We start from the raw sequence: 283,727 nt of genomic DNA on the forward strand, positions 1-283,727 counted from the left end.
TCTATTGTTTCATGTCTCATTCTTATAATACCATATCTTAATTTGTTGGGTGTATAACTATTTCATGCTATACCTCTGGGGCTCAGGAATCTTGCAAGTGCTTGTGGGATTTAGTTCCTTGATGAGGGCTAGAACCTGGGTCCCTTGCATTGGCAGCACGGAGTCTTAATCACTGGACCACCAGTGATTAGGGAAGTCCCTAGCTCATTTTTAAATAAAAGATTGTAAGATTTGATAAGTTCTGTGGATATGTTTTCTTGGCATGCTTTCCTTGTCTGTAGGAATGCTATTCTGGTATTTTTCCTTTTTTATAAAAAGAAGTTTTTATAATATTTGACTTTAATACCTTTCTTTTGCTCATTTTTACATAAAATTGGTATTCTTGAACTTTCAGAAGAAAATGTGGCTCAGGGTGGGTTTTCTAACTTCACCATTTCCCTCTTCTGCTCTTTTCACATAGTGTTAAAACATAAACGTGGTGGCTTCCTTTGTCAGATTTCCCATTCTGTTCCCCTACCTCACCCTCACCTGTTCTTCCCTGTTTTGTTTTGTTTTTTGCCCCTCTTGTCCCTATCCTGCTTGATTTTTATTCCACTCTCACCGGTTTCTCCTCCCTGGAAGGGAGCTCTGATAGTTTTATATCAACAAGGGGTTGACTGTCCTGGCCAACCAGCCCCTTCAGACTCCCACAGGCCCCTGGCACCCATCCACTAATGGAGTGAGGAAAACCTCACTCCATTAATGATGCCTTCCAGGGAATACCTGTTGGATATTTAGGGGATTTTCTGCTCTCAGGTTTGCAAGGTTTCCTATCAGTTGCTTCTGCTCTCTCCCTTCTAGACAATAACACACTCTCATGTGAGAGGTGACTTGCCCTCATCCCCTTGCATCCTGGAGTTTGTGAAGATATTGTAACCTAATTTTCTTATAAGTATTGCTCGTGACTTGGGGATTTTGCTATTTAGTTACTCTGTATTTAAGTGGGAATTCAGAAAAATTCTAAATCTATGCTACAACTACCCCATTTTCTCAGAATCTCCCAAAAAGGAACTAGTGTTTTTTTAAGCCTTAATGCTATGCTAGAGTTTAGAATTGATCCTGCAGGTAATTGACTGACAAAGATTTTTAAAGTGAAAGCTGGCATAACATATGCCTTTTCAAAACTCATTCTGACAGAACCATGGGGGACAGAAAGATTGGAGGCCAAGATACCAGTTAGGAGGTTATTGTACATAGTTATAGCAGCCTGGATTTAGAAGGTGACTATAATGATAGATGGAATTTAGAGAATTGATGCATCAGTTCCCCTAAAATATATGACATGAATATTGTTTGGACATGTTCTTTCTTAGGGAATATATACCCTTTTATTTTCAGGCAACTCTAAAAACAACAACAAAATTTTTTTAATTGAAGAAAAACATACTCTTTACAGATTGTGTAAAGTGTTAGCTGCTCGGTCACGTCCGACTCTTTGCAACCCTATGGACTGTAGCCCGCCAGGCTCCTCTGTCCACGGAATTCTCCAGGAAAAAAAGCTGAAGTGGGCTGCCATTCCCTTCTCCAGGGTATCTTCCCAACCCAGGGATCGAATCTGGATCTCCCACATTTGCAGGCAGATTCTTAACCATCTGAGCCACAATACGTAAATACTAACAAATGAAAGTCCCCTAGCCACAATTAAGTTGCCCATCCAGACTCATCTCATCACATCCTTTCTATAGACTGAGGTGATAGCTCCTCATGACCACGACCACCAATTCCCTCTAACCCCCACTCTCAACTCCCAAAGCAGGGATCACCTGCCACCTCCTCCTTAAGTCAGCTGTATCCTCTGCCTGGTCCATGAAGCTCCTCACTACTCCCGTGGGTCTTTCCTTCTTGCACCAGGAGCCCATATTCAGCACATCAGAGACCACCTCTGAAGTAACCTCCACTTCATCTCCTCTCCACACTGCTCACCTGCAAGCTCCCTGGAAGCCCAGGACACTTCACTGGGGCATCCTCCACGGAGTTCAAAGAACAGCCTGGCTTCTTCCCCCAGAGGACCAGACTGCAGAGCTCTCGGGTCCTAGCCCCCCCCCCCCCCTCTTGCACATCAGGCCTCACCCGGCGCTGAGTGAGAACCACCTGGAGGGGAGGACACGACGCCCCACGATCCCAGATCCTCCAGGACCTCAGTGCCTCGGTTATTCTCCTGTCAGAGACAGTGGGAGGAAGCCACCTTCCTCTGGTACGTAGTCCTGGTCTCAGGCTCACTGGCCTGTCCATCGGTCTCCCTCTCAAAGATATTCTAGACCTAGGCAATTCCTGGGACTTCGTCAAATAAAAAACAGAGCCTGGGCACAGCCATAACAGTGACTCAAGACTGCTGTTCTCAAAGAGAAGTGCTGCCATATATACACTGTGCTTAGTCACTCAGTCATGTCTGACTCTTGGCAACCCCAAGGACTATAGCCCGCCAGGCTCCTCTGTCCATGGGGATTCTCCAGGCAAGAATACTGGAGTGGGTTGCCATGCCCTCCTCCAGGGGATCTCCCCACCCCAGGGATTGAACCCAGGTCTCCCGCATTGCAGGCAGATTCTTTACTGTTGCAGTCATCAGGGAAGCCCAAGAATACTGGAGTGGGTAGCCTATGCCTTCTCCAGGGGATCTTCCCAACCCTGGAATCGAACCGGGGTCTCCTGCATTGCAGGCTGATTCTTTACCAGCTGAGAGACCATGAGTAAAACTGATAACTAGTGGGAAGCTGTCGTATAACCCAGGAAGCTCAGCTAGGTGCTCTGTGCTGATCTAGAGGGGTGGGATGGGGGTGGGGACTCAGAGGGAAGGGATGTATGGATACATAGAGCTGATTCACTTTGTTTTACAGCAGAAAATAACACAACATTGTAAAGCAATTATACTCCAATTAAAAAAAAAAAGACTGCTGCTCTGGACTCAGTGCTGCCTGCTTCCTTGCCTTTAGGCACTTGGAAGCAAGCAGCCTTGGTGGGAGTCTTTGGTGTTCCAGCAAGTTTAGAGAGGGACAGGAAACCTGCTGGGGCAGGAGCACTTCTCCTTCGTCCATGGAAGAACTGAGAAGAGATTTGTTTCTTTCCAAAGTTCATTCGTTTGACAAACACACACCGAGCACCTTCCATGTACAGGGAATTATAAAATTACAGAAATGAAACAGCCAAGGGGCTGGACTGGGCTGGATGAGGATCAGTCTGGTTGAAAGGCGGGGTGGCCTGAGATGACCTCTGAAGGGAAAGGCGGGTTCCCAGGGGAGCACCATGCTGCTTCCACAGTGCCCTCTGCTGTCCGGGGTTTGCTGCAACTGTCCAGACAGCTGACCACGCTAGGACTTGCCTCCTCCAAGCACTCCTGTCCTCGTTCGTTCACGGGAGGGCAGTCTCCAATGGAAAACACACAAAGCTGCTAGGAAGTAGTTCTTAATCCAGGGTTTCTCGCAGGCAGAAGTGTCCTGGGCCTGGGGGAAACAGGGGAAGGAGGGGTTGCAAACACTGTCAGTCCAAAGCAGGGACTTAGCATCCTCCCTGGAAAGGAAACTTTCCACTCAGGCCTGGTTCCAGTCCCGATGTCAGGCAGTCTTGCATCAGCCAGATAGCACTGGGAGAGCTGGCAAGGGGCAGCCCACATGCTGGGACGCCAGAACTGGCAAGGACCGGAGAAGGTTCTAATGAAACCCATTTGCTTTACACAGGAGGAGGGCAGAGGCCAAGGGAGGGGCAGTGACTTTCCAGAGAGACCCAGTGAGGCTGCGGCAAAGCTGCGAGAAGAATCCAAGTTCTCCCGGCTCTTCGGCAGAGATGTTCCCTGGGAATGACATTCACAGACCAAAGGTGAACCAGACACACGGCAGGAGGCTTCCTGTAGAAGTGATGCTGTATAACCAGGGGCCAGAATTGCACAGCTTTCAAGCATCCACAGTGGCGAAAGTGAAAAACAGTCTAAGACAGAGGGAAGGGATGTAGGACCAGGTGACTGCTCAATGAATATGGAAACCCAGGCTGCGTCCCTAGCGAAGCCCCCCAGCCCGTGCATGCCTGCGTGCTAAGTCGCTTCAGTCGTGTCTGACTCTTTGTGACCCTATGAACTGTAGCCCACCAGGCTCCTCTGTCCTTGGAATTCTCCAGGCAAGAATACTACAGTGAGTTGCCGTTTCCTTCTCCAGGGGATCTTTCCAACCCAGGAATCGAACCCACGTCTCTTTTGTCTCCTGCATTGGCAGACGGGTTCTTTACCACTAGCGCCACTTGGGGAGCCCTAGAGAAGCCCCCATCCACACCCAAAGCACGTCCCCGGTTCTCCCAGAAACCATCTTACCATGTGGGTCTGTTTTCACCACTATTTCTCACCTTGATACTCTACTTGATTGGGGCTAGTTTGCTTGGCATCCCCCATACCCCCAAATCTCCTTGAAAACTCAATCCTTAAAGGAGCCCTGGATATAAAAACTGTCTTCTTTTCCTAACTGTAAACTCAGAAATGCTAAATAAGAGTTTTGTGCTGGAAGAAAGAGGGGAGAGAGACAGGCCAGGTAGCCAGGATGCCCCTGTGAGATGTTCTGGAGAATGTCCCTGCCGCACCATCATATTCTAGCCCCTGACATCCCCCAGGCTCGTGTGTGGAAAAACACCCTTTGTGGAATTGGTTTAGCACAGCAGAACTAGTATAGAATGTTCAGCATGATTTTACTTAAGGAAAATAAACAGAGAATTTAAAAATGAAAAACCAGGATTCAAACAACCCAACTAACGGAATCCTGACTCTCCCAGGGAGCGCTCACTGCCAGGGTTCACAGCAGCCCGCCTCTATCCCCTGCCTCACAAGACGGCTGCTGGGGCTTCAGAAACAACTGGTGGGAATTTGCAGGCGCCCTATCTGGCCTGTGTTCATTCTAGAAAACTTTCTTCCATGCCACCACCCAGGAATATATCAGTGATAGAGCCAAGTGCTGCCTCCGATAAACTCGTGTAGCAAGAAAGCCAAAAATCCGGGTGGGTGGTGGGAGGGGGTGAGATAGAAGAGAGGCAGAGAGTGTGTGCCAGGCAAGGGCCTGAGGGTCGACCATTGCCCCAGGAATTACCTCAGCCTTCAGGTGTGCCCTCCTCCTTCTCCCCAGAGCCTCCTTATACAAACCAAATTACATCATTCTCATTATAGAATAATTTATATCAAAAATGACTGGCTACAGGGAACTCCTCTAGTAGTCCAGTAGCTAAGACTCTGTGCTCTGTGGAGGGGGCCTGAGTTCCATACCTGGTCAGGGAACTAGAGCCCACGTGCCACAACTAAGAGTTGGGCATGACGCCAGCACAGCCAAACAAATAAAAGTGAAAGCGAAAGTCGCTCAGTTGTGCCTGACTCTTTGTGACCCCATGGACTAGTTCTTAGAATTCTCCAGGCCAGAATACTGGAGTGGGTAGCCTTTCCCTCCTCCAGGGGATCTTCCCAACCCAGGGATCAAACCCAGGTCTCCCACATTGCAGGTGGATTCTTTACCAGCCTTGCCACAAGGGAAAATATTTTAAAAAATAAAAAATAACTGACTACTGACCTCCTGCCTTCCAAAATAATGGCCTTATTTATCCAGATGTACATCTTTTTGTGGATTAGAGAATATTGCAGTGAGCTTTGGGTAATGTTAAAAGAAAGGAACTTTGACTATTATCAAAAGAAAACTAGAACAGTCAGAGGCAAATCTGACCATTTAAAATAAAATATTTTTATTTTGCCTGGTTTACAAGGAATTCCTCTAGAAGAGCTGGGTTCTCTGAGTAAGACACACAGTCAGTAAAGAAAAATGCAAAATAACTGTTGGCCTGTTCCCTATTTCATTGGTAGGAAAACAGCAGTTCCCCACATGATTATCATAGTTACAAGGATACTTGTATATACTAATATGGTCTGCAGTCATTGGTATTATAAAGCTAGAGATAAATTTCTTCTCACTAGTAAGTCAGCGATTCGTAGAATACAGGATCAGGAGAGAGGGACAGTGCTTGACAGTGCTGTGGTTTGTCATGGTTTATCACAGGATACAAAGATTGTTCTCTGACTGAGGTATGTGATGTGCACGTTTGGTCAAAGATAGCTCCCTTGACTGGAGCTAGTTTTGCGTTCTCAGTGGAGAAAGGTGGGGTTCCCTTGGGTGCAAGAGACAGAGAGAACGAAACCACTTATACTAGTCAGTGAGCAGAATAGTGCACGTGGTAGTGATTCAGTAAACATTTATCAAGGGCACAGATGAAGAAGAAAGTTCAGCAGATAGACAGAGGGTGCCAGGGAAAAAGCATGGTTGGGGAAAGTGAAGGTCCAAGGAAGGATCCAGAGATGGCGTAAAGCTTTCTCGGCACAGGGGTGATTAATAGTCACTGTTAGTGTTTTTGTGCTAGAATTTAACCCCAAATTTTCAGCCAAGACAAAAACCTTATGCTGTTGGTGCTCAGAGAAATTTAGAGAAAGGGGTTGTGTTCCATATTTGGGGGGGATTCAGGTCTCAAAGAGGGCTTCCCTAGTGACTAGACTGTCAAGAATCTGCCTGCAATGCAGGAGACCCCCTGGATTGGGAAGATTCCCCTAGAGGAAGACATGGCAACCCACTCCAGTATTCTTGCCTAAAGAACCCCATGGACAGAGGAGCTTGGCGGGCTACAGTCTATAACATAGCACAGAGTCGGATATGACTAAAGTGACTTAGCACACACACAGGTCTCAAAGACGAGCTTAAGGGATTAAGACAAATGACACTGACAGTGCAGCAGGAAGAGGAAATTGTAGGGATCAAAAGAGCAGAAGCTCCTGGGAATCCACACAGATATTGACAAGACCGTTGAATTTCTCCCAATGGGAAGGTGGGTCAAGTCTATTTATTGTGTATTAAAAATAAATACTAGAGAAATGTAGAGCTGGAGTCTTCGTCCCCTGTCCCCACATTGAAAAAGCTGGACTATAAATGCATGAAACAGAGAACATAGCGAACAGCAGAAATCATACGTCTGAAGTATACGTCAAAGCCTGACCCCATGAAGGCTCCTTTGTCCATGGGTTATCCAGGCAAGAATACTGGATCACCATTCCCCTCTCTCTGCTGGTCTGATGAATATGGATGGAATGAATTCTCCCTAAGACTCTTCTCAGCTAAGTGTCTGAGGAGGTTAAATGTTTCTCCTTACCCAATGGGCCTCTTCCTTGTCATTAACTCAGAACAGGAATAGGAAAAAGGTTAGAATTCTACCCAGGAGAGCACCAGGGGACCAGAGGGAGCCAGGACTTGTGGCCAACTGAGGACTTTTCAGGACAGCAGCCACCCCAGAGTTCCTAGAATCTCCACAGAGAGCAAGACAAGCTGCCTCCTGTAAACCTCAGGCAACCCTTTACCTCAGCCTCCATCCCACAACACCCCAGCATTCACATGAGCTATAAAAACATAAAAATCCTATTCATCCAAGTCATCTCCATGAGGAAATTGGCTCTCCATGCAGCCGGGCACCTCTGGGGATTAGGGAGGTTAGTCAGAAGTACTGGAGCCTGGAGAAGACCCAGACCCTACTCAGCTGGCACTGGGTACTTTAAAACTGGCTGCAGTTGTCCAAAGGCAGAGAACGACATCCAACCCAGATGGACCTCCTTTCCTCCTGTTTAAAACTCCACTCTGATGATTAACCTTGGATTTCTACCAACTGCCCACCTCAGTTCATATGTCCCAGGTCTGGATCCAAGCCTTACACTAATAAGTGTAACTCAGCACTGAAGGCCCACACTTCCATCTCCCCTCTTTGGCCTCCTTGTCCAGGAAATCTCCCCAGATTAATTGCCTCCCTGCAAGTTCTGATGACTCCTCAGCTCTCCATCCTGTCAGAATAAAGGAATTTAGAATGTACTAAGTGTTCCAAAGACCTGGTTAAGCCAAGTCCCAATTTGATGGAAATAAATAGAGGAGAACTTGTCTCAAGTAAATCAGAATTTCATCATCTTCAGACTTGTCAACTTGGGAAGCCATACTCATCCCAAGCAAACTTCTGTTTTTCTAGAATTGTCTCCCCTTTTGAATTGACTTTCAGAGTGAGTTCAGGAGCCAGACAAAAAGGGAGCTTTGTGATGAATTAACCAGACTGAGCTTCAACCCAAAGCTCCCTCCACCTTGTTCCTCACCATTGGCTCATGATGATTAGTTGATCATTTCCAAATATTAACTCTCCTTTCAGAGGCACATGATGTGTCACTCTGAAATTGTTCACAGCTTGGAACATTGACCCTGAGGACATTTTTCTGGCAAGCTTGCATAAATTTCAACAAGTTTACCTTCTGGTCCTCCTTGGTGCACTTGACAGAGGTGACTGGTCAACTTCTACCAGCTCAGGGAAACTACTTGGTGCCAGGGTGCCTACAGGCGCTTGAGAGAAAGACCAGTGAAGTCAAAGTGGTCAGGGTGAGATGACCAGGGAAAGGTACCTTCAATCTATGTCTTAGATGCAGGAAGCTCCCATCCTGTTTTTATTTATTTATTTGACTGCACTGGGTCTTTGTCATGGCACACGGGATCTTCGATCTTTGCTGTGGCATGTAAGATCTGGGTCCCTGACCAGGTATTGAACACAGGCCTCCTGTATTGGGAGCAAGGAGTCTTAGCCATTGGACCACCAGGGAAGTCCCTCCCATCCTCTTAGAAGAAGGGACATCTGCTCCCTCTGGATTCCACATTCCCACCCTCCTTATATTGAGGATAGTGGAAGAGATGACCCAGGACAGGAGGTGAGTCAGGTCAGCACTCCGACAATCACAAGGATGTTCAGCCAAGCATCCAGCAGTCACCCCCTGAAATAAGGAGAGAGCAATGGCTGTCTTCAGCATGCCACCCCAGCCCCGCTCCGCCCCATGCCTCCATTCCTGCTCCATTTTGAGTAGCAGCCTAGGCTTAATGGGTCCTCAAGGACCTGTTTTAAATGAATGAAAAGCATCTTGTTTTAAGTTAATGAAAAAGTCTTTACCATACAGACCTCTGACCCCTCACTACCACTCCCAGGAGTCCCTGACCCTCTGATTCCTAAGGCCCAGAAAGTGGAGGGAGTCAGAGGGGCAGGATGGTGCAGAGGCTGTCGGCAGTGTTGGCCCCAGAACCCCGGGGGCTGGCTTCCTCCTGGAAAAGACTTGCGCCAACAGCAAGAATTCTTCCTGTTGGTTGTGTAATGATCTGCCCGAGATGACTTTTGGATTAAGAAGAGAGTATCTTTCCCACATGCCTCCCACTCAGACACACACACCCTCACATACCACACACATATCTCCACATACACCACATTCCACATACCCTCACCACATACACCACAGACACACACCACATACATACACATAGGTAAACACAGCACACGCACATTGCATACAACACATATTACCTATATTACATATACACACAGACATACCACACACACCACACACCATACACATACACCATATACATACCCACAGATACATACACTACACACACATTATACACAGACATACAACACACACATGACATATACACACAAACACACCACACACACCACATACGTACCATGTACCACATACACATACCATACACGTATTATACATGCACACATCACACCACGTACACACACCACATACATACACACAGGTAAACACAGCGCACATACATTGCATACATGCAAGGACATACCACACCCACAAACACACCGTACACACACACCACACACGTACACCATACACATACATACACGCACACCACCCCACATATACCACATACATATCCACAGATAAACACATTGTAAAGACACACAACACACATGACATACATACACAGACACACTACACATCCTACATACATACTGCACACAATATGCACACACCATACACATACACACACACACCACGCCTCATACACAGACACCACATACACACCCACAGATACACACATTATACACACTCATTACCTACACACACAGACACACACCACACGCACACCACATATGCACACCATACACACACAGAGATAAGCACAGCACACACACACACATTATGCACAGACACACCATACACACAACACTCACACACACACAGGCCCCCGTGCTGTCCTGCAGCTGGAACCTTCGGCCCACCCCAGGCCCTCCGCATTGACCCCCTCCACACTGGGCTGCAGGCCTCAGGAGCAAGCACTTCCTCTCCTCGCTCTCGTGACCAAACTGCCTCTGAGCATGTCATCTACTGTTTCAGCTCTTCTCCGCACAGCATCCCTGAACCGCTGCAGATCTTCGCTTTTCCCTCTTCTTGGAACTCCCCACTACAGGCAAGACTACTAAAAATAGCAAATTCTTCAGGGAAGTTTATTGCCAAGCCTGGACTGTAGCCTCAGTGAGGGAAGATACCCTGTCACACTGACCCTTGTGCTTCCAGCGCCTGGTACCTGCAGAAGGACCAGAGCCCCAGGCATCTTCCTCTGAATCCTCCCTGCTCCCCGTCAGAGGCCTCCTTCCCACCTCCAATGCGAGAACTGACTCACCTCTTGACTCCCAACTTTATTCCCACCCCCAATACTGGAACTCCCCGACCCTTCCTACTGGAGATCCTGCTGGAGCCCCAGTTAGACACAGCACCCCATTCTCTCCCAAGCCAAGCACCCCCACATCTTCCCCTGTCCCGGAGAGTCCCACCACAGACTCCTGAGGAATTTGAAGCCCAGAGCCAGCTCTCTTCATCACGGAACCCCACAGAGACTCCCCACACCTTTGAGAACATGCAGGCTCTCTTTCCAGACGTAAGAAAGCTTCCATGGCCTGATTCACCAGGTTTCTGCCAGAGTACCTCACAAGACCGAGAAAGGGGCTATCAGGCTAGGTTCCCTATAGAAACCGCGCAGATAATCCAGCAAAGCATACGTCAAAACAAGCAGCTGAGTGTATTAGAGAAATTCCCAGTTTCCAAGAGATTAATGTTGCTAAGTAATCTAAGCTGAGTCCACCAGCTCCATATCTCTTCAGCCCATATTCTGAAGATATATAGTTCCACTTGTTTATTCTCATGCCATCAAAATATGCAGCTTTCTTACTTTGGTCAAGCATCTTGGTTTGGACTGGGGCTGCATGGACAGACTAAACACAGTCGTCTGCTACAGGGTTTGAAGTCTCATGTGGGAGACCCAGCTCTGCCCAGAAAGCCTTAGGTCAGCCTGATTGATGCAAAGATAGAAGGACAAGGAGCCCACGAGACACCCCACCCAGGACTCTGACCTAACTCAGTGGGGAGGAGAAGGAAGACTGGAAAGCCAAGTAAATATCCAAGATCTAAATCTTGGAGGATGGATAAAATGAAGCCACGCCATCCAAGGACATTAAAGGAGGACATTAAAGACAGTACATGGAGGAAAATACATGAAGAGGCAGAGGCAAGAATAACAAAACTTTTGGGAGAAATTGAAAGAAACTTGATGTTTCAGGGAGGGTTTGGTTGAGGGAGTAGGAAGCAGTTAAAACTGAAGCAACAGACCAGAGCCTATTGGTGAAAGGACAGGTGTGTCCTGCCAGAGTTTGTGAATGGGAAATCACCTTAACAGCAGGGAGATGGGGGTGAGCTGAGACTACCAGAGGGAAGATTGGTTATGAGGCTGCTTCTTTCGTGTTTATAGGAAATGCTGAGGCCCCACAAATGACAAAAAGGAAGCACATAAAAGGAAGACTTGATAGCCCTCCAGGTCCTTGTAACATAGGTGTTTAGGAGGGAAGGGAAAATGCGAAATTACTCTCAGATCTTGATTTAGATTTCTGGTGAAGGCTAATGCTGTCAGAACAGAAAACAGTGGCGGAGGAGGCACAGACGATGGGGAAAAGGAGGGGGAGGCCCACTGAGACCAGTTCTCAACTGGTAGGGTTTGGTAGACTTCAGTCCATGCTGGGATGGGCCATCGGTTGCTGGATGTTCATGAGCAGGAAAGGGATCAGGGCTGAAATGAACATGTGGGAGTCCCAAGCGTGACTCCAAGGATGAGTCACAGGAGAGAGTATGTAAGAGGGAAGAGAAAGGGGCTAAGAATAGAGCAGTGGAGAACATTGAAGGGGCAGGGATAGGTGAGTCAAAGGGGGTGAAGAGTGGCCAAAAATGGGAGGGGAAGCGGGGAAAGAAAAAGAGAGAGGGCGAGGACCTCCCAGCGTTTCCCAAGATGAGAGTGTAGCAGGGTCACAAGCCCACAGGCTGGAAAGCAGAGTGTACTTGAGTGTACTTGTACACTCAAGAAAGAGAGGAAGAGAAGAGAGTGAATGTACTTAAAAGAGAAAGAGCACTTGTACCCAGCAAGGACTGTTTCTATTCCAGGGATGGTGGTGGGAACATTGCAGTGCGGTAACAATATAAAGCTAAATGAGGATGTCAAGGCAAAAAAAAAAAAAAGAAAATACAGCTTTTTCCAAAAGCTTGATTGTTCAAGAGTTGGAAAGAAGCTAAAAAGGATTCATGTAAAGGAAACATTTTGCTTATTTTTAAGATGTCTTTGTGTTGAAGGGAGAAAGTCCAGACATGCTCACAACTAACCAAGCAGGATAGAGGAGCGAAAGCTGGACAGAACAGGCGGCCAAGAGAGCACATCCAGAGCTCCGAGAGGAGCTTCCCCCAGTTTACACCCCTGAGCTTTTCCCATCGGAGCTTCATGAGTGCCCTGGAGACAGAGCCAGAGAGTGTGTATGACCCATGATATAACCCCAAATCACCCAGCTACTAAATGGCTGGGCAGGACTTTTCCCCTAAACCTGTGAACGGGGAGGGGCATGCTTTTTCTTCCTGGCCAGGTGGTCTCCTGCTAATAGTACTGTCTCTTAGTAGCATCAAAACATATACACTACCACATGTGAAATAGATTGCCAGTGGGAATTTGTTGTATGACACAGGGAGCTCGCCCCAGTGCTCTGTGACAACCTAGAGGGGTGGGAGGGGGAGAGAGGTGGGAGGGAGATTTAAGAGGGAGCGGGCATATGTATACCTATGGCTGATTCATGTTGATTTATGGCAGAAACCATCGCAATATTGTAGTGATTATCCTCCAATTAAAAATACAATAAAAAATTTAAAAATAGTACTATCTCATCATCTGTCAGGGGCCCTTGCCACCGCACATCCCTCAAGACAACACCACAACCTACTACCCATCTTTGTCTGTCTGAACCCATCATAGTGCCCAGCACAGAGAAAGCAGCTCAAGAGATGCATCTCAGTCCATTTTCACCACGGCCCCAGGGAATGAGTAAGAGCAGCAGCCACTCCAAGCAGAGAAGGCACCTTAGGGAAGTCAATGGCTTTGTCAGGACCAGAAACCAAAGTTTTCAGTTATCCTCTGCTCCCCAGCTTGGGCCTAGTACAGATGGAGGAAGGAGATGGCCAATCCTGACATACATATTCCTCAATAAACCCATCAGGTAAGGACTATAATTTCCAATGATTAAATGAAAAACAATTGAAGCGAGGCAAGTGAGTTGCCTCTCCCAAGACCACGCAGCCAGTCAATTACAAAGCTGAGTCACAAACTCATCGCTCCAGGGCTGATTCTATCATCCCAGTGTAGATCCAAATCCCCAAGCAGCAATGATGAGGGAGACCGAGCACCTTTGGATTTTCCACCCTGGATTGTCCCATCACTGGCCACCTCCTCATCGGAAGGGCAAGCTGAGAACTGACTACATCCTCTGGCTGATTTTCTGGGAGAATTTTCTGGAGCTCAGAATCACTATCTGGGCCTGAAGACCTCTTAGTCAGAGTCTACAGAGGCTGGGAAACTCTGGTTACTGTGTGGAGATCCCCATAGATGATCCTGGCATCTCCAGGCCTTACTGAGGAGGAGTCTCCACATACCCTGAGGGCAGCCTCCTGAGGTAGGCTTGGCCCACTCCTGACTCACTCACTATATACCTAGTAGCATAACTGATGCCATCTTAGGCCCCTGCAGTTACTCCTGTCCTTTCCTTGTCCTGATCTGGGACTGTGCTGTGTAGTGAATTGCTTCTGTCATCAAGGGCTTTGTAGTTAATAGATAGTTTAATAGTCATTAGGACCAGGTGACCTCTATGCTCTGTTGATGCCCAAACAGTTATGAAAACTTCCCTGAGATAGGATTTCTCTGGTGGTTCAGCTGGTAAAGAATCCACCTGTAATGCGGGAGACCTGGGTTCGATTCCTGGACTGGGAAGATCTCCTGGTGAAGGGACGTTACCCACTCCACTATTCTGGCCTGGAGAATTCCATGGACTATACAGTCCATGCGGTCACAAAGAATCGGACATGACTGAGCAACTTTCACTTTCCCTTTCCCTGACATATTCCCAGCACCCATGAGACTGTCCACCCATTCATTAAAGTTGACTTGGGAATGCATGTCCTGTTTCAAGCTCCTACCCCCATATGCTAGGTTAACTATGAAATTGTTCCAATGGCCCCTCAGTGGTGCGGACAGCAGTCAAGAATGCTCCTGGATCAGTGTCTACGCCATCCCGCCTGGTGAGTCATGACATAATAAACAGATCCATTGATTGTGTGGAACCGTCTGCCTCGGTGTTTTTTTGTCTCAGGATGCCTTCTCAGTTCAATGGCCACCTTTCCTTCCCTCCATCTGCCAACACACGCCCACTTCCACATGGAGGGAGAGATTTCTGGGCACAGCCTTCCTGCCACAGCCCTCCCCAGAAACCTCTCACAGTCTCCCAAAGGACCCAGATGTCTCTGGAGATGGCAGCCCAAGTGTAGGTGGGACAGCGCAGGGAGGGGCAGGCAGAAGATACCTGGATGCCATTCAGAACAATGCCAGCTCAAGCTGCTGCCCTGGACCAGCCTACAGGGAAGGTGGGCACCAGACAGCCCAGCCAGCCCAGCCAGCCCTCATTGACTTAACAGGTGACTCCGAGGTGGGAGAAGAGGAGGAGAGACCCATCACCGGAGGACTGGCTCCCATGGGTCCCCATCATTAAAAGAGGCCCAGAGAGACAGCACAGACACACGAAAGACCAGAATCTCCCAGAATTTTGTGCTAAACTTACTCTTGCACATGGATGCATGAGACTGATGGCTCCCCTCCTCCTGGCTGCTCTGGCTGCGGCACTAGAATGTGCCCGTGAGCGTGGCCCTTCCCCTGCATCCATCCTTAGGCCTCTAGAAGACAGTCTCCTGCCTGTACACCCCTCTTCCCTCCTTGGTAGAGGCGCTTCCCTCGAGTTCCTCTCTGCAGCCCACTCCTGCCTCCCAGCTGGTTCTCCACACAAGGACCTGAGCCCACCGATCAGTGGAAGTCAGGCACGCTGTGTCTCTGGTCTGCCGCCTCTCTCTACTACTCGGGCATTTTCAGCTCCATGGATCCACACTATCTCCCATCTACCCAGACTCTTACACTTCTACTTGTCCTTTTTGCAGCCCACTCTTTGACCCCCACGCCCCCATCAACCCCTCCTGTCCAATCTCCCAATACTGGCCTGTTCATCTCTCCACATCACTGGATTTCCTCAGAGCAGCCTTACTGAAGCCCCAGAATGGTTTAGGTTCCTATTTTCCATTTTATTGCCTCCTCACTTTTCCTTTCTAGCACCATCACGAATGTAATTAAATCATTTTTTGTGTAACTATGTTAATTCCTCCAAATCCTCTATGGATTACCAGCTTCCCCCAAAACAAAGACTGTCTATCTTCCTTGAAGCCATAGCCTCAGCTCCTAACACAGTCTCTGGGTCATAATATGTGCTTCATTCACGCGGTTGAAAGAAGGAAAGAATGGAGGCCAGGGGCCTCATATCACATAATAATCAGAACTAGTTCTGACCCATCACTACAACCAGGTCCTGTCTCTTCCATTTTGATTGTGAAACTCTAACATTTAGCAAGATTTGGAAGAGAATCCAAGAACAATTCCATATTCATAGCGTTGGTATGAGTAGCCTAGGATGGAGAGAATGACAGAGCAAGGTTTGATTTCGATATCAGAACATGTTTCTGGTGGCTCCTGGAATGACAGAGATTTCTCTCCCATCTGTCCATACCCATGCTCCTAAGGTTAGAGGTCTGGGGACTCCAGGCGGTGCCCGTTGGATCTGGTGCACGGACTTGGCCCTACTTGTCACAGCCACTGTTCCCTCCTCTGCAAGCAACTCCGAGGCTGCCTGTGCCCCAGGACTGGTGAGTTATAAGTTCTTCCTCTCCCTCCTGCCCCAACCCTGGGAAGGTTAGTGACTGGGGGTGTGAGAGAAGGAAATACGAGAAGTAGAAAAGGATGGAAGGGAAGGAAGTCTCCTGGAATTCCTACCTTTAGGAGCCGGGGAGAGGAAAGACTTTATGAAAGAGTCATGCACTGGAGCAGAATAGAGAAAAAAGGTGTTCTTGCCTAGAAGCAGAGCAAGGCAGAGGGAAAGGGAGGATGTTGGTCCTTTATTGGACCGGAACCTGGTGGTCCGGAGTCGACGATGAGAGAGTGAAAGAAGGAAAAAGGCTAATATTCCCTGGGTTACGCAGACGGCTTTCCCGCTCCAGGGAATCAGCCAGAAATAGAGAGGAAGAGAGAGAGAGAGAAAGAAAGAAAGACACGGGGACCCAAACTCTGACAGAGCAAAGGTGTTTTAATCAACATGGTGCGGGCATATATACTGTCTTACAAGGTAGTTATTCTCAGCAAAGATGAAGATTAAAATTCCAGACTTACAAAACATAAGGCGATCCATATTAAAGAGAGAGAGTTGTAAACAATCCCTTTTACCGTATAGTTCATAAGAAGGAAGAGGGTACTTATCACCGTATTGAAAAACTAACGAAGGAAATGTCTAGATTTCTCAGGCCCAGGAGAGGCTTTCCCTTCCTCTTAATTCCTGAATATTCAGGAATTAATAAGGAACAGAGGATTCATGAAAGATCCAAAACAGCACACCGGAAGCCTCCTGTTAAATGCTTCCTGACAGGAGGAAGCTTTGTATTAAATCGCAGGAGATAGATGACGGTAGGTAGGTTTAGAAATGTTCATCATGTCCCACTCTCACTAACACTTTTGATTTAAAATCCTTTCATGGGATTCCCCATTTTCCACCACAAGACTCCCACTTCCTAGCCTGACGTCCAAGGTACCCATGGTCTGGATCCAGGCTGCTTTTCACATCTAATTTCCCCAGACTCCACTTCCTGCCCCTTCCACGTCAGGCAAAATGAACTACTTCCCATGCCACAACTTCTCTTTTCCTGATCACCTTTCCAACCCCTCACCTGTCCAGGCCTGACATGCTTGAGTCTGAGCTGCTTTCTGCAGCCCTCCCTGAATCCCCCGCATCCCCACTCTGGGAAAGTGGTGCCTGCCCTGCCCCCTTCCCTCAGCTTCCCTCCTTCCAGCTCCCAGCATGAGCCAGTTCTGTCTACTTTCCTGGACTGTATGTTCCGAGGCAAGATCTAATTCTCATTCATTCCTAGCGCCTCAGCAATGTACATTCAGTGGTGCTTAATCAGTTGTTGGAAAGAGGAAATGTATTTCCACCCACCTTCACCCACTATGAGCCCCAACCATATCACGCTCCTGCCAGCCTCCTCATACACAGCCTGGAACCACCCCAGCCTCACCCCAGGAAACACCAGATACCCTTCAGCTCCTCCCAAACACCTCTGGCACGTTTCACACCCGTGGGAGGACAGATGTTTTGATTTTCTGAATAAACAAATGGATGTGTTTATAGCTGCAGGATCCCCTTCAGGGCCTGAAAACAAGTTTTAAGGCACCAAATCCATCAAGGAAGCACAGATCCAGCATTCTGGATAAGTGTCTTTGTCAAGGCTTCAGTTCCAATGCAAGAAACAGACGAATTTCCAGGGGGAACATCTGCCTGAGGCTTCACTCCCAGGCATAAACACAGGAACAGATACATCTGGACTCCTAAGTGTAGGTATGGGTGCAAGGGGGTGGTGTCCACACAGTAAAATTTGCCTTGTGAGCCAGCTCTCCAACCTTCTTATAAGAAAGGAGTTGGATTCCCCAGCAAAGGCAGTCCACCCTAAGGGTCTCCATGATATGGGGGCCAAGGGAAAGAGGGTTGTGTTACAAATAAAGCCACTTTTCTGCCCTGAATCAAAATCTGTCCTTGAAAATGGTCAAGGTGGAGCAAGCAAAGAGCCAACTCATTGGAAAAGACCCTGATGTTGGGAAAGATTGAGGGCAGGAGGAGAAGCGGGAGGCAGAGGATGAAATGGTTGGATGGCATCACCAACTCAATGGACTTGAGTTTGAGTGAACTCCAGAAGATAGTGAAGGACAGGGAAGTCTGGCGTGCTACAGTTCCTGGGGTTGAAAAGAGTCAGACACAACTAAGCGACTGAACAACAATAACTTTGCCATGTAGAAATTTAGGGATTCATGTTGGCAACTGCTCTGCCACCCTCAATACCTGGCATCAAGGTCATTCTGTCATCTTCATCACTGTTCCAACCATAGAAGTGGGGAAGCTACATGGCTTGGAGGTTTCCTGGGGCTCATTCTCTTGTACCACCAAGTGATATGTGTTGATGGAAGAACTCAGTCTCGTGGCCACACCTACCTGCAAGGACTGGGGAATGTCTGACAGGACACACTCCAATTTATTCCAGCTCTCCCACTTCCTCCTGACTCCCAAGCCCTGAGCCGAGGGGACATTTATCATTGTACTTCTGCAGTTGCCCTTACACCTGGCCTGCCTGGTTTATTTATGTTACCTGCTTGAAATTTGCAACCCTTATCACTGGTCTTTGATTCTGAGTCCTGTCTGAACATGCTCAGTGAAGTGGCTGGGCCACGTGGGAGCCGTGAGAATTCCTTCTGCTGAGATCAGGGGCAGAAGGGCCAGGTTTTTTTGTTTTCTTTGTGGACTTGTTCTGTGGCTCCCTGGAAACCAGGGACAGAAAAATAGAGTCTTTTACTTTAAGTCTGGAGAAAGCTTTCTGAAATTGCACATAATGTATCTTTTTCCCTCTGGGCCCTACCTAATGTCCACTAACTCCTCCAAAATCAAAATGTTGAAAGATACTGTAATGGTTCATTTTATGTGTCAACTTGGTTGGATCATGGTGCCCAGATATGGGCTCAAATATTAGGGAATTTTTGATGAGATTAACATTTAAATCAGTGGACTTTGAGTATAGCAGATTGTCCTCCATTATGGGTGGGCCTCATCCAATCACCTGAAGGCTGGAATAGAACAAAACACCAACTTCCCCTGAGCAAGATGGAACTCTGCCAGCAGATGGCCTTCAGACTTGAACTACAACATTAGCTGTTTCCTGGGTCTTCAACTTTTAGATTTAAACTATAGATTTTGGACTTACCAGCCTCTATAATCTTGTGAGACAATCCCTTAAAATAAAGGAATAAACACACATACACAATTGGTTCTGTTTTCCCTAGAGAATCCTGAATAATAAGGCACTGATTAGTTAAGACTACAGAAACTTAAGCTGCCCTGGGGGTTCAGTGATTAAGAATCTGCATGCCAAGGCATGGGCCATGGGTTCAATCCCTGGTCCAGGAAGATCCCACATGCTGCAGAACAACTAAGCCCGAGAACCACAGCTACTGAGCCAGTGTGCTATAACTGCACTATTGAAGCCCGGGTGCCGACAGCCCACTCTCTGCATCAAGAAAGGCCACTGCGATGAGAAGCCTGCACACTGCAACTAGAGAGTAGCCCCCACACGCTGCAACTAGACAAAGCCCACAAACAGCAATGAAGACTCAGTGTAGCTATAAATAAATTAATTAATTTTAAAAAAAGGCTACAGTAACTTAATGTCACAGAGGTCTAGCATTTCTTATAAAATGGACTTTACTATTGAAGCCGAGCGTTGTGGTTGATGGCAGACTCTGGAGCCAGAGAGCCCATATTTGAAACAGGTTCTGCTACCTACTAATTGTGTGATTACAGGCCAGTTTCTTTTTTTTTTTTTTTTTTAAATTTTTATTAGTTGGAGGCTAATTACTTTACATCATTACAGTAGTTTTTGTTATACATTGATATGAATTAGCCCTGGATTTACATGTATTCCCCATCCCAGTCCCCCCTCCCACCTCCCTCTCCACCCGATCCCTCTGGGTCTTCCCAGTGCACCAGGCCCGAGCACTTGTCTCATGTACCCAACCTGAGCTGGTTTCACCCTGGTTATCCGTTTCACCCTAGATAATATACATGTTTCAATGCTGTTCTCCTGAAACATCCCACCCTCTCCTTCTCCCAGAGTCCACAAGTCTATTCCATACATCTGAGTCTCTTTTTCTGTTTTGCATATAGGGTTATCGTTACCATCTTTCTAAAGTCCATATATATGTGTTAGTATATTGTAATGGTCTTTATCTTTCTGGCTTACTTCGCTCTGTATAATGGGCTCCAGTTTCATCCATCTCATTAGAACTGATTCAAATGAATTCTTTTTAATGGCTGAGTAGTATTCCATGGTGTATATGTACCACAGCTTCCTCATCCATTCGTCTGCTGATGGGCATCTGGGTTGCTTCCATGTCCTGGCTATTATAAACAGTGCTGCGATGAACATTGGGGTGCACGTGTCTCTTTCAGATCTGGTTTCCTTGGTGTGTATGCCCAGAAGTGGGATTGCTGGGTCATATGGCAGTTCTATTTCCAGCTTTTTAAGAAATCTCCACACTGTTTTCCATAGTGGCTGTACTAATTTGCATTCCCACCAACAGTGTAAGAGGGTTCCCTTTTCTCCACACCCTCTCCAGCATTTATTGCTTGTAGACTTTTGGATAGCAGCCATCCTGACTGGCGTGTAATGGTACCTCATTGTGGTTTTGATTTGCATTTCTCTGATAATGAGTGATGTTGAGCATCTTTTCATGTGTTTGTTAGCCATCTGTATGTCTTCCTTGGAGAAATGTCTGTTGAGTTCTTTGGCCCATTTTTTGATTGGGTCATTTATTTTTCTGGAGTTGAGCTGGAGGAGTTGCTTGTATATTTTTGAGATTAATCCTTTGTCTGTTGCTTCATTTGCTATTATTTTCTCCCAATCTGAGGGCTGTCTTTTCACCTTGCTTATAGTTTCCTTTGTTGTGCAAAAGCTTTTAAGTTTCATTAGGTCCCATTTGTTTATTTTTGCTTTTATTTCTGAAATTCTGGGATGTGGGTCATAGAGGATCCTGCTGTGATTTATGTCGGAGAGTGTTTTGCCTATGTTCTCCTCTAGGAGTCTTATAGTTTCTGGTCTTACATTTAGATCTTTAATCCATTTTGAGTTTATTTTTGTGTATGGTGTTAGAAAGTGTTCTAGTTTCATTCTTTTACAGGTGGTTGACCAGTTTTCCCAGCACCACTTGTTAAAGAGGTTATCTTTTTTCCATTGTATATCCTTGTACAGGCCAGTTTCTTAACCTGCGTTTGTCTTAGCTGCTCATCTGTGAAGTGAGAGTATTAATAGTACCTATCTCTTTGGTTGTTATGAGGATTAAATAACATTAAAATTTATAAAGCTCTGAGAACAGTGCTTGACACATATTAATGCCATGCATTTGTTAAAAGTAGAATTGGAGTTTTTAAAATTCCACTCCATTGCTTTGCCTTTCACCTCCCTGCATTGGCCTAGATGAATGACCAAGGGCATCAGGGGAATATGGTAGAGCTTGGGCAAGCCCACCAGACCTGGGCAGAGAAGACCAGACAGGTGAACCACAGCAGTCAGAGTAAGATGGCCTTGTAGATATAACTTAATGTCTGTGACCTGGATGTGTCAGCGCTATGCCAAAGAACCTGGGTCACTTCGTCCCTTTGAAGCATCTGCTACCTCTCCACCAGGCCACAGGTGGAGGGGAAGAGGAAAAAGACATTCAGCACAGGTCAGACAGAGAGGGGTGTTTCAGTCCGTGTCCTGGTAAAAAGCAGATGGCACATGCAGAAGAGATTTTTTAAGAAACTCTTCAATGAAAAATTAATAATACTCTACAGAGGAGCAAGTAAGGACATGCAGTAGCAGGAAGCCATTGCCATCCCTCAAACAGAGGCAACAGGGCAAGGAAGTGGTCTTTCCTGAGATCAGTCAGGAGATGAAACCGGGGCCACCAGGCAGAAGCTAGAGTCTCAGAGGAACACAGCCATTGCCACACCAGACTGTGTTCAAAAACTGTGGCCACATGACAAACTATTCCAAAACCTAGTGACTTCAACTAACATCGTTTCTCATCTCGTGGTTGCTGTGGGCCGGGAGTCTGGGACAGCTGAGTTGGTCTTCCTCTCAGCATCTCTGACAAGGCTAACAGTGAAGACATTGTCGAGGCTGCAGTCACCTCAAGACTCAGCTGCAGGAGGATCCACTCCAAAGCTCAGTCATGTGGTTGTTGGCAAGATGCAGTTGCTCATATATAGCTTGACTGAGGCCTCTACTCCTCCTTGACTGAGGCTAAAGCTGCCACCTGGACACCCCCACTAAGCAGCTCACATCACAGCCACTCATTTCATCAGGGCAAGAAAGCTGAGAAGATCCAGAGAGAGAGTGTATGTGTGTATGTGGGTGTATAAACAGGACAAGAGTCACAGCCTGTTATAACCTAATCTCAGAAGTGATAGCCCATTCACTTTTGTCACTTTCTGGTTGTTAGGAGTGAATCACTAGGCCCAGTTCATGCTCAGGCAGAGAGAATTACACAAGGGCATGTGTACTGGGAGCTGGGACCCCTTGGGAGCATCTTAGACGTATAAGCAGGGAGGGAGCAGGAGAACAAACGCCTTGACCTCTCTCTTCCCATCAGTGTCTCTCATTGGCCAAACAGAGCTAGAAGCTAGACGGTAAGGGAGCCCAGGCAATACATGCCACTAAGCTCATCTTTCCAGACAAAGCAGAGATGGACAGAGAATAGATCTGAGGCATGGAGAGGAGGGAAGGATGATGGACAGGGAAGAACCAGGACATGAGAAAAGACACAGATTGGCAAAGTGACAGTCACATGAAAGTCAGATACCCTAGAAGACAAGACATCACAGAGAACAGACCCTCACCCAGACACGTGAGGTGTGTCTCTTTTCTCTAACATTCATATCCAAATCTTTCCCAAGTGCTAGAAAGTGGGGTAACATTGAACCTGGGCTCTTATATAAAATAATGAAAAGTTTTCTGTAGAATAAATATGCCATCTCACTTCCATTCACTCCCTTATGTCAGTACCTGCCTCTTTAATTCCTGAGGCTAGAAGGAGAATTGGGAGAGGAAAAAGGCTGAGCAGTGACATTTGCAGAGACCCTGCTCTGTGACAGCTCTAGTGTTGTTGCCAAAATTCTGATTTCCTCTTCGAAAAAACATGTGCAAATATTATAGTTTGCTTCTGTTGGCTTTTTTAATGTGCTCGTTGAGCTTGTTTGGGATCTAGAGGCAAAGCTTCCCCTGTTGTGTACACATGGACACACATACACCCCAGGGCACTGATGCAATCAACTCTTTCCTCTCCATCAGCCCTCCATCCCAGTTAAGACCACCACCACCGTCAAGGCTCTCAGACCTGGACCCTCAGGCAGGCATGCCGTTATCAAGTCCTGTCTCTGCATAAATTCAGTGCATCCTTCTTCACCTACTGGCCACCATTAGGTGCCAGATAAATGTTAAATATCAAATCACACAAGGAGTTAGTGGGGGAGCCCTTACTTGAACCCCCATTCCCACACTCTACACCGGAAGATCAGCTGCCTGTGTGTGACAGTCCTCTTAGCTGGAGACAAAGGATGGATGAAATGGCCTGAAAAGCCTCCCTCCTCACACCTATCACGTCCCACTCCATTCATTTTCTCTTCCTTTATCCCCTGAAAAGATTAATGCGCTGAGCCCAAGCAGCCAAATCACCCTCACATCAAAAGCTCCCTGACACTCCCTTTTCCACCTGATCCTCAGAACGGCTGTAAGGAGAAGAAATCTGCAAGGCTCCTGGGGCTGCTGAGAGGCAAGACCAGCCTGATGCAGAAGCACAGACTGACACCCAGGACCCTATTCTTCAGGCTTTCTTGGTGGCTCAGACAGCAAAGAATCTACCTGTGATGCAGGAGACCTGGATTCGAACCCTGTATTGGGAAGATCCCGTGGAGAAGGAAATGGCAACCAACTCCGGTATTTTTGCTTGGAGAATCCCATGAGCAGAGGAACCTGATGGGCAATAGTCCATAGCGTCACAATGAGTTGGATATGACTGAGCAGCTAATCACACACGCACCATTTTCTCCATCCATCAGCCCCTCGACAGACTGCAGTTCTCCTTGGCCTTGACTGATAAAGCTCTTAGCACCAGTCTGAACCAAACCTACCTAGAAAGATGAGCTCTCTGCCAGGTTTGAGAATTCCACACATCTCCATAGAAATGTATTGTCTACAAATGCTTAGCCATATGTTGCTCCACTCAGTCTCTATTACCATCCTGCATATGAGTGGCAAAAGTGAAATTGTTAGTCGCTCACTCATGTCCAAGTCTTTGCGACCCCATGGACTATAGCCTGCTAGGTTCCTCTGTCCATGGAATTCTCCAGGCAAGAATACTGGAATGGGTTGCCATTTCCTTCTCCAGGGGATCTCCCTGACCCAGAGATCAAACCCCTGTCTCTTGTGTTTCCTGCATTGCAGGCAAATTCTTTACCATCTGAGCCCTAGATGTGACAAAGCCAGAACTCAAAATTTAGGTCTTTTAAATCTCAGCTCAGGGAAGGAAGAAATCTCAGCTCCAAAAGAGAAGCTTCTTCAGAATTATCTGGATACCTGGATTGTTCACACCATGGATCAGCTCTCCATTTGAGGGGAGAACCTAGTCCCAATTTCAGTAAATGTGGGGAACCTCTCAGAAACAGGGCATCCCACTGATTAGGCCTGAAGATGGAGGTTGACAGGGGCCCAGATGGAGCAGAGAGAGGGCCTCCTGAGGGAAGAGAACTTCAAGAACAGGGGACTCCTTCAGAGAAGGCGCACAAGCCTGCAAATCTATTTCCTCAAGAGCGAAAAGGAGCCATGAACTCAGCCCCCAAGTGTCCTGGGGGTGGCCTCCCACAGAAAAAGCTCGCTCGGTCTGGGGAAGTCTTCAAGCCCTGCTCTGAGTCCTCTGGGAATGCAGACAGGAGGCAGATGGGATTTCCTGAGCCCCAGAATTCCCCCTGGAGAGATGCCAGGACTCCTGTTCCACTAGTACCCTCATCAAACACATTCCAGATTTGCCCCAAACCAAACTGGCTCTGCCTCCCATCCCCACCATTCCAGAGGTGTAACCCCAGAGAGCAAGTGGGATGGAGGAGGAGGGAGGGAGGAAAGAGATGGCTGGAAGTCAAGAGGGAGAGGACCTCCTTGTAAGGATGCCAGGCAAGAGCTTTGTTGACTTAGCAGGTGACAGTCTGGGGAAGTGGGGGAGGAGGGTGCGGATGTCACACCCCTCTGAGCTTGATTCCCATTGGCTCTTGAAATCCTTAAAAGGGTCTTGCAGTCTCAGCAGTGGCATTCTCGGACCCTCAGAGGATTCTGTGGTTACACTCTCTCCTCAGCCCAAGGCATGAGACACACGACTCTCCTCCTTCTCCTGGGAGCTCTGCTCGGGACCCTGGTCTTTGCCCGTGAGTATGACCCTTCCCTTGCACCCCACCAGAGCCTTTGCGGTGCAGGGCCACCCTCACTCCTGTCTTCCTGCCGCTTTTTCTCTCCCCACACTGTCCCATCTGCCGGCCTCTACAAGTGACTCCCGCCCCCTGTTCTTCACACGCAGCCTCTTCACCCTACTGATTAGGGAGCCAGGAAGCGCCCGGACCCGCCTGCGCTCCTGGCCCATCACCTCACACACCATCCTCCACCCACTCTGCTCTACCACACTGGCCTTCTTGCAAGGCCTCCGAGCCGCTGCATACGCCTGGGCAGGTTGTCCCCCACACAGGAGTGCCAGGCTGGGGGTGGTGGGGACTGAAATCTGGCCCACATGCCACTCGTCCAGCAGTGCACCCTACTCTTGGTCATGCCTCCTGGGATGCCTTTTCCAACCCCACAAGCATTGCTCAGGCCAGGACGACCCTGCCATTCCTTGGACACTGGGCCCTGCCTTCCTGCTCTTCCCTCTGCCTGGAATGCTTTTCCTCCTCTTGTCCCTTCCCCTAGCTGACTCTGAGTATCGCCTGGCCAATGCTTTTGTTATCTATCAAATCTCAGTTGGGGTATCAGTTCCTCAGAGGTGTCTTCCATGAACATGGAGAATAAATTAGACCCCATTTGCCCTTATCACCTCGTGCTTTACCTGCCCTTGTAGCATCATCACCCTGGGTTTTAAGTAATTACATAATAGACTGCACTCTGTCAGGTAGGGTCTGCTTTCTTCAGCACTGAACCCCCTTAAATTAGCAGAGAGCTTTGCATAAATATGTTGAAAGACTAAAGGAATGGGGGGAGTCCAACCTCAGAAATCACCAAGTCATGCCCTGTCCCTCTGTACTACAGAGGAGCCTGAGTCCCTCTGACCTTGGCCAGCTCCCCAGTAGGGATCTCAGGGAAACTCATAGGCCAGAAGTAAGTCAGAGGGCAATTTCTTGTTGTTGCTGTTGTTAAATTTTGGTAAAACTTAACAGAAAAAATTCATCAGAATTTTTAAAAATAAAATAATATTTTAAAATAAAACAATAATGTAAAATAATACTAATAATTATAAAAATAATTTAATAGTACATATTTTGTTTATCTTAGAGAAATTGTATTGCTTACAATTATTTAGCAGCCTATTATATTCAGTTAAATGATGGAATGCTTGAACCACAGGACTAATTTTAAGTCTAGACTTTTTTCCCTTAGTTTTCCAGTTCTACTAATTAGCAAATTCGATTTCAAAATAACAGATTATCAGGAATAACTACTTGATCCTGCTGGATCATTCTTGAAAATTATGTAAAAAATAGTCTAAGAAATGATGGACAGGTTGAGGAGTACAGAGCCTGCTTCAAGAAACTGCAGAAGCTAAACATCAGAAAGAACACCTGGTTAGATCTACTGATGGGGCAGAGGCTGAGTTCAGGCTCCCCCTCATGTCCACAGGCATCCTGGGAGCTAAGGATTGGGAATGGGATGGAGGGTGACTCTAGGGGCAGGTTTAGTCCTGACTGTCTCTCTTTCCTCCATTACAGAAAATGATTACTCTACTTCTACCCAGGAACCCTTGACTAGTGAGTCCTTCTCTCCCTCAGATCCCTGCCCTGGGTAGGGGCGGGGGTGGGGGTGTTGGGGACGGTTAGGTGTTGGGAATGTCAGTGGAAGCTAGGAGAGAAATCCAAGGGGAGGGGAGAAGGGTCTTGCTCTTGGAGTTGATGGGAGGAGTGTGAATTGAGGTGGGACAGGGGTAAGGACAAAACTAAGGCTAAGGATAACTAGGCAAGGAAAAGATTTTTTGTGAATAAAAGTGGAAAAAAAGATGAGGTTAAATAACAAGGGAAATATCCCCATGGTATTAAGATCTTCACCCACAAACACCTCCCCCCACTGCCAGCTGCATAGCGAGGTGCCTCCTCATCAACCTCACTCATTTCCAGCCCCACATTCCATTCCGCTCCTTCCCATGCCACCCACATCAGCTCAGCTGAACTTGTTTACATTCTCCACACCTGTCCCACTCATGCCCCCCACCCCTCCACCCCCACCAGCTCTTGCTGACTCATTTCCTACCCCCCAAGGAAGAATTGATGCTTTTGAACTGTGGTGTTGCAGAAGACTCTTGAATTTTTTGTAAATATTTCTTTATTTTATTTTTTGGCTGCATTGGTCTTAGTTGCAGCGTGTGGGATCTTTTCATTGCATCACGTGGGCTTAGTTGACCCTCAGCTTGTGAGACTTAGTTCCCCAACCAGGGATTGAACCCACAGTCCCTGCATTGCAAGATGAAATCTTAACCACTGGACCACCAGGGAAGTTCCCTCAACATATAGATTTGAGAGGGGTACAAACATTCAGTCCATAACAGGTACATAGTGTGTAGAAATTTTATCTCCCTTAACAGGACAGGATTCATGCCATACCATTTCTGTATTCTGGCAGCCAGCACACATCAGGTATCCTGACTGCCCATTCCAAAGGGAAAAAACACTTTTGATTTTTTTTTTTTTTGCATTTTATTTTTTTTATTTTTATTTTTTCTTGTTTAAAGTTTTATTTTTTTTTATTTTTTTTTTTCATTTATTTTTATTAGTTGGAGGCTAATTACTTTACATCATTGCAGTGGTTTTTGTCATACATTGAAATGAATTAGCCATGGATTTACATGTATTCCCCATGTAAACACTTTTGATTTTGTTAAAATGAACAAATTGGTATGTCTGTACTTAAGTTGATGAGGGGACCACAGCTCCAACAGAATCTGCTTCACCCCCAAAATACAGCCCCAACAACCCAGGAGATTTCGAGAGCACCTCAAGAGAAGTCCAGCTCAGAATTCAACCCACTGCGTAAGTATCCTCAGAGGACTCTCCAGTAGCATGCTTGCATGACACCTCCATGCAGAGACAAGTCCAGGGAGAAGCAGCCATATGCATTCACCTGAACACAAAGGCAGAAATGGGGTTCACCCTGCACCCACCCACACACAGAGTTTCTACAGTAGGCGATGGTGCTGCCTGCACCGCACGTGGTTTCTTTCCTGACCCACCCACGCTCCCTTGAAAGAGAAGCTCGGTCTCTCAGCAAAACCTCTCCACTTTAGGAATTTGTCCAAGGATAATGTCTGGTGGGGGACAGGACTAGGGGAAAGGTGGGAGTCCTCTTTAAATCATGTGACCTTTCTGCTGACGTGATTCTTCTGCTCCAAAATTAGAATTCAGGTTAAGTAGAAGTCTCCCGATAGCCCAAGAGATAAGAAGAAAAATACAAGAAAGAATTGAAGAAGGAAAGAAATTCTTGGAAGGTGAGTGCATACCAACTCAAAGTCTCGCGAAACTGAGAAGACTCACCCCTTTCGAGGGGTGGGAGGTGGACCGGAGCATATTGTCACCTGCCCCCCACACCTGAGTCCTGGCACTGTCACCGCCCCTCCACACTGAAGCTGCCCCCATGATGGGCCTTCACATGCCTCCAGCCTCTCACCCACATTCAAACCACCTGATATCAGATTCCCTCTGGGGTCTGACGTCAGACTTCCCACTGCACCGCCTGCTTCTCTTCCTCCTGCTCCTTCCCAGGTTGCGGGGGGTGGGGGGCAGTTCGGGGAGCAGGGATGGGCAGGTCCTTCAGCGTCTGCTGTCTCTAACCTCCATCCCTGATCCCTAGGTAAAGCCCTCCAGGGGATCAGTGAGGCTGAGAAGCAGGAGATGGCATGAAGGAGGGTGGAGAGGGTGGAGCTGGTGCCTGGGACCCCTCAAACCTCATTCTCATCTCCACTTTCTTCTAGAGGGAGCTGAAGTGGCACAGGGCATAAGGAAAAGACTCAGTCCAGTGACATTGTTACCTGGCATTTTCAGAAGCTGAAAAAATGGAGTCCCTGAACTTCACGCCTTAAACATACTTGTAGCCCATAGCAATTAAAGTGAATGCATCCAACTTGCCCCATGCCCGTGTTCTGTGGGGTGGGCCCAGGGCGAGAGGGGGAGGAAAGCCCGACATGACCCAAGCTCCCAGTCTGTCACAGCCTGCCTTGAGGACACAGCCTGTGACAAGCCCTTTCATCCACCCTGAGCCACAGTCACACGGACTGGGCCTCATTCAAGTCCAAATGCCACTCCAGTTCTGGTGTGCCTCCTTGGTCTTCACTCATGGCTCCCAGTGACCTTTGAGCATTTCCAAAAACTAAACCAACCTCCAGAGAAACAGGATTTATCATCCTGAAAAATAATCGAAGCCCAAACCATTGCTATTACAGCCGTGTTCTGGCACTGTTATTAAAAATGCATCTCCCCTGCCGTACATTCATATACTTTGTACACTGGGCCAAAGTGAATGACAACAGCCAGTTAGATCAGACCAGTTAAATAATGAGCTGCTGCAGCAAAGGCTTGACCAAAAAGGCCAACTGAATCCATCACAATTACCCACGTGCTCATCCTGTTATCTCCTCCTTCCCTGCATCCCAGTCCAAGGCTGCCCTTCACAGATGGACAGGAAAAGACATGCATGACCACAGAAGAAGAGAGAACCATCAGCTTTCCTCCCGCCTGCCCTCTCCCGAAGCCCAGTCCATAGCACGCCTGGGATCTAACACCCCCAGAGCCACTGATTCTAGACTAGCCTTCTCCCACTCCATCAGGTTCCCTCCCCTTCTAACCTGGGCATGAGGGGATTCAACCTAGACCTTGTTGCTTTTGATTTTGTTTTGTTTTGGTTTTTTTGCCACATTGAGTCTTCACTGCTGTATGTTGGCTTTCTCAAGTTGCAGTGAGAAGGGGCTACTCTCTAGTTGCAGTGCTCAGGCTTAGTTGCTCTGAAGCATGTGGGATCTTCCCGGACCAGGGATCAAACTCATGTACCCTGCATTGGCAGACAGATTTTTATCCAATGCACCACCAGGGAAGTTCTAGACACTGTTTTCAATGAATCAAGCAATGCATTCTCCTTCTCAGCCCTCCTACCTCCACCGCAGATCCTCCGTTTCCAAGACACTGCCAAGGAAACAGAGGGAGACCCTCAGTAACAGGCACCCTTGGAGCACCCATTATGATCAAAACCGTGCACAAGGCACGTCACACTCGAGTAGCCTGCCATCCTGTATGTGGGTTGAATTGTTCCCCCCCAAAAGGCCTGTTGAAGTTCCTAATCCCTGGTCGCTCAGAAAGTGACCTTATTTGGAAATTGTATCCTTGCAGATGTAGTTAATTAAGATCCTACTGGAGTAAGGTGAATCCCCAAACCAAAATGACTATTGTCCTTATAAGAAGGGAGGAATTTGGACACGGAGACACACAGAAGGAAAGACAATGTGTAGACACACGGGATAGACAGTCAAGTGAAAACAGAGGCAGGGACTGAGTGATGCCTCCAGAAGACAAGGGAGGCCAGGAATCACCAGCAGACACCAGAAGCTCTAAGAGGTCATAAGAAAGGAGTCTCCTGGGACTTCCCTGGTGGTCTGTGCTCCCAGTGCAGGAGACACAGGTTTAGCCCCTGGTCTGGGAATTAAGATTCCCTATGCCACGTGCCCAAAGAAGAAAAAAGAAAAAAGGAGTCTCCTGTACAGATTTTGGAGGGAACATGGCCCTGATAACACTTTGATATCAGACTTCTAGCTTCCAGAACTGTGAGACAATAAATCTATGTTGTTTCAAGTAATCCAATTTATGGTAATTTATTATGGCCACCGTAAGAAACTAACACACAACACCATCTCAGATTCATCCACACATCAGGCTACTCATCTTCTACCCAGACATTCAGATCCTGTGACCTCCATCACCTATTTCTCCCACCTCCCAGCCCCTGACAACCACAGTCTTCTTTGTTTTGTGCAGTTTCGTTTTAGATTCCCCATATGAGATCACACTGCATTTGTCTTTCTCTATCAGATTTATTTTGTAGCATAATGCCCTCAAGATCTATCCATGCTGATGCAAATGGCAGTATTTCCTTTTTTCCTCATGGCTGAATAATATTTATATAATATTGTAATATAATATCCATATAATAAATAATGGGGTTTCCCAGGTGCTCAGTGGTAAAGAATCCGCCTGCCAAGCAGGAGATGTGGGTTCAATTCCTGGGTCGGGAAAGACCCCTAAAGAAGAAAATGGCAACCCACTCCAGTATTCTTGTCTGGGAAATTCCATGGACAGAAGAGCCTGGCAGGCTACAGTCCATGGAGTCACAAAGAGTTGGACATGATTTGGAGGTTAAACAGCAGAACTGCATAATAAATAATATTTATATAATACATATTTATATATATGTCCTGAATTTTCACCACACAGATTTTTCACCTCCTTGGTTAAATTTATCCTTAAATATTTTATTCTGTTTGATTCTATTGTATATGGGATTGTTTTAATTTCTCTTTCTTACAGTGTGTTCTAAAGGAATTTTTTAAATGAAGTTTTAAAACCCCTTCACATATGTTAAAGCTGGCCTCTACAATTTTTTATTCAGAGTTTAAATAATTGCAAAAGATATGTATTAACATCAACATGTAATCTAATGATTCACCCCCTTACTGCCATCAAATCTTTGTTCAAATGCCACTTTTTCAGAGAGGTCTTTCCTGGCTAGTGTGTCTAAAATTGCAACTTGCCCCCACATAATCCCTACTTTATTTTTATCTTTACCATTTCCTTTTTTTTTTTTTTCAAGTTTTTGAGGTGTAGTTAAGATTTTAAAAATTGCACATATTTCATATATACATTTTGGTGAGTTTGGACATAGGCACAGACCCATGTTACCACTAGTGTAATCAATATAATTAGCATATCCAACACCTCCAAAAGATTTTTCGTGTCTCTTTGCTATGTGTGTGTATTAAGGACACTTAGCATCTTAGCATGAGATCTACCCTCTTAACAAGTTTTTAAGTGCACAACATCTTATTGTTAACTGTTGGCAGTAGTTCATACAGCAGATCTCAAATTCATCCTCTAGCATTCCTCACTATCTCACATACTGTATAATTTACTTATTTGTCTGTTTCCTTCACTGGAACTGAAGCATCCTGAGGGCAGGAATTTCTGCTATTTTCACTGTTGTAGCCACAGGGCCTAAAACAATGCCTGGAATGTACAGGCACTCAATAAATGTTAGTGGAATGTTGAATGAATTCACCACTCCTGCCCACCTCTCCATTCTGATCCTGTGAAGTTAACGTCTCCATCCTGTTGTTTTATGCTGGTCTGAGTCTATCAAAGACGAATGCTGTGGCTGGAGAGCCCTTTCAGTCCTTCAGCTGTAAGTGTCAGGAAACCTTCCGGCGGGGGAGCGGGGGACTGTATTACCTTCAGAACTGAAACCTGCATGCCCCAGCTGGGACCACACAGCATGCTCATGGCAGCAGGGTGGAAAACTCAGGCCTAGGGTTTCAAGGGCTCACTCTTTATTGGTGAATTTAAAATGTAAGGGCAGGAATTTAAAGTATGGGAAGAAAGGGCTTTCCTGCTGGCTCAGTGGTGAAGAGTCTGCCACCGGGTGCAGGAAACATGCATTTGATCCCTGATCCTGGAAGATCCCACATGCCGTGGATCAACTGCACCACAGCTACTAAAGCCTGAGTGCCCTAGAGCCCTCGAACCACAACAGGAGAAGCCGTTGCAATGAGAAGCCCGTGTACCATCTCTAGCCCAGCTAGAGAGCAGGCCCTGCCCCCGCCAAAACTAAAGAAAAGCCTGCACAGCCACAAAGACCCAGCGCAGTCAAAACAAATAAAGTTTTTTTAAATAAAAAAATAAAGTATGTGTAAAGAAAAAGCAAGTGACCCCAAAGGCCATCTATCAAAACCAGCCAAGATCTCTAAAATAAAGGAGCCACTAGTGGGAGGTGGAGAGGTGGCTCTTCACCTAGTCCTGTGGCTGGTAATTGTGTTTATTCAAAATAGTCATCTTTTCTTTTTTTCAAGATAGCCATCTTTGAAGTGGATGCCTCTCTCAAGAGGATATCCTGAAATCAAAGAGTAAGTTAGGCACTTGTGTTACCGAACTAGGAATCAGATTCTTTTGCCCAACGTGCAGCAAGCCAAATGCTGAGACACCAAGAGATTTGCAGTTTAGAAAGGATTCATTCACAAGGCAGCCTAGTGAGGAGAACAGATCTCAAATCTGCCTCCCTGAAGGCAGGGAGCATGGAATATTTAGAGAAGCAGGGTGGTCTGAGGTGTAGGCAAAGGTATTTGGAGGTAGGAAAAAGATGAGGTAATCCGTGTTCTGTGCAGGCGTATCTGAATTACATGCTTCTTCATGGAATGCATGTTCAGAAAATAGCCATGTTAGCATGATCTGAGGATGGAGTTTCGGGCCCTCTGACGTCAAAAGGTCATTCACTGGACACTTACATGGACCTAGTTTGAGGGTCAGGGTCCCCATGACCTGGGTTCCCCTTACCCAGCTCAAACTGGACAAGTGCTGATTTCCAGTTCCTGAAAAACAGCTTAAGCAACATTACTATAGCAACCCATCTGTCATCTGTCTGATTAAACAAATTTAAGGGATCTTATCTGATGACTGCCCTCAGTTTCACTTGCATTACAAAAAAAGAGAAAACTGTCAGGACGAATGTTACACCTCTCTATTCTCAGAACATGCTTTTTGCCTGTGTACTACCTCTTCACCAGACAGGTGAAGATACAGGTTTATGTGAAAGTCACTTCAGTATCCCTAATATGCAACAGGTAGTAGATGCTTCTTTCCATATATTAAAAGAAGGGGATTCCTGTGGTTCAGGCTCATACCTGCACGCAACTCCATTCCCCCACTGACAGTACCCGCCCAGGCTCCTGTGATGCCTGCCATCCAGCACCCCAACACAACCCAAGTCCTCCCCCTCAAAAGAGGGCAGACCAACCATCTCTCATCCAAACATCGGTGCCCTTATAGGCACAGTAATCACAGCAAAGCATAATGAAGGGGAGCAGCTTCCCCAGGCAGTTTCAGAGGAAACTCCAGCTGGGATAAAATCTTTTTCAACCCTGAAGACAATGGTAGTAGCAGTCCAAAAGACCTAGACAGACTTTAGTCTGCCTTCCCTCTCTACAGGTCCCACATCTGTGGATTCAATTTGAGGCAGGAGGTAGATGGGGCCCTTCCCCAGGTAATGATTGGAGATTCATTCCATCCAGTGGATCGAAACTGCAAGACGAGAACAGCAGGACAATTAAGGGAGGAGGCTGGACTGTTTATAATAGCCAGGACATGGAAGCAACTTAGATGCCCATCAGCAGACGAATGGATAAGGAAGCTGTGATACATATACACCATGGAATATTACTCAGCCATTAACATGAATTCATCTGAATCAGTTCTAATGAGATGGATGAAACTGGAGCCCATTATACAGAGCGAAGTAAGCCAGAAAGATAAAGAACATTACAGCATACTAACACATATATATGGAATTTAGAAAGATGGTAACGATAACCCTATGTGCAAAACAGAAAAAGAGGCACAGATGTACAGAACAGACTTTTGGACTCTGTGGGAGAAGGCGAGGGTGGGATGTTTTGAAAGAACAGCATGGATATTATCTATAGTGAAACAGATCACCAGCCCAGGTTGGGATGCATGAGACAAGTGCTCGGGCCTGGTGTACTGGGAAGACCCAGAGGAATTGGGTGGAGAGGGAGGTGGGAGGGGGGAACGGGATGGGGAATACATGTAACTCCATGGCTGATTCATGTCAATGTATGACAAAACCCATTGCAATGTTGTGAAGTAATTAACCTCCAACTAATAAAAATAAATGAAAAAAAAAAGGGGGGGAGGAGGCTGGGCTCTGCCCAGACCACATGTTTCTGATTCTCAAAGTCAGGAAACCTCCCTGACCACACATGTGCAGAAAGACTCCTTGGAGGTCAAAGGGGAAGTGATGCCAAGGGATGTTCTAACCACAGGCCTCTTCAGTAGAATCCATCTAGGCTAAAATTTGCATGCGCACACATGGAAGTGTCCTGAGATATACCAAACATGGACTGAGGACCGGGCAAATCAAAATGATTCATCAAAGGAAAACCAGAAGAAACGCCCCATATAAGTGATTCAAACTGCCACGAGGGCACAGCTCAGGGACTCTCCCTGAGTCTGCCCATGTGTCTATCCACACATACTATACTCTTTTTCTCACTTAATAAATACTTTACTTGCTTCACTACTTTCCATCTTTGTGGAAATTCTTTTTTGCAAAGTCAAAGGGCCAGGGCCCTTGTCACTGACACTGGTCTTATGGCTAGGATCTGGTGTTTTCACCACCGTGACCCAGCCTCAATCTCTGGCTGGTAACCCAAGCCCCACTCCAAGCTGCTGCAGGCCGAGGTTGCCCGAGATCATATCGACCACAAATTGAAAATATTCAGAAAAAAATTCCAGGAAGTTCCAAAAAGCAAAACTTGAATTTGCTCTGCCCTGGCAACTGTTTATATAGCTTTTAATGTTACATATATAATCACCTACATAGCATTTACATTGTATATACAGTTATTTATGTAACATTTACATTGTATGAGGTGTTACAAGTAATCTAGAGATGATTTAAAGTATAGGAGAAGATTGCATAGGTTATATGCAGACACTAGGCAATTTCATACAAGAGACTTGAGAATTCAAGTTGGTGGGGGTGAGGGGGGAGGCTGTCCTGGAACCAATCCCCTGAGGATACCTAGGGAGGGTTATATAAGAAAAAAAGAAGCAGACCACTCCTCCTTGTGGTATGGATCTGTACACTTGAACATTACTTTGGTGGGGGCAGGGTGCGATGCATATTAAAAAGCAGAGACACTACTTTGCCAACAAACGACCATCTAGTCAAAGCTATGGTTTTTCCAGTAGTTATATATGGATGTGAGAGTTGGATCATAAAGAAAGCTGAGCACTGAAGAACTGATACTTTTGAACTGCGGTATTGGAGAAGACTCCTGAGAGCCCCTTGAACTGCAAGGGGAGCCAACCAGTCAGTCCTAAAGGAAATCAGTCCTGAATATTCATTGAAAGGATTCATGCTGAAGCTGAAGCTCCAATACTTTGGCCACCTGATGTGAAGAGCCAACTCATTTGAAAAGACCCTGACGCTGGGAAAGATTGAGGGCAGGAGGAAAAGGGGGCGACAGAGGATGAGATGGTTGTGTTAGGGGAAGCACACTGACTGAAACCGCCCACCCTGTCCAGGCACCATACCATTTGCATGAGTTGTTTTATGACAAAAGGTCCTGATAAGGAATACAGAACTAATAAGCCACCACCAGCCGGAAAAGTTCAGGAAAGGTCGAGAGGAGACACTGCCTGTCTGTCCACTTTCCAGAATCCCTCTCGCTAGCATCCATCTTGGTTAAGTGATGTGTGCACCACCAGGAAAGACTCTGAATTAGAATGATTGGCCAAAGGCCACCCGGAAACTAATCCCATCACCATAAAATCCGAGACTGCGAGCCAAGTGGCAGAGCAGTTCTCCTGGGTTCCCTTACCCTCCTGCTCTCCACGTGGGTGCCCTTCCCAATAAAATCTCTTGCTTTGTCAGCACATGTGTCTCCTCGGACAATTCATTTCCGAGTCTTAGACAAGAGCCCAGTTTCGGGCCATGGAAGGGGTCTCCCTTCCTGCAACAGTTGGAAGGCATCACCAACTCGATGGACATGAGTTTGAGTAAGCTCCGGAAGTAGATGATGGACAGGGAGGCCTGGCATGCTGCAGTCCATGGGGTTGCAAAGAGTCAGACATGACTGAGCGACTGAACTTAACTGAACTGAAGGTGCAGTGCATACATAGCGAGTCTGTGGGACAAACCACTCAAAGTACATACAAACACATCTGTGTCCAAAAGGAAGGCTAAGCACGACTTTCTACCTCCCTTCCCACCCTAAATTTCATGAAATGACCAAAAAATAATTATTTAATTAAAAATAGGCTTCTTTCAGGACTTCCCTGCTGGACTAGTGGCTAGAACTCCACACTCTCAAAGCAGGAGGCCCAAGTTCAGTCCTTGGTCAGGCAGCTAGATTCATATACCACAACTAAGAGTTCACATGCCACAACTTAAAGAAAAGATCCCACATGTGTTGCAGTGAAAAAGGAAAAAAGAAGAATGAGTTTTTCTCTTTCCTTTTCCTGAGAACAAAGAGAATAAAGACATCAGTGAGCAGACCTGAACATTCCTACTTTTTTTATTTTCACTGAAAGTCACTCAGTCATGTCCGACTCTTTGCAACCTGAGGGACCAGCCAGTCCATGAAATTCTCCAGGCCCATCCAGCCCATGGAATTCTCCAGACCAGAATACTGGAGTGGGTAGCCTTTTCCCTCTTCAGGGGAATTTCCCAACCTAGGGACTGAACCAAGGTCTCCTGCATGGCAGGCAGATTCTTTACCAGTTGAGCTATCAGGGAAGCCCTTTTACTTTAGCTGCTCCTAACTCTTTATGTCTAAAACTAAGTGTGCTTTTCTGCCCCCTAACTCTGCAGGAGCTCCACTTCACACCTATTTTCCTTTGACTCTATGCTAAATACATCCTGTGTCCGGTGATGTAACAACACCCTTCCCCTTGTAGTTACATATCAGAGCCACCAAACTGCCAGACTCAATTACTGGGTTACTGGCACCAGTGCATGACTGTCTTTGAGACAATTCAAGAGGACGAAATCAAGATCCTAAACACCTCATCATCGACTCCTGACTGGGAGCCTCATCTTATAGAAGCCCTTAGGTACCTCATGGGAAAGGGGGCACAGTTCGTTAGGCACGAGCCTGCTGTGTGCCCCTGTCCACTGGCTGAAAATTGAAATCACCCTCCTATTTCCTCCAAACTCTGTCTCCATATTTTTTATTCAGCTTCAGTGAGTAGAGGATGTCAGGATTTTGGCCAAGAACAATTTCCACTCTAAATTTCATGAAAATGACCAAAAAAAAAAAATTAATTAAAATAGGCTTATTTCAGGACTTCCTTGTTGGTCCAATGGCTAAAACTCCTCACTCTCAACACAAGAGGCCTGAGTTCGGTCCCTGGTCAGGGAACTAAATCCACATACCACAATTAAGTTTGCATGCCGCAACTAAAAAAAGGAAAAGATCCCACATGCGGCATCTAAGATCTGACACAGTCTCATAAATTAATAAAAATAAGTGTTTTAACATAGACTTATTTCTGGGTTTGCCACTGTTTACCCAGTATTATAGAAGTTTGATGTTCAGATATGAACATAGCAGCGATGGGGTGGGGACCCACTCGGTAACATAAATCCAAATGTAAGGAGCAAGAGTAAAGATACATCTACCAACCTCTTATCTCTGAAGTCAGTTGAATTGATTACAACAAGAAAAATAAAAGCAGATATGTAAATCCCATTTTGGATGAAAATAGAAAGTACTAGCCCCAAATAACACTTTCCATGACAAACTTCTGCCAAGCCCAGTGAAACTGGAACCAAATTGAGGGAAGATGCTGACAATGTCCCTTCATGACAGATCACAAGCAGACCTGGCAGAGGACAACTTCTCTGAAGTACATGATATATTCAGAGGAGCATAATCAAGGGCACTTTATTTATAACTAGATCCATCATGTGTATAATGACTGCTCCTGAAAAAGAAGAACTGAACTCCTAGAAAAGAAAAACATAATTGAAGACAGTATTTCTTAAAAAATAAAGAAAACCTGAATCTTGCTGTAAGGAGGGGGAAGCGGGGAGTTACAGTTTTGCAAGATAAGAAAGTTCTGGAGATGGGCTATACAAATGAATATACTTTGCACCATTGGACTATACACTTAAGAATGATTTAGATTGTGTCCACTGAAAAAAATGTGCAACCTAAAACTGGAGAATTAGGTTTGTACTTGCTGAGTACTTAAGCCTGTAAGTCAGCCTCTCAGATAGCTCTAAGGGGCTGTTCTAGAGAGGTAAGGAATGCGCCAGGATATATAGGAGTGTTTGCCAAAAAAAAATAGAATAACAAAAAATTATTGTTAATTAGAGAAAACCAGACATCTCAAGTTAATGAATTTAGTACTTTTTTATGAATAGGAAGATGGAAGAGTCTGGACTCACTGAAATCATTTCTTTGATATGCACCTTAACTGTCTAGGACCAGTATCCTCTTCTTGCCCATCCAGAATCCACTCTGCGCGCTCTGTTGGGGATAACTGCAATGACTGAACGCTTGGTGGCAGGCATCTATTTGTCTGCATCCAGAGTTCCCTTGAGGCTCACCGTTGAGCCGAGGCTGCTATAATGGCTAATGGTTTGATGGCTGCAGCATCCTTTGCTGATTTGGCAGGCGGCATTCTTTGTCCCCATAGTAAATTCTGTGTTACAGGTATTTTACCATAATTTAAAATTTAAATTAAAAACTTAGACTTCACTGGTGGTCCAGTGGTTAAGAATCCACTTGCCGATGCAGGGTACACGGGTTGGATCCCTGGCTGGAGAAGATCCCACGTGCCTCAGAGCAACTAAACCTGGGTTCCCACAACTATCGGGCCTGAGACCTACAGCCGGTGCTTTGCAACAAGAGAAGCCACCTCAACGAGAAGCCCGCGTACCTCGACTAGGGAGTAGCCCCTGCTTACTGCGACTGAAGAAAGACCACACACAGTAATGAAGACCCAGCACAGCCAAAAATAAAATAATAAACAAATGAAATTTAAAACTTGAAGTTATAGATTGAAAGGAAAAACTGATTCAAAATGATCAGTGCTGAGACTGGCCTAGTAAAGTTCCTTATCTCCAAAAATAAAGAGTCATTGGGCATTCAACATACCCACTGAGGTAAGAAAACAGAAATGCACACACACAAATATGGGCTTGCCTGGGGGCTCAGACGGTCAAGAATCTGCCTGCAATGTGGGAGACCTGGGTTTGATTCCTGGGTTGGGAAGATCCCCTGGAGAAGGAAATGGCAACCCACTCCAGTATTCTTGCCTGGAAAAATGAGAAGCCTGGCAGGCTACAGTCCATGGGGTCTCAAAGAGTCGGACACGACTGAGCAACTATCACTTTCACTTTTCTCACACACACACACACACACACACACACAGAGTCTCGTTCCAGACTTCAGTAACAAAAGACAGTGGAGAAATCCCTACGAAGTCCTCCAGGAGAAGAAATGTGAGATTCAAGCATTTTGTACTTCATCAACCCATTTTACCAGACTAAAGGCAACAGACAAATATTCTAGCATGCAAGAATTCAGAGAATTTCAATCCTATGAACGCTTTCCAAAAAAGCATCAGGCAATAAATTCTAGCCAACTGAGAGATTAAATGGAGAAAACTAGATAAAAGGATTAGTTGTGAGTGTTAAATCCACTTTAATGCAAGACAAAAGCTAAAACTGCTGCAGGAACCCACTCTAGTATTCTTGCCTAGAGAATCTCACAGACAGAGGAGCCTGGTGGGCTACAGTCCATGGGGCCTCAAAGAGTTGGACATGACTTAGCGACTAAACAACAAATGTTAAAAACCATGAGAATGTAATGAAAGATCAGAATAGGAATGATAGAGATAGAAGAGAGAGCAGAGTAAATATAAGTAGGCAGATATACAACTTCTATAGTTGGAGTATCAAAAATTATTTTTAAATCAAGGAATAAATATAATAAAGGAAATTAGTTAGAAAATTAATAATAGTTGAAAATCAGTTGGTGAGGAAAACGAGAGAAAGGAGAAAATACACTTTTTTAAACAGTTATTCTGTTGCTAAGCTGTGCCTGACTCTGCTGCCCCATGAACTGCAGCACGTCACACTCCCCTGTCCTTCACTATCTCCCCGAGTTTGCTCAGATTCACATTCATTGAGTCAGTGATGTTACAGCTTCTAACCTGGGGGGCTCATCTCCTGGTGTCGTATCTTTTTGCCTTTTCATACAGTTCATGGAGTTCTCACGGCAAGAATACTTCAGTGGTTTGCCATTCCCTCCTCCAGTGGACCACGTTTCGTCAGAACCCTTCACTATGACCCGTCCATCTTGAGTGGCACTGCACGGCATGGCTCGCAGCTTTACTGAGTTACACAAGCCTCGCACAGTAAGGCTGTGACCCACGAAGGGGTTTTTTAAATTGATGTTTAGTTAATTTACAATATTGTGTTCGTTTCAGGAGTACAACAAAGTGATTCAATTATACGTATATATTCAGATTATTCTCCATTATAGGTTATCACAAGATATTGAGTATAATTCCCTGTGCCATACAATAAATTCTTAGTGCTTATCTATTTTATGTATAGTAGTGTATATCTGTTAATTCCATACTCCTCATTTATCCCTTCCCTCCTGCCATTTTTCCCTTGGAACCATAAGTTTGTTTTCTATGTCTGTGAGTCTGTTTCTGTTTTGTATATGGATTCATTTGTCTTATTTTTTTGGATTCCACATAAAAGTGATATCATATACAATAAGTCCCCTACATGCAAACAAGTTCTGTTCCAATTTGTTCATAAGTCCAATAAAGTTAGCCTAGGCACTCAACTAACACAATTGGCTATACACTACTGTACTGTAATAGGTTTATAATACTTTTCACACAAATAATAAAAAACAAACACAAAAACATTTTTAATCTTACAGTACAGTACCTTGAAAAGTACAGTAGTACAGTACAATAGCTGGCATATAGAGACTGGCATCAACTGAACAGGTAAGAAGAGTTATTGATTGAAGGAGGGAGAGACGGTGGGAGATGGTAGAGTTGAATGATCATCAGTGACAGGAGACAGAGGGCAATTTAACTCACGCCTTATGTGATTGGACATGTGATGCACATTCTAATCTTTGAAAGTCTGCAATTTGAAGGTTCATATGTACTTACTGTACTACTTTTTCTCTGACTTACTTGGTATGATATTCTCTAGGTCCATCTATGTTGCTGCTATTTTATTCTTTTTATGACTAAGTAATATTCCATTCTATATGCATATAAACCAGAAAGTACACTATTTGAATGATTGCTAGTAGAGGGAGTCGACTCTAAATAATAAAGCACTGAGTATATTATTTGAAATTATGGTCATAAAGATAATCAAAAGGACAATAAACAAACTATAAATCTTTTCTATCACCAGAAGAGATACACATAAAAGAGGAAAAAGAAGCACAAATAATATAGCAACACATGGATAATAAAAAATTGTTAAAACAAGAGGACAGTATTAAGAAGATGAAACTAGTACCTAACACACCTTTCATATGAATAAATAAAATAACACAAATTTATGGACTGAAAGCAAAAGATTCTCAGATTGGATCACAATGCAAAACCAAGCTATAAATGATGGATCAATAGATACATCAATAACAAAGTAATTGCTTCATATTGTCTTTCTTCCAACTTGCTTGCACTCCTGCTTCCTTCCCAGTAATTCAGCACAAAAGCCCATAGGTAGAGCCCAGCAAGACAGACATCTGCATGGGCAGGAGATGGGGGATTGCTGGAAAGCTGAACAAGATTTTGGAAGTGGAGTGAGATGAGTGTGTCTGCCCAAGGGACAAGTGTGAAGGAGGAAGTAGTGGCCCAGTCTGGGGTGTTAGAGCCCAAGGAGGGTAAGGAGGGGTCTCCCTGCTGCAGGGTGACCAAGCCTGTATTCTGTGGAGCCAAACTGGAATTGGAGGTAACATTGACAAACTATATATATATATGGGTTTCCCTGGTGGCTTAGTGGTAAAGAATCTGCCTGCCAATGCAGGAGACACGGATTTGATCCCAGGGAAGATCCCCTGGAGAAGAGCATAGCAACCTACTCTAGTATTCTTGCCTGGGAAATCCCATGGACAAAGGAGCCTGATGGGCTACAGTCCATGGGGTCACAAATAGTCAGATACACCACCAACAACAACAACAGCAGCAAAATACGTATACATATATATGTGTGTGTGTGTGTGCATGTGTGTATACACACATATACGTCTAGCTGTAAAATATGTATCACGTGTTATCTATCTGCATGAACATACATCCATATCTACATAGATGCATACATACAAACATTCACACATCCTCTATCTTTAACCAATAGGAAGGCCTGGAAGCAGCAACATCCCAAGAACAATGAGCATAACTACAGCCTGTATCTTTGTTTCTAAGTATCATTAAGAGGACAAAAGTCCTTGAAGAAATGGCTGATACCAGGACTGGGGTAGAGAGAGTACACAATGAGCCAAAATGCCTTGCTGTGCCAGAAACTAAAAAAGTGCTCAAAGGATGATGGAGATGTGTCAGACGAATACACAGGCTAACCAAAAGGGCGGCTTAAACCCCTTACTGTCAAACTGTCTCAGACTAACCAAGTTTAATGCAAAAGAAAAGCACTATAAAGGATTATAATTATAATAATCATCATAATAATAACAAATAATTATAGCAACAGGATTATCATTCATTGACTAAATAGAAAATCACGAGTCCATAGTGATATAAATAAATGAATAAATAAATGAGGAAGTAAGAAACTCTGCTATTTTCCTTCCAGCAGAATAGCAGCTAATGAACAGAGAAAGAATGATTGAACTAGAAAATCACTATTTGGCAACCGTTACAGGAGTAAAGAACTCAGCCAAGAAACATCAATGAATGTGAAAACTAATTGGTAAAAGTTTGATGAGGAATATGATATTTACACAGCCTCGAAGTAACTTGTCACAAAATATTTATTCATTACAAAGAGGAAAAAGAGTAAATCCCCAGCCAAGAAACCTGGCGGACACCACATTAATCAGTGATCAAAGTTAACATCACAAAAGTGGGCCAAGTTGAATTATGTCCTACTTGATAGAATGTGAATACGAAGAGTACAGTGTCACTTCTTGATATTCCTGACAAAAAAAAAAAAAAGAAAGAAACTGAATCTAATTACGAGGAACATTCTGCACAACTGATCTGTAATCTTCAAAACTGAAAATGCCATGAAAATCAAGGAAAGACTGAGGAACTGTGACAGCTAAATGATCTGCAGAATCTTGGATTGGATCTTTGTCATAGAGGACATTACTGGGACAACCAGCGACATTTAAATATGTCCTATAGTACTCATAGATACAGAGAACAAACTAATAGTTACCAGTGGTGGGGGGGAGCAATAGCGGGGCTGGGTAGTGGGAGGTATAAACTATTGTGTGTAAGATAGCTGATATTTCATAATAACTGCAAATGGAAAGTAACCTTCAAAATTGTATGAAAGTGTTTAAAAATTAAAACAAATTAATGAAACAAAATTAATGAGACCTGTGGTTTAGATGGTAATAAGATATTAATAATATATCAAATGTTAATTTTCTAGGGAACCCTCCAAGATGTTGGTGGGAATGAAAATTGGTATAACCACTATGCAGAACAGTATGGAGGTTCCTTAAAAAACTGAAAATAGAGCTACCATATGATCCAACAATCCCACTCCTAGGCTTATATCCAGAGAAAACCATACTTTGAAAAGATACATGCGTCCCGGTGTTCATTGCAGCACGATTTACAATAGCCAAGACAGGAAAGCAGCCTAAATGTCCATTGACAGATGAATGGATAAAGATGTGGTGTGTATATACAGTGGAACACTACTCAGCCATAAAAAAGAATGAAATAATGCCAACTGCAGCAACATGGATGGACCTAGAGATTATCACACTAAGTGAAGTATCAGACAAAACCAAATATCATATGATATCACTTGTGTATGTAATCTTAAAAATTATCCAAATAAATTTATTTACACAACAGAAATAGACTCACCGACTCAGAAAATAAACTTATGGTTACCAAAGAGGAAAGGTAGGAGAAGGCATAAACTAGGAAGTTGAAATTAACATATGCACACTACTTTATATAAAATGGGTAATCAATAAGAACCTAGTGTATAGCACAGGATGCTCTACTAAATACTTTGTAACAAGCTATATGGAAAAAGAATCTGAAAAAGAACAGATATATGTATCTGTATCTCTAGATAAATTTGCTGTACAACTGAAAATGATATGACATTGTAAATCAAATATACTGCAATATAAAATTTTAAAAATTTAATGTTAATTTTCTGATTTTAATGGTTGTATTGAGGTTATGATGAGGATGTCCTAGTTTGTCAAATTACACAAAACTCAATAGAAAAGAAAAGAAGTAACTCAGAAATTTGTTGTTGTTCAGTCACTCAGTCGTGTCCAATTCTTTGCAACCCCGGATTGCAGCACGCCAGGCTTCTCTGTCCTTCACTATCTCCCAGAGTTTGCTCAAGTTCACATCCACTGAATTGGTGATGCCATCCAACCATCTCATCCTCTGTCGCCCCTTCTCCTTCTGCCCTCAATCTTCCCTAGCATCGGGGTCTTTTCCAATGAATCGGCTCTTTACATCAGGTGGCCAAAGTATTGGAGACTCAGCTTCAGCATCAGTCCTTCCAATAAATATTCAGTGTTGATTTCCTTTAGGATTGACTGGTTTGATCTCCTTGCTGTCCAAGGGACTCTCAAGAGTCTTCTCCAGAGCCACAGTTTAAAACAACAACTCTTCGGTGCTCAGCCTTCTCAATAGTGCAACTGTCACATCTGTACATGACTACTAGAAAAACCATAGCCTTGACTATACGGACATCTGTTGACAAAGTGATGTCTCTGCTTTTTAATATGCTGTCCAGGTTTGTCATAGCTTTTCTTCCAAAGAGCAAGCATATTTTAATTTTGGGGCTGTAGTCACTGTCTGCAGTGATTTTGGACCCAAGAAAATAAAGTCTCTCACTGTTTCCATTGTTTCCCTATTTGCTCTGAAGTGATGGGACTGGATGCCATGATCTTAGTTTTTTGAATGTTGCATTTTAAGCCAACTTTTTCACTCTCCTCTTTCACTTTCATCATGAGGCTCTTTAGTTTCTCCTCACTTTCTGCCATTAGGGTGGTGTCACCTGCATATCTAAGGTTATTAATATTTCTCCTGGCAATCTTAATTCCAGCTTGTGATTCATTCAACCCAGCATTTCACAAGATGTACTCTGTATATAGGTTAAATAAACAGGGTGACAATATACAGTCTTGATGTACTCCTTTCCCAATTTCGAGCCAGTCCATTGTTCCATGTCCCGTTCTAACTGTTGCTTCTTGACCTGCATACAGGTTTCTCAGGAGGCAGCTATGGTATTCTGGTATTGCCATCTCTTTAAGAATTTTCCAGTTTGTTGTGATCCACACAGTCAAAGGCTTTAGTGTAGTCAACGAAACAGAAGTAGATGTTTTCCTAGAATTCCCTTGCTTTTTCTATGATCCAACAGATGCTGTCCATTTGATCTCTTGTTCCTCTGCCTTTTCTTAGTCAAGCTTGAACATTTGGAAATTCTTGGCTCATGTATTGTTGAAGCCTAGCTTGAAGGATTTTGAGCAATTCTGAAATATTGAGAAGTCAAAGGATGGGCAAAAGCACATAAGAAAATTTTTCAAAGCAGAATATTGATCTTAATATCAGATAACATTTATATCAATACAAAGACATTAAATGAGAAGAATATTTATATGAATAAAGTTTATAATTCACACAAAAAAATCTCATAGACACAAATGTTTCTGCACCTTCTAAAAGAGCACCAAAATTTGAGGACAAGCAAAATTAGTGATTGGAGAGGCTCTAATTACCTGTCTCTATCCTCAAAGGTCTAGTAGAGCAGGGAAATATGACTATGGAAAATCTAAGTATCTTAAATAGTAAGATAGAGCTAATTTATTAGTCTTGCAAAGAACATATTTCATTTCAAAACCTCAAAAAGATGCATCAAAAAGTATATCATGATAAATAACCACAAAAATAATTATGACTAACATTTCTATAAACCTAAAAAATTTGTCCGTCCATGTTCTAAGCACTTTACAGATTTCAATTTCTTTAGTCCTCATAACAATTCTATGACAAAACTCGAAGCAGAGAAGTTAAATAAGGTCATGTAGCTAGTACATGGTGAACTGGGGTTTGAACTGAGTCAGTCTGGCTCCAAGTCCACTTTCTTAGCCAACACCTTAATAACCTCTAAAATGTGGAAGCAATGCAAAGAGACATTCCCTCATCATAAAACTGTAAAACTAGAAATTAAGAATAGAACTAGATAATCCCCCTTAAAAAATTTTTACCCAAATGGGAATTTATAACCTTCTTAAACAGCTATAGATTTAAAAGGGAAAATAAAAGCAGAACTACTTAATATCTAGAATGCAACAGTAATAAAATACTACATATCTGAGATATTTCTAAAACAATATTCTTAGGAAATTTCAAAACCTTAAATATTAACATTCATTAAAGAAAAGATAAAAATACATTACTTGAGCAACCAACTCAAAAAAATTAAAGAACAAACTAAATTTAATGAAAGTATATAGAAGAAATTAGTAAAATCAGAAATTAATTAAATGGAACTTCTCTGGTGGTCCAGTGGCTAAGACTCTGCACTCCTAATGCAAGGGGCCCAGGTTCAACCTCTGGTCATGGAAATAGACCCACATCCTAATCCTGCATGCTGCAACTAAAGATCCTGCATGCTGCGACTAAGACCAACCAAATAACCAAATAAATAAATGAACAAAAATAAATATTTATAAAGAAACAAAATCTTTTTTAAAAATAAATTAATTAAATGGGAAAAAGTTATAAAACCTAAACCTAAAAAAAAAATCCAAGAGCTGATTATTTAGGGGAAAATAGATATACCATTATCAAACTTAACCAAAAAAAGAGGTGGAGGGAATGGGGAGAGAAAAATCAGAATAAGAAATGAGAATGAAGACATACCAAAGATAAAAGGAAACAAATAGTTAAAAGATTATTTTGTTTCAATATGTACAAATAAAATTTTAAACCTGAATAAAATGGATTGTTTTCTAGAAAAATATCCAAGAAAACTGACCCTAGAAGAGCTAAACTACATACACAAACAAATTAATATAGAAGAAACAGAAAATATCAAGAGCTATCACACACACAAAAAAGCACCAGGCCCAGAGGACTTCACAAATGAGTTCCATCATCCCTTTAAAGAACCTGTTTCCATTTAAACTGCCCCAGAGCACAGCGTGAGTAGGAAACCTCACAAATACTAAAATGAAGCCAGTAGAACATTGATTTAAAAACCCAAAGGAGTGCCCATGAAGGGAGTGGAGAGAAAAAGAAAATACAGACCAAATTCTCTTAATTTCAAACACTGAAAATCCTAAGTGAGATATTACCAATAGAATCTAGCTGAAAGTAGAGTCCATTCTCCTTGTTTAGTCACTCAGTCATATCCAACTCTTTGTGACCCCATGGACTATAGCCCACCAGGCTCCTCTGTCCATGGGATTTTCCAGGCAAGAATACTGGTTGCCATTGCCTTCTCTAAGGGATCTTCCCTACCCAGGGATGGAACTCGAATTCTTGTGTCTCCTGCATTGGCAGGCAGATTCTTTACCACTGAGCCACCAGGGAAACCCAAGTTGAATTCATACCGGGGGTGGGGAGGTGGTGGGGGAGAGTGGTTTAGGGACTTCCCTGGTGGTTCAGTGGCTAAGACTGCACTCTCAAAGCCAGGGGCCCAGGTTCGATCCCTGGTCAGGGAACTAGATCCCACATGCTGCAACTGAGACCTGGCACAGTCAAATAAAAAAAATTAATGAATATTAAAAATAATGGTTTAATAATAGGAAAAGTATGAATGTAATCATATAAACCAGTGATCAATAAAGGAAAGCATATGGCTATATCCCAAGAATTCTACATAGGAATTTGACAAAAATTCTACATTCATGCTTTTTAATGATAAGATTATCATTTAAATGATACTCGTAATAAAATCACACTCAAAAATTTTGCCACAAAAATTTCTGCTTAGAAAGCAATCATTGAATTATTCAAATAATTCAATCTAAGATGAGTTAAGAGATATGGCAAATGAAAACCATTAAATAGTTGTTAAAGGATTAAGGAAAATCCAAAAAGAGTCTCATAGAACTAAATTTATAATATCATAGAACTAAAATTCAAGACAATATCAACATGGTGAGATGTGGGGAGAGAGCAAATGGAGAGAGCAGCATGAAATATTTGTCTGATTAGACAGAAAAGATAGATCTTCAGCAGGCTTCCCTGGTGGCTCATCGGTAAAGAATCCACCTGCAATGCAGGACCCCCAAGAGATGCAGGTTCAACCCCTGGGTCAGGAAGATCCCCGAGAGAAGGGCATGTCAACTCATTCCAGTATTCTTGCCTGGAGAATCCCATGGACAAAGGACCCTGGCGGGCTACAGTCCATGGGGTTGCAGAGAGAGTCAGACAGGACTTAGCACGCATGCACGCGTAGATCTTGAGCACCTCATTCTACTCGTCAATGTTTCAGCAACTTCCCCACTTTCTTTCTCCGCTGGTGTTGAAGGGAGAGCTCGAAGTCGGGATAGAAAAGTGGAGAAAGTGAGTGCTGAATTGGACGTAGTATTGAACCCCTAATGCCCCAGGCCAGAAAAGTGAAGTCGCTCAGTTGTGTCGGACTCTTTTCAACCCCATGGACTGTAGCCTGCCAGGCTCTTCCATCGATGGGATTTTCCAGGCGAGGATACTGGAGTGGGTTGCCATTTCCTTCTCCAGGGGCTCTTCCTGGCCCAGGGATCAAACCCAGTCTCCCACACTGCAAGCAGACTCTTTACCATCTGAGGTCCAGAAACCACCACAATAATAAGAGATACATACACACATACACACACACATGCACACGCACACACACACACACACGTACTCAAAAGAATAGCCTCTCTGCCTCCCAAAATTCTTAGCAAAACAAAAGCTTGAGATTTGCTTACAAGCTGTTGTCCTGTCTGTCAAAGAGCATCCTCAAGGTCTCCAAGTCAGAATGGCCCTAGACACTGGCTTTATTTTATTTTATTTTATTTTATTTTAACTGTTGAAGGTGGGTGCTGGGAGTTTATTATTGTATACATTAAAAGTTTTCCATGATAAAGTCTACTATATCAAGTAGGGATTTTCCCCCTAAATTTTTCTTAGTAGATCTAATCTTTTTTTTTAACCTTTTCTTCACTCTGGTTACTCCAAATTATTTTTATCCTTCTTCTAATGCACATTTCAAACCTATAACCTTAAGGTTCCAATCAATCCAGAGGATTGGCTGAAACGTATTCTATAGATCCCAATGATGATCCTTACATCATATTAAGTACATGTGCTTTTGAACCTTTCATAAATATGACTGTTAAAGATGATAAATGTGCTTCTGTTGGAAAAAGTTAGTCATCTTTGGTACTCAGCAAGGTTATTCTAAAAATACTTTCGAAACATACACAACATTTTTCATTGCCATGAAATTTTATCAGAAGGAACTTGGAATTACTTTGAAGACTCCAGTGGCATAAAAGTCAGAGTCACACTTAAAAGGCTCATTAGAAAAGTCACATAAATATTCCCATTGTCCACTGTCACTGTGTGAATCCTTAGCTTTATTCCTTTGGAGCATCACATGGGTTTTGCTGATGGGTCTTTAGGATTTATAGACTGATACAGTCCTTCTCCTGTTTCCAAAGTAATTTTGTACTTATGCCAGGGGCAAACTATACATGCTCGTCCATCAAATTCCTCGATTTCTCCCAAATGTAAAGGTCCTCCTGACTGGTAACAGCGAATATCCATAGCATGAAATTCTCCTTTGTGGTAGAAAATGACCACTTCCCTGTCATGGACAACAGCTGTTATTCTTTCAGATCTTTTAATGTCTTCTTCTCTGCCCACATAGACAGAAGCATATTGCTCCTTTGTTTCAGGGTCTTGTTCAGAATCATCAGGATCCATGCTTCCCCGACCCCCTGCCCCACCTCCGCGAGACCCGGCCGCAGCGCCCCCGTGTGAGGATACTGAGCCGGCCAGGGAAGCCCGGGCCCTCTGCATGACGGGGCACTGGCTTTAAAAATGTGAATTCCTGGGTTGCATCCCAGACTTATTAAATGCAGAGGGAGAGGAGGTTTCCCAGCGGACCCTGTGTGCCCTGAAGTTCAAGCTAACCAACCTAATGCTGCTATCCTTCTAGAAATGGCAATCTCCAATAAGCCACTACTCCTGACCCAAGAGGGTGCCAGATCCTGAAAAACAGGGACCCTAGAGATCCTTGGAGATCCCCCAGGGCCTTCCTCTCCTTGCTGGAGAGGAGATCGAGGCCCAGAGAGGGGGAGTGGCTGGCCAAGGGCCATACAATGAAGTCACAGCAGATTGACCCTTGGACTTGGGTGTCCTGACTAAAAGCTAAAATTTAAAAACAAAATAGGCTTCTCCAAGTTTATAAGGTTCACTCCAGTCACATCAGCTGACACAGGCAGGAAGGGTGATCAGGAGAGCATCTCAGCAGGCCCTGTAGAGTGTGCAGGGAGCAACCGGTGGGGGGGGGGGGGGGGGGGGTGGGCTGTGAGCCCCTGCAGCTGCTCTGGCGACACTCGTCCTGCCGTGACATCAGCCCCAGGCCGCATATGTCAACCTCCCTCTGTCTCGTGGGCATCGCTCTGCCTCCCCCTTCCTCCTCGGCAACTACCACTTTTACATCTCATTGAGTTCTCATTCTGTCTACCTCACATTCAGAATTCACTGAGAAGGGTCTTGTTGACTTGGTTAGAGACCATCCTGTAAGGAGCACCAGAAGCGGACACATCTCTCACCCAGGTATCCTCATAAGCCACTGGTCTTCCTTATGTCCAGACAGGTGATAGCTCTCTCTGGATAGGACCCAGGCTTCCTCACCACATATGAGTGGCCAGAGGAACAGGGCCATCTGATGCAGTCAGGAACTTGTGCGTTAAGAGCCACTGTGACCTCTTTTCTCGGAAGGAAGCTACAGGCCTGGCACCTGGACTCCACTTCGGTCCATTGTTCTCCTGCCTATGAGCCCTTAGGCACATAGGACAAAGCTCCAGCTAGAAGGGACAGGTGGCATAGAGTGGAGGCTTGGGGTAGGATTGCCAAACTTGGCCAATAAAATACACAACACCCGGTTAAATGTGAATTTAAGAAAAATGATAAGCAACTTTTCAGTATGAGCTGGTCCCATGCAGTATTTGAGTATATACTTACACTAAAAAAATTATTCACTGCTTATCTGAAATTTAATTGAGCAACTTGCATTTTACCTGGCAATCCTATCTAGGAGCGCAGGAATCCAATCTGTTTTGCTCACTGTTGAAGCTCAAGTACCTATCACATACAATTCTTGTTGGAATATTCAATTATTGAAGAAGACCTCTCAGAGGTCCCTCCCTCCCCACTAACAGTAAACATATCCCCCAGGGGCCAACTTTGAACAGACAAATTGACTCATTCAATTTACCAAACTGGAGCACTTAGCAAGTGTCAGGATCTGTGCTAAATAAATTGAGATACAGGAATAAACTATGGCTCCTGTCCTCAAAAATGGTAATTGACCAGAGGGAGCAATCGATCAAAGCAGAGAATTACAATCAAGTGTGATAAATGCTAGACAGCAAAGGCCATTGAGCCAAGGCCAGGCGATTTTACTCACCACCATATCGCCAAAACTTATACCATAGCAGGCACTCAAGAAATAGTACCAGGATGAAATCACAAAAAGACGAAGATATGAGCTTTATCATGGGGCCCACAGAGGCATGGCGATTAACCGAGGGAACTGTCGTGGCGAGAAGGTGGGGCTCACTTGAGGGAGGAGGTATCATTGATGTGGATTATGATATGGGAGCACAGCTGGCAGACAGAGAAGGAAGAGCGTTCCTGGCAGAGGGACAGCTTGAACAGGAAGAACACTCCAGTGAGCGAGGAGTGATTCCAAGGGCCAAGAGATAAAGTCAGACAGGCGGAGCACCTCAGACACATGCCCAGCGAGTCTGGACTTTACCCTGTGGATGGTGGGTGGCCATTAGACACTTCTGAGTAGGGAAGATGGCTTAATTAATCCTCCAGCATTAGCACTAGAGTGGAGACAGACTGGAGGCCAGAAGGGCAGTGAGAAACAGTGAGAAATAGCCTAAGCTGGAGGTGATGGAGGCCCGAACCTGCAAGTTATGAAGCGTGTTAGGAAACAAGCCTGCAGGGCTACAGACATGTACTGGAGAGCACTGTGAACGCCCGCCTCTGTCCCTTCCCCACTGCTAAGTGCCCTCTAAGAGGGGAGGTGGCCCATCAGTGGGGGCAACTGGGGAGGAAGGGGAAGTGGGAGGCAGCCCAAGACAAACTTCCTTCACTTCACAGCCTCACTTAAGTAGAGAGCAGTGCCCAAGCCGTTGGAGGGGGACTGCCAGCCCCCTGGGCTCTTCCCTCCTGCAGCCAGAGAGAGGAGAAGGGTCTGGTTGACACAGCTCACGGCTCTCTGTGGTCCACAGGTGGGGCCTTACCCTCTGTGGGACCCCCACATGCCCAGCAAGCCATGCTTCCTGCTGAGGACAGGAAGTTCAGTCACAGGGACAGCAGCCCTCACCTTCCTGGAGATGGTTCAAAAGAGAGGCTCCAGAGGGATCATCAGCTCCAGCCAGAGGAGAGCACAGGAGGTCAACCAGTTCAGTCTCAGGCCCAGGAACAGGCCTCAGGCCCTAGGTACATCCCCCACCACCTCTCCAGATGCCTCTCTGGGTGTCCTGCTGGTCTATCTTGTCTGCTTCTAGAACTACTAGCCTCTGTATGTATAAGACATAGGGTCTAGAGTTAGACTAACATGGGTTCAAATTCACGCAGATGTGTGACATTGTGTAAATTGCTCAGCTCCATGAACATGTTTTTTTTGTTAGCATATATTTTTAAAACCACCATGATTTAAATAAAAGATCCCACTTGCACAAACTCAAAGCAATGTCTGGCATATAGCTGGAATCCCTATAAAAGCCTGGCCCTGGGACTCCCCTGAAGGTCCAGTGGTTAAGAATTTGCCTTCCAATGCAAGGGATGTAGGTTCAATGCCTGGTGGGGGAACTAAGATCCCACATGCCATGGGGCAATTAGGCCCATGCGCCGCAACCGGAGAGAGTCCGCAACTGGAGAATCCACACATCTCAACGGAAGAGCCCACAGGCAACAAAGATCCTGCAACTAAGACCCAGTGCAGCAAATAAATAAATAAAAATAAATATTTTTTCCAAAAAAAATCCTGGCCCTTTCTTTCCTGAATGCCTGGGGAGTGCTCATCTGTAGCCCCAGAGGATAGCCTAGCCCTTTCTTTATTCAGTCACTCTGCTTGTCTAATCTGTCCCTACTCTCCTGGGGGAGATAGATATTAATTTAATGATCACTTAAACAAAAGTAAAATTCTACCAATAATAAGTACCATGAAGGAGGGAAACTCATACACTGGTAGTTACTGTGAACATGTTTTTTTGTTTGATAAATAGCATATATTTTAACAACCATCATGATTTAAATAAAAGATCCCATATGCACAAACTCAAGACAATATCTGGCATATAGGGAGCCTGGGGCTGGCTCCCTTGGCACATTCCAGGCCAGGGGGAATGCTGGCACCTTGCTTTCCTGTTAACTGGTTTCCCAGAAGTTCCAGTTCCCCAAAACAAATGTATACAGAATAGGGAAATGGGGAGGGGAAACCTGGTTTGTCCCCAGGTCCAATCCTGAACCAGATTCCAAAAGCCGATCCCTACCCTCAAATACATAAGGCCCCTGCCAGGCAGCAGCCTCCTCAGCAGCACCCAGCAGCCTCCCCGGGGAAAACAGATGCTGCTATAGCCCCACCATGAAAGTCCTCTGCTTCCTGCTTCTGGCCAGCTTGGCCGCCACCTCTCTCGCCATCCTTAACGGTGAGTCTGGCTTCCATCAACCTCCCCCTGTCCCCTGGGGTCATTGAGCTGTGGCTGGAGAGACCTCAGTGCTCCAAAGGCCTTTCCTTAATCCTTGTGATGTGTTGTGTGAAGAGGTCAGGAGATGCAGTCAGAACCAAGCATTCACACCCGGATAAACTTAGGGACAGAGGCAGGGGGCTAGGACACATGACTCCAGGAATCCTGCACCCTAGAAAGTCTGTGGCTGGGATGAGAGGGGCCAAACTGAACCCAAATCAAGGCAGACTATGGGTCAACAGAGATTCAGATTAGATTCCAGGTTCAGATGATGCTGGAAACCTCCAGTAGAGTCACTACACCTACGTGGAGCTTTCTGCCTTCCTCTGTACAGTGAGGCCAAGACATAGACACACATACATCCAACAGCTATTTATTGAGCACCTAATGTATGCCAGACACATAGTTCTAGATGTTTGGAATACACTCTCAAAATACAGAGATCTCAGTCATCATTGAGATTACAGCCTAGGGGAATAAACCAACAGTGAAGTGAAGTCATTCAGTCATGTCCTACTCTTTGCGACACCATGGACTGTAGCTGACAAGGCTCCCCTGTCCATGGAATTTTCCAGGCAAGAGTACTGGAGTGGGTTGCCATTTCCTTCCCCAGGGGATCTTCCCGACCCAGGGATCGAACCCAAGTCTCCCACATTGCAGGCAGACACTTTACGGTCTGAGCCACCAGGGAATAAACCAACAGTAAGCACGTTAGATAAATGCCAACGTGTTAGAAGTGCGAAGGAAAAACATAAAACATGGTAAGTGAGAGGAGAATGCTGGGGCAGAAGGGGCTGCATAAGAGCATCTCACATGTTAAATGTCTTCAGACCTTCGGGAAATTTAACCCTCTTATTTTTCAGAGCCAGAAGATGAAACCCACCTGGAGGCACAGCCCACAGATACCTGTAAGTCTCACACTGGCATCTTTTAAAGTAAGTCAGTGGTGGTAAAAGATTGTTCAGTGAGTGACGAACAATGACGAATTCTCCATCTGAGAAAGAGGTGGAGCAAAGACAATCCCTTCTGATGTTGGATCTTAATCTTTCCTACAGCACTAACTGGCCAAGCTCTAGGGGCCAGAAGCTCTTTGAACAGCACTTCATGCTGGTTAGTCATGGGAGATGGGTGTGGGGACTACATATCACTCCTGAATGCTAGCAGGTGAGGAGTTTCAGCTCACCCTGAGGTGAGGATGCTACTGGGGGCTCCTCAGTCCCAAGCTCCCTACCCCACAAAAACCTTGAACATTGCAGGATTCTGCTTTGTGAATTACCCATAAATATGGTTTAATCTCAGGCTAACTTCCTATACACACACACACACACACACACACACACACACACAATTCACCTGGCAAAAGCCAGAGAAGGCAGACTCAAGTGATACCCAAAATTCAGGGAAAAAAAAAAGATCCAATATTTACTGAACTCCCTCCTATGTGCCAGACAATGGGACAGATATTTGCATAGTTATTCTCTTTGTGTTAAGAAGGTAAATTTGCTAAAAGTGTAATTCCTAGTCAAAGGCATCCAAAACCAGGTGCTTGTGGCTTTGGATGCCAGCATGGGACATCAACTCTGCTGTATGATAACTGGGCAATGACTCAACTCTGGTGGCCACCAGTGTTATGGGAGATAACACAGCCCTGACTGGCTGCTCCTCACCATGAGCTCTTTCTCTGCCCTCATCTCCTCCATCATCTTGCTCCCAGCTGCTCAGCTCATCATGAGAAACCTCCAGATCTCCAATGAGGACCTTTCTAAGGAGCCTTCCATCTCCAGAGAAGAGTTGATTTCCAAAGAGCAAATTGTGATCAAATCTTCCAGGAGACCACAGAATCAGAATCCCAAGCTGTCTCTGTCCATACTCAAGGAGAAACATCTCAGAAATGCTGCCCCTCAATCAGAAGAGACTACAGAACACACTCCCAGTGCTGGTAGGAGCTAGCGGAAGGGGTTAGGGGCTGGGCAAACAGTAAGCAGCAAAAAGGGGTGGAAGTGGTTGGGTCAGAAAGAGAAAGCAAGCTGCAGCAAAAAGGAGTGAGAGAGGAATTCAGAGAATAGCATTGAAATATTACACTACCGTACATATGTATACCTATGGCTGATTCATGTTGATATATAAAGAAGCCAATACAACCTTGTATAGCAATTATCCCCCAATTAAAAATAAATGAAAAAAATTTTTTTAAGAAATGAGAGTTAAAAGCAAGTCAAAGAACCCATTAGTTGCCTTTGCCAGTGCTGTGGAAAGCTGTAGGGAAGCGGTGAGGGTGCAGGGGAATAGCTCTACCCTGACTTTTCTCTCCCGATATCCCCCAGCATCCACCACAGAAGGAACACTGATGGAGCTCGGCCATAAAATCAGGAGGAATCTGGAAAACACAGTGGAAGAAATCATAAAATATCTGAAAAGCCTGTTCCCTCATGCCTCTGAAGTCGTGAAGCCGTAGTAATGGGGATGCCCACAGCCCAGGCGGGCCGCTGCAAGTACCTGTAGCACCCACACCGCTTGGACCATCACCACCATCTCTCAGCTCCTCAAGTCCTTTACTAAGGCATCGCATCCCCAGCCTGGCTCTGTGCTGGCTTTGTAGCACCAGAAAGGAAGGCCCAAGGCCCCCACTCTACTGGGATTCTTCCTTTAGTCACCCCATTCCTTTGATTTTAAACTCCTCCCCCTCCTCCTCCATCAGTCTCTGGGTGGGGAAGATCCCCTAGAGGAGGGCATGGCAACCCACTTCAGTATTCTTGCCTGGAGAATCCTCATGGACAGAGGAACCTGGCAGACTATAGTCCATGGGGTTGAAAAGAGTCAGACACGACTGAGCAACTAACGCACACTTACTTGCGTACTTCCTCCCCAGTTTACAAATGTGTTCAACTCTCCACATCCCAAAATATTCTTTGTGAAGTCTTGGCTCTTCTCTCCAGCTGCCCCTCCACCTCATGCACCACTGCCCCTGGGCTCCCTCACCCACCATGCCCACCTCACTGGCCTGCAGTCTGCCTTGCCCACCCACCAGCCTGCAGCAACTGCTCTCCCAAAGCCCCCTGAGCCCAGTGAACCCTGTGACTGTTTCACAGTGCTGACACTTTTTAATCTGTCTGTAGAACTGGATAGAACATTCTAGAATGTTCTTCTCAGGGAGATGCTGCACTGGCCTGGTTCTCCAAGCTCCAGGTTCAGGTCCCTGCACATTCTCTGACTGCATTCTGTGCTCCCAGGCCCCATCCAGTGCCTTCTCATTCCTTCTTCACTTTTCTTCCTCATCTATACCCTCATCTGCCAAGACTTCTGCTTCAACTCAGGGTGGGCGACTCCATCCATACACACAACAAACATTCACCAAGTGCTTCCTACGTGCCAGATTCATCTACAAATGTGTGCCAATCTCCCTCAACTGCAGCCAGTTTTCACTGTCAAGGCATATGGAACTCATTGTGGGGGAAAGAGTATGGTAAAATAAAGTAATAAATCTCTTTTTTCTTGCAACTGGAGAGAAGACTCTTCACTCCAGGACAGATAGGATGACAGGAAGGAAGACATGAGATAATAGAAAATGTGTATATTGGTCTCTGCCCCTGGTTCTTGGCACAGAGCTCCTAAAACCCTCATAACTTCCTAGGTGATGAGCACATTTATTTAGGAGCATCTCTTTTTCTAACATTTGGTCTTTGGCTCCATCTGTGACACAAGGTCCCTAAAACCCTTGTAAATTCCTAAACGATAAGGGCACTAGGAACATCTTTCGTTGTATTGAGGCAACTCTGGGTGAGCTTCTGGATGGCAAACCATGGTTAGAAGCTGGGAATTTTCAGCCCCGCCCCCTACTTGTCCAAAGTGAGGGCAGGGCCTGGAAATGGAGTTAATAATTGATCATGCCTGTGTGAGGAAGCCTCCATAAAATCCCGATAGTGATGGATTCAGAGAATTTCCAGGTTGGGAACACATCCACGGACCAGGAGGGTGTGCAGCCCAACTCCATGGGGATGGAAGCTCCTGCCATCAGGACCCTCCCAGACCTCACCCTGTGTATCTCTCCACCTGGCTGTTCATCAGTATCTTGTATCACCTCTTTTAATAAGCTGATAAATGTGTTTTCCTAAGTTCAGACATCAGGGCCATTGTGTGTCCAGAATCTAGTGCATGGCTATTTGTAATGGTTTTTTCCAGGACTAGGGTGGAGGCCAAGAAACTCTTAGTGAGAGTTCAAGGTACAAGAGAAAGATATTGTAGAAATGCCTCCTGAGTGCATTCTCCACAGAGGCTCTCTAATGCTGCTGCACCTGCTGCACGGGGAAGAGCCTGTCTGGTCGGTGCTCCTCTTGAACGTGATCTTCAGTCGGCCGCTCATGGCAGAACAGGAGCAGAGAGCTAGCTTACTCAGTCAGGGCAGAATACAGTTGGAACACAAGAGGTGATGGCCAGGCATCTCCACGACCGTTTCCTCCTGACCGGTGGGGGCCCTGAGCTCAGCCAATCAAGTTGCCAGTGCTTGCGCTGCACCACACGAGAAACTCAGTGGTACCTGGGACACTAGCACCTCACCAGAATGCTCTCAGTCCATGCCATCTCTTTCCCAACACGTGAATTTAAACTCCAACTGCGAGAAACCTCCAACTGTTACCGAGCCCAAGCTCTTTCTGCTAGCCACATGACAGGCCAATGAATCAGAGACAAGGTGTGAAGTCAGCTCACCAAGAAGATGGCAGACTGATGTCTCAAAATAACCACCTTATCGGGGTCTGGATGCCAGGTTCTTTTGCAGATCAGAGATGGGGGGAGGTGAGGAAACAAACCATAAAGGTCATTAATCTTGTATATATCTCTTAGAATGGCAAGGGGAGGATGTGGGGAGGGGAGAGGGATGGGTTAGCTTCTTCCTTCCTGCCATCTACAGGTAGACAGGGTTCTGAAGAAAGGCACTTTAGTGTAACAGCCAGGCAGACTGGCTGGATTCTGAGGCAGACCATTATATGTGATTATAATAACAAAAGCAATGGAAAGCATGTTAAAGAAACAGTTCCAACCTGGAGTCAGAACTGGCTTTTCTCTGTAACACAATGAAGGATTGATGTTGGTGTTAATTTTGCCATAGCGGGATGAGGGCATGCCTACTATGTCTTCTCTCAAAGAGGGGCACTTCAGACATTTCTGTCATCCTGCGATACGTAGAAATTTAAAATAATTCTGCTGGAAGTCCCAATTTAACTCAGATGTGACTACATCTATTTCTTGCCTGCATGAATTCCCCTTTGAGTATGTTTCACCTTCTCAGTGACTATGTGTCCTGACTCCACAAATTCCTGGGTGTGGGCTTGGGCAATACACACACCACTCAAATAACCGTGTTCGTTTAAAGTTATCTACCTAATGACACTCACACTGCTCCCACCAAACCACCTGGTCCTTCCTCCCTCTTGCTGGGCAACTGTCTACACTAGTTTCCTGGGTCCATGCTCCCTCTAGCGGTCTGACTCCACTTTGCATTGTCAAATCTGCCCTTTCGGCCTCCTTGATCTAGAAATGAATACTGTGCTCTTTTCTAGTTGCGCCCTTAAAATCATTGATGTGTGAAAATATCCCCTTTTTCTCTTCATACATCTCAATCACGCTCTCTAAAACCTCAACATTTTTCTCAAGAAAATCTCTTTTCCCCTCGTTTGAGCAATAGAACTTCCTTCTTTATCTCCTTCCCCTTACTTGCTGACTTTTCTCACTACGAGACCAAGACTTGTATCTCACATGGACCCCATGCCTGCTTGATTTCCTGAATAAGTCTGATTTCTAGAGACAGAATGTTCCAGGTACAAGATTTGTTCATTTCTCTCTTATCTTTCAGTTTGTGATAATTCCAAATTGAGTTTTTTTCCACTTTCACACATATTGGCATTTCCTCCATGTGAAGGGTCCTGGTCTTCTTATCAGTATGAGGTCCACCGCACCTCTGTGGTTAACCCCACAGCAAGTTGCACAACATCTGAATACACAGGCCTAACTTAATATACAACTCCAAGCCAAGTTGAAACAATGTACCAGGAAATAATTCTAGGAACCTGGGGACAGGTTCCTAAGCAAAACCCCTCCATGGTTCCTTCTGTGACCCTAAGTGAAATTCATAACAGCATAGATAATCACAATCTGGGACACCCAACAGAGCATCACTTACTAAAGACTAGCACAAATAATCTGAAGTAAAATTTTAAGTCTTGGGCTCTGTACCCACATGGAACTGTGATCATTTCTTTCCAGCTTCAACTGTACCTATAAAGCTTCAGGCCAGAGGTAACTCCAGAGCCTTTTGCCTTTTTGAATCCACTGTACTGGGTCCTCATGGGCTTCCCCATGGCTCAGTTGTAAAGAATCCGCTCGCAATGAAGGAGACTGAAAAGATGGGAGTTTGATCCCTGAGTCGGGAAGATCCCCTGGAGGAGGCCATAGCAACCCACTTCAGTCTTCTTGCCTGGAGAATCCCATGGACAGAGGAGCCTGGCGGGCTACAGTCCATAGGGTCGCCAAGAGTCGGACACGACTGACGTGACTGAACACACGCGCGCAGGTACTGGGTCCCCGAAGGCCAGTCCTTGATTTTACCATCAGGGCCACCGGAAGGCCCATCGTGTTGTCACCCCTCCCCACTCTGAGTCTGGTCAGTGGAGAAAACACCCGGAGAACAGAGGGCAGAAGGGAGACAAAGTATCAGGGTTTTTAAAGACTGTACCAGTGCCAGACAACTCACAGCACTCTGACCTCCCTGGCCAGCTGAGACAGAAGAGGGGCAGGGGCCTCCTCTCCTTCCTGCCTGCCTGAGCCTCTGCACAGAGAGGAAAACAGCAGGCCCTCGCAGGGAGAGGCGGGGTGGGGAAGCCTATCCGAGGGTGTATGCTTGCATTAGGAGAGGGCAGCCGAGAAAGAGACAGTGCTATTCCGGAACATTCCTGTTTCCACATTAACTCCACTCCTGGGTGAAGCGTGGACCGAGAAATGTTCTGCCTTACCAGCTGCCATAGAGTCTCATCCCACAGCCACCAAGAGAAAAATTTTTTCATCTTGTATTAGTTTTCTCTTTTTTGTTGAAGCATAGTTGATTAACAATGTTGTGTTAGTGTCTGGTGTGCAGCAAAGTGATTCAGGTTGATATCTATAGATATGTATGTACGTATATACACACATACACAGCGGCTGCACTTTGCTGGAGCAGCCGTGAAGAGATAACCCCCGTCCGAGGTAAGAGAAACCCAAGTAAGACGGTAGGCTCTGAGTGAGGGCATCAGAGGGCAGACAGACTGAAACCACAATCACAGAAAGTTAGCCAGTCTGATCACATGGACCACAGTCTTGTCTAACTCAATAAAACTAGGCCAAGCCATGTGGGGCCACCCAAGACAAACGGGTCATAGTGGAGACGTCTGACAGAATGTGGTCCACTGGAGAAGGGAATGGCAAACCACTTAGTATCCTTGCCTTAAGAACCTCATAAACAGTATGAAAAGGCAAAAAGATTGGACATTGAAAGATGAACTTCCCAGGTCAGTAGGTGCCCAATATGCTACTGGAGATCAGTGGAGAAATAACTTCAGAAAGAATGAAGGGATGGAGCCAAAGCAAAAACAAAACCCAGTTGTGAATGTGACTGGTGATAGAAGCAAGGTCCGATGCTGTAAAGAGCAATATTGCATAGGAACCTGGAATGTTAGGTCCATGAATCAAGGCAAACTGGAAGTGGTCAAACAGATGGCAAGAGTGAATGTCGACATTCTAGGAATCAGCGAACTAAAATGGACTGGAATGGGTGAATTTAACTCAGATGAACATTATATCTACTCTTCTGGGCAGGAATCCCTTAGAAGAAATGGAGTAGCCATCATAGTCAACAAAAGAGTCTGAAATGCAGTACTTGGATGCAATCTCAAAAATGACAGAATGATCTCTGTTCGTTTCCAAGGCAAACCATTCAATATCACAGTAATCCAAATCTATATATCCTGACCACTAACGCTGAAGAAGCTGAAGTTGAACAGTTCTATGAAGACCTACAAGACCTTTTAGAACTAACACCCAAAAAAGATGTCCTTTTCATTATAGGGGACTGGAATGCAAAAGTAAGAAGTCAAGAAACACCTGGAGTAACAGGCAAATTTGGTCTTGGAGTACAGAACGAAACAGGGCAAAGGCGAATAGAGTTTTGCCAAGAAAATGCACTGGTCATAGCAAACACCCTCTTCAAACAACACAAGAGAAGACTCTACACATGGACATCACCAGATGGCCAACACCAAAATCAGATTGATTCTATTCTTTGCAGCCAAAGATGGAGAAACTCTATACAGTCAGCAAAAATAAGACCAGGAGCAGACTGTGGCTCAGATCATGAACTCCTTATTGCCAAATTCAGACTTAAATTGAAGAAAGTGGGGAGAACCACTAAACCATTCAGGTATGACCTAAATCAAATCCCTTATGATTATACAGTAGAAGTGAGAAATAGATTTAAGGGACTAGATCTGATAGTATGCCTGGTGAACTATGGACAGAGGTTCCTGACATTGTACAGGAGACAGGGATCAAGACCATCCTCAAGAAAAAGAAATGCAAAAAACAAAATGGATGTCTGAGGAGGCCTTAAAAATGGCTGTGAAAAGAACAGAAGCGAAAAGCAAAGGAGAAAAGGAAAGATATACCCATTTGAATGCAGAGTTCCAAAGAATAGCAAGGAGAGATAAGAAAGCCTTCCTCAGTGATCAATGCAAAGAAAAAGAGGAAAACAATAGAATGGGAAAGACTAGAGATCTCTTCAAGAAAATTAGAGATACCAAGGGAACATTTCATGCAAAGATGGGCTCAATAAAGGATAGAAATGGTATGGACCTGACAGAAGCGGAAGATATTGAGAACAGGTGGCAAGAATACACAGAAGAATTGTACAAAAAAGATCTTCATGACCCAGATAATCATAATGCTGTGATCACTCACCTAGAGCCAGACATCCTGGAATATGAAGTAAAGTGGACCTTAGGAAGCATCACTACGAGTAAAGCTAGTGGAGGTGAGGGAATTCCAGCTGATCTACTTCAAATCCTAAAAGATGATGCTGTGAAAGTGTTGCACTCAATATGCCAGCAAATTTGGAAAACTCAGTAGTGGCCACAGGACTGGAAAATGTCAGTTTTCATTCCAATCCCAAAGAAAGGAAATGCCAAAGAATGTTCAAACTACTGCACAATTGCACTCATCTCACATGCTAGCAAAGTAATGCTCAAAATTCTCCAAGGCTGGTTTCAGCAATATGTGAACCATGAACATCCAGATGTTCAAGCTGGTTTTAGAAAAGGCAGAGAAACCAGAGATCAAATTGCCAGCATCCTTTGGACCATCAAAAAAGCAAGAGAGTTCCAGAAAAAAACATCTATTTCTGCTTTATTGACTATGCCAAAGCGTTTGACTGTGTGAATCATAATAAACTGTGGAAAATTCTGAAAGAGATAGAAATACCAGACCACCTGACCTGCCTCTTTAGAAACCTGTATGCAGGTCAGGAAGCAACAGTTAGAACTGGACATGGAACAACAGACTGGTTCCAAATAGGAAAAGGAGTACATCAAGGCTGTATACTGTCACGCTGCTTATTTAACTTATATGCAGAGTACATCATGAGAAACACTGGGCTGGAAGAAGCACAAGCTGGAATCAAGATTGTTGGGAGAAATATCAATAACCTCAGATATGCAGATGACACTACCCTTATGGCAGAAAGTGAAGAAGAACTAAAGAGCCTCTTGATGAAAGTGAAAGAGCAGAGTGAAAAAAATTGGCTTAAAGCTCAACATTCAGAAAACTAAGATCATGGCACCCAGTCCCATCACTTCATGGGAAATAGATGGCGTAACAGTGGAAACAGTGTTAGACTTTATTTTGGGGGGCTCCAAAATCACTGCAGATTGTGATTGCAGCCATGAAGTTAAAAAATGCTTACTCCTTGGAAGGAGTATGCCAACCTAGATGGCATATTAAAAAGCCGAGACATTACTTTGCCAACAAAGGTCCATCTAATCAAGGCTATGGTTTTTCCAGTAGTCATGTGTGGATAATGGGAGTTGGACTATAAAGAAAGCTGAGCACCGAAGAATTGATGCATTTGAGCTGTAGTGTTGGAGAAGACTCTTGAGAGTCCCATGGACTGCAAGGAGATCCAACCAGTCCATCCTAAAGGGGATCAGTCCTGGGTGTTCATTGGAAGGACTGATATTGAAGCTGAAACTCCAATACTTTGGCCACCTGATATGAAGAGCTGACTCATTTGAAAAGACCCTGATGCTGGGAAAGATTGAGGGCAGGAGGAGAAGGGGACGACAGAGGATGAGATGGTTGTATGGCATCACTGACTCAATGGACATGAGTTTGGGTAGGCTCCGGGAGTTGGTGATGGACAGGGAGGCCTGGCGTGCTGCGGTTCATGGGGTCGCAAAGCGTCAGACACGACTGAGTGACTGGACTGAACTGACTGATATACATACGTGTATACCTGTTCTTTTTCATATTCCTTCCCATAACAGTTTATCAAAGGATGTTGAATATAGTCCCCTGTGCTTATACAGTAGGACTTTATTGTGTATCTAATATAGTATGTATCTGCTAATCCCAAGCTCCTAATTTATCCCTCCCCTACCCACTTTCCTCTTAGTAATCGTAAGTTTGTTTTTTACGTCTGTGAGTCTGTTTCTGTTTTGTAAATAAGTTCATTCATATCCTAATTTAGATTCTACATATAAGTGATACCATATCGTATTTGTCTTCCTCTTTCTGACTTATTTCACTAGGTCCGTCCATGCTGCTGAAATGGCATTATTTCATTCTTTTTTATGGCTCTGCCGCTCTAGGTCCCGGAGCTGGGATTCATATCGCTTAATCTCAGCTGTGATGTAGTCCAGCCTTTTCCCCACTGTGGCCCGAGCTTCCCCCAGCTCCTGTTTGACCAGCACCGGGCCCAGAAGTTTAAACACCACGTTGGACCCATCCAGCAGGGCCAGTTCCTCCTTCACGGTATTATTCTCTGTTAGTTGTGCCTCTAGTTTCTGCCTCCCTGACATGGATTTACTCAAGTCCTTCTGCAGCTGTTGATATTTCTCCACCTCTCCCTGGAGCTTCTTCTGGATTAGCTCAGCCATGGCGGGGACGAAAGACGCCGGCCTCAGGGAGTGGCAGGCAAGACGGAACCCCGAACCCTTCAGCCAAACCGCTTCCCAACTCACGCTGTCTTCATTGTAGTTTTAATTTGCGTTTCTTGAATAATTAGTGATGATGAGCATCTTCTCATGTGCCTATTGGCCATCTGTATGTCTTCTTTGGAGAAATCTCTATTTAGACCTTCTGCTCATTTTTTGGTTGGGTTGTTGAGCTTTTTTGTTACTGAGTTGCAGGAATTGTTTTATATTTTGGAAGTTAAGCCTTTGTCGGTCAATCACTTGCAGATATTTTCTCCATTCTGTACATTATGTTTTCATTTTGTTTGATTTCCTTTGCTGTGCAAAAATGTATAAGTTTGATTAGGTGCCATTTGGTCTTGGGATGTTTGTTTTTGGTTTTATTTTGGTTTTGATTTTTCTTCTATGGCTTTGGGAGACTGATCTGAGAAAACACTGGTACAATTTATGTCAGAGAAAGTTTTGCTGAGTTCTCTTCTAGGTGTTTTATGGGGTCATCTTTTATATTTAGATCTTTAAGTCACTTTGAGTTCACTTTTGTGTATGGTGTGAGGGAGCTGTATTAGTTTTCTAATTACAAGTTACCACAAATGTTCTGGCTTAAAACAACACAAATTTATCATCTTGTAGTGCTGGAGTTCAGAGGTGCAAGATGGGTCTCACTCAGGCTAAAACCAAGATGTCAGCAGAGCCACATTCCTTTTTGAAGGCTCCAAGGGAGAATCCATTTTTATGTCCTTTCCAGCTTCTGGAGATCACCCACATTGCTTGGGTCATGGCCCCATTCTCTCACTTTCAAACCCAGCAACATTCAGTCAAGTTCTCACTTTTCTATCAATCTGTTTCTCTATTCTGAATCCCTCTTCCGCACTTAAGGTGCCTTATGATTTCACTGGATCCACACAGATAATCTAGGATAATTTCACTGTTTTAAAGCCAGTTGATCAGCAACCTTAATTCCATCTAAATCCTTATTTCCCCTTTGCCACATAATCTCATATATTCACAGGCTCTGAGAAATCTCCAGTTCAAGAATCCCACCCTCCATCTACAAACTGCTGACCGTCCATCTCCTGTAGTCTAGAAGTCCGAGTGCGTTCACCTTGTCCAGACCTCCAATCTACTGATTCTGCCATTATTTCCACGTAGCTAATGACTACATTTCCCAGACTTCCTTGCAGCTAGACGTGACCCTGTGACTAGACTGTGGCCAGTAGGATATGAGCAAATATGATAAAAGCAATTATGGGTGAGGTCCTTGACAAAAGAGGAGTGTGTCGTCCCCTTCTCTCATCTCCCCTTCCCAATGACTGGAATAAGATGAAGGGTGGGAGTTGGAGAAGCCATCATAAACACTAAATAGAAGCCACATTAAAAAAAAAAAAAAAACAGTAGCAGAGACTTCTCTGGTGGTCCAGCAGTTAAGACTCAGAGCTCCCAATGCAGGGGACTCAGGTTTGATCACCGGTCAGGGAACTAGATTCCACGTGCCACAACTAAAGATCCTGCGTGCAGCAACTAAGGCCTGGCACAGACAAATTGAAAAAAAAAAAAAAGTTGCAAGACAGAAAGAGCCTGAGTCTTGACGATGGCAGAGCCACCATACTACCCCAGTTTAACTTTTGTTAAAGCTGCAGTATTATGACCTTATTACTGCGTCTGAACTAGTATCTTAATACACTTGTCCACTTCATCTTGCTAGCTCACTAAATATAACCTCCATATAATCAATTATTCAAGCCAAAAACCTGAGTCAGTTTTGATTCGTGCTTTTTCTTCAATCCTCACATCAATAAGGCTTTGAATTCTATCTCCAGGATATATCTTGACTTCCTCCCTCTCTCCCCTTCTCCTTAGCTGCACCACTGTGATTCATCACTTAGATGTCAGCAACAGCCTCCTGACTAAACCTCTCTACCTCCACCCTTACCCCTTCCAAGACACCCTCCCTTCAGCATTTAGACAAGTGATATTTTCAAGGTATATATCTAATCAGGTCAGCCAGTCTGCTGCTTAAACCCTTAAGTGTTCTCCAGTTGCACTTTGATGCAGAATCCAAACCCTTTCCCAGGACCTACATGCACCCCCCAACCCCACCTCATCCCGTTCCACTTTCCTCCTCAATACCGCACAGCCATGCTGGCCTCCTTTATGGGACACACAGTTTTTGCCCAGCTCAGAGCTTTCATCCTCATGGCTGCTCCCTCTGCTTAGAACCCCATTCTTCTTGCTCTTTGCTCAGCTGACTCCTGCTCATCCTACAAATCTCAGCTCACACGTCTCTTCTCAGGGAAAGCCTTCTTATCTACCCGACTCAGCGCCCAGCCCCATCTCCCTTTCCACCAGTTACTTCTGTCACCCCACCCTATTTATTCCCTCATTGCACTTACTGTGCTCTGACATTATTTATACACTTGTTTACTTGTGTATATCGCTCCCACCTCAGAAAAATGTAAGCTCCATGAAGCCTGAGAACTTGTCAACCATTAGCATTCACCATTTTCTCCCTGGGGACTTGAACAATAATAACTGGGCAAACAGTTGGAATCCAATGAATGAAGCTCAGATGACTTCATGAGTGAACTGGATGAATGAATGACTGGATGAATGAGTGGTGAAATTAGCCACTCCTTTCCTAGGAAGGAGCAAGTAACAAACCAAGAGAAGCTAGAAGGGTTCACTCAGACCCTGTCTCCTGAGGAAGAAGGGAGCAAAGTCCTCTAATGGAAAGAGGCGCAGGGGGAGGGTTGCAGATAAGGGCGTCCCTCCCTGAGAGTGGTTGGGAAGAAAAGATCCCGGCAAGGGCTGAGAAACTTTTGCTCAAAGGTCCAGTGCTCACTTCCCCAGCCTTTATAGGATTAAGGCAGAGATGAGACCACCTTCCCAGGGAACAAGGCACAGCATCAAATGTGCAGGCACTGCAGTGCGGGAGCCTGAGGTTGTGTCTTAAGAAGGGCTTCTCAACACATGTAGTTGTTGTTGTTTAGTGTCTAAGTCAGGTCCAACTCTTTTGGACCACTTGAAGTGTAGCCCATCGGGCTCCTCTGTCCATGGGATTTCCCAGGGAAGAATACTGGAGTGGGTTGCCATTTCCCACTCCAGGGGAGCTTCCCTACCCAGGGATCAAACCCACATCTCCTGCATTGGCAGGGGAATTCTTTACCACTGAGCCTCCAAGGAAGCCTCTGTACAGGTAAGGGAACCCCAGAATCAGGACTTTCTATTACTGGGGGTGAGGGAAGTGTCTTTAAAAAGAGTATCCCCCACTAGACTTCCTACATAGAATATGCAATTCCATCACGGGGAGACAGGAGTGGGGACAGAACAACCTCCACAGAGCCTCCTGCCTGTACTCCCTCACCCAGTGAGACAGGAAAGCTAAGGCGTCTTTCTGGTGGTCTGGCCCAGAACCAGGACAGACACTGGTTCTCTCCACTGTCGGCTCCATCTCCCCTGTCCCAGGGGCCCTTCTCCTCCAAGGGGAATCACGGAAGCTTCCATTCATAGACTCCAATGCACAGTTTCAGAACAACCTAGGATCCCAAAGAGTCCTTAAAGGTCCAGCTCTGGGCCTAATGTAAGGATCCTCCAGACAGCCTCTGGGTACTTAGAGGCTAAGATCTCCTTACACACATGCAGCTTCTTCCAGGTTTGGGCAGCTCTGCTTATAAGAGGTTCTTCCTCTGAGCCAGCTGAAATCTCTTTCTTTCACACCAGCATCACTAGCTCAGGCTGGTTGTTCCCACGTGACAACCTTTGAAACATCTGAAGGCAAGTATCATTCTAATAATAAATGCTGCCATTTAATGATGCTTACCAGGCACTGTGCTAAACATTTTATGTATATTATCTCATTCAATCCTTGCTGCATCCCTATCTTGGAGGAATTATTGGTCCCATTCTGGAGATTAGGGAAAAAGCTTGAGAAGTAATCAGCCCAGGGTCACCCGGGTATTGGAAGAATCGGGATTTGTTCCAAGACTGATCTGACTCCATCCAAAGCCCATGCCCCCACTTCTCCTGTTATGCAAGGTCATCCATCCTTAACAGAATCGTCTTTAGTCCTGTCTGGATGACACCAAATCCTTCAAGCAGTTCTTCTCTGAGAAGCTCAGGGCACCCATCTCCCCATTTGTTCAGATAACTTTCAGGTTCAATAAAATCCTTGCATCATCTAGCCTCAGACCCTCTTTTGGAGACTGGAGAGTGAAAAGGGAACTCTGCTTCTGTGACAGCAGAAAATGGAAGTCTTCCCAAAGGTCCCCCACTGGGCCCCAGTGCCCCCTCAGTCCTCAAACAGCCCTGATGACCCCCCAGATCCCACTACTCCCACCTCCCTTGTCACCTATCAACTCCCCTGTCTCCCAGGATTTGTCAGTCTGGCTCCTCCTTACCTCATGCCTCTTCTACCCCAAAGGTCCACTCATTTTTAAACAAACCCAACTCCAATTTCCTGTCCTCCGTGAAGCCTTCTCCAGCTCCTTCCCCTCCCTCATTTCTCCTGTGCCCAGCTTCCCTGAGATATAACTGACATACACCACTGCATACACTTAAGGTGTACAATGTAATGACTTGATATATATATATACTATGAAATAAGTACCACAATAAGTTTAGTTAGCACGTCCATCACCTCACATTGTTACAATTGTGTGTATGTGTGTGTGATAAGAACATCTAAGGTCAATTCTCTTAGCAACTTGCAAATGCACAATACAGTATTGTGAACTGTAGTCACCAAGCCGTATATTATATCCCAGAACTCTTTTATTTCACAGCTAGAAGAGGGCACCTTTGGATCCCCTTCATCCATTTTCGCCTCCCCCATGCCTGGCAACCGTTAGCCAACTCTCCGTTTCTATGGATTTGACACAAAGCGCTTGGTTCTGCCTGTACAGCAGCAGTTGCTCTTTTGCATTTCATCACGTCTCCTGCAGCTCTGGCTAGGCTCCTCTGGGGCAGAAAGTGTGGCTTTAATGACTAGGCCTGTTACAGAGTAGGTGTTTGGTAACTGGATGCTACTGTCAAGTGCAGACTGACATCTTCGATCCTTCAACTGGAAGAATGGTGGTTAGACTGCAGAAAGTCAGAAAGCAGGGCCAACAGTAAAGAGCCAGTTGAGATACCAGAAGAGTGAGACCCTCCACATGGCCCAGCACCTGGGCATCACCTGATCTCCAGGAACTGAATGAAAGAATCCAGCCTCCATGAGTCTAAGTAAGGAAATAAGGTTTGAAGCCGGATCTGCTTCTCCCTGATGACCATTCCACCTCAGGGCTATGTGCTTGGTATTCTCGCCTTCCTGACACAGAGAAGATGCTGGTATGAATTTAAAACTTAGTGCCCCTTTCTCCAGGCACAATCTTAACTGTCCCAAATGATTTTGTAACAGAATATTAAAATCAGAATTTCAACTGTGCCCCAAGATACAATAGATGACATTTCGAATCATCATATGAAGAATTTCAAAGGAAATGTTCAAGAACTAGTTTCTGACCCCCAGATCAAGGATACAGAAAGAATCAAGGATACTAAAAGGCATCATTTTAGGGAGAGGAGGTATTAGCGAGACAGTAACAAGGAAGCGTGCGTGTGCCTAATCTCTCAGTCATGTCTGACTCTTTGCAACCCCATGGATTGTAGCCCACCAGGCTCCTTCGTCCGTGGGGATTCTCCAGACAAGAACACTGGAGTGGGTTGCCATGCGCTCCTCCAGGGGATCTTCCCGACCCAGGGATTGAACCCAGGTCTCCTGGATTGCAGGTGGATTCTTTACTCTCTGAGCCACCAGGGAAGTCCAAGTCACTAAGTCATGTCTGACTCTTTGGGACACCATGGAATAGTCCATGGAATTCTCCAGGCCAGAATACTGGAGTGGGTAGCCATTCCCTTCTCCAGGGGATCTTCCCAACCCAGGGATCAAACCCAGGTCTCCTGCATTGCAGGAGTATTCTTTACCAGTTGGGCTACCAGGAAGGGATGGGGCTAAACCAGAGTATGTCATATCTTACAGAAGTAGAATACCAGGCAATAAGAGAAATTGTAACATGCACTGGACAAAGTTAAGAACCAGAGCACACATTTTAGAATCCTTCTGTGTTCTCTTTATTGATGCTTGGGAGAAAGTTGAACTATGACCTCCTAGGTCTTCAGGTGGAAAGAATAAGTCTCAGTTATTCATGATTTTAAAAAGAAAAAGAATGCAGAAACAAACAACTATTTTCAGGAAAAGAAGTAACCATAGGAAATATAATAACTCAGTCTAAAAACGTCCAGTTCAGAGACTTCCCTGGTGGTCCAGTGGTTAAGACTCTACATTCCAATGTAAAAGACATAGGTTCGATCCCCAGCTGGGGAACTAAGATCTCACATGCTGCTGGGCAATTCCTGAGCCCAGCACCACAACTAGAAAGAAGCCACGGAAGAAAATCCTGCATGCCGCAATGAAGAGCCCTCCAGGTGCAGCTAAGACCTGACACAGCCAAATAAATAAATACATTTTTGAATAACAGTAATAAAGGCACTCAGTTCTATTTCAAAGGTAAAGATGGACCTGAAGCACATTCTTGAGCTGTTCTGCAGGATCCAAAGCCCCTCAACCACTCAACCAGCTGATTCACTGGAGCCCAGGGAATGAGGGTGCTAACCTTGGCTGACCCTCGTGACTTCACTCAATAAGCTGCCTGGATTTTGTCAACCTAGAGTGCCCTGTGCCTCATTTTAATGCTAAAATCTCCACTCCGGGATTGCCACCATTTTTTAACATGCAACCTATGTTTGAACATGTCACACTGCACATGCATGTCTGGAATCCCACATCTACATGGACAATCACTTTCACCCTTTCGTGAATATGCACACATTTTAGCTTAAAACTTCCCTGATCCTGCTGTTATGGGAGACAACACTTTGAGAGCTATCTCTGTGTCTCCTGACCTGTCACAAGTAATAAATTCTTATGCTTTAATCAAAAGTACTTGATGTGTTCATTGGCTAAGCACCCCAAGCAATGGACCCATCACATCCAGTAACAAAGGGAGGATTTTGCAAAAAGGAAATGCAGGGAGGAAGCTGTGCTGTGAACCCCATCCCCTCTCTCCCAGGGAAAGGGAGGGGACCTACCCCCTTTCAGCAAACCTAGTAGATGCTGGCATAGTTACCCCAACAACAGAATATGTGGCCCCTAGAGTGGGGGATTGGAAGTATCCTAGGGCATGGATGCCTTCCAGAAGTTTAGAAGGAGAGACAAGGACAAGGGACCAGCCTGTGAGCAGGCTAGCTAAGCTGGTGCCTTGTGACAGCCTGGGCTCCCAGAGTTTGCCTGGCCAAGGAAGAACTAACTACGGGTCCTGGGAGAGAAACAGGTGTGTCCCCATCCATCCATCTTGGGTGCTGTCCAACATGGCTTCCTCAAGGGACAAAGAGACCCCAGCAGCTGAGGAAGGAGGCTCAAGTTCCCAGGATAAGGAAATACAGGTGGACAGGGCTGATCGCAAAGCTCTGAGGAGCCAGGAAAGCACCCATGAGAGAATGGTCAGCAGAGAACATGAGAGAGCAAGGGCAGGGACACTGCCAGCTGATGCAGAAGGAGGCTGAGTGCCAAAGGATGTAGAAACTAACCTGCCTCTTCCTGTCTGCTCTGCATCACCCCACCAAACAGGGGTGGGGGTGGGGGTGCAGGGGAGGAGGGAGAAGAGAAGCCAGCCACTGGCCTCCTCTCAGCCTCCAGCTGAAGCAAGGCCCAGCAGTCCACGGAAGAGCGGTGGTAAATAGAATATTATGCTTAGTGAAACGAGTCAGAGAACGACAGATACTAGATGACATCACTCATGTGGAATCTAAAAAATAATAACATGAATCTATATGCAAAACAGAAATAGACTCATAGACATTGAGAACAAATTCATGGTTACCAAAGGGGAGAGGAAAGGGGAGAGAGACAAATTACAAGTATGGGATTAACAGATACATACTACTATACATAGAACAGATAAGCGACAAAGACGTACTGTATAGTACAGAGAATTATACCTAATATCTTGTAACAATGTATAACAGAATGTAATATGCAAAAAACAAAAACAAAACTGAATCACTATGTTGTACACCTGAAACTAATGCAATATTGTAAATCAATTGGACTTCAATTTAAAAAAAGACTAAAAGAATAGCAAGCCAAAAAAAAAATTAAAGTTTCAGGTTTTGGTTCATATATTGATTGGTGTGGTCATTGTAATTTCTGAATTGAGCCTGTCTCTTATCTGAGAGCAAGCAGAACAGTTAAAAGGTTTTCCTGGGTTTTCTCCAAGGAGCAAGCAAATAAATTCTCCCTGCCCACTGGCCCGATAAAGTATAAAGGATTGCATCATGAAATCAAACTCGTCAGATATTCAAAATGCAACTTTATTCTTTTATTACACGACAAGTTGTGGGTTCCATATAATATATAGTTTATAGCATGCACAGTAATACTTGTAATACAGAATATGTACAATGTATAATGTAATAGGGGTTACACTCTCCCCTCCAATGGGACTAAATTACAGGGACCCAGGATTTCCTTCTCTCCTGCAGTCTAGAACACCCCTACTACCATCCCTTTGTCTCTGTACCATCAGTAGCCTTTCTTTCTAGGCTTCTTGAGAGCCAGTCCAGGCCCACCCACGGGTCCTGAGCACCTCCTCTCCTCCTTGGGGAGGGGGAGAGACCTCCCGTACCAGCTCCAGCACAGCCTCCTGGAGCACTCACCACCTCCCTGCCCCGCCAGGCACTCTCACCATCTGTAGTGGGTCGAAGAGTCTCAAAAAAGTTTGTATCTACCTAGCACCTCAGAATGTGAACATATTTGGAAATAGGGTCTTTGCAGATGTAGTTAATTAAGGATCTTGAGGGGAAATTATCCCGGATTTAGGGTGGGTCCTAAATCCAATGACTGATGTCTTTACAGGAAGAGGAGAGGATGCAGAAAGACATACAAGAGGGAAGAAGGCCATGTAAAGAGAGAGGGAGAGATTGGAGTTACTTGTTGCCACAAGCTCAGGAATGCCTGGGGCCATCAGAAGCTGAGCAAGGCAAGGATTGTCTCTGAGAGACTTCAGAGAGAGCAGGGCCCAGCTGACACCTCGATTCCAGGCTCCTAGGCTCCAGAACCATAAGAGATTAAATCCCTACTGTTTTAAACCATCCAGTTAGTGGTACGTTGTGACAGCAGCCCAAACTAACACACCATTTCCCCCTGTTCTTCCGGCTGGAGCCGCATTCAAGGGCCAACCCCTGGCAAGAGGAATGCCAAGGCTTGGGCTGGGGCCCAGTGACCTCTGCCAAGCCTGGGAGGAGTGGGGGAGGAGGATGGGCTGTGACTTTCAAATGACCTCCGATTCCTGCTCCTGCTGAGCAGCCCCAGGAGAAACCAAGCATCTGTTCCTCAGCCACACACCCTCAACAATGCACCCAGAGGCCAGTGCATCCCTCCTACTGCTAGTAACCTACCTCAGTCCAGTCCTGTGGCTGGGGAATTTTCCATCCCACTCCCAAGTCAAAGTCATTAGATTTAATCATTAACAGGGCGGGTGTTAATTAGCAGGACAGGGTGATCATCCATCCTGATGAGGACACAGCTGGCCATCAAGAACAGCTGACCAGACAAGGGTGCGGAGAGCAGGCTCTGGCTAAAAAGGGGCAAAGGGTGTTTTGCAGACCCCTTCCCAAAGCCCCCGTTTCTTTTTTTTTTTTCTTTTTTTAAAGTTTATTTTAATTGGAGGATAATTACTTTACACTATTGTGATGGTTTTTGCTATACACCAGTATGAATTGGCCATAGATATACAGGTGTGCCCTGCACCCTGAATCCCCCTCCCACCTCACTCCCCACCCTGTCCCTCCAGGTGGTCATGGAGCACTGACTTTGGGTGCCCTGTGAAGCTCCCATTTCTTCATCCCTGCCTTTTCCCGAGTCAAAGGAGAAAACATTAGCTAAGATGAGCTCCTTGCTACTCATGTTCATTTCTCAAGAGCTTAATGGGTTCCAGGCACTGAGCTAGGCCACTGATCCACTCCTGTGGATCCCATCATCACTACAATAATAGAGGCATTAATACCTGTTATTTACAGATAAAGAAACTGAGGCTCAGAGAGGGTAAGCATCTTGCCCAATGTGGCAGAGCTGGGATCTGAACCCAGGAGACTGTTATCCGAGGAATCAGAGGTCATACTGACCTTCCTCCTTCCCTGGATGCACCTCATCCTTGTACTTGCACTTTGCGATATTATCATTTCTAATTACTTAGTTACCCTACTCCACCCAGAGCCCTGCTAGGGCGTAAGGTACCAGTGGACAGAGATTGTACATGTTTTGTGCTCCACTGTATCCCCAGCACTGAACACAATGCCTGGGACTGAACACATGAATACCGATAACAATTTGTTAGAAATATAAATTCAACCTGTTAGAGAGTTGAGGTAGAAGGCGAGAGGTTGGGTCTCCCAGATTGGTGATGATCACAGGGCTAAATCGCATCTCAGGAGGTCCTCGGGTTCATGCCTCTGCTTCAGGTCCAGCTGTGGCCCTGCCATAGCCTTCAAATCTGGGGAAAGTATGGCCTTGGGTTTGAGTCCCTGAGAGAGCTGCTGCTTCTCTCTTGGCTTCAGTTTCCCCTCTTGAGCTCAAGGGGGTGGATTTGGCTGATCTTTAAGTCTCTTCCATCTCTACCAGTCTTGTGGTTCAAGAGGCAAAGCACTTGGGAAATGAGCATCCCTCGGTTTGAATCACCAGCTCTGGCCCCATTCCCAAGAATGCCAGCTGCAAGGGGGTGTGCACCCAAGCCTGGCAGAATTGCAACGATGGGCTTTTTCACAGGCAAACTAGGACCCATGCAGTTGGAGGAGGCTGGGCCTTCTGAGTCATCCCCTGAGAGGCCACACATCTACCCCTGTGGTGCCACTGGGGCTCACAAGATGCTCTGGAAACTCCTCTTGTGGAGATGCCTTCTAGATGGGGCTTGGAGCCCAGGGGACAGACGGTCTCACTGCAGGGCACCCACACCTCGGCTCTAGGTCCAGTTCTGCTCCTCACCTGGTCCCCCTCCTTCTTCAAAAGGCACAACCCCTAAAGACTCTCCCTCGTTTCCAGAAGAGCAGAGCCACCCCAAAGGAGAAAGATTGGCTCCCCAGGAAGGATTTACAGAGCAGATGCCACACATTCTGAGCTTATTCCAAAAGAATTTCCAGAGATGTTTGAGAAACTGCAGCAAATTGGTGGGAACATATGGCTTCCCAAGGGGACCACTTGGCTAGGGTTCTTACTCCTACGGGTGTGTAAATTCTCAGCTGAGTGTGTGCAAGTGTGCACGCATCATGTTTTCAACAGGCAGGAATTCCGCCCTGCCACACTGGCCAGCAGGGAGACACAAAGATAGAGGTAAGGGCTCCACCTCCTGGGTTCTAACCCTAATTCTGAGACTTCCTGCCTGTGTGACAGTGTGTGTGTTCAGTCGCTTCAGTCATGTTCGGCTCTTTACAACCCTATTGGACTGTTGCCCACCAGGCTCCTCTGTCCATGGAATTCTCCAGGCAAGAATACTGGAGTGGGTTGCCATGTCCTTCTTCAGGGGATATTCCCAACCCAGGGATCAAACCCAGGTCTCTCGCACTGAAGGTGGATTCTTTACCGTTGGAGCTACCTGGGAAGACCACCCATGTGATGGTAGCATCCCTAACTCAGAATGACAAAAATTAAAACAGGAAGAAACCTGCACAATCACCTGGTCTTCCTTATTTTACAGATGAGTGTGTGTGTGTGTGTGTGTGTGTGTGTGTGTGTGTGTGTTGGGGAGAAGGGGGAGTGATTGCTCCAGGGTGGACCAGAGAGTTGGAAGCAGGAGGAAGAATTGAACTCTGACCTCCCAAATCCCAACCCAGATGGACCTTCCCAGCATCACCTCTCTACACGCCCTTGCTTTTGAAAAGTAAAATAAAGATCATAATTCTGCCCTCCTTCCTGATTGGGTGTGGGGATTAGTGAATTAACATGGGAGAAGGTTAGTGAGGAATGAAGAAGACAGACAAATAAAAGCAGAAAGTGCTGAGAGCCACAAAGAGCAGCCCCCATTAAGCCTGAGTCCAGCTCCGGAGAGAGTCAAGAGTCGGAAGGGTGGGAGATGCAAAGTAATTGCATGGCCGCCACATCCCTGTAACCTTAAATATTTCATGGACCCAGAAGTATACCACGTGGAACAGCCACTGCTCCTCCAGTGGGCCAGGACTGCAGCAGGGACGTGAATGCTTGCACACACACAAGCACACCTTGCACAGACACATGCAAGAGAGGAAGGGCTGGGACAGGGCAGGCTCTGACTCTTGCTCATTCTAGGAAGGGCTCCAAGAGCAGGCATGGCAACTCCCTGCCCCGTGTGCGAGCGACACATGTTGTCTTCTTCCACCCACGAGCAACAGACACCCACAGTTACCCACCCAGCTCTGGGCATTAGAAAGGTCAAGATGACATCACCCAACACCTTCACAGACAGACACCTTCCAGCTCGTGCGGCAACCCCAGCACCCAAGGCTGCAGCCAGCCACACTCCCCTCCCCGCTCCCCATAAGCGCTTGCCCCCGCCATCCCCAGCCTCCTCCTGGAGCCAGAAGCGAGAGCTGCCTCTCCTCCCTCCCGCTCTTGCCTCCTCTGCCTCCACCCCAGCACCGGCTGCTCCCAGGACCCCTCATCCCACGCAACCCCCATCAGCCATCTCTTCAAAGCCTGAGCGCTCCGGGCACTCTCCTGACCTGAAGCTTCCAGGGAAGGCAGTCTGAGAATCTGAAGCTTGAGAAGGGAACATGAAGGGTGGATATGAGGTTTTGAGAGGAATTTCCACGGCCAAACCCAAGTTTGAAGGGCATGGAACAAATTGGGTGACAGGGGTGGGTATGCAGGGTCTTCTTATGAGAGCCTGGAGAGGTGACTCCCCTAATTCTGCTGTCTGCCAGGAGATAACACGACAGTAATGGGGTGTGTGTGTGTGTGGTGTGTGTATGTGTGTGAAGTCACTTCAGTGGTGTCTGACTCTGTGAGCAGTTATCAGTTAACTGAGGGCCTCCTGCATGCTAGGTACCTTACCTCCTATGATAGTCAATCCCATAGCAGAGAAAATTCTGCCCATTTTAAATGTGGAAATCAAGACTCAGTGAGGGGCATCTGAGGGCCTAGATGTGTTGTTCAGTCGCTCAGCCACATCCAACTCTTTGTGATCCCATGGAGGGCAGCACATTGGGCTTCTCTGTCGGGCTGTGGGAATCCTGACTTCAAGTTCTAGGTTCCAGGGTCCTCGCGGAATAGGCGAGGGGGAGGGAGGAACAAGTCACCTATTCAAAGGACACTTTGGCCCGGGGTTCTATGCATGTGTGGTTAGGAGAGAGGTGAGTGGAAGGAAAGCCAGAGAACCTGTCCTGTTGAGCCCCTGTGTCTCCCACCCTATCCTATCCTCTTCGCTTCAGTGCCTGCACATGTACTCCCACCACGGCCACTTGTGCGGAGGACAGAAGCAACTGGGGGAGGGGGGTATCTGGGGTTCACAACCAGCTGTTTTCTGGGCTGGCCCTGCTACATCAAAGAGAGCACAAAGGGACCATGCAATCATAGGGGTATAGGGGGTCATTCCTGGAGCAACAGCGAAACAGAAGTTAGTTCACAGCAGACAGAGGTCTGGCTGGCCTACTGGGTCCCTTATAACCCCAGCCTTGCCCTGAGAAAACAGCCAGGCCTGTGGTGTGTAAAAGGATCCGGTTAGGGGGAAGGCCAGAGGTTATTTTGGTAGGTAAGAGGGAAAGGGGCAATGCGAAATCCAGGCCAGGGAAGGGCTGCCCGGGAGAGGAGGCAACCGAGGATTTAGACTGACCTCTTAGAGGGGAGGATGATCCCAGGGTCCCTAGAGGACCAGGCGTCAATCTGTATAGAAGGGGCCAGTTGTTCGGTTTGAGGTTAAAGAAACAGATCTCTGGCCCGGGCCCCTGCTCAGCCCCTCCCCCAGAACTCCCTGTCCCTGCTCCCTGGGCCCAGTTCTCCTCCTCCCCCAAAGAGGCATCAACCAGCCGTGCCCCGCCCGCAGTGCCCAGCACCTCTCTTCCCTCCACTCAGAGGCCCCCAGCCCCTGGCAGAGTGCCCACCAGGTCTGGTGAATATTCTGTCTCCCTCACTCACTAGTATTGGCATCTTGGTCCTACACCAAACTAGTAAGTTCTTCGCACGGTCTCACCTCCATCTCCTCAATTACGGCAGATCCTTTTCATTACTCTGCCAACAGTGGAACTAGAAACCAACCCTCATCTGTAAACAAGCCACCCCACCAAAGGCGTGTCCCTCTCCACCAGCAAGGAACACTCTCCACTGGCAGGCCTTCCACCTGCTTTACATCCCCAGAATTTAGCAATCAGAAAGAGAAACCTATTTCACAAGCATTACTGGCTCCCCACCCGTTTCTCCTCCTCCTAAGTCCCAGACGGTCCTCGCTCCCGGAGTCCTCCACCCACTGCCATCAAGACAGAGGCTCCGGAGACCCTCTAAGATCTTCGTTTCCCCCTCCCGCCGCAGAGTGAAACCAGACCTGTGCCCAGACCCCAGGCCTCCCCTCCAAGCTTTCACCTCCGCGCTAGCGTTTTCCTTTCAATGGAAAGTCCCTCTCCTAGTCTAACTTTAATCCCTCCTGCTGCAAGCCTAGATCCCCTTTCTTTTCTCTTTGAAGCGACCCCTTTAAGATCAGAAAGGAAATCTTCTCGCGTTTGCAGCCTCCTCTCTCGCAGCGCCCCTCCACCTTCCCAGCCCCTCGATTTTGCCCCAGGTTGGAGAAGTTCTTCTTGACCGCTCCGCACCTCCACCCCCCACCTCCCTCCACCCTACTAGAACTCAGGATTCCCCGCCCAAGCCGCGTCTACTGCGACCCGGGCCGGGCCACACCCGCCTCGCCCTTTCGCGAGGCGGTGACCCCCGGCAGCCGGCGGCGCGGCCACGACGGGGTTAAGGTTCCGGGCGGGGGGAAGCGGAGGGGGCCGGGAGGGGCGGGGGCCGAGCCAATCGGCGGCCGCGGAGTCCCCTGGGCCGCGAGCCGGGACCGCTGAGCCGGGAGCCGGGAGCCGAGCGCGCCGGGCTGGGGCTGGGCCGGAGCGGAGCGGAGAGGCAGCGCGCCCGCCCCAGCCCCGAGTCCGCCGCCTGGCCGCCCGCAGCCGCCGCCCCCGCCATGGAGCAAGACCACAGCCCCCGGAAGATCCAGTTCACCGTCCCGCTTCTGGAGCCGCACCTTGACCCCGAGGCGGCCGAGCAGGTGCGGAGCGGGGCGGGGCGGCAGGGGTCTCGCCCGGCGGAGGACGAGGGACCCCAGACTGTGCGATCCCAGACCCCCGCTCAGTCCTCCGTTAGCGGTGCGCCCCTGCGAGGGCCAGCGCGGTATTGAGGGGGGGGGGGGGTCTTCTCTCCCCTCCCCCACCGTGGGAGCCCCATCTCCCCGTCTGTGCTTCTCCGAGATGGACAGAAGGACAAACGCCTGCCCTCGAAGCCGGTCCCCACGAGAGTCGCTCCCTTCCTCCCCCAGCCCTGGGGGAGGGGGCTTGTCTGAGGACACGACCCCTCCCCCCCTTCACCAGTCTTGCATCCCCCACCCAGTCAAACCCCGACAGAGTTTCTGAGCTCGGTGGGGACGCCCAAGGCTGTCGGAGGGGTTAAGGGAGAGGGCAGGTAACCGAGGGAGTTGAAAGAGGGGAAAGAGCCCACCCCAGCCCTGTCCTAACTGGGGGCGACCCTGCCGGGCTCCAGAGAGTGAGGACGAGAAGGGCTTGAGGAGAACTGCGAGGGCTGGGGCTTTGGAGAGAGGAGTGGTCGTGCGTGCAGGCTGGCTCCCCTCTCTGCAAGTCTGGACACGTGGGTCCTTGTTCCCAACTCCTGCCCTTTGGATCGGTAGTGGGGGGGTGGGGGAGGGCATGGAGAGAATGGCCTTGGGGAGGCCGAAGCGGGGGCTTTCTAGGGGCGAGGGTCCAAGCTGAGCGTAGACAGGGAGAAGCCCTGTGCTGGCCTGGGCTCAAGGGTGGGAGTCCAGGGCCCTGGCCCAGCCTCCCGTCCTGGCCTATTTTTAGCTCAGAGCAGCCTGGCAGAGGCGGCAGCGTATGAGAGTGTGTGAGCAACTGTGTGTGTCGGGGAGAGTGAGCATGTGTGCGGAGACGGTGACCACCCGTGGTGGCTACTACCACCCATTTGCCAAATATTTGCTCTTTGCTCCATCGCTTTTGGTGTTCTCTGTCCATTTGCCTAGACATCCCTGCTCCTAAAGAATATTCATTTCCCACAAGGTCTCTGCCCCGTTTCCCCACCTGACTGCAGGGGCTCTGGCTGGGCCTCCCCTCCCTCCCCGAAAAAGCTCTGAGCTCTTGGGATGGGCTGGAGAGCATGTTCTTCCTGCTGCTCCAGCTGTTTGGGGAAATAAGGTCTGGATGTGAAGGTTCAGTACACTCCCTGTAACTTTAGCTTCCCAGTGTGTGGGGAGGGGTTAGGGACCTGCATCTTTATCCCCTCCCTAACCTGGTGGAAGCTGCATCTCCAGACCTCAAAGGTGTGACTTCAGGGAGGGAGGGTGGGGAGACTGCAGACCTCCTGAGGATGTGTGGAGAGCCAGGAGCATGGGGAGCATTCCCTTGGGGTCAGGGAAAAGGCTGTTTTGCCTGGAGGCAGGAGACTGGCTAAAATAACCTCAGATCCAAGGAGAGGGCCCCAAGAGTGTGAGTGAGCCAGGGGCTTAGGGGTGAGGTTCCAAACAGAAATGCCTGCCGCTGATGCAGCCAGTACCCGTGCCTGACACCTGCCTCTGTTTGGTGTTAGAGGAGACAGGTGGAGGTGTGTGTTGAGAGGAGGAAGGGGTAGGCCAGCTGGCCTAGAGGTTTAGGGGGGCAAGGGAGGAGGAGGAGGCAGTGCTATAGAGCCAGAGAAAAAAAGAGCCTGGGACTTCAGCCTGCTTTTCTCTCCTCTTCAGAAATCTGTATCTGCTCGGCCTGAAATTCTACCTGCGGTCCAACTTCAGCCCCTCTTGCTATCTTACCCATATGTGTAGGCAAAAAACTCCAGGCTTGGCAGGAGCACCTAAGCCAGATCGACCTGAGAGGGTGGCAGGGGTTGGAAACTCTGAGTTATGGAGACAGAGTGGCAGGGGATGGAGGGGTGCCCACAGCTACCAGGTCCTTGGCGTAACTGGTTTGGAAATAAATCAGAGGCAATGGCACCAAGCGTCCTTGAGAGCTAGAATTTGTGATAGGGGCAAGGAAAATGAAAGAGACCGACACTCGTTTCCTAGTAGTTCAGGGACCTGGGAGTACTTCCAGAAGTCTAACTTTCCTCCTCCTGTAGGACATCAAAATTCTCAAGGACTCTGAGAGCTTAGAAATCTTGTCCAAGGCAAGGGATTTGGTTATGGAAGGGACCTGTCCAAGGTCAGAGTCCTCCTGCCCTCTCAAGGCCCTTTCCTATCACACTCGCAGTGTCCTTCTCGGGCTCCCAGCTCCCTCTCATCCCCACCCACCACATCTTCTCCCTGCCTCAGCACCCCTCCCCCAGGGCAGGATGAGTTCTCTCCTATAAGAATGGCCTCACTCCACATGCAGGAAACACACTTGCCCACCTGAGGGCCCCCAGCACGTTTGCACCAGGAATAGCCAGAGGTGGACTCACAATTATTGTCTGTGCAGCACATGCGTGTATGTGTGCACGATCACACACACACACACACACACACACACACACACACACAACTGGTATTGCAGGGACCTTAAAATGTCACCCCAAAAAGACGCTGCTGGCTTCTCCTGAGAAAACAATGCCTACCCCTATTCTACATACCCATTTCTTCTTTGGGGAGCCCCTCAATAGACTAACCCTGCCCCCTGCTATGGCTGATACCCACTTTCTGGGCAAAGAAAAGGGCAGGCGTCTTTCTACTCCCACCCCCACCCCTTTACCCCACTGCGGTAATGATCCTAAATAATGGACACAGAGAGATAGGGATGTGATCATTCACTGTCCTCAGCCTACTTCTCTCAGCCCTGGATAATTTTAGCCTCTTTCCTAGTCCCATTAGTCTTCCCTCCCCTCCTCTGCCCTGGAGGGAGTTGCAGGGACTCCAACCCCAAGGTTCCCTTCACTTCCAAACCTCCAGAGAAAGGGGAAAAACTACACGTCCCAAGAGTCCTTGGACTGGCTTTGACAACAATCAACTTTATTGGCAGCAAGACAAAAGAACAGAGGTGGGGGAAGGGGCTCAGAGGCCCGGCAGTCAATCAGCTCTTATCTGTTAATTTCTTAGACTGGGACCCGGGAGCCCAGGATAAGATTTCTCAGCTTAGCTTTAGTCCCTGGCCATGGTCCTGCCTCAGGCTCCTCCTCATATGATATTTACCATGACAAGGATTTCTCCAGACCGTTATTTCCTGACACATCAGAAAGGCACTGTGTCCAAAGATAGGGAGGAGATGAGGGAGGGAGGGGCACAGGCCAGAAGGAGGCACATTCAGATCAGACCTGCCTTCTCTGTGCTGTCCTCCCAGGCTGGGTGGGGGTGGAGGTGTGCTGTCCGCTGGTGCTGGCCCATAACAGGTTCGTGTCCTTTTGGGGAGTGGGCTGGGACCCTGAGGGGAACGCTTTGTTCCCTCTCGGGTTATTTCTGACCATTGATCCAAGATGGATGGAAGGACAATGGGCTGGAGATCAATGCATTAGCACAGACACAGATGCTGAGATGGAGAGCTAGGCCAGGACCTGGGGAGATGCAGAGACAGAAAGAGTGGGGGGAGCAGCAAAGAGTGGGGGAGGTCTTCTGGGTCCCCAGGGCAGAGGGAGGGCCCAAGAATGTCCCCCAGGGACCAAGGGTTCAGTGTAACGTGGAGTGCCAAGTGGGTGGTGTGGATTATGTTGCTGAGTGTGTGTGGGGCCTTGACGCTTCCACATGTACTTGACCTCTTCCCTCAGATCCGGAGGCGCCGCCCCACCCCTGCCACCCTCGTGCTGACCAGTGACCAGTCATCCCCAGGTAAACCCCAGGATGGGTCACTGAAGGGAGTGGGGGCTGCTGAAGACAGCTTGGTCCCAGTGAGAGAAGGTGGGTGCTAGATAGATAGCAGGGCAGGTCTGAGGAGCCAGAAGTCTCCTCGGTCCCGGAGGCATGAAAGTAGCGGCTGGATTAGCAGGAGGGTTTCCTTTGCTTTGGAAAGACCGAGCAGGCGACCACTTGGTTCCTAAGCCCCCCAGGAGTTGGGGTGGTCAGTGGAGTGCTGGTTGCTGCGGCAACAGCCTTCCAGATTTCTCCAGCAACTGAGAGGCCGCTGCCCCCATCCCCAGAGGCGGTGACAGCTGTGAGGGGGTGGGACCGCCTCCATCAGCTATTTTCACAGCCCCCAGAGGGGAAGGGGAAGGTTAGAAACAGCTTAGGGAGCAGCTGGCATTCTGGTCGCCAGTGTCCCCATCAAGGTCTGGAGAGACAGCAAGGTCTCAGAGAATGTCAGGGGCGCTGGCGGGAGAGTGGAAGAGAGATGGTGACGCTAAGAAGCCCGACTGGCAATCTGGATGTCTGAGCCTCCAACTTCCCTCCAACTACTTAAAAGGATTGCCCTGTACAGGACAAGTTTGCCGTTCTCTCCTCTGCTCAGTCCAATTCTAGATCCAGGGTAGAGAGAATGGTTGGAAGGAGGCAGAGATGGATATTTCAGAAGGAGGAAAAAAGCAGAAGGACCACAAAGCCTGCCTTCAGGAACCTCCAGGTTTGAGGCAAGGATGTAGATGCAGGCTAACCACAGAGACAAGGACCAGACTAGAAGCAGGAGATAAAGCCAACCAGCAAAGCAGGATGGGGCTGGAGGGAGGAGGCCAGCACAGCCCATCAGGACCAGCTTCCTAGGGGCAGATGTGAGGGACCAATCACAAGGGAGCTGATTGCAGGGGCTCCTCCCCTTGAGAAGTCAGACTGCCCAGGGCCCCCCTGAATCTCCCATCCCCATCACTTTCTCCTCTCCCTCCTTCCCTCAGAGGTAGATGAAGACCGGATCCCCAACCCACTTCTCAAGGTGAGCTGGCCCCTCCCGCTCAGCCCAGTGAAGAGAACCCCCAGACTTATTAGAGGATTATGCCTCCAGCCACTGCGCCCCACCTGTAGGACCTTTTGTCTCCCTCCTGCTTGTGCCCTTCACATGTTCTTGAGTGGAGGTGCATGCACAGTCCCCAACATTCCCCCAACACAGTCTTCTTGCTCACCATCATGGGCAGGGTAGGGGCTGGGGAAGCAAGAGTATTCTTCCCCCCACTTTCTGAAGCCTACACCTCCCCCCAGTCTCCAGTCTAAAAGCCTGGCAAGGCAGAGGGGAGGGCGAGAAGGGTGGGCGCCCACCTGTGCTATATGCCCTTCACAGTCCACTTTGTCCATGTCTCCACGGCAACGGAAGAAGGTGACGAGGACCACACCCACAATGAAAGGTTCGGAAAACCCTTCCCTGCCACACCTGATGCTGAGCAGTAGCCAGGACGACACCCCTTTGGAAGGAATCCTTGGGAAGCTGTTAAACCTGCCTTTGCCAAAGGAGAGTTGCTGGACTCCGAGGGGGCGGTGGGGGGGCGGGTGCTGCATTCCAGCTCTGCCACCGACTAGCTGGGTAGCCTGGAGAACCCACTTAACCTCCAGGGCCCCTGAATACTACCTCACTTTGACCGTTAAATAAAGTATGTGAAGTCAGCCAGCGCAGTGCACAGCACAGAGAAGGTACTCAAATATTTCTTGAATCTAAATGGAGTCTTTTCTCCTGCCCACAAGGGAGACCAGGTATCCCAGCAAGTCAGAGGGATCTCTCGTTCTTAAAGGCTTTCCCCTTCCCCTCTCTCAGCTTTGAAGAAAGTACATTTTATTGTCTAGCTTTAGTCCCTCCTCATTGGCCAGTGAATGTCCTTCCTTGGACAGGAAAGTCAAATCACACAGGCAGTGTGCGCTGGCCCTCTAGTGGAGCTGTCGAAGCTGAGGGTCCGCAGAGGAGACAGGGCAGTCACGTCCAATGCTCTCCCCTTTTCCCTTCACCCCCAGAGCTCCAGATGATGGTTGAACATCACCTGGGGCAACAGGAGCAGGGAGAGGAGCCTGAAGGAGCCGCTGAGAGCACAGGGACCCAGGAGTCCTGCCCACCCGGGATCACAGACACAGCAGCGGAGTCACAGCCGGGCACCTCTGGGAAAACACACAGTACGTTGAGGCTGGGGAGGGACCAGCCCAGGGGAGGCCAGCCTTATTGGCTGTGGGGAGGGGCCTAGCAGTAGCCAGAAACCATCTTGAGAATATGGATCCTTTGCATAACCAGCATGTGTTTGCATCTCTTCACCTTTCCTTGTTGAATGACACCATCCCCTCCCACTTGGACTTCCCAGGTCCCTGATATATGGTGAGGGGAGCCTGTCAGAATGGAAGCAGCTTTCTGGGCTGGAATCCTGGCTCTGCCACTACACCAGCCCCGAGGCCTTGAGCTACTTACTTAACCTCAGTCAGCTAAGTGATAATGATGGTGCCTATTGCATTGGGTTGTTTGTGAAAATTAAATGAGACTGATCCTTAGCTCAGCAGCAAATACACACAAAGCATGCAATAAATGGAAGCTGCATGTCCACGGGTCCTTATCCCAGATGTGGGCGAGAAGTCAGAATTTTTCCAGTGACAACAGTATATATACTGTGTGTTCCGTCATACTCCCAGCAGTGTAGTCAAACACGTGAATATTTCTGCAGGGAAATGAATGGGCACACTAAGTGGGATGTATACGCTATCAAAAGCCTCCTCTCCATTCAGGTGAGGTTTAGCCACACACTGAGATCATACGCAAATGTTTAAGCTTTTTTAGAGGTTTGTCATTTTTTTTTTCCTGATTGCAGACTTCAAAAAAATAGTGAACCTAAGTAGTCATTGTGACCAGAGAAAACCCTGTAGGTCTTGCCCCCTTGCCCTCAGCTGGTCTTGGGCTCCTCTCAAGGGTTGTTGGAGTATGGGATGGGGTAAGCAGAAGCAGCTCCCTCTCTCCAAGCCCTGGTGAGCACTACCTCTCCCTCCTGCCACCTGTTCTCCCTCCTCAGAGCCTGCAGAATCCATCCCTAACACTCAGGAGAGGGGCAGTGAGAAACCCAGCACAAAGGGACCCTCAAGCCAGTGACCACCACTGGATTGCCAGGGAGCCAACGTGGTAAGACCCCCAGGCTGCGTGCCCAGTCTGCAGGAGAGCAGGCTGTGTGAGGAGGGTGAGGGCTGAGGTCTAGAGTCAGGGAAAGGTAACAAAGGACCAACTTCAGCCTCTGAAAAGCTGTCCTCTATGGCCAGAGGATTTGCATCTCCCCTGATGGACAAATGTGCTTCCCAGGCGGCTCAGTGGTTAAAAACTCTGCCTGCCAATGCTTAGGAGAGGCAAGAGACACAGGTTAGATCAATGGGTCCAGAAGATCCCCTGGAGGAGGAAATGGCAACCCACGCCAGTATTCTTGCCTGGGAAATCTCATAGACAGAAGAGCCTGGCAGGCTACAGTCCATGGGGTAGCAAAGAGTCAGACACAACTGAGCATGTGCAATGATGGATAAAGAGAAATGGGATTCAGCTGCAGCAGGAGGTACTGAGGTTAGACTCTGAGGACTTCTGGCTCCTGGAATGGATGATGGAAGTAGACCATGGATTTTCTGATAGAGGGCATTTAGGACCCAAAGGGAGAGCCTCATCTGCCCAGGCTGGATGACGGCTCCAGGTGGTCTTGCCTGGATCGGAGACAGGGATGAAATGACCTCGTGAGCTCTAATTTGACAGTCTGCCCTCCCCTGTGGAGACTGGACGAGGGGCCAGGGCCTGGAATGGGACGTCACACTTAAGATGCCTGACTAATGGGGTGGCTGGGCACACCAGCAGGGGAGGGGGCAGTAGGACCGCAGGCCTCTCACTCACTCTCTCTTTCTACCCACTTCCCTTGCAACAGGTCTGAGAGTGAGGAGGCGTCTTAGAATCAAGCCCGCAGTTGAGAATGCATGGACACTGGATTTGTTTCTTATTTCCTCACTTTGGGGGAAAAACCTCTTGTTTTTAAAAAGTGATAAATTTGGTGTTAAGTCCTTGACATTTTCCTTCTTTCCCAACTTGAAGAATCTCTTCTCCCTCCCCTCTTGTCCTGCCTTCTCTGCAGCCCCCTCCCTTCTGCCCAACTGCCTCCAGGAAGGAGGGAAAAGGGAAGCTGGGCAGGAGCCTTGAGAAGGGAGGTGTTTTTCCAGCTCTACCCTTACTCGCTGGGAGAAGAGAGCTAGGGGTCAGACAGGTGGGAGAACTGCCTTCCAAGGTGCCAAGAAGGCAGGATGGCCCCAGGTTCTCTTCGTAATGAGGAAAAAGACAACCACCTTCATCTGGCGGTCTTGGAACCCTAAGGCCTGGCCAGCTATGATGGTGCTGTGGGCGCCCTCTGCTGGAAAAAGTGGGGAGCTGCACCCTGGCACTTGGCCCTTGGGAAAGAGAGGGTATGTTGCTTCGATGCCTCCGTGCCTGCCCTCCGACACTTGGTGATTCCCAAACTTCAGGATGTGTTCCCTCTGCAGCTGAGAGGAGACCACCACCCAGATTCCAACCTGTTAGCCAAGCTAGATTGAGGCCACGGGGGGCATTCACGAAGAGGCCCTTGCCGGGAACTGGAAAGGTCACCTCTCCCCTTGTCCTTGACACTGAGGGGCCAGGGTGAAGGACAGAAGCTGAGCAGAGGTGAATAACCTTTCTCAGACTCCACAACCAGGCCTCTTCCTGCCCACCGCTTCTGATTTTTCCAGGCAGCGGAGGGAAGGCAAGATTCACCCCTCTTCAGAAGGAGTAGTATGCTGGAGAGAATAAAAAGCACTTCAGAAGTGGAAGTTCCCTTCTGCCAGCCCTGCTGCACACCCTCAGGCAGAACCTCACCTCTCTGGCCTCCATATATAACAGGGCACACACAGCACCAGGGTTTTATCAGCTTGAAGAGACAGTGCACGCGAAGACGCCCGATGCACTTTCACCCGGCAAACAACACACACAGCCAGGCCTGGTCTCCCTTCTTTATTGATCTCTGGCTATAGCAGGGTTCTGAGAGACCGTGGACAAGGGTCAGTCACATGCGTCTCTACCCCGCTCTGGGTGGGGTAGGAGGGACGAGTGGCAGGTGGCAGGTCTGAAAGACCGTGGATACGACTTCACACGCACAGGGCCCACTGTACAAATGCATGTCTGGTATTTACAAGGGAGGAGGAGGGCAGTCACTGGACGTGGGCCTTTCCTGGGACAGAGCGGGGCCAGAGGAGCCTGAGGAGAGGAAGGGCCGGGGCCTGGCTGGGCTGGCCGCAGAGGAGGCGACAGCAGCACTCCGGAGCCTCTGCCCAGCTGCCTTCCACCTGCTACTCCTCACTTGTCCCAGGAAAGGGCCTCCTGGGCCGGGGCTGGGAGGGGACGGACCCTCTCTGTCAGCAACGCAGGATTACTGAGGACACCTCACCCTCCCCGTGCGCCCTTGACCCCAACCCAGCTCTCCTGCCTGAGCTCTAGGATGCATCCTGAAGGTGCTTTTCTGGGGAGACCTCAAAGCACTTTACAGACATTGGTCGGATGGGAGCCTCCTGGCCCCAGGGGAGGGGAAGGAGGCGACAGGGTCAGGACTCGGCCAGGGCAGGTGACAAGCCCCAGAGCCGAAACCCAAGTCCTTGAGGACCCCAGGAGAGGCCCCCCTCTCAGCCCCTGGTGGCTATGGCACCTCCTCCTCCAGTCACCATTCCAGAATGGGAGAGAGGGAAGACTGAAGAGTCTGGGCGGGGTGGGGGTGAAGCAGTGCAGGTCTGGGGTACAGAGGATGCCCCATTGCCAGGCCCTAGAAAGGTGCCATGCCCTGAAGGAGCCCACGCCCCTGTGCACAGAGCTCAGAAAACCCCCAGCTTCCTATCCTGTTCCAGCCCCTCCCAGGGGAGGAAAAGGGGGACCCAGACCTGCCAGCTAAGATCTGGGATGGGGGCTGAGGAAACCCCCAAAATGTATTGCTTAGAAACTTGGAGGCAAAAAGGATGGGGGAGGGCCCAGGGGGCTGGCATCTCCAACCCTCCCCCCAAGCCCTGGGAAACCTCCAGGAAGCTCCCAGCCAACCAGTCATCTGGCCACGGGGAGAGTCCAGAGGCAGGGGGATGGACACAGTGACCATTGGGAGCCCGAAGTTCCCCAGTCTTGCCACCGGGAGAGTAAAGTGCACCCCAATGGGTGTCGGGTGGGGAGGGGCCCCTCCCCCAACCCCACAATCTCTGGCATTCGTCCTTTGGGTGGGTTTTCTGTTCCTCGATGTCCATGCTCCCTCGGAGCAGATGGGGCAGCCAGTCCCAATGGATGGTGCTGATGACATCAAACACTCTGGATTCAGTGAGGACCTAAGAGAACAGAGGACACCTCAGTGCTCTGATCTCTGCCTTCATCTCCAGCCTGCCTTACCTTCTTCAGGTCCGACCCCACTTAGTGCCCGGTGCAGCTGCAAAAAAATGCCCTGCAGAAGAAGGGCATTGGGGGGGAGGGGAGGGTTGGTGTGGGAATGAAGTCATGCCGCGCTGAGCTCCGGAGCGTGGGGCCTGGCTGTGCCTCTCCTGACCCTGACTCAGAGCTGCTCAGCCCCACCCTGAACTGGGGAGGTGCCCCCTCTCTTCCTGGAGGGTCTGGACCAAGAAGCAGGAGGACACCCCCTGCTTCCCACTTGGGCCCCGGCTCCGGTCTCTGTGTTCACTTCCTCCAGGTTCCCGCCTGGAAGGAGCGAGGGAGAACCTCGCCTCTGTGGAAGCCCAGAGATGCCCCTTCTGAGAGGCCTGTCGGACACCCACCTCGCCCTCCTCCCCGCCCACTGCCACAGGCTCACCGGGGCCAGGCCCCGCTAGTCCAGATTCCCGTTCTGGTTGTGCTCATCCTCAGCAGGGGAGGCGGGGGCCTCTTCCTCACAGGGGGACAGCTCGTCAATGGACATCTGGTTGGTGATGCCTGTAGGAGAGCGGGGAGGAAGCTGGGACCAGGCAGAGCAGTAGGTTTTCTCCGAACCCAAGGGATACGTGGAGAAAAGGAAGTGATTCTCACGCACCCTCTTCCTTCAAGCTGAGCTGAGCTATGTTCAACCTGTGCCCTCCTGGGGAGAGGCTCCCCAGCCTTGCTAAAATGCACAGCCCTCAGCCCCCACGATAAGGAAGAGACACCTCAGCCAGAGCCACCAGTTACCCCAGCCACACCACTGACAGACCGCCGGTGTGCACGGGGCCCCTAGGGCAGTGGAATACTGCTGTCCCTATCGTCTCTCCAGCCCCCATTCTAGAACATTCCAGGTGGGTCAGCCTGTGCCTGATCCCTTTTCCCAACTCGGGGAAGGCAAAGGGCTGCTCAAGGGGCTTCGGGAAAATGGACCCACTGCTGCTCAGGCTTCCCTGGTGGGTGGCTCAGGTGGTAAAGAATCCGCCTGCAATGCGTGAGACCTGGGTTCGAGCCCTGGGTTGGGAAGATCCCCTGGAGGAGGGCATGGCAACCCACTCCAGTATTCCTGCCTGGAGAATCTCCATGGACAGAGGAGCCTGGCGGGCTACAGTCCACAGGGTCGAAAAGACTGGGCGACTAAGCACAGCACAGTTGCTCCATCAGCCGCCCTCCCGACAAGGCCTTATCCTGCCAGTGGACCCACCGCTTGCCGCCCGTTCCTTCCATTTCTGCTTGTTCTCCTGAATGTATTTGGTCCAGGTGGAGCGGAAGCTGACCACGTCAGGGTTGGGGTCTCCCACTTCTACATCCAGAGAAGGCTGGCGCCACTGGAAGCTATAAGCAGGACCCGCCCACATTGTGGAGGTGAGACCCCGCCCACCCCAGGACGGTCCTCCATGCCCTCAAGAGTAGAGAGAATGGAAGCCTCATCCTTTTCTCTTTGCTGGGTAGCCACCGCCCCCCCTCAGTCCCCACCTCTCTCCATACCTTCCCTTCTACTAGAAGGAAAATGAAAACAGCATTAGCCAGAAAGGCAATAAGGACAGAGCTAATGGGAGAGATTAAAATATGGTGGAGGGGACTCGGGTGCAGGCCGCACCCTCTGCCCCTATCCTTTCGCCCCGACATCTGACCCACAGCAGAGGAGTCACTGTTTCCCTACCGCCCCCATCAGTCGGTTCTCTCTGTGGGCCCTCTGGCCACCCCACCACCCTCACTCACCTGGGCTGGTTTTTAGACTTGGAGTCGTCGTCCCCGGTGGGCTGGACACTCTTCTCAGCCACATCGGTGAGCACAGAGAACGTGGGCTCCACAATGAAGTCGATGAAGCCTGCAGTGCATGTAACAGGGATAAAGCTGACCTGGGGAGCTGCGCAGAGGACACGGCCGGCACGCCGGTGCCCCCAGCCGCATGGAACACAGTCACCTGGGGCTCAAAAGTTCCCAGTGGGGGCAACCTTTGTGATGATGTCTTTGTGACCCCAGAGAACTCCACCCCAGCCCTCCATGCTCCAGCACAGCAGCTTGCCTTGACGGGAAAAACAGCTTTAGGAATGGGGACTGGGAGCAGTCCCGACCCGGCCCAGCCCAGCCAGCATCCTTGACCTTTCCCAACCCTCTCCTCCCTGCAGGAAGTGACACTCACCAATCTGGGACTGCGCCACCAGGGTGGAAGTGCGGTCACAGAGCGGAGAAAAGGGCAGGCCCAGCTCTGCCTCCTTGTCACCCTGGGGGAGCAGACAGAGTGGGGACTTATTTCAGTCTACCTGGTTGGGGTGCAGCTGCGGGTAGAGGGGCTGCAGGGGGAGAAGAGGGAGCTCTGTGCCTTTGACCTGGAAATGAGCGCATGCAAATGCCACTGCCAGCAATGACTGTTAAGCTTTTTGGAGATGACATTCTATCCCATGGGTCTGGGATCAGGTTGGTAGCTGCAGGCAGCTGAACAAGGAGCTGGAGGAGGAACAGGGAACTTGGAAAACATGGGGGAGAGAAGGCCCTGTGGGCAGGGGCAGGCAAAGATGCCCCCTACCTGGCGGAAGAATTCCTCCATGAGGGCCTTGGTCCAGCGGCTGTGAACTGACCACTGCTTGGTGGGGTGGCTGATGTCAGCAGCATGAAGCAGCAGAGACAGGGCCTTGGACTTGTCAATCCTGTCGGGGCAGGTGGCAAGGGAAGGGAGACTGATCCTTTAGGAAAAGGAAGCCTGGACCATTCCTAACTTCCCATCACACACTCTCTCTCAGATCTAACATCAAATACCCTCTGAGACAAGATACACACACACACTCTTACATGTGTATAGAAAACAGCCCAAGCTCTCAGAATCAAACGGCCTGGAATCGAATCCTCACTATACGTTTCACATACTAGCTGTGTGATGTACAGCAAGTCACTTAAAATTTCCATATTTCATTTTCCCCAGTCCTAAGTAGAAATCAAAACAGGATCTGCCACAAAGAGTTGTTCTGAGAATTAAATGACATACAACATATAGGTATTTAGAATAGTGTCTGGCACCTAATAAGTGCTCGGTAGACGTTACCTATAATTATTATTATTATAATTATTATTATGATTCGCCAACAATGACACGCTCTGACCCTGCCCACTCTCCCACACACAGACACTGTGCATTAACACACACCTTCAGGACACACACAAACACCGTCTGTTCTCTCTTACATTTATATACTCCCACCCACTTTTAAGCAACATTAGATGTAATTACGACATTTGTTCTGTGCTTTTTTTTTTTTAACCTCACACAACTCTCCTAGTAGCCCTGTTAGAGTGGGGGCTGGCAGTGAGCTGTTGTGGAGGGGGGCATATCATTTTCACTTCTCACACATAGGGAAACGAGTCCAGAGGGCTGAATGATTTTCCATTACATTCCAGAGTATGCCTGTCCTGAAGCTTCCCTGAGGACACCAATCTCAGACCCCCAACTCAAACGCTCTCCAGTAGTCTGGCTGCCTGGGCTGTCCACAAACCCAAGGCCAGGTGCACACATCCGTCACATACACCAGATACCCTCAGATACTTGGAGCCAGGAGAGTTTCTATATCCTGGTAAAGACTTGGCACACCCATTACCCTGAGGATGGCTTCCAATTCACACACCCCTCACTCTGGCCTCACCCCAGCCACACCCCACCAGATGTCACCTCTCCAGCTGCTGCAAGGCTGTCTTCATGGACTTCACTTGCTGGAAATGGCAGGACATGTCTGTAGCCAACACCATCTCGATGACCAGAGCCCGCAGCTCTCTGAAGGGACAGAACCCGAGGAGTGATCAGCACTGCTAGACAGGAAGCCTAGGAAGCAGGAAGAGGGGGCTGGGGTGAGGGGGTCTCCAGGGGTGCCCACGCCTGGCTTCTGCTCACACAAACTCATCCTTGGTGAGGTTGATGAAGATGTTCATCTCGTCGTCCTGCATCATTCGGAAAACCGAGCTGATGTGGTGATTCTCCAGCACTGAGCGGTCGTTGTACAGGATGGCACATTCCGACCTGCAAAGCACACGGTCACCAGGCCCAGCCCCCCGGACCACCACTGCTGCCCACCCACCCCGCCCCTGCCACACCCCCGCCCCTCACTTGGTCTGGATATGGAAGCTGTTGGTGGTGCCAGTGTGCTCGTAGTCGTGGATGGCTGCAGCAAAGATGATGGCCAGGACCTCAATCTCCGACAGGCAGTGCTGGGAGAAGGAGACAGACAATGAGAGGGGGCTGACCCCCTGCTGGCTGCCCAAAGACCTCCACATGCAGGTTGGACTGCTCATCCCAGCCCCACCATGCTTCCTGTCCAGCTCTTGGGCTAAATGCAGTCAGGTTTCTCAGCTCCAAGAACTGCCAGAGACCCTCTTCCATCCCTACTGACAATATTCCCTCTGCATCTGGCCATACAGCCCCAGTGCTACCCAGGAAGTTACGGTGCACCCAGGAATTCTCTAGAGTGAATAAGTCCAATCCGACTCTGGAAAGACTTTGGGATGCCAAAGGAGAGGACCCGAAGAGAGAAAAAAGGAAATGAGAGTATCGACTGTAGGCTGGACTCCCCGGTTCTGCAGCCGTAAGACCCTGAATCCCAGAAGAGTGACCTCCAGGGCACCTACCGCCATCCCTGTGCGGAGCAAGAAGCAGTGGACCGTCTGGGTGACGTCAGCTGCATGGATCTGGTTGTGGTAAGGGTTCTTGTACTTCCCATAGCCTGTCTCCAAGGCATCCAGGAAAGTCATCAAAAACACAGTGGGAATCTGCAGTGGGAGAGGGGCAACTGAGATTTGTGGAGGATGTGCAAACGGCAGGCCACCGAGGACAGAGGTCAGTGAGGCCCTTTCATGAAAATACAACAGCGCTAGGAGAGCACTGGCCCTGCAGTGAACTGGGCTTGCGTCCCACTGGCTGTCTGACCTTGGGCAAGTCACGTGCCTCCCTGTCTCTGATGCTTAATTGAAGAATGAAGATACTACCACCTACCTTGAATTTAATGGGATAAGTACAGTACAAGGTACTTAGCAAGTGCTCTCCCAAGAGTAGCTATAATTATTATTATTTCCCTGGAGATTTTTAAGAAGAGGAAAGAAAACTTCCCTCCTACCTTCCAATCACCCCACCCCATCCCCAAACCAATACCATGGAGAGGGGCTCAGAAGCAGGGGAAAGAATAAGAAGACCCAGAGAGGACCCTGAGACCCTGACCCTAGCTCTGAGAAGCCTTCCCCACCCTCTGTCCATCACACACACACACACACACACACACACACACACACGCACGCACGCACGCACAGCGCACCAGGAGCCAGAGCTCTGTCAGGCTCGATCCTGTCTAGGTCTCTGCATATGCCCTGGGGCATGTTCACCTCCTTCAAAGTCCCAAGGCCCCCAGAGGGCAAGGCAGGTGTCTGCACCTGTCGCTGGATCTCTGAGGCTGCGAGGAGAGCGGGGTTCAGGGCTTGGGGAACCCTCTGTAGAGATGAGCAGCGGTGGCGAGACACAGAGAAGGTGCCACTAGTCAGTCAGACCCTAACATCCCCCGCCCCCACCCCTGGAGGGCTGTGCCCCAAATTCAGGGAATTTTAAAGGACTGTTTCCATGACAACTGCCCTTGCTTTTGCGTTGCCATGGCGTCCCTGGAGGAAGGGAAGGGAAGGGAGGGGCAGGACAGGGGCCGGGTGCCCAGAAAGGGAATGTGGAGCTTAAAAGAGCCGCTCCAGCTGGGGTCTCTACTGGGCAAGGACCCTAGAGCATGGAGACCTCTCTCTCTAACTGCCTTGGAGCAAGGCGGTTTGGGGCTGGGCCAAGCCCAACCTGATGTAGTGACTCTTGGGGTAGCCCAGAACCATCCTTCCTTGGTGTCTGGAGGAAGTCTGAGAGCCAGTTTGGAGAAATGTGAGCTGAGAAAAGTCTTAGGAAAAAGAAGACCCTGCTATTCTCTGTCCTGGAGAGGGCAGGATTGGAAAGAAGAGAATGAAACTGCAGAAACACAGGGCTTAGGGAGGCCTGAAGAGAATCTCAGAGCATCTTACAAAAGTTCTGGGAACTCCCTTGAGAGTTATTGTAAAAGGAGGCGTCAAGGGTCAAGGAACGGCTCTCACACACCAATACTCTATTATAGGGAGGTGGAAGCAAGGGTGTTGGGGGACCTTCCAGAGCCCTCTGGGAGGGCCTTTCTACTGGCCCTCACCTTTGACCTCACCTTTGACCACACCTCAAGCCCCTCCATGGGACATGGCAACCCACTCCAGTATCCTTGCCTGAAAATTTCCATGGACAGAGGAGCATGGTGGGCTACAGTCCATGGGGTCTCAAAGAGTCAGACGAAACTGAGCGACTGAGCACACAGGCACGCGTGCCCCTCAGAACACACACTTTCTCTCCGACCTAACATCCACTGTCACTCCATCCAAGTGCAGACCTAATATCCCCCTCATCCTCCAACTGTGGTTTCTCCACAAGGAAGTGATTTTTTTTCCAGCCCCTGTTCCCCAAAGACGCTCTCTCCTGGCACAGGATCTGAAGAAGATTTTAATCCCATATTCTTCCCGGCCAGCCACGCTGAAGAGCAAGTGGAGTTTACACCCTCCCCTCCTCCAGCCCTACCTAGCCTTGCCAAGAGCTGATCCTCTCCATAAAATTCCTTGGACAGAGACTGGAGCCCGAGGGGGAGGGGAGGAGAGCCCCCCCCCCCCAAAAAAAAAAAAAACAGATGGAGAGACATTAATCCTGCAAGGCACCAGCTGACAGTCTCTGGACCCTAGGCCTCCAGTGTCCACGGGCAGGAGGGCTGAAATGGGGTTGAACTGCAGCCAGGCTGGAGAGGACAAGTTAGGGGACAAAGGAGGACAGGCCAGAACCCTGGGCTGGACAGCCACAGGCTAGAACCTTCCCCTGGAAAGCAATACAGGAAGCCAGAGGCTGGGACCACAGCAAGTGGAGCAAAGGCCAGACTGGGGTGGGCACAGGGTGACTGCCCCGACAGTGAGACCGAGCCAGAGAGCCCACAGAATCCACCTGTAGGAGCAGGTTGGTGGGAGTGAGGAACCCTGCCCAGAGGCAGAGGTAGGAGGCTGCCCAACCTTAAAGCGGCTGATGAGGTTGTGCCGAGTCAGCAGCTCAAAAACGATGGTCCTCAGGGCGTGGTCGTCTGCTGCCCGGTTCAAGGAAAAGACATCAAAGCACCAAAGGTCCACGTTCTGTGGAGAAACAAGGAACTAGGCAGGGAGACTCCCAAGAGGGGCATCCCAGCAGCAGCAAGGGCTGCAGTTAGACCTCAAGGAGGACTTCCCAATGGTTACAGACGCATGGGATGCAGGAAAATAAGGAAATGGAAAACAGGCTTCTTTCTTCCCAGATATCATTCAGTATGGGAATGATAAGAAGTCAGGAGTTTGCCTCTCAAGTGGGTCAAAGTTGTTTTGAGAAACAGGGAAATGACAATTAAAAGAGGAAGTAAAAATCACCCCATAGAAGTCTGAAAGTCCTGAGGACTATTCCGTACCCCCACCCCAACCTTCTCCCCGGAATCACCTTGAGACAGTTGAGGACCGCAGTGGAGTAGGTGGGGCCCACAGAGGTGTATGTTCTCCGGAACATCCTGAGGGAGAAGAAGGAAAGGAGCCCCGGAGTGAGGTCTGATCATGGGATCTGATCAGCTGGGGCTGGGTGGATGGGCCACAGGCACATGGGGCTGGTGATACAGTGGAGTCCTGGAAGACCCCACGGGAAAAGAGGGCCACAGCCAGGGGCCGAGGGAGGCAGGGCGCGGCGAGCCTCACCGCTCCACGAAGATGCCCGCCTGCACCGCGTGCACGATGCTCCGGAACTTGGGCTTCTCTTCCGCTCGGCGGCCTTTGGCCCGGGTCTGCTGGGTGAAGGTGGAGGCCAGCCAGTCCCGCACCTCCGAAGGCACCGCGTCAGACCGTAGCTCCTGCAGCTCATCCTCTGTGTCCAGGATTTGCCTGAGGCCCCAGAGGGGGAGTCACAGAGGAAAGACCGCAGGTGCTTCCACAGCCTGGAGACCCTGGGCCCAGCCACACCCCACACCCTGGAAACTCTCACACCAGCATCTCCCTTCACTGACTCTCCCTTGTCTGTCTTTTGCTAAGTTTTTTACTTCTGTTTCTCTATAACAGGTCACTATGTGAGAGTGAGCACCCCAAATCTGGGAGCATTCAAGCAGCCAGTGGCATGGATATCACCTGTCAAGGATGCTTCAGACCAGCAATGCTGTCCGGCAGAAATAAAATGCAAGCCATATATAAGTGATTCTAGGTTTTCTAGTGCTTGTGTGTGTGCTAAGTTGCTTTAGTCACATCTGACTCTGTGACCCCATGGACTGTAGCCCGCCAGGCTCCTCTGTCCATGGGATTCTCCAGGCAAGAATACTGGAGTGGGTTGCCATGCCCTCCTCCAAGAGATCTTCCCAACCCAGGGGTTGAACCCGTGTCTGTTATGTCTTCTGCATTGACAGGTGAGTTCTTTACCACTAGCACCACCTGGAAAGCTCAAGTTTTCTAGCAGCCATATTCAAAAGGTAAAAAGAAACAGGTGAAACCTCCTTAAATGATAACTTTCCTTTAACCTAATATGCTCAAAGTACTAGCATTTCAACATGAAATCAATATAAAATATATTGAGACATTTTACATTCTTTTTTCCAAGTCTTTGAAATCCAGCATGTTTTTTGTATATACATACACATCTCTGTTCACACTTGCTACATTTGAAGCCCCACTAGCCATATGTGACTGGTGGCTCCCCTCCTGGGCAGAACAGGTCTGGAAGGCCTCTGCCCTGAGCTTTAAGGTCCCTCCCAGCTCTGGAAAGGTCTTCTCCTGATAACCTGTGTTTGTCTCTCTCTGCAAGTCTCTGTTCCTCTGCCTCCTTATCTCTGCTGATAATTCTACCAATAGATCTATCTGTCCTCACTGGCCGCCTCCCTCCTCTGGCCCTGTCATGCGTGTCTATCCCCAGCTTTCTGTCTGACTCCCCATCCCTGGATCACGGTGTCTGGCTGGCATCTTTCTCCTCTGGGTGTGGGTTTTCTCCCCGCCGCTCCGCGTCACCACTCTCACCGAGTCTCATCTATGTAGACGGCCTCCAGCAGAGACGCTGTGTACTCCAGGTTTTTCTTCAGTTCCTCAATGTTTACCTCCCCATTCTCCAACTGCTTCACCATGTAGCGAAGCCTGGGGGGGTGGGGTACAGAGAACCTGCTTAGGCGCCACTACCTTGTCAAGAGGATGCCTCTAATAGGATGGATGCATGTTCCAGAAACAGCCGCAGCCTTCTATAACGCATTAATCTTTCTAACAGAATAACAGCAGCTAATGTTTTTCATCACAGGCCATTGCCACCACCTGTACTAAGTTTATCTCCCCCCCCAAAGTTAAACCCCAGGCTCTTCCACAGTCCCTACCCACCTCTGACCTCTCAACACCTTCCCTTTAGTCAGTATTTCCTGTAAACTCTTGTTTAGATTGCCTGGGGCCCAGCAGAATTAGGCAGGTACAAGCCCCCGGGGTGATGTTTTGAGGATGATCTGTTTCATGGTCTGAATAACCAAGAGATGAAACTGCCTCTTTCCCTCTGATAGAGGACTTTGGGAACAACAGCCATCGAAAGGGCCCCCAGCATTCTTTCATTAAGTCTCTTGGTTTGGGTAGGGAGGGGGTACATGTTCACAGCCCCTCTGTCTCTGGCAGGGATGGCGAAGACACAGAACAAAGACCAATCTGAATGCTTTTGCCTGGCCTCACTCCATCCAGGCAGAGCTAATGGATTATGATTCCAGAATCCATCAACCGGGACAAAGCAAGATTAACCCCTGCCTCCCTGGTGTCGCTCCAGAGAGAGACTCTGGCAAAGGGTGACTGTACCCCTCCCCTACCTCTGCCATGAAGCAGCTTCCCCCAGAGCCAAAGTGGTGACGGTGGGGTCAGGGGTCTCACTTACTGGATGCTTTGCCTGAAGGGACCATCCCTCATATTTTGCACTCACGAATTCTGGGGGATTAACTGGGTGGTTTCTTAAAAGTCTGCTTTATGACTGCTGGAGACCAGCCCAGGCAGTCAGAGGTACTCAAAGCTCTCTGACTTTAGGTGGTGATTTTAAAGAAAGCAATGAAACATTCCCCTCTGGCTCCTTCTCCCAGCTCTGCCCCACCCCACCTAAAAGCAAGGTGAGGTGAAACAGTGGCCAGCACAATTCCCCTCTGAGAGGGGCTTCAGAAACCCAAGGTCACCCTATGAGTCAGGGAGAAGAGTATGAGTCAGGAACCAGAGGCTGAAATTAGCATCGATTCCCAGGGATGCTGGGGGAGGGAGAACAATGGCATTCCTGAACAGAAACAGCTCTAGAATCCTGGGGTCTCAGCAGCTTTGGAATAGGGGCGCCCAAAATAGCCAGCCCAGGAAGCATCACCGGCCAACTCTCACCCCAGGGACCAGCAGTCCTGGCCAAAGACAGGTCTGAATGCAGATGAGGCAGAAGGGAAAGAGGGGAAATGGTGGGGAAAGAAGCTGGAGGATGAGGATGCAGCCTCCTCAGTGGGTTATCTTCAAACTGCACTCCCACCCTCCCTGCTGCACCTTCTCCAGGTGAAAAGAGCAGGTTATTCCACGAGGGAGGGTCCTGGTTCCATACAGCCCAGCCCCAACTCAGGCTTCATGAGGGAGGCCGGCAACATAAAGGCCTTCCAGCCAATGAGCTGGAAAGTGGTGACTGACAGCCGACCAGGGATCACACAGCAAAGAGGTACCGCTGTCTCTAGGGCCCAGGCGCAAGCTGGGGCTGCCCTCTCCCAGTCAGTCCCCATGGCCAGGGACCCTTGAGTTTGGGGACACAACCCAGGAAGAAGGAAAAGCCCCTGCTCTGATCTTTTCCCATCCCAGCCCTAAATCTTCCACTTCAATCAGCCCTTTTTACAATGGAAAACTCTGCCCACAAGGGGTCAATGCCCACCACCAAAGTTCTGCCTTCTTTCTTGAGCCACCCTGGGAAACACCCATCCTAGCTCAGGCTTCCAAAGTGAACAGCCAAGCCCACGGGTGCTCATTTGCATGTATTCGCATAATCTCTTAACAATGCTGCCAGCTCTACATTTTAAAAAGTGCTTTCTCCTACATTATTTCCTTTTATCCTCACAATGGGCCTAGAGGGAAGGAGGGGAGGAAGGCTGTGCAACCCTATTTCCAGTGTAGAAATGCAGGATCCCAGCACAGCTCAGGGAGGTAGAAAGCCCACATTCAAACTTTTCACTTCCTGGATATGAGCCCTGGGCAAGTCTCTACTTCTTCATCAGTGTCTACCAAAGTGTGGCCTATGGACCACTGACATAAGAATCACCTGGGATACTGGTGAAAAATTTTATTCTGGGTCTCCCCACACACCTACTTAACCAGATTTTCTAAGGTTTGGGTCCAAGGACCTGTGTTTTTAACAAACATCCCAGATAATTCTAACTCACCCTAAAAGTGTGAGAATCTTTATTTTCAACCTTCAATTCCTTCGTCTGTAAAATAGTGAGGATTATAATAAACTACCTGTGGTGCACACGTGGGCAGCACTAAACCACCTGTGAAGAGCTGCTGTTTAGTCGCTCAGTCATGTCTGATTCTTTTGCAACCCCATGGGCCGCAGCCTGCCAGGATCCTCTGTCCATGGGATTTTTCAGGCAAGAATACTGGAGTGGGTTGCTATTTCCTTCTCCAGGGGAACTTCCCAATCCAAGGATCGAACTCGCACCTCCTGCATTGGCAGGCAGATTCTTTACCGAAGAGTCATCAGGGAAACCACCTGGGAAGAGCTGTTAATAAGAGGATTAAATGAAATAATGCGTGCAAAAAGCCTGGCATATACAATGAGGCTCTATAAACATGATTTGTATTAAAATTAACTGACCAGCATCATGCCTGCCCCCACCCAGCTCACACCTCACTCCCTTCGAATCCAGCAAGCACCTGCTGTCTTGATCCCAAGTTCAGGTGAAGAACGGTGAGCCTAATTTGGATGGAGGCTGGTAATTAGGAAGCCCCCTAGCAGAGGAAATGAGAGGATGATAATGACCATGATCTCTCCTTTATAATTACATACCACAATCACCTTATGGGGGTGGTTATATGACTTGTCTAGGGTCACACAGCTTGTCAATCTCAATCAGGCCAGCCAGCCTAAAACTCACTCTACTGGAGCCTAACTGTGCTCCAAACACCAAAAGTGAGGCTGGACCCCACTGAATCATAGCTCTTCAGTGTCAGTCATCTGTGCTTCATGGGGTGATGTTGTCTGTGGACACCATCAGACTCACAGGAAACTGGGGGTGTCTTGATAGCACTCACAATGACTTGTCTGTCCTGGCAGCTGTGCCCAGGGCACATAGTATGTGCTCAGTAGATGTTCATTGAACAAAATAAAAGGGAAAGGGGGCAGATTAATCAGGTGGGGGGGCTATCTGCCAGTGCTCACAATTGAGATCTCAGCCTAGGGAGAAGAGGGTGGTTGTAGGCTGGCTTTCAACACACCCCTCCCCCCAATTCCTCCCACCTCCACCTCCACCTCTCGATCTTGTACAGAAGTTCTTTTACAGCTCCTGTTGAAATCTGAACCCAACATGATCCAGATACCAGAAGGAGAGGGGAGGGACGGAAAGAAAGATTAAAGAATAAATTTGACAAGCTGGGTGTCCAAGGAGGGGGCCTGGACTCAGGCAGCTGGAAGGATCCAGGTGCTAAACTTCCCCCTCTTGGAGTTACATAACTTTCTTCATGACACTTCCGGGCCTGGTAGGATCTCCCCAGACCCACCCAAAGTCCTCACCTCGCCATTCGTCTGCTTGGATGGGTAGGATGCTCACCCCTGTCCAGTCCTCATCCAGATCTAAGGAAAACTGGAAGCTTCCCAAGAGTCCTCCCACTCCACTCCTAGTGCTGGTTCACCATCTCCACTTCTTTCTCCTTTACCTTCCCCACACCATGGGAAAGTCTCAGGTCCTGACCCCTGGAGGCCCCAAGTCTCTCCCAGCTTTAGGTAGCCAGCTGGAAAAGGTAGCTTCTCGGCAGTAATAATCCCAATGCCCCAGACAAGTGCAGCTCTCCAGCCCCCATCAGATGATCTGGTGATTTCCGGCACCCACACTCCCTGAAAGATCACTGTAAGTAGAGAGCTTAGGACAGAGTAGCCTCAAGCTAAGGGACTGGGAGTTGAAAGAAGAATCCTAACTCCCTTTTGGGTTTTTGAGACCAGATGAGATACTGGAGGAATGTGAGGTCTTAAGAACGCTGGGGTTCAGGAGGGAGAGAAAGAGGGAAAATACTGCTAAGTCACCTGCCATGCTTAGTCACACACACACACACACACCCCCATATGGGACTGTCAAGTCTTGATCCTGCTCTTCCACCAAACTACAAGTAGTAGACCCGCAGCAGCCTGTCATCCGATCCTCCTCCTCCCCTCTCCCTTCCTCATCCCTGGAGCCTACCTGAGGATGGGCCCCTGGAGGTGACTCCTCCGCACAGGAACGGGGCTGGCCATGGGAATCAACGCTCTCTACTTCAGAGGATCAGAACGCTGCCCCCCAGGCCCCTGGGCTCCTGAGGGGAGTGGTTCCCTTTTAGGCCCCTGACTTCCTTCTCTAGGTCTCAGCAAAAGTGACTGACTGACTGAACAGAGAGAATTTAGGGGAGGGGAACAGGAGGAGCCTGGCTGGAGGAAGGAGTGATGAGGCAGAGACTCAGCCCACAACTGGGTGAGAGGCCGCGGGAAAAGTTTCACATCTGAATCAGACTAAAAACAAGAATCTGTTCTCAGAAGAATCCCAGAAAGGACAGAAATAGCATAAGCCAGCCCCTTGCTCTGAGGAGGTGGGGCTCCCCTTTCAGGGGAAGGAAAGGGTTAGCAGGAGGTTTAAGGGGACAGGGACAGGGGCAGGGAGCCATCCTGATTTTGTCCTGAAGAGGAAATCTGCCGTGGAGTGGAAGGAGCCCTCCAGGAGCGCCCCAGCTAGGCTAAAGCAGATTTGGCTCCCTCCCAGGGTCTTTTTTTCCGGGGCCACTCTTCAAAATGAGCTTTAACCCACCTGCAAGGACGGAAACAAGACAGGAAGAGAACTAGAAACTGCAGAAAGGGGGCTTGCTGAAGCTAGAGATCCGGGTCTCCTTACCCAGGGACCCACTCAACGAGGAAAGCCCCCACCCAAGCAGTGACTGAAAGTCAGGACTTGCTCATCGAAACCGAGAAGCTAGGCGACTTGAATTCTCCCAGCCCCAGTTTTCTCATCTGTCAAACGGGGACTGGAAAATAACCATGAACTGACTGGAGAGAGGTCTTTCCAGCCCAGAGGGAGAAGTGATGGGACAGCCCACGAAGAGCCTGCGGGACCAAGGCCCCATCTCTCGCTTCCAGGCTTTGCTCCCGCTCAGGTTAGAAAGGGAAGAACCCGGCCTCTGCGGTGCGAAGTGGATGTGCGCAAACAGCCCCAGCCCGCCTCCCGATTGGCTATGGGGTGACGTCACCAACACAAGCGCATGGGAGCTGCGATTGGTCAGCGGAGGGGCTGGGCGGGGCTAAGGGGGTGAAGCCTATCGCCGCGGGAGAAGAGGGTTCCGCGCAACTACAATCTCCTTCATCGACGGGTTGATGACGGACTGTGAAGGGAAGGGTTGATGTAGGGGTGAGGAAAAGCGACTAGAGGGGATGAGTATGACAGAAGAAAGAGAAAAGAAACGGGACCCAGGATTTTATGATGGGAAGTCTTGCTTCATCGCCCACCGCACCCCTACCCACCAAAAGCAGGGAGAAACTAAAATACCTTGTCACTGTGCTATAGCCTTGAAGGATTATAACCAAATGAAGTTTGGGAAATTACTGGGACGAGTGGAAGTTGGCTTCAGCAGCAAAGCGGAACGGAGGTTAAATGTCTACAAGGTTGTGTAAACTCTTGGTAGCCATGAAGCAGGTGTTATTAGAGAAAGGACTAGTCCTGTAGTCAGAGACCTGGAACTGCCTCTCGGGGATGAGGGGCAAGTCATTCGGCCTGCTCTGTAGAAAAGCTCCATTGAAGAGATAGTGACGGGGTGGGAGTGGGGGCAGATGGTACACCAGCAAACACCAACTCAGGCCACTGCCCCCTCCTCACCTGACTCCAGGCCCAGCCCCCAAGCCAACTGGCACCAACCCCAACCCTCCTACTGGAAGGTAAGAGATTTCTTAGACTAGAAAAGCTCCAGAGAGGATATCTTGTCCATCCCTCTGCTCCCTTGCCCAGTAGAACCAAAACTAGTTGGACAAATAACGGCTTACCACATCACCCCAGGTACATACATGCTGCATCATCCCAGTGTGCATCCCACCACACTCATACCAGCCTGTTATTAACTCTTCCTAATTAGAAAGGACATTGATCAACTACCATCCCTTCCCAGGGAAAAAAATTTCACACATACCCACTCACCCACACATGTACACACATGCCACACTCTACTTCTGAGTTAAAGAGACTGAGCGAGAGCAAGAGCATAAATGTGATGACCCCAGCGTGAACTTTCCTCTAGCCATTAAATGTAGTTTTAAAGTAGCAAGCAGCCCAACTATCATGCCTCCCTCCCTGGTCCATCCCCACCCTTCCTCACCTGCCCTGAAGAATAGGAGTTGGGATAAGAGATGAGCAAAGCATAGGTGACTCTGCCCCTGGTCAGAAAAGAGGGGTGTAAGGGGTTGTGGCTAGAGGGATGGATGGATGTTGAGGAATGGATTAATTGGCTGATTTAAAGGCTTAAAAATCTCAGACTGAAAAAAATCACGGAAATCATCTAAATCCAATAGAAAGAGGATATTAATTAAGATCAGGAGATTTTGCCTAACTTTTAGCACTATATATGACCTTGAACAAGACACCCTGGGCTCCATTTTCCTTGTCTGTAAAATGAGTAAGTTCAAGCTTCATGGACTTCTCACAAGAGATCATACAAGAGCATTTTGGGAACTATAAAGTGATGTGTAAATGCACAATATTACTATTTTATTTTTGTTTTTGTTAATTCAGCAAAGGTTCATTACAAGTGCTCCATGAACAAAGCCCCCTGTGCCCACCCTTGTACCCAGGGCCCCTGAAATAGAAAAGCCCTGTCTCCCCACCCCCACCATTCCAGATGTCAGGGGCTCCTCCTCGGCTCCTTATTCCACAGAGACCAGGGAAGCAGAAACTGGGGACATGCAGAGCACGGAGCTCCAGAAACCGGGAACAGCCAGACCCCCACCTTTCCCAAGCACTGCCACCCCCTTCACTCCCCTGGCTTCACACTGCTATACAGGCAGCCCTGGTTCGGGCGGCTGGCTTGGCACAGTGGCAGGGGTGGCTCCAGAGATAAAAATAGCCCCCGTAGTGACAGAGCTGGAGTGCCATCCTTGGAGGCAGCAATCCTCAGGTGGGCACGGCAGCAGTGGTACGAGCTCTCTAGGCACGGGACAGAAGGAGGGTGGAGGGTGGATGGGCAGCACCTGGGAAGGCTGGTGGGGAAGGAGAGAAACCGGGCAAGTGGAGTGAGATGAGGGCGAGGGGCAGGAGAAAGGGGCAGGAAAGGAGATTTGAAAAGTGCTGCAGAAGAATGTCTGGGAAACACTGAGGAAGAGGGAACGGAGTCAACTCACACACACACACACACACACACACAGACACGTGTGTGTGTGTGTGTGTGTGTGTGTGCAGGCAACTCCCCCTCTGCCTCCTGCCTAGAACCGTTCAAACAGGTGTTCCTATCAAGAGCCCAGCGCAGCTCAGATCAGTGAGGAAGTGGGCAATCTAAGTAGCTAGAGCCTTAGCCCAGAATAACAAGAACCCAGACATCCCAGCTCCCTGCCCAGCACACAGATGAGTCACCTCTCCCTCAGGCTTCAGCCCTTGAAAGAGGGAGGGAATAAGACGGTGGGCAGGAAGGTGAGGGGAAGACTAAGAACCCTGAACTCTGAACCCAGCTCAGAATTTTGGCTCTGGTTCACTTGTCCACACCTATTCTCCCTCCCTGCATGATTTAATTCTGCTCATTAACCACCTCCACACGGACCACCCCACCAGTCCTCTGAACCACATCCCAACAGATGTTCCCAGCAGATGCCCTGCTTCTGGGGAACCTAACAGATGTTGAAGGTGGCCTGAGATGGGAGAGTGAGTTGGAAGCTTGGCAAGGCACTGACTGCCAGTGCTATGGGAGTAGCTCTAGATTGTGGAGCAGCAGGATTTGGGTCTGGTCCCAGCCCTGCTCCCACTTTACCAACTATTTCTGGGCATCAGTTTCCCTCTCTGTAACATGTTATGGTTCTCAGATTCAGTGCCTGGGTTAGAGACACTAGGGAAATAGGGTGCCTGAGTAGGAGTTTATCTTTTTTGACTGGCTCAGGGCTTCACCCAACTTAGCCCGAAGCTGATGCTTTAAAGGAAGAGTGTGGCTTTCTTCTTTATCATAGGGAGATTATATTCTAGCCTCCATGAACTTTCCAGGAAGTTCTCCTGCATGTCTATCTTCAGTCCATCTTGCTTCAATGAAAAGAACAGCAAATTTTCTAGGCATTTCAAAGAATAGAAAGGAAGAGAACAGTCAGGACAAAGAAGGGTTTGGGATGAGTCTGGTGCAATTTGACTTATTATAGTTCTCTCAGACTGGAGTTGCTAAAACTACTGCTTGTAGATAGGAGGTTGGGGTTTAGGGAGCCTGGCAACACTGTCAGCATGTGTGCTCACTCAACCCGAGAAGTTTCCAAACAAGGTGGGCACAGAGGAGAGAACTAGGAGGATGGTGCCAAGTTAGATGTGCAAGAGCCGATAAACAGGGAAGCAGAGAAGCCAAGGAATAGGAAGGAAAGAAGCTTCTCTGGCCCCCAGGTCCTGCCTGCCAGAGAATCATTAAGCCCCCCTGGAAGGCAAGCTCCCTTCTCAGCCTAAACGGTGCCAACACCAGCTGGCCGCCTAATCATCCCACTGCAGCCATTGTAATTATTTGCAAGTCTGACTTCTCCTTGCAGCTGTGGAATCAACTGACCTGGGGGTTTGGCTGAATCCAACATGGTACCACCTGAGCACCCACTTCCCAGCTTTCCTCCCAGCCCTGAGCCCCCAGGCCTCTCCCTGGATATGCCCTTTTCCCCACCACACCTGCTTAAGCCACCAAAACCCCATCCCAGCTCCCTCAGTGGACTTCCGCCAGGTCTGGGATGCTGAAGTCATAACCTAGCCTGCTCTTTTCTTCCCAGACAGGGAGAAGATGTAGCAGAAGATGCTGTAGGACTGGGGACATGGGGGACAGAGGGGCGAGGGCATGGGCACTAGGGACCTCCCTGCAGTGGGTGGGTCACAACTCACTTTTCTACTTTTCCCTTCTGAGTAGCCCTTCTTCCCCCTGAAGTCTCCTCTTGGCCTCACTCACTGTTCCCAGGATTCTCTCCCAGTTCTCTTGGACCATTAAGTCTTCCTCCCTTAGGGGACAATCTCATTATCTAACAACCTCCAGTCTCCCAGTGGTCTCGCCTGCAGCCCACCTCTGCCCTGGTTCTGTCCCCCTGTCTCTGCTGCTGTCCTGGGGACAGTTGGAAAATAGCTACTCAACTTCCGTACCTGTGAAAATCAGTCCCCTGAGACCCAAAGGCAATTACCTGGCTTTCTCCCTAGAGGAGCTGGGAGGATGAGATCACTGAGAAGGCAAAAGAAAGGCCTTGTAGAATACAGGAGTTGAGGCTGGACTCCTAAGGTGGCCTCAAAGTGTGCCTGCAGCAAACTTGCCCTGAACCATCACAAGGATACCTGGGCCTGGAGAAGCCCCACCCCCGGGGTGGGCAGGGATGTTTCCAGACTCCTGGCCAGGGTGAGTGGGGACTAGGAACACTGAAGGCCAGAATGAGGGGTTAAAAGCCAAAGGGAATAGGGAGAGAGAAGAAGAGGGATGAGAGAGGAGAGCACCATAGTGCCCTGCAGAGAAAGAGAAGCCAGAGAGAGATGGAAACAACGGAAGGAAAGGGCAGAGGAAAAGATGCAGGAAAAATCAAAGAGGAAAACAGAGGGAACAGAAAAGCTGAAAGCAAATCCTTGATGATCCCTTTAAAGACACAAACAAGAGGAAAGATCTCTCTCAAATTTCCCAGTTCCTCCATCCCAGTCTGATGGGGGTGTTTGAAGAAAAAGGGGTAAGATGTGAGACAACCCCTGGCTTGCATGGACTTCAGAAGCTCCCTGCACCAGGGGCAAGTGGAAGGGGTCTAGAGACATCCATGCTTCCCTCCCCCTGGGTCTCTCACCTGGCCTTCCAATCCCAGCTTCATCCCCAACCTACTGCACCCTCCTCCTGGCAAAAGTGCTAAGTGCTACCTCAAATGTGGGATCTCCACGGTCTTTTTAACCAGCCTCCAGGGCAAGCAGAGTGGTATTTGGGTTCTAAGGGACTATACAGATTCTTTAAAATAGAATGTGTCATAGCTGATCATATCACCCCAGGCCTAGAGACTTAGGATAAATGCCAGAGGGGAATTTCCCCAGTGCTTTTGGAACTCACCAACGGCAGTCCCTGGGCGCCCTGTACCCACTACATCTTACAAGGGCAATTGCTCCATTCTCTTCTAGTTTGCCCAGTTGAAAAGATGACAGAGATTAAGTCTGTCATCTTTTCTTTTGACCTCAGAGGCCCACACCTTTTGTGGGACAGCCCTCCTCCAAGCCCACCCTGCCTCCTATTCTCTAAGCTCAGTCACCTGCCTCACCTCCTCCAGACAACCACTCATCACCAAGACTCTTGCAAATTAGACCCCAGACACCAGGACTCAAACCTACAATAGCATTCATATTCCTACCTCTTGAATCTTGATTTTTCTCATCATCTAAGCCAATGACTGCCCATTTATTACTATTCTGCTGCCTCTTCACCCAGCAAGCTCTCCCAGGCTGAAAGAGCATCAGAGTTTATCATTTAAAAACCACTTTTATATGGATGATACCAAATAAAGAATAGGGACGCAGAGAGACTACGTGACTCCAAGATCATGCAGCTAGCCTTAGGCAGAGTGGGAAAAGGAACTCAAGTCTCCCAATATTCCCTCTGCTCCTTCACTGCCACCATCCTGTCTCCCTGGTCTCTCCCCTGAAGCCACCTATTCTGACCAGAGGTTTGTGAAGTTCATCCACTGGTCTGAATTTGAATTCTCCCTCTCTCTGCACATCACATCCCCCTCAGCTTACTGCAGGAATTTTCCACACTCAAACATCAAGAGATGCCTCATTCAAGACAAAGTTGATGGGGGAAATAGAAACCTCTGATGGGAGAGGGGATGTAAAACCCAGGGAGGAGAGATTCCCTTTGCCAGGGTTGGAAATAAAGGAGGAAGGGTCGATCCAGGGAGGAAGGAACTAAAAACCATTCCCACCGACGCCTCAGAGAAATGATGCTCCTTTTTCTCCAGAGGTCCAAGAAGCCGCAGTTTACCCCGCAGTCTTCATGGCAGCTCCACAGCCATGTGCAGAGAAAGGAGGACAGCAGCACAGTTTTCAAAACTGGTAAAGAGCCACAGAAGATCATTCCATGGGGCATATACAAAATGAGGACAAAAGGTAGAATAAATCAATGAGGCAACCGGTCCGGTCCTTTGGCTTCTTTCTCCTGTGCATTTGATCTCCCCAGGACTGTCCAAAAATCTGAGTGTGTCACAAACACATATGCAGATCATACATATATACCATTCCATTACCTAAATACACACACTCACATACACAAATACATCATCTCATTCACACGTAGGACAGTTTCAGGTATTCAGGTAAGTACATATTTATTATCATACATACTGTTTATAAACATAAAAAGAGACATCAGTATGGAGCTCTGACTTCACCAACTGTCCTTGTCACACACATCAGCCTTTATCTAGATACCCCAGATACATACGTATACATGTCAGGCATTCACAGTTTCATTCTGATACATCTTGTTCACATATCCAGATTGTTTCTGTAACTCCTTCAGTTCCAGGCTCTGTTCGGAGGTTCTCAAATCCCATCACTTTTGAGCATCACCCTCTAAAAACAATAACAAAAACGACCTCTCCTTTTCTCCAATTCCCATGCCTACTCCCCTCCCCCACTGCACACAACAACAGAATCAGAGACAGAACTGGGCTCTGTGACATATGCAGGTATATCCATTCATTCGTTTGTTCATTCCTTTAAGAGCAGTTATTGAGTGCCTATTATGTTCCAGTACCACACTAGATTCCGTTGCAACAAAGATGGGCACAAATAATCCCCAACTGCGTCCTTGCTCCAGCTCCCCAGAAATGACCTTGAACTGCAGCTTAGGACATTGAGTCTAAATCACGGAAGCCTGAGCATGCACCATGTGGAGAAAGGAAAAGAGAAAAGGATTGTTTTATACTATCCCAAGGAAGAGGGAAGTTTTGTCTGTAAAATTTCAGAAGAAACTGGAGCAAAGAGAAGAGAATGAGGCTTGTCCTATCCTGGGAGAGAGAAAGAATTCATATATATGCTTGTACTGTGTATAACCCCCCTCCAAAGTAAGCAATGAAGCAGAAACCAGAATGGTTGAATTTTACCACTTGGGTGGGTATCATAAAACAAGGCGCAGGGGGCCTCTCCTACTCTCCACTCTCTTTGATGGAGTTGAACCATATGACAAGCTCCATAGAATCAGGGACTGGGTCCATTTTGCCCACCACCATATCCCCAGCATCCGGCACATCACCTGCCCCACAGGAGGCACTCAATTAAGAGTTGTTGAATGAATGAATGAGCTAAGGATGGCAAACCAATCTCCACTTGTAGTTTTTCTTGTTTTGCAAAAGACACCGAAAAACCTTTCCATTTCTGCTGGCCCTCCCCCACATTCCTCAAGGCTCTCTGGTCTCAGAGAAGAGTGGGCAGACTAGCCCAGTCTTTCATCTTAATGTTAGAGATGCTGAAATTTGTCCTGGTTCACCCATTATCCCTGAAGTGCCTGGCTCAGTGTCTCTCATGCCTCAGCTTACGAGTCTGCTTAGTTAGGAAAATTTCCCCTAGGTAGAGGTGAAATCCAACAGCTAATATGCTCCAGATTCTGAATTTATCTTTGGCAGAATGCTAGTATGGAAAACAGAATTCCTGGATGCCCTTCCCAAGAAGAAATTGCCCTGCACTATTATATTCATATGGGCTTTTTTAACCAGAAGAAAAAACACCAGGCCCAGTTTCCCTGAAGAGACCCTCAATGTCCCAGATTAGAAATTAAAAGGGTAGTTGGGATGGAGGAGATAGGACATGTTGAGCAGCAGAATATATATATCCCATCTGTCTTCATTTGACTCTGTGCGACCCCATGGACTGCAGTCCACCAGGCTCCTCTATCCATGGGATTCTCCAGGCAAGAATACTGGAGTGAGTTGTCATTCCCTTCTCCAGGGGATCTTCCCAAGCCAGGGATCTAACCTGGACTCTCCTGCACTGCAGGCAAATTCTTTACTGTCTGAGACACCAGGGAAGCCCATTCAATATCTAGTCCTGAGATAATCATGCCCATCTCCCTGTTTCCAGACTAAATAGCCCCTTCCAACCTGGGCCTTTTGGGTACAGGTGGTGAATGGGGTGGGAGTGGGAGTTCTATTTCTATTTAAGGTGGAAATGCCCTCTTTGCTCACTTCTTCAGAAACCACTCAACCCTGAGAGCTGTCTCCCTCTCCTACCCAGCAAAAATCCTCAATCCTTTGCTTTCCCTTCATCTGACTGGCAAAGCCTCCCCAGGATTCAAACAGGGCCAAATCCAGTAAGCTATCAACTTCAGATCTACCTTGGTATCAAGATCTTCCTCTGCTTTGAGACTGGGAATCTATCCTTGGTAATTCATATTGAGGAGATGGTACTTCTCTGGATAAGTTACGACATGTAGCTGGCGCTCTTAAGGACCAGATTGCTGAAGTGAGTGAAAACCAGAACAATCTCATCAATAAGATTAGTGATCCTTGTCCACCGTGCTCTCCTGCAAGGATGTCTCAGCTAACAGGCTCTGTAGGGGCAGCTGCCTCCACTCCCTTCCTCCCCTGGGTTTCAGTGCCTCCTTCCGAGGGTCCTGTTTTCTTGCCATAGACCACTTCTCACCCTAAAGGAAGAAATTGCAATCTACTTCCAGAAAAGCTTTGTGGTTAGAAAGGTATGGGAGAGAGTGAAATGGGTAGACCCACCTCTTTTGCAGGGCCCCTTACCTGGAACGGAGGCAAGGGGAAAATATGATGAGCCACTCGTTCTGTGGGAAAGCATCCTAGGATGCTTGGATTCTCCTGTTTCTAGACCCTGAGGTCCCTTCTTTGCCTCTCAACCACTTCCTACCTACCCTTCTTGCCAGCTTAGTTACCATCAACAAAGCAAGGTTTTCTATCAAGAATCACCCGAGTGCTCCTCCCAACAAAAATTGATTCAACATGATTTTCCATTTCTTCATCCCAGAACCTCATTCCAAGGATTCATGGAGCCCGCAAATTGCACTGGCCAGAGACAGCAAAGGAGGGGACCAAGAAGTACATTTGGATTCCAAGCCTTGTTGCCCAATGTGCCTCCATTCTCCCTAAGGCCTTTCTAAGCAGCTGGTATGTAAATCAGACCCACCAGCCCAACATAAAGACATCATCTTATCGCCACAGGTGAAGTATTTTTAAAACAACACACTCATAAGCATCTATCCATATTCTATGCCCGTCTCTTCCTCTGCCGGAACCTAGAAATGAAAAGCTTCAGTGCTCACAATGAGAATACTGGGGAGCAACTGCGTGTTGAGGCTGTGTTCCCTGTATTTCCTCACCAAACATCTGCAGCCTCTCTCCTAGGGCCATGGGGAGTCATAGCAGGGAGAGCAGCACTTTCTCTTGTTTTCTGGTTAAGGATCAACAGACTGCAGAGATTATCGGGTGGCAGCCGACAGAGAGATAAACATGGTACATGGCTTGTCTTTGAACCAATCCTCTTCTTTTCTGATAAGCAGGAAGAAAACTTCCTCTCCTTCCCTAGAACTGGAGTATGGGACACCTGAATCTTTCCCTTTCCCATTTATTCCTCTCCACATGCCCTCTTCCTGCAAAAATAAGAAAAGATGCCTAGATGTGCTTGGAGATCCTTGGGAGACCCTACAGTGACAAAAAGGCTTTGACAGTTACCTTGCCCCAGTCAACCAATCTCCCCTCACCACCACCCCAGCTCCCAGGTTGGGGCTCCATGCCCTCTACCCCAGGACAGGGTTCCCCCCTTCTCTAGATTCTAGGTGGGTCCCCCATCATTAATATGCAGAGTGTGTTTCCAGGCCCCAAGAGAGATGAGCAGCTTAGGAATGGGGCAACCCCCCCCCCCCCAACTCCCACCCTCTGTAGGATGCAGGAGGCAAAAACCACCAATCCCAGCCGAGATACGTATGACCCACAGGTTGGCACAAGTATCCCCATGCACTGGACCTGCATCTGTGTGCAGTCACTCTACAGACCTCTCTGTGACCCTGGGACACTCATGCACACACATGTGATGTGTCTCACATCTACCTAACCCTGCACATGGATACGTGTGAGTCAGCCTGGCACCTCCTGAAAGCTGCCTGTCCGCAGGCAGCCCTGCCAACACCGCAAAGATTGTGCCGCCTCTCTGTGCCGCATGTGTCACCGGGGGGGGGGGGGGGGGGGGGGGGGTCCGCAGGCACCTCGTTAGCTCTGCAACTCCTAAACCCGCTCCAAGCGGCCGGCTTGCTTTGCACATGCCTTGCACATGTGGCCTGGCCACGCGTATCCGGGCAGCTTATGTCCTCGCACCTGCCAACATGTGTGCCCCAGAGAATCCACCGGCCCGGCTCCAGCTACACCCCCCCCCACTCCCACTTTCAGGCTCCCTGAGATCCCTTCCCCCAATCCCTCCCCCCCCACCGGCCCGGAGACTCACAGAGACCGGAGCTTAATCCACATCTTCTTGCTGGGGGCTGACTTCAGCTCCAGGGGTGAAGGGCAGTCCGACTCTAGCATCTCGGGAGGGCTGCGGGGGGACAGCTCCATGCTCAGCCTCCGTCTCTGGAACCGAGGGAGGAGACAGCACCGCGGCTCAGCCTCAGCCCCCAGCTGGCAGACCCGCGCCCCCAGCCCAGCCCCTTCCCACCTGCGGCTGGCAGGGACCAGCCAGGCCAGGGTCTCCAAGGCTCGGCCCAAGCTGGCAGAGCTGCAGTTCCTGCGGCTCCTCCTCTCCCGCTGCCCAGCCGAGCTCTGGGCTCCCAGTCCGAGCTCTCCGCGCCGCCGCCGCGCTCTGCCGGAGCCGCCTCCTCGCTTCTCTCCTCCTCCCCGGGCCGGCTTCCCCTCCCTCTCTCCCCCTCCCTTCTCCTCGGCCTGCCGGCTCGTCTCTCACTCCTCGCAGCCTCTCCTCCCCCTCCCGGAGGAACGCCTGGCAGCCGGGGGCACACGGAGACGGCAGCGCCCAAGGGCGAGCGCACGCACCCAGGCGCCGGGTGCGGGAGGCTGCGTGTGCCCCGCGCGGGTGGAGATGAGTGCGTGTTGACAGCGCAGCGCAGGCGGCGGGCGGCAGGACTTCGCTGTGGGCGGTGGTGTGGGATCCCTGGGAGTGTGTGTGGAGTTTCTGTGTATGTGCCGGTCCTTTCATGTATCCCCCGCGTGCCTAGTCGCCGGTGCGTCCCAGGCGTGAGGGAGAGGTCGGGGAGGAGTCCCGACACTCGCTGAGGGAAGCCGTCTAGCCCCAGCATCCAGCCCCAGACGGGACCCTCACACGTGTGCTCCTGCCTTTGAGCGGAGAAGTACAGTGTCTGCTGTCAGTGGCCGTGGTCATCCACTCCTCTCTCCAGTTCCCTCAGCTGGGCTTCCCGACGCTCCTCCAGCCTGTGGCCTTCCCTCTGGGGCCTCAGGCAGGTGGGAGTTGCTCCGAAGCCAAAAGCTTTCCAGAGAGAATCGGGCCAGAGCAGGAAGCACCCTGTCTTGACTTGATTATAGGTAACTCCATAAGGGCCAGGAAATCATTCCTGTCTCATCTCAACCCCTGCATCTCAACCCCTTTCCTCTTATTCTATCTTCCCTGAAAGAAATCCAATGGCTAAAGGCCCAACACAAAACAGTTTAGCTGCTTAAAACATCTGTAGAATGAATGCTCTGGAGTCTGAACTCAAGACCTGTAGCAGGGCGAAGCCTCTTCCGTCAAAGTGAGTTCTACCTAGGACTCTGGCAGGAAGTTAGGATTCCTTTAAAGTCTCCTCCTTAGTGGCCACCTACTTTGGCATTGGTGGAAATCTTTTGTGAACCGAAAGTGGATGTGTATTCACTAACTAATCCATGACCCACTAATTAAAGAATGTGAGTTTTAATTTCAAGAACTCTGGAGGCTGGAAGGATGAGTGATGAGAAGGTGTGGACTCCATATCAAGTGGCAACTCCCTCCTTCCCAAGCAATTGAAGAGAAAGGAACAGAAATAAAGTGACAGGGTGAAGATTCTCAACATAGAAGGATTGCCTTTTAGGCAGTGAAGGTAGGTCAGGCCTTCAGATCTGACAGGACAGAGAAGTATCAGCAGAATCAGCTTCAAGGAAGTACAGAGGCTGAAGGTGACAGCAAGCCAGAGATGGAGACAAAATCAGAGAGAACGCTGGACTTCAGCCGCTCTGTCCATATAACTTTAGCACACACCATTTCCTGTGCTGGCCAGTGGAACTGTCCTAGCCAAGACATGCGTGCCTCTGAGATGTGAACCAGATTCCTTCACAATTTGGTCCTAAATTTGAGGGCAATCACCTTCTTATCAACTGAGAAAGAATGGGTTGAAAAAGAATTGTGAAATAAAATTAAAGAGCTATAATTAGGAAATTAGGGTTAGAGCTAAGGAGTTTCCCAAATTGGGCAGATGTTTCAACCAGAAGAGGTGGGAGAGAGGCTTCCATTAAGAGAGGGATCTCTCAACGTTTCTTCTTTTTTCCCCTCAATGTTTCTTGTCAACACAGTGACATATTTCACCCCTGCCTTCCCAGGCCCCCAACTTCTAGCCCATTTTAAGAAAAGGAAAATTCAAACACACACACACACACACACACACACACACACACACACACACAATTCATGAAATATACTTTAGAGTCCATCTAGTCTAATCCCATTTATTTAACAAATGGGAAAGAACTTCCTTGGTGGTCAAGTGGTTAAGAATCCACCTGACGATGAAGGGGACATAGGTCTGATCCCTGATCCAGAAAGATTCCACATGCCTCCTGACAACTAAGGCCACATGCCACAACTGCTGAAGCCCATTCATCTAGAGCCTGTGCTCCACAAGAGAAGCCACTGTGATGAGAAACTCGTGCACCACAACTAGCAAGTAGCCCTAGCTTGCGGCAACTAGAGAAGGGTCCACACATAGCGACGAAGACCCAGCGCAGGAATGAAATAAATAATTTTCTTTAAGTGGGAAACCTAAGTCTAGAAAAGTTATGTGGTCCCACAGAGATTAAGAGACTGATCACCTACACACAGAGAATAAGTAACAAAGCCAGGGCCAAGTCTCCTAACTCTTTTCCATTTTCCATTGTTGCTTTTTTTAACCACCAGTCCTGGCTTTTCATCTCAAGCTCATCCGTCTTGTTTTAATACAGTCTCATTTCTGCCTCACTCTACCCCTGGAGAGGTAAGAACAGGATATGTCTGTTCCCATTTATTGTCTCAAAAGACCACCATTCTTCTCTCCCTGTCTTTCCCCTTGTTCCCAACCCCCAGCTTTCCCAGGCTTCTCCCAACCTCAGCCCTCTCTCTTCAGCTTCCAAATTGCCCCTGCCTCTTGGAGACCCTTCCTCCTCACTCCTCTAACCCCACAACCCCTTCCTACAATCTCTGAGTTTGATAGAGACAAAAAAAAAAAAAAAAAAACCCAGATGCTTTGGCAGCGGGTGAAGGCTGGATGTGATCTGCCTCCTACAGGAATGCTATTTAAAGGGGCGGCCTCACAATCCTCTCCCTCCAAAGTGACAAGAGAAAAGCCTGCTCCTCAATCTCTCCAGAGCTGCAAACTCAGCTCAAGTTAACTTCTGACTTCCTCAACCTGCACCCTGGCCTGCTGCTCCTTTTTCCTATTCAGGTGGGAGGGAGAGGACTTGACAACTGAGGTGTGGGGGCCGAGGGGGGACTCATCTTCGTCTCCTTTGATGACAGGTACTTAGGAGGAGCAGGAGGCCCTGTGGGGCGGAGGACTGGAAGAACACTCTTCCCCCAACCATGTGAGTGACTTCAACCACGTGCCAGCTTCTTCTCAAAGTCAAACTTTGTTGGAAGAGAACTGATCTAGGCAAGAGAATCTAAGGTTCCGGAACTCTTGTCCCTAGAGGTGGCCTCCTTCCCCACCGAGTGTCCATGCTTAAACCACATGTGTTCTTTTCCTCCCTGGCCAGTGCCAAAGGGTGAGTTTCCCCTTGGCCAAGCCCAGGGATGTCCCTCCACCCCCACCCCCACCCCCTGCACATGAAGGCTACCCTCACCCACTCACCTGACTGAACAGCGTGGTGAGGGACAGGGGCTCCCCTGCAAGCATCTCACCCCCAGGTCTGGTGGGAGGGCTAATTCTATCTCATTGCCGCAAACAAGTTAATGGAGTTTTTAATGAAAACACTGCACTAATGAAAATGCTGAGGCTAGAACCTACTCTCTGACTGCAAGACAAAACAATCGGGGTCAGAATTTCTTTTTGATATTCATTCCGCAGTTCCTTTTAGGCCTGAAGTGAGCTGGGGATCTGAGTATAGAAAGTGGCTCATCATGGACTGCATCCCAGACTGTAAGAGGTCAGAGACCCTCCTGGCTGAGGAAGGAAACTGCCTAAAATGCCGATGGGTCCTGTTAACTCAGCTGTCCTTCACCACAGTCACCTTTTGTTAAGGTGGTCAAGGCCGCATGTCCTCACCCTCTTCTATTTTTCTCACTCTAGGGTCTCTGGATTCTAACAACTAAGTCTTCCCAGATGAAGAGGCAGTCGGGGCAGGTAGAAAACGTCTAGGGCTGAATGTCATCTTTGAGTCCTAGTTCCGAATGTACTGATAAGCATGTGACCTTCATTAAGTCATTTAACATCTCTGAATCTGCATTCTGGCCTGAAATAGGAAAGCCTTCCCTGGTTACCCTGCACAATTGTCTTAAGGTTGTGAGAGCACTTTGAAAAAGCATATGTGATAGAGAAGTGTGTGTGTGTAATGATATGTTTATAAAAAGACATTATGTCACATGACAAAATTTTATAAAAGGAGAACAGATTTGTGTTGCCAAGGGCTAGGGAAGGGAAAGGGGATTGTGGGTGGGACATAATGGAACGATATGAGGAAGGCCCTGTAGTGATAAAACCGTCCTATATCCTGACCATGGTGGCAGATGCCTGAACCTACACATGATAAAGCTGTACAGAAACTAAATACACACAGTGAAATGAGTATAAGTAAAACTGGAGAAATCTAAATAAGAGCAATGAATTATACCAATGTCAATATCCTGGCAATAGGGACAGGGGATAAATTTGGAGATTGGGGTTGATAAAGTGCTGTTAGCAACTGTGATTTTAAAAAATATATAAACATGAAAAAAAAGTCCTGGTTACAGTGGCATAGGACAGTTTTGCAAGATGCTTTCCTTGAGGAAAACTGGTAAAGGTACACAGGATCACCCAGTATTATTTCTCAATAAAAACTGTAATTTAAAAAAAGGTATTATATGTCTACTCTCTATTCCCCTGCAGCAACTTGTCTTGCTGTCCTCTGGGACGTTCCTCTTAAGCATTCCTCATGCATATGGAAAAGGGATCTCTTGGCTCCTCAAACAGAGGATCCCAGTAGAGATACAAGTGAGTGCAAGGGGAGCTGCTCAGATACTTCTGAGCTTTCTCTTCATCAACACTTCCCTCAGTCTCAGGAGGCCTGACCCCCGATCACTCCTTAGAACCTAACATTCTTTCCAGAGCGCGGAAGGACAATTAGCTGATGCATGGCGCAGGACCCTCCGATGCTTCTATCCTAAAGAGTAGACAATTGTTGCTAAGAAAAACTTGTGTATTAATTATGGGTACCAAGTTTAATAAGGATTGACTAAGCCTGGGTCTCAAGAAATAAAGATCAAACACACACATATCTAAAAACAGCTAACAAATAGCTTTAATGAACTCCGGATGGATTTGCTGAAAACGAAAAATTGCTTCCCTTTTATCCTGGAAGTATAGACATGACCCTAATTAATCAATTAGTTACTTTTATTTGCCCATTCCAACCACTCCAGACCTGTGACATATATGATCTGTCGCTCCAGTCCTGCCTGACACAGAAGTGATGGATGCAGGGGGCCACTGTTTCCTGCCAGGGAGTTAACTAAACCTAGTTTAGTGCTATCTTTAAACGCCTGGGGCTTTGTGACACTTGAAATTCTAATTAGTGCAGGAAAGGGCTAGGTTGAAACAGCTTGTACTCCCTCAAGTATACCCACTCTCAGGGCCCTGTAACCTAATGAGGTCTGTGAAATTTAAGATCCAGAAGAGAAATCCCTGCCTGGAGCAACAGCTGTACCCAGGATGACAACGGGATTTGGGTTAAGTTAGTCCCTCCAGTTAGGAGGGAGAATACCCCCAAATGGTATGTGATGGAAACTCATGTGACACTGGACCAATTAGTTGTCCTAGAATTACTCTGGACTGACCCTCTGCTCTGGTTTGTGGCGATGTCAAGGAAAAGAAGGTGGGGTTCGAGTTAGAGATGTGAGAACTTACTCGTTACCTACAAGGTGTGGTAGGGCAGGTGAGGAGGTGGGGGGAGAGTTGGGGCAGTGAAAATCAGGATCCCAAGAGCACTTCCTCATTGCCCCTGCAGGCTGGACAGCTGGAGGCAGACAAACAGACCCACGACTCCTAAAAGAGCCCACACAAAGGAAAAAAGGGGTTCCTCTGCTACGACTTGGCAGTGCAGTAGGAGCGGGCTGAATGCTTGCTGAACACATTTGGAAAAGGAAGAGAGGAGATAATCGTCCTAATGAATGTGCAGGAGACAATAGCAGCTCCAGTGGGAGGGTTATAAGCTCATTATGGTTTAATATGATGATTGATCATCTCTGCCCGCCAGCATTATCCTAGAATAGTGATGAAGGTCGGAGAGACCCATGCCAGTCAGAGCTCAAACTCTAGCCCCCAGAAGATAGAAAACATACTTGAGGGTCACATTTTTTTTCATTGTAAAAATTCATACACCTGGCCCCAACACCATAACTCCTTTCCATGAAAAAAGTCCTCCACCCCCTGCCCCAGTTGGCCCCAATTCTCTATGGTTTTTCATCCCTGGGCTGTTTCTCCACCTCCCTCTTCACCAGTTCTGGCTGATCTTCTCCCTAGTGACCCCACCTCATTCCCACCCTCTGAGAAAATAGCCACAGCTTCCAGTGCAGCACGGGTTTAGGTAGGTCCAAAGGCCTTTCAGTGGGTACTGGCCGACACTCGGTTCAGGTGGAAGGCCCGGGAGACCTCCCGATAGGCATTTCGAAGCAGCACATAAGGAAAACAGGACTCCAGCATGTCCAGGGTCAGGAAAGAGGACTCCTCCACCACCTGGAAAAGAAAGGGCCAAGGGAGATGAGGACCCCAGGTGGAGCATCCACTGTGACACCCTGTTCCTCTTCATTTGGTTCCCTGGGCCCTCTGAGGCCCTTAGAGTTACAAGTAGATGGGGTACCAAGGCACTTCTCACTTCGTTTCACTCTCAGAAAGCAATGTTCTCTTCAGCTCCATTATAATGACCCCTGTGCCCCTCCTCAGGGTTATATGCAGGGCTCAGAAGCAGAAGGCAGGAAAGAACCACTTCTCTAGGGCAGAAAAACTCCATTCTCATTCTGGATGCTAAGTGAGATGTGAGTGGGCAGCACAGATGCAGGTAAGAATGCATAAACGTGCTAATGACAAAGCTCTGCGGAGAAAAAAATAATTACCACTGCAGGCCAAGCAAGAGGAGCCCTGGAACCCACACGGTTTAGTCTCCTCCCTCCCTCAGTACAGTGCTTGGGGAACAGTATGGATGCTGTATAAAGGAGCAGGCATGATTAATTAGTTTAATTAGAAGGCCTGTGTGCTGTGGAAATCCCTGCAGCCCCCACAGCCAAGCAGAAAGATAGATCAAGATGCCTGGGTAAGACGGAGGGTAGGGGGCAGGGAGATATTGTCGTAGAGCCGTACAGCCTGTCTTGGACAGGAGGGTTTCCTTCCCTGAAGAAGGAATGGGGTGTCTTTCCTTCCATACTCTCCTCAGCCAAGAGGCTGCGGGACTAAAAAACACTCTGGAGAGAAGTGTCCCGTATCCTCTGGCAGTTCACACAGATGGGCCTTCCCAAATATGTCTGGGGTTTCAAGTCCTGAAAATTCACTCAGGAAAGAGATCTACCATCTCTATTGTAACACTTTTCTCTCTCTGAAGTCCTTTCAATTTTTAAAATTTGTAAGGTGCTGCAATACTCAAACCATGCACACACAATCCACACAACAGCCTCAGAAGAGAGGACACCACAGGCTGGAGGAGAGAAAATCCACCCGTAAAAACTGTAGCTCTGATCTCAGGTTGGATGGCAGAAAGAATTTCTTGCTAAGCAAGATTTTCAAAACCTTAAGCCAGTAAAGAGATAAGATCTCTTTCCCAGGATATGACCCTCGGGTACGGGGAAATGAGTGATGGCTTCAAGAAGGATCCACTGGTCCAAGACTTCTATTCTCTGCTCTGTTAAGCACAGAAAATCACAGGGCTCCCAACTGGAGGAAATTCACAGCAGTGGAAACAGCTCGGGAGTGAAAGCCAAGAAACAGGTCCTAGTCCCAAATCTGCCCATGTATTTTGGGGGAGACCTTGGATGTTATCTCTCCCTCCCTCTCCTCGGTTTCCTCACCTAGGAACCGTGAGGACTGGACTAACTGTCAGCATCTGATCTGTTTCTGACACCTAGGATTCCATGAGTCTATGAGAGAGTCATTCCTTCCCCCGTGAAACCCACACCAGGAAGTCTGACAATAGTGGGGGTGGGCACTGCCCAGGCTTGACAGCCAAGACAGACCCTAGGGAGAGAAGTGCCTGAACAGGATTTGGGGCTACATGAATAGCCTCTTTACGCAGAACACAGCTCCTTCCCTTCAGTCATTTCCAATTTCTCTGTGGAAACATTTGCATTTAAATTGCTTTGCAGCAGCTAGTCCCTCTGTCTCTTCCCTCCTACAAAAAGTGCCCGGTCCTAGGGCTGTTTCAGCCACTCTGCAGGCCTGTGATGCCACAAGGGGCAGACACCTTGCCACACTTAGGGGGGAGGGGGAAATGCAAAGCAGAGGTAGGAGGCAGGGCTAAGCAGCTGTACAGAATCACCTCCAACCTCACAGAGGTGGAAACTATCCAAGGAAATGGAACAGGCATGCCTAAATCATCAAGAAACTAAACTGAGCAGCAGAGAGGGGCAACATTTGTTTAGCATCTATTATGTACTAGGCACTTTTATATAAACTGTCTCATGAATCCTCACCCCTCTAGCATAAGGATGTGAAAGTGAAAGTCACTCAGTCATGTCCGACTCTTTGTGACCCCATGGACTATACAGTCCACAGAATTCTCCAGGTCAGAATACTGGAGTGTATAGTCTTTCCCTTCTCCAGGGGGTCTTCCCAACCCAGGGATCGAACCCAGGTCTCCCACATTGCAGGCAGACTTTTTTTACCAGATGAGCCACAAGGGAAGCCCAAGAATACTGAAGTGGGTAGCCTATCCCTTCTCCAGCATATCTTCCAGACCCAGGAATCGAACCAGGGTCTCCTGCGTTGCAGGTGTATTCTTTACCAAGAATCCCTGAGCTATCAGGGAATCCCATCATAAGGATAACTGCCCACTTTTAAGGGTAAAGAATCAGAGTCTCAGAAAGGTTAATTAACTTGCCCCAGGTCATGTTGGGCTTCCAGGTGGCTCAGCAGTAAAGAATCCGCCTGCAACGCAGGAGCCACAGGAAACTTGGGTTCTATCCCTGGATGGGGAAGATCCCCTGGAGGAAGGCATGGCAACCCACTCCAGTATTCTTGCCTGGAGAATTCCATGGACAGAGGAGCCTGGCAGGCTCTCTATGGGATCGCAGAGAGTCAGACAGGACTGAAGCGATTTAGCATGCACACACACAGAGGTCATACTGCTCTGAAGACTGTGCTCTGTCACCTTCCTTCGGCCCTCCTTGGCCTCCTCTGCCCTCTCACCTCCTCACCACACCCCCACAGCCTCATGTCCATTCTCTTTTCTTCCTCATCATGACCCTTAATCAGCCCAACCTAGGCCTTTTCGAGCTAGAGAAGCTGAGACACAGATAGCACTCAGTGCCTGTGTACTTAAAGGAGACCTAGAGGGAGTCCCAGGCATGCCCGCCCCTAATACTTGTGGGCCTGGCCAAGAGTGCAAATGGAAGCCCATATACCACATGATAAAATATTATATTCTTTCTTGCAATATTTGCAACATGTATTCATCCCTCAATATCCAAGAGCACTGGCAGGGGATTAGTTCCCAGACCGCCTGTGGAACCAATTCAGGGGAGAGACCAGAAACTGTAGATGCCCAAGTTAGTTTTATAAAAAGGCATAGTGAGTGTGAGTGTGAAGTTACTCAGTCGTGTCCTACTCTTTGTGACCCCATGGACTGTAGCCCACCAGGTTCCTCTGTCCATGGAATTTTTTAGGCAAGAGTACTGGAGTGGGTTGCCATTTCCTTCTCCAGGGGATCTTCTCAACCCAGGGACTGAACCTGGGTCTCCCGCATTGCAGGCAGATGCTTTACCATCTGAGCCACCATGCAAGCCCAAAAGGCATAGTACCTGCATATAACCTATGATATCCTCCCATAGTCTTTAAATCATCTCGAGATTACTTATAATACCTAATACAACATAAATGTTATGTAAACAGTTATAAATACCATATAAAGGCTATGTAAATAGTTGCTGGTGTGGGCAATTTGAAGTTCTGCTCTATGGAACTTTCTGGAATGTTTTTTAAAAGTTTCAATCCATGGTTGGTTGAATCCATAGCTGAGAACCTGTGGATATGGAGGGCTGAGCATACCTTTACGATTTCATGGAAGACAGGTTTGAATTAAAAATTCTTAGACCCCTCAGAGTTCTGTACCAGAACAGGGAGAAGGGAGGGAATCAGCCTCCAGCCTGGCACCCTTCTCCTCCCACCCCAGTTTCGGGGGTTTATAGACACACATAATCTTCCTGTCTGCACATCTAAACTCCAGCCATACATTCCATGGGCTCCAGAGCACAGTCTGCCTCAGTAGGATGGACTCGAGGAAGTACAGTACAAGCTCTACATGTGGGCTGGAGCTGCTCGGGAAAGAATTCTGAGGCCCGAGAAGTCTTTGGGGGGAGCTCTGAGGTGGGGCACAGGCTCCAGGTGGGCCTGTCCTCTCCCCACAGGCCAGAGGAAGGGTCGCTCAAACCCAGGGCCCAGAGCAGGAGCCCCTCCTGCCCACCTGTAAGTGCAGAGCTAACCTGGGGGATCAAACTTCAGAACAAGAGTGAGTAACCACGTTGAAGAGGGAAACGGGATCAAGAGTAACAGATTTTTTAAAAGTTAACTGAGTCAGAGTTCCCAGAACTTTCTACCAAAGAAGGGGAAAGGCCAGAGCTTAGGAAGCAGAAGAGATAGCAGGAGCTGCCTGATTCGAGTCCCACCCAGTTCCCTGCCTTACAGCTTTTCAGCTAAAAATCCCTTCCCTCTTCTGGGCTCCCCTCCTCCTCCCACAGTTATACTCCCCCAGTTGAACCTTCTTCATGGTTCTCTTAAGGACAAGAAATACAGCGGTAGGAAGTGGCCAAGTAAAATCAAAGATGCACTGGACAGGTAGTTATGGATGAGGGACATCCCCATCCATGAGCTCATCCCTATGGTGGGGGTGAGCTGTCCCACCATATCAGACTCAAGAACACCGCAGGGAAAGTGGCCCAGTCAGCTAGGGGGCGGGAAGACACGTCCTGCAGAGAAATCCTCAAAGACGCTACCTTGGGATGACAGGACAAGTCTAGAATGTTAACCAGAATGTGAGGGTTAGACCCCTTCAGGCAGAGTTAAGCTCTTAGTTAATGCTTTCGGGTGATAACCACGGTAGGAAGCCAAAGACCCTATAGAGGATCCTCCCTCTGGCCCTTCCTCTAGACCAGCTTAGAACAGATACATACCAAGCGCATGAGCAGAGAAATGGATTCCCGGTTCCTGGTTTTAAGCTTGTCAGTCTCTTGGCCCAGCTGCAGGAGGCTGACAGAAGCCACCTGTAAGGGAAAAATTTGTAAGGAAGCAGATTTTTATGAAGGTCAGAGTAGGACAGCCTCAGGCTACAGGAAGTCAAGAGCAGATCAAGGAGGTGAGTTAAGAAGTGCTAGGAGGCTCGGAGTGGGAAAGCGGTGAATCCCCCAGGCTTCAGAGACACACGCTGCCTCCAAACTAGCCAGTGCAGACAACAGGCGGTTGCCAAGGATGCTGGAGGAGAGGTAGTAAGAGGCGAAGAAAGAAACGGCAACAGAGGCAGGTGATACTGTATGCCAAGAGATTAATCTCTTTTCCGAGGCGGCCTCCAGACACCACTGTCATCAGACTGTTTACAGCTGACTCCCCACCCGACTAGAGACAGAGCTGGGCCGCTGACTCAGACACAGTGCTTTTGGTATTCTCCTTCTGTCAACTCCCAAATGGCTGTCCTCTCCGTTCACCTTCAGGTCCCCAATAGATCAAAGAGAAAGAAAAAAATGTGACTAGTTGCATCCCAGACCCAGGTTACCTGTGTTTAGCAAACAGAGAGGGTAAAAGAGGCAGTAGGGGGCTGACTCTCTTCTCACCCCATCTTAGAGGTCTGGTGTGAATTCTCTGTATATCTCAGATGCTCGAAGCCCATTCTGTCTGGTCTGCTATCCCAGTTGAAAGAGAGACCCTCTCACTAAGCTTCCAAGTTCCTGACATGTACTTCTTGGGACCAGGGTGAGATTCCCTAGAGAATATGATCTACTGTTTCCTCCTAAAAGGAGACGGATGAGGCTCTAGTCTTTTAAATCAGAGCTATGCTTTGCAAAAGAATAAGGCCCCTTCAAACTGGTATTCTGTTAACATCTAGAGGGATGGGAGGGAGTGGGAGGTGAGAGGGAGGTTCAAGAGGGAGGGGACATACGTACATCTATGGCTAATTCATGTTGATGTATGTCAGAAACCAACACAATATTGTAAAGTAATTATCCTCCAATTAAAAACAAATTAATTTTTTTTAAAAAAAGAATAAGCTCCCTATTGCTGAGAATGCTCAAGCAGTCAGTGGGCATTGGACCACGTATCAAAGAGTATGGATGAGATTCCTCCATGGAGGATTTAGAATGGAAAGCTCTGGGACCTCTTTGAACAATGGAAAGAGATTACTTATTCTGTGTTTTTCCAGAGGCAAAGCTTAGATCAATAGTGAGAGTTGCAGGGAGTCAAACTTCGGCTAAAAAAATTTTTTAACAACTTCTTTCAAACAAATGGAACATAACCTACAGTAAAATCAGCTTCCTGACTGTGAGTTCCAGTCCCTAGAAATCTAGACCAGGGGACTCTCAAAGTAAGATCCCAGGACCAACATTACCCAGGAACTTGCTAGAAATGCAAGATTTTCCAGCCCCACCATTAACCTACTGAATCAGAAATTCTCCACGTGATTCTGATTCACAATGAAGTCTGATCATTTGAAAAAAGTTTGACTTTTTATCAGTTGTTAGAGTTGAAAGGAGCCTCATAGATGATAAAACTCAGTGTCTCAAGAGTCTATATTTTAACAAACTCCTCAGGATATTGTAATGCATACCAAAGAAGTACATCATGGATTTGGTTTAATATCTCTATTTAATAAGTGGGAAAACTGTGGCCTCAAAAGTTTGGCTTTTCAGAGACCATGCAACTTCTCAGTGGCAGATCCAAAACTAAACTCAGATTTGCCAACTCTTAGTCCAATACTCCTTCCAAGTATTGGGCAGAGGCTGAAATACCAGCTGTTAGGGAATTTAGAAAAAAACCGCCTTTCACAAAGCCGTCTCTCACTACTTAATAAATAAGATGGGAGGTTAGACTCTGAGGCCTGCTCAATAATAACTGTCTATGGATTTAAGTCAAACCACTTGCCACCAGACTTCACAATCGTCCATTCCTTATAACCTAGACACACTCACCACGAGAAATTCCTTGAGGTGAGTTTCAATGTTCTTGTTGTAGACTGTGAAGAGGGCAGCAGATACCTGGATGATGGCTTTGGTCAAGCAGTGAATATTGTTGCTGTAACCTAGATTATTATTGACAGAGGGGGAGAGAAAGGGAAGGAAATTGAACCACGCCAGGTGACCCCAACTGGTAAATTCCCATTTTTTCAGTCTGGGCCAGCCCTATGTGACACCAAAGGACTAGGAGCCATTCGAGGATTAGGAGAAAGATAGAGGGTCTGATAAAATTTCACCTGAATTTAATTTTACAGATTGTTCATTCTCAAGAGCTTTCTGAAACAGAACTTTGCATCTGAGTCAGAAGTGTGTATTTTCCAGATAGATGGCTCGGTCTCAAAACCTCCTGACCCCAGGACACTAGCCTAAACCTCCTCCTTACTTACCATCCTTCTCAATGCTGTAGAAGGAGGCAGCATCCATGGCAAGGAGGGGGAGGGAAACGGCCAGAAAGATCAAGAGCAGGCAGGCCACCTTATATTCTTCCTCAGGGGATGACAAATCTGGGAAAAGGAAAAGAGAGCAAGGTCAGTAAACAGGAGCTCTCTTCCACAGGGTCCTACTTCAGAGAATTCCTAAGAGGGTCACATGAGAAAATATCTGTGAAAAGACTTTGTAGAGCGTTATAGGCAAGTCATTACTGCTGCTAGTGAGAGGCCTGAGTCCCGGAGGCTTCCAGTGGTGACTGAGCAGAGCTTTTGGCAAAGGGCTCAGCTGACACGCAGGCTGAGGGCACTCTGTCAGCTGCCTGACAGAGTGGAGAGGCAGGAAGGAGAGGAAAGATTCTCATCAAAACTGAGAGAGAAGAGGGAGAGCCAGTCTGGCAGTTCAAAAAGGCTTCATACCAACCCCCTGGTTTCATCCTATTCGGAGTGTGTGCAAGTATGAATGTGCTAATCAGAGGAAAAGTGTAATGGAAATATAAGAGACAAGTGTGAGACCAGGGGAAGAAGTGAATGGTGTCAAGGTGATTAGAGGGGAGGGGAGAAAGTAAGATCATTCTGGGGAACTGGGACACTATATACCACATAACTAAGCATGAAATCATGTCTGGTTCTCTCGCTGTTTCATCTGCATTAATCTTATTTCGCCAACCAGATTGTAAGTTCCTTTGAGCACTTGCTGAGTACCAGACTCGCTTAATACTTTTCAGCTGATTGACAGATCAACTGGTTGGAACCTGACTAGAAATCAAAATTGCCTGTGGAAATATTTTCTGGAGATTAGGGACTGTGCTTTAAGTCTTTCCTTAGCTCCCAGTTTCTACCCTCTGAATTCACAGTCCCAAATAAAGACTTCTTTGACACTGACATTTTCCCACCCCAAAATAGGGCCCAGGCCTTCCATCGCCCCTGTTCTCCAGTCGTACCAGTTTTCAGATTGGCAATGGCAGCCACCAGGGCTGGATCAATGTCACAGTCCACCCCCGCAGCGGATGCCAGCTCAAAGATGCTCAGGGTCACCTGGTGGAGAAGAAAACAACATTCTGGAGAGTATTCCCTGGAGAGAAGTACTTGGCAGAAGCTACAGGTGGTTAAGATCCCTGGATCACAGATTTTAAACTTTTGGTGTACTATCATCTTTTCTAGGTATTCCTTTCATAGATCTCCCTAACCTGCAGGGAAAAGAAAAAAAAAAAAAAAGCCCAAGGCTTTAGCCAGGCCTTCAGATTCTCCACAGCACAAATTTACTTTTCCAACTTTATTTCCTCAAACACTTTCTACAGGTAATGCAGCCAGAGTAATGTGTTCACCGTCTCTAAGCTACAACTTACTTTCTTCTTTTCATACTCTGGTTCCTGTGTGTCCCTCTTCTGGAGTGTCCTTTCTTCTTGAGAGACCATAGGGAATATATCGGTCTCTGCCCCTGGTTCCTGACACAGGGCTCCTAAAACCCTTGTAATTCCCTAAGTGATAAAAACAGTAGGAGCATTTTTTGTTCCTATGCAGCAACTCTGGTTGGGCTCCTGGCCAGCTCCTAGATAGAGGCTGGTCACCAGAGAGACCAAGCCTTGATTAGAAGCTGGGAATTTTCAGCTCCACGCCAGCCACCCCATACCCACCCACTTCTGCAGAGAGAGGAGAGGGCCTGGAAATGGAGTTAATCATGCCTATGTGAGGAGTCCTCCATAAAAATCCCAACAGTGTGGGGTTCAGAGAGCCTCCAGGTTGGGAACACATCCACGGACCAGGAAGATGTTCAGCCCAAATCCAGAGTCAGAAGCTTATGTCATCAGGACCCTCACAGGTCTCGCCCTGTGTATCTTTCCATATGGCTGGTCTGAAGGTAGAAGTGAGTGTTAGGCGCTCAGTCATGTCCGACTCTTTGGGACACTATAGACTGTAGCCCACCATATCCCCTCAATCCATGGAATTCTCCAGGCAAGAATACTGGAGTGGGTGGTCATTCCCTTCTCCAGGGGATCTCTCCAACCCAGGGATCAAACCCGGGTCTCCTGTATCGCAGGCAGATTCTTTACCTCTGAGCCACTCGTAAGTCCATATGGCTGTTCTTCTATATCCTTTATCACATCCTTTAATAAACTGGTCAATGTGTTTCCCTGAGTTCTGCGAACCACTCTAGCAAATTAATGGAACCTAAGGAGGTAGATATTGGAACCTCTCACCTATAGCCAGTTGGTCAGAAGCACAGGTTTGCAACTGGCTTCTGAATAGGGGGTGGTGGTAGGTGCAGACTTGTGGAAGAGAGCCCTAAACATGTGTGATCTGACACCAACTCCAGGTTGAGAATGTCAGAACTGAGTTAAGCTGCAGGACATCCAGCTGGTGTCACAGGAATTGGTGTGGGGACATCCTCCAAACACTTGGTGACCAGAAGTGTCAGAAGTGAAATGTTCTATGTGAGAGTAAAGGAGACCCTCAGGAGAGAATCACACAGTAGGGGAGAACTGGGTTTTCCCGTAATAGGAAGGGAAAAAGACAAGTTTTTCCTATTTACTTCTCTTCTGCTTGTATCCAACTGACGCCCACCCTTGAGGCCTACCTTGAATCTCACATTCACTGTAAAGCCCTCCCTGTTGACTGCAGCTCATGCTCATCTTTCCCTCCTTAACTTGGCACCACTTACTCGGCACTGATCACAGGCAGCACCTAGTATCATTGGTTATCTTTTCAGATTGGAGGAAAGATGTATGGCTTATCTCACCAACAAGATTACAATATGTTTTTAACCTCATAAAGAGGGGAGAGAAAGGCCTGGAGTGAGAGGATCTGGGTTCAAATCCTAGCACCACCACTTACTAATTGCGTGACCTTGGCTAAAAGTTACTTAACCTCTCGGAGCCTCCATTTTCTCATCTGTAAAACTGGAATAAAAATACTCACCTTACAGAGTTGCTGTGAAGATTAAATTAGATCACATATGTAAAAAGGCTTCCCTGGTAGCTCAGCTGGTAAAGAATCTGCCTGCAATGCAGGAGAGACCTGGGTTCAATTCCTGGGTCGGGAAGATTCCCTGGAGAAGGGATAGGCTACCCACTCCAGTATTCTTGCCTGGAGAATTCCATGGACAGAGGAGCCTGACAGGTTACAGTCCATTAGATCACAAAGAGTCGGACACGACTGACTTTCACTTTCACTTTTTACATATAACACATCTACCCCTAATTGGGCTTCCCTGATGGTTCGCCTGGTAAAGAATCTGCCTGCAATGTGGGGGACTTGGATTTGATTCCTGAGTTGGGAAGATCCCCTGTAGAAGGAAAAGCCTACCCACTCCAGTATTCTGGCCTGGAGAATTCCATGAATTGTATAGTCCATGGGGTCACAAAGGTTCAGACACGACTGAGCGACTTTCACTTTATTACCCTAATGACTCACAGAATCACTGAGAGACTAATAAACCTTGTCCCTTTCGCTCTGCTTCCTTTCCCTCAAAGCCAGGAGCTCTGCATTTCTTTCATCCTCTCTAGGTCTGAACACAATGCTAAGCACATAGAAGGCATTTAGTTAATGTTTATCGATTGACTCCTGTATCCTTCATTGTACTTAGAATCAGGTTCCCAAGATGTAGCTACAAACACCCACATCCAAAAAAAGTACTCGGACTTTTGAGGTTAAGAAAAAAGACTTCAAAATGTTCTGAGAGAACAAGGATAACTGTTTTAATAGTAGATAACTAAGTAGAGTATCTTATGCAAAGAACCCCACAGATACAACAGTAAACACAAACCGCCTATCATGCTAGACACAGAAGGTAAACCTCAGCAGTCTGCTCCACCCTGTTTAAATTCCCTACTAACTAAATAACCCTGCTAGTGGCAACCGTGACCTAGGAGATCGGGGATTTGGTCCATAATCTGTGGTTTTCTGGAGGAAGAAGGTGATGGTTGAAGGAAACTTCTTCACCTTTTAACCTTCTTCTCTTCTCATCTTCTCGCCCCTCGGAGGTAGTAACAGAATCTCTGATGGACAGGCCAGCCCCATCTCCACACACCTGCTTATCCTCTCAGGCAGGCAGAGCCTAAAGCTCAAAGCTGCCAGGAAGATACCAGCTAGACACACTCCTGACAGACCATAGCATTCCGCCCCAACATCAACAGCTGCCAGACACCCGGGGCCCACAGTGAAATCCAAGCCAGGGCCTGAAGGAGCAGCCATCCAGTGGAAAATCACCCCTTATGGCCCACGACCACTTGGCCCTCATCTGATTTCAGGCAGAGAGAGGGGAAATTTTCATGATTCTTCTGACCTCAAGGTAAGGGAAGCTGTTTTTTCTCTTAGCATCTAACTACTTCCCATGGGGTCGCAAAGAGTCAACACACGGCTGAGCGACTGAACAACATCTTCCTGTTAACCAATATCCTCTTCTCAGAGACTTCCCTCCATTAATGGAGTCAGTTATAAGAGAAGTACCCTGCCCCGTGCACTGTGCAGCTGTATTTCCTGCAAAACATACTTGTTTGCTTCAGGTGATTCAAAAGGCAAGCTGACGTGAGGAGGGGGGAGGGGAAACGGATGTTTAAATTGGGTGCTAACCGAGGTCCCTCCCCCCTTCCCCATGCCTATAGGAAATGAGGCCTGAGGCAGGTGACACACAGACAAACCAGAAAGTTTCAGAGCTAGGAGGAAGACCAGGCCAGAAAAGGAGAGGAAAATCTGAGGGCCGGCAGGGTGGGTGGGAATGGAAGAACCAAATTTTACAGAAAGTTCCCAGGCTCCTGACTAAAGAGGGGACTTGTCTGCACATAATTCAGAATCTAATTTGCACATCTTAGGAGAAAACCTATAGATACTATTATCCTTGCCCTTATTGCTCTCCCTCCAGTAACGTTCCCCAGCCCCCACAGGATCTCCCCAGGGCTTCCCTACTCTGAACTCTCTTCTCTGACCAAAACCCCTCCCTCCATAACACCTCCCCAGATATTTTTCTGTTGAAGACCTGGATCTTCTTCCTACGGTATTCTTCAGAGCCCACTCCTCCCTTCCAAGATCCTAGCTCTATCCTTTGTCAACAACAGAAATCTGGTTGGATTCCACTTTGCATTCCCCGATACCTTGATATCTGTGTCTGGAGTGACAAACTCCTTCAGGCATTCAATGGGACCCATGAGAAATGGGCAGTGGGAGGAGAAAACCTGGAGGAAAGAAGACAAATGAGTCCAAGGACAGCGGCCAGCACATTCAAACATAGGTGGAAACAAACAAAGCAAAACAGGTCCTCAGCTTAGATGAGAACTTAGCCAACTTTCTGTGTTACTTCCCTCCTCACACGTCCAGATTTCTTCAGCTCATCTATCCTCAGAGATCTTCCAGGACTTCTACTGGATTAAGCTCCTTTCTCCACAATGCTTACCAACCCTTTCCACAACTTCTCACACAAGCCCCACCCATGGCAGCCCCCGCCCCCACTCACCTCACGAAGTCCCTCTTGGGCCATGGCCCTAAAACTGAGGATAACTCCAATGATGGTCATGCGCTTCAGCACATTATCAGCCCCTGAGGAGAAAGAAGAGCATGAGAGAAGAGAATGTGGGGAAATGGCAAAGGTTTTGCTTCTTCAGACCCAGCCGAGGCCTCATAGCTCCAAAAACCCTTGTGGTCCACAGTGCGTTTCCCACAGTCCCTTCTCCCTTTAGGGGATGTGCTCACCTGTCAGCTGGGGCAGCAGAGAAGCCATCAAGTCCGCCTTGTTGAAGTTGGATCTGATCTGAACAAGTATATCCATATTTTCTACCACCAGCTTCTGCAGTCAGGACAGAGACATTAAGCAAGAAAAGATGAGACCCATGGTACATCTTTCCCCAATCTCCTACTCCTACCCCACTTCCCCGGAGGCTGGACCTTCTTCCCAGGGCCTTGCATCCACAGTACCTTCAGCTCCACAATTTGCGAAGTCACATGCCACATCAGGTTTTCACTCAGGAACTTCATGCCGTACGGGCCCAAGAGTTCAGCCAAGGCCCGCATCTCTGGAATGGAGTTACAGAGGCCCCAGGTAGGACCCCGAGGGCACTGGTGCATTTGCACAATAGCTATAGGATAGTCTGAACATTTCTAACGTTTTTCAGTAAGGAAAGAAAATGGCAAGGAAGGGAAGTAGGGAGAAAATGTGGCCTGGAATCCTGCATTCAGGTGACAGGTCTGGCCTGCCTGTGGGACAGTTAACCTTCTACCCACTGGTACTCACACCAAGATGTACCACAAATGATAGCTATTTACTTTTCATTCTTACAAGAATCTGGACTTTGCCGAGTCCCTTTGCCTGGCTCTGGGCTTTCTTCTTGCCGTACTAGCTGCACTAGCTTTATGAGATGTAAGACCATCTCTGAGCCTCAGTTCCCTTCTCTGTAAAATGAAGAAATTGAAATCCACCCTGTGTACCTCACAGAGTTGCTAGGAGAGCATAATCAACACACATCCCCATTATCCCAATTGTGTTTTCCTCTAAACCCTTCTTTCTTCCAGTCGGCTCCGTTACCTTATCCCTCCCTAACCAGCCTGCTTCTGGCCCTTTGTGAATTAAGTAAAGCCTGGCTGGGGAAATCCCATGTTAGAAACCTGAGGGACAAATTCAGACAGGAAAGTGCTCCAGCTTTGATCTCTGGCTATGGGCCATCCCAGCAGAGAAAACCATAAAGACCAGAAGTAACAAGAGATGAAGAAAGGAAAGGTGAGTTTAACCTAGTTAATAAGAGTTCAGAGGGAAAGGGAAGTTGAGGCCCCATACTCAAGGGTTTAAAGGCAGGGCCAGTTGATTTCCACTTTTGCTGCTGCTGCTGCTGCTGCTGCTAAATTGCTTGTCATGTCCGACTCTGTGTGACCCCATAGACAGCAGCCCACCAGGCTCCCCGGTCCCTGGGATTCTCCAGGCAAGAACACTGGAGTAGGTTGCCATTTCCTTCTCCAATGCATGAAAGTGAAAAATGAAAGTGAAGTCGCTCAGTTGTGTCCAACTCTTAGCAACCCCATGGACTGCAGTCTACCAGGTTCCTCCGTCCGTGGGATTTTCCAGGCAAGAGTACTGGAGTGGGTTGCCATTGCCTTCTCCGATCTCCACCTCTACCACTGACAAAAACAGTGGAGCTGGTCACAGCAGCTGACAAGGAGTCTCATGTGGAATAAAATACTAGACATGTTTAGAGTCACCTATTTACAATAGGAACAACTGAGCTGAGAACTAGGAAAAGATTTCCTAACTGGTCACCTTAGATAATGCTAAAATGGCTGACAGGCAGAGAGGCTGAACTACCCTTTTTGGAGAAAAGACACACTGATCCACCAGTTTGGATCCACCTTACTCTAGTCCTCTCTAGGCTAGTAACCCTAGGGCATCCTTCTCTATCCATCTATCTATTTTTGCAGCAGCACTGCCCCATCACCATGGTAACCCTGGGAAATTGGGGTGGGGGTGGTAGAAGGGGAAATCAACATTACCTCCTGCTGCTCGTCAGTTGTCAGTAAGACCTAAAGCTGATTTTAGATGCTGCCTACAGCTTGTGGGAGGAGTTGATGAGAAGGGGACATCTGAAGCCTCCAGCAGGTAGAGAGTAGGGTCAGCTCACTGGTGGAGTCAGTGTGAGGGCAAGAAGAAGGCAGAGCTGGAGAATAGAGCTGCGTGCTCTGACCTCCATAACACCCCCTCCAAGGAAGGGGAAGAATGGAGGGGGCAGCATCACTGAAACATCTCCTACCTGTCTCAGATCCCATGCGAGGTCCATGAGAGGAAGGAGGAAGCAGTTGGATAGTTCATGAATCAGTCAGTAAAACAAATCTATTAAAAAGGATCTGCACGGCTTCAAGCCCTCTTTAAAAAGAGAATAACTTCCAAATTCATTCATGACACACTCCTCATCTGCCTGCCTTGAGACACTAAAGCACTTCTATACACTGGGAAGCAGCACGACAAAGTGATTAAGCACCTGGGTTCTGGAATTTGACTGCCTTGAGATGAAATTCCAGTTCTACCGTTTATGAATGTGCAAACTTAAGCTCTGTCACCTCTTGTGTCTCAGTGTCCTCATTTGTAAAATGGGGGTAATAACAACCTCAAGGCTGTTGTGAGGAGTGAAGGAGTTAACAAATGTGAACATTCAGAACCTAGCCCACACTAAACGTCATCGGTTATGTCATCATCATTATTAAATATCAGTTATCTAAAATGTATCCCTCAGGAAGAAGATGCCATGACATCGGATCACTGTTTAATAATTCCAAAATCAGAATGTCCTTACATTTATCCTTTACCCTTCATCATATGTCCTACTCTCTACTCTTTGTAGAAATGGAAAATAACCATTTACTACCCTTTGGAGAATAAGTCCTTTCAATGACTTGAGTGCCCCTGCCTAGCTCTTAACTCCCTTCATCCTCTGTCTCCACCATCAACCCCCAAGCTACTTCCCAGTTCTGGGTCTCACTTGAAATCTCTCCTATTGTCCCTACGGTAGAGTCTAGCAGAGATCTAGAAGAGTATAGAATGAGGCTCGGGGAAGGTAGGAGAACATAGATGGGGTCCATCAGTTGGGATATTGTACCGAGGCGAAAGCTCGGCTCCTTGACAGGAGACCAGGCTCTGAGCTCACCAGAGACGTCAGAGAACTCCTCTGCGCTGAAGTTCTGCTCCCCCTCTCTGGGGAGGCTGATGAAGGCCTGCATGGCTGGTGAGAGGATGATGGTCCCGCTGCTTGCCTGTCTAAGCAGACTTTCTAGGTACCTACAGGGTTGGCCAAGAGAGCACAGAAGATGAGTGTTCAATCCCTTCCTCCTACCACCACCACTGGGCTCAGGAAGAGGAACTCCATGGAAGGCTGGGGTGGGAAGGAGAGACGGGGGTGGGGAGGAGAAGACAGAAAGCACTCTAATAAACATCCCAGGCTGCTGGCTCAATAACAACTGGCAGTACCGTGGTTCCGCTTTGCCTCTACTCTGCTGGACATTGGCTGTGCTGTCAAATGTAATGGTGGACAAGCCTCACCGCCTTTTCCAGCTATTGCACACCCCGCACTCTTGGCCTTTCTCTGTCAGGTAAGACAAGCCTAAGCTGACAGGACAAAAATTCCTACTAATTGGGCTCCTCCAAAATATACTTAGCCCCAACCTCCTCAATGAGAGTGTTAGACTAAGTGCCTAGGAGCCTGGAAGTGAGTCTCAAGTCAGACCTCCTGGGCAGAGAGAAGGCCAGTGAACACTTGTCATCCAGTCTCCAAATATACCCTCCTGACCTCTGGGCAAACTAAGAAGGCTTCCAGCCAGTGAGAGCAGAGGGCCTGGTGACCCCTGTCACTCACCCAGGCACTAGCTCTAGGCCTAGGGCTCACAGAAGTCACAAGCTAACATAGGCAGGTCAAAACCAGCACTCAGCGTGAGGTTTTTTCCCTTTTAATTTGAATTCGCTATCAAATTTTTAAAACGGAGATTTTATATTAAAAATAATAATTTAGTGAGGCAGCAATCAGATGGTACTAAGTGGTGGCTGCCCCTTTAGAAGGGCATGCCCTTACTACTCAAAGTTCCCACCCAGCCCACAAGACCCATTTCCCTTACCTGCCAGGCCCAGCTTGATATATGTATTGCAAACCCTGTCTCAGGCTTACCCTCCTTCTCAGGGGGTTCTTTGCAGCCTGACTCATACTAAGCTGATATTGGATTAAGAGCGCCACCCAGTGGCTTAGGGAGGTAGGAATCCAGCTCCTTTCCATCCTTAAAACCTCAAAGGAAGTATTGCTGATTCCTGCCCCCTCCAGTTTGGGGGAGGAGGCCCCTTTCCCTATGAAACTCCAATATTCTTGCCTGGAAAATTTCAGGGACGGAGGAGCCTGGCCATGGGGTGGCAAAGAGTTGGACATGACTGAGCATATGCATGCATGCATAAGGACTACTAATAGTAGTCCACACATTAGGCTAGCCAGGGCACAGGAGTTACTAACTATAGTACTATTTGCTCAAGACCTAGGGGAAAACCTTAGAGTCACATAATAATGTTATGAAGAGATGAAAGTGAAGTAACATATTTTGTGCCTCTGTTAGCATGACATATCATAAGTACACAATCACACTTGTATTTTTTAACAATTAAAAGGATTTCATTAATGAGAAAATAGAAGCTCTCTGTTGGAAGATGAGGAGACAGTGCTCTGGAGAGAAGGTATGAGACAGAATGGTCTTCAGAGGGAGAAGCTGGATGAAAAGAGAAATAAGAGAACTTCAGAAAGAGGAAGAAAGATCATTTGAAATGAAAACAGTAAGAATCCAGAAAAGAAAGGTCAGGAACTGCAGATGAAGAGGAAAGGGGCGGTTCAGTGGGTGTCACATGGAAGCTTGGAAAGAACCCTCATGGTGGAGAGAGGACATCTGAGTTTGCTCCAGCTTATAGTCCTAATCCTTGGGCAGAAGCAAGCCTCCGTTTGGGGGTCTATGACCCTAGGAGCTAAAATGACTGGTCCCGAGGTCCTACCCTGTGAAGGAAAAAGTGCTAATGAAAAGAGTAAGGCAGTGAGAGAGGATAAACAACACTGACCAGTTTGTGTAGAGAGTGGTGATAGTCTGCTCCCCACACGAGTCCAGTGGCTGCGTCTGCTGCAGAAGGGCGTTGCGGATGACTCTGGACACATCTGCACCCAAAAACTGGGCCAGTGACTGTATGAAACTGATGTATGCTTTGACTCCTGCCAACAGCTCAGAAGGCCTGGCGATCTCCTGGGTTGTAGCATTGTAGCCAGCCAGCCACACAATGGCTCTGGGTAACAAAAACCATAATCACAGTCATAATGTCAAACATAGTAACAGTTATCACACTTATACTGTGTTCTAGGTGCTGCACTATGATTTAACTACACACATCATCTCATGTAAACCTCACAGCAACCCAAAAAGGTAGGTACACTTATTCATCCCCATTTCATGGTGAAGAAACTGAGACACAGAGAAGTTCAAGTGACAGAGCCAGGACTTGACGCCAATAACATTTGATTCTCAATCACCATGTTCTTCTGCCTCCTCTAGGGAAATTAGATCAGTTGGTAAAAGATCTAGGCTCCCAAATGTCATCTAACTGTATGAGCTGTCTCATAACCTCCTGTATTCTCAGGGCCAGCATTTGTCTTTTCTCCTTGAAAAGAATTAGTTCCAGTCACTGTCAGAAATGGAAAACCACACCCAGAAATCCTTAGATGTGCAGTGCAATCCTGAGTGGCCATGGGATGCCAGGTGGAGAGAGAGTAGACCTGGCTGGCACGCAGCTATAGCCAACCTTGGAGAAGGAAGAAGAACTGTTAACACTGTATTATTTCAGGGGCACAACTGCAACACCCCCTCTCCCTTGGACTCCCAGACCCTCCCAAAATACCTTCCCCAGGAACCTGAGAATTCAGTTAGAGTCAGTCCTCTTCCTTTAGACTTTCTTTCTTGTTAAAATGTAAACAAGGGGCTTCCCTGGTGATCCCGTGTTTAAGATCCCACCTTGCAACGCAAGGAACACCAGTTCAATCCCTGGTCCGGGAAGATCCTACATGCCGCAGAGCGACAGAGCCTGTGTGCCACAAGGAATGAGCTTTTACTCTTTAGCCGTAACTACTGAAGACTGCATGCCTGGAGCCCGGGCTCCACGACTAGAGAAGCCACTGCAGTAAGCCTTCACACCAGAACAAAGAGTAGCCCCCACTTGCTCCAACTAGAGAAAGCCCACACGTGTCAAGGGAGACCAGAAATTAAATAAATAACTATAAAAACAACAATGATAAAAAATGTAAACAGTAGGAGAAAAACGAACATCAGACCTTGTCAACACAAGCTTTTGTCAGTCATCAGCACATCAATATGAATGAGTCCATCAGGTTCTCCCTAAAGCCACAGGTGTTTGGGAGTTTTGTTTGTTTTGCATTTTTGGAAAAATGTTTATGGGAGGGGAGGGGAGGAACAGGAGCACCTGCTTCCTGGATGAAAAGGAGAAGGAAAACCACTTGAGGGAAAATACTACAGAAAGGACAGACTGGATGCAAGCCTAATCTATTTTAGAGTTCTCATTGAGGCCAAATCTTTAGGCCAACTTCGGGGCTTTAGGAGCAAGGATGTCAATGAAGAAAGTATTAGAGATGTTCAGGGAAAACTAAAATATCACACCCATGCTGCTCCAGGGCCTAGAAACCACTGCTAGTTTCTGAAGGTTCACACATGGATGATTATCAAATTGTCATCTTGACATTTTGTATGTGCCTGAGGCACTTTCTTCCATATAGCTAAAGTGTAAGGTATGAAAACAAACTAATTTTACTGTCACCAAGGCAAAAACCTAATTGAAGAAACAAGCCTGCCTCTCCTACAATCAAGGTCCAGGCGCCTAACTATTTTCCCCACTCTGTCCTTGCCCCACTAGGGCAGGGTGAACCTACTGAAATATTGAGTGAGATCACGTTCCTGCTCTGCTCAAACCCTGCCAAGCCTCCCTGTCTCACTCAGAATCAAAGCCAAAGTCCTGCGGTGGCACACAGGCATGAACATTCTGTCTGTCATTCCTCCAGCCTCTCTGACCTCACATCCTACCAGCTTCCCCCTGCTCGTACTGGTCTCCTCCATGTTCGCTGAACATACCAGGCATGCTCCCACCTCAGATCCTTCACACTGCTGTTTCCTCTGCCTAGAATGTTCTTTGCGCAGACAGTCACCCACTTAGCTTTCTCAATTCCTTCAGGGAGTTCATTCAAATGTCACTTTCTCAAGGAGGGCTTTCTTGGCCACCCTGTGTAAAATTCTACCACCACTGCCACCACTATACCCTTCCTATCTCCTTCTCCTGCCTTTCTAGCACTTACCATTTTCTAATCTAATACTACATATCCTATGTTCTTATTTTGTTTGTCTCTCCCATTAGAAGGAAACTCTATGCAGCCAGGAATCTTCATTTCTTTTGTATACTGCTGTATCAACAGCTTAGGGAACACTGCCAACACACAGTAGATGTTCAATAAATACTTGTTCAATGAATGTGTAAATATACTAGTATATATATTGTAAAAAGAAACACAGAAGACTAGCAGATTATTTATAAAAACATTTCCTAATTTGCTGACTATAGCACCCAATTTCAATTCCCTAATTTGCTGACTATAGCGCCCTAATTTGCTGACTATAGCACCCAATTTCAATACAAGGAATATTTCTGCAAATTTAGGGGGCAACAGAATGAGAGGCAAAGTGGGGGGAAGGGAACTTTTTTCGTTGAGGCCTATATATGTCACTCAAGATTTTTTTTAACGCTCTGCCGATTCTCAATTACAGGTAATTCTCACAACAAGGTAAATATCATTATCTTTACTTTATAGGGTAGGAAATTGAGGCTCAAACAAGATAGATAACCTGCTCTGGTGTCTTAGCAAAGAGCATCAACAGATCTGCTGACTGCAGAGGCCCCATTCGCTCTACTAAACCAGTTCTGGTTGGTTATCAAAACAGCCTAAAAAGGTTTGGGGTTCTCTTCATTTATTTGTTTTAAATAGAGATGCCTAGGACCTCTGCCAGATTAGCTGCTTCAGAATGACCACCAAGATGGAGCTAATGGAACCCAACTTTGAGAACTACCATACTAAGCAAAGAGAAGACAAGCAAAGAGTGATACCTGTTGAATCTGGCCTCCAGATGGCTGCTGAGATACTCAGAAGGGAAGATGGTGTGTTCAAACACAGAGAAGCTCTGTACATGATTCATTGTCAGTGCCAACTCCGTCAAGTTTAGGTGTAGCTTGTCCATGCTGGGGAAAATTAAGAAAGTAAAATGAGCCTCATTACAGGTCTTGCCCTGCCTGCTAGTAGCTGGGGAGGATCTGTCAGGCCCATCATTCCTGGATCCCTTTCATCTTCTCAAAAAACTCATCCTAGAACAGTACACATTATATGCTGACTTCAAACGCAAAGAAGAAAATTCACATTGAATTGCTTTTCCATGTCTGTCATTCCCCACCACCACTTCCGCCCCCTTTTGCTAGCATCACTTTCTCTCTTCCCTGCCCTCCCTTCCTTGAGATAGCGCTGGCTGGCCTTTCAGGGCCCAGGGCCTCACTTGGTGACAATGCTGCGGTTTTTCCGGTGGCTCTCCGCTCCTGGCTTGTCCCTCTCAGGCTCTCCTTTTCTGGGAGCCTGCCTCTGCTTCATGGTTTTCTTGTTCTTGGCCTTGCTGATGGTAGTGGCACAGTGCTTCGGTAGAAGCTTTAGAAAAAAACACACATGAATGGAAAAATGAGATTCCTTCCTCAAACTGCGTAGTAATCCATCTGACAGTTATTAAGTAGGTCCTTCCACTATGGCCTGTTCTTTGCTTGCTCTGCCTTTCTTTCTCTTTCCTTCCATGCATCTCTTTCTCTAGTGGGGGCTTACCTAGCATATGCTCACCTCTGTTAGTTTTCATTAAATATCCACCCATGTTTAGCTTCAGAGTTTCAAGATGGCAGTGTCCTTCTGGGACCAGATCATCAATTCCCCCATCCACTTCCTGAGAGAAAGTCTTTCCTAGTGGAAAAATTCTAGTAGAAACAATCTAAGAGCTCCACTCAATTGTGCTTTCAGGGGTCTTCCAACCTAGGAAGATGGTTTGTTTTTTGCTAGTGTGGAATTACCATCTCACTTGCTATATTCCTTCATAGCCTGTCCCATGGATATGGAACATGGACAGACACCCACACTACCACAACACTCCAGAGGATCAGAGTTCACAACGTGGCCAGCACTCTTCCCACTTCTTTTTTTATACAATTTTATTTATTTAATTTTGGCTGTGCTGGGTCTTCGTTGCTGCACAGGCTCTTCTCTAGTTGTGGGGAGTGAGGGCTACTCTCTAGTTGTGGTGCTCGGGCTTCTCACTGTGAAGGCTTCTCTTGTTGCCGAGCACAGGCTCTGGAGCACTCAGGCTTCAGTAGTTGTAGAAGGGCATGGGCTCAGTAATCGTGGCTCCTGGGCTCTAGTGCACAGGCTCAATAGATGTGGTGCACGGGCTTAGCTGCCCTGAGGCATGTGGGATCTTGCCAGACCAGGGATTGAACCCATGTCTCCTGCATTGGCAGGTGGATTCTTTGCCACTGAGCCACCAGGGAAGCCCCCACTTCTTTTTTTAAAAAATAAGATACTGCTTTTCTGGTAGGCGGCCTGAGCTGACCCCTAAAAATGGTGCGCTATTCACTCGACCCAGAAAACCCCACAAAATCATGCAAATCAAGAGGTTCAAATCTTCGTGTTCACTTTAAAAACACTCGTGAAACTGCCCAGGCCATAAAGGGTATGCATATCCTGAAAGCCACCAAGTATCTGAAGGATGTCACTTTAAAGAAGCAGTGTGTGCCATTCCGTTGTTACAACGGTGGAGTTGGTAGGTGTGCACGGGCCAAACAGTGGGACTGGATGCAGGGTCGGTGGCCCAAAAAGAGTGCTGAATTTTTACTACACATGCTCAAAAATGCAGAGAGTAATGCTGAAGTTAAGGGCTTAGATGCAGATTCTCTGGTCATTGAGCACATCCAAGTGAACAAAGCCCCCAAGATGTGGCGCAGGACTTACAGAGCTCACGGTCGGATCAACCCCTACATGAGCTCTCCCTGCCACATTGAGATGATCCTTACTGAAAAAGAACAGATTGTTCCTAAACCAGAAGAGGAGGTTGCACAGAAGAAAAAGATATCCCAGAAGAAACTGAAGAAGCCAAAACTTATGGTCCGGGAATAAATGCCGCAGAAAATAAATGCAAATAAAAGTAAAAGTGTTGGTCTTAAAAAAAAAAAATAAGATACTATATTTCTTGTTACTTAAACATCAATCCTGCATTGCTTCTCTTTAACAAGATACCCCCATTAGCCATACAGAAAATATAAGATAGAATTATATATTCAGATCTCTCCTTCAAGGTAATCACTCTCGAATTCTCTCCATTTAGTCCAGTGACACTGACTATGTGCAGAGAAAGACTGGAAACTCCTCATTTGGAATTACTCTTACAATAGGATAATAGCCAGAAGTAAGCTGGTCTTCTTACTTTATAGTCACAATTTGGTTTTTTTAAAGTTCAAGTTCCTACTATTTCCAAAAAAATCAGGTCTACCTTGATGGGCAAAGATGTGTCAACCTTGAAATTATGCAAAAGGGTCTGTGGGTAGATTCTGAAAGTAATTCCAAAAAATGTAACTCCAATAGTAATGCAACATCATTAATTATTTATTCAAAATGACATCTTTGGAGGGGCCAATATTCATTTGCAAAAGTTTTGTTGTGTGTGAAAATAATACTCACATTATGTTTTAGTCAACCCTGACCCAGCACTGAGCAAATATCTTTAACTGTGTGCTTTTGCATATATAGTAGGTATTCAAGTTGAGTGATGAATATACCCATAATTGTACTTGTTTACCTATCTTCTTTGCATTAATTATTTAAATGTCTTTCAAACATGTATTTGTACTCTTTTTTCCCTTAAACTGGAACATTCCCCAAGGGCCAGAATTGTGTACCTTTCCATCCCAAAACCCCAGCACAGGCCTTAGTGCCCAATAAATACCAAATAATAGAGCAGCTAACATCTATTGAGAATTACATGCCAAATATTTAACATACTCTATTTCATTTCATCTTAATGCTACTTCTACTAAGAAACTATGTTTATCCACATTTCATATATGAGAAAATGAGAAGGTTAAGTAATAATATAACTGGGCATATGTACACACACACACACACACACACACACACACACACACACCCTGACTCCCCTCCTACCAAAGTTGCTACAAAGCCTGACTCAAACCCAGAAAGCCTGGGTAGTCTAGGAAACCTGAAGGACTCCAGGGCAACAGCAGAACGAGTCCCTCATTTTCAAATGTTCTATAAATTTAGGTTGAGCTAATCATGACCAGGTGCTATGAGTCAGTCAAGGGAGGGGAGGAGAGAACAACAGACAAAGACATAAAAGCAACCCGGAGGATAAACACAGAGGAGGTGCCTGAAAATGTTCAGATAGCTACAGATTAGGGTGCAGATGGACAGAAGAGTGAGACAAGACAGGTGATCTGGGGGCTGCTGTTCTAAGTATGTGTACACAGGGCAGAGAGAGGAGGAGAAGTAAATGAGAAAGTTAACTCATCTCTTGAAACTCTTTAGATGAAAGACCAGATTTTGCTGAAGTGCAACTGTTCAAATAAGGGTATTTTTAGACACTTCTATCAAGTCCCAAGGGAGTAAAGACTAAAGGGATGACACTAAGAAAAGAAGCCTGCCATAAACTCATGCATACAAAAGCCCTAGCCCTACCTGAAAGGCTTAGAGAATTTGGTGTTTGAGAAGAAGACAGAGGCAGATAGAGGGGAAGGCATGGCGGAGCAGCAGAGGGGAGACTGAAACAGAGGGGGCTGAACCTACCTGCTCACTCAGGTTCCGCTGCTCAGCACAGATCTCCAGGACGCAGTTGCTAGTCTGCTTGGCCAGCTCTTCCAGGAAGGAGTTGCAGTGATGAAGGCCGTGGTTCTTCAAGTGAGGGTACTGTGGGAAAGAGGACCCAAGGAAGACAGTGTCATCACCAAGACAGCCATGTCTTCCACATAATACTGTTCTGACCCCAGCCTGAGCCACCCACTTCTACAGAAGAAGAAAATGAGACCCAGAGAGAGGACACACTGCACATAAAGCGGAGACATTTAGGGACTTACACCAGATATCTATGGGGCCAAAAGATACCCAGGTATCGATGGGTACCCTTCCTGGGGCCAAAATCAACCCCTGAAATTGTGTTTTGAGGGAATAATAATGAGACGTGGTTAGAGAGATGACAGGGTTTGGAGCTCAGGACACTCACCTCCTCTGGGCACATCTCATGCGTGCAGTGGACAAAGTGAGCACAGATCAGGGGGAAAGCAATGGCATAACGGAACATGGCAGGTTCCTCCAGGGTCACAGCAAACATCTTCTCGAAGGTACGGAGATGAAAGCTATGGAACAGACAAGGAGACTCAGAACCAGGGTTTAGGAGCTGGTTCCTCTGAGGTAGAGAGAATATTGATTCTTTCGACAGAAGTTTTTTGGTTTTTTTTTTTCATTTATTTTTATTAGTTGGAGGCTAATTACTTTACAATATTACAGTGGTTTTTGTCATACATTGACATGAATTAGTCATGGATTTACATGTATTCCCCATTCCGATCCCCCCTAAACTTTTTGCTTTGTATTGGTGTATAGCCAATTAACAATGTTGTGATGGTTTCAGGTGGGCAGCAAAGAGACTCAGCCATACATATACATGTATCCATTCACCCCCAAACTCCCCTCCCTAAACAAATATTTATTGATATTCATCCCTCCCTCTTTAAATTCCCTACTCTTAAAGTAGAGAGAAAACCAAGAAACTCAACCCTTTCAGTCTTTTTTTTTTTTTAACTGGATCCCAGGGCAGGTTAGTAATGTCTCCTTCCCTTTTTTTGTACAAAATTGCTATTTCTTCCTCAGAACCTCTGCATGATTTCAGCCCTGATTTAGAAGTCTCTCAATACTACTAATTCACATCCCTCCCAAAATTTGACACTCAGGCTCCAGAAAACTTTCTCATTAATTCCATGAGACTGATATTTCCTCAATCCTGTATCCTTTCAACGGCATGCACATTTGCCATTATTATGTCCTTTTCACATGTGGGTATTATATGTTCCCAACCATGCAGAATGCAGACAGCAGAGCCAACATACTATATTGTATTTTTGATTCCTCAAAGGGTAGAGTTGTGCACAACAGTGGTCACTGAGTAAAGGCCGAATGATACCTAAGTAAGACAAACTTATGTGCATTCTCTAAAGGCCCTGTTCCCCCGGCCCTCCCAATTATTTTCAGTCATCTCCACTAAATTTCCACCTTTTCCATGTCTCTTTTAAATCACAAGGTCAAAAAAAAAAAAAAAGATGCTAAAGAAGTTTCCAAAGATAACAGTGAAGAACAGACAATTGATGAATTATCCCAGAGAAAGCAAGACTGTGTGAAGTGCAACTGGCTTTCCTAAAGAAAGCCAGCACAAAAGGGAATCAGCTTCAAACTTCTACCACTTGATAAGATCTGGAATGAAGAAACTGTGGAGTTACAGCATCTGCCTCTAAGGAGATCTCAAAGAAAACAAGTCTTCCCAGTGTCTGGGGGAATTAGAGTGCTCCACAGAGGCCAGGCAAGAGATTAGGTCAACTGATAAAGAGCTCAGGACATACCAGAAAGTAGATAAATCAGAAGTTTCCACCAGCATATTCTCTACTGAGTCCAGCATTCGGGAGTGAAAGACAATGAGGTTCATCACCTTGGCTAAGTCTGGGTTCTCATATAAGTGCAGGGGAGCCTTAGCCACACTGGTATATGCCTATGGTTGGAGGTGGGAAAAGGGGGGAGAAAACAAGATAAATGAAAAAGACTCCCCAGTCTTGGAACTACAGTTTGACTGGGATTTGTCCCATCCAATCAGCAGTTTTTATTCCATACAGCAGAACTTTGGAGTTAAAAAGAGGAGGAAGGGGAGCTTCCTGGTGGTTCAGTGACTCAGTGGTAACTAAGTCATCTGCCAATACAGGAGACACAGGTTTGATGCCTGGTCTGGGAAGCCCATGCGCCACAATTATTGAGCCTGTGCTCTAGAGCCTGGGAACCACAACTACTGAAGCCCACGTGCCCAAGAACCCGTGCTCTGCAACAAGCGAAGTCACTGCAATGAGAAGCCCACGCACCACAACTAGAGAAAAACCCATCCAGCAATGAACATCCAACACAGCCAAAAAATAAAATAAATAAAGTTCTAAAAAAGAGAGGGAGGGGATTGTGAGGGAGGAAAAAGCTTGAGAATGGGGAACCATTAGCAGAAACAGACCTACCTGTAGACGGAACCAGTCCAGTCTCAATCCAGAAAATTCAAATTTCTCTCCATTATCAACTGCAAGAAATACAGAAGTTTAAAAGGAAACAATAAAACAGCACCTCTATCCAATGGCATGGAATGGTAGGTTCTCTTCAAAGTCATCTTGGCTACTCCCTGGCTCAAGAGACCCATATTTCTAGAGAAACAAATGTTCGCCTTCACTCTTTCTCCCCCACTTCCCGCCAGTTACCTTGTTTGAGATTCAGAGAGGAGAGAGTACTGACGAATGAGGACATTATGATGGACTCCTCCTCAGGACACACAGACAGGTTCTAAAAGAGAAGGTGGAGCCAAGGGAGCATAAGTTCCACCAGGAGAGAAACGAGGCCCACAGGGCTTGGCCAGTGTATGAAGGAAGAAGGAACTGCCAAGTGTCGTAAACAAGCAAACCAAAAAGAGGCAAGCAAAGCATGGCGGAAACACCCTGAGTTCAATGCTAACATCCAACTGCCTTTATTTTCTCTCCTGTTAGCACCACTTGGGAGGAAAATTACTAAGATTATTAGTCCTTTTGGTAAAATTTTAACAAATGTAAAGGAGGAAATTGGGCTTTTGACACACCATCTACAGAGCATGAGATTCAGTCAAGGTGACCCCCAGAGAAAAATGACCAGGGCTCACCCCCAAATTTTCAAAGTATCATCAATTAAACATACTTGAATGATGTCACTGAGCACAAGGGCATCAAATCTGGCCAGGTACTGAAGGTGGTACTGCTGAATCACCTTGATGTGTCTTCGGACCAGAGCCCTAACCTCCTCCAACAGGAAAAGCAGTTCTGCAATGCTCCTACAAAGTCGAGCATGAGAACAGAGAGCAGTGTGAGACTGAAAACATGACCTGAGACAAAGACAGTGACAACGGGGCAGAAACTGAGACCCCCCCGAGGTCATCCGATGCACCGCTCCCCGTCCCTTTTCCCAGTCCATCTAAAGTCGAGATTCTTAACCATGCCAAGAACTAACGAGTCAACGTAGTCCTCAGGCGTCTTCGTCTTGGTGACATTTTCTGTGTGGCGAACCAGCCAAGTGACTTCATCACGAATGAAGGACAGGGCCATGAAAGCAAAAAGGGCCTATGGAGGGGACAGAGACTATGAGAATTTTCAGCTTTAGAAATGAATTTGAAAGCACAGAGAAAACTATCATGAAAATGTGCTTATAGATACAACCGTGTAGCCATACCGACAATAGTGTCCAACATTAAACACAGAGACCCACAAAAAAAGCATCCTACGAGAATCAGACCTCCACGTAAGTTGACATTAGCTCACAATACCACCTTATCAAATTGAATTTTAGAAATATTTACTAGGTCAATACCACCTTATCAAATTAAATTTTAGAAATATTTACTAGGTCAATACCAACTTATCAAATTTTAGAAATATTTACTAGGTATTTATGTGGTTTAAAAAAAAAAGCAAGCTGTCTTTAATTAGCTCACACTCAAATAGAGGGTAAGACAAGTACACAAATAACTATAACATATGATACTATATGATAGTGCCCAAAAGAGAGATACAACAAGTTTTAGGGTACTCCAAGAAGATTCAAGGGAACCACCATATACACACACAAACAGAACAAAAAACTTAGAAATGCAAAAACTCAGGAATGCCAAATCACGCTTCCCTTCCTCTCTTTCTCTTGCCTTGGGACCCAGTAGTCCTGGTTCATCAGTTAACACAGTCTCCATCTCCTTCACAGCTATTCGCAGAAACTGGCGCCGCTGAGAGTGAAACTGGCCACTGAGGAAAGAAAGCAGAAGCTAGAGAATATTGCCCCTCCTACCCTCAAAAATTCTCCAAATGCAAAGCAGAAGAGATCTACCTTTAGGAAGGGGTGTCAGCTAGGAGGAAGGTTCAAGGCCACAGTTAGACTCAGTAAGGAAAAACAACACCCTGTGGGGCAACAGCGAGTTCTTGGGTTGAGACAATAAATCTGTACAGAAATAGCAGTGGCTTGGGTAACAGCAAAGGTCAGGAGAGATACCTATTCCATCCCCTCTGGAAGAGCTCGTTCTTTGCCTTTACCTGTTTGCAATTGCATGTTCCTTGCTTTCCTTTATGTCGGCCACTCGCTTGCCATACCTGAGAATTGACACAAGCACAAAAGTGTTGGCCACACCTCCAGTTACAGTCCTCGTCCCACCTTCCCAGTCCTCAGAGATTCCAAACTACAGTCTGCAGGAAGCATGGACAGCGCTCACATTCAGGATCTTTCTAAACACTACTTTCAACCCCAGCCTACTAATAAGAGACTCATGTCACTTCAGTTCAGTCAGTTCAGTCACTCAGTTGTGTTCGACTCTTTGCGACCCCATGAACCACAGCACACCAGGCCTCCCTGTCCATCACCAACTCCCACAGTTCACCCAAACCCATGTCCATTGAGTCAGGGATGCCATCCAACCATCTCATCCTCTGTCGTCCCCTTCTCCTCCTGCCCTCAATCTTTCCCAGCATCAGGGTCTTTGCAAATGAGTCAGCTCTTCACATCAGGTGGCCAAAGTATTGGAGTTTCAGCTTCAACATCAGTCCTTCCAATGAACACCCAGGATTGATCTCCTTTAGGATGGACTGGTTGGATCTCCTTGCAGTCCAAGGGACTCCCAAGAGTCTTCTCCAACACCACAGTTCAAAAGCATCAATTCTTCTCACTCAGCTTTCTTTATAGTCCAATTCTCACATCCATACATGACTACTGGAAAAACCATAGCCTTGACTAGACAGACCTTTGTTGGCAAAGTAATGTCTCTGCTTTTTAATATGCTGTCTAGGTTGGTCATAACTTTTCTTCCAAGGAGTAAGCATCTTTTAATTTCATGGCTGCAATCACCATCTGTAGTGATTTTGGAGCCCAAAAAAATAAAGTTAGCCACTGTTTCCCCATCTATTTGCCATGAAGTGATGGGACCAGATGCCATGATCTTAGTTTTCTGAATGTTGAACTTTAAGCCAACTTTTTCACTCTCCTCTTTCACTTTCATCAAGAGGCTCTTTAGTTCTTCCTCACTTTCTGCCATAAGGGTGATGTCATCTGCATATCTGAGATTATTTATATTTCTTCTGGCAATCTTGATTCCAGCTTGTGCTTCATCCAGCCCAGCATTTCTCATGATGTACTCTGCATATAAGTTAAATAAGCAGGGTGACAATATACAGGTTTGACATACTCCTTTTCCTATTTGGAACCAGTCTGTTGTTCCAAGTCCAGTTCTAACTGTTGCTTCCTGACCTGCATACAGGTTTCTTAAGAGGCAGGTCAGGTCTGGTATTCCCATCTCCTTCAGAATTTTCCACAGTTTGTTGTGATCCACACAGTCAAAGGCTTTGGCATAGTCATGTCACTTAAGAGATTATCTAGTTCTCATCAGTATTTTGCTGATGAAGAAAATATACCTAGGAAAGAAAAATGGCTTGCCCAAAGTCACACAGGGTTTTAATGAGGAAGTTGAGAATAGATTTCTTGTCCTGTGCTCCTGCCTTGACACCTTCAGGCCAAAGAACCCTTCCAGGTTTGAAGGCAATACAAAGAAGCAGTGCATCAACATGACATAGGCCCTGCTTTCAAGTAAAAGTAGTTATTCCAGCTGGGTCCCTTTCCCACCTCCTCTTAGAATTTAACTTCATCAATTATCCTTTTGTCACTGTAATCCCCCACTCTCCCCACTGGTTTATTCTCTTCTCCCAACATGCCTAAGAATTAGGATCCTCAACTGACCCTGACCATCTACTGAACTCTGCCCATTCCCCTTATACCACCAATCTCCTCCAGAGACACCTTTATTCTTTTTCACCTCACCTTTCACTGACCCTTGAAGCCCATATGACCTCAGACAATAAACAAATTGCTCTCTCTAAGGTCATCATCAACTTCTGAATCACCAAATTCAATGGCCTTTTCATTGTTCTTTGTTTATCTGCAATATCTGACTCTCTTGACCATATCTCTTTTTCTCTACTAGTGCCCCATGCTCCAATGTCCCACATCACTTTAGGCTCTGTGCCCTCTATGTCCCTTAGATCTGTCTTCTCTTGTCCTGCATCTATTGCCACCATGTTAGTCGAATTCATAATCTTTCATTTCTCTTCTCCAGACCACCTCATTATTGAGCTTAGCACAGAATCAAAGAAATGTAGAGTAGGAAATTATATTAATCAAATCAGGATTCAACTCACAGCATTCCTGGTGGGCAGTTATTTCATCCTCTACCTGGTATGATGGAAAGCAAGAGGATTAAGACTCAAAAAAATCTGGAATGATTTCCTAATTTCATCTCCTATTAACCGAGTGACATTGAGACTGAGCCTCCATTTTCTCATTTATAAAAGAAGATATTGGGACTTCCCTGGCAGTCTAGTGGTCAAGACTTCGTCCTTCTACTGCAGAGTCTAGGTGCAGTTTCAATCCCTGGTCAGGGAACTAAGATCCCATATACTGTGTGGCATGGCCAGAAAAAAAGAATGAAAATATTAATATATATGCCTGAGTATAAGTAACATGAAGATCAAATTCGATCATTTATGTCAAAGAATTTCCTAAACAATAAATCTTACTTGTTACTGTTGTTCTTAACGATGGGAAACTAAATACCCTTCAAACATCCCTTCCATTCCCTAGAAGCAGGAATCATTAGAAAGTTTTTCTGTATATCAGTATCAATTTACCTCCTGTAACTTCTAATTATTAATCTTAGATTTACTCTCTCAAATCTTGCAATGAATTTTTAATGATAATACTCAGTTGTTGAAAGTATGAGGAATAATTATTCTCATAGACTGTTGATAATATATCTATTTGGAGGACAATTTGGTAAGAGCTATTAAAATTTGAAATATGCACATCCTTTAACCCAGCAAATCCACTTCTAAGAATTTATCCTATAGAAATGTCCACAAAGGTACATGTCTAAAGATACTCTTTACAACAGTATTTGTAAAGGCTTTTTTAAAAGTGGGGGAGGGGTACAGTTCAAATGTCCATCAATAGTGGATTGAATTAATAAATTTGTTACAACCACATAAGGAAATACTATTTGACTCTTGAATAAGTGTCTAGAGACTGATATGCAAAGATATACAAAATACCATAAGTTTTTTTAAAAAAAAGATTCAAATATAATATAGAATGTGGATCCATTGCTTTTTATCAATTGCTTATATAAGGGTAAAAATAAACACACCCCTCTACATGTTCATACATATACACAAGCATCTAGAGGACATGCACCAAAATACTTGGGGATGTGAGATTGTAGTCAACTTCCTCTTGGTATTTTTTACATTTCTGGTGTTGGTTTTGCAACTGCAAAGATAATAAAGGTATTTGACCCCTTCCTTAATCCCTTACCTCCTTCTCATTATAACCCTGTATCTATTCTTCCCTTCAAGGTCAAACTTCTTAAAAGAGTTACTTACTAAATTTCTTATCTCCTATTTGGTCCTAAACTCACTGCAATCCAGGTTTTGAACTCAATACTCAACTGAAGTTATCCGTATGCAGGTCAGGAAGCAACAGAGAACTGGACATGAAACAACAGATTGGTTCCAAATCAGGAAAGGAGTACGTCAAGCCTGTATACTGTCACCCTGCTTATTTAACTTATATGCAGAGTACATCATGAGAAATGCTGGGCTGGATGAAGCACAAGCTGGAATCAAGATTGCCAGAAGAAATATCAATAACCTCAGATATGCAGATGACACCACCCTTATGGCAGAAAGTGAAGAAGAACTAGAGCCTCTTGAAAGTAAAAGAGGAGAGTGAAAAAGTTGGCTTAAAACTCAACATTCAAAAAACTAAGATCACGGCATCTGGTCTCATCACTTCATGGCAAATAGATGGGGAAACAATGGAAACAGTGGCTAACTTTATTTTGGGGGGCTCCAAAATCACTACAGATGGTGATTGCAGCCATAAAATCAAAAGACGGTTGCTCCTTGGAAGAAAAGTTATGACCAACCTAGACAGCATATTAAAAAGCAGAGACATTACTTTGTCAACAAAGGTCCATCTTGTCAAAACTATGGTTTTTCCAGTAGCCATGTATGGATGTGAGAGTTGTACTATAAAGAAAGCTGAATGAGAAGAATTGATGTTTTTGAACTGTGGTGTTGGAGGATACTCTTGAGATTCCCTTGGACTGCAGGAGATTCAACCAGTCCACCTTAAAGGAAATCAGTCCTGAATATTCATTGGAAGGGCTAATGCTGAAGCTGAATCTCCAATATTTTGGCCACCTGATGGGAAGAGCCAACTCATCTGAAAAGACCCTGATGCTGGGAAAGATTGAAGGTGGGAGGGAGTAGAAGGGGATGACAGAGGATGAGATGGTTGGATGGCATCACCGACACGATGGACATGAGTTTGAGTAGGTTTCAGGAGTTTGTGATAGACAGTGAGGCCTGGCAAGCTGCAGTCCATGACGTTGCAAAGAGTCGGACACAACTGAGTGACTGAACTGAACTGAACAAAAAGGGGACTAAGACCATCTTTATGAACAAATTAAATAAACATTTTCCAGTCCTCACTTTATGTGACCTCTCAGTACTGTCAAACATAGATAACCAGTCCTTTCTTCTTGACATGTCTTCTCTTGCCTCTGTTATTCCTCTCACTGATTTCTCTGCCTCTGCTGGCCCTTACATTTCCATGTCTCAGAGGTTCAATCCCAGTCTTTTCTCACTTCACACATTCTCTGTGAGTAATCTCACCTACTCCCATGGCTTTGATCACCATTTTGCCAAACTTAATCTGAATCCAAATCTCCCTCCTAAATTCCACAACCAAAAGATAAAAGGCCTAACATACATCTATCTTCAATGTTCTACAAATACTTCAAATTCAAACTGCTCAAAACTAAATTCATGATCTTTTCCCACAAACTAGCTTTTTGTTTTGTTTGTTTGTTTTTTAATACTTTTTATTTTCCATCTTACCTAAAGTGAAAGATTCTGGGAATAGTATGGCAAAAACCACTACAATATTGTAAAGTAATTAGCCTCCAACTAATAAAAATAAATGGAAAAAAATATATAGATGGAGCCCAGCCAAGTACAGGGTCCTATGGAATATTCACAAACTAGCTTTTATCATGTTCTGTATCTTAAGGAATACCAAGTATCCATTCCAGAAACCTTAACTTCATCCTCAGTTTCTCCCAATTCACTTCATCAATCTCTGCCTCTAGTTTTTTCCATCTGACCTCTTTTCTTCCCTGCAGCCAGAGTGACTTTTTCTAAAATGTAAATATGATTGTGTCACTGCCCTGTTTAAAAATCATTCAACGACTCCCTATTCCTTTTAGAATAGGCTCAAATAGAATAGAAGGCAGGGCATCCAAGGCCCCAACTTACCTCTCCAAGTTTGTCTTGACAACTTCTTCATTTCTGTAACCAGAGCTACATGAATTTCTTAGAAAATGCTATGCTCCCTCTTGCCTCAAAACCTTGACAGTTTCTCTGCCTAAAGTATCTTTCCCTGCCTTAAGCAACTTCCCTGCCTCTCCATCCACGCCCCCAGGACTCCTACACACACACACACACACACACACACACACACACTTCACTTGTTTAATTCTTCAGGTCTGTCTCCAGGTTTTGCTGCTCCTCCAAGGCCAGTTTAAAGCAGTTTGTGTTTATACATTATAATCCCTTATTATATCACAACAGTTTATCTATTTTTCACTAATTTGCAAGCTCTTTGAGAGCAGAGATTCTGTCTTTGTTTAAAAAGCACACAGATTGCATTACAACATGCCAAGCACTTTTCTACATGCTTTATAAATAGTTACTCTTTCATTCCTCCTAACAACCCATAGGAGGTAGGTCATAGGGAAGTATTATCATTATTTATAGAAAAATTGAGGCCTGGCATAGAGAAGTTAAGTAACTTGCCCAAGATCACATAGTCAGTCAGTGGCAGAGCTGGAATTCAAAGTCAGGTAATCTGGTTTCAGGGTCCATGATCTTAACCTCTATACTATCTTATTAGTTACTCTATCGAGAGAAGTACTAAGTAAATAGTATGTATTCAATAAATATTTCTTTGATAATTAGAACTACTCCTGAATACCTATATTCGGGACACTCATGGAGACTAGAAGAGGATGTTGCTGCTGCTGCTACTGCTGTTAAGTCGCTTCAGTCGTGTCCGACTCTGTGCGACCCCACAGACGGCAGCCCACCAGGCTCCCCCGTCCCTGGGATTCTCCAGGCAAGAAGACTGGAGTGGGTTGCCATTTCCTTCTGCAATGGATGAAAGTGAAAAGTGAAAGAGAAGTCGCTCAGTCGTGTCTGACTCTTCACAATCCCATGGACTGCAGCCCACCAGACTCCTCTGCCCATGGGATTTTCCAGGCAAGAGTACTGGAGTGGGGTGCCATTGCCTTCTCCGAGAAAAAGATGTTAGGAGGGACTAAAAATCCCCAAAGAAGATTAGCTTGGCTCTCAGGTCTCACCCTTTCAAACTGCTAAACAGGTCCTCGGTGACTTTGTGCACCTGGAGCACATCCTCCCGGATGAGGGTGATGTACAGGGAGCCCTGCAGACACAGCTTCCACAGTTTCTGGCAGTCGGCATTGGAGTTGAGGCACCCATGACAAAGAAGAAACCCAACTGCAGGTGGGTGAAACAGTGCAAAGGAAGACTTTTAGGACTTGATCTCCATGTAACATGCTGCTAGGTCTAGTCCCACCTCAACCCACAAAAAACTTACTGACAATCCAACGCTCCATCACTTCCACAGACAGGTACTCACAGGCCATCTACGAGAAGGGAGGCAGAGATGGTTTAACAGCTATTTAACTTGGTCTAAAGACTAAGGCGGTCAAGACAAGGGCAATCAAGCTAGAATTTGAGGATCAAACACAACTCTTATTTTACCAGACTGGATCAGGATACTTTGATAAGTCAATACCTGGGAAAACATGCCTAGAAGGTGAAGCACTTAGAGGTGAGGCACTAGAAGTGGATTGAGGGGGAAATATAGTTGATGGGGGGAAAGGAACTTAGGCTAGAAGTCAGGACAAATAAATGGTTTGACATAACTTCTCTTCAATAGTTCAGGAGAGTAATACTCAAAATCTTATGGTTTCCCCCTTCCTTGGATTCTTTCACCATGTAAGATATAAATCACTTGTCTGGTGCTTCTCATACATCTGATACCATCAGTTCTATTTTTATGACCCAATGGCGTATCTTCCTACTAGACGAGAAATTCTTTGCATCAAGGACCTTGGGCCAATAGTAATTGAATAAAAACATTTGTTAATTAGTTGACATCTATGCTCAAGTTCCTGCTGGGCTAAATAAGTGCCTAACGACTCAGTTTCATTCATTCATTCATTCTGTGAATATTTATTAACTTCCTTCTATGGGCAGCACTTCCTAATCCTGATCCAAAGAAAAGCTTCAACCTAACCATGATTTTTTTAGCCACATAAGGTGATCAACACAGAGGCATATCCTAGCAGAGGGCTAAAGCACTCTGAGGGCTGATATTTCTCGAAAATAAGATGCCTCTACAGAAATGGCCTTGGAAAGAGCATGCTTCCACTGGCGAGGAAAAGAGAACTCACTGTGTCTGAATTAGCAGGGTTAATCATGGCTGAGGCCGTGCCAATAAGACTCAGAAGCTGGACACTGCGCCACTGCTCAGCCCCTTGGTTCCTTCGGACAAAGAGGCAGTACAAAGAGAGGAGGGCTTCACTCACAGCCTGTGAGGGAAAACAAATGAACCCTTAAAGTCAGTGATGGGACAACCTACTTCTGCCTGAGAAATTCTCCGATCTCTCAAGAAACTTGCCTTTGTGTGAGGCCCAAACTCCTCTGTCAGCTTCTTCAGAGGGTGGTCATACTCCAAGACCATCTGACCCAGACGGGCAAAACTGGAGTCACTTGAAGAAAGCATAGGGAAAATGCTTACAGCCCTCCACTAAGCATGATGTAAACTCTCATGTTTGCATACAGGTTAAAGGTGTGTACATAAGCTGGAATTCTCTACCACTGCAAAGATACTAAACTGTAAGCTACATATAAAGATAACCCACCCTAGGCCCAGGAACACTAAGACAGAATCACATGATTTGGGGCTGGTCCATGAAAGTTTATTCCTTACAAGCAACTGAAATAGGGTTGAACACACAATAGGTACTCTACAAATTTGTGTTGATTAGTTATTGCTGGACTCAAATCTGTATACAGACCAAAAGGATTACACACACACACATTCAAAGCAAATGTAAGTCATGTGCCTAGGTACTCATATAGGCATGTAGGACTTTACATCATACATAGAACAATGTTCAACAGCCCACTCTGATCTCTCTGGTCTTAACTTTTTTCAGCCTTTAAATGCTTTTATTTGCACTAACAGAAAGGCAAAGAATTGTACATAATCCAAAATCCATTTATATTTGGCTTCAAATGTATTATCATACATTACTTACCTCTAAAGGCTTTAACTTTACTAATATTATTCCTACTAATATTAAAAAATGTTTCCTTTGCTTTCTGCAATACCCTCAGCCCAGGATTAAAAACTCATTAGAGATAATGTAGACTGAATAGCCCACTAGCAGATATTCAAGAGTTAACCATATGTAGATGTGCACGTCTTAGTGTATGCCCTTATAAGTATTCTAAATTGTTTTATTTTGCCTGTGTCATCATGTAGATTATAGATTCTCACATGAGAAAGCACGCCATCTACTTCCTTTGTATCCACTTTTACCTCATAGCACCACGTAAGAGAGTCATCATCTTGTATACATCTCCTTAACTCACCTGTGTCCATGCAGCATCTCATGGGCACAGTTGAACATGCCAATGAGTACCCGTCGATCCTCAATGCGTGATAGAAGCAAAATAACTGAAGTGTAAGTCACTATCAAGTCCAGGTAACTCCGAGTGAAGTCAAAGTTGAGATTCTACAAGGAAAATACATAGAAACCCAAGAATGGCAAGGCCTATTAAACTCGATTTCCCCAATCATTCCGTACAGTGCTAACCAGACTCTGGAAAGGTCTATTTATTTATTTATTTATTTTGGAAAGGTCTATTTAGAAGAAGAAATTGGGGACTTCCCTTGCGGCCCAGTGGCTAAGACTGAGCTCCCAGTGCAGGGGGTCCGAGTTCGATCCCTAGTCAGGGAACTAGATCCCTCATGCTGCAACTAAGACCTGGTACAGTCAAATAAATAAATATATATATTAGAAAAAAAGAAGAAGAAATTGACAAGACTGCAAATTCAGAAGAAAATTGAAACAAGTTCAGCGGCTAAAAGCGAACTCAAGATACAAGGAGGCCAGGAAATTAGAGCTGGCCTAATTAGGTGTTGGATGAGATAGAATAACAACAATTTTATGTGAATTTTGTATTAAAAAAATCACAGTGAGGATCTGCTTAACATGTAAATACACTTTAACGTCCACATTTTTACAGAAGTATAGTTCTGAATTAATAGCCATTCATTCATTATATAGTATATACTATATTATAGTCCTGGGGGAACAGCCATTCCTCTAGTCCCATCCCACCCCACACTGTCCCAACAGAGACCATTTCCATGGCTCTGGGATAGAAGAGAATTGCAAAGAATCTTACGATATCAAAATGGCACTGGCAGGCATCAATGGTGTTGAGAAGTTCATACACATGATCCTGGGGGTAGAATTGGAGATGAGAATCAGTGAAGAAGAAAGAGAAGATGACAGGTACTACCGGAATTTGAGGGAAAGGCGCTCTTCCTTGGAGGTCCTGAGGAGCCACTGAATAACGGCACAGGAGGCTTGCTGAGTTCGGAAAGCTCCTCCTCCATAAGCTGTCGGCGGGCCCCCATCAGGCTACCCTACCGGATGCCCATGTCTCCACAGGCACAGGTCCCTACTACACCGCGCACGCGTTCCAGCATCTTACTGTCCCGGTGCCCTCTTCCTCCACACACACACACACAAAAAGGTTACAAAATGCAGATTATCTGATTGTTTGTTTCTAAAATACCAAAAATCAGGACACCCCCCCCCTTTTTTTTAATTGATGAATCCCAAAATCAGTCTGTTCTTTGATTCTATATCCTGTTCTCTTTAACAAATGGGAATACTTCCAAACTTTCTACATGTTTCTACTTACTGATCACCTACCACAATATATGCTAAGTACTTACTAGGTTATTTGCATATACTTCATTTAACCCTCATTCCAGTGTGAGAGGGATTCTTTTCTTTTCATACCTAATTTTGCCTAAATAATAAGCAGTTTTACTCTGGATACTTCTCTCCTCCCTCACATCAGCACCCGCTCTACATCCTTTCCAACCTTCAGGTAGACAAGTTTAACAACCTAGTATGTCCTTTGTTCATTTTCACCCTATTTATATAATCCTATTCAGGCAGGGAGAAAAAGAGAGAGGGTTTTTTTGAAAATCATTTGTGTTAAAAACTTGAGATAATATCACACTCTTATTACCATTTTACTTTTTTTATTCAATCATACCTGCTAAAAGTCCTCAAGTCTCTGGTAGAGCCCTAATGCACTTCTTTTTAATAGCTGCATGGTAGTCCATGATATGGCCAATTCATTCCATCTTTTCCCAACTGATGCCCTAGTCACTGCACATTGATACTGTCAATTCTACACAAGTTGAGCTACTAGATCAAAGAGTATATATATATTTATTTTTAAAACACATTGCCAAAAGATTTGAATAGGCTCTTTAAAATTAAAAATATAAAAGTGGTATGGCTCAGTCCCTTTGCTGTTATCTGAAACTCACAACATTGTTAGCCTGCTATACCCCAACACAAAATTAAAAGTTTAAATATATACATATAAATGACCAATAAGAACATAAAAAAATGTCCAATAATACTAATCATCAGGAAAATGCAAATTAAAATCACAAGAAGATACCACTACACACCCAGTGCAGTGCAGTGCTCAGTCATGTCTGACTCTTTGCAACCCCATGGACTGCAACCTGCCAGGCTCCTTTGTCCATGGAATTTTCCAGGCAAGATATGCTGGAGGGGATTACCATTTCCTACTTCAGGGGATCTTCCTGGCTCAGGGATTGAACCTGCATCTCCTGCATTGGCAGGCAGATTCACACACCCATTAGAATGACTAAAATTCAGGAGTTCCCTGGAGGTCCAGTGGTTAGGACTTGGAACTTTAATTGCAGTGGCCCAGCTTCAATTCTGGTCAAGGAACTAAGATTCTGAAAGCCACTCAGCACAGCCAAAAAAACAAACGAAGAATGACTAGGGACTTCCCTGGAAGTTCAGTGGTTAAGACTTTGCTCCTAATGCAGGGAGCATGAGTTCAATTCCTGGTTGGGGAATAGCCTACATGCCACACAGCACATGACCATGAATGACATGAATGACTAAAAACAAGTTTGATAAGAATGTGGAGCAACAGGAACACTAGCATATTGTGGATGGGAAGAGAAAATGGAACAATGACTTTGGAGAAAAATTTGACAATTTCTTAAAAAATTAAACATAAACATACCATATGATTTAGCAATTCAACTTCTAGAGTATTTATCCAAGTGAAATGAAAAATATGTCCCCACAATTATTTGTACTCAAATGTTTATGGCAACTTATGCATACTGGCCAAAAACTGGACACAATCCAGAAGTCCATCAACAGGAAAATGGATAAATAGATTGTATCCATACAATGAAATAGTGCTCAGCAAAAATAGGAAATGACTTGCAGGTACGTAAAACATAAATAAATCTTAAAAATATTATGTTGAGTGAAAGAAGCCAGACACAAAGGAAAACATGGTGTATAGATCCTAATTACTTGTATGAACCTCTAAAAAAGAAAAATCTAATCTGGAATGTACATCAGTGGTTGCCTAGGGACAGGATAAGTTGGGACTGACTAAGGATAAAAAGGTGCAGGGAACCTTTGTGTTACTGAAAATTATCCATATTTTATGCTGGCTGTTACACAGGTGTATACATTTGTCAAATTTATTAAATGTATGAGAAAAAAATGTTTCCAAGTTATCTTCCCCAAAAGGCTGTACCTAAATTAACATGCAGGGAAACTGAGGCTGAGAGCAGTTAAGAAACTCACCACAGATCACAAAGCTAGTAAGGACCAGAATTAGAACCCAGAGCCCATGATCTTCTCTCTGTACTACATGACCTCAAGACCTCTGTCTAGGTCTATGCTGCCTCCTTTGCTGGGAGGGCCAGTCTACAACTCCCTGCTGCAACCAAATTCCCAAGGGATAATATAACTGAGGTTTGCTTCCAGCCACTCACACAACCAATGTCACTACCCAGATTTTATACTGTAAAGATAGAGTCAGAAAGGAATAGACTTAACATCTGTTGGCCTATTACTCTATTATACACTAAACACTGTGTTAAGTGTTTTCAATGTGTTGTCTAATTTAATTTTTACAAATACCCCATGTAGTAAATCTTATTTCCCATTTTACAAGATAAAGAAACTGGGATTCAAAGAGTTTCTTACCAAAGTCATATAGTTTATAAGTGATAAAGCTGAGAGCTGAAACCAGGTCTGTCTGATTCAGAGCCTACCTACTTCACAACACACAATACCTGTATCTCTATTTCCCTTCCAGCCCTGAATGAGCTGTACTAAATTCCTTGGGCTCAGAAGTTTACCACTGCAGCAACCAGAAGGTGTCTTTTGGACTCCTAGTGAAAAACTTTTTTATGTGCTTCCAGCAATCTTCTACTACCTCCACCACTACCTACCTTCTTCCTAACCATTACTCTCAATTCCAAATGAATAACCTCTGACCTGACCCTCCTTCAGAACCTATGATCTTCTGTGTCCCCGTTTCTATCTTCATTGCATGATCTGATGACCAGCCTGGATTAGCTCCCTAGACAGCCAAGGCAGGGCTCCATACTCTTGTACTAGCTGAAGAAATACTGTGATACCATCACAAACTTACATGACTCAAATAACTACAATTTTTTATTTCTTGAATATACAAATAATGTGTTCATTGTAGAAAAATCAGAAAACACAAACATAATTTTAACTCATTTTTAAAACCACTCATAATCTCACCATACAAAGTTCTAACCTTCTTCATATGCATTTTTATCTATGTAAATATACATTTTAGGGACATCTCCTCTGTTAAGCTACGTTGTAATTTGCTTTTACACTAAAGAACATGTGAAGAGCATTTTTCCCATGCCAAGTAATATAAATATGTATCATCTTCAGCAGCAGTATAATATTCACTTATAGACACATACTCTGAACTTTTAATTAAGCCTCCAGTTATTGAACATATCAATTATCAAGTTGTCACTATCATAAATAATGCAATAGAAATGCAAGAGAGTACACTCTTGTACATATACCTTAGCACTTCTGACTGTTTCCTTAAGACAAATTTCTAGAATTAGAATTATTACATTTAAAAGTATATTTTCTAAGACTATTAAAACATTTATATCAATCTGCCCTTCAAAAACAAAGCACTAAATATTTTTTTTACAGTTTATGGCTATAAAACAGTACATATTCATTGTTTAGAACTCAAATAAAATATCATCCATATATTATGCTACCATTGTTAATAATTAGATAAGCTCAAATTTAGAGAAATTCTGAAAAATAATTAGTCTGAACCCTTCAGAAAAGTCAGTGTCATGAAAGAGAAAAGAAGACTGAGAATTATTCTAGATTAAAGACTAAAAAGATATGACAACTAAGAGACATAACATCATGAATTCAATGTATGATCCTTGAGAAAATTAGAGGAATGTGAATATGGGCTATAACATTGTAGCAATTTTACATTTCCTGAGTACAATAACTGCATTAAGGTTATGTAAGAAAATATTCTTGTTCTTAGCAGATGTATGCTAAAGTATTTATGGAGAGAAATGTCATGGTGCCTGCAACTCAAATGGTTCAAGGGAAAAAAAAAAGATAAGCAAACATGGCAAAATATTAAAAATCAAGAGATCCAGGGGGAGCATAGACCAATATTCATTGTACTATTCTTGAAATTTTTTAGTAGATTTTGTAATAAAATTTGGGGGGAAAATACTTAAAATTTTAACTTAAAGAATACAAAAATGTATAATGTAATAAATTAAAGCCAATCATAATAATCCAGCTCCAAAGTCAGGTATTTTTAACAGCTTAATGTATAATATCCCAAATCTCTCCTACATATATACTAACACTATGTGTATTAAATTTATGTATCTTTTAAAACAAAAATAAAACTGTATCATACACTACTCTACAACTCACTTTCACTTAACAATACAACTTAGATATCCTTCGTTATCAATACATCTGATATTTTAAAGAAACAATAATAAGGAACATACACGAACATCCAAACATTGGGTACTTGGGCTAGAGAGAGCTCACCCGAAATTCCATAACATCCACAAATGACTGGTAGTAGTTGGTAAGGTATCTAATTATCTCAGATTTTTCCCGCTGTACTGGTCCTAAATGTTGCTGAAAGAAACAAAGTAAGAAGACAAGTGATCAAAGCAACCCAAGACAATAGGGGTTATACCTAAAACATTCTTAAAGAGGGTTAAAATATGCAAACAGAGGAAGTTGGAAGATCTCCAAATTCTGAAGTTTCGGAGAGCATATTCTCTATCTAGGCAGGATGGTTGCATGTAATCCTGACTAGATAAAGAGTGCTAAATGAGAGAAAGTTTCAAGGTCTCTTTCAGCCCAAGTAGTTTACTATTCATATCTAAGTCAAAAGTAGCTGAATGAGAAGATGTTATAAGTAAGATGGTAAGAAATCTAGGGGTAACATTTAATAAGGGAGAAGTAAGGCATATGCCACCAGATGCATAACTCTAAGACAGTAAACAAGAAAACACTGAGTGGAAACAGGAGCAACAATAAAATATATGCAACTGCTGCATCAGGAGAGCTCTCCTTCTCAATAAGAACAAAGTGTTCTTGTGAATAGGGTCAACGTTTTGCTCCAGCTTACCCTTAGGAGAATCTCATCTTATCTCAGAAATCTCAAGACTACAACAAGCTGAAGCCCTGTGGTTTAGCTTAGGAAAACTAAAAAAAGGCCACTCCATCCTCTGGCAAGTTCAAAGAGAGGCCATCAAAAGAGAACTTGAACCATTCAAGCACAGTTATTTCGGAGAAAGGACAGAAGAGGGACATCATTCTTACCGTGCTGTTTCGGATATCTATGTTGGGAAATTTTTTGTTGATATACTTGAGAGATGATTCCATGGACTTTTCCAGTAAGAAAGGGGGCTTGGATTTCGGGTCTGAACAAGTCTGCACAGATAAATAACATTATGTTTATCAACCCTTTCTCCTGTTCCTCGGAAACATACCTCTTCCCACATTGTGCATTCTTACACAATCCTCTTAGGGAAAGGGGATCTGAGGATTATAAAAGAATAAGAGTAGGTCAGGTAAAAGTTCCATAACATTAAGCCAACCATCAGAAGAGCTAAATAACCTGGGCCTTTCGTCTTGCTGGATAAAGTCTAACGTCTGCTTGGGCCCGGCACAAAGAGGAAGCTCTCTCCACCCCTCAGCCGAAGCCGGAAGGAGTGAGAAAAGCAGCTGCTCAGGAGCTAGACTTAGAGGGAGAATTAGTGTCATAATTATATTCATAATGTCCATTATATAAGCATATCATCCCAAGGGCATTTATAGGAGGCATGGAGATGAAACTGTGTCCCAGTGATTTGTTTTATTATGAAATGCACCAAGGTCCCCTCCCCCAAGTCCCCCATTTTCGTTCCCAGAAACCCCACTCCAACCCATCTTTATTTCTTAACTTCACTAGGCCCAGCACTAGCCCACCTCTTATCACCAGCTTCTCCCAATTCCCCAGTTCCTATCCTAAACACACATAAATAAGACCACAGTGAGACCTGTCTCAGACTCTAAGTAACTCAAAGGTAGTTACTCTTTTTTTTTAACCCTAATTTCCTATCTATTTTTTCCTTTCAGGGAAAGTACTTCCATTTAAAAACTTTTGCCAGACACCCAACTCGATTTCTTCAGAGTGTGGGGGCCAGCACTAAACAGTAAGACCCAGGATTCTAGACCCAGACATTTATCCAGGCGACTCGGAACATTATTTCCCATCCCACCGTTACCCCCAGTAGAAAGCAGACGTTCTCTTTGGGGTGAGAATCATACCCAAAAAGGCGGAAGCCCTGAAGAAAAGCCTCCCCTTCTGCCTCCCAGCACCAGCTGTCCTACATAATCTGAGTGATTGAAGGCCAGTTAGACCAGTGGGAAAGAGAAGGGAGTCTTAACAGCGGACCTGCCAGTCTCAGAGGTCCCCGCCCTACTGCTGTTGGAATAGTTAGTGCTAGTCCAGTTGCCCACACTTACCTTCTTGATGTTATACATCCGGATGAGGACCCCCTGACCGCGATCATTCAGGATAGTGAGCTTCTCTGCTAATTTATGCTGGTAGGCAGAGGTCAAAGACATGATGGCCACTGAGAGACAGGAGCATCCAGACAGCAATGCCTGATCTCCCCAAACACTTTCAGCTAAAGTGGTGACACCCTCTGGGCGGAGGCTCCCAGCCTGGTTGGTGCGCTGGTCTTCCTGTCACCTCTACAATTGGCTTGTGGCTGAAAGTAGTCATTACGCCTCATAGGCCCTCAGAATCTTCTGTGCTTCCTCTTGCACACTCAGCAGGGGACACTTCCTCTTTCTAGCTCTGCAGTATTTTTGGTAAGACTGTGAAATGAGTGGGGTGGGGGACAGGGGCAGGCTTTCAAGGCTCTTCATAGTCTGGCACCAACCTTTTTGTCCTTAGCCTTCCACTAGTGTCCTATAAGGGGCTTCCCACGTGGCTCAATGGTAAAGAATCTGCCTGCCAGTGCAGGAGACATGGATTCAATTCCTGGGTTGGGAAGATCCCCTAGAGAAGGAAATGGCAACCCACTCCAGTACTCTTGCCTGGGACATCCCACGGACAGAGGAGTCCAGCAGGCTACAGTCCATGGGGTCGAAAAAGAGTTGGATATCACATAGCAACTAGACAACAACAATGTCCTATATAAAGCTCCACAGCAGACAAACAAGTCCCAACCACCTTTATACTTTCCCTCTTCTTTATCCCCATCAAGAATGCTTGGGCTTCCCAAGTGGCGCTAATGGTAAAGAACCATCGTCCCAATGCAAGAGACGTAAGAAATGCAGTTTCGATTCCTGAGTTGGGAAGATCCCTTAGAGAAGGAAATGGCAACCCACTCCGGTATTCTTGCCTGGGAAATCCCACGGACAGAGGAGCCTGGTGGGCTACAGTCTATGCAGTCGCAAAGAGTCAGACACCACTGAAGTGACTTAGCACGCATACACACACGCAAGAATACCTGTTATTCTCTCCTGAAGCTTAGGACTATCCACCTGTCAGGGCTCAGATTAAATCCCAACTCCTCCAAGCTACCCTATTCAATATCAAACATTATATATAACATGTATTCCTTGTTATACTGTTAAGTGTATGTCTTATCTCCCCAACTACATCATAAGTTTCTTAATGACAGAAATTGCATCTGATATTTCTTCATCTCCCTGACAATGCTTTAGCATAGTGATTCTCAAAGGGTGGTCACATTAGCATCACAGAGAAATTTATCAGACATGCAAATTCTCAGGTCCTAACCCAGATCTTGGAGAAGGAAATGGCAACCCACCCCAGTATTCTTGCCTGGAGAATTCCATGAACAGAGGAACCTGGCAGACTACAGTCTATGGGGGTCACAGAGAGTCGGACACAACTGAGACACTAACACACACCCAGACCTACTAAATCCAAAGCAGTGGCAGGGTCCAGCACTCTGTTTTAACAAGCCCTCCAGGTTAACTTCAATGCTCTCTCAGGTTTGAGAATCACCACTTAAGTACAATGATTTCTTAAGGGTACTTGAGAAACAGATCAGTTCCTGTCTCCTGAGATTCAGGATTGGAAGGTCTATAGGAGGGGTCTAGAAGTCTGAGTTGACAAGTACCCTAGGAGGTTTTGGCGCAAATGGTCTGCTAGACACATGTTAAGAAACACCGATCTAGACCACCTCTTAGACACAGTAGCCATTCAATAAATATGCTGATTTATTTGCTGAATTATTAAGACTAAATTAGGGGCTTCCTGGCAGTCCCTTGGTTGATAATCCGCCTTGCAGTGTAGGGGATACCTGTTTGATCCCTGATCCAGATTCCATGTGATGCAAAGCGACTAAGCCCATGAACCACAACTACTAAGCCCAAGGGCCTAGAACCAGTGCTCGGCAACAAGAGAAGTCGCTGAGACATAGAAGCCTGAGCACCACAACTAAAGTAGTAGCCCCCACTTGCCACAACTAGAAAAGCCTGCACGCAGCAACAAAGACCCAGTGCTGCCAAAAAATAAAATCTAGTAATACAATAAATGTCATGAAAAAAGACTAACCTGGGAAACAGGTCCCATGAAGAAGAATGAAATTAACTGAGATTAACAAGGGGAAATTAATGACAGACTTTAAATCTTAGAAGACTAGGTAAATTTTAGCACTAAAATATTCTTGCCATTCCAAGTTAGGCCTTATCAAGAAAATCAGCTCCCTTTCAAGTTTCTTATAAGGCAAAAAGCAGAACGTCCTCAGAAAATTCAAATCAGACAGAATTGTCTTCATATCTACCTCCTTTCCAAAACCTTTTCAAAGAAACAAGAAGACAGAATAAAATTTCAAATATCTCTAATGTAGGCTTTGCATTTTCAGAATATAGAATCTGCCTTCCAGTTTATTTCCTACAACTGAGTCCCCAGAAGGCTATGGGCCTAGTATCAGGTGATAGTGGTCCCAGATATCTGAATCACTTGCTATTACCAAAAAATTCAGTTTCTCTAAAGAGATTCGTGAGGTTTCTATTGGTCTTTCACCTTGATGGAGGAGAATAAAGGGCAGGCAGAAAGACACCAATACATAGGGAGCTGAAAAGCAATATAACAGCAGCAGCCTCCCTATAGGTTAATATAGGTCTTATTGGATCTTTCTCACTTGCATTTCTTTCTCTTTTTTAAAATTTATTATTTATTTTGGCTGCACTGGGTCTTCACTGCTGTGCGCAGGCTTTCTCTAGTTGCAGCAAGTGGGGGCTACTCTTCATTGCAGTGCACAGACTTCCCGTTGCAGTGGTTTCTCTGGTTGCCAAATATAGGCTTTAGGTGTGTGGGCCTCAGTAGCTGTGACTCTTGGGCTCTAGAACAGGCTCAATAGTCGTGGTGCACGGGCTTAGCTGCTCTGCGGCATGTGGGATCTTATGCGACCAGGGATCCAACGGGTGTCCCCTGTATCGGCAGGCAGATTCTTATCCACTGTACCACCAGGGACATCCTCTCACTTGCATTTCTTATCCTCATCATAAAAATGTTATTGAAGACACTCCATGCCAAGCCAATCTTGTATTCTGCTGTCCCCTAGTATGTCCTAACTTAATGGAGACCAAGTTCTCAGTCTATAGTCAGTGTCCTATGTTCATTTTTCATTTCTACCTTTCCCATTTATCTATGCTTTCCCTCTTGCTAAACTGAATTCCCAGTCAGTCGTCTGGATCTAGCACAATCTGAAGTCCAGCCCTTGTTGAATTCCTACAGCAGTTGATCTATATCACATATTTTACACCTAAATTAGTTTTCACCTTTTAATTGCCTATTTTATATTATACTGCCACCTCGGCTGAACTGTAAGATTGCTAGGGCCTGGAAACACTTACTTGCCTGTACTTGACATATGGGAAAAGTCTACATTGTGGCATCAGACAGAAATTTGAGCTCAAAGTAATTGAGTACAGTGGACTGAGCCTTAGGACTAGGATCCCAGGTTCTGGAGTCAGGTAATTTGACCTCACATCCCAACTCTATCACTTAGCAGCTCTGATCCAGTTTCCCTGAGTGCAAAATGGAGGTGATATTGATACTAGTTCCTATTTCTTGGGTGTATTGTGTGTATTAAATAAGTTACTGCATGTAAAGTGGTGACTTGGTTATTTACTATGTATCAGGTCCTTCATGTGCTTGACAAGTATTACATCAAATAATACTAATAATGATACTCAAACACTCACTTTGTAACTTTAGGCTATCCGTCACCACTGAGCTGGTTTCCTAATCTATACAAATGGCAGCAACCCCTCACACAACTGCACAAGCGACTGTATGACCTGGTACATGTACACATTTGCCTCAAAACCTGGCAGCTGGATTAGGAAGACCAAATATAATTTTTCCTTTTTTTAACATGTAGTGAGCTTATGTTGCTGTCTGCAGAATTCTATTTTGCACCCCATAAAGAAAAAGGCCAGGTTTAAAGGTGAGACTAATCATGCCAACAGGTAATCTTTTTTTTTTCCCCATTTATTTGTATTAGTTGGAGGCTAATTACTTTACAATATTGTAGTGGTTTTTGCCATACGTTGACATGAATCAGCCATGGAGTTACATGTATTCCCCATCCCGATCCCCCCTCCCACCTCCCTCTCCACCCAATTCCTCTGGGTCTTCCCAGTGCACCAGGCCTGAGCACTTGTCTCATGCATCCAGCCTGGGCTGGTGATCTACCAACAGGTAATCTTTAGTGCAACTCACTGGAAACATTATGTGGCAGTTTCTGCAGGAAACTGGTGGCACACTTTGAAGAGTAATTTACCCCAGAGCAGGGTCTAGTAACCCTGGCTGCAAATCAGAATCCCCTGTGGAACTCTTTTAAAGCCACAGTTAGCCAGACCCCATTCATGAGGATTCTAATCCAACAGTTCTTGGGTGGGGTCAAAAGCTCTGTCACTTTAAAACTACTCAGTGATTCTCAGGCACACACGACTGGGATGGAGAATCACTTCTCAAGATTTAACTATGACATCAAAAACTTTGAAACCTCTGAGAAACCACAGAACATACAGTGGGAGAAGAGGAATTGGATAGCTCAAAACAGAAAGTTGCTTCACATCACCTGACTGAAAGGTACTGTGCTTTCCCTCTCGACAAACTTCAGCTATTTGCCTTGTTTTGCCTTACAGAAGGGTTTTCCTCTTCAAGGCACTCTGTCCTTCGGATTTTTGAGAGACACTGTTTCAAGAATAAGGTAGGTCTAAAGAGCCTTTAGACTACATTTAAGTGTCAAGCTAGCATCAAGACTGGAATACGCTTGCTGAGTCTGACATGTATTAAACCAAATGACCTCCATTATAGTGTTGGTCTCTCTCCATGGGATATTCAGCTATCTATAATTAGGTGAGCGATAAATGGGAACCCATTCCAGTACTCTTGCCTGGAAAATCCCATGGACAGAGGAGCCTGGTAGGCTACAGTCCATGGGGTCACAAGACTGAGCGACTTCACTTTCCTTTCCTTTCCCAGGTCACCAATACTCCAGGCCCATTCCGAAGCACTCTTTGTTTATTAAGACCAGCCTTATCAGTCCAGTCAAACTTCAAACTTTTCTAGGCTGCTAAAAATAAGGGTTTGGCAGGGCCTCTGTATCAACCTAGAGGGGTGGGATGAGGAGGGAGATGGGAGGGAGGTTCAAAAGGGAGGGGATATATATATATACCTCCTGATTCATGTTGAGGCTGATTCATGTTGAGGTTTGACAGAAAACAACAAAATTCTGTAAAGCAGTTATCCTTCTATTAAAAATAAGTTAATTTAAAAATAAGGGTTTAGGGTTATCTGACAACTACATTCAAGTATTAAAGCTCCTTTTCCATATTAAGAATCTAAAGATATCTATATAATATTGGACTATATATACTGCAGCCTTTACACTCAGGGAGCCAATTCACCTCACAATTAGTTTTCATGGCTCTAATATAATCATTAATATGCACTGTAAGCTTTAAAAAAAAAAAAAAAAAAACGCCTTGAGCTCCTGAAAGGTACCTGAGTTTAAATCCCTAGACTTAATCACCTAAATGCCCTCAGGAAAATCTGACATTTAACAGTCTAGCTCTGTGCTCTTTGTCTATGCCCTAGGCATGATGCAAAGTAGAATTGAAATGGGCTATTCTAGGCACTTTTCTATCCGTACTGCTTATACCAGTCTGCCTTGATCTTTCTCCCCTCAGCCACCCCCATCAGACTATGCTGTTTCTGCTTTGCAGAAATCTCAGCTGTAGCTGTTGCCTGGAAACTTGGGAGTCCTTGAAGTGCATGTCTGAGTTGCTAAAGACAGCTAGCCATAAGGGAAAGTAGGCCTCCTATTGGCAGTAAAATGCAGCAGATTTGAGACAGTGTATTCTTAGTTCACTTCTAGGAGTCTTCATGTGTTAATACCTACGATTTTAGAGATTTCAGACTGGCATTTTCATATAAAGTAGCCTGAACCTAAACATAGTAATGTTCTTTCTTCCAAATCCTGCTCCCCAAAAGTGGTTAGGCTGACCTATCTGACAAGTAGTATCTATGTCTGGAAAAGAGCTTCATTCAGACAGGTTTGGTGGAGAGATGGAAGAGAGCAGTGCTGAATGGTAAAGGAAGCAGCTGCCCCAGTTTTCTCCAGGACTCTCTAGCTTATGGTGTTAAACTTCATTTTACCCAATACTGTGAGTTTTTTAAGAATCCTGCCAGTTTATTTAATATTCTATTGAAAGGTAAAAAGATAAACTATTTAATACAAGTTATATAATATGTGTACAAATATTAATTTTTGGCCTTTCAAGGCATATAAGAAGTGAATTTGTCCTGTAATCCTGTTATCTAACTAGCTAGGCTGTGGCTTATGTTATCCGAAACTTTCATAGGTAAGACTTGAGATACTCATATCTTTTACACCACTCTCTTTCTGAGAACAGGAAATAGACTTATGTCAAGATTACCTGATCTTAAATGTCAATATTTTCTTTGCCTGCTATTTAGGCCTCATGGAGTCAGAAGCCTCGAAAGTGTGTCCTTACGACCCAAACCACAGGGTGTCAGCCAGCAGGTTACAGTACCACCTGGCATCATGCAGAAAGGTAAGTTTCCCTGATAACTGTTAAGTCAATGCAGGGAGAAAAACAAACTCAGAATATAAAAAATTAAAGACTTTTTTTTTTTTAAAGAACAAACCCCTGACTATGCATGAAACCTGAAAGTTCTTAACGTTGGAACATGATACATCTTCAGCATTTCCAGAAAGGAATGGAGGGTGGAATTCAGGCAAAACCTTAATGCCATTTAATAAGAACTTCTTCTCTTTAGAAAAATCCAAAGATAGCTAAAAAGATGGCTAACTGAAAATATAATGCTTGTCATGTGGTTCCAACAAAAAGGCTTAAAGAACATGGGCTAACTGTGTCAATAGGACTGCTACAGATGATGTTAAGTTTTCTATTTGGACTGGAGTTTTCTATTTTCTAAGTGGAGGTGGAGCTGAGTTCTATTATTCTCCCCCCAACCCTCCATATCTGATAGCTATGGAAACCTTAGCCAAATGAGGAATGAAAAAAAACAGTTTCCACTCTGCTTCTGTAACTTGTCTGCTATATTTCAGACAGCCTTTTAATCTTCCAAAGGTTATTTCTCCAAGTTCGGAACCAAATGAAAAATTTCTAAAGCTGCCAATCAGATTCCTGACTCTGATGTCTGGAACACAGGTGAGCAAAGTGAGACAGTGAGCACTAAGTGAAAGCTTGCACTCTTAAGTCCTCTGAGCGAATAAGTACAGCAGCCTTGCAGTAATTAAGTCTTAATACTCCTCCCACAAAATCCTTCACCAGAGCAATCAAAAGAGTAAATTTGAGAATTTCACCTGTCTCTAGAGAGGCAACCCAGTAAAAAGGAGTCTAATTAAACCTAATAATTAGATTCACATATAGGAATTAACAGATTCTTATCTTACCAATACGAAGTCACTTTCCATAGAAAAAAATTACTGGTAAAAACTGAAAGTTGTAATCTAAAAGATTAGGATTTATCCTATCTCAAAGGATATCTTTTCTCTAATATGCAGCATGTTATATTGTAGAACTCACTAGCTTTTCAAGTCAGACCTAGGTTCAACTATCTACTCTGGCCTTAAGGAAAGTTGCTGCTCAAACACATCTTCCTCATCTATAGAAGGAATAATATCTACCTCATAAGGTACAATGTGGGCTTGCTCGGTCACTTCAGTCGTGTCCAGCTCTTGAACTGCAGCCCACCAAGCTCCTCTGTCCATGGAATTCTCCAGGCAAGAATACTGGAGTGGGCTGCTATGCTCTCCTCAAGGGGGTCTTCCTGACCCAGGGATCAAACCCACATCTCCTGCGTTTTTTGCATTGCAGGCAAATTCTTTACCACTAGCGCCACCTGGGAAGCCCCCATAAGGTACAGTAGACTAATATTAAATAAAGATGTGTTATCAAATAAATAAATTAAATTAAGATGCATGTTAGAGCAATGCAAGCCCTTTTAAGAGAAAGTCCAAATAGTGTTAATCTCGTGATTTAACACAACAGAAATTTCCTTGTGTACAACCCAGTGCGAGTATTCAGTAGGAGTGGTGATTCAAGAACACAGGCTCTTCATCCCTTGACTGTCACCTTTCACACCTGGCTTCCCAAGCTGCCACAAAAAGACAACGGAGAAAGTACAGCTGCCTCTTAACCACCTCAGCCCAGAAGAGAATATTTCTATTCACATCCCATCGGCAAAAACAAGTCACATGACCAGACCTATGTCAGGGAGGTAGTCTCCAGAATTTTCCAGCAACAACTATGGAAGGGAGACTCAAATCTCCTGCCAGTTAGCCTTCTCTGCAATAACATAAAAATGCTTGGTACTTGTGTTACTTCTTCCTGCTTTCCTTCTTTCTAGATAACACACATCATTCTTCTTTTTTCCTTAAGACATTTACTCCAAAAATGCTGGTTTGTGAAAGGTAAGATAAATCATCTTATAGAAGCTACTGAAATAAAGAATAGAATATCTCTATTCTAATAGAATATCTTTGAGTGAGATGGCCACTAGATCATGGCAGATGCCTAAGCTTCAATTACAAAATTTAAAAGAGCTGTAGTCATGGGCTCTGAGTACTTCCGTTCCTTTCCAACTCTTTGCAACCCTATAGACTGCAGCATGCCAGGCCTCCTTGTCTATCACAAACTCCCGGAGCCTACTCAAACTCATGTCCATTGAGTTGGTGTTGCCATCCAACCATCTCATCCTCTGCCATCCCCTTCTACTCCCACCTTCAATCTATCCCAGCATCAGGGTCTTTTCCAATAAGTCAGTTCTTCGCATCAGGTGGCCAAAGTATTGGAGTTTCAGCTTCAGCATCAGTCCTTCCAAAGAACACCCAGGACTGATCTCCTTTAGGATGGACTTGTTGGATCTCCCTGCAGTCCAAGGGACTCTCCAGAGTCTTCTCCAACACCACAGTTCAAAAGCATCAATTCTTCTCACTCAGCTTTCTTTATAGTCCAGTTCTCACATCCATATATGGCTACCGGAAAAACCATAGCTTTGACTAGATGGACCTTTGTTGGCAAAGTAATGTCTCTGTTTTTTAATATACTGTCTATGTTGGTCATATTTTTTTTTCTAAGGAGCAACTTTTGATTTCATGGCTGCAGTCACCATCTGCAGTGATTTTGGAGCCCCAAAATAAAGTCTGTCACTGTTTCCACTGTTTCCCCATCTATTTGCCATGAAATGATGGGACCAGATGCCATGATCCTAGTTTTCTAGATGCTGAGTTTTAAGCCAACTTTTTCACTCTCTTCTTTCACTATTATTAAGAGGCTTTTTAGTTCTTCTTCATTTTCTGATATAAGGATGGTGTCAACTGCATATCTGAGGTTACTGATATTTCTCCCGGCAATCTTGATTCCAGCTTGTGCTTCATCCAGCCCAGCATTTCTCATGATGTACTCTGCATATAAGTTAAATAAGCAGGGTGACAACATACAGCCTTGACGTACTCCTTGCCCGATTTGGAACCAGTCTGCTGTTCCACGTCCAGTTCCAACTGTTGCTTCTTGACCTGCATACAGATTTATTAGGAGGCAGGTCAGGTGGTCTGGTATTCCCACCTCTTTAAGAATTTTCCAGTTTGTTGTGATCCACACAGTCGAAGGCTTTAGTGTAGTCAATACAGCAGAAGTAGATGTTTTTCTGGAACTCTCTTGGTTTTTCGATGATCCAGTGGATGTTGGTAATTTGATCTTTGGTTCCTCTGTCTTTCCTAAATCCAGCTTGAACATCTGGAAGTTCACGGTTCATGTACTGTTGAAGCCTGACTTGGAGAATTTTGAGCATTACTTTCCTAAAGCTCCACTTAGGACTTTAATCCATCAAGGACTTGATTACACAAGGTTCTCAATTCTGTGTAAGATTTTCGAGGTATGAGAAATCAATTCCTAAAGCTATGAAGGGGAAGGAACCATACATGAACCAGGTCAGGATCCCCAACCACACAAACTCAAAGGCACAGCTCAGAGTTAGAGGAGCCATCAATGGAGTTACTCACTAGATACACATGGAGAAGGGAAGGTGGAAAGGAATTATGTAAAACAGAAACTAACACAAAACCAGTAATTCCTACCCTCATGGACAGTAGTATCAACAATTTTTGTTAAAGTAACTTTAATCTCCAATCCCTAAGAAAGGCAATCCCAAAGAATGCTCAAACTACTGCACAATTGCACTCATCTCACACGCTAGTAAAGTAATGCTCAAAATTCTCCAAGACAGGCTTCAGCAAAACGTGAACCGAGAACTTCCAGATGTTCAAGCTGGTTTTAGAAAAGGCAGAGGAACCAGAGCTCAAATTGCCAATATCCTCTGGATCATCAAAAAAGCAAGAGAGTTCCAGAAAAACATCTATTTCTGCTTTATTGACCACGCCAAAGCCTTTGACTGTGTGGATCACAATAAACTATGGAAAATTCTGAAAGAGATGGGAATACCAGACCACCTGACCTGCCTCTTGAGAAACCTGTATGCAGGTCAGGAAGCAACAGTTAGAACTGGACATGAAACAGCAGACTGGTTCCAAATAGGAAAAGGAGTACGTCAAACCTGTATATTGTCACCCTGCTTATTTAACATATATGCAGAGTACATCATGATAAATGCTGGGCTGGATGAAGCACAAGCTGGAATCAAGATTGCAGGGAGAAATATCAGTAACCTCAGATATGCAGATGACACCACCCTTATGGCAGAAAGTGAAGAGGAACTAAAAAGCCTCTTGATGAAAGTGAAAGAGGAGAGTGAAAAAGTTGGCTTAAAGCTTAAAATTCAGAAAACTAAGATCATGGCATCTGGTCCCATCACCTCATGGGAAATAGATGGGGAGACAGTGGAAACAGTGTAAGACTTTATTTTGGGGGGGCTCCAAAATCACTGCAGATGGTGACTGCAACCATGAAATTAAAAGACGCTTACTCCTTGGAAGGAAAGTTATGACCAACCTAGATAGCATATTAAAAAGCAGAGACATTACTTTGCCAACAAAGGTCGTCTGGTCAAGGCTATGGTTTTTCCAATGGTCATGTATGGATGTGAGAGTTGGACTATAAAGAAAGCTGAGCTCTGAAAAATTGATGCTTTTGAACTATGGTGTTGGAGAAGACTCTTGAGAGTCCCTTGGACTGCAAGGAGATCCTACCAGTCCATCCTAAAGGAGATCAGTCCTGGGTGTTCATTGGAAGGACTGATGCTGAAGCTGAAACTCCAATACTTTGGCCACCTCATACAAAGAGTTGACTCATTGGAAAAGACTCTGATGCTGTGAGGGATTGGGAGCAGGACGAGAAAGGGACAACAGAGGATGAGATGGCTGGATGGCATCACCGACTCAATGGGTATGAGTTTGAATAAACTGCGGGAGTTTGTGATGGACAGGGAGGCCTGGCGTGCTGCAATTCATGGGGTCGCAAAGAGTCAGATACGACTGAGCAACTGAACTGAACTGAACTGACTGAACTTTAATCTCCTAGAACTGGTTATTTAGACTAATTCTGTAGTTCTAATTTCCAGTTAACTTTCCTCTTTTGGTCATATTCTACAATGACTCAAGAAACATAAAAAAGGAGACTGGATGATAAACATCCTAAGAACCATAAGTCTTGGAGAAAAGAGTAACTTTTTGAACATCATAGTTTTAACATACATTAACACACACACAAAAAAAAAAAACCATACATTAACACAGTTTTAACTAGCCGGCTTCCCCAGTGGCTCAGCAGCAAAGAATCTGCCTGCAACGGAAAAACAAGGAGACATGGTTCAACCCCTGGGTCAGGAAGATCCCCTGAAAGAGGAAATGGCAACTCACTCCAGTAATCTTGCCTGGGAAACCCTATGGACAGGGGAGCCTGGTGGGCTACAGCCCACTGGATCTCAAAAGAGTCAGACATAACTGATCAACTAAACAACAACAAAAAAAAATTTAATTAATATTACTAACATTATATTATAAATCTTCAAAGATTATTAGACAAGCTTTTCTTCTTCAAGAATAAACAAACCAGGGACTTCCCAGGCAGTCTAGTGGTTAAGACTCTGAGCTTCCACTGAAGTGAGCATGGGTTTGATCCCTGGTCAGGAACTAAGATGCCCAAGTGCCTCACAGCACAGCCACACATACACAAAAAAATGTGTTTTCTCTTCAAAATGCTCCTTCCCTGACAACAGAATGCAGGGAAAGTCCTAATGGCTTTAAATCAGACTTTGCTGAAAGAGCTGTCTAGAACTCTATTTGAAATGCTATTAACACCCATCAAGCTTAGATCTTCCATAAAAACACTTGTTATCAAACTGACACTATCTCAGTGTTTTCCTTCTACCCTTAGGTCAGAAAAACGGATGGAGAAGTTGTAGATTAAAAGAGCCAGCAGATGGAAGATTTATTAAGCTTCTTTTTTTTTAAATTTGGGGAAATCTTAACAGTCAAGTTTTAGGTAACAATTCTTGCTGGTATTGCTGGCATCTTAACATGTTTTTAAGATGCCACGACTGAGCAACTGAACTGAACTAACATGTTTTTATTTATTTAAATAAAGAGTATTTTTCCTATGACAAGCTTCATTTGGTTTTTTATTCTTCCTTGTTTTCATATCCTCATTTTTCAACCAAAGGGCTGGATGGCTGATGTGCCTATTTCTTCTAGTAGGGGAAATACAGTCACCATGTAGTAATGCTATTACATAGTTAGATTCTTTATCCCCAACTTTTTTCTCCTATCTCCAAGTCATTTACTATATGACCATCATATCAACCTTCTTCAATCACTTCTCCATATAACTCTTCCATACTTAAAGGATAGAGTTTTCATGACAAGCTGAGTTTGGAACTTGCCTCCAAAGCTACCTTTCTAACTCTTCAGAAGTCAGTTTACTTCCATGTTAAATCTGTTTTATTCTTTCTCACTGCTGGTCCAGTGATTAAGAATCCACTTGCCAATGCAGGGCACGCGGGTCCGATCCCTCAATCCGGGAAGATCCCACATGTCTCAGGGCAACTAAACACATCTGCCACAACTACTGAGCCTGCACACCCTGGGACCTATGCTCCACAATAAGACAAGCCATCACAATGAGAAGCCCATGCACCACAATGAAGAATAGCCCCCACTCACCACAACTAGAGAAAGCCCACGTGCAGCAATAAAGACCCAGCACAGCCAAAAAGCAATAAAGTCAATAAAAAATTAAAATGTCACCCCCTTGCCCTTCAACTATTCAAATCATTGTTCTAGCTTTTTTAAAGTCCAATTCTTCATCTTCACCTCACTTAAACCTTCCCTGTCTCCTACCTCAACCAAAACCACACCTTCATGACGGAAGGGAGAATCACATACTGGCTATACCGCTAGTCTAGTGCTGTTGTATCTAGGAGATACTCAAACACTTGGTGCTTTGCTGTTGTTCAGTCACCCAGTCGTGTCTGACACTCCGTGACCCCATGGACTACAGCATGCCAGGCCTACCCTGCGAGTCCCTCACCATCTCCCGAAGTTTGCCCAAGTTTATGTACATTGCTTTAGTGATGCCATCAGCCATCTCACCCTCTGTCACCTCTTCTTCTGCCCTCAATTTTTCCCACCATCAGGGACTTTTCCAATGAGTCAGCTGTTCTCATTGGATGACCAAAATACTGGAGTTTCAGTTTCAGCATCAATCCTTCCAACAAGTATGAAGGGTTGATTTCCCTTAAGATTGACTGGTTTAATCTCCTTGCTGTCCAAAGGACTCTCAGGAGTCTTCTCCAGCACCACAGTTCAAAGGCATCAATTCTTCGGCACCCCACCTTCTTTACAGTCCAGGTACGTGAACGCTAGTAAGACCATAGCCTTGACCATACAGACCTTTGTCAGCAGAGTAATGTCTCTGCTTTTCAAGACACTGTCTAGGTTTGCCACAGCTTTCCTGCCAAGAAGCAAATGTCTTCTGATTTCATGGCTGCAGTCACTATCTGCAGTGATTTTGGAGCCCTTCAGTTTATAGCCCTTCACTTGGTGCTTAAACTGAACCAACACCCAATTTAAAACAAGCCAGAATTAGTTCCTCTTAAGATGTAATTTTTATTGCAGCCAGCTAATTCTTTTAAAACAATGAGTTTGGGATTTTGCTAGTTTACTGACTAGTTCAAGTAAATTTAGACTTTCAATTAAAAGAAGTTTTAGTCAAATGAGTATTTTCTGCCCTTAGGAGTCTTATCCCTACGTAAGTATTTTCTAGATCTTTTTCAAATGATCTTTTTTTTTTCTTCAGTTAAAATAGAAGGGAGGACAAGTAGACACTTTTAGCATTTAGCACATTCCAATATATTTTGTACAAAGTGAAGGGGTTGGGGGGGCTACTGACTTTCTCTCTGAGCTTTACACAATATAAACAAGATTTACTCTTGTCTCTTGACTAAGACCCTACATGTTTTGAATTTTTTTAATTATATTTTGGTATATTAACACCAGACCATATAAAAACAAAAGACTGTTCCCCAGGAAAATGGCCTTAAAAGATAAAACTGTTTTCCTTTACCATATTTTAGGTATATGAAATCTTCTCCTAAAAGACCATGCAGTCTTAAATGATTGTTGTTGTTTAGTCACTCAGTCGTGTCCGACTCTTTGTGACCCCATGGACTGCAGCACGCCAGGTTTCCCTGTCCTTCATCATCTCCCGGAGCTTGCTCAAACTCATGTGCAATGAGTCGGAGATGCCATCCACCCATCTTGTCCTCTGTCGTCCCCTTCTCCTCCTGCCTTCAATCTTTCCCTGCATCAGGGTCTTTTCTGAGCTGGCTCTTCACATCAGGTGGTCTCAGTTGGGGGACCACATAATTTTTCCTCCAAAATAGTATACTCTTGAAATTAAGAGGGAACAACAATTTTCCTGAGATAACAACCAGAGAAACCAAGTCGACTACACTAGTCTAAAAGGATAAAACATCACTTATTAGGCAGTTGTGTCATTCAAAACATGGGTGCCAGATCTACTCAAATCTCACTTTTAAGAAGTTTGATCCACTTGGAAGAAGGCACAATATAAGTTAATAAATACACCACTTGTTTGGCTTCTAACATAACATCTGGTCAAACCTTCAAGAAAACCAAACTAAACTAAGAAAAAATACTTTTTAAAAAAGCAAAGTTTAAAAATAATTGCCTCAAAGCTTGCCTAGATTCCCCGAAATCCTAACTATTCTCTCAAGCTCTCCTAACAGGTGGCTTACATCTCCATTTAACCTCCTTTCAGTCTGACTTATTACTATTAAGCTATAGTATGCTTTAGGAGAGGAATGATCTGACTATGTACTAGTCGTATGCCCACACAAAATCAAAGGTGATGAATGTGGAGAATCTATACTTTATACCCATTGTGGAATAAAGAGATTTGATACACTGGGCCAAATATTATATACTGAATAAATCAACTTTTCAAAAAACTTGGTAATCAGTTTCACTCATTTTCACAGAAAAGTCCCATCAAGGCAATTTAAATTATGTTTATGTAACAGCAATAAGACTTTCTGGCTATAAAATTTCTTCCCTAAAATCTGGTTTTAGTCTACTCTTATATTCACAGCATGAACTATGGGGAAAAAACTGTGAAAGTCTATTACTCACGTCCTAGATAAGTACCGAAACATATCTCCTTGGTTCCACATCTTTATTCTTTTGTTGGCCCATACTTTATGGGCCTTTTTCTTCAGACTTTCCAAGCAGCTGTGATACAAAAGAGGGAAAGAAAAAAAATCTCAAATATTTTAGTCTCTTCTTCCCACGTAGTCTCTTACCAGACAGATGATGTCTCACAGGTGCTGGAGGCCCTGACAAAGTATACCTGTGCTCTCAGGTCAAATAATCAAGTATCTACTAAGTTTGAGACACTATGTTAGGAATTACGGCCATGAGGGAACAAGGTTGACAACTATAGTTAATATATGGCAACAATTGTCAATCTTCAAAATCAAAATCACTTGGAGGGCTTTTTATTTACTTTTACTTGGAGGATAATCGCTTCACAATTATCCTTGTGTTAGGTTCTGCCACGCTGCTGCTGCTCAGTCGAGTCTTGACTCTTCTGACCCCATGGACTGGGGCCCGCCAGGCTCTTCTGTCCATGGAATCTTTCAGGCAAGAATACTGGAGTGAGTTGTCATTTCCTTCTTCGCGGATCTTCCTGACCCAGGGCATCTCCTGCATTAACAGGTGGATTCTTTACCACTGTGCCACCTGGGAGCCATACATCAACAATAATCAGCCATAAGTATACATATGTCCCCTCCCTCTCGAACTTCCCTCCCACCTCCCACTTGGAGGGCTTATTAAAACAAAGATTGTAGGGCATCTCACCTCTAAGCTTCTGATTCAGTAAGCAGGTCTGTAGCAAGGCCCAAGAATTTGTGTTTTTCTCAAGTTCCTAAGTGATGCTAATCATGCTGGTCTGGAGACCACACTCTGAGAACAACTGGTATGACACAGTTTAAGTGCTGGGGGGAAAGGAGGGTATAAGAAAACATTAGCACTTAATCCCAGGCAGAAGTAAGGAAAAGGCTTCAAAAAGAAAATGACCCTCAGGTTTAAACATTGGACATTCCTTAAAATAACATCAGAAGAATAGAATTGGAATTATAGAACTGTTCCACTCAAGACTAGCACTTTACATAATTTTTAGAAGGTGAAATTTCGTCAGCATAATTTTGCTATTCTACCATCTTTTCAACAATCTTTTAAGAGGTTTCCATTTTCTTACCTACCTATTCATTACACAGTAAAGAATTCATTGCCAAAAGCAATGCTAACAATGGTTTGCAAACTTTGACTTAAATTTAGATCTCAGATGCCAGTATCAGAAAGGGTATAAGGGGCTACTGTCGCTGAAAGAAAAAAAGTGAAATTGCTCAGTCGTGTCCCACTCTTTGCGACCTCATGGACTGTAGCCTGCCAAGCTCCTCCACCCATGGAATTTTCCAGGCAAGGAAGGATACTGGAGTGGATTGCCATTTCCTTCTCCAGGGGATCTTCTTGACCCAGAGATCAAACCCAGGTCTCCCGCACTGCAAGCAGACTCTACCATCTAAACCACCAGGGAAGCACTGTTGCTGAGTCCTAGTGAAAGAAATTACTTAGAAGTCAAAGAAAAACACAGAAAACAGACTGCTCAGCAACTATTACAGCAATGTGGATTACACAATTACATAATACTTATGTATTAGGACACAGAATGAATTTAAAGACAAAAAAAGTCACGACTGGTTTTTCATTTATCCTGTATCATCCTGTATTTGTAGAGAGGGGTGTTAGCTATTCTTTGCAAACTCTCATTAATGACTTTTTTAAACATAAATTTATTTTCAATGGTTCCCTAGTGGAAACACCTCACCCTGTTACTTTGCCTGAAAAATTGTAACCAGTCCCAACTTTTCACTCAACAGCAGTACTTCCCAAAATCTACCCTCACTAATAATAACATCTATTATGTTCCCCCAGAGACCTCTTTTTGAAATATTTTGCAACTGCACTTCAATAATTTTCCTAAGTTACACACTTTACAACCAATCAGAAATCATTAATAGATGAGAAAAATAGGACTTAGTGGATAAAATGTAAGCCCAAAACAAAGAATTTAATGTTTTAGCTTTCTGATGGGCAAAAGTTTAAGTTTTATCAGGCTTTATGAAACATTGAAAATCTCTAAAGAATCTGAAGGAATAACTGGAACTCCAATCCTGAAAGCAGAGAAAAACTCACCTTGGAACAAAGTTGCTTTTTTTTTAAATCATTGGCATACAGATCTGTCTACTCATTAGTTCAGTCTTTATTTTTAACTAGTAATTCTAAAAATATAATTTATAATTTAGGGTTAAATGCAAGCATATTCAGAGATAGAACCAGCATGGATCAGATTCAGTTTAGGGTATTAATCCCAGCTAGCCCTCAGAATGACCCCACGTAAATGCCTTGGGCTCGCTCTTTTTTTTTTCTTCCTTTTCAAATATATTCAACCTGGCTGGAAAATCAGTCTGAAAGAAAACTCAGCAGGGATCTCAGATAAAGCAGGAACTTTCTGGGTTGGGAAGGAATGAAAAAAGCATTTAAGAAGAGAAAGACGTGTGGTGTATTTTTATTTTAATATCTCCACCACTGAAAGACATGTTTGGTTCTTTAGTTTGTTTAAAAGTTGGTGGGCTCATTTACTGGTGCTAAACGGAACAGCTTTATCAGTTGAGGATCCTGTCACCTTGACAAGCTATTACTGAACGCAGTGAAGTGTGACTTTGGATTCTGGTTTGGTACCCACTCCTCGTCCTCTCAAGCTCTTAGCTCTTCCTTCTCCAGAAATTTCAACCTGCAGGTATCTGAATGAAAAGAACAGATGGGTCACAGTAACAGGGTCAACAATTTCACCAGATTACTGAAGTTTAAACCCTGAAAAATCACATTTCACTTTAAATCACACCGGCCCTGCTAACTCTGCATGAATGATTTGGTAAATCCAGAGGTTTAGGATTTCGTAGATTATTTAAGATATCCCTAACAGTTTGAAACTGATTTGCAAAACAACAGCTTTTCTAAAATTGTTTGTGCTGAACTTTCAATGAAGCTTGTTCATTCTCAGCAATCATCTTTCAAGAAGCACTTTAGCAGCTTGCCCCTCCTTCACAGAAATCATCCAGGCCACCCAGGTGAAAGAATAGCTTTTGTAAATTCAAAACAGTGCCTACCTCAGTGGTTCTCAATCCTGACTGCACATTAGAATCATCTGGGTAGCTTTTAAAACTAACTCTTTCTGATTAATTGGCCTGGGAAGGGGAGCTGACATGGTATGTTTCAAATCTCCTCAAATGGTTCTGAAGTGCAGACACCATTAAGAAATCTTGATCCTACTTCCACCAATACTTTTATTTTTAGGATCTTAACATGAACCAAAGGCTGTGAAGCATACTCTCTTCAGCTCAAGGAATGATAATTTAAAAAATAAAAAATAAAAAAAAACAGGACTTCCCTGGAGGTCCAGTGGTTAAGACTTCCAGCTTCAAATGCATGGGGCACAGGATCTATCCCTGGGCAGGAAACGAAGATATCGCAAAACAAGCAGCACGGACAGAAATAAAAATCCAATAATGTTTACATATTATTCATGTAAAAACGTCTCATGACCCTTTTCACTAAAGCCACATTTAGTTCATGCTGTTAGAATAAGTTCTCCTAAATAACATTTAGACTACATAAACCACTTAAATAGTCTAAAACCCCCAATATTTCAACACCCAAACTGACCATCCAGTCTGCCTCCTACCCTGAACAATACAAAAATGTGTCGTATCACGCCTTTTACTTCTTGCTTTTAAAAAAATATTATTACCAGATCTACCTGTAGTATCAATTCCTTCCCTTTTTTTTCTTTTTGGTCTACAAATGCCACAAGTCCTTTTTCTCAAAGTCCTCCCCGGGTCACTTTGGGCCCCAGTGGTTTTCTTCTAAAGAATTCACGTTCTCAACAACTTTCTTAGCATCTGTTGTACTGCCATTTAATCTTTCATCCACTCTGGGGCCTGTTTTCCTAGCAACTTGAACACAAGAACCACCGATTACACTTTTTTTTTTCTTCTTGATATCAGGGTTTCCAGAAAAAAGGCTCACAATATATGTTTCGTTTTCTACTATCAATTTATAACTTTCTGGCCCTTTCTACTGCCAGCTCTCTCCTCAACTCAAATATCTCCTTTAATGGAGATGACTAGGGCATCCACCCTACCGAGCATTCTCCGATAAACCATTATCGACTTTTGAACTTTGAAATTCTACCTACAAGGCGTGCTAAACAAAAACTAGATTCCTGTCCTTAGTGGTTTGTTTTTGGGGGAACTGGGGGTGGGAGGAGGGGACTTCTTCTGTTTATCTCTTTTTCAATTTTCCTCTTCCCTCCCCTCAAAACCTAAATTATCTCTCTGGACAACTTGCACTAACCTGGCTTCCTTCTCACCAGTTTATCAGTTGACCTCTAAGGTGTCCCATCCCCTCCTCAAGCGCTCTGTCTCAGCGCTCATTCTAGTTTCTAAGATGGCCCCCACAGAGGCCGGGAAGGCAGCGCGAGTTCCACCCACGCAAAGCCAAGGTCATTCGGGGGGCCGGAGGACCACCTCCCGAGAGGGGATGGGGGAAGCCGAGGAGAGAGTGCCAAGAAGGCAGTCAGCGGAGCGGCCCCCACCACCACGCCCTGCGTCACAGGAAGTGGGGGCCCCACCCCCTAACGTCAGAGGCCGGAAGGGAGCGTTGCTGGGGCACGGGTGTGAGCGAAGGCGACCGCGGGGAGAGGAGAGCGTGTTTCGGCCGAGGTAGGAAAGACGCCCAGGTCCTGGCTTGGGGACCTCCCAAAATCTCACCGTGGACTGGGATACTTTCACCTTCTAGTATATTCCCTTTTCTGCCTATCTGGTGGGTCCTCCGTAAAGGTGTTTAGGCAGCCGGTGGGTCTGCCGCTGCTTCGTCCCGTCGAGGGCCTCCCTGGCGCCTTAGTTTTTTAAGTTAAGCACGTTCTCCACCTTCTCCTATGTAGTCCCGTTGTTTAAATAGACTCTTGGTTTTTGTTTAAAGGAGGAAAAATGTTGGTTTTACTGAGACCCCAGCTCGGTTAAGTGTAACCCGTTGCTTCGGGCTACAACCAGCTCACAAGCTTGACTGCCGAGTGCCCGTTTTACCACCGTCTAGCATCCCACTCTAGTACTCTTGCCTGGAAAATCTGATGGACGGAGGAGCCTGGTGGGCCGCAGTCCATGGGGTCGCTAAGAGTCGGACACGACTGAGCGACTTCACTTTCATTTTTCACTTTCATGTATTAGAGACGGAAATGGTAACCCACTCCAGTATTCTTGCCTGGAGAATCCCAGGGATGGGGGAGCCTGGTGGGCTGCCGTCTATGGGGTCCAACAGCGTCGGACACGACTGAAACTACTTAGCAGAAGCAGCAGTGCTAGGAAAAACGTGAAGACGTAATAACAGTTTGATAATGATAAGATACTTAGATGGACAGGGCTGAATGAGGAGACTAGTTTCCAGTGCCCTTAATCTACTGTAATTTAGTCTTTTTGCCCCCAGAGGATAGGGGAGCTTCCTGCAAGTTGCTCAGTCTGGCACCGATAGCATCTTTAAATGCCTTAAAATCAAGGAACATAGTGTTTGGCTCTTGCAATTCTCTTTTTATTTTTTGTTGAAAAAGTATAGAGTAACTATGTATAACATATCAAAAGGAAGGTCAAAATTTCTTAACCCACACATGAAAATTATTTTTTCATGGCAGTTTCACCAGTGATTGTCATTTACAAATAGGCTCTGCAGCAAATTACTCAACGAGTTCCAGCTGATCACTTGTATTTCCTATCATAGGTTCCAAGACCGCTTATGTCATAGAATGGGGGGAAGGGGTGTGGAATTGTATGAGGAGAGCTGGCTCTAGGGGCAATAACTGTAAATCGAACCAGTTTTAAGTTTCCTATAGGGATGATCTTATATAAATTTAGTCTATTTTGTAATGTTAAGTTTGTTTAATCACAGCTCAGTAGAGGAGAATCAGGTGGAAGAGGATTCAAACTAAAAATATTGTCTTTTAATCTTCCATATTTCTGTTACAGACTTGTTCTTTTGTGATTCTGTCAACTATAAAATGGACAGTTCTTGAGTGCTAACATTCAGAAGTGTTTCCTCAGTGCACAGAGGGAATGAGTATTACCTGGAGAAATTTAAATAACCTAGACTGTCTGGTTTTGCATAGGGTGGGGTGTAGGTAATAAAGCATCACTGGGAAAAGTGTGAAACTTCCTAATCATGTTTAAGAAAAATCATAGAAATAGTAAACTGGAGTGTCTCTGGGCATACTGAATGGATTGACTGTACAGTCTGACATAGGCTTCCAGCGTTCCCAAGTCCCCAGGGGCAGGAGGAAGCAAGACTAGCAGCTCGATCATCCTGTATTTTTGAGGACTTCAGAGCTTTAAAATAGTACCCTATTCTTTGTTTATCCTGCAGTTTAAATAACATTCTTGTGGGCTCGAGTTGCTCCTTCTAATGTTAAATAGCATCAAAAGATGTGACAAACTCTATAAACAGTGACACGGTGTTGTAATGGCACTTAGAATTGACTGACATCCTCTCACCTGAATACAGTTTAAGTAGTAGTCATGTTTAGTTTTTCTTAACTGTGAGCCCTAGAATTTGTTCTAAGAGTGTGAGTTAGGCAATGATAAAATGATTCAAAGTAGTAAAGAATGCCTTAAAGGGGAGAAACTAATAGGAAGAGGGAGGTGCTATAAGGGTTTTTTATATTAACTTGGGTGACCTCACTTCTAGTTTGATTCCACTTCTTAGGGCTCCTTTTGGTACGTTTTATTTCTGATTTCCTGATCCAGTTTTTTCTTTCCCCCAGCACTTTGGATTTGGCTCCTTCAATCCCAACATGGAAGAAACTTACAGTAAGTACTTCTTGTTGCTTTTAGAAAATAAGTTACTGAACATGTGGTTTTCTCTCTGACAAGACTTTCACTGTGTTGAGAAAGATTCACTTTTTCGCTAAGCTGCTGGGAAGAAAAAATGAGACTGTTTTCGTAATGCAGAGAAATGTCCAAATTTGAAATAGGACCCTTGAAATTTAAATTAAAAAGTCTGAGAAGTCATCAAGCTTTGAGAAAGCTGTGGTTGGGACTCCTGTGTTAAACTATATTTTTATTTATTAAGTGAAGAATTTTCATTCTTTAGGACTTCAGTTTCTCTTGTTAGTGACATGGATGGTAACCCCTGGTTTCTTTTCTGTGGGATATATGGTATACCTAATGTTGATGTGCATTGAGTTTTTAGGATTAAAGAAATTCTAGGGAGGATTCTTATTTCTCTAGTGATCCAGTAATCTCAATGGCCCAGCAAATCAAATGGGAGCCGGGAGAACTAGGATCATACAAGGGTAGAACGAGAGAGGCCTGAAAAGCCACTTCATTCAACACTAGGATTTTACAGCTGAGAAACAGAGCCTGGGTTAACTATTTGCCCCCTGGTTACACTGTTGGGGACAGAGTCAGAACCGGAGCCTTGTATGTTGTTTATATGTCGTGCCCTACTTCATACCACTAGGCACTATGGTTTCTAGACCCTGACCAAGTTTGAGGAACATCTGAGCGGATGAAACTTGTCAGCAAGGCCACCTTTGTTTCCCACTTTGCTATCTTGTTCAGAATCTCTAAGTTCTAACTGAAAGATATTTTAGTTCCATTCTGCCTTCAAGGAAGAGTCCAATAGAACCTTTATCACCAACATACAGAAACTACATGGAAACAGTCTTTATTAAATATCTACTATAGCATGCAGAAGAATCACTTAGGATACTTGTTAAGACACAGGTTTTTGGAGTCCTCCCCCCAAATTTTTGATTCAGAAGGTCTGGGACTCAATTTGCATTTCTAACACGCTCCCAGGTGGTAATGCTAATCTGAGGACCATACTTTGAGCATAATGGATCTAGAAGTCTGATTCTACTTGATCTGCCTTAGGGCTCCCTCCTTCACGTCCTTAATTTTTCTAAAAATATATTAATTAAAATCTGAGATTTCCGTGTGAGATAGATATGAAAGATATTTATTCTTGGAAGCTTACTACTCTATTAAATTAGAAAGCATCATCTCCCCTTTATGTCTCTTATTCTTTACTTTATCCAGTGGTGATTTTTTTATTAGGAAAAATATCACTTGGTTCTTGTAATTGTTGCTACATAGCACAGACTTTTTAAATCAGATGTTTGTTAAAGAAAGAAGAAAATGGTTGATTTTACTGTTTATTTATTAAGTTTGTGACTAAGTAAATTTAATAAAATATATTGACTTAAAAAGAATCAACTCCTTTTTTTAAAATTTATTTATTTTTTTCATTTATTTTTATTAGTTGGAGGCTCATTACTTTACAACATTGCAGTGGTTTTTGTCATACATTGAAATGAATTAGCCGTGGATTTACATGTATTCCCCATCCCGGTCCCCCCTCCCACCTCCCTCTCCACCCGATTCCTCTGGGTCTTCCCAGCGCACCATGCCCGAGCACTTGTCTCATGCATCCAATCTGGGCTGGTGATCTGTTTCACCCTAGATAATATACATGTTTCGATGCTGTTCTCTTGAAACATCCCACCCTCGCCTTCTCCCACAGAGTCCAAAAGTCTGTTCTATACATCTGAGTCTCTTTTTCTGTTTTGCATATAGGGTTGCATATAGGTTGAAAATGGTTGATTTTACTGTTTGTTTATTTTTAAGTTTGTGACTAAGTAAATTTAATAAAATATATTGACTTATAAAGAATCAACTCCTTTAAGCATAGCATTTTTTTCTGTTTATCTGTGTCTTGGTAAAGTTTCATTGTTTTAAGATTTTAAAAAGAACCTGAGAGTATGTTAGAAATGTATAATCTCAGGCCTCATCTCAAACATGCTGAATGCAGAATCTACTGCCCTCAAGTGATTTAACACCAGGAATCAAGTTAAAGTGAGAAATACTGTTTAGAATGTACTTGACCTTTCCCCCCAACTGATCTAAACTCTATAATCTAATAGATTCCTGAAGATCTCCAGCTTCTGTCTTTATGCGGTACCTCTTAGCTGATGATACTCTTATCACGTCTGGTTCCTCATTTCTGTGAAGTTTCTTCCATTTTCTCACCATGGGTTCTGAGCCCTATCCAAGTGTGAGGAATATCTGAGTCTGTGCTTTTGGAGGAAGCTTGTCCATGAGGCCTACTTTGTTTTCCAAATTAAGTTATATTCCCAAAAAGTCACTCAAGATTTTTGCTGATCTCTAACAATCTAGAGAGGTGGGATGGGGTGGGAGGTGAGAGGGAGGGGACATATGTATACCTGTGGCTGATTCATGTTGCTGTATGGCAGAAACCAACACAGTATTGTAAAGCAGTTATCTCCAAAAGAAATTTAAAAATTTCTAAATGTTAAAAAACAGGTAAACCAATTTAAGGGACATTCTAAAAAATTTTTTTGCTGAGGAGTTCAATAGTATTTGTTACAACTTTAAATTCATATAATACTTTGTGCAGTACTCTTAGGTATCTGCCCAAGAAAAATACTCATACAGTGCACAGATAAGTATATATTAGATTGCTATCCACAGCATTTATATAATAGTAAAAACTAGAAACAAATGTATCAGTAAGGGAACTGATTAAGAATCTGTGCTACATCCTTATGCAGCAGGGAAATGTTTCTTACATTTCACTGATAGAGAAGTTTTTTTTTTTTTTTTTTTTAAGAAAAATAAAATAGTTACAGGAAATCTTGTCACATGCTACACTATGGATAAACTTTGAGGACATTGTGGTAATTTAAATAAATTAATCACAAAAAGGCCACATGCCATATGATTTCATTTATATGAAATATCTAGAATAGTCAAACTCATAGAAACAAAAAGTAGAATAATGACTGCCAGAGGTTTCAGGGAGGAGGCAATGGGAGTTATTTAATGGGTATAGAGTTTGTTTTGCAAGGTGAAAATTTCTAGAGATTGTCTAGATTCACAATAATGTGAATATACTTAATACCAATAAACTATACACTTTTAAATAGTTAAGGTGATGAATTTTGTTATTTTTATTATTACCATTAAAATTTTTAAATTAAACATAAAATTGAAAAATTTTTAAGTAAAAGACCCGTTTAGAGCAGACCTGTTATCAGAGACCAAAAAGTAAAGCATTTTAGTAGGAAGCTATCATTAACTCTGATGTATGCCACTGTATGGGCAGTAAAATGTGTATGAATCATAAAGTATGTCCAGTCTGTCAGCTTCTGACATGGCCTATCATTTGCTTGTGATGAAATGGATTAAATGGAGGGAAACTAACAAGAATTTCATCTGTATATTTTTCCTGTGTATCCTGAAGCTTTAGAAATGTGAAAAGATCACTGCTCAGGATGAGCCTGGTTGGCATAATAAGCCTGCTTGTCCTTTAAGACTTTTCATTCCTATTCATTCTGTCCTTCAAGTCACCTTTCTGGCTCATTTGCATCACGGTCATGGTTAGCAATTTATCCCATGTTTACCACTCTTCCAGAGACACTGTTTCAATTCCTGCAGCTTCTGATTTTCATAGCAGTCTCTTGGTTTATAAGCTTCTTATCAAATGTGAATTGTTTATCTTATTTCACTTTTATTATTGCCTTCAGTGGTGGCAACAGCATTTTATTAGATTGTGTCTTGTCCTCATAATATATTCGAAATGTACTTAACTGTTTAATTTCTCTTCTTTTACCAAGATTCTTAAAATTTGGGGCTCAGCCTGGACATTTTACAGAACCTAAGAGTAGTTTTACACGTTATGAGAAACGTCTCGTTTTTATTTAAACTATTGAAATGGAGCCTGAAAGTATAGTCTTCTAAGAGTACTTCTAAATTGCACAATATAGATTAGGGGTTGGCTTTCTCACAGTAGCCCTATATATCTTCAGTTGTCTTAAACTTAGGAGGTTATGTTTTTGCAGTTTATTCTACTTTTTATATGGCCAATTTCATCATCAGATTAAAAAATTCTCTCCTTTTTTTTCTCATTGTGTTCCAAAATATGAAATTTTGGGACCTTTACCAATTTGGTAAAGGTATTGGTCTCATTTGAGAGGTAACTATATTCACTGACTAGGAGCTATTTTGAGAAGTACATTAAATCAGGCAGACAAAAAAATAAATCTATCAATGATATTTCCTAAGCTTCCATAGAACATATAACTGATACAGAGCAGTGCTTACCAACTTTTTTCATGTCATGGCAAACTAGTAAAATGCTGGTGTCGGGGGTTAACTACCCTCAGCTTGCCCTAAGACTAGTTGGGAAATAGGGGGCACTTGTGCAGTGGACTCCCACATCAGTATATCAATACATTGTCCGTTCCAACTTTCAGTATACTGCCTGGAAGTTTTGGTTGAACTAGCTAGAGAAAAGAATGACCCTGAATTAGCACTTTCAGAAAAGGAAAAGATGTATCATTTAATTTTTTGTTATAATAAGGATTACCAGCAATAAAAACAACAGTATTTATGTACAACCAAATGTGAACTTTGACCCCATCCCATGAATGCTTGTTTTGCTGGACTTAATGAAGATTCAATAACACAGATTTATCTTACGCTTTCAAATGTTTTTAGTCACCCTTTTAAAAAAATCTTTCAAGTTGTTGTTAGGCCATCTTGTTCAGTTCTTACAGATGCTGTTGAAAAATCCATGTGCCAGGGATGCTGAAATGTTGCAAGGACCTGTTAAGCTTTATACTTACCCTGTTTTTCTTTCTTTCAGTCGATACTCTGGACCCTGAAAAGCTGTTACAATGCCCCTATGATAAAAACCACCAGATCAGGGCCTGCAGGTTTCCTTATCACCTTATCAAGTGCAGAAAGGTACGATATTATTTTTTCAATTTGCCCAGTGATGGCCTCCTGAGTTCTTTTAAAAAGCCAGATTTTATAAATATCAAATAATTTTAGCATATATGTTTTAATTAAATGCCAGAATTGCTTTGGGTTAAATGCCAACATTTATAGATAAGAATTTATTTATTTCTTGGGGGTGTAAGTTTTTTCTCGTTTTGGTTTTTTCCCCAGCTAGTGACACAGCACCCTTAAACAGTTTCTCTCCAGTCTTCTCACCCGCTGTGAAACAGAGGAAACACTAATTTTTACTAGTGATCAGAAATCATTCTTGCCTTGTAAACTTGATGTCCTGATAAGGATTGAGTACTGTAATACACTTATTTTGATTTTTTTGTGTGTGTTTGTTTAGAAATGTTAGAGAAGTTGAACAGCTAGAGGTTAACCCAAGAAAAGATTATTCATAAAAATAACTATTTCTCCAAGTTTCAACAGTAAACATCTTTGGGGGGAGGGAAAAAAAAAAAAACAGCTCAAAGAGTTTTTTTCCTTCTGGTTACCTTTTGTAGATTTAGTTGATGTAAGCTAATTTAATGCTGATAAATTAATTGAGGCAGTTTGAAAGGGTGGTTAGAATAGAAATGTCAGATACAGAGGCCAAAGTTCTGCCAGAATTAATGCTTGGAAAACAATTTAGGTATTTAATCCAAACCTGCATACAGTTCACATATGCATTAACATTCTTCAAAGGATGTTTCTCTTGCAGTCCTGGAGACGTGATTATAATGCCATTGTTGATTATTTCTCAGCTCCTTTCAATCTAGATCTAGAGCAAGAATTCCTTAAGGTTGAACCTAGACATTACAGACCAGCAGATACCACCACAACTTCCTCCTCTAGGCTCTCAGACATGTCCCAAGGAGAAAGGTTGGGAAAGGGAGCCAAGTGGTAAAAAGACATCATCATAACTCCCCTCTCCTAATGCTCTCAATCTTCAGCCACAAAACCTTTGCATTAGAATGCCCACTATCCCTTTAAAAAATCATGGAGATACCTGCCCTCACAATTTTCTCCATCTTCTATTTTTTTGCACCCTTCTCCCCACTTTATTTTTACTTTTTTGAGTATCATTTGTGATATATCTTTTGCTTCTCCTAATTTCTTAATTGCTGGTAAACTTAACATAGGATTTGGGTTCTATTAAACACTTTGTTTTGTTTTCTTGTTTTGTATTAAAATAAGGAACTTGGTCAACAGAGCTCTCTATCATCTGGACTTATCCTTAGTGAAATAGCTGAAATAAAGGACAAATTGTTCAGAGCCTCATTTCAGGCATCATTACTTTCAATAAGTGTTCCAGTGTTAATCTGAAAAATCACTGGGTTTGCCTCTTCTGCAGCTCCTTTCCCACGTCTTTAACTGCACTCTTGTACTGCAGTAGCAGGGGTGCTACTGCAGTGCAAAGTGTGTTTTAGTGTTGCTGTTCATCCTGAATATCCGCTTTCAAAGACATCCAGAGAGCTGTGCCATTACAGGCTGTGCCACCAGACTCGCATTACCCTGAGAAGTAAACAGGGAGAAGATACGATTCAAATACCCAATCCTAAATTCACTGTTTACTTCCTTATAAACCACTTTAACCCCAGTATCTGTGTTGTCAGTCTTTATAATCATAACAAAGAGGTAATGTCTCTGTGATCTTTATAGGTGATAAATAATTCTCCCTTAATGTTCTGCTTAGTGTACCTATCACATTCCACCACAAGTTTATTGACAAACCCCTTTAATTTTTTTCCCAGAATCATCCTGATGTCGCAAACAAACTGGCGACTTGTCCCTTCAATGCTCGCCATCAGGTTCCTCGGGCTGAAATCAGTCATCATATCTCAAGCTGTGATGACAAAAGCTGTATTGAGCAGGATGTAGGTAAGACTGACTAGCTAAGATGTTTCAGTACTGGAGGTTAGCTCCCTCAAACTTACATGATGCTACATTATCACCTTGATTTTTGGCTTTCATCATTTTAGAAAAACAATACTTTTCTGCCTTTGAGATTTTTAATCTTAGCAGCAAAAGATTGTCAGGTTATGTGTACCAGACTTCTTTCCCTTCTGAACAACCTGATTCATTTTACTAATACTTTGTTTAAAAATAAAAATGCTTTTATTACCGTAAATACAGCAAACATCTTTGTTTCTGCTTCTCTTTCTTTTCTTCTATCGGAAAGGAGATAAGACCTGTTTAGCTTTCATCCTATCCCATTTTTCAGAAACAAAGACCCTGCAACCTTTTAAGCCACTAACCCCTTTAAACATAATAACTTGGCAGTGTCTCCTTCTTCAGTCAGAATCTCTATTGTCTTGCAGTCAACCAAACCAGGAACCTTGGACAGGAGACTCTGGCTGAGAGCACGTGGCAGTGCCCTCCTTGCGATGAAGACTGGGATAAAGGTGAAGGGCCTCTACATCTGTTTCTTCACAGTGTCAAAATCTTGAGTCATGTGCTTTAGATAGAAGGAAGGTTTTCCTTTTTTATGAACATACCATATTGTTCAGAATGCCTTATTATTCTTATTGAGCCCCAGTACAAACACATTTGTATCTCTGTGCAGACACGTGGAACAGCCTTTCCCACTTGATTGGAAAAGAACACTACTTTACATCTGTTTTTTTCATAAATTGTGTTACACCATCTGTGTTTGGTTGTTACTAAGCACGTTTATTATTATTTATGTCGCTTGTGTTTATATCCTTCAGTTAAATTTTTGCTACTCTGTCTCTTAGGGTACTTGACCAGTTTTTAGTTGCTTCTCTGAACTTAAGTTTATTATTTCTCATCTTACAAATTCGACTAGCATGAATTGGTGTTTTACCTAGTAGCACCACAAACTGTGTTTTGTTTCCTTTGGCAGATTTGTGGGAACAGACCAGCACCCCCTTTGTCTGGGGCACAGCCAACTACTGTGGCAACAATAGGTAAATGAAAAGATCTCATTCCCACCACTTCCTCCAGAACAGAAACAGAGTGCTCTGTTCCCAATAGTAGGCTCCAAAGCATGTATTGACCTCTTTCCTCAGTGATGTTACTTGGTGGTAATTTGTCTAGATATAGTTTTGGTGGGTTTTTTCTATTTATTCCTTGAGTCATAAAAAGGTCACATGCTTTGCATTAATTCCTGTGGGAACACAAAAATACTAGCTTGTCGTCTAGCACAGGAGACAGTGGCGCCAGCCATTCTTATGTCTAAGCTAGAGTTTTTGCTAAGTTCGTGTTATTTTAATGCTTTGAAAAACTTATGTAGCTGTACTGTATGTGTTATTTTTGCTCTGGATAACTAGTGTCTAAGGAAAAACTAATCTTAAAAGTTCCTGATTTTAGACTGGACAATCCATAATACCAATTGGGTAGGGAAAAAAACTCACCTCTCCTTCCCCACTGATTTTGTATCTAATTTAAATCTCGAAGATGTTTCATTACCACTTGATCTTCAAACCTTTTAAGATCATGTTCTGAATTCCCTGGTAGTCCAGTAGTTAGAACTCCACACTTTCACTGCCAAAGGTGCAGGTTCCATCCCTGGCTGGGGAACTAAGATCCCATAAGCCATATAGTGTGGCCAAAAAGATCATATTTCAAACCCAAATGAGAGCATTTCCAGATTAGAAAATGAAAGTATTAGATAGTAGACTTCATTTTTTCCTCAAATAGAATACTTTACCAATTTTTATTTTTTAGCTCCTAAAGTCGGTATTATAAGTGTACAGTTATTGTACTTTATGTATGCATTGAGATAGAAAAACTTAAAGATGAATTCCGTTGGTACAGTTTTAATTTTATCTCAATTCTGTGAGATTCGTTGCCTTTAGTTTGGTTGTCTTGGCATTTTTTATCTCGTATGTATATTGAGTGAGTTGATGAGCCTGTCATACAACTGAACAGTAGATGGCATTGCTGTTTATCTCAATTTCTAGAAAATGAAAATGGTTAAACCCATCTTAATGCCTGTACAGAACAGTGAGCTTTCCAGAGAAGTGGTAATCATTCTAATTGCAAGAATGTTTTGATGGAAATGTGTTTACATCTCAGCATGTAGGTGATTGTTTTTCCCAAAATTACAAAAAACACATTTTGATTATTTTATGTGTGCCTGCCTAAAGAATGCAAATATGCCAGCATACTCAAATTCATCTCTCCTTTTGCAGCCCTGCAAGCAACATAGTCATGGAACATAAGAGTAACCTGGCTTCAGGCATGCGCGTTCCCAAGTCTCTGCCATATGTTCTGCCATGGAAAAACAGTAAGTGAAAGAGTGGCAAAATGCTTTTACTGTGTGTTGTGCTAAATAAATACAGTTGGTCTTAATTATTCAAGGACATGTTCAGTCTGAATACCGAATACCCTGCACCCAGTGACCCTGAGAGTGAATGCCTCCTCAGATTTTGCATCTTAAGCACCTCACTCACTTCACCCCTAGTCCTAACCCTGGTTAGTAACAGGCATGTACAAGATCACAGAAGCCTAAAGAATATTTTCAAGACAGGGTGATGGAGAAAGAAAGGGCAACCCACTCCAGTATTCTTGCCTAGAGAAATCCCATGAACAGAGGAGCTTGGGGTCACAAAGAGTCAGACACATCTTAGCAACTGAGCATGCATGCATACTAGTTGAGCTTCCCAGTAGAAAGCTCTATGCTGTGTGCTCTCATCAGTATTCTTACCTGCTCTTCAAAACTTTATAAACAAGGAACATTTTGGTAATTAAAATTTTTTAATTATAAAATACATACTAATCGCACAAAAAATTATTTGCATTGCTGGTAGTTGGCAGACCTGGACCCTGAATGAGTCTCTTAACTCCTAAGACCAGAATTATCCCCTCGTTTCCTTTTCCTGTCTTTTTAGTTCTCTTTGTTTCCTGCCCACTCCCACCTCCCTCATACCATTTCTCTATCCCCATCTCAAGCCTTTGGTTTCAGCTATGAAATGCCTACTTCAATTGTGAATCACTGATGGCTTAAAAAATAACATTTTTGCAAATAAAACTCAAACCGAGAAAGAAAAAAGGGTGACCACTGGCATCGGATTCCATGGATACATTTGGGACCAATAAAAAGACTATCTATTTTAGCTAGGAGGAAATCATCCCTGATTTTTAAAGCATAATATCAATAGGGAATTGGGATTAGAAATTGGATTGCAAGGGCCTGAAAGGTAATGGGTAAAGACAAAATGAAAGTAATGTTATAAGAACCAGCGTATGAATGGTATTCAGATGTCTTCCCAAGGCTTCAGAGACAATGCTGAGTAAACAGGTCTGAAATTCATGTCATACCACCCTAGTAAAGAAATTCCCATATATTGGTACACCTAACATACTGTCACTTTTATTTAATACAAACTTCCCTTTCCTAATGTTGCCCCCAAATTCAGATTTCCTTGATTTCAGTCTTTGTTGTTGTTTGAGCTAATTTTTAGGTGGCTACAGGATCCCCTTTAAAACATTTCCCTTTGGATAGTTGCATTTCCCCCAAAATGAGATTACCTAATCGTATGCCATAAGTCTTGATAGCTAGAAAAAGACTATTTTCTTTTTCCATGCTGAGTAGAATCCTGTCCCTAACTTTAAATTCTACTTTATTATATAATTCCATATACACCAGGAATAAATCATTTGTGTTTAGTAAGACTAGGGGGTGGAGTGAATTTCAATTGACATGGTGTATTTATTTTGAAATCTTTTTACTCCATAGATGGAAATGCACAGTAACTGAATATTTCATCAAGTAAGTGTTTTGGTTTTATTTCACAATTTTTTCAGATGGTAGCAAGATTTAACTGGACATAAAGTAATTTGGGTCCAATTTTCTTTCAGATTATGGTACCGAATTAAAGCTTTGTGTGTGCCTTTCGTTTTTTGAGTATATAGACTCTGTTATGGCTTTACATGCTAATGAATAAACATTTACTAGTTAAATTAGATTTCTGTTACATACCAAGTTGCTCTCCCTAACGTTAGTGCACATTGCCTTTTCCTTTTTTTTTTTTAATCAAAGTTGCATTCTAGATCTATCATGCCTTTTTAATGGACTGAGATTAATCAGACAGCTGTGCTTCACTGCTTTGCAATTCTTTCTCTGTGCAGTACAATTTAACACTCATCAAAAAATTCATACTTTTTAACTAGCATTTTAAAGTTTTGGGTCTCTAAAAGTCTGTAGATCATATTGCACTGTAGATCTTATCTGAATATTTGATTTAGCAGAACCTCACAAAATCTATATAACGAGACCAAAATCTTTTAGTTTTCACAGATGAAGTCCTTCTTTGAGATCACCCTATGTACCCACAGCAGAGCCAGGTTTGATGCTTCAAATGGCTGTCTTGGCTGAGGTTGACCGGCCACATGGCTTCTGGCAAAAGAGGAATATTGTTGGGCTGGGAATGGGATAATCCCCACTGTCTTGAGGTAGTAGGCCTTCAGTGAACATTCAGTGAATGAATGAGTAGCTGGCTTGTCGCCTTGCAGCCCATTCACTTTTCTGAACAGTGAAGCAGATGGATCTTCTGAGCTAGGGTTTGTTCTGTACCAAAACTGACGTTTCTTCTGGTGAGAAACAAAAGATATGCTAGAAGCCAACACCCCTTAGCTGAGAACAATAATATTTATCAGTTGCTTCTAGGGACCGGCCATTTTTCTTGGTAGGTTCTGACATCAAATTATTAAATATATCTGGAAGCCAGAAAATTGGATTTGGTCCCAGAAGGGAAAGAGACACAACTGCACTGGAGTGCGTCAAAAAAGCACACCGAGCCCTGGGTAAATGGAGAACTTTGCATCCTTCTCTGGCACACTGCTTAAAATGTTTGGTGTTCATCCAGTATGGATAGCTACTCCAACGGCTACTCCACGGTGAAAGCCTCGGAGAAACTATCAGTTAAGACTAAACACTTTTCTGCTTTGGAAAAGCGATAAACTCATTACACCCTGATAATTCTTTTGTATGTGTTACCACAGAGGAATAAGGGGAAAAATTTAGGTAAGAATCCTTAAATAGCCACAGGTCTTCTTATCCTCTTAGTTAAAAATAAAGCATCATTTTTTGAACACCTGTTGCAGAATTCTCTTCTTGGATAGATACACACACACACAAAGATGGAAGGCATGACTTGTTCTTTTAAGGAACTTGAGTAAGCAGAAAATTTTTTTTATTGCACATACATGAAAAGGGTTTGTTCACCTTGCACTTAAATGCTTTATCCCATTTATGTTTTTAATCAACAATATTTTACCAGATAAGTGCCTCAGAAGCAGGTAATACCGTGTTCATTTTTGTTTCCCTAATATGCATTGTGGGCTTCCCTGATAGCTCAGCTGGTCCTGGGTTGGGAAGGATCCCCTGGAGAAGGGAATGGCTACCCACTCCAGTATTCTGGCCTGGAGAATTGCATGGACTGTATAGTCCATGGGTTCACAAAGAGTCAGGCAGAACTGAGTGACTTTACTTTCAATGTGCATCGTAACAGCTCAAAAAATATTACTGAATTAATGAGTATATGAAAAGAGAAAAAAATAAGTTAATTGGAATTAACCCAGAATTGTCTGGAGAAGTCAGTTGCCTGGATGGTCAATTCTGATTTTCTCCTCACCCATGATAACTGTTGATACAAGGACTGTATATTGATCTCTGTATAGAATGTTTTTAAATTAGTTAACAAGTTTCTGTATGATTAGTGATACTAAAGAGCTAAGGGTCAGAAGGTACTTGGTGTTCTGCCCTTAACAGCAACAGATTCTTCCAGCAGACCAAGAGACTTTAATTGGGCTATAGTTGTGTGGCCTATTGTCAGATGTAGTTGGTGCTTTTGTCATTGAAAGAAACTAAGAACTCTTATTTTTTTTCTTGTTTCCTTACAGATGCCAGACCCTGAAAGACTCTTCTTCCTGCTGTAATGGGTTCTTCACTTTTTTTTCTCCTAATCTAATTATAGAAAGATAAACTGTCTGTGACTTTCAAACTGACAAGTACCTTTTTTTTCCCTCCCCCCTTTGAGTCCTTACTCATTTGATGCAAGAAAAAAACACTCATGCTCAGAAGAAATGTTTCAAGTAAACCATCATTGTAGATAGCTTGATAATTTGGTTAAGTGCCTGCAGCCCCAGGATCAGAATTCATATCCTGTTCTGCATTAATGAAACAGAATCATCTAAAGTTACCTTAAAGGATCCAGCTAAAGCAGGCAAGAAATTTGGATTGGAAAAAGTAACTGTGTGTTTGTGTTCTCTGACTCACATGAACCAAATTCCTTCTAGCATTTAAAGGAATGGACCTTTTCTGATTAGTGTACTGTTTACTGAGTCTTTGATGTTGATAACATTTATATATAGAAATATACCCCATTCTTATTTAGAATCCTTAGGACATCTTGTTCCCTAAACTTTTCTAACTTAGGATAGGTTTCTTTTCTCTCTTTTCTCTTTCCCACATTCCAGCTAGAAATTGTGCTAGCTGTCAAGGTAGATGTGGATTATGTAGGAGTGAAGATTAGAATGAAGAGGAGGAACCAGTGTACATGTGGAGAAGAGATAGGCTTTCCACCTGTGTGTGAAATTTGATTAAGCTCAAAGCTGAAATGTGTCAAGGCACTGGGACGTGTGTGTAAAAAGTTAGATTTCTGAAATACCCAAGGCTCTGGCTGTCCTAGCATCTTGTTGGCCTTCAAAAGGAGACTTCATAATCTCCCAGGCTAGTTCTTTATTTGGTTGGTTGTTTTCAGATTTGGTGTGGTTTGAGTTTAAAACTGTCTGGCATGGGAAGGGATTTGCGATCTGATATAGATAAGGACTCAAAGGAAGCATACTGACAAGTAATTCCAAAAGTGATCCCTTGAGCATTGTTTGTAGGGGAAATGGGCTCTTATGGAATGCTTCTTCCACAAGTTTCATCCTAAACAGGATTCTCTTCTAATGAAGCAAAGCTATCTGTTTATTTAGTAAAAACTTCTATAGACAGATTCAAGATAAGCCCTAATACAATAGTATTTCTGCTTCTACTGGTATAAATAACTGAATAAGTAAACTATTTCTTCTGGAGAGGGTGGTGTGATGTATTAAGGACGAGGAAAAAACACCCATTATGCCCCTAATTCTGGTCACTTAGGTTTGTCAGTCAACAGCTCACAACAGTTTAACTTTATTTAAAAATAGTTTTAACTGGAAAATGCAAAACTCTTTTGATTTCATTTATTTGGGTGATGACAACCCAAACTGTCTATACTACACTTGAAACCCAGAACTCCTACCAAGTTTAGGAAAAACAGAAGTATGAGTCTTATTGCAAAGAATTAGCTACTTGAGTACAACTCAAAAGAAGGAATTAAATAGAAAAGAGTTACTTTGTGTTTTTTATATATCTAGAGAGGCAAATTAGGCTAGCATCTATCATTCATGAAAAACCTTACGTTATTTTAGGACACCTCTTTGCTCACCAGTTCTAGAACTTAACCAGCAATACATCTGACCTGTCAACGTCTGAATAACACTCACTATAGGCGAATGCTTGCCTATATTAATTTTGTTAGCTCACAAAATAGACCACCCCATTGTCTCTTTAGTAAACTAATGATTAAAGCAGCCAGTTTGCTTAGGATTTTGGGGGGGCCTAGGATTCACTAGTCTGGATTTAGTTTGCTAGAGAGTTTGGACATTCCCAAAAACTAGAGCAAAGAAGTGCCTTGAATTCTACTACTGTCAGAAGTTGAGAGGAGAAGCTTACTTATTTTTGAGACCTTTTTCAGAGGCTACCTTCTGTTTGGAATATGAATAGTGGAAAGTAAACAGTTGAACATTCAGTGAAGGTTTATTTAATTTCAGTGAAAGTCAAGTGTTATGGTTAAAGGTTAAATGTAGACATGTTTCAGAAGCTTACCTTAACCTTTGAGTTCTGCATTTTGATCTTATCCAGGAAGGGAAACACTTGCTTTTGGGAAGGTTGCCTTTCTCTGTGGGTATTCTAGAAGTGCCACTGTGATTTGCAAATGTCCTTACCAGAAATAAACAAATGTAGGTAGTAGATGATGCTTAGCTCTCCTAATAGCTGTACTTGAGGTAAACGAGGAGAGTATTTGGGTTCAATTTCAAACAGCGCACTGCAGTGCCCTTTCATTGGTGAGACAGAACAGTAGCTGCTTGTGTTAGCCTCTTACACTTACCCTGGCATTCTGAGAGTCCTTTATTGTACTTTTCACAATTCATATTACACTTCAAGGTAGACAAAAACTAAAGGGATGATATTATACTTATTACCATTTTTAAAGAGGCAGGTTATAAAAATCAAGGTGATTTGTATATTATGTTTTAAATGAGAGAAGCAGGACTGTCCTTGGGGAGAAGATACCTCTTACAAAATACATTTTCTTATACCAGTTCAATGGGTAGAATAAGGAAAATGACTTCAATTCCATGAGAAAATTACTATAGTTACTGTTCATTATTTTGACCACTGTCTTCCTGGTGCTGCTCAGGTTCAGAACATACTCACATCTTACTTTGTAGGCGTGGCCTCTTCAAAAGCCACTGAGAACACTTGAGCCTGTTACCTTGTACCAGCAGTCTCAGCTGACTTTCACTCCAGCCATACTGAAGTCTGGAAAACACAGACCTGTGTATGGGCTTGGGGGGGTGGGGTGGGGTGAGCATTTATTTGCCCTTGACACAGCAATTCCACTGCCTGGTCCAATTTACTTAACTCTGATCAACTTGGTAACTGGTATGACAAATATAAAATCTCAGGTTGTTTACAGCTAGAAGAAGATCAGCATCCTGGAGAAAAGCCATATGGTCAGCAGATTTGCATTCGTGTTTACCTTATTTAAAGGCAGTTTTTTGTGAAACTAAAAGAGTGAGCACTTTTGATGAACATTAAAAAGACATTCAGTTGTTTTACTTTATTCTACCTACATATACACATATATATGGAAGAAATAAATCTATGTTGTATTAAAAACTATTACATATGAACCCAACCATGCCTCTTAATTTTTATTAAAATACTTGTCACTGAAATAAAGTATACTTCCCCAGCTCATCTGTTTCTGTCCTGTTTCCTCAGGCTTGAGTTTCAAGATTTCATTGGACAGGGTTAGGGACTTAAATGATTTAGCTCCTTGGGTTGGTTTTCTCTAGAGTAGAACTTTATAGCAGAGGTGAAAATTGAAAGTGATGGAAGGTCTTGATCTTTACAAGTTCCATTGAGATATTCTTTTGTCAAATTGGAGATTTCAACAGAAGAGTTGGTGTTTTAGCTTTATAAAGCCTCGAAAAACAAACATTGATACGATTCTACTAGGTGTGTGGGTTTGATATCCACCTGTCATACCTCATATACTCAGAGCTGGAGGGGAGTTCAGAGAGCACTGATCCAAAGCTTAATCTTACCTGTAAAGAAATAGGCCCTGTACTAATGTGGAACACGACATATTTTTTTTAGGAAGAAGAAGGATAAACAAAAAATCCAAGATAGCTGTTATCTCCAGGGGAGAAGTCAGAAGGATGGGATCAGGAAGAAACACAGTAGTAGTCAGTTTAATTGGGTTTTGGATTTCCCAGTGTTAACTATGCTTCATACGTGTGTATTAATGTAATTTTAAAACATCTAAGAATAATTGCTAATATCATTGCAGAAGGCTTACTGTAAGCAAGGCAGTGTTCTTACTTAACATTTTGAATATTTTTGACCAAGGGTAGGGGAAATAAGGCCCTGAAAATTTTCTGTTTGCCTAGAATACCAAGCTTGTTAATAGTGTGCCATGACCATAACCTGGGACTTCTGATTCCTAGGGAGTTACTGCTTTGGACTTCTGTAACCGTTATGTTTCTCTAAATGTTGATTCTGCACTCAGCTTCTTACTCTTTCAGGCCACCTGTTTCCTCCTCAACTTGTTTCCATGTCTACCAGTTTGGACTGCATGGTTAGTCACTTCAGTGGCCTAAGTCAGCACCCTGAGTTCCCTTGACCCTGTTGTTTTTCTGCTATCTTTGCTTCACCAGTTCTCAAATCAAGCGAAACCTACCATCTCTTACTCTATTCCCTCTGGGTTATCAACCATAGTGATAGGATATACCATAATATACCAACTGACTCCATTGCAGATGTATGATTTTCTAACTGAAGCAGTCATTCCTATTTGGCTTCTTTCAGCTTTACCTGGTAACTATTATATTCTTTTTATTGTTCTCAACTTTATAGTCCCTACATTCCACCCTTACTTTCAGCAGATGGCTTTGCCTCTTTGTAGAGAAAATACTGGTCATCAGACTTAACTTCCTCTTTTTCCCACCCCTAGATTTGAATGCTTGTGACGTCCATTTTCTCCTTTTATCTCAGAGGCACACTTCATCTCCAAGACTAACCTCATCCCTATAGGATACCCCTGCTGTTGATGCATGACACATATTCCCAAAGCACTGTGGAATAGAACACGTGCGTGCTAAGTTGCTTCAGTTGTGTCTGACTCAGTGCAACCCTAAGGACTGCAGCCCGCCAGGCTCCTCTGTCCATGGGATTCTCCAGCAAGAATACTGGAGTGGGTTGCCATGTGCTCCTCCAGGGGATCTTCCCTGGATTTAAACACAACTGAACATTTTTACCCTCCCAGTTTCTAAGGGTGAGGAATTCACAAGTGGCTTAGCTGGGTAATCCTGGCTTGGGATCTCTTGCGGTTGCAGTCAAGATGTCAGGCAGGGCTACAGTTTCCTAAAGACTTGAAGTGAGGCTGGAGGATTTAACTTATAACATGGCTCACTCACATATTTGGCAAGTCTGGATTGGTTGTTGGCAGAAGGTCTCAGTTCCTCCACATAAGGGACTCTGCATGGCGTGTTGGAGTGCCCTCACAACATGTCAGCTGCCTTCCCCCAGAGTGAGTAAGTTAAGAGCAAGGAGGAAGCTATAAATTCTTTAATGACCTAACTTTAGAAGTCACACTCCATCATTTCCACAGCATGCTTTTGGTTACACTGGTGAGCCCTCTACACTGTAGGAGAAGTCAAAGGAGCATGAATATGAGGAGGCAAGAATTATTGGGACTGTCGAAGGATGGCTTTCTCACCTTACTTTTTCTGTCTTCCAATATCTTCCATAAGTTATTCCCTCTTTTCTCTCAATTCTATTTCTTTCTTTTTGTATGTTATATTTTCAGTAATAAGTAAGTTGTCTTTAACTCTTTAAGCTATAAAAATTCTACTGTTATATTCATTTTTTTTTAAAAAACACATACCCTATCCACCATATTAATCAGGTTCAGTTGCAGAAAACATCCATTTGAGTCAGTCTAAGCAGGAAAGGATTTGTCATAGGGCATTAAATGGATCACAGAATTGTTGAGAAGACTGAAGAAATAAACTCTGGACTTCCAGAAATAACAAAGACTGCTCCGGAAGGTGCTGGCTTCTACTACAGTAAGGAAGCTGCCAGTTCAAGAAGCACACTACTTCTGCCACTGTCAGCATCCCCAAATGGATGCCCTGCACCCTGTCTTAATCCTTGCTGACTTGAGAAACATAATACATCTGATTGGCAGATCTGAAATAGTATCTGAACCCTAGCTACAAGGAATTGTGGGAAATGTAGTTCAGATTTCCAGATCCATACACTAGAAGAATATCATGTTGAGCAAACCAATACGTAGAAACCTCCCCACTGCCTCTCAAACTAATGTTTGCTTCTTCCCCTCAGTGCTAGATTTATTGAAAAAAAGTCTATCCTTGGTCTGCAGTTCCCACTTACTCCTTAATCCATTGCACTCTGCCCACTCTTCTGTCTCAACTCAACCTACTAATTTGCAGGACCAGTGGTCTATTTTAGTCCTACTCCCTTGAACATTCAAGGAGAAGCAAGTTGTTGCTTGTGATGCTTGTGGTAAGAGCCATATCAGTGTTATGCACAAAAGAATTACTTAAGGCCACTTTCCTGGAACAGGCCTTGAACTTTGAGGCAATTAGAGCCTTGAACTTCAGCTACTATCTAGACTTGCTGTTCCTCATACATAATCTAAGTTAATGATGTTACTGTTTGCCTAGTCTTTTCAGAATTCCTCCTTCAGTTAATCACCAAATCCTGGATCTTTGGTACAAAAGATGCCTTCTGAAGCCAACCAGTTCTTTGTATCTGTACTGTCACTGCCTTATTTCAGACCATCATCCCTGCTTGGACAGTTACAGCAACCTCCTAAGTAGTCTTTTAGCCACTAGGTTCTTCCCATTTCAGTTTATCTTCCACCTGCCTTCAAGATATTTAGTAATCTGTTTCCAGTTACCTAATGATAATAGCAAAGGCTTTTTGAGCACTTGGTGTGTGCCAAGCACTGTACAAAACACTTTATATGCATTATCACATTCGGTCCCTCCTATGAAATAGATATTTTAGGTCCCTACTTGGTAAATAAGAAAAGTGAGACTATACAAGATTTGTATATAGACTATACAAGATTTGACCAGAATTACTTAGTTTCTACTTGAAGGAACTAGAATTGCAGTCAGGTCTGCTCCCCTGCAAAGGCAGTATTTCTTATTCCCACCCCATTTTATAATTGCTCCGGCCTCATCTCTCTCGACTCTGTTAATAGTCTAGACATAGTGAACACCCCATCTCTCTAACACATTGTGCTCTTTAATGAACACACCTTGGTACATCTTGCTTCCTGAAATGTACTTGTTCCCACGCCTTCCCAATGATTCTCCATTTAGCTTATTCCACCTTCAAGTTCCAACTCAAGTGTTATTTGAGTAACCTCTAGGCTCTCTGACCTAGCTTCCTGCTGTTCTCTGTTAGTACTAGTTTTGAGTTGCGTTGTGATTAACTTCTAAATGCCCATATCAGCCAGTTTACAGTAGGAAAAAAAAAAACCACTTAGAATTCCCTGGCAGTCCAGTGGTTAAGACTGAGCTTCCTCTGCAGGGGGCACATGTTCAATCCCTGGTTGGACTGAGATCTAAGACATGGTGCAGCCAAAAAAAAAAAAAAAAACTGCTCTCAACATCTCAGTATTTTAAGCAGAAATGTAAGACAGTTATGGAGTGCTTACCAAATCCTTTGAATAGCTGGAGAAGCAGGCTGTAACTGGGACCTCTAGGAATGACTCCCAGAACACTACCAAACCAACTCACTAACAGAACTGCCTTGATAGCCAGCGGAATGCTGAGTGTGAGAACACAGCACCCTAGTACCACCCAGGGATCAGGAAGCTGCTGACAAACAGGACAAATGATCCCACAACATATATAGTATCAGATTTTTTGCAGAGCTACTGACCAACATAAACATCCAAATGCATGGTCAGCAGAGGGAGGAAGAAGGAAACTGGATAATCAGAACCTGGAGCGTTGAGGGTTTGCTTTAGGGTGTGTTGGGGTTTTTGAATGTTTGCTTTCATAAAATAAGATTGAGGTAAGCCCTTTTTTTTTTTTTTTTTAAGGAAATAGTTATTTTCAAAGTTCACAGGAAAAGATACCATAAGCCAAACTCTCCCCCTCTAAAAAAAAAAGCCAAGACTTTTGTTGCTACTGTACTTGAGTGATGGGGGGGGGGGGGGGGGTGGAAGGCAAAAACCAGTTGAGTAAAGTGGTTATGAAAGGAGTTAAGAGAGAGAATGTTGAACTAGGAGTCGACTCAGACTTACCTTGAATCTAAGACCAGACCTTTGACCTTGGAAATGTCATTTAAACTCTCTGCTTCATTCCTCTCTTCTCTGACCTCCAAGATTCAATGCAACCCTAATTTTTGATTTGTTAGTTATTCACTTGAAAAAACATTTTTAAAGTAAAGAGGAAGAAGATTATGCAACCATCTCTAGGGTTTTCTTTATTTTGATCATTCTGTAAAATTTCCCTGTTAACCTTAAAACATTCTTTGAGGCTATCCAGATGTGAGGAGAGAAGCAGTGGGGAAAAAAGGAACCTAGAAAGTGGAAGGGATTTTGCCTTCACCATACTGAATCAAATACAGCCTTTTAAAACACACAGAGCAGCTTCGGAGTTCCCTAATTTCCCCGTTTGGAGTTTTAGTTAATCTGTCCCCAGGAGTTTAAGGGGGAAAGAAATTCTTCAAAGAGCCATCACTGATTCTAGAGCTAGAAGGGCCCATCACAACCTCAAAAGGCAGGCTTGTTACAAAGACTGCATTAAAAAGCATCCTCCTGGCTATGGTAGCTAGGCCAAAGATTAAACAGCTTTCCCCAGGTCCCTGCTACCTCCTTTGGGCTATTTGAGGTGCTTGCTGTATTTTTTGGCCTCTTTTTTTTTTTTCTTTCCCTGCAAGACTTGTCCTTCATTCTCTTGATTCTCTGATGTAAATGGCTTTTTGGAGCACAATTTCCAGACAAATCTTCAAGTGTTAGCCAAGGGTCAGTTGCCAATACTGTTTTTTGTTGTTATTTCCTTCAAAATAAGAGACACCCGGCAGCGACTGATGCTGTCTTCAGAGAATGCTGTGGCGTTACAGGAGCCCTGTGCAGCCCTTCATTTCTCCCCTGCTAATATGCTTCCTTAGTTTGCTTCAAAGCTTGTTTACCAACTCTAGCTTAGTCCCCAGACTCTCCTCCCTTCACCCCGCCCCTTGCATTGTGCATTTCAAAAGGTAGAGAAAAATAACAGCCTCTTCTCAGCCCTCTCCAGTGAAGGCAGCAGATACAGCAGGGCCAATGTGTCAAATTGTACAGCCTTCTCCAAACCTTTGCCCAGAGATATTTCAGGTTAGCAAAAGGAAAAGTCACTAAACATATAGCCTCTCTTCCAAGGGCCTTTGACAGACAGGGAGGCTCCGGGGCTGCTGCTTCCGTGTGTGCACACATGCATGCACACATACACATACACACACAGATAAGAGTAAATAAACAGGGTTTAGTTCTTCACCACAGATGATACAAACACCAGCATTACATCTATTGCTACACGCAGCCGAAATAAATGGGATGTACACATGAAGATTTGTTATAGTTACAGCCCTACCCTCAAGCCATTTATAGTCAAAGGCAGTGTTTCTCAAGGCATAATCCAAATATCACCTACATCATAATTACTTGGGTGCCTATTTTAAAATGCAGATTGCTGGGCTTTGGTCCAGATTTCCTGAATCAGGTTATCTGGAAGCAGCACTCAAGAATCTATTTTTCACAATACATCTCATATAATTCTTAGGAACAATAAAGTTTCTGAAACCACATATTACTTTGAATAAAGGTTTTTTAGGAATTTACAAGGAAGATAATTACACTATTTGAGTTTTAAGGACCCAGGTCCTTAAAAAAAAATCTGCACATTCACCACAAAGAGTATAGCCTAGTAGCAATTAAGAACAAGCATATAATAAAGTGCAGTACCCAAATCATAAGATCATTTAAAGATATAAATGGAAAATGCATTAAAGTGTTGAAGAGTGTTAAGTCAGCACTCTCTACATTTTAGCCAGAACGAGTAACCTGAGGGCACCCAGCACACAGATGACATGAATGATGTAAACCACGCGCAGCACAAGGTTTTCCCCACCCACCGCCTTAACGCCTCGATCTCTTCCTTCTAAAACAGCAATTTGAAAGACACTTAAAGGACATCCTCCTCAGTCAAGGTCTGCTGCTGCTGCTTCTAAGTCGCTTCAGTCATGTCCGACTCTGTGCGACCCCATAGACGCAGCCCACCAGGCTCCTCTGTCCCTGGGATTCTCCAGGTAAGAACACTGGAGTGGGTTGCCAGTTCCTTCTCCAATGCATGAAAGTGAAAAGTGAAAGTGAAGTTGCTCAGTCATGTCCGGCCCGTCGCGACCCCATGGACTGCAACCTACCAGGCTCCTCTGTCCATGGGATTTTCCAGGCAAGAGTACTGGAGTGGGGTGCCATTGCCTTCTCCGCAGTCAAGGTCAGGCATCCAAAAAATAAAAAAGAAATGGCTGCTCTTTACTTAACCTGGGTAAATCACAATGCCAGCTGGGGAAAGAAAGTAGATTTCTAGATCTGCTGTCATTTGTTTGCCTAGCCCTCTACTCTCCACAGATTGATATTATTATATGTCCTGATCAATTCTGAGCGTATCTATTGATGTCCCGTTTTACCAATAAAAGATTCATTTGAGAGTTGTCACTACTTATAAAGGGCTTCCCCAGTGTCTCAGTGGTAAAGAATGTGCCTGCAACGTAAGAGATGCAGGTTTGATCCCTGAATCAGGAAGATCCCCTGGAGGAGGAAATGGCAACCCACTCCAATATTCTTGCCAGGAAAATCCCATGGACAGAGGAGCTGGGTGGGCTACAGTCCATGGGGTCACAAAGTGCTGGACACGACTGAGCACACACACTGCTTACAAATGACCTTCACCTCTGAAGATGTAGCCTGGGGACTCGAGGAGTTAACTCACCCAGGATTTCAGCATGGACTGAGTGATTGCTAGTGGGTTCTGGTGGCATTGTCTCTGCAAGGACAGGAGAAGAGAACAGCCAGTAAGTACGAATAGCACGGTGGAGGACTCCCCCACTTCCCCCCATACCTCGATCAGGCAGGGGAGAGTCAAATAAGGACAATCTATGATTCCCCTCCTCCCGCCTCTGAGGCTAACAGGGACCTTGTGATCTAGAGCCAAGCATAATCCCATCTGCCTGCTACTTTCTGTTTGTGGACACAGTTAACCTGTATAAGGAGGGACATAAATTTCAACCTCCCTCCACCTCATGCAGCTGAGTGAGGGCACAGGGCTCTGTGTTCAGCCTCTGAGAGAATTTTTGATAAAGGACAGCACATGGGGGAATTAGTCTCCCTAAAGACTCCAGTCCTAGGGAGACTCCCAGGTCTCCCTAGACTCCAGTCCTGAAAAGGCAGACTTCCGAGAGAGAAAACTATAACCCCAATAGGTTCTGAGAAGGAAGAATTTAACCTTGGAATAAAGGTGTCATAATTGTGCAGTTTTAGTTAACTCCGTCTGAAGAGATGACACAGGGTTGTCGCTCTCCTTGGTGTCCAGCAGGTGGCGATACAGTCTAAGGCTGCCTGAGACTGCAGTGGAAATTACTGGGATGCTGAAGCTGAAACTCCCAATATTTGGCCACCTCATGCGAAGAGTTGACTCATTGGAAAAGACCCTGATGCTGGGAGGGACTGGGGACAGGAGAAGGGGACAACAGAGGATGAGTTGGCTGGATGGCATCACCGATTCAATGGACATGAATTTGAGTAAACTCCGAGAGTTGGTGATGGACAGGGAGGCCTGGCGTGCTGCGATTCATGGGGTTGCAGAGTCGGACACGACTGAGCGACTGAACTGAACTGAACTGAAGTACCTTCCAATGGAGAAGGAAATAGCAACCCACTCCAGTATTCTTGCCTGGAGAATCCCAGGGACAGAGGAGCCTGGTGGGCTGCCGTCTATGGGGTTGCACAGAGTTGGACACGACTGAAGCGACTTAGCAGCAGCAGCAAGTACATTCCAGAGTCTTCTGAAGTCTGTGGCGGAGTAAGCAAGATGCCTTTGCTGCTCTCCAGTCCCCAATCTAACCCACATATTTCACTTCCTTTCTTTTCACAGAAACTTTAGCCTGAAGCTGTGACCTGTCATCTTCTGGTTAGGAAGGGGTGATACGAAGAACTCTATAGTGGGGGAAAGATGGGAAGAGGAGGATCATGGAGACATTTGAAATCCACAATCTGTGCTGTTTACCACAGATTCTGTGTTGACAGTGAGGTGTCATTCCTGCCCATCTGGAAATGCCAGTATCTTAAATTCACAGAGGGATGACCCTTCTAAAACTCCCACACATACATGAATCTCAAAGTGACACAAACAAGAACTGGAAGACCAGGCAGGATTCAGCATAGATATCCAACCAATCGTCTATCATCTGTGGATGCCAGGCACCAAGTTAATGCATGGGCAGGCACCCTCCCTGCCATTGGGCATTAGGCCATGACATCCAGTTGGGTACAGTCAGCCTACCAAGGCAAAGGGCATCCCAGAACATTGTGCCCGTCAGCTTCCCCCGCACAAACTGAATGGAGCCCAGAACTTACCTCCTCCATACACTTAGTTCCTCACAGAGCAACAGGAGAAAGGGAGGCAGGGAGCGGGGTAATGCCCTACTTTATCTAAAAACAGTAGCAGGGGCTCTTTACTCTTCCACTGGAAAAAGAAAGTCTGGAAATGAACCTTTCTGAATATGACCCAGAACTTGAAGTCAGAAGTTAAAAGGATAAAACAATGTAAGACGGAAGTCGAGTAAAGGCAGTGTGATGTGATAGAAGGAGCTAATTTGGAACAAGGACCACCTGGATTATATCCCTCATTAGCTGCATTTCCTTGAGCAAGTCATTTCTTTTTTTTCTGGGCTTCAGTTTCTTGTCTGTAAAATGAGGATGTTGGGCTAGATGATATCTAGACTATCTTCCTCTTCCAACATGTGCTATTCAATTTCAAGAAGTTATTGACTTTCCCTTGTTGAGGGTGACCAGTCTAGCATCAGAGACCCCCATGTGACCAGGCATAGTTATGTCTAAGCTAAGGGAAGCAAGTACTAGAGGAGGGGGAAGTGAAAGTTCTGGGTTTCCAATATCCCTTCAGACCCACTGTCTGTACTCCCACCACTAGGCCACAGGGATTTCCCACCACCACAGAGACTTGAAGATCAGAGGTCCAGACCTCCCAATCTTCTGTATACTGAGAAGGCTGGAGGCTCTTGTCAACTTTGTAACTAAGAGAGTCTAAAACTTGTGTGTCAAAAAGAAAGTGCCGCTCATCTGGGTGACATCCACTGTATTACTGTCTACCGAGTTTGGAGCTAATGCAGATCAGTGTCTGATCTCTGCCCCACTGCCCCCAGAACTACCCATCCTCACTCAGGTCCCTTCTTGCCCATTCACTGGGCTGACTGCTGGTTCTCTGGCTGCTGGTGCAGGGTTCACCTGGTCCCTAGAAAAGGACCTGTGCCTGAATTTATTCTGTGAAGAGAGGTACCCCTTTACTTCCCCTCCAAACACTGTCTCACTCCTTTTGCCCAAGTGAGTTTCCATAGGATATTGGAAATTCCTCATTTACCAAAGGAGATATACTTTCCAGTATACCCAGACTTAAGAAAATATTCCTTTGCAGAATGGAGAACAGGGAGCCTGGGGAGATTCCAAAATGACAAATAGCAGTATTTACATGAGGCCTGAGTCCTACTCTCTTGATTTCCCCTCCACCTTATCAGTGAACGAGTGGTAGTCAATCAATCATGTCCAACTCTGCAACCCCTTGGACTAGAGCCCACCAGGCTTTTCTGTCCATGGGATTCTCCAGGCAAGAATACTGGAGTGGGTTGCTGGGCCCTCCTCCAAAGGATCTTCCTGACCCAGGGATCAAACCCAAGTCCCATTATGTCTCCTGCTTTGCAGGTGGGTTCTTTACCACTAGCGCCACCTGGGAAGCCCTTCACAGCTCATACTCCATCACATATTTGAATATGCTATAATCTTTGGGGGAGGGGGTAGGGAGATGCAATAACTTGAAGGAAAATAGGTATAAAACATGAATCCCTAAGAACAAATTTACCAAAAAAAAAAAAAGAGTTTCACTTTCAAGGAACTGATAGCCTATAATAGTTATTTATTAACAATGGAAACAGTGACAGATTTTATTTTCTTGGGCTCCAAAATCACTGCAGATGGTGACTGCTGCCACGAAATTAAAAGATGCTTGCTCCTTCAAAGAAGAGCCATGACAAACCTAGGCAGCATGTTAAAAAGCAGAGACATTACTTTGCTGACAAAGGTCTGTCTAGTTAAAGCTATGGTTTTCCCAGTAGTCATGTATGGATGTGAGGGTTGGACCATAAAGAAGGTTGAATGCCAAAGAATCGATGTTTTTGAACTGTGGTGTTGGAGAAGACTCTTGAGAATCCCTTGGACTGCAAGATCAAACCAGTCAAGCCTAAAGGAAATCAATCCTGAATATTCATTGAAAGGGCTGATGCTGAAGTTGAAGCTCCAAAACTTTGGCCACCTGATGTGAAGAGCTGACTTATTAGAAAAGACCCTGATGCTGGGAAAGATTGAAAGCAGGAAGAGAAGGGGACAACAGAGGTTTTGATGGTTGGATGGCATCACTGACTCACTGGACATGAGTTTGAGCAAACTCTGGGAGATGGTGAAGGACAGGGAAGCCTGGCATGCTGCAGTCCATGGGGTTGCAAAGAGTTGGACATGACTGAGCAACTGAACGACAACAATAGTTATCTATTGACATATAACAAATTACCTCAAAAGTGACTTAAAAGCAACAAGAAACATTCACATGGTTTCTGTGGGTCAGGAACTCAGAAGCCACTTAGCTGGGTGTCTCTGGCTTGACGTCTCTCATGTCACTGTAGTTAGCACATCAGCTGGGGCTGTAGTTATTTGAAAGTTGAATGGGGTTGGCCAGTACATACTGCAAGATAACTCACTCACTTCATGGGAGTGAACTCAAATTCTGGCAAGTTGGTGCTGGCTTTTGTTGAAAGACCTCCATAGGCCTGCTTGAGTGTCCCCCTGACATGGTGGCTGGCCTTCCTCACAGAAAATAACCCAAGAGAGAGACCAAGGTGAAAACTGCCATGTCTTTTATGACTTAGCCTCAGAAGTTACACATGTCACTCCCACAGTATTGTGCTGATCACACAGGCCAGCCATGATTCAGTGTAGAAAGAGAACATAGAAGGGCATGGATACCTACCAGGAGATGAGGCTCTTTGGGCCATCTTGGAGTCTGGCTATATAAACCACCTTGGATCTCAAAATTACCATAAGTAATATATTATGCTAACCAAAAGAGGTAGAATATATAGAATATATATAAACCAAGAAATTTGAACATGCTGTGATGGGGCAGATTTCACAGTTTTTCACAAAATGCTGTTAAATAAACAACTTCAGGAGATACTATTTTCATTGAAACTCGGTTCTGCTTTACCTTTAAACTACTTGAGAACATTCTTCAGAGTGAGCTAAGAGATTTCATGATTCTGTTGTGATCTCAATCTTCATTCAAAGAATGTAGGCCATGCTGCTATGTCAAAGGGACCCGCAAAGAGAAGGGTTCAGATAAAGTGACAGTCCAGAAGTAGATGGGGTAGATAGTCCTTAACTGGTGAAGAAGGCTTGCATCACTGATCCAAGGTGGCTGCTTAGTCTGTCACCATATCCCAGCAAGCAGAAGGAAGAGGAAGTAGAAGATGATCACATTTCCTTTTTAAAAACATGACTGACAAGTGACACACACTGGTTTACTCACATTCCATTGACCAGAATTAGTTGTGTGTCCCACCCCTAACTGTTAAAGAGACTGGGCAGAGTATGCTGCCCAGCAGCCATGTACCCTGTTAAGACTCATTGTGTGGGTGGCAGAGTGGAGGGGTCATATTATTAAAAGGAAAAGGAGTCTAGATTCTTGGAGACAGTGCTGCTACACCTACAAAATACAGTTCTCTGGGGACAGGTCAAGTGCCTGAGGTTAGCAAGTAATTGGATCACATCTTCAGATACATTTCAAGACTGGATGTACATTAAAAGCAGGATCACAAGAAGTACTATCTTGCTACAAGACTATCTTGTTTTATTTTGTTTTGTTTTGCCGTACCACATGTGGCATGTGGTCTCTTAGTTCTCTGACCAGGGATCAAACCTGTTCCCCCTACAGTGGAAGTGCAGAGTCTTAACCAGGGAAGTCCCTGGAAAACTATCTTGTCAAAAAAAAGAAAAAAATTACGGGATTTCCTTGCTGCTCCAGTGGCTAAGGCTCCACGTTCCCAATGCAGGGGGCCTGGGTTTGATCCCTGGTCAGGGAACTAGATCCCACATACCACAACTAAAGATCCCTCATGCAGCAACTTAGACCCAATGCACCCAACTAAATAAATAGATTTTTTTAATTTAAATTATTTGTCATAGAGTTCAGACACTAGTTTTATAATATCACTGTGTTGTTTACCATTGCTTTTTTTTTTTAAAGACTTAGTTTATTCACATAATGTTTACTGATCTAGGCAAAGTGTTAGGCAATGGGAAAACAAAAGTAAACAAGATCCTCACAGAATTAAGTCCAGTGCGAGTGGCAATTAAACAATGATATACCATACAGTGAGGTAAGGGCTCTGACAGAGAAATCAGGGGTACTGGGTTGGGGATTAAGGAAGGCTTCTTGGAGGAAGAAATATCTGTGCTGAGAACTGACCTATAAAATACATTCCATTCCATTCAGAGAGCACATCAGACTTTGAATAGATTTCAGATTCCTCAGACAAACTGAATGAGGCTTTAATATGTGCAGTCAAGTACTGTGGGAGGTAATTTTACATACAGTATATTAGTTTAATTTTCTAATAAATCTATGAGGAAGTTGTTTTCTCTATTTACAGATGAAGATACTGAGACCCAGGAAAGTTAACTTGCTAAGGTCACATATCAATTAAGTGAGAGAGGCAGCATTCAAACCTAGGTCTTTCCAGTATAGAATGCACTTTCCCTTTGAAATTAGAAGTACATTAACAAAAAACAAGAGGCAGGAGGAGAAGGAGGTGACAGAGGATGAGATGGTTGGATAGCATCACCAACTCAACAAAAAAGCAAACATTAGCATTAGAAATTCTGTATGGAATATGCATTCATAAAATATATTTAATTGTTTCTACTGTATGTGAAACAGGGGGAAAGGGAGCAGGGCACAACTTTTGAAAGAATGACATAACCCAAGGACACGATATAAACTGATTAGAATCAAATGGGTCCAAGATGGCAGACAAGTCAACTTCGATTAACCTTTGACTGACCATGCAAATAGGCCTTGCTCCTCAGTTTATGCCCATTGTAATACATAAGCAAGCTAAATGACACACCCAGAGGTTCCATGACAGCTCCGAGGATGACCATCAACGATCAAAAAGTGGGCAGTGGCCCAATTCCAGGAAATCTCCACCCCTTCCCCAAAATAATTGGAATAATCCTCCCACTCATTAGCCTATGAAATTACCCAGGCCATAAAAGCTAACCACGCCACATTTCGAGGCAGCAGTCTCCCTCTGCGATGGCCCACATTCTGTCTGTGAAGTGTTTCTCTCTGAATAAATGCACTTTTTACCTATCCCTTTGTCTCTCACTGTGTCTCTCTTTCTGTGATGAGACATCAAGAACCTGAGCTTCATTAGGTTCTGAAACCAGGTCTGTGATCTCAGTTGGAAGACCGTGGGTTTTGGCCAGGTTCAAGTCCTGGCCACATGGATTCAAGTCCCAATCTGAGATAAATGGTTTCATATGTACATCCAAATGTATTTTGTTTCTAAATTGCACAAAGATTTTGTAAATACCCTGTATAATTAAGTGCAAGGCTACAGTCCAGACTATGAGTGCAGGAATTCAGAACAGTGGGACATTATTGAAAATTAGAATGAACTGGGGAGATTCAAGTGGCGAATTGAGGTTGTGTTGGAAAGAGGCTTTTTCTGGTCCTCACAGGTATGGGAGGAGGGAGGCCTCATGCCAGTTTACCCCCATTTAAGTGGTCCTGGTAGCTATGGCCCTAACCCCTCCCCTTTTCTAGGAAAAATATATATCCCAGCACTCCCAAGATCCCCCCTGCTCCACTATTATCATGTTGTCACTTTGCCTACCAAGTATAGTATATTATTTTCTTAATGCTGGTCTGGGGCCTGTACCAACTGACAGACACACAGTCTTTGTTCCACTGAAGTTTCCAGACTAATGGGACTGCAAACAGACAATTCAGAGAACAGAATGGGGTAAACGTATTCCAAAATAAGAGCATCATGATTCCCGTTAAATGTCAGAGTGCTTATAGCTACACCACGGAGGGGCCATGACAAACTTCTTTACATGGAGAAGACTAGACAGGGGTGGGATGGCTCCAGGCTGGATGAGGTTCTTAATCCAGAACAGTCACTTGGAAAAGGGCTGACAGAAGGGCTACTTTTCTTCCAAAGGAACCCTGCCTCTCCTGTCTCTCCCCCCAGATAAGCACTGAGTAGGAAGCTGACCAAAGGAAAAGGTAGGAGGTGCTGTTAGGGTCAGACGGGACCCAGCAACCTGGACCCAAGCCAGCGGAAACCACCATTGTCTGAGTTGCTTTCTCAATTTCCTGCCCCCCTCCCAACATGCATACCCCATCAGGCCTCCTGCTCCATCACTGTGGTCCCCAGGTACTACATACCAAGAGGACAACAGACCACCAAGCTTCTCCTAAAGTGAGAGGGAACATCCTCCAGGCCTGTCCCCGGTGCGGAGGGGCAAAAGTCATGACACCAGACATGACACACAGAAGACAGAGCACAAGGGGAGGATGTTTCCAGATCTCAGAGGAGATCCAAGATACTCTTATCTCTTTCAACCACCGCTCCTTTCTTCTAGTGCAGCTCACAGGGAGATCCGGGGTTTTCTGGCAGAAGTGAGCAACAGCTGGGAAGGGGAAGAGCTGGATGGGGGCCGTGTCTATGCAGGTATCTGTGCCTCTAGGCACGTCAGAGTGGTTTTATTTGTGGGGGAGAATTCGGCAGACTGGGCGTGCAGTGGGTGTGTCCTGAGTGGAATGACGATCTACAACCCTCATGAGCATTTCTCATTATTACTCAGTTAAGATCTCTGGCCTCCCCGTCCTACCAGCCCTGACCCTGAGTGCATTTCATGACCCTGAGGGGACCAGATTCGAGGTCCCAGCAGATTCCCATTCCCAACCGCCAGCTCCCAGCTTCTTGGCTCCTCCCCCATCACCGCACTCCCTCCTCTGGCAGGAGAGCTGGGCTTCTGGCTGGGAATTTAGCTCAAAGAGGAAATGGGCAGTTGGGAGGCGTGATTTATGTCTCTGACTTCACCCCCGACTGGAGCCTAAACGTACGGACCCTCCCCTCAAGTGCCCTTTTGGCAAATTTCCTCCTCCTCCTTAGAAACCAGCTCTTCTAGCTGGTCAGAGGTCAAGCAGGCGAACCATCCAGCATCCACTAGCATCTCCCTCTCCACCATCCCCCCCCCACCACTGCAACCACTATCCCCCCACCTCTGGCAGACTTTACAATCACCACAGGAGGCAAGATTCCCCTATCAGCCCCAAACAATAGTGAAGTCCTTCTATGTATTGCATTGCCTTCTCTCCTGCAGTTGGACAAGTCGTTGGTGGAAACAAAGAGCCACTATGGCTCACTGAGAGTTCTCCCTCTGGCCTCCTCTCAAGCTCCTTTCACAGATTTAAGCTCGTCCCCATAGTTGTTTTTATCTCTAAAGACTTCTAAGAAGCATTCTCCAAGATATCAGAGTGTCATTTTCTCCCTAATCAGTAACATGTCACGTGACCTTGGTGATATCTTCCTCCCCCTATTGTCAAGGGCTGGAAGGCACACCCTGCCCTCCCTCCTGCCAAACCAGTCTAGAAACCCAGAGCCGGCAAAGATCTTCCTGGGAAGTGAGAGTCCCCTAACTCCAGGCTCTCCCACCTTTACCCGTTAGAAAATCCCCCTAGAAATCTAATTTCCCCCTTTTCAGCTTTTTCAGGTTTCTCATCAGCCAAATGGCCTTGTTAACTTTAGAGGGTTGTTAAGATGAAATAGGAACAACAATTTGAAAGATATGCTGCCTCAGAGCTTTTTTTTTTTTTTTAGGTTAAATGAGGTAATACATGTAAAATGCTTAGGTCTGTACCTGGTACTTGGTAACAGCTAATTTTTCCTGTAATACCTCAAAAATAGAGGAGGGATCCAAGAGTTTGCCCTTCCTAGACATCTATAATTCATACTCTCATACAGCCTCCTCAAATGGGAAGCTCAGCTTTCTAGGTTTTCAAAGGGACACAGTTGAATGAATGAATGAGTTCATCCTCCATTCACAGTTCTGGGGTCTGGCCTTTCCTGGCCTGGCTGCCTTCTCATCACCCCCTGCAGAGCCTTTCCCCTAGAGCCCTGAGCTCATCCTAGTTACCAAATGTTTGTTTAGTCCTGGCCCCACACACGGACTCCAGCCCCCACACTGGTTTTCCCCACTGAGTTCCCATAGAGGAATCTGCATGTGTTGGAGATGGAACCCCAAGGATAATCTAGTTCAATCCTTTTGGCTTAGGAAAGACCAGATGGAGCGCCAGAAAAGAGGGCAGTCTTGCTTAAGCTGGTACTTCCAAGTCAAATACCTGGATTTCTCCCAGGGGGTTCCTGTGGCTCCTGTCTGCCCTCATGGCTAGAATTCTCATCCCTTTCTTTCTTTCTCCCTCTCAGTGGGGAGAGTAAGTCACTATTTTTAACTGCCTAGAACATAAGCAAAGGCTGGGGAAGGGCTCAAGGAAGTCCTTCCACACACATCCTGTGGCTTCTTCTTCATTCCCTAGCTCTTTCCTAACTTTCATTGCTCACTGCTTCTTTCATCCCCTGCCCTCCATTTCTTCCCTGCCCCCAGTCACATTTATTTAGTTTCTGTGCTAACCTGCATATCCTTTGCCTTTCACTCAACAATAGATTTTGGGTTCAGTTTTGTTTTGTTTTTTATTTTTAATGAATCAGTGCTCTCTGGGAGTGAATAATCTGAATCCATCTAAACACCCCAGGGCCCATAGTCAGGCACACATGACCGGCAACTTCTGTGAGTATCACCACCCCATAAGCCATTTGAGCATTCTTTACGCCTCCACCAGTGAGTCTCAACTATTCCATAGACAGCGCAAGTGTTTTTCCTAAGAGAAGCCTGATTGCTTGGGTTTGAATTTCAGCTCTTCTACTTACCCTAAGCAAGTTACTTAAACTCTCTGTGCCCAGGTTTCCTCATCTTAGCAGAGAGGTCAATGGTACCTCCCTCACAGAGTGGCGGTGCCGATTAACTGAGTTAATACATGTAAAGCTCTTAGAATGCATAGTATGTGCTATGTTAATAATATTTATGTGTGTGTGTGTGTTCAGTCGCTTCAGTCGTGTCTGACTCTTTGCAATTCCATCGACTGTAACCTGCCAGTTTCCTCTGTCCATGGGATTCTCCAAGCAAGAATACTGAAATGGGTTGCCATTCCCTTCTCCAGGGGATCTTCCTGACCCAAGTTTCGAACCCACATCTCCTGCATCTCCTGAGTTGAAGGCAGATTCTTTACCTGCTAAGCCACCTGGGAAGCCCAATAATATTTATATTAATATATATATAATATAGTATGTATAATAATAGCTTATGCTATTATTATCATTGTAGGAAAGACAATAACTCCAGGAAGCTTTGTCTCCACCCCCACCCCTATACATACCTGGATCATGCGGCCCAATTCCTCTCTCTCTCCCTAGGATCCCATTACCCTTCTCCAAACCTGCCCATCTGGCCCCTGTGCAGTCTTACCCTTCACCAGCCCCCTTCTCTCCCCTGGGGCCCAGACCGGGGTGCTGGGAAGGGAAGGAGGGAAAACGTGGCCATTTTAGGGCAGAGGAGCTGTTGGAGGGGAGAAGGAGTGGGGGCAGCAGGGGAGTGGACCCAGAGTTTGAGGCTCCTTATTGGGAAAGGCCCCTGTCTGATTCTGTGAGACAGAGGCCAGGCCTGGGCACACAGCCAAGTCCAAAGAGTGGGCCCCAGGCCCCGGTCCTGGCCCCAAAGGCAGCCCCGGTGAGGGGACGAGATGCTCAGTTGCTCTGGGCCCTGCTCCACACAGTCACAGCACAGTCCCCTACCCCAACCCCACCCCTCTGCCTAAATCTCCATGGCTATTAAAGTGGCTGGATTCAGGAGTACCACCTCCAGAAGGATCAGTGTGTGGGGGGAGGGAGGGGCTCCTGCTTGGGCTGTCTCTAGGACACTGCCCACCCCCACCCCCTTCATACCTCCCCTACCCCCGAACCGCTACCTCCCCGCCACGTCCAACACTGTGAGCTCCTCCTACAGGAATTCAGCCAGTTCTGGGGAGACGACTGCCGTTAAGGGGGGGGGGGCCCAAGGGTGAGTAACGGTTCCCGTGGGGATCGGGGTGCCCATGACTAATCAATGAGAGAGTGAGAGAGGAAACTTACATTCCTTGACTTGTAGGGCAGTGGATGGAGGTGGGAGGTGGGGCAGGGGCAGACCGAAGCAAGGACAGCCAAGTAGGGACGCAGAGAGGGAAGCCTGGCTGGGGTGGGGGTGGGGTGTCTCTCCAGCTCGGCTCTCTCCACGTCCCAGGCTGGAGGAGAGTCAGCCCCCAGGTAACCACACACCTGGGTCCCTGCTTTGTCTGAGCGCTTCCCATTCGCTGGCCAATGAGCCCCTCCCATGATCACTCTAGTCAGGTAACAGACCTTGAATGGGTTGAGGGAGGGGCAGATGGGCATCTCATTTCCATTCCTCAGCCCCTATTCCCACTCATCGAGGGGTCCCCAGGCCCAGAAACCCAGCTTGGAAAAGCTCCACTGTGCCAAGTAGAGAGCTTGCGCTAAGGGCATAAGGGAGGAAATGAGCTGGGAGCCAAGGTGCCGTGGGGAGGAAGGAAGCCCGTCTGCAGCCACAAAGGAGTCAGGAAAGAGAGAGAAAAAACAGCCAAGGGCTTCCTGCCCACCCCCACCCCTGCCTCCCCACCAACCTCCTTCAGCCTGTCCCAGCATCTTGGGGCTGGGGAGAAGGAGGAAAAGGGTACAGAGACCCACAGCAGACACCCTGTGACACTTCCAGCTCAGCAGCCTTCAGGGCAAGTGGCCAGGGGCCACTCTCCCAGCGCCTCTGCATCCACTGCCCAGTGGTCACCCCCTCCTCAGCCAGCTCGGAAGCCCCTTGCCCCTATTTCTTCCACTGGGGAGGAGGGGACCCATTCCTCTGTGTTCTCTGGCTTGCTTTCTCTCACCCTCCTGTTACCTGTGGTTGAAAGAGAAGGCTATGGGTTAGGGAAAGGATGGAATGACAGCAAGGCAGGCAGCTGTGTAACCTCCCACTGCACTGTGGAGGGAGCAAGGTGATCACACACACACACACACATACACACACACACCCCAGCTTTGGCCTATTGACCACCCAGGACAGACACCCCCACCCATGCATACATACACACCAACCTGGACCCAGCATGTTCAGGCGTTCAGACCTCACACACACACACACACACACACACACACACACACACACACACACAGCTTTTCACCTCACACAAACATTCAATCACACTGCATCTTCCTTGTCTAGCCAGTGCAAATGGTGAACATTCACATGAATGGATAAAGAAACCTGGGCCAACTTGGGCCCCAAATTTGTCCCAGCTTTGGCTCTTCTCCAGGCCCCTCTCTCCTCTGCACTTGGTCCTTCCCTGCTGAGCCCAGCAGGGGCAGGGTGAGAGGCACCTGAAGGTGGCCCGTCCACAAGCCTGCAATGAGACTCAGTCAGTGATGTCTGGGTTTCTGGAAGCCAGCTCCCCTCCCTGAGGTGATCACATGGAAAATGTCCAGCTGTGGTTGCTTGAAGAGATGAGCTCAGCCAGTCTGAGTGGGGCTGGGGGCCTGGACTCAGCGTCAGACTTTCCACCTCGGACCTTTCTCCTCCCCCCACCCCCAAATACCACCCCAGAGACTCAGGAGCAGGAAAGGGGCCAGCGGGACTCCTGACACACACTCTCAGCCCTGTCCGGGTCTGGAGAGGGAGGCGGGCCACTGAGTGCCAAGCAGACCAGTCCTGGAAGCACCTCCGCTCTGCTTCATCTCTGCCTACCCACTTCAGAAAAAGAAACCCAGAGAAGAGGGCCATGCAGTGTGATGAGTAGGAATGAAGCTGACTTCAGAAATCTGTGCCCAGGAGATGAGGGTGGGAGGGATGGGAACTAGAGAAGGAAGAGTCAATTCAAGGACCCCCAAAATGACAAAGGATATAGAAAGTCCTCAATGGGAAGGGAGTGGGGAGCAGACAGGCGACCTGTGGGTTCTCTACCCATCCAAACTGCCGACCAGAGGCCAGCAGGAAGTGTTCCCCTTTTCTACCCATCTCTCACCCCCCATGCTCTGCACCCTGCCTCCCTCTCTCGTGGTCCCCTCCCTCCATCCCCCCCCCCCCCACTTCTTTCCTTCTTTCTTCTACCCTTCCCTCCCTCCTACCCTCTTTCAGGGACCCTCTTTCCTACTTCCTCCATTCTCCGCTCAGCACTCCTGGCTCACCCTCTGCCTGTCCTCTCTTAGGAAGCCTCTCCCTATCTCTTTGCTCTTATTTATGTCCTATCCCAGCCCAATTCCCCACCTCTTCTCCCTCTTCATGCCCCCCAGCACAACCCACTGAGCTTTGTACATAGTTAGCGCCCAATCCCCTGGAGAAGGAAATGGCAACCCACTCCAGTATTCTTGCCTGGAGAATCCCATGAACAGAGGAGCCTGGTGGGCTACAGTCCATGGGGTCACAAAGAGACAGACATGGATGATCAACTAATACACACACAGCACCCAAACATGTACACTGAATTGGATCACTGCACTTATTGTGCGCTTTGCACAGTTCTAGACACTTTGTGTGTTAGTCGCTCAGTCATGTCCAACTCTTTATGACCCTATGGAGCCTGCCAGGCTCCTCTGTCCAAGGGATTCTCCAGGCAAGAATACTGGAGTAGGTTGCCATTTCTTTCTCCAGGGGATCTTCCCAACCCAGAGATCGAACCCAGGTCTCCTGCATTGCAGGCAGATTCTTTACCAACTGAGCTATACCAGGGAAGCCATTAAATAATATACCTAGAAATGTGTGTGTGTGTCGCTCAGTCACATCACTTCAGAGTAGACAGATTTTTCTTAATTGAAAGGTTGAAGCCAGGCAAAGTTTTAAGTTGAGAAGGAACATCCCCTGAGCCTTGCTTTTAGAAGATGAATTTGCCTGCAGTGAGGAGGGTGACCTGCACAGAGATGAGGGCCTTTCTCTCCAGCTGTTTCCCCCTGACTCCTCCTCATCTTCACAGGCTTCCCCACCTGACCACAGCCTCTCTCTCTCTCCTTCCATGAATTATCCCCTCCTGCCTTCAGTTTTCCTTCTCTGCACCCCCATTCTGCCCTCCCTTCTCTCAACACCCCCCTTTCCTAGAACATCTGTAAGCAATCGTCTTGGGGGGGAGCTCTTCCCAGCCAGCTGTGGGGGTGTGGCCAGCCTCGCAGGCTGGGTGTGAGGGTGTGGCCTGGAGGGAGGGCTGGTCTCCAGGAGGTAAAAGCTTACAGCACCATTCCACCTCCCCCTCCCCCAGCCACTTGGCTCTCCACCCAAACCCCAAACTTTTCCTTCTTTCCCTGTCAATCTACCACACATTCCTCCTCCATCTTTGATCCTGAAGTCCCTAGCCATACCCCTGACCCCACAATTCTGTCATCTGGGACCAGATCTACTCAAACCTAGACCAGACAGGAGTCCAGGGCCCAGCCTCTAAGCCGCTGGACAGCTATTGAAAGGGATCTAAGGCAAAAGGTCAGGGAGCTCCTCCCTTTGGCTTCTGCTTTGAAGTCCAATCTAAGGTTGAAGCCAGAGGTGAGAGAGGCTGAAAGTGCATAGTCCATTAGACCTTTGCTGCAGTTAATTTAGGAAGCCCCTTCCCCAAATATGACTGTTAGTTGCTCATTCATGTCCAACACTTTGCGACCCCATGGACTGTAGCCCACCAGGCTCTTCTGGCCACGGAATTCTCCAGGCAAGAGTACTGGAGTGGGTAGTCATTCCCTTCTTCAGGGGATCTTTCAGACCCGGGTCTCCTGCATTGCAGGCAGATTCTTTACCAACTGAGCCACTAGAGAAGTCCCAAAATACATATTAAAAATATATAAATATATTTACATATATATATATGTAAATATATATGGGAACATGGGATCTTAGTTCCCTAACCAGGGATCGAACCTGAGCTCCATGCATTGGAAACACAGAGCCTCAATCACCGGACTGCCAGGGAAGTCCATGAGAAGTCCGATTTTTTTTTATTTTTTTTATATGTCAGACTAATAAACTGTATCCACCACTACCTTCTATTATACTGATATCTCAACTCAATAAGCTACAACCTTGAAGTCCAAAGGTTGTTTAAAAAGAAAATCAGTGTTTTTTTTTTAATCTTCTAAGGCTGGGTTCCCCCTCCAGCTGCGGCTGTGACCGAGGGACTGTGCAGAGGAGCTCTCCCTATCACTGAGCTCCTGAATCTGAGCCGCAGAGACTTCTCATTGTCCCCTTGGGGCTGGCTTCTGGGAATGCCTGGATGCCTTGCAGGGGTCGCTGTATACCCCACTTACCCTCTAATTCAGCATCCCAACATGTTACATGTCCCTGAAGAGAAAGGCCAGGGGATGGACCTATTCTTAGCGCTGTACACGATCCCTGGCAAACAAATGTGCTCATTACAAGGTGACGATGGACAGGGAGGAATTTGCAGCTAAGGAAGGAGTGTGTTTGTTTGTTTGTGGGTAGAGGAGTGAGACGTGCCAGAAGTCCAGAGAACTCATGGGGAGGACTTGGGCCTTTTCATGAAAAGCAAGAAGGAGGACATGCTGGCCCCCATCCCCAACCTGACACCACAATCAATTTACTGTGTGTTTAAGGACAGATGGCATACCTATGCTGTACACACATACACTCTGATTCCAAATTGATCAGAGATGCCATCATTGCTGTTATCTTTTTTTTTTTTTTTTGGCCATGCTACAAAGCTTGTGGGTTCTTAGGTCCCCAAGCTGGCCTCTTGGCAGTGAAAGCACAGAGTCCTAACCACTGGACCACCAGGGAATTCCCACTGTCACTTTTATAGAGCCAGAAAGAGCCAAAGCTAGTGAAATAGTATTTCCTCATCTTGGGTGCAATCTCTGGCCCTCTTGCCCTCCTCCCCACCCCTTCCAATGCCCGAACTTCCTGTCTGAGATTGGTCATCCTTCCCAAAAGAGGACTAGAAACGGCAGGCAAACCGTGGGGGTGAGAGGAACGCCTGGCTCATCCTCAGCTCCTCACAGCCCCAGTCGGGTGTGCAGTGGGAATCCTGGTGTTTCAGGTCCCTCCCTGATGGGCTCCAGATGTGCTTACATCTGGGAAGGCCATCCCAGGAAACTGACGCTCCCGCCCACTGCTCCCACCCCGGATGGCTCTCTCCTCCAGCTTCCAGGCCCTTGAGCCCAGAAGCTCCAGACACTCCTCTCTTCTCTAAAGGTAGGCAACACAGGGGAGAAAAAGGATAGAAAATAATGGGGGTGCGGTGGGTGAGCAAATAAAATGAGGCCAATGTTTAGGACGCCCCGAAGAATCTTATTTCCCTTTTAACTTCCTATGTGAAGTTGCTACAGTTTGCTGTTGCCTTTTAAAAAAAAAAAAAAAAAGGCTAAAAAGTAGAATAGAAAAACTGAAGGTTTGGAAAAGAAGACACTAGCTTGAATGACGGAAATTCCTTCCCATTAATCTGCTTGTTCTGGACCCCTGGGTCTTGTATTTTTTTACCCCAGTGTTCCCTTAGCCCTGCCCCTCTCCCATCAATGCCCTTCCCTTAATCCCTGTCCCTCTGTCCCTCCCAAACCTAGTCCAGCCTGGAAAAATTCCCAGTTTGTTCCCTAACAGAAATACCTGAGCACAATCTCAAGCCCTAGGTTCAGAGCCCTAGAGCAAGAGAACTTGAGCATCCCAGGACTGGCCTTGTCCCCAGGATGTCTAGCAAACATCCTTCATCCACCCCTCCAGTGCTCTGAGCAAAGTGGGGGTGGTAAGGGGAGGGGAGTCTGGGTGTATTTTAGGTCGGAACATGGGGGAGGTGTTGCTATCTGGATCAGACAGGGAGTGGGGATGGTGGGTGGTGACTCACAGATGATGGAGCCATCAGTTCCCCTAAGCAGAGACCTGAGTCAGGGTGGTGACAGAGCCTGAGAGTTCATATTGACGGATCCTGTACTTTCCGATTTCTCTCTTGGACACACATACAGTGCAATGCTCCAAATTTTTTTTTTCTGGTCTTGATGCAGGATCTTAGTTCCCCAACCAGGGACTGAACCCGTGCCTCTCGAAGTGGAAGCCCAGAGTCCTAACCACTGGACCACCTGGGAATTCCCTCAGTGCTCCATCTTAGCAGCATCCAGACCCAGACTCGTGGGATAACCAGGAGCCTACTCTGTTTCCCGAGATACTCTCCTCCAACTGCAGCTCCATACTCTGTATACTCTATCCTTCCTTCCTTCCCCTCTGCAAGTACAAACTCCCTCTCATCCCGCCACTACGGGGCAGGAGGAGAGGGCCCAAAGAGACACAAACCCAATAAGCAACTCTGATCCTTTTGTCCATTCAACTCTTCCCACTCTTTTTTTGCATCCTATCACACTGAGAACATTAGATTTTTACCATCCCCAGAGTGAGAGAAGTTGCCCAGGCCAGAAGCCACCATCCTGGGGTCTCTGGTGGTCCGAGGTCTTTCCAGGCTTCAAGGGCTAAGGGGGTTGATACCTGCCTCAACATACCGACAGCCAATCTGTGAGCACTACCAGAAATACCTCACTCCATCCATGCCACCCAACCAGGCTTCTTATAGGCTCCACGAGGCTCAAGATTATTCCCTGAAACCAGGATATCCAGCCTCCATGCACTCAGAATTTCCAGGCAATTTGTGAACCTAGAAGAAACAACCCAAGTCTTGCCCCCAGAGAAATCACACACATACACACACACACACACTCTTCCATCCAGTTTGAGAGGATTACTGAATTGTGTATCTAATTCTCCCCAACCCTATCCTAGGAACAATGGTCCTATGTTAAAGGTCCCTGCTCCAAAATCTTCCCCCTATAGAAAATCAACTCAGTTTAATTTTCCAGGTTTTTTTTTGGGGGGGGGGGCGCTGTTCTGGGTCTTCATTGCTGCATGCAGGCTTTTTCTAGTAGCAGCAAGTAGGGGAGCTACTCTCCAGTTGCAGGCTTCTCACTGTGGTGTCCTCCCTTGTTGCAGAGCAGGGCTCTAGGTGTTCAGGGCCTTCAGTAACTCAGGTGCCAGGGCTCAGTAGTTGTGGCTCCAGGGCTTAGTTGCCCTGGGGCATGTGGAATCATCCCAGATCAGGACCGAACCTGTGTCCCCTACATTAGCAGGCAGATTCTTAACCCCTGGACCACCAGGGAAGTCCCAGCCCAGTTTAGAGACTAAATTAACAGTGCTGTGGGAAAAGCAAGGACTTTGGGATCAGTTGGGATGAAATATGGATTCGGCCCCTCTCTTTCTGTTGCTCTTGTCTTAGTCACTTCACTCTCTGAGCCTCGGTTTTGTAATAGTAAAGTGAGGATCCTAATACCTCCAGTGCTGGATAGTTCAGAAGATGAAATGGGATAAAGGCAGGTTAAAGGTCAAGCCTGAGGCCAGGCATATAGCATATGCTAAACACACTGTTAACAGTCCTCACCCCTTTCCCACCCTATTGAAACTTAGCATGGCTCCTGGCTCTAAAACTTTCACCTCTTTCCTCAACCCCTCTGTGGAAATGCAGTCTCTTCTAAGCTCCAGCCTTCAGGGCAGGCAGGCTGGTGACAGCAGGAGTCTGGTGAGTGTCCTGTCCTTGCCCTTCACCCTCTCTGCCCCTCTGTCAAGCAAACCGTGATTAATAATAATCAGTCATCACAGCAAATCATTCTTGCTGAGCAATGAAGGGCCAGAGGGTACCAGGGAGGCCAGATCTGAGAGAGGAAACAGAGACACCTGGAGACACACCGTCTGGCCAGACACAAGCTGAGAGATACACAGAGAAAAAGTTGACATGAGCCAGAGCATTGAGCGGGCAGTGGGCTAGGAGGAGACATCACTGGATTTGGAGTAGAAACACTTAGGTTCTAGACTTACCACTAGCTCACTGGCTTGCCACATGACCTTGGACTAGTCTCTTCATTTCTCTACACCCATTTCCTCTTCTGAAGGAGAGGGTTGGGCTGATGACCCCTAGGGAACCCCTCTTGGCTGAACTTTCTAAGCAAGCTACCAGACCTTGAGGGCTACACTGAAGCAGCTCCAACTAGAAGGGGACCCCAAGTGCAGGCCTGACTCGGGGCAGAGGAAGGGAGGGCCAGGCAGAGTCAGGCATGGTGAGAGGAAAGGCAGGAGGTGTTGGGGCCACTGGGAGAGGACTTATAAGGGCAGAGAGAGCCAAGAGAGGAGGGATATTGGGGAGAGGAGAAAAGCCAGCCAGAGAATGACTAAGGGGCTCCCGGTGTAAACAGGAGCAGGGAATGGACAGGGAGGGGGCCTGTTTGACTTGGCCAAGCTGGGGGGGTGGAGTGGGGAGGAGGACTGGGGCAGGACGCTATGTCCCCTGTCCCTCACCAAGGCTCCTGGGAGGAGCTGAGTCACACACCTCCCTCCCTGTACCCCTCCCCACCCCCAACCCAAGCTCCCAGACCCTGGGAAAATCTGGAGAGCTTGTGCCTGGGCTGAAAAAGGAATGAGTTGGGTTCACATACACGTGCTCTGCTGGGTTATATAGCAGTCAGGCTTCAACGTGTCTCCTCCCAGAGAGGGTCTCAGCCTTCGGCTTGGGCAGCTTTCACCTAGAGGTTACCTTCGCGGTAGCGCTGTGCTTTAAGATCCTGACCGGGAGATTCTTTGGGTTCCTCGCCTAAGAGAGGGTCAGGACCTGCAGATGTAAGAGTGGGACCAGAGCCAGCATCACCCCACAGTCTGACCAGCTGGCCTCTCCCTTGGGCTGCAGCTGACTCTGGAGAGGGGCTTTTAAAAAAACAGCTGGGTGCTCTGGGACAGGAAGTGGAGTTTGAGGAGGAGACTCTTAGCAAAGGAAAAAGCATTGATTCTCCGCACTTGCATTCTGAGTCCCCCAAGCCAGAATGGGGAAGAGAAGGGTCAGAGTTCCAAGTGGGGGTGGTGCGTATTATTCTGGAAGAGGTGGAGTCCTGCAGGAAAAAGACAGGAAGAGGGCTGGAAAGGAGAGGAGGTTAGGAGAGAATCTAGGCCCCTTGGTCCCCCTCCCCCAGACTGAGATAAAGACTAGAATTCTGAAAGGTGATCTCATCACACAGAGCCAGGACTGGGGGAAGGGGTGGGCAGGGGGGTCACTGCCTTCTCCGGCTACAGTTGCTTCCTCTACATTCATAAGGAATCTTGGGAGAATGGGGTCCTAGGTTCCAGCTCCCAGGGGATAAGAGCAATAGATGCCAAATGTTGAGCCCCTTTGCAAAACACTACCCCCACCGTTACCCCCACCCCGACCCCATCCCTTCCTACAGTTCTCCAGGTTTGAAGCAGTCAGGCCAGTTTAATCAAGAAGACAGAGGGGCCAAAGCAACCCCTTCTCCACCACCACCAGGCTCTTGGTCAACCTTCAGATTCTAGGAAGGGACTCTTACAACCAAAAAGGGGGAGGCTTGGACCAGTAATCTCCTGGTGAATAACCGCAAACTCCTGGACTCCTGGGTTTTCAATTCTAGCAACTTGGGGGTGGGACGCGGGGAGCGGAGAGCAGTGTAGGTCCTCCGTCAGATCAGGCTGACTGGGAGCATTCTGTACCTCAACTCCTGAGTCCCAAATCCAGCTGGCTGGGACCCAGGCACCCCGTGGCCCCGGAAGGCAAGGGGGAATCCCAGTTGGCCAGCTGCCAGAGGTGTCTCCTCTCTCTTTAGACCCCGGAGTCTCCTCCCTGAATTAGTGGGGGAGACCCCACACACATATTTCACACTCCCTCCGCCCTCCAGAGGTGATTCCTTTCCTCATTAGGAAATTCTCCACTCCCTTTTTCCGACTCCTTTTCCGAGCGTTTACGTTGTACATCTGGAAAGGATGCGAGAGGAAGGAGGGGGAAGCAGAGAGAAGGAGGGGGAGAGCCCAAACCCGCCCAGTCTGACCCAGTCGAGACAACCGGCCTCCAGCTGGGGCTGGGACGAGGGAAGTGGAGAGGTGCGGCCCCCCCCCACGCCCCTTCGGGGTGGGGGGCGCGGGCTCAGCGTTCCAGGGACCCAGGAATGCCCCCCCGCCCGCCCCCCCGGCAGGCGGGGGGAGGGCTCAGCCGGGAGTTTGGCAAACTCCTCCCCGCGTTGAGTCATTCGCCTCTGGGAGGTTTAGGAAGCGGCTCCGGGTCGGTGGCCCCAGGACAGGGAAGAGCGGGCGCTATGGGGAGCCGGACGCCAGGGTCCCCTCTCCACGCCGTGCAGCTGCGCCGGGGCGCCCGGCGCGGACCCCGGCTGCTGCCGTTGTTGCCGCTGCTGCTGCTGCTGCTGCCGCCGCCGCCCCGGGTCGGGGGCTTCAATTTAGACGCGGAGGCCCCGGCAGTGCTCTCCGGGCCCCCGGGCTCCTTCTTCGGCTTCTCGGTGGAGTTTTACCGGCCGGGGACGGACGGGTGAGTTGAGGAGGGTTGGCGGCGGGCTGGCGGAGGGCGGGGGTGCGCGCTTAGAGACTGGGGGCGCGGCTGGAGTCTGGAGGGGACCGAGGCTTGAGTTTGGGAGGCGGAGTTTGGAAGAACTGGGGCTGGAGTTGGGGGCCCGCGCTAAAGTTGGGGGCCCGCGCTGGAGTAGGGAGGGGACAGTGGCCGGCGTAGTGGGGGGGCAGGAGTTTGAGAGCGATCGGCGGAGAGACATGTGTGGGGTGGGGAGAGGACACGAAGCTGCAAGCTGGAGAAGTCTGGGCAGGGGTCTTGCGGCCAAGAGAGAGGAGGGCGCGGAAAAGGAGAGCAGAGGGTCTCTGGTTGAGACTGGAGAACCGCGGGGACCGGAGGCGGGTGGGGACGGAGAGGGGGCGCGGAGGCCAGGAGGCTTTTTGGAGCACTGGGGAACCCCGGGACCCCCGAAGGCCATTGTGCTCAGAGAGTACTTGTTGAAGCAGAATGAGCTGTGTGGTGTGTGTGTGTAGTAAGAAGGAAGTCGGAGGCTGAAAGGGTCCCGGAGGTTAAATGGGGGCCAGCCTCATCCTCCCCTCCCCCCTCAACTCAGACTGGGAAAGACCCGGGAGGGGGATGGCGGCTCCCTCCCCTTCCTGCTCGGTCTCCTACTCTGCCCGCCACCCCCCACCGCATCTCTGTTCAGACGCGGGGATCCGGGAAGTTGGGAGAGTCCTGGGACTCTGGACCTGGGGGGAACTGGGGCTGGGGGCTGGCTCAGCCAAGGGCGGGTACTGGGATGTGTCGGGAGGGGTGTGTGTGCGCGCGTGAAGGGGGGTGGGCGGTTTCCCTCTTCCTCTAGCTCTTGGGAGGAAGAGAAAAGCTGATTTCCTGTAGCTAGTCGGCTGGAGCTGAACTGAGACCGGGATTTCTGGGGCTGGGGTCGGAAGCTGAGGAGACCTGGGCTCCGAGGGCCCAAGAGTGTCAGAACACAGGACCTCAGAGACCGGAAAGTCTCCAAGGAGGATCCCGGTTCCCAACTCAGCAGGGTAACAAGCAGCCTGGATCCTGTGTGCCAGGAAGACGGGAAGCCCACAGGCTTGGGGAGACAAGCCAGGCAACATGAAAACAAGGGTGTTTGCTTAAATGTGGGGAGTGAGGGGTAGTAAGAGGAGAAGGAAGCTGCCCCCGGTCTGGGACTCCCGGGTGCCAGGTGACTGATCCTCGACCTCTGGAGGAGTCCTCTTTGTACATCTCTGGGCTCTGAGCCCCCCACTGCTTCTCACCATCGCCCCTCACCACTGGCCTTCTCCACCACCACAACCACCCCTGGCATCCAGGTTTGATAGACTCTCTGTCATAGGTGAGCTGTTTTTACACATACAGTTAGCTGGTATCTACTCATTTCCTTTCCCTTTGGAGAAAAGGGGTTAAGCTAGGTAATTCCACTTGGGTACAGGGACAAATTTCTCCTTTGTCTGGAGGACCTGAGGATGGGAAAAAAGAAAGATGGTTAGGCTCCAGCTGTTGGTTCTGGACTATTCAAGGTCCCCACCCAACCCCCACCCCACCCCCCTGGCCTCTTGCCCAAACCCCATTGCATCACCCTGGCCTGGAGTCTCTGCCAGGCCTGGCCTCCCCCAGGCCCCCTCAAATTGCTTACCACAACCCTAATGGAGTAGAGAAGAGGGAGGGAGGGGATGGGATCCTTCCCCACATTGGGGCACCAGGGCTGGGGTCAGTTATCTGGCTCTTTACCTTCCTCTTACCCAACCCCCACCTAACAAGAGTGTCATCTCCCTTTTAAAACACGCCTCTGAAACATCTGGACTTTCATACATTCTGGGTTCCCTAGGTGTCTGTTTGGGCCCTGGCCTGATGCTGTAGTCCCCAAAGCCCTTTTCTAGAGCAGGACCCAGCATTCTCAACCCCTCCCCCTCCCCTTCTGCTCATCTCTCCTCCCAAGAGAACCCAGGTGTCCAGCTTGCACACCTCCCCCTCTCGTTTTCTCTGTACAAAGCACTCTTAGAATAGGACTCGGAACATTCCACGTCCCCAGTGACCTCCCTCCCCACTACAGCTGGGCCTCCAAGCCCTCCTCCCTGCAGGGGCAAACACAGCCCCTCACCTGGGGCCACGGCTGGAGAGGGAGGGCCTCGGTGTTCTTGGCCCCCTCCCTCACCTCTCTTGGTGGAAACTGAAACAACATCAGAGGGCAGGGTAAGCGCCTAGAGAAGTTCCACAGAAGAGTTCCATGGTAGGGAAGGGCCAGGCTTTAAGTCAGGTTGAGCTGGGTGTGACCTGGTGTGTCCAGGCCCCACCTCTTACTTGTTCTTTGTGTGATCTGGGGTGAGCTACTTAAGACTTCAATCTTGGAACCTGATCTTCTCCTGAAAATCAGACACCTACCTATGAGGCTGTTCTGAGGACTAATTGAGACAGTATATAAAGGGACCTGGTCCACAGAGGGTGATCAGTGTACATGGGAGGCATGACTTTTATGAGGTACCTATTTTGTTTCTGGTTCCCTCCTCCCTGGACACCACCTAGTTCTTTGTCTAAGTTTTTCACCATTTCTTACTTGCTTTTAGTATTTGCTTATAGCATGATAGCTATAAGCACATTTATTTGCATTTTCATACCAATTTTTCTGTTGGATCATTACAAAAATCCTTGCCTCAGACAGATGAAGCTTTATTGTCCCCATTGTGTGTATATATATATGAACTGAAGCTTCAGGAGTCATAGAAGGTTAGAACTAGAAGTTTGTTTAGAGACTATCCAAGAGCAACCCATCATCTTACAGGTAGAGAATTCAAGTCTTGGAAAGGGGAAGTCAGTAACTTGGCCCAAGACATGCGCTTAAAAGGTGCCTACCTCCTTAGCCCTTTGTAGTACTACCACAAGTAGAGGCAATTCTTCCTCCTCAGCCAGCCAGGCATCTCCCTGGAGAGGATGCTGGGGGACGCAGAACCAGGTGTTTCCTCTGGCCTGGCAGGGCTGCTGTAGGACCTGCAGGAGCTGAGTCCAGTCCGTTTGCTACCCTCCACCCCCGACCTTGTTAGGCCATCAGAGTCAAACAGTAACCATGTATTGAACAGGAACTTGGTTAATCAGAAGCCTGACTGGCGAGATAGTGGAGAGGAGGGGACAAATTGGCAACAGGGTAGAACAGGTAACAGGACTCCCTGCTTCTGGCTCGTCCATTGGAAAAGATTCTGAGTGATCCTGGACATGTGACTTCACTTCTCTGGGACTTAGTTTCCCCCTCTGTACAATGAGGACATGGGACTGGATAAGCTGTATTTTTTGTTAAAGTTTTCTTTCTTCTTTTCCATCTTCCTTCCTTTCTTTTTCTAATTCAAATGACATCTTACCCAGGCATTCTACATAAAACAGAGACAAGAGATCGCTCTGAAAGAAGGGGAGCAGTGTCAGGACCAAACTGGCTTCCGCTTACTCCATGTGGCAAGCCCTGAGGCTTCTACAAGAAAGTCTTCAATCCCAGAGATGCCCTCCTCGGTGCCCTCCCGCTGGGGCAGCCTGTGTCTCCAAGAACCAACTCTAGAATACCAGGGTTCTGAGGCTTCAGGATAAATTATGGCAATTACTTCTTCCCTTGGTCTCCATAGTTTGGAAGAGTTTATCTGCCACGCTGCGCTGAGGAAGGAATAATTAATTCCTTTTTCCTGTTTTTTATCAACTAGAATTTAGAACAAGAAGACATCCATAGCTGCCAATCAGAGCTTCTGACCAATATGAGATAACCAGGTTCCCCACAGGAGTTGATATAATTACAGCCCAAAGCAAATACACTTGAGGTTTTAATTAGCTCGGGCTGCCTTATCAGGTAAATGCATGATTTCCGTTAGGCTTTCTGAAATAATGAAAATAGCCTAAGGACCCTCCGTTGTTACCTTCTTGGACCCCTAGTAGGATCCATCTGCTGTAGGATTTAGGAAGCAGGAACTAGGAGTGGGAGAAGAAGGATAAGCTATGTGAGGTGCCAGCCCAGACACCGGGTGCCTTGCTCGGCAATGGGGGAGGGCACTATTTACTGGAATTGGAGGAGCTGGGAAGGAAGGACCACTGCATCCTCAGTTGTAAGCCACAGGAGGCACAGGGCAGGTCTGGGTCTGGATCTGTGTCCATTGCCTGCGTGCCAGACCCCTTGAACCTTCACTCGGCCACAGCCTAGGCCCCTGTCATACAAGCCTGTGGGATTTATAAACCTTGTAAGGCCCCTCTCACACCTTCCCGCCCCGCCACAAGCTCCAGGCTTCTTCCTCAGGCCAACCCAGGAACACTCAGGCTTTGCTTCCCCCACCCAGGGAAGTGGTGGGAGAATCAAGAGCGGGAGTAGGGTCCCTTGGCCAAGGCCTGGAGGAGTATCAGAGCTCCAGAAGACTTTGAGGTAACCATCGCAACCTCTTCACCCAGAGGAAGCAGGCATTCCCAAGTCTCCACTGAGCTAGTGCCCGACCCCAGAACTCCTGCACCACGGCTGTTTCCTGGGGCTGCCTCTGCTATGGAGGGCTGCATCCCTCTCTCCTCCCCCAGCCCCAGGCAAGGCAATCTCTCCCCAACACCAACCTCACCTACTAGGCCTGGCAGGCAACCGGGTCACTGTGCCTCTGAGTAGGCAGCTCCCACCCACCCCCAACTAGCTGTACCGCCTAAGTGAGAGGGGTGGGGCCCAGCAGGCGGGTGGGAGACAAACGGAGAAGTGAGAGGTTGGAAACAGACAGGAAGCCACAGGCAGTAAACATTTCCTGTCCCCAGGGTAACCGAGGCTGGCACCCCACCCCCCATCACTCCAGGAACTCTCACTCCGGGCCTCCCCTCCTGTTCCTCTGGACCCTTTCTTCTCCCTCGTCCATCCTCATCCTCTGGTCCAGCCACCCTCACTTCAGTCCCTTGGAGCCGCTCCCTCTGGTGTTCCCATTCCTATTCCTCTTGGACACCACCCCTTCACCCCTCCCCCACCCATCCTGTCTCCCATCCCATCCCCCTGTCTCACACACCCCTGATTTTGTGATCTCTATCATAATCTCAGACTTGGGGACTCCTGGTAAGAAAGGCTGATGAAGGGATCCAAATATCAAGAAAAGGGTGGGTGCTGGGGCTGCTGAGAGCTGAAAGGGGCCGGAATCCAACAGAGATAGAGAACGCCAAGATGTGAGATAGAAAGACAGAGGGGGACAGACCTAAAACTAAAACCAAGAGAACAAGCAGTCATAGGGCAGAGGAACAGACTGAGAAGCAATGCCAGAAGCAGATATGAGAGGAGAGCAGAGGCCAAGGCTGGCAGGGACACTGGGTCAGAGCCCTGGCTGCCAGATGCGGTCCTCATGGGAGACTCGAGGAGAAAGCCCAGAGGGCTGCCAGCTGCACTGAGGCCTTGGAGGCTAAGGACCCAGGAGTGATAGATGCAGAGCCAGAGGCAGGAAGATTACCCAGGACCTTCCCTCACACCACCCCATTACAGAGGAACCCCAGCAAAGGCAACCTTCTCATCTCAGAGGAGACGAGGCACCGTGTCCAGAACTAAGACCCAGCAGACCAAGATCTGAATTCAGACTTGAGGGATGGTGTATGGGAAAGGTGTTAAGAGGCTGAGACAGAGACCCAGCCAGGATGGGAAGATCCCACCAGGGCCCAGGGTGAGGGCAGGCCCAGGCCCCGGGGATCAGTCTGTTTTCACCATCCTCCAGGGCCTCTCTCCACTTCTACTGCCTGATTTCCAAGTCTCACATTTTCCTCCTACACACCCCAGGGCTGGGCAGCCGGACGCCTGGGTCTTGCCCAGAGAAGGGCTTTGGCTTGGGAGCAGAGAGTAGGTAAAAGGACCCTAGGGTCCCAGGGGCTGCACCTCCAGTCTTCGCAGGTCCATAGGGGAGATGGGGAAGCTGGGGTCCAGGCCCTCGGGCCCCAACCCCTTCCCATAATTGTATCTGGTTCCTCCTTCTAATGACAGGGGAAGGTAGGAAAGGAGAGGGTGGGGGGAGGGGGGGAGGGGCTGTGTTAGTGACAGCGGCACATGGGGACCGCCTGACTCCAGCCTGTGCCTCTGGCATCCGTGGCATCTTCTGAGATATAAATACAACTCGGGGGGCATCTATCCCACCCCCAGCCAGCCCCTCCCCGCCTGGGGAGACTGTAGAAGAGTTAGGAGCCCCCCTGAAATGCCTCTCCTTTCCCCTCCGCAGGGTCAGCGTGCTGGTGGGGGCGCCCAAGGCTAACACCAGCCAGCCGGGAGTGCTGCAGGGCGGTGCCGTCTACCTCTGTCCCTGGGGCACCAGCCCGACACAGTGCACCCCCATTGAATTTGACAGCAAAGGTAACCCGCTTCGCTGGTCGGGGAGGGACTAAAGGGTGGGACTGAGGCTGGGGGGCGGGGCCCGGGCGTGATCTGGAGCGCGGGGCGGAGCCTAACCAGTTCCAGGGCCACGTGCTCCCGGGCTCTGGGACTCCAGCTCAGCGCCGCAGCGGTGCAGCAGCTCCCCGTGGCACTCACACCACGTTCCCAGTCCAGCCCAGCCCAAGGAGGGCGGGCATGATTCAGAAACATGTGGCTCTCATTTTCCCTGAATCACCCACACTCTGGGAGGCCAGGGCAGTAACACAGACAAAGACAGGGAGAGTCACAAAACCTATTCCAATTCTTTTAACTAAGCACTGACTAAGTGATAATGGGTGCCAGGCTCTGTGCTGTGTGCTGCAGGGGATTGAAACATGATTAAGCCACCGACCTCAAGGAGCTTAAGGTCCCAAGTAGATGCAGAGATGGACCAAGGAAGACAGGCTGAGAAATAGTAATAACAAGCTAACACTTGAAGAGCACTTGCTATGCACTGGGCACTGTTGTCGGCACTTTACACATATTAATGCACTTCATCCTTTGAATGAGGGCATGAGGTATGATTATCCCCATTTTATAGGAAATGGGTTAAGTAACTTGTCTAAGGTCACACAGCTAATAAGAGGTGGAGTGTGGATATGAACTTGAGCAGTCTGGCTCCATAGATCAACTGGGGTGAGGGGACAAAAGAGGAGAGCATGAAAAGAGAGAGAGTGAGGGAGGGGTGGTGTAAGAGCACAAAACCAATTTTTTTTTTTTTTTAAGTATATTTATATGACCACATCCAGTCTTAGTTGGCATTCAGGTAGATCTTTCACCGAGGTACACAGACACTCTAGCTGTGGTGCACAGGCTTAGTTGCTCTGAAGTGTGTGAGATCTTAGTTCCCTGACCAGGGATGGAACCCATGTCCCCTGCATTGTAAAATGGATTCTTAACCACTGAACCACCAGGGAAGTCCCTGATGATTATTATTTTTTTAATCTGAAAGACAGGTGAGGAGCAAAGGAATAAGAAAGGCTGCCTTAGGAAAGACAGAGAGGAAAAAAAAGAAGAAAGGCAGAGAGGGCTTGGAAGGATAGAGACAGACAGATGCATGAACACACACACAGACAGGGCAGAGATCCAGAGGTGTAAGAAAGGTCAAGGACATAGAACAGGTGCTAAGACACAAGCCCAGGTATAGACAGAAGTGCACCCAGAGGGTTGCCCTCTCAGGAAATAGCCATTCTTCCCCACCTTATCACAGCATCCTTGTCCCAGCTGGGTAAGGAGGCAAGCACATGGGGACTGCAGCTCTAGAAACCCCAGGTTCTGTGTGTGTGCACATGTGCACACATGGGTGTATGTGCACACACGCAGCGGAAGATGAGTCAGGCCACAACAAGCAAGATTGTCAAGACCCTTCCTCACTGTCCCCCCGCCGTGAGTCATGGGCTCAGGGCTTGCAAGTGCCGAGGTACCCCCAGGCTGAGGGCAGGGGCTGCTCTAAGGCTCGGCTGCCCACGGCTGGCATGACCCCACCTTCTCACTTCCCCAAGGCTCTCGGATCTTGGAGTCCTCAACGTCCAGCCCAGAGGGAGAGGAGCCTGTGGAGTACAAGTCCCTGCAGTGGTTTGGAGCGACAGTGCGAGCCCATGGCTCCTCCATCTTGGTGAGGGCCACGATGGGCAGGAGGGGTAGTGGTTGGCGATAACAGCACAGTGAGGAGGGAGGGAAGAGAGGCCCCATTGGACTAAACCTGGCGCCTCCTCCTCCTGGGCCCTCCCAGGCCTGTGCTCCCCTCTACAGCTGGCGCACCGAGAAGGAGCCACAGAGTGACCCTGTGGGCACCTGCTACCTCTCCACAGACAACTTCACCCGGATTCTGGAGTATGCACCCTGCCGCTCAGGTAGGGCAGGGGTGGCGTGAGTCCCGCATCTGCCTTCTCTGAGTCCCCACAGTCCCCCACCCCCCAACAGCCTTGATAGCCCACTGTCTGGTCCAGGGAGGTCCTTTCTAGGGCCCCCTCTCCCCCTGCCTTCCCCAAACTCTGCTCTTTCCTGCGTGACCCGTCTGGGAAGAGCATCTTCCCACCACCTTCTCCTCTTGCAGATTTCAGCCAAGAAGCAGGACAGGGTTACTGCCAAGGGGGCTTCAGTGCCGAGTTCACCAAGGTGAGAGGGGATCTGGGAGGAACCTGGTTGTGGGTGGTGGATGCAGGGGAATCAGGACCAGATGCAGACTCACCTTCTTCCCCTGCACAGACTGGGCGTGTGGTCCTGGGTGGACCAGGGAGCTATTTCTGGCAAGGTGAGTCCTTCCTCTGCTGTCCCTGTGTCTGTCTCCCGCACCCGGCCTCTCATCCCTCTCCCAGCCCAAGATCACAATCTTCCCTTCCTCTGCCCCTGTCCCAATACTCCTCTTCCTGTCCTCTTGAGACTTACCCATCCTCTCCCACCACCCTCCAAAAGCTTCCCCTCCTGAATGTCTCCCCAGTCAGCCCCAAGTGCCCCACTCCCTGCCACCTCCTCCTTCGGCCATCCCCTCCTTATCCCCTTCTCCAGGCCAGATCCTGTCCGCCACCCAGGAGCAGATTGCAGAATCCTATTATCCTGGGTACCTGATCAACCCAGTTCGGGGGCAGCTGCAGACTCGCCAGGCCAGTTCCATCTACGATGACAGCTACCTGGGTGAGTGAGCAAATGGGGTGGGAGCTGCAGGGGAAGAACCTCGGGGGGCCCCTGTCCTCACTCACCCCTCGCCTCCCTTCTCCCACTCAGGCATCCCCAGCCCCCCACCCCATGTGTCATGTGTGGGCTGACTAGGAAGGCTCAGTAGGGGTGGGGAAGGGATTGAGGATGGGCCAGGACAGAGGGGTCCCCAAAGCAAGAAACCTAATATCCATCCACCTGTTTACCAGGATATTCTGTGGCTGTGGGTGAATTCAGTGGTGATGATAGAGAAGGTGAGTGCGTTCCCAGTCTGGGGCCAAGGGAGGGGGCAGATGGAGACCCCAGATCTGGAGCCCCAAGGACTGAGACATTTTTGTCTGACTCCCCTTCCCCTGCCCTTAGCCTGCAACCTTCTCTTCCCTTTCCAGACTTCGTTGCTGGTGTGCCCAAAGGGAACCTCACCTACGGCTATGTAAGGCCCAGCATGACCCTCCCTCCCCTCACCCCCCTCCCCTGCCTAATCACAAAGAACCATGCATGGTGATTTGGGAGGGCTCAAAAAGTGGATCAGAACACAGGCTCTTGGGTCAGACCAGGGTTCAAGTTCTGGCACTTACTCTGGATGAATCTGTGATTTGTTCCTATCCCACTTCATTCTGTAAAAATCTTGAGTCTGCTTAACCTCTTTGAGCCTCACTCTTCTCTAAATAATGGGATAATAATAGTTCTGACCTCACAAGGCTCTTGTAAGGATGAAGTGAGTTAAGGCACGTGAAAGTACTTAGTGAACTCTTAGGCAGGGTACAACTGTAGTTGTTATTATTAGACCATGGCGGAGTGCTTTAAAAAGGGTATAGATAAGAATGCCATAGGAGTCCATTCAATTACCAACATTTATTAGGGCAAGGTATGAGATAAGAAGATGAATAAGACATCACACCCCATCTTGTACGGCTTCTAATCAAGTATGTAAGATAAGACATATGATGGTAATCTAGCGTGCAGCTCCTATGCATAAACCCCTCAGTGCATCGGGCGCTGTCCACTCATGATTTCCATTCTTCCCAACAAGCTTATCGGGGGAGATATTACCAGTCACATTTTACACATGAGAAAGCTGAGACTGGAAGAGACCAAGTAAGTTGTTTAAGATCACCCAGTTAGTAAGTGGCTGGATAAGAGATTTAAAACCAGACCTGTTTTATTCCAAAGTCGGCATTCTTTCTGCATTAACGTAAATTTCAGGACAGTGGTTAAGATGATACAGCAGTTTAGGGGGAGTAATAACCTCCTTTCTAGGGTGGGGATGGATCAGAAAAGGTTCTATGAAAGACCGGAGGAGATGAGGAAAGACAGCATCCTAGACTGGAGCATGAGAAGGGCATGGAAGGAAAGGGAAACAATTCAGGCCAGTTCAGCATGGGCTGACTGACAATAGACTAAAGAGAGACTGGGGGATTCCTTGGTGCTCCAGTAGTTATGAATCCATGCTTTCAATGCAAGGGGTCTGGGTTCAGTCCCTGAACATAAGGGAACTAGATATCCCTTATGTCACAACTAAAGATCCTGCATGCCACAACTAAGACCCAGTGCAGCCAAATAAACAAAAGAGAGGCTGGGCAAAAACAGATAGGTTGGGTCCAGATTCTCCAGGGCCTCAGAGGACCAGCCAATAAGCTGAGATTGGGCCATGGCTGCGGAGAACCACCACGATTTTCCAAGCCAGCAGTGTCCCTCCTAGACCAGCTCTAGGGTGATCAGTCTCGGTGCCGTGGGGAAGGGCAGTGAGGGGAAGGGAATGTCCGAGGCAGGGGGAGACCAGGGCTTTCTCCAGCATTCCTTGGGGAGGGCTCACACCAGAGGAACAACAGCAAGACTGAGGAAGAGAATGAGGAGTCAAGAGACCAGTGTCGCCCACCACTAAGGGGCGACATGGGGGAGACATGAGTGCATGGGGCTGGGGGAATGAGGCTTCAATCATTCAGCTAATAATTAGTGTCTACTCTCACCAAGCATGACTAAGCTCTGGGGAGAAAGCAAAGAACAAAACAGCTCCTGCCTTCATGAGCTCACATTCTAGTAGGTAGATCAGATGCACAACAGACAGATAAGTATGGAATCTGTCAGTAGTGGTTGCTAGGTGACATGGAGGAAAATAATGAAGTCCCCATGAGATGGGGCTACCAGTACAGAGATAAGGCTATGGCGAAGGCAAAGCACAGAAGGGAATTACAGGACAAGTGGTCTATGTCTCCAAGGAATGACTGCCCCTGGGTATCCTGTACCCATTTGTCCTCCATCCATCTGAGTTTGGGATCAATGGGTGTATCTCCTCATCCCCAGGTCACCATCCTTAATGGCTCAGACATCCGGTCCCTGTACAACTTTTCAGGGGAGCAGGTGAGGACACCCCCTCTACAACCCAGCTTGGCCCTCTGCCAACCAAGCCCTGGCCCTGAGTCAGTAAGCTCAGCCCAACTTCTCAGGCTCCCTGGAGTCCCTGACTTCCCCCCACAGCCCTTGTTGATTGACTCCCTGGTACTGACCCGCTGCTGCCGCTCTGTCCGCCCCCCCAGATGGCCTCCTATTTTGGCTACGCAGTGGCTGCCACAGACATCAATGGGGATGGGTGAGTAGTGGAGAACGCACAGTGGTGCCCTCCCCAGGCGTGAGGAGTGGGAGTGGGACAGAAAAACGCAAGGAGAGCTCCTCCCTGGATTCTCCTCCTGCCTGCATTCCCTCAGCTCAGGGGCAAGGAGAGAGCTGAGCGCCAAAAGCCAGAAGATCTCAGGTCTCTCCCCTGGGTAGAAAAGAGCCGGGAATCCAGGATGCCTGGGCTTTCCTGGCACTGGGACTGAGGAGGGGAGGGGGAACGGCAGGGTCTCAGGATGCCGGTGTTTCCCCTATCTTCAGGCTGGACGACTTGCTGGTAGGGGCGCCCCTGCTCATGGAGCGGACAGCCGATGGGCGGCCACAGGAGGTGGGCAGGGTCTACATCTACCTGCAGCGCCTGGATGGCATGGAGCCCACGCCCACCCTGACCCTCACTGGCCAGGATGAGTTTGGCCGGTTCGGCAGCTCCCTGACCCCCCTGGGGGACCTAGACCAGGATGGCTACAATGGTGAGCACCGTATGGGCTCGAGTGGCTGAGGAGGAGCCAGGGGCCTAAGTCAGAAGGGATCTGGGGAGAGGTGACTGTCAGATAAGATAACCAGGACCCCCCAGTGTCTCCTGGAGGATTTTAATCCCAATATCTAGATCTTGGGGCTTGAAGAGTTTAGCATAGTGGGAGTGACAGATGGGAAAAGTCGGATCCTGGGTCCTGGGGTCTGGTGGTAGAAATCTGAACTCCTGGACTCCCGGCCTGCTGACTGGTTCGTGTTGTGTGTCTTGCAGATGTAGCCATTGGGGCTGCCTTTGGTGGGGAGAACCGGCAGGGAGTGGTGTTTATATTCCCTGGGGGCCCAGGGGGTCTGGCGGCTAAGCCTTCCCAGGTTCTGCTGCCCCTGTGGGCAGCTGGCCACACGCCGGACTTCTTTGGCTCTGCCCTTCGAGGAGGCCGAGACCTAGATGGCAATGGATACCCTGGTGAGTGGTGCCCGAGGCCCCTTTCACCTTAGAGTTCCCAGGTCACAGACCCCCTAGCCTCTAGCGTATTTGCCTAAGCTCCTGCGTGCAGTTCTAGCATGATGCCACCAGATGGCGATGCCCCCTCACTTCAGCTTCCTTGAACAATGCGGCTAGAAGGGGTTGGGAAGAATTCTGTTTGGGGGCCTGCTGTAAGGGGTAGTTTCTTTTGATTTCTTGCAGATCTGATTGTGGGGTCCTTTGGTGTAGACAAGGCTGTGGTATACAGGTATGAACTCGGGCAGGGGGCAGCCTGGGAGACACGGGAACTGGGGGATTTCTCAGTAGGGCTGAGTTTGGGGAAGTGTACAAACTGGGATCCTGGGGCTTGGGCATCGGCTTCCTGTGCCCAGGTTCCTGAGGAGCCCTAGTTCTTTGACCCCCACGTTCACTCTTGGTAGGGGTCGCCCCATCGTGTCTGCCAGTGCCTCCCTCACCATCTTTCCCGCCATGTTCAACCCAGAGGAGCACAGCTGCAGCTTGGAGGGAAACCCTGTGACTTGGTGAGTTAGGGGGCTGGGGGCGGGAGATTGCAGGATGGAGTCTGGGGGTACCTCATCTGTGCCTGGAAGAGGGGAGGGAGAGCAGGCCTTCGAAAGGGGGCACATGGGACTGTCCCAGTCCAGGTCCGTCTGGGAGGCAGGCAGAGAATACGATGCCTGTTACAGGTGAATATACCAGCTTTCCTTTTGGTCCTCTAGCATCAACCTCAGCTTCTGCCTCAATGCTTCTGGAAAACATGTTCCTGACTCCATCGGTGAGGGAGACTGCCTGAACGTTTCAGGCACTGGGGCAGGGGGGGAGGGGCTGGGCACTTGGGGACCTCTTTTCTCTCTGGATAAATTAGGAGGGAGGGGAAGATGCTCCTTAATGTACATGCGTGGCCACAGGCTTCACAGTGCAGCTCCAGTTGGACTGGCAGAAGCAGAAGGGCGGGGTGCGGCGGGCGCTGTTCCTGGCCTCCCGACAGGCCACCCTGACCCAGACCCTGCTCATCCAGAACGGGGCTCGGGAGGACTGCAGAGAGATGAAGATCTACCTCAGGGTAGGGGCAGGAGGGCGGAGTGTGGACTGGCTTGGGGAGGGTGACCACATAGAACTGGGGACCCCTCCTGAAAGGAAGAGGACTGGGAGATTCCAATGAAGGACCTGGGACTTTGGGAGGCTGGGGAAGGGTGCCTTTTTGTCCGAGGAGCTGGGAACCAGGCTGCCTCAGAAGCAATGAGCACGGTCGTTTGGACACCTAAATTCTTGAGGGTCTTGTGTGGACAAAGGGAGATGTGAGAGGATGAGGAGCAGGGCCGCCAAGTCCCCTGTATCCCCTGACTCTGTGAACCCTCCCCCACTCCCGGCCCCAGAACGAGTCAGAGTTTCGAGATAAACTCTCCCCGATTCACATCGCTCTCAATTTCTCCCTGGACCCTCAAGCCCCAGTGGACAGCCACGGCCTCCGGCCAGTCCTACACTACCAGAGCAAGAGCCGCATAGAGGACAAGGTGAGGGCAGGGTGGGGAGACAGGCCGGGAGGAGAGGGGCCTGGGCCCCTGGGGACGGGGCCCTGGAGTGGGGAGCCAACAGCTTGGGAGGCAGTCGCAACTCCCCCTCTCAAGGCTGCCCCACTCCCCAGGCTCAGATCTTGCTGGACTGTGGAGAAGACAATATCTGTGTGCCAGACCTACAGCTGGAAGTGTTTGGGTGAGTGAAGGCTGACGTCAGGCTGGGGGGTTCCAGATGCTGAAGTCGCCTAGCAGGACACGTGGAGCTTGGAAGCACCTGGCACGTGGAAAAGTAGAAGAGAAACATATCAGCTGGCTGTGTGACCTTGGGAAATTACGCAACTTCTTTGTATAGTGAGAATAATAGCATCTATTTCTCTAGCTTTTTGGAAGGATTAAATGAAATAATCTACATAAAGCATCTAGCCTAATGCCTGCCATAAAGCTGGAAGTCAGTGAACGGTGTCTATTATTATTATATTATTATCATTAGGGCCCATTGTCTGGCTCGGCGATTAATTCTCCAATGTCCCTGACCCCTGTGTGTCCCCTCCAGGGAGCAGAACCACGTATACCTGGGCGACAAGAATTCTCTGAACCTCACTTTCCATGCCCAGAATGTGGGTGAGGGTGGCGCCTACGAGGCAGAGCTTTGGGTCACAGCCCCTCCGGAAGCTGAGTACTCGGGACTCGTCAGACACCCAGGGGTGAGTGAGGACCCACAGGCGGGGCTTGGGAGGAGACCCTGCCAGAAGGACACTGAAGCCTTATCTGCACTCACCCCACCTCCAGAACTTCTCCAGCCTGAGCTGTGACTATTTTGCTGTGAACCAGAGTCGTCTGCTGGTGTGTGACCTGGGCAACCCCATGAAGGCTGGGGCCAATGTAAGTCTGGGGCCATCTCACCCCGAGCTGAGCTGGGGGGAAGGGAAGGAGGGCTGCAGTCGGTGTGTGGCAGACACCCGGTATAACAGCCCGCTTATCCGTCCTCCCTGTCCCGCAGCTCTGGGGTGGCCTTCGCTTCACAGTCCCTCACCTTAGGGACACGAAGAAAACCATCCAGTTTGACTTCCAGATCCTCAGGTAGGGAGGGGGCGGGGCAGGGGCGGAGTCTGGTGCAGGTGACATTCCGGCTGGGCTCTAGCACCATCAGAGGCTCTCCTCCGTCCCACAGCAAGAATCTCAACAACTCGCAAAGCGACGTGGTTTCCTTCCGGCTCTCGGTGGAGGCTCAGGCCCAGGTCTCTCTCAACGGGTCAGTGCCCGGGCAAAATGGGGCGTCTCTGGGAGGGGAGACCGACTTCTGGCAAAGAAGGCATATGAAATGGGGTCCCTTCCACTGCCCTCTAAACCACCCTCCTCTGCAGTGTCTCCAAGCCCGAGGCAGTGCTATTTCCGGTGAGCGACTGGCATCCCAAAGACCAGCCGCAGGAGGAGGGTGACGTGGGCCCAGCTGTCCACCATGTCTATGAGGTGAGTGGGCTGCTGGGAGTGGAGGGCGGGGCTAGAATGAATGACAGGGAAGGAGGAGCCAGTATGAGTGACAGATGGCTGGGGCCAGCCTGAGGGGCTGAGGGGAAGAAGGGGAAGGGAGAGGTAAAGGCCTGGACCGTTCAGTGAGAGACTGGCCAACTGAGTGACTTAGAAGGGAGGATGGAGACACCTCCAGAAGAGTTGGCTGGAAAGGATTTCATCTCTGCCCGTTGATTTCCTGCCTCCTGAGACTCAGAGCAGGGAAGAGTGGGCCACTGGGACCCGGGTCTCAACAGGGCAGAATCGCTCCCTCCCTTCCCATGATGACTGTGCCTTCCTCTCCTCAGCTCATCAACCTGGGCCCCAGCTCCATTAGCCAGGGCGTGTTGGAGCTCAGCTGTCCCCATACTCTGGATGGCCAGCAGCTCCTCTATGTGACCAGGGTCACAGGACTCAGCAACTGCACCACCAGTCACCCCCCCAACCCAGAGGGCCTGGAGGTGAGGGGCCTGGGGACTGGCCGGGAGGTGGGGGGGACCAAGCTGATGGTAGTTGGGGAAGGTCTCAGGGACCTGGAAGAGCTAATGAGGATGTGCCTGGAGCTAGGACTTAGGAGGCCACTGGAAGGCAGTCAGAAGTCCCCCAAGACCTCTTGAGGCTGTGAGAGGGGAAAGGATTGTTTTAAGCACTGCACTTCTGTCTTTCTGCCTGAAGTATCCTTTCCTGACTCCATGCCCTAGCATACTCCTAGGGCTCAGCACCACCCCCTCTGGAAAGCCTTCTTCAGACCCACTCCCCTAGACCCCAGTGTCTGTTTTAAAGTTCATTTTATTCATAGACAACATTTAAATTAAATGAATGACTTTACAGAACCATGTTACCAGCTCAGGAAATATCCCAGTAACCAAAATTCACAAGGTCCCTGCTCTCATGGAGTTAGAGGAGGGTGATAAACAGTAAGACTTCCCAGGTGGTACAGTGGTAAAGAATCTTCCTGTCAATGCAGGAGAGGCAAGAGCCAAGAGTTCTACCCCTGGATTGGGAAGATTCCCTGGAGTAGGAAATGGCAACCCACTCCAGTTTTCTTGCCTGGAAAATCCCATAGTTAGAGGAGGCTGGTGGACCACAGTCCATGGGGTCACAAAGAGTTGGACATGACTGAGCAACTGAGCATGTGCACACAATAAACAATACAAATTAGAAGAGAGAGGAACAGATATTGAGAAGTGATGAAAGTGCAGTGCTCACCTGCTGGGGTGGGGTGAAGCTGGGAGCCTGTTTGAGTTGAATCGTCAGGGAAAACCTCTTGAGGAGGGAACAGGTGAATTGAGTATGAAAGATAAGGATGAAACTGCTTGTGAAGACTCAAGAAAGAGTATTCCAAGCAGAGGAAACAGCCAGTGCAAAGGCCTCAAGGCAGAGTCAGTGCCCTAATTATTTATTGACACCTCACCTCCTCCTAAACTCCAGGGACCAAATCTTACTCATTTCCGTATTTCAACAACGAGCTTGCCGCCTTGCCATAGGAGGTGGTCAGTTGCATGGATGGAAGACCAGGTCAAAGCTGCTGCAGACCCCAGATGCAGGCTCAGATGCTGTAATGAGGTGGGAGAGGCAGCTAATGGTCTCTTTTCTCTTGCAGTTGGATCCCGAAGGTTCCCAGCACCACCGGCTGCAAAGACGGGATGTTACAGGTCGGAGCCCTGCCTCCTCAGGACCTCAGATTCTGGTAAGTTGTCCTGGGAATGAGGTCTGTGCCCAAGTGTTGAATATCTCCGTGGGTCCTCAGAGCCACCAGAAGGGCAGAAGTCATGGTACAAGCCTCCTATTTCTCCCCTAGAAATGCCCAGAAGCAGAGTGTTTCAAGCTGCGCTGCGAGCTGGGGCCACTCCACCGGCAAGAGAGCCGAAGTCTGCAACTGCATTTCCGCGTCTGGGCCAAGACCTTCCTACAGGTGAGGGAGCCTCACCTCAGTCCTGACCCCTGACCCCTGACCTTCAGGTCTGCTGGACTGACCCCCGCTTTCCCCACTGCCCTAGCCACCCGCTTTGGTGACTGGGACCCAGGCAGCCCCACTCCCCTCCCTCACGTTGTTTTGACAGGGCTGTGTGTCCTTGGCGGCACCTAGTGGCCTCACTGGGAGCGACAGCTTCCCTTTTCTGACCCATTCAGAGGAGGGGAGGGCTGGAGGGAGACCAGCCGGCAAATGACAGAAAAACAGAGACTGAGGATGAATCCATCGTGGAGAGGCAAGCAGATGTGTAAACAGGAAATGGTAGTCATTTGTTGAATGCACACTATGGGCTAAACATTGTCGTAGGTGCTTAACCCATATTAATGACTCAAGAATTTTTTTTGCTATTGAACATGCTGTTATCTAATTATCCACTATTCAGTTATAACTATTTAGTTACATATTTATTTTCTCTTATAAGGAATGTAGAGAGAGATTCAGAGAATGAATTCAAAATAGGGAAAGATTATAACCAGAGCCAGAAACTGGGGAGCCCTATGTCCTCCAGATGCCAGGACGGGCCACCCTGAACACCTTTCCCCCACCCACAGCGGGCGCACCAGCCATTTAGCCTGCAGTGTGAGGCCGTGTATGAAGCCCTGAAGATGCCCTATAAAATCCTGCCTCGGCAGCTTCCCCAAAAGGAGCTGCAGGTAAGTCTAAGGTCAGCAGGCTGGGCCAAGGAAGACAGAGTTCTGGGCCTGGCACAAGGACTGGGACATGACAGGGGCTGGCCTGATTATGGTAACAAACATTGATTGAGCATCTACTATGGGCCAGGCACTGTGCTAAGTCCTGGGAATACAATGATAAGCAGGATGGACAGGGGAGTAAGAAGACAGTGTGACAAGGACCAGCATGTTTATGGGACCACATCATAGGGACACTTGAACACAGACTTGCAGAATTGGGAAAGGCTTTCTGGAAGAAGTGATGTTTAAGCAAGACCTGGGCTCTACCAGGCTAACTGGTCAGGAAAGGAATCTTTTCTGGGGCGAGGAAAAGGTGTGAAGGCCTGAAAGAAACAATAACGCACATTTTAGAAATTTGAAGTTCAGAATTCTGTTAACCTAAAGTGGGAGGGGAGAGAGGGTTTCTAAGTCCAGTGGGAAGTGGGAGCCAAGTGTAGGGTGGGAGGAACCAGTGGCTTTCCAGTGATCTCTCCTGGCTTGCTCCCCAGGTAGCCACGGCTGTGCAGTGGATCAAGGCAGAAGGCAGCCACGGAGTCCCTCTCTGGATCATTATCTTAGCCATCCTCATTGGCCTCCTGCTCCTCGGTCTGCTCATCTATATCCTCTACAAGGTCAGCCACATCCTACTTGACTTGGCCTTCTCTCACCAGGTTCTGTCCTTGACCCAGCACACTCCCTAGTATGTGCCTCCAGACCAGTTCTCCAGCCACATGCATCCCCTCTGGACACTGCCTATACCATCCCTTCTTTCATTCTACAGCCCCTAGCTTAGAGTTCTCTCGACTCAAGCTGGTAAGTTTACCAATACTTTCAAAATCAAGGTGACTCACAAGTGGCCAGTGTGTGGCATATGTGTCTGTCACCTGCTCCAGAAACCCATGGTAGCGGTCACTAATTGATCATACTCTAGCAAGAGCCTCAGAATCCTTCTCAAGAGGCAGCCACTTCTAGGCAGCGAGACTTCAAATCTGTTTGCCAAACCTGGCTTAACTGGGGGCATTTTTACACCACCAAAGCACCCCAGCCTAAGCCCTCCTGGCCCATTAGACCTCTTGGAGAGGTAGTCTTCACAGACTGAATTTGGGCCACTTTTGCATGATGGGGAGATTGGAAGCACTGAAGTCATCTTCATACCTTCCTGGGATAAGATCTGCAGAGAAGTAACTCAATTCTCTCTCCTTTCTTCTCATTAGCTCGGATTCTTCAAACGCTCCCTCCCGTATGGCACCGCCATGGAAAAAGCTCAGCTCAAGCCTCCAGCCACCTCCGATGCCTGATTCCTCCCAATCTTGAAGGCCCATTTCCCCCCACCCTCAGTCTACTGACAGGGAGGGGGCTGGGCGCTTCCTGAAGGTGCTGAGGGCCAGGGAGAAGCTCCTCTCCCCAGCCCAGAGACATACTTGAAGGGCCAGAGCCGGGAGGTGAGGAGCTGGGGATCCCCTCCCCCCATGCACTGTGAAGGACCCTCGTTTACACATGCCCTCCTCATGGATGAGGGAACTCAGATCCAGGGACAGAGGCCCCAGCCTCCCTGCCACCTTTGCATTTTGGAGAATTTCCTGAAAACACCTTGGAACCAGAACTAGGGGATCCAATCCCAGTTCTCCGGCTCAGATGTGGCACCAGGACTTCCTGTCCAGCTCCAACCCGCAGAGATCTGTTGTTGGCCTTGCCAGAGATCCACAGGAAGCCCCCAGCTAAGAGCCTGGAACCTGGGGAGCGAGACATGGCAGCTCTGGACAGCCCCCACCCCGGTGGGCCAACGAAGAACACTACCCGTGGATGGCGCCCCAGGCCCAGCTCAGGACAGATTCCACACCAGGATCCACGCTGGCCCCGAAGCAGCTCCAAGGGGAACCAGAACTTTCACAGGGCCAGATTGCACCTGGGGCCTCTGGGGCCTGAAGTTCATCTGGGACCCAGACTCAGATGTTGGTAACCTAACTTGGCAGATCCAGGACATTTGAGCCTGCTCCAGACCTGGGCCTGGAGACCAAATCCACCTCTGACTCAGGAGAAGTCAGGAATTGCCCAGGACCCTGAAGGGGCCATGATGGTAAAAGATCTGGAACCTTAACCCTGGCTGGACGTAGGCCCTCTGAGTCCTCCGCAGAAAGGGGGAGCCTGCTGTCCTGGGCCTGCGGGTTTGGGCTCTGCCCGCCAGCTGCACTGACGCTGCCCCTCCTCTCCCTACCCAGCCCTCCCCTCCCCTCGGCTCCGGCTCCCGGGACTTATTTAAACTCTGTTGCAAGTGCAATAAACCCGGCCCGGTGCCCCCACTGATCAGAGCTGGAATCTGTCTTCTCCCTACTCCTTCCAGATCTTTCCAGATCTTTCCTGGAACCAGACCGCTTGGTGGATAGAAAATGTTTCTTGCAGTTTCTTTCCACTGGGAGCCAGGAGTATGACCCCCCAGGAACTGTGGAACTTCTTTTGGGGTTACCTTTTCTTACATGGAAGAGATGATGGAAGGGGTGAAAGCAGGGCTTGACTCCTGCCCGTCTCCCAGCCCCACCAGATCTGATCCTAACACCTCTAAGAGAACAGGGAAAGGAATTCCTTCTCTTTGGATTTGAGGGTTAGGGAAGAATACAAAGAAAGGGAGAGGTCAGAGCTGAAGGTGGAAGAAGATGGCCCAGAAGACTCACTTAGGCTTTCCGAAATTAGAATAATGAAAAGGGTTGAGAGAAAAGGCCACAGAACTAAATCAGAAGACAGCCAGTTGGGTTTGTGTTTTGTTTTAATCACCCATTGTATTCCGATGGGTAGTTCAGTTCAGTTCAGTTCGGTCGCTCAGTCGTGTCTGACTCTTTGCGACCCCATGAATCCGATGGGTAGAGGGAATGTTAAATAGTTTACATACATTATCTCATTTAATTTCTATCAAATTAAATGTGCGAGGCAGGCACAATTAACCCCGCTTACACAAGGGGAAATTGAGGTCCAGAGAAGTTATGTAACTTGCCCAAGGTCACAGTCTAATTCAGCCTTGCCTGACTGTGAAAGCCCACATTCTTAACCAACATGACAGACGGTTCAGGTCTTTGAAGATAAATTAAAGTGAGGGAACCCCTCAGCATCCTCTGTCTCCTGGAGGCCTATCCTAAACTAGTGTCCAGCAGGAGCATGGGGAGGGGTGCTGAAATTCAAACAGGATTGTTAAGAGGCAAAGGTGTCTATGTCCTGCTAGACTGAGGTCAGCCACCAGAGGGCAGCACAGTCACAAATTTATGGGAATTTGGGGAACGGAGGCTATGTATGAGATCCTCCTCACCCTCTTCCCCCATCAACAAGACAATTCTTATTAGCTTAGGCTCCTGCCTCGCAGTTCCAGCATGATCTCAAAATATCTCTCCTGAGAATTCAAACCTGCTCTACACTCCAATCGTCAACTTCTTAATAATTCTGTAACTCAGAAACTTCTTCCCAGAACCCATAACGAAGGACTATAGGGAGGGCAAGACCTGATAAGGCAAAGAGCTACCCCGTATTTCCAAGGATGACAGCTGTGGCATAGCAAGGCACTGAGATTTCTCCAAGAATGAAATCCCATACTCGCCTTCTTGGGGGATGGGTGGGAATGGCAATAGCCATACTCCAGGGGCCAAATCTGAGATTTCTTACACTATGATGAGGAGGAAATGAGGAGGGGAAGTGGGCTGTATTGGGCTGGTATCATGGGCGTGTCTGTATAATTAGTGCCTGTACCTCTGAGTCTCTGAGAGTGACAAGGTCTCTCTCAAGTAGGCACAATGCAAGGTAGGAATCCCTTGGGCTCAAGTGCTGCAGATGTAACCCAGCCCCAGTCTCTCTGTCGCTGAACTGTAATTCTCAGGCTCTGGTATGTTTCCCCTTCCAAATCTCCCAGCCCCTCCAAAGCATGTCTGCCTCTCATTTTGAGACTTGAGTGATGCAGAGAGACAAGAGAATAGGGGAAAGGCCTGAGTCCTAGCCCTGTCTGTGTCAGTGGAGGTGGAAAGGAGGCCTGGGAAGGGAACAGAGCAGCTGGGGGCACGGAATGGGGAGGGGACTTAGGAGAGGCAGCTGGCAGGCGGGAAGCTGATCTGGGGGTCTCAAGTTTCTTGACATCAATTAGAGCAGCCGGCCTGGGCTCATTAGTAGCCCGGGGTGCAGGGCTCATCAATAATGAATTCACCCCTCACACTGCCCCCCTCCAGCTGCCTGCAAGGTCACCCCGCCCTCCAGCCAGCTGCCTCCCCTTGGTGAGCTAAGCATCCCCTCTTCTGAGACCCCTCTAACTCAGGGTCCTGGGGGTTACAGAGTGGGAGGGTGGACAAAGCTGAGGGCAAAGGGGTCTTTATCACTAATTAACTATGTCTGATGCTGACTCTGGTTTGTTCTCAGGAGGCCGCCCAGGAGGAGAAAGAATAGCAAGAGGCAGGGAGAAGTATATGTGTGTGGGGGTGTGGATAACAAGAACTGGGAAGAGCAAGCTTGGTGATATGAGGCTGGAACAGCATGGTGGTTAGGTTGGATCTGGACCACAAGGATAAACTCTGATGGGCTAGGAGACCCTACCTTCTCCCCCAAGGTCAGATTTAGGCACAAAGCCACAATCCCCCTAGATCTCTGGGCCTCTGGATCAGAACAAGACCAAGGCATTAGGACCCTCAGAATTTGCCCTTGAGCTGGAGCATCTTGGCAGGTACAGAAACATATTTTTTTCAAACCAGATCAGTGGGGTGAGGAGAAGAAACTGCTGAGGCCCAGAAACAGGAACTTAAACTTCCTGTACCTTAATTAGCCATATAGTCCTAAATTTCCTGCAGAACCCAGGAATGCCACACTCCAGTCCCCTTCCTCTTTTCTAGATTATTCCAAGACTCCAGTTCCCCCAACCCTCCTCCCGACCTCTTCCTCCCCGCCTCCACTCTCCCTAAATCCCAAGTGTTCTAGTTCCTAGTCACACCTACTTTCCCTCTGGCTGGGGCTGGCCTGAAGCTGGCTGCTTGGCATTCTGGGAGATCCTCCTGCCCTCCCTCCTGGGGCAGGTACAGACAGGTCCAGGCTGCAGCAGCTGCATCTTCTCCAGACACCTCGCAGACTCCCAGACTCCAGCCTCATGCTGCGGTTCCAGTTGCCTGCCTTAGAATACATGCTGTTGGTGCTTAGAAAACATCCAGTGTCCTGTACTCTGCCTTGCCACCCCCACATTCTCCCCAGCACATACAGTCTGTTCTATCCTCCATCCTCTTCTCCACCTTATCAAAGACCCCCCACCAGGCCTCTTTAGCCCAAGCTCACCTTAGTGGTGAATGCCCTGGATAGATGCTCCCATCTCCATACCAATCCAGGCCATATCTACAAGGTTGAGCCTCAGTTCTGGATCTCCTGTCACCTCTGGTTGCCCTAATGATTTCAGTTGCAAGCATCTATTTCCACCTCCTTGGGTCCACTGATTGCAGTCTCTTCCCTCAGACCTTCACTAAGATCTAGGCATTCAGATCCCAGCCAGAGATCAACCTGGGATCCATCTTCAACCCCACATTTCACCTCTGAGACCCAGCCCTCAGGCATCCTGCTGCAGAGCCAGAGGAACAAACAAGGACCCAAACATCTCTGCCCCCACCCTCCGCTTCTGCCCAGTCCATCACTCTGGAGAGGACTCAGGTGTCCCACCCACCCTGGCCCCACCCCTCCCCACAGTATTTAGGCACCCCACCCCCACCCCATATCAACCCATGGCTAGACTTCCCGCCCTCAGACTCAGCCCTTCCCGGGATCCCAGGCATCTTAGTTCCAGCTTCCTGTGTCAGCACACGCCGTCCTCTAGATGTCCTGTTCTCCCAGCCCTGGCTGCAGCGTCACCTTAAATCCAGGAGACTTAGGGGCGGCAAGTAGAAGAGAAAGCGAGAGAGGGCGAGGAGCGGCCGGGACGCCCCTTCCTGGAGCCCTGGGCGCCCGGGTCCCCCCTCCTCCCGTCTTCACCTGCTGCGGGCTCCGCCCCCGCTCCGCCTAGGCCGGCCTCTGCTCCTCCCCCGACTCCACCCCCCGTACCCCCAGCCCGGCCAGAACGGCCCCCGGGACAGAGCGACGCGGAACCCCCGGGCGCCTGGGTCCCCAGCATGATCCTCGGTGAGTGGGCTCTGCGGCTCCAGGCTCCTGGGTCCCTCTCAGTAGGTCGCCCCCCAACCTCCCGCACCGCGGTGACTGCGGCCGCCCGTCAGCGACCGGTTCCCCCCTCCCCCTTCATCTGGCTCCACATCTGGGGCCCCCTCCTTCCCCAAACTACCGCTTCTTCTCCCGGTAATCCTGGGAGTGGTAAAGGGGGAGGCAGAGCCGAGTGAGACCCCAGCCCCACAATGAGCACATTGCGTATTCATGAGCCTCATGAATATTATATGACTGTCTACGAGCGGCTGGGGGAGGGGGCTGGCCTTGGCCTGGTGGAGTTGAGCGAAAGGTTCTGACCCGCCCCCCCTCCTCACCCCCAGCGCCTTCCCCCACCCTTAGCTCAAACACTCCGACCCCCTTCTGGGCCCAGGATAAGAGGGAAAGGAGGAAGTGGGGGGGCGGGCGGGGGGAGAAGATGGTGGGTGTAGCTTCGAGGTGTGTGTGGTGGGAGGTGGGAACCTGAGGGCTGAAGATAAGGGGTCTGGGGAGAAGCAGGGGTGGAAACTCTCCATCCCAGGGCCCCTGCGGCTCGGATCCTGCCTCCGCAGGATCCTGCCCCAACACGCCGGGACCTGCCCCTCTCTCTCCCAGCTCTGGCGGCCCGGGCCCTTCCTTCCCGGCTTCTTTCTTCTTCCTTCCTCCCCCACCCCACCCCCACCCCTGCCTTGGGCGAGGGGCACCAGCAGAGGAAGGGGCAACGGAGAGCATCAGGACGGGGGAGGGAGACTCCCGCGGGGCCCCGCCATCCCTTCAGCCACAGCCACCCCAGCCTCATGACCTACATGGGAAGGGAGCCCCGAGTGGGGGAGGAGAGGACTCTGAAGATCCAGCTCCAGGCCCTGGCCTCCACAGTAGTCTATCGACGGACTGCTGTGCTCTGTCCTCTGACCTCTGGTCTCTGCCCTGGACAGGCCGGTTCCTGGGCCCTGTTTGTGATGGGAGACGGCCCACCAGCTCAGGCACCTGTGGGCTCCCTGCCCCCACCGGACACCTGGCTCCATGCTGGCGCTCCAGGGCTTGCCTGGCTCCCGCCTCAGCCTCTGCTGGTGCCTCCTTGGCTCTTGTGCTTTTCTTCTTTGGCTTGACCCCTATTGACTCCCACTAGGGGTCTCTCTCCCCTTCTGCCCACCTTCTTCCATCTCTTTCTCTCCCCTTCCTGTATCTCCTCACTCTCACCAGTCCACATCTGCCTCCCTCCACCTGGCACTCCATCAAATCCATTAAATGAAAGAGCCAATGGAGGCACGAATGACTGGTTGCTTGCCTTCCTTCCCAAGAGGATCTCTAGCAGGGAAGAGACTCCCCTCCCATCTAGACAATCCCTACCCTTGTGTGACCCCCACCAACACACTTGGTCTCAGGTCCCCAGAGCACAGGCTCCACATTCTTCCAACCTGTGCAATCCCCCACACCCTGGCCCCACCCTGGGCATGAACCCCAGAGGCAGCATCACGCTTGTCTGGGATAGGCCAGTTGGAGCTGTGCTTCTCCTGGTCAGTAGGCCCTGGAGAGGACTTCTGCTAGTACCAGACCAAGACCCCACCACAGGAGGAATGCCAGGGGCCACCAATTGGACCCCCACCACATCTCCCTGAGGACAGACACTGTAATTAACTCCCTCCTTGTGCCAAGCCCATGGAGCAGTGGGAAGCCTGGTGGGCCACACACCTTAGCTCTCTTAGACAAGGAAAGAAAGAGGGAGGAAGCTGCCAGCTGGGCCTGAGGCCCATTCTAAGGTTTTCATGTTCTAAATGCTGAGGTCCACTGAAGCTGTGTGTGGGTGTCCTCCAGGCGAGGCCCAGCCTGCCTACTCAAGAACTAGTCTGTGGGCCCAGGTTTAAGGTGGTGATTCTGGGCTCAGGTTCCCTATTCTGAGCTTTTCTTACGCTCCTCTGCAACTGGGCCCTTAGTGTGGTGTTGTGGGGGTTGGGGGCATTGAAGGAGGCCTTTCCAGTCAGGCTGGGGAAATTTTTGCAGGGGTCTTCCTTCTTCCTTTCCTGGCCACCTCCTCCCTTTTAGGCCCTGCCCCCGCCCAATCCACCCCAGGGTTATTAGGGATGATGTTTTGAGTAGTTGTTCATAATCATCCCCTTGTTGCTTTCATCTCTGACTTCAAAGCCTTCCCAGCACTCAGCCTGCCTCCTGCCAAGACGGGGGAAACTGAAGCAGAAGGAGACAGATACCTGAGAGCTGGTCAAGAAAGCAAGATCCAGGGGTTTCAGGCTCTCCCCCACAACCCCCCAGTTTTAAAAATGTCTGGGGTTTAGAAGAGACCAAAAGGCCTGAAGAGAAAAAAATGGATTAGAGAGATTCAAGACCAGACGCCAATCTCATTTCTCCTTTGGCCCCTGAGCATAATTCCCACTTTAATACAGTGTTGACCCCTTGTTTTTCACGACCATGGACCCTAACACATTTGCCACCCTAACCCCAAATCCTCTCTCTGATTTGAATCTCATCCCAGTCTGATCTCCAGACCAACACTAACCCGAAGCCCTACCCTAGCACCCTTCCTGGATCCTGTTCCTACCAGACGCTGCCACTCCCAGAGCCAGCTCACGGCAGACACTCCCATTCTTTGGCACAGGAGCTTCAGGCCCCAGGCCCACTTAAGAGAGTCCAGGGCTGGAACTCCCACCTGGTCAGAGTTTCTGGGGAAGAGAGGAAGGAAAAGACCAGCCCTAAGTGGGATGGAAGGAGTCAGATCTGGCTTGGTTGTGGCTTGGTGCTGGAGGGGAAACCTGAAGAAGATCAAAGTGCCTAGGGCCCAGGTAGGGTGCAGAAATGGACAGATGGACATGCATCCAAGGGACTGAGACCTCACCCCCCTAAAGTGGTTGGGAACAGTCTTTAATAAAGCTTTCGGCTTCTCCCAGCAGAGTTGGGTGGGGCTCTATCTGCTGGAGGTAATTACTCTAATGAGTTTCCCTCTGGAGTGGCCTGTCCCAGCCAGGCCCCAGCTCCTCCCTGCCCTGCCTGACATGGTGTGCACGCCCACAGGCCTGTGCACTAGCACACACATACACACTCCAGTTTGCACTCCACCTCCTCCTCCTCCAAACCCCCCTGAAGCCCTCACCTAACCAGCCATCAGGAGCCCCAGATTTCCTGCTTCATTTCCTCCCGCGAAGCCCTCTTTATATTCCTGCCTTTCCCTCTTCTACCTCTAGTAAAGTATGGTGCCTGAAAGCCCTGTCTGGAGCCAGCCTGCTAGATTCAAATGCCTCACTAGCTGTGTGACCTTGATCAAGTAACTCCCCCTCTCTGATCTGATGGCCGTCATCTAAAAGATGAGGATTTGTTTATTTAGCAAATACTTATTGAGCTTTCTTTGTGGCAGGCCAGCACTGTACGTGGATTTGTTCTATCTTTTCAACAACTCCACAATGCAAGATACCATTGCTCTCTTCTAATAAAGGAGAAGTGAGATCAGGCAACAAGCTCGTCACCCAGCTAGTAAGCAGTGGAACCATCCACAGGGAGGCGTGTATGTACAGTGCCTGGCACACAGTGGACCCTCAGAAAGTGGCAACTGTTATTATTCCCAAGAAGGAGAGGAAAGGACTGAGGCTTGGGCTACCAGACCGAGGGCCCTGTTTCTCCTCACTGGGTCCATAAGCTGCTGTCTGCCCCCTTCCACCCCAGATCTCAATGGAGTGGGAATCTGGGAAAGACTCCCAGGACTCTGGGAAAGAGACACACGAATCTCTAGCTGCCCTCTTTGTTTCCTTACTTCACTCCATCCTTAGTTCCTTCCTCCCACTTCCCCTTCCCTCCCCCCACCCTTGGGCTCACATCAGTGGAAAAGATGAGTTGCTGGTCAAAGGAAACCAAGTGGTGGCTACCTCTTTTCCTCCAGCCCCAGGAAGTACGTGGAACTTGTTCTCCGTTTCCTCTCCTTGGACAAGATGGAAGCCTTGCTCATATCTTTGCTGAATTCAGAGTTAGATTGGAGCCCTTCGGGGTTATGTAGCAGAGGAAGCATTTGCTACAGAGGGTGACAGATCTTCATTGAAATCTCAACCCTGATACTTACAGGTTGTGTAATATCAACCAAGTCTTTGTAACTCTTCCGAGCCTTAGTTTCTTCATATGTCAAATGGTTAAAACCTAGTATTAGCTACCGCATAGAATGGTTCCCTCAGAGATGAAATGTGCTGATACTCAGAAAGCCTGGATATATTTGTTTTCCTGTTGCCTTTTGCGGAACTCACCTCTCTCCTCCGAGATGGGTGTTTGAGGGGCGGGGACCTGGAGAATCCTGAGCCAGGGAAAGGGTCAGGGAGTTGAGCTGCTGCCCTCTCTGGGGCCAGGGCAAGTGCCAGCCCCGAACCAGCTGCTCGGGGTGGGTGCTGGGTGCCGGGGACTCTGGGAGCGCTCAGGTTTCTCTCACCATTCCTGATGCCGCCCGGGGCTCGTTAAGGCTGCCCTGGCCTTGTGTGCCAGGCAGGAGGGGGTGGGCACAGAAGGGAGAAGCCAGGGGGGGAACAGAGAGGAAGGGGAGATGGTCGCCCTACCCCATCAGTCTGCCCATCCCTCTTTCTCCTCTCTCGTTCTCTGTTTTCTGGTCTTTCTGCCCTTGTCCCTAGCGCTGTGTCCAGTTTCTCTGCGGTGTCTCTGTTTCTCCCTCATTTTACTCTCTTCACCTCTCCATTGTCCCCTAACTTCTTCTCTCTCAGCCTCTATGTCCCTTTCCTCAGTCACCTATTCCTGCTTCTGTTAGTCTTTCCTGTTCTCTCTCCCTCACTTTTATCTGCTTGTCTGTCTGTCTCTCTCCTACCCCCGACCCTGTCTCAACCCCAAGGTGAGGAGGGAATGGACATGACTTACAGACCCCCAGCTGCCCTAGGGCCAAGGCTAAGCATCCCACCCTTCTCCTTCAGCCCTTAGATGTCTGCCGCCCAAGCTCCCAGCAGCCTTAACCCCTCTTAGCCTCAGGGCCCTTGGCCATGCAGTCATAGCAGTGGGTGAAAAAGGCAGACCCCTCCAACCTTCCTGGACCAGCTCCCTGCCCCCAGCTGTGCCTGAGCCCTCCCCACCCCCTCCCTCTTGCCTCTGATTCCCCTAATCCCTGCTCCCCCGCCCTCCCCTCTGCCCCACTTTTCCAGGACTCTGATTGGCTGGTTCTACTGACTGGACCTGGGTGGGGGGGGCTGGCAAGGGAGGGGGCAGGGGGCAGAACCAAGGGAAGGGGACGCTGTCAGGCCCAGGCCCCTGGGGGGCCAGGGCCAGGCCACTGCCTGGGGGCAGAGGGCACCAGACACTGAAGGTATGAAAGGGGGCCGTCTCTGGAGGGAGCAGGAAAGGATCCGGGTGGGGGGGGACCCTCTGCCCCAGTGAGGTCAAGGGAGGACGGGGCTAAGCTTGCAGGCTCCTGGGTTTGCCTTTGTTCCTGGGAACCCCTGGTGCTGGCAGGGGGTTGCTGGAGCCATGAAGGGCAGCCAGAGTTCCCTGACCGGTGGACGGTGAGATTGCAGAAGGGAGCTGGGCCAGCAGAAGCCCAGAGGGGTACTTAGGGCCTTGGGGACCACCCCGTGGAGCCTGGCAGGGCCCCTCCCATGGCTCTGGGGGAGGAGAAGGTTTCAGGGAGGGTAGTGGCTTGGCTGGCCTGGACTTTCATTTCCCCTTGGGGTCAGACCCAGGCATTCCCCTCCCAGAGGCCGGTCACAGTTCCTCCTGCAGAGCCGGAGCGAACATTCCGGCAGCGACCAACAGAGGTGCCTGGGGAAGACAGACCAGTTGGGAGAAGGGGCTCTGAGAATGGTCCCAGGCAGCCCGCCTCCCAGAGCAAATGCCACTCGCTGACCCCGGACGTCGACAGTTCATTAAGAATTACAATTGGGACAAAATCATAACTCTTTGGGGAGCCTGAAAGATTCAGCAGCCCTCCTTCAAATCCAGGTCTCAATATTCCCCTCTAAGCAGTGGGATGAATCACTCACCTGACTGTTCTCCCTGGGGTAAGCTTTTGGGATTCCCTGGGGGACAGCAAAACCGGAAGAAGAGAGTAGCCAGGGGTCTGGGACTCCCAGTCCTGCTGGTCTGTCAGGGGCCTGCAGATAAGGCCTGTGATCTTCCTGGGTTTGTAAAACGCCTGAAGGTCTTGGTGGAGGGAGGCTGGAGAAGGGGGAAGTGAAAATCACCCAGAAGGGAAGAACGACAGATCTGCACCCTCCCCCAGGCCCACAGGGCACCTTGCTCCATTGCTCCGGAGCCAGTCAGCAGGGGGAAGTGTGTGTGATGGGGGTCGGTAGCACTTCTGAGTTTGGGGGCCCCATCTGGGGATTGGGACTGCCAGGCTTGGGTGGGGCTCCCAAGAGTCAATCTTCCTGCCCTACATAATGTTTTCTCTGCCCTTTAGGCAGCTTGAGCCGGGCAGGGCCCCTCCCTCTGCTACGGCAGCCCCCAATCATGCAGCCCCCACTGGACCTCAAGCAAATCCTGCCCTTCCCACTGGAGCCGGCACCCACCCTGGGCCTCTTCAGCAACTACAGCGCTGTGAGTAGCAACCTGCCTGCCTGCCTTCGCCACCCTCCCACCACCTGGCTCCTTCTCTCCCTCGGATCCATCCCTGCCTTCTTCTCCTATTCCGTTTAATTCCTTATCTCAGGGCCCCATCCCTCACTTCTAGTCAGTTACAAGCATCGTAGACTTTCTGGTATACCATTGACAACAATATCCATAATAGCTGATAATCGCTGAAGTTCGGCTACGGGCCAGACACTGTGCTGGGTGTTTTATGTGAATCATCTCAATCAGTCCACCATCAAGAGAAGTCATGAGACCTAGACTGGGGGCAGTGATGACAAGGAGATGGAAAGAGAGACTCCACAAGGGCACAGGCAGCCTGTTTGTAAGCTCCATCTCTCTGGAGCCCACTGTTGGGGGGGGCGGGGAGGTTCATGCAGTAGGGCTTGAAGGGCCAGCTAAGTTGTCTAGATTTAATACAATATGAAATAGGGAGACATTATCCATTCTTGAGCAGGAGAGTGAGCTGGAGAAGCAGTGTTTGAGGCAGGTGAGTGGGGCAGGAGGGAAGAGAGCAAAGGCTGGAGGACAGTGGCCAGTCAGGAGGTTGGCCCTGCAATACCAACATTTGCATTGCACTTTGAGGTTTACAAAGCATTTTGCATATTTCAGTCTTTATAGCAACCCTATGGGGTAGCTGCCATTTTACCCTTGTTTTACAGATAAGAAAACAGTACTGACTATAAACAAGGTGCTATCCAGAGCCTGCAGGGGAGCCTGGAGAGCCAGACTGGGCCCATGACAGCAGCAGAGTGAGCAGAGGAAGGGGGAGGGGTGAGGTGTTTCCAAGGAACTGTTGACAGGCCACGGTGACCAACCAGGGTTTGGGAACCAGGGGAAAAGGGAGAGGATGAGTCAAGGATGACTCCCGGTTTCAGGCCTCGGTGACTGAGAGAAAGAAGTTACCTTGCCAGGGGCAGGGGGTCAGAGGAGGAGGCTGGCCTGAGGTGAGGCTGCTAAACTCACTTGAAGACATGGTGAGTTGTGGGCCAGTGGGACACTGAGCCAAAAATGTCCAGCAGACAGTTGGAACGTGGGACCTGGAGTGTGGGCTGGAGCTAAAGGTTTGGGGAAAGTTCAGCTTTGTTCAACTCAAGTAACCCACCATCAAACCATATCCAGGTATGAGCATATTGAGCATCAACTATGCATCAGGCACTGCAGTAAATGGTTCTATCATTGTTTTGGCCACACTGGGTGACTTATGGGATCTTAGTTCCCTAACCAGGAATTGAACCTGGGCCCTCAGCAGTGAAAAAGTGAGTCCTAACCAGTAGATGTTTCTTTATATGTGATCTCATTTAATCTTCATCACTACCCAACAAAGTAGACACTATTATTCCAGTTTGACATATAGGAAGACAGAAACTAAGGCCCTGAAGGAATGTATCTAAGTTGACACAATATGTGCCTAAGGTATGATTTGAACCCAGAGCATCTAACTCCAAAAGAGTTCTCTTTATACCTGCTGTTCCCTCCAAACTCTTCTCAGAGAATCCAATCAACATTTGCATTGCACTTTGTTTACAAAGCATTTTTCATATCTCAATCTTTATAGCAACCCTATGGGGTAGCTGCCATTTTATCCATGTTTTACAGACAAGAAAACTGAATACTGACTATAAGCAGGGTGCTGTGCTAGATATGATGGAGATGTGAGGGTAAATATAACATGCTCCAGTCCTAAAGACGCTTATATTCGAAGAAGTATAGATGTGCATGAAATGATCTACAGTGCAAAACAGAGGAAGGGTTAGAAATATGGCAAAAGAGACAGACACAAAAATTCAATTGAATGAAAAATTTTTTGAGCACCTACTATGTGCCAGGCACTGCACCAGGTGTCAGGGACACAGGACTCAGTCTGCTTGGAGAGCTCACAGTATGGTAGGAAAGATAACAAGTTAGCATTTACCCTATAGTGTGAGAAGAGCTGTGCTGGAGGCATGCAGCTTGTAGGGCAGCCCAAAGCAGTATCAGAAAAGACTCGTTGGATGTGGTGAGGGACCAACTGGAGCTGAGCAGGGGAAAAAAAACAGTGGAGGAAAAAGGGATTGAAGCTGGAGCAGATGACGTTATGATTTGGGCTTTGAAGAGTTATTAGTAGGATTAAAAAAAAAAAAAGAATTATTAGTAGGATTTTAAAAGGGGCCTCAGAGAATATTCCAGACTGAAACAAGGACTAGAAAAGAGCATTTGAGAAACTGCAATTGACTGGGTGTGATTGGAGCAGAAGGTGCTGAAAATACTTTCCCCTCAATCTGCATACCTGACTGACACTTAACCTCATGTCTCCCATCATTGTCCCCATTTATTTTTTGCCACACATCATGCAACATGCAGGATCTTAGTTCCCCAACCAAGGATCAAACCCATGTCCCCTGCATTGGGAGCTTAGAGTCTTCACCACTGGACAGCCAGGGAAGTCCCCTTTGTCCCCATTTTATAAATGAGGAAACACAGACTCAGAGAGGTTAAGTGATTTGCCCAAGGTCACAAAGCTATTTAATCTATTCACTTGGATAATCTCAGGTTTCTGACTCCCTGGATTCATGGTTTCATGGCCTCTGGTGGGAATGAGCCATTTAAAGCCAGGAGCATGGATAAGCTTGGAGAGAGTGTGACCAGGTTTTGAGCAGCACCAACTTTGGCATCAGACTGACAGACTTCGAATTGATGTTCTGAAAGTACTGGCTGTGTGACTTAGGCAAATTTACTTAACCACTCTGAATCTCAATTTTATCAGCTGTACAATAAGAGCAATAGTACCAACTCACAAGTTATTGTGAGAATTGTATTACATAATCATAATGCCTAGCATGAAGTAAGTTTTCAAGGTAAGCTGCTATGATTATTATGTTATTTCTATTGTTTTTATTTTATAGATGATCAGAGAGAGAAAGGTAGTTTGGCCAAGGCCCAAGCCTCGGGGAATACGCAGAGCTAGGCAGTGGTAACAGGAGGAGGCTCCAGCAAAGGAAATGGAGGAGCCACAGGAGGGGGTGGGGACAGAATTGGGTTTTTGTAGAGTTGGAAGCCAAGCGAGAGAGTGTGGCGGGCTGCATCAATAGTGTCAAATTCTGCAGGGGAACAAGGACTGCAGAAAAGCTGCAGACAGGCCTTGGCAGTGGTGTGCAGCAGTTAAGTACAGGGCTTTGGAGTCAGGCTGCCCAGGTTTAAATTCAAATCCCAGTTCAGCCACTTACTAGCTTATGACCTTGGGCAAATTATTTAGCCTCTCTAAACCTCAGTTCCCTCATCTATAAAATGAAGATAATAATAGTACTTACTTCCAATAGTGGTTGTGAAGATTAAATTAGATAATCCATGCAAAGAGCTCAGTCCACAGGCTGGCACATTCCAAGGGCTCAATCAACATTAGATGGTGGTGGTGATATTATTATTCATGGCAGAGCCTCTCCTTCTTTGCTGTAATACTTCCAGATCTCTCCTACTCCCGGTAGTTCTTACTCTTTAGACCCCTCCCTGCATTACTCATCCCTCTGCCCTTGAATATCCCTCACTGTCTCTCAGAGACAGCCTCTCTCTCTCTGCATCCTGGGCCCTGCTTCTCTCATCTCTCAGCCCTAGGTGGAACGGAGGGGATGAGATCCAGAGATGAGAGAGCCGGAATCTCCTAGGACTTATCCAGAAAAGGATAAGGAAGTGTTTGGGGGAGTGGGCTGCTCTGCCCTCCTGGCCCTTGTCCCCCAGTGCTGTCCCCACTCGACCGCCAGAGGGCAGCAAGTGCACGAAGCATAAACCTTCGGGAACGCTGTTTTCCAGCAGGTGGCGGGCGAGGGGAGCAGGTGGGAAGAGGTTAGGGATAATGTCCCCAGCTTGAGGTCGCTTCAGCCCTGGGCGACCCCAGCTCCACCATCCAGAGGAGTCACTAGGAGAGCAGTGCCTGGCACCTGGGTACCTGGGCCCCGTCTCCCATCCCTAGCAGGGGAAGTGACATGTAAAAGGGGCACGGGGGCCGTGTGCAGAGGGAGCAGAAGGGTCATCTGGGGGCTCGAAAGAGAAGCTGTTAGAAGAGCGAGGGTGGAAGGGGTGACAGAAAGGAGAAAGGTCCAAGCTAGAGAAACAGGGTCGGCCATGGGATTCGTAGGGATATAAGCCCCAGCAAGGTCCCCAGTGGAGGAAGCCCAAGGGGGCGTCTGGCCCATGCCGCTCACCAGGACCAGGTCTTCCTGGAACGAGTGTCTGGACATGGACACCCCGTCCTCTTTTCGCTCTAGGCGACCCTTTATCCCTCCCTAGCTCCCTATCCCCGCCCCCGTGCTCGGCCCTCCCACGGCCCCGCCTCTGGGGCGGGCTCCGGGCCGGGCCGGCGCCGCCTCCCCTTCTCCCGGCCGGCCCGGCCGCACAGCCCCGAGCCACCCGGGCAACGAGCGCCGCGTCCCCGGCCTGCCCGGCCCGGCCTGGCTCGGCCTCCCCGCCCGGGTCCATCAACCCGGGCCATGGAGCCGCGTCCCCCGGGGTCCCGCAGGGTAAGCCACCCGGCCCCTCCTCCCTCCCTGGCTCCCGCCGCTGCCGCAGCGCCCCCCCACCCCAATCCCCGCCCGCCCCTGCCCGACTCCCTACCTCTCCCTTCGCCTGGTCCTCGGGTTATCCGGCCCATCCCCCACGACCGGCGCGGCCCTAACCAATCTCCGGATCCCATCTGGCGCCCCCCAGCCTGCTGCCACCATACTGGATACCCCGGCCTCTGTTTCTCAGATCCTCGAGGTCCCCCAAATCTTAAGACTTCTCATCAGGTCCTACACCTACCCTCCGATTGCCAGGCCGCTGCTCAGATCCCTAATGCAGGCTTGACCCCATCTCAGCCTTAGTCCTCTTCCTAGCATCCCTCCCCCACCAGCTTCCACCTGCTCTCTGGACATCCTCTAGCCCCCTCTCTCTCCTATTTCATGCTTCCTGCCCCTCAGGTCTCCCCATCCCCGAAATTCCACCCCCTTCCCCTTTTTGCCTTATCTGGGGGGTATGGGGAAGTGGGGTGGTCAAACATGGGCAGCGGTGCCATCAGATAAAGGGCAATGGAAGGAAATATAATCAGAGCCCCCCCTCGTGTTCCTGATCTGGTTTCCCCCTTCCCTCCCCCTTGCCCTTCCTGATTCATTTTGCCCCAGCTTAGTGGAGCGATTCCCTTTCATGTCTGCTGTTGGAGGGCAGGTGGGAGGGGACTGTTGTGTGGACTTTTCCAGACAGCGTCTAGGCCAGAATCCTAGGGAAGGGGCTCTGGAGTGGGATGGGCTCTCAGAGACGCTGGCCCCCACCCTCCCCAGAGAGCCCTCATCTAGGTCACCAGGGCCTCTTGACCTTGGCCTGGAGCAGCACTTCGGTGGTTCACATTCCACCTGCGCAGGGATTGGGCCCAGGAGCCTTCACCTTCAGCCCGGTGTCTCCTCACTTCCCGGAGGACAGGGTGGGAAGGACCCACATGGCTGGGTTGCTGCCCTCTTCTCTGCTTACCCCCACCCCTAGCTGGTGTTCACGGACTTAAACCTGAGGAGTGGGGTATGAGAAGGAAAAGGCTCTCGTCCTGCAGGGAGGACCCAAGTGGGGGAGGGACTGTTGGCAGGGATGGATGTTGGGACTGTCAACTCCCAGGTCATCCTCAGGGCACTGGTCCTCAGCCACCCTGGGGAGCAGGCTGAGGTGCTGGGTGGGGCACAGACAGAACCCGGGGCCTCTCTGTCCCCCTCTCCTTCCCGCTTCTCTCTCCCTACAGTTTTCTTTGACTTACGTTTCCTGGCCCAGATTGGGTTTCTGTTTGGGCTGAATTCCATTCCCCACCCAGCATGTGAGGATGTCCAGGAGCTGAGGGGATCCCTGGGACAGGGTTGGGGGTCCCTGATTAGAGAGGACTGTCGGCTAGGGGCTGAGAGTCGAGTGCAGTCATGTGTCTCCTCTTTGTGATTAAAGCCTGTCTCCAACTTGGTCTGTCTATCTTTCTGCCAAACACATCGTACATTCACACCGATAAACACACAGCTGAAGATTGCACAACCTGACCATTCATGGCTTCAGCAGAGCCCCCGACACAGAAATGTTGATCCATAAATGATGTACACACAGCATGTGACACGCCTTCACACTCCACCCCTGCACAGATTGATCATAGCCTGCCTAGACACACACAGACACACCCAGTCTTCCCCTGTTTGGCCTTCCCCCAAAAAGGACCCAGGCTTCCAGGAGGTAAAGAGTCACTGAGAGGGGCTGCTTCCAGCCATGGGCAGGCCAGGCAATGGACATCTGTCTGTCAGCCTGGTTATCTGAACCTGGCTCCTGCCTCTGCTACTGCCGAGTGGGGTGGCCTGTTTCACAGGGATGCTGAAGCCCCTTTCTTGAAATTAACCCCAAGCCGCCAGTGAGACAACTGAGGGGAGCAGAGAGGAGCCAGGATGTGTGTGCTTTCCAGACCGTCTTCTTGACCCTGCTCCGTGCTCCTGTCTCTCACCGCTGCCTCCTTGGGAATCATGAAGACCTGGGCATAGGGAGGGCCTCGCCTAAGGAGCTATGGACCCCCCCCAGTCTCCAGCAACGTTTTTTTCCACTTAATCCTAGGAGATAAGGTTTCAGCTCTCATTTGGATCTAAGCTTATAAGAGATCACCCAGTCCTGCACAACCTCAGCTGCATTCCAGGCTCGCCTCTGCCCGGCCACTGAGGGGCCAGAGGGAGGAGGAAGAGCAGGGAGGCAGTTTTCATGCCTCTGGGCCCCTGGCTTCACCCCCTGACAGCAGAGCGCCTCAGAGAGAAACTCCCATCCTCTTCCCTCCTCATGTGAACTCTTGGCAGGACACAGCAAAGACATCTGCTGATCCAGGGTGGGAGCAGAGGCTGTTCCTAATCCCGCCCAGCCCCACAGCCCTGCCCTAGAAGCCCTGTGACCAGAGAGAGGGAGTTCAGAAGATGCCTGGGCTTCCTCAGGCCAGCCAGGCTTCTTAGCTCCCCCTTATTCCCCGTTATTCACTGGAGCCACCTACTCTCGCCTGAGTTCTTTTACTCCCTCTGGAAACTGCTACTCTTAAGAGGTCCAGGGAGTGAGCATGTCAGGGCAACCTGGGGCCCAGAGATGGGAAGCTGGGAACATCTGTCTCCTTGGCTTGGCTTGGTGAAAGGCTGAAAAAGGCTTTAGCCAAAGGCCTTAGGATCTGGGATGCTTTGAGGACTTCCTAAGTGGGCCTCTGGTGGATTAGCTCAGGAAAAAGGTCAATGTGACAGGATTCAATCTTCATGGTATAACAGATGGATGCAGGAGTCCAGGTTCAAGTCCCAACTCGGCTACTAACGCATGCTGTGACCTTGGGCAAGTCACTTCTACTTTCTGTCAAATGGGAGTATTGGGCCAGGGGCTCTCTCAGGGCCCTTCCAGTGCTATGAAGACTGGGCTGGGAGAGAATCAGGGAACCGAGGCTCGGGGCCTTCTGGCCCACTCAAGAGTGGGGAGGAAGCTTGGGCACTTTGGTTCAGCCCAGCTGCTGCCACTGGGGTTATGATGGACATGAGCTTGTGCTGGGGTCCCTGGCTTACCCCAGCCTGCCTCCACAGATGGACCCTGTGCAGAAGGCTGTACTCTCCCACACTTTTGGGGGACCCTTGCTCAAGACCAAGCGGCCCATCATCTCCTGCAATGTCTGTCAGATTCGCTTCAACTCTCAGGTAAGATTCTCAGCCATTCATGCATCCAGTGGGTGGGGCAGGTGGAATAGGGGCTGCGCGGCATCTTGTGGGAGGGTGGGAGCTGGGAGCTCTGGGTGAGGGGTGGGGATTAAGGGGGTCTCAGAGGATACTGCAGGAGGGGCAGGACCGATGGAAGCCCTCCGGAGGGACCAGAGATCTTTCTTGGGGGACTCAATTCAACTCATAATGTTTCCAGACATTCTTCCCTTGCCCTATAACTCCTCCCTCGGGGACTGAGGCATTCCTGCCTCAGAACTTCTTAGAACACAGGTGGCCATCTGCGTCCAGGTGGGAGTGTAGCCTCTGGCCCGCTGGTCTTGGGTGCAGGGTTGACTTGTGTCACTGGCCCCCCTGCAGAGTCTGTGTACCCTCCTTGTTGTTGGTTAGTCGCTCAGTCGTATCCAACTCTTTGCGATCCCAAGGACTGAAGCCTACTAGGCTCCTCTGTCCATGGGAATTCCCAGACAAGAATACTGGAGTGGGTTGCGATTTCCTCCTCCAGGGGATCTTCCCAACCCAGGGGTCAAACCTGAGGCTTTCTGCACTGGCAGGCAGGTTCTTCACCACTGAGCCACCAGGGAAGCCCAGTGCCTTCCTTGGCCTCTGCTAAACTCCTCCCAGCCCCGCTACTTCCCTCTAACCTCCTGCTTTCCCTGTCTCTCCAAATCATACCCAAGGCCTGGCCCCTACTGCTCTCCTATCTGTCTCATGGGAGAAGCCACCCAAAACCTAGGAGTCAGAACCAAGGTATTTGGCCTCCCAGATTATCCCCCTCTGAGGCTCCCTTTTCTGTGAGTCTGTAGGGGACTCTGTGGGGTGCAGGCTCTGAGAGCTTTTGGAGAAAAACAGCACAGCCTCATTCTGCTGAGTAGAGGAAAAGAAAGCATGTTCTATTTCTCTCCCCAGTACACACACACACACACACACACACACACACACACACCATGCTGCCAGACCGCTGCCCCACCCTGCGCTGTCAATCTTTTCCTGCCTATCCACACCTTTTATTTCTACTTTACCCTGTCTGGATGTTCTTATGGTTCCAGGATTGTGTATTCTTAGCAGAGGGTGCATGCAGGGTGGGGGTGGAGCCAGGACCAACTCAGATTTAGACTTCACCTTGACCTTGACCCCAAGAACCCCCTCTCCCAATCCTGGCTCCACTCACTGTGAGACTGAAGGGGCCAGGGCCCAGTGGTAGGCAGCCCTCCCCTGTTTCTGCCCTCCCTCACCCCCCACCCCCACCCCCGACCAAGCAGTTCTGTTTTGACAGCTGTCTCTGCTGCTGTCTCTGTCTCCAGAGCTGGGCTGGGGGCCAGGGTCCTCCAGGGTGTCCACAGAGGCCTCAGGGAAAATGAGACCGGGGGGAGTATTCAGGGTAGAGCCCAGGCTTCAATGCTCCTGGGACTCCCAGCTTGAGCATGGAAACAGCAAGGCTGGACGCTGGGGCCAGGGGACACTGGCGCAGAAAACCCCAGGGCCATAGGAGATGCAGGCTGGCTGGATTGCTCGGCCCCTGCCATTACCCCTGTTGGTGCGAGTGGACTTCCCAGGTGGTGCTAGTGGTCAAGAACCCACCTGCCAATGCAGGAGACATAAGAGACTCAGGTTATGTCTCTTCCCTGGGTCGGGAAGATCCCCTGGAAAAGGGCATGGCAACCCACTCCAGTATTCTTGCCTGGAGAATCCCATGGACAAAGGACCCTGGCTGGCTACAGTCTATGGGGTCACAAAGAGTCGGACATGACTGAAGCAACTTAGCATGCATAGACTGAGTTCCCTTTCTCTCAGCCCTGGACAAGGTGGGAAGCCTGAGTCAGCAGCCAGGCCCTGGGTGAGGTGGTGGGATAGAGCCCAGGCTAGATGGGGACCCAGGTTCCCCACGACTGAGCCCAAGGAATAATCAGGGCTCCTCGGCGTGGGGCTTTACATATCCCTGGTGTGGGGACAACTTTTACTGCAGCCCGCTGAGGCCACCCCAGGATCTGACAGATCCATGAGGAGAACATTCAGATGAAAGGTGATCTCAGATTCCCTTCTCTTCCTCCATCCCTAAAGAGCCAGGCTGAGGCACACTACAAGGGTAATCGCCATGCCCGAAGAGTCAAAGGCATCGAGGCTGCCAAGACCCGAGGCAGGGAGCCCAGCGTCCGGGAACCAGGAGACCCAGCTCCCTCAGGCAGCACCCCCCCAAATGGAGATGGTGCAGCCCCCCGTCCAGGTAAGTCCAGCATCCCCACACCCTTCAGCAGACCTTGTCTCCTCCATTCTGTCCCCACTCCCAGAACTCCTCTGCTTTCATCTCTCTCTTCCTCAGCCCCCCCACCCCCACCCAAGGTGAGTCCTGCAGCCAAACCCAGTGATGCAAAATTTCCATCCTGTCACCCCCACTCCCGCCCCAGCTCCTCTCAGCAGAGTCCCCACTCTCTGTCCTCCCCACTGCCCAGTGACTCAGAGAGGGGCTAGGGTGAGGCCACCTGGCAGACTTCCTCAAGAAAGAGAGAACCATCAAATGCAGGGAGAGGTCCCTTCATCTTGGGCAGAGGAGCAGGGGAAAGAATCAAGATATCTGAGGGCCTGCCCATGGAGGCTCCCCGCTCCATCGGGGAGGACTGAGCCCAGGAAACCCAGGCAACTCCCTGGGTGATCTTGGGTAGATCTTTTGACCTCTCTAGGCTAGAATTTTCTTTCTGGGGACATGAGGGACTGAGACTTGAAGATCTGTGAGATTCTTTCTCCCTCATGGCTGATGGCCATCCTCAACCATATTCCTAGCCAAGAAACTGGAAAGAAGGAATATCAAGACAGGAAGATCTGAGCTACCCCCATCCCAGGATTACCACATCAGATGTCAGTCAGGGCCAACTCCAGGGAGACTCAGTAACCCCATGTCCTCCTTATCCTTGCCTGTCCTTCCTGCCCCATCCTAAGAATGAGAACCGGGAAACAGGTCCCCACTCTCACCACACACACACACACACACACACACACACACAGTCCTCAGGGATGCATGAATAGGGCAAGCAAGTGAGCTGAGTTCTAGCTGCTTCTTAGCCTGAACATCTTGTGTTCATTTGGTAATGTCTCTGTCAAAGGAGGCTGACGATGGTGGTGATGCAGCTAACGCTGCCTGTCTAGCACCGTTCTCAATGCTCGATGTATACTACCTCACTGAGTTCCTGGGGTATCTCTCTAAGGAGATAAGGAAACCTGTCCTGCTTTTGAAAGCCAGGAGGGCCTGTCCAGATTGAGATATGAGTATGCTGTCTGGATTGGGATGGAGATAAAGGATGGCAGAAATGAGGAAGTGAGGGGAAAAAAAAAAACGAGAAAGATCCCAGGATGGACCAACAAATGGACATCTGCAGGGCTCGGGGGGTCCCCTCCCACCAGCCCCCCATCCCCACCCCCACTCCCACCCCCGGCCTCTCCCTGACCCGGAAACTGGATCGGCCACTGGAGCAAGAATGGGAGCGCTTGAGTTTCCCCTGTGCAGAGGCCAGAACCCAGTGCTGAGGACTGGGGCCTGTGCATCTTTAATCAAGCCATGAATTATAGAGCAGCCCACATCCCTGTTTCTTCCCTCTCCGGTTCTGCTGTTTCTGTTTCCCTTTCGCCATGTCTGTGTCTGTCTCTCCCAGGCTCGTCTCACCTCGCTTCGGCCCCTTCCTAGAGTTCTTTGGCATGCCTCCCCAGGGACTGGGCAGGCCTCTGAGAGGGGGCTGGCCGGGCAGAAAGCCCAGGCTGGCTGGCAGGCCTTGGAGGGGAGATTCTTTGCTCCATGCCGCTCTCCCCCTGGCTAGACTGGCTGCCAGCTTCACCCTGGCTGTAAGGGAGGCTGGTGGGTTCAGACCCATCAGCCATTCCCAGCTTATGGAGAGCGAGCCAGGCGTTGGAGTCTCACACCCAGCCTGCAGCAGCTGGACCACACGTGGCTCTGGACCACACGTGGCTCTGGTCCAGGGCATGAGTGTATGCATGTTGTCACAGGGTGGGGACTCCTGGGCCCCTGCCCTCCAGGAAATGGGGGTAGGTCTCCTCCACATAAAGAATCTTCTCCGAAAGCTATCTGGGATGATCCCTATGTTTCTCCCCCAATGACAGTTTCCATGGAGAATGGAGTGGGTCCAGCCCCAGGATCCCCAGAGAAACAGCCTGGCTCCCCATCCCCTCCCAGCGTTCCGGAGACTGGTCAGGGTGCGACCAAGGGTGAAGGGGGGACTCCAGCCCCAGCTTCCCTGCCTGGGGGTAGCAAGGAAGAGGAAGAGAAGGCCAAGCGGCTGCTCTACTGTGCTCTGTGCAAGGTGGCAGTGAACTCCCTGTCCCAGCTTGAGGCACATAACAAAGGTATGGCCTCCCCTCCCGCAGGCCCACTGCCCTGTCCTCAGCCCACTACTGCCCCCTACCTCCCAACTCCGGGGTTTCCAACATGCCTGACCCTCTAAGGCTCACCAGCCTGTCTCCCTCTCAGCATCTCCCTCATTCCTTAGCCTCTTGCCTCCTCAGTTTCCTCCCCACCCCCTCCCTACCTTACTGCTTGTAATTATGACTCTCCCCTGACCCACCTTCGAAAGGGCCGAAAGGGGCTTGGCAAAGCCCCACACCTGATGCAGCCCGTCAGTATTGTCATTGGAAATGAGGGTGTTTGAGGCCTAGCAGGCCTGGAGAATTTTTCTCCACCCCTTGCCCCCTGCGGGCTTCAGGTACCAAGCACAAGACCATTCTGGAGGCCCGCAGTGGCCTGGGCCCCATCAAAGCCTACCCCCGGCTGGGGCCTCCCGCTCCTGGGGAGCCCGAGGCCCCTGCCCAGGACCGAACCTTCCACTGTGAGATCTGCAATGTCAAGGTCAACTCGGAGGTCCAACTGAAACAGGTGGGTCTGAGGCCCTCCCCAGGAATCCTCTGGAGGGTACCTGCTACGGGGGAGGAGAGGGGGAGCTTGGGTGAGGGCATTCCCTCAGGGTCCTCCCCTTTGGTGCCACAGAAGGGGCAGGCCCGGGTGCTGAGGTGTGAGTACCTTGCTCCCTGGCGGCCGCTCCTTTCCCCATGGCTCACGGGCCCCCACCCACTGGTCCTTACAGCACATTTCCAGCCGGCGGCACCGAGATGGCGTGGCCGGGAAGCCCAACCCGCTACTGAGCCGTCACAAGAAGCCTAGGGGCGCCGGAGAACTAGCGGTGAGGCCTGGACGATGGATAATTTGGCCAAAGCAGGAGACCTGAGCGGGGAGGGGAGGGGATGCCGGCCGCCCTGGGAGAGGTGGAGTTGGCCAGGCCACAGAATGACTGTTCCCTCTCCCCTCCCCGCCCTCTTCCCCCTGCAGGGCACGCTGACTTTCTCCAAGGAACTGCCCAAGTCCCTGGCCGGCGGCCTGCTCCCCAGCCCCCTGGCGGTGGCTGCGGTGATGGCAGCGGCAGCAGGCTCGCCGCTGTCTCTGCGCCCGGCTCCAGCCGCACCTCTTCTCCAGGGACCGCCGATCACCCATCCCCTGCTCCACCCCGCCCCCGGGCCCATCCGAACTGCGCACGGACCCATTCTCTTCTCCCCCTACTGACCTGAAACCTGAACCCTGAACCCCCTCCCATTCAACCCCCCCCCCCACCTCCAGCCGGGACCCAGGCCTCCGGGCACCCAGCCCGCCCCTCCTCCCGGCACTCCCTGAATGATCTCTCTCCCTCCCCCCACCCCGAGGTACGGGGTTCCAGGAAAGGGGAGGGGTAGCGGGGGAGGGGGGCTTCAGAAGGGGGGAACACCCCAGATCTCAGGGAACCCCGCCCCCTGCCCTTCCTTCTCCCCTAGAAAAGGGGGGGCCGTCTCACCCCCGAGCCCCCTTGGAGACACCCCCCCTCCCAAAAGCCATGTCCATCCAGCCCTTCCCCCCCAACCTAGCACAAAACGGGGTTCACAAGCCATGGTCGGGGTCCAGGGGGCAGAAATGGATTTTCTTGGCAATAAGCGGACTCTGGGACTCCGGCGCCCCCTACCCCCAAACTGAAGCGCTTCCGTGAACACCCCTGTCCTCCGCAGGGGGAGGGGAGCAGGCGGGATCCTGGGTCCCTCATAAGCACTTTGGTTTTACCGCCTGCAACCTCACTGTGCCCGCCCCGCATCATGCCCCAGCCCAGGTCTAGCCGGGCCCACGGGCAGCACTTGGGGGCATCTCTGGCATTTGGGTGGGACCAAGTAGATGCCCCTATAGACCCATCCCCTCACCTTCTTCCTTCCCAGTCCGGATTCCATTCTTTTCACCAGCACCCATCGCCCAAGGGGTACCAAGGGGGGCAAGGGGTGTCCAGTCCAAGCCCACCCCCGCCTCGCCTTCCGCAAAACTGTGAGCAAAAAGCAATAGAAGCCTCGCCCCCGCCCCGCCCCTTCCCGCAGGATTTGCAGTCTGTAGCCTCCCCCATCCCAGTTCCTAGACCTCAAGGCTGTCCCCTCCCACCAGACACCTCCACTGCACAATTCGGGCGGGGTCGTGACCTTCCCTTCCCCCACCCCCTGTGCTTTCCGTATCGTCAGCCCTTCCAGCACCGACCCGGGAGAGGGACGGGCCCCACTGGCCTTCCCCTCCACATCAACTCTTTCTGCTTGACGATGTAGCAACCCCGGCCCCCCACCCACGTCTTCCCCCTTTCCCAGTCCCTGACAATAAAATCTGGATTCGTTGCCCTCCGTCCCTCAGACTCAGACTCTCAATCTTTGCCTGCTGTTTTGGGGAGCAATTCCATCAGAAGGGGTGTGTGTGTGTGTGTGTGTGTGTGTGTGTATGATGGGGGGCGGGGAAGGGCGCATAGGAAAGAGAGCCAGGAGGAGGAGGGGGATGGGAAAACCGGGCTGGGAGGAGGCAAGATTCGAGTCTTGCGCAAAGCGAGCAATACTCCCCATCCCGCTCACCCCCACTCCGGCCCAGCTCAAGTGTCAACTTGGCCCCGGGGAATCATTTTGAGTCCAGGTCTCGGATTGCAGCCACGGCTGTTGAGAATTCGTCGCAACTCCACCAGGAGGCGACAACGACATGGAAAAGAAAACCGCGGGGCTAAAACGCTCCAGTGTCGTGTCTCGAGGTCCTAGGAGACAGGTCTCAGACACGGTCTCAGACAAAGAAAGGATCCAGACTTTTGTGCCTCTAGTGGGAAACCCACGCCAGAGACACTCAAAGCACGGGGAGATGGGAGGAGGGACCTGGGAATCTGAGCTCTAGGCTCTGCTCGGCTCCATATAAATAGTGACTTTGCGGTTAGTCCTCAACTTCCCCATCTGCAAAATGAGCAAGTTTGGGTCTCTTAAAAGTTCATTTGATTTCATGGATCATCGACTAAAGAGCTGGGACCGTGCTGTTTACAACGATACTAGAATGCGTTCTCATCTGGTTCCCTAAATGGTCTGTAGGACGGGAAGGCGCACTTCACTAGCTGCCTCACACATGACGTTGGGGGGAGGGGTCTCTTCATCTTCAGGATTCGGTTCAACCACACACTCCCAAGAGCAGCCAGTGATTCTGTGACCCCCCGCCCTCTAGCACGGCAAAGCAGCAAGAAGGTCAACAAAAAAACGCCAGACCAGAATCCAGCCTTGACGTGGGCTCATCCTGAGTTGCATCTTCTTTGCTCACTTCCACTTCTCTACCCACTTCCCAGTCTTCCGGAAGAAAGGGGGAGGGAAGGTGGGATGAGGACTGTTAAAGAGGAAGATGAGGGAAATCAGGCCTCCTGAGTTAGTTACAAAGTTGGGGGTGGGAGTTTGCTATAGGTTCAGAAATAGAACCCAACAAGGAATTTGAGGGGTTTTGTGTGTATGTGTGTTTGTTTTGTTTTAGGGTTGATCTAGCTTAAAAAAGAGCCTAGAGATCTAGAAATCTGAGGGGCAGGAGTGGCCAGATAGGAAAGTGGGTGGAGAAAAGTAGGGCTGGATCACATGTGGAGAGAGGGGGGCTGGAAGAAATTTGGGTTAGAGGAGCTAAGATATTAGCATATCCCGCAGGTACCTCAAATCTGATATAAAACTGAATTCATTATTTACCCCCTTCCTAAGCCTGCTATGCTTCCCACATTCCCTATCTCATTGATTAAGAGAACCACTCCCACCTGGAAAAGTGGGCATCCTCCTAGTCTTCCCTCCTTCTAACCCTTTTTCCTATGAGTCATTAAATAAATCCTGCCTCTCAATAACCTATGGATCCTGATCATTGTTGTCAATTCCCACAACCACTGTCCTAGCCAGGACTGGCTACATCATTTGTGGTGTCCAGTGCGGTAAGCAGTAAGGAAATT

At 47.3% G+C, this 283,727-nt stretch overlaps 7 protein-coding genes, 3 long non-coding RNA genes and 3 pseudogenes across 27 annotated transcripts; 7 read left to right on the forward strand and 6 right to left on the reverse strand.

Moving 5' to 3' along the window:
• Positions 1–25,440: 25,440 nt before the first annotated feature.
• On the forward strand, positions 25,441–29,506 carry LOC139030914 (uncharacterized). The gene is made up of 5 exons (XR_011483355.1): positions 25,441–25,563; positions 27,109–27,147; positions 28,354–28,419; positions 28,785–28,874; positions 29,358–29,506. It is a non-coding gene; the product is annotated as an uncharacterized lncRNA (long non-coding RNA).
• A 21,343-nt stretch (positions 29,507–50,849) lies between these two features.
• Positions 50,850–51,409, reverse strand: LOC110152441 (Rieske domain-containing protein pseudogene; annotated as a pseudogene).
• Positions 51,410–55,195: 3,786 nt separating this feature from the next.
• LOC110152452 (glycosylation-dependent cell adhesion molecule 1-like) lies at positions 55,196–58,853 on the forward strand. The gene is made up of 4 exons (XM_020916215.2): positions 55,196–55,316; positions 56,219–56,263; positions 57,070–57,294; positions 57,680–58,853. Exons 1-4 carry the CDS (start codon positions 55,253–55,255, stop codon positions 57,808–57,810), a joined length of 465 nt encoding a protein of 154 aa, XP_020771874.2. The 5' UTR covers positions 55,196–55,252; the 3' UTR covers positions 57,811–58,853.
• A 7,355-nt stretch (positions 58,854–66,208) lies between these two features.
• On the reverse strand, positions 66,209–66,526 carry LOC110152602 (prefoldin subunit 6 pseudogene; annotated as a pseudogene).
• A 15,094-nt stretch (positions 66,527–81,620) lies between these two features.
• On the forward strand, positions 81,621–89,699 carry PPP1R1A (protein phosphatase 1 regulatory inhibitor subunit 1A). 2 transcript variants are annotated; one of them, XM_070454349.1, is made up of 7 exons: positions 81,621–81,870; positions 85,551–85,611; positions 86,604–86,641; positions 87,017–87,047; positions 87,646–87,801; positions 88,680–88,786; positions 89,562–89,699. In XM_070454349.1, the coding sequence occupies exons 1-6, from the start codon at positions 81,787–81,789 to the stop codon at positions 88,754–88,756; spliced, it is 447 nt and encodes a 148-aa protein (XP_070310450.1). In that variant the 5' UTR covers positions 81,621–81,786; the 3' UTR covers positions 88,757–88,786; positions 89,562–89,699. The 2 variants fall into 2 exon arrangements, with proteins under 2 accessions (XP_070310450.1, XP_020771861.1); XM_020916202.2 differs by having other exon boundaries at positions 81,625–81,870; positions 86,984–87,047.
• Positions 89,700–90,640: 941 nt separating this feature from the next.
• On the reverse strand, positions 90,641–117,570 carry PDE1B (phosphodiesterase 1B). Of its 3 annotated transcripts, XM_020916133.2 has the most exons (16): positions 117,217–117,570; positions 117,007–117,131; positions 101,153–101,266; positions 99,854–100,036; positions 99,606–99,672; positions 99,155–99,271; positions 96,692–96,832; positions 96,174–96,274; positions 95,961–96,086; positions 95,742–95,843; positions 94,608–94,728; positions 94,224–94,305; positions 93,800–93,908; positions 93,282–93,412; positions 92,478–92,596; positions 90,641–92,001 (listed from the first exon to the last, which is right to left on the reverse strand). In XM_020916133.2, the coding sequence occupies exons 2-15, from the start codon at positions 117,114–117,116 to the stop codon at positions 92,493–92,495; spliced, it is 1,608 nt and encodes a 535-aa protein (XP_020771792.1). In that variant the 5' UTR covers positions 117,117–117,131; positions 117,217–117,570; the 3' UTR covers positions 90,641–92,001; positions 92,478–92,492. The 3 variants fall into 3 exon arrangements, with proteins under 3 accessions (XP_020771792.1, XP_070310449.1, XP_020771829.1); XM_070454348.1 differs by lacking the exons at positions 117,007–117,131; positions 117,217–117,570 and adding an exon at positions 105,556–106,500; XM_020916170.2 differs by lacking the exons at positions 99,155–99,271; positions 99,606–99,672; positions 99,854–100,036; ... (1 more) ...; positions 117,007–117,131; positions 117,217–117,570 and adding an exon at positions 97,487–97,601.
• Positions 117,571–122,209: 4,639 nt separating this feature from the next.
• Positions 122,210–189,363, reverse strand: NCKAP1L (NCK associated protein 1 like). 2 transcript variants are annotated; one of them, XM_070454350.1, is made up of 36 exons: positions 189,128–189,363; positions 187,398–188,220; positions 185,510–185,646; positions 185,154–185,389; positions 184,781–184,879; positions 169,092–169,448; positions 167,904–168,014; positions 167,118–167,210; positions 162,325–162,381; positions 161,506–161,648; positions 160,526–160,616; positions 160,299–160,436; positions 159,437–159,485; positions 159,180–159,336; positions 152,752–152,808; positions 152,370–152,466; positions 151,682–151,791; positions 151,373–151,505; positions 150,907–150,988; positions 150,673–150,731; positions 150,022–150,167; positions 148,632–148,764; positions 148,199–148,318; positions 144,864–145,009; positions 144,424–144,555; positions 141,331–141,549; positions 139,397–139,527; positions 136,686–136,783; positions 136,464–136,557; positions 136,228–136,310; positions 135,869–135,949; positions 131,723–131,816; positions 130,740–130,856; positions 130,309–130,418; positions 128,302–128,391; positions 122,210–123,664 (listed from the first exon to the last, which is right to left on the reverse strand). In XM_070454350.1, the coding sequence occupies exons 6-36, from the start codon at positions 169,191–169,193 to the stop codon at positions 123,533–123,535; spliced, it is 3,405 nt and encodes a 1,134-aa protein (XP_070310451.1). In that variant the 5' UTR covers positions 169,194–169,448; positions 184,781–184,879; positions 185,154–185,389; positions 185,510–185,646; positions 187,398–188,220; positions 189,128–189,363; the 3' UTR covers positions 122,210–123,532. The 2 variants fall into 2 exon arrangements, with proteins under 2 accessions (XP_070310451.1, XP_020771709.2); XM_020916050.2 differs by lacking the exons at positions 187,398–188,220; positions 189,128–189,363 and having other exon boundaries at positions 185,154–185,353; positions 185,510–185,643.
• On the forward strand, positions 173,522–176,342 carry LOC110152381 (gametocyte-specific factor 1-like; annotated as a pseudogene).
• Positions 189,364–189,389: 26 nt separating the features above from the next.
• Positions 189,390–204,572, forward strand: GTSF1 (gametocyte specific factor 1). Of its 4 annotated transcripts, none has more exons than XM_070454351.1 (9): positions 189,390–189,495; positions 191,580–191,625; positions 196,487–196,587; positions 198,357–198,483; positions 198,924–199,007; positions 199,469–199,532; positions 200,760–200,854; positions 202,307–202,339; positions 202,859–204,572. In XM_070454351.1, the coding sequence occupies exons 2-8, from the start codon at positions 191,610–191,612 to the stop codon at positions 202,321–202,323; spliced, it is 504 nt and encodes a 167-aa protein (XP_070310452.1). In that variant the 5' UTR covers positions 189,390–189,495; positions 191,580–191,609; the 3' UTR covers positions 202,324–202,339; positions 202,859–204,572. The 4 variants fall into 4 exon arrangements, with proteins under 4 accessions (XP_070310452.1, XP_020771634.1, XP_020771643.1 ...); XM_020915975.2 differs by having other exon boundaries at positions 204,472–204,572; XM_020915984.2 differs by lacking the exon at positions 189,390–189,495 and adding an exon at positions 189,502–189,595 and having other exon boundaries at positions 204,472–204,572.
• A 31,748-nt stretch (positions 204,573–236,320) lies between these two features.
• On the forward strand, positions 236,321–257,391 carry ITGA5 (integrin subunit alpha 5). The gene is made up of 30 exons (XM_020895133.2): positions 236,321–236,808; positions 242,994–243,124; positions 244,687–244,799; positions 244,917–245,037; positions 245,241–245,302; positions 245,393–245,438; positions 245,693–245,818; positions 246,049–246,093; positions 246,229–246,272; positions 248,144–248,200; positions 248,377–248,429; positions 248,714–248,922; positions 249,198–249,389; positions 249,612–249,657; positions 249,830–249,931; positions 250,130–250,185; positions 250,319–250,473; positions 250,787–250,924; positions 251,056–251,123; positions 251,481–251,631; positions 251,717–251,809; positions 251,928–252,007; positions 252,099–252,179; positions 252,292–252,397; positions 252,745–252,897; positions 254,040–254,126; positions 254,238–254,351; positions 254,963–255,064; positions 255,592–255,714; positions 256,297–257,391. The coding sequence occupies exons 1-30, from the start codon at positions 236,435–236,437 to the stop codon at positions 256,378–256,380; spliced, it is 3,312 nt and encodes a 1,103-aa protein (XP_020750792.2). The 5' UTR covers positions 236,321–236,434; the 3' UTR covers positions 256,381–257,391.
• LOC139030815 (uncharacterized) lies at positions 238,142–240,191 on the reverse strand. Its single transcript, XR_011483222.1, has 2 exons — positions 239,662–240,191; positions 238,142–238,271 (listed from the first exon to the last, which is right to left on the reverse strand). It is a non-coding gene; the product is annotated as an uncharacterized lncRNA (long non-coding RNA).
• Positions 250,663–261,079, reverse strand: LOC110138254 (uncharacterized). 7 transcript variants are annotated; one of them, XR_011483220.1, is made up of 5 exons: positions 260,933–261,079; positions 260,038–260,473; positions 255,315–255,426; positions 251,961–254,069; positions 250,663–251,201 (listed from the first exon to the last, which is right to left on the reverse strand). It is a non-coding gene; the product is annotated as an uncharacterized lncRNA (long non-coding RNA). The 7 variants fall into 7 exon arrangements; XR_011483221.1 differs by lacking the exon at positions 260,933–261,079 and having other exon boundaries at positions 260,038–260,205; positions 260,369–260,722; XR_011483219.1 differs by lacking the exon at positions 260,933–261,079 and having other exon boundaries at positions 260,038–260,209; positions 260,369–260,722.
• Positions 261,080–261,092: 13 nt separating this feature from the next.
• Positions 261,093–282,133, forward strand: ZNF385A (zinc finger protein 385A). Of its 5 annotated transcripts, none has more exons than XM_020895138.2 (8): positions 261,093–261,199; positions 267,600–267,736; positions 275,326–275,436; positions 277,516–277,678; positions 279,562–279,804; positions 280,161–280,330; positions 280,539–280,634; positions 280,781–282,133. In XM_020895138.2, exons 1-8 carry the CDS (start codon positions 261,190–261,192, stop codon positions 281,009–281,011), a joined length of 1,161 nt encoding a protein of 386 aa, XP_020750797.2. In that variant the 5' UTR covers positions 261,093–261,189; the 3' UTR covers positions 281,012–282,133. The 5 variants fall into 5 exon arrangements, with proteins under 5 accessions (XP_020750797.2, XP_020750798.2, XP_020750796.2 ...); XM_020895139.2 differs by lacking the exon at positions 261,093–261,199 and adding an exon at positions 266,401–266,507; XM_020895137.2 differs by lacking the exon at positions 261,093–261,199 and adding an exon at positions 266,843–267,198.
• The last annotated feature ends 1,594 nt before the right edge of the window (positions 282,134–283,727 follow it).

Source organism: Odocoileus virginianus, chromosome 24 (assembly GCF_023699985.2).
Source record: "Odocoileus virginianus isolate 20LAN1187 ecotype Illinois chromosome 24, Ovbor_1.2, whole genome shotgun sequence".
Classification (NCBI taxonomy): Eukaryota; Metazoa; Chordata; class Mammalia; order Artiodactyla; family Cervidae; genus Odocoileus; species Odocoileus virginianus.

What these genes read in the sequence shown, in the direction of transcription:
- LOC110152452 (XM_020916215.2), top strand. Translation starts at nt 55,253, where the DNA reads ATGAAAGTCCTCTGCTTCCTGCTTCTGGCCAGCTTGGCCGCCACCTCT. An exon ending in CTCTCTCGCCATCCTTAACG is followed by an intron (nt 55,317 to 56,218) that starts GTGAGTCTGGCT and finishes CTTATTTTTCAG; the next exon opens with AGCCAGAAGATGAAACCCAC. An exon ending in GGCACAGCCCACAGATACCT is followed by an intron (nt 56,264 to 57,069) that starts GTAAGTCTCACA and finishes TCTTGCTCCCAG; the next exon opens with CTGCTCAGCTCATCATGAGA.
- PPP1R1A (XM_020916202.2), top strand. Translation starts at nt 81,787, where the DNA reads ATGGAGCAAGACCACAGCCCCCGGAAGATCCAGTTCACCGTCCCGCTT. An exon ending in CAGTGACCAGTCATCCCCAG is followed by an intron (nt 85,612 to 86,603) that starts GTAAACCCCAGG and finishes TCCTTCCCTCAG; the next exon opens with AGGTAGATGAAGACCGGATC. An exon ending in TCCCCAACCCACTTCTCAAG is followed by an intron (nt 86,642 to 86,983) that starts GTGAGCTGGCCC and finishes TGCCCTTCACAG; the next exon opens with TCCACTTTGTCCATGTCTCC.
- PDE1B (XM_020916133.2), bottom strand. Translation starts at nt 117,116, where the DNA reads ATGGAGCTGTCCCCCCGCAGCCCTCCCGAGATGCTAGAGTCGGACTGC. An exon ending in ACCTCATCAGCCGCTTTAAG is followed by an intron (nt 96,833 to 99,154) that starts GTTGGGCAGCCT and finishes CTCCCACTGCAG; the next exon opens with ATTCCCACTGTGTTTTTGAT. An exon ending in GGTGGCGCAGTCCCAGATTG is followed by an intron (nt 93,909 to 94,223) that starts GTGAGTGTCACT and finishes CATGCACTGCAG; the next exon opens with GCTTCATCGACTTCATTGTG.
- NCKAP1L (XM_070454350.1), bottom strand. Translation starts at nt 169,193, where the DNA reads ATGTCTTTGACCTCTGCCTACCAGCATAAATTAGCAGAGAAGCTCACT. An exon ending in CCTGAGGACTACGTTGACTC is followed by an intron (nt 151,506 to 151,681) that starts GTTAGTTCTTGG and finishes TCGACTTTGTAG; the next exon opens with GAGCATTGCAGAACTGCTTT. An exon ending in CTCCAGACACAGATATCAAG is followed by an intron (nt 131,817 to 135,868) that starts GTATCGGGGAAT and finishes CTTCTCCACCAG; the next exon opens with GTGACCCTGAGCATCTTTGA.
- GTSF1 (XM_070454351.1), top strand. An exon ending in ACCTTATCAAGTGCAGAAAG is followed by an intron (nt 196,588 to 198,356) that starts GTACGATATTAT and finishes TTTTTTTCCCAG; the next exon opens with AATCATCCTGATGTCGCAAA. An exon ending in AACTACTGTGGCAACAATAG is followed by an intron (nt 199,533 to 200,759) that starts GTAAATGAAAAG and finishes CTCCTTTTGCAG; the next exon opens with CCCTGCAAGCAACATAGTCA.
- ITGA5 (XM_020895133.2), top strand. Translation starts at nt 236,435, where the DNA reads ATGCCCCCCCGCCCGCCCCCCCGGCAGGCGGGGGGAGGGCTCAGCCGG. An exon ending in CCCATGGCTCCTCCATCTTG is followed by an intron (nt 244,800 to 244,916) that starts GTGAGGGCCACG and finishes GGGCCCTCCCAG; the next exon opens with GCCTGTGCTCCCCTCTACAG. An exon ending in TTTGACTTCCAGATCCTCAG is followed by an intron (nt 252,008 to 252,098) that starts GTAGGGAGGGGG and finishes TCCGTCCCACAG; the next exon opens with CAAGAATCTCAACAACTCGC.
- ZNF385A (XM_020895137.2), top strand. Translation starts at nt 267,168, where the DNA reads ATGAATCACTCACCTGACTGTTCTCCCTGGG. An exon ending in AGATTCGCTTCAACTCTCAG is followed by an intron (nt 275,437 to 277,515) that starts GTAAGATTCTCA and finishes CCATCCCTAAAG; the next exon opens with AGCCAGGCTGAGGCACACTA. An exon ending in CGGAGGTCCAACTGAAACAG is followed by an intron (nt 280,331 to 280,538) that starts GTGGGTCTGAGG and finishes TGGTCCTTACAG; the next exon opens with CACATTTCCAGCCGGCGGCA.